We start from the raw sequence: 288,358 nt of genomic DNA on the forward strand, positions 1-288,358 counted from the left end.
AGCCATTATTTACTGAAGAAGATTGGAAGCTGTCATCCATTGAACACAGCTTGGTCAACCAAACTTCGGGACATAATTGTACCTTCCACAAGATGCCAAGATAATGGATAAGGATTTCAAAGGAGTTTTATTAAAAGACAGTATTTTCCAGGCTGTAAAAGGGCTTTAGATTGACAAACATCCTCCAAAAGTGAGCTAGGAAATCAGGGGGACAGTTTAATCCACATTGCCTTGATTTAGGCTCACTAGACTCACAAAATATCTGCTGAAGCACAGGGCTGCTGTTTATGATGAATCAAACTTTCTCCTGTAATGTGACACCCTTTTATAAATGAGCCTGTGATGCTGCAACTCGGGCTCAAGAAAAGAGGAGAAAGGAGAGGTTGGCAACTCTGGACTGCAAACCTGCAATGTCTCAAATTAAAACCTTGTAGGGCATCGTTTCCACCCCTCCAGGGTCCTCCAGCAATTGAGCAGCACTAGAACACGGGTGATGTGAGTATGAGCCACAAGGCCACAGTTAACATTCACTCTTGCAGCACTGTTCTACAGCAGCTCCTCCTCCTGAAGCTGTGCCCCCTGTCCCCACAGCTCCCCTTCCCTCCCCTCTGTGCAGCCATGGCAGAAGCATGGAGTGGGTGCCTTGGGCATGCAAGCAACCCTGCACAAAGTCCATTTTCCCTGTGTTTGCTGCACAAGATTGCAGGCACAGCAACAGTGTTATTTCAGGCTTCACCACCCTGACATCACATCTTCCTCACATCAGGAGGACATGTCTATCCCTCGTGTTCTCCTGTGCACAGGCACAGAGGGATGGACCGAAGGTGCAGGGAAGAGGGTGTTTCAGAAGAGCCCTGGGCAGGGCTGTGTGCACACATTGAGCGGTGCAGATCTGACCAACTCTGCTTATCAGCCAGCTCCTCCAGGAGATAACACACTTAGTCCCCTTGTTTAATAGGGCACAGGCTTTCAGTAAGACTGGTCAAACAGCTCTGAAGTGAAGGGGAGAAATGACCATCCATATACTGAACTAATTCTAGACTCTAATGAGAAAGTCTTCACAGAGAGGAAGCTGAAAAAATAGAATGAAGGCAGTGCTGAAGCAAGAGCCCACATGTTTGCAGGCAAGCATTATAGACACTTCATCAGCATTGAATCAGCATTTAAGGAAGGCAGTAAAAGTTTGGAAGGAGCATGCTCCTGGATAGGTCAAGTGCACTGGACAGTCCACACTCCATCACCAAAACCATTTTCAGAAGAGCTGTGCATCCCTGTCAAGCAGTTCCTACACTCCTCTTGTTTCTTCTTTCACTACCAAACCCAACCACAAGCAAGAAGATTCTTTCTAGTCTCCCCCTTCCTCTGCCTCCAATCTGTTTTCTGTCTGATCTCCATCCTGGAATGCTCCCTGCAGCTAGTTTTTCATCTGATAGAAAGTGAAACAAAAAACCCAAATTCAATCTTCCTGCAACAGTCTTTTTTTTCTGACATTAAATTCCTTCAAACATCTCAGTTGTTATCAATCTATCCCAGTGGCTTTATATATTTACCGTAATTTTATCCTCTGTCTTCACTGCTACTGCAATTATACCTCCTTTCCATCATCAGCTTTGCTTTTTTTGGTCATTGGTCTCCCATTTGGTTGATCTCATGGTCATGGATTGGTAGTGATGTGACCTCCAGTCTTCCTTAAGCATGTGATTGGCACAGGTACTCAGATAAAAGGAGAAGGAAAATATCCAAGTTTTTGCTTGACCCACACACTCCCAAAAAAGATGCCAGCAATGAATGTACAGACAACATGAACAGTGTGTTGTCAGGACTGACAGATCCTGAGGTGCACACAGCACTTTCTGCTCCACAGCAGCTGCAGAACTTCCATCAAAGCACATTTACAGTAAATTCTTCATTTCTAGGGCAGAGTCAAGACACCAACCTCCTACAGCCAAACAATACACAAGAATGTTTAAAAAGAAGACTTCATAAAATATTGCAGATATCCCATGAAAGAGGTGGCACATAATTAAAAATCTTTTCAAACAGCCTTGACCAGCTTAAATACTCCCTTGTGGAGTTACAAACGATTCTTACAAGGCAGAAACTGGATCATTTCAAAGCACACAAACATGCCCCATTTCATTATAAAACTTAAGATTTGCTAAAAAGTGGTTAAAAAAATTGTAGGGAAAAAAAAAGTAGAAAACCCATTATTTTCCCAAGTCTATAAAATTAATCCCATTCTCTTTGACATAATTTCTCTGAACTGCTGCTATCTACAAGCTCTTATATATTTGAACTGGTTATTATATGCCCAGTTCAGTGTGAAAGTTTGAAAGTGAACCTACATGTTGTTGACAGAGATTATGGAGAATAGTAGATGAGTTTCTATCATTTCCACCTTCAGACTCACCTCAGGAAGACAGGTATCACCACAGCTTTCCTGTCTAGCACACTTTACCACAGGACATGCTAATATCTGCATTTTCACCAAACAAAAACCAATCAACCAAAGAAACACAAAAAAAAAAAAAAAAAAAAAAAGGTAACAGGGAACCAGGGCAGGTCAGCAGCAGCCCCATCAGCACTGTCTCAAACAGCAGCCATCATCACCACAGAGCAGCCACAGCCTGATCCACTGATGGCACAGCCCAAGTCCTCAGCAGCTGTGCCTGCCCACACTGTGTGCCTTCCTCCCCCAGGAGTTTACCTTCAGAGATCTCACACCTTCACACCCCCAGAGCATTTTGCCTGTGGATCAGGAGTTACCATTCGGCACCACACTGCAGAGGTGACAGAACTGTGGAAACACACAGGCAAGTAGGATTCCAGCCAAGAAAAAAAGACAAACCACTGACACAGTTAAAAGCTTAATGGTCTCAACACAGCATCGATGCTTTGTGCAGGCAAGGGATGACTGCACTTAAAGGCACTTACAGAGCTGGCCAGGTACTTCAGGCTGGCACAAACAGCCAGGGAACAGCTAATGAACAGCTGCTAATGAGACATTTGCTCACTGTGGAAGACAGAAGGGGCAAGAAAGAAGCAGAGTGTTACTGTCACTGAATGTCCCTGGGCAACAAAAATTGTAAAGGAGGAGACAGTTCACCGTGTGACATGTCAGGATCTTGAAGAAGTAGGCACAGTCTCTTGGCAGCTGTGGTGCTTAAGCTGCAAGAGCCAGCAAGAGTGGGAAGATAGGATTTCAACATTTCTGAGGAAAATCTTAGTAACAGAGAAATAATAAGCAAATAGAAGAGATGAGGGAAGATTAGAAGATGAAACAAGAGAAAAATATAGAGCCTGAGACTGAGGAAGTTGAAGTGAGTATAAAAGAAATAGTACCTGTCAAGAAAGGTACTTGCTTGTAGTCCCCTACATGGCTATTTTCTCAATTTTTCCCTTGTCTTATCCTTATTTTATATTTCAATAGGAATTTATTTACAAATTTATTTCATGTTTTTGCCTCACATTAGGGACAAAATCATTGGTGGAAGGCTTGTTATTCTATTCTATTCTATTCTATTCTATTCTATTCTATTTCTATTTCTATTTCTATTCTAGTGTTTTCCACTTTTCCAGCATCTAGTTCACTAGTGTCTCACCACTCTAACATGATTTTTATCCAGGATCAGATAAATAGCAAGAATGACAGCAATATGTCTTTAATTTCCATGTTTTCTCTTATCTCCCAAATATGATGAAAAAAGTCATGCCAAAAGCACTGAATTTAATGTCAACATCCTGACACTTTCTTCTTCATGGAGTTCCATGTGTTTTGAGGTGCATAGGACAAAAAAAATTCCCAGCAGTTAGACTCCTGACTTTGAGGCAGTAGAAATTTGGTTGAGGAAAGGTCAGAGTGGAATAACAAAGTTGGCTTTATTATATTAGGAAAAAGCTTAATAGAAACAAGATATGTAGATTAATTAGAGCATAAATCTCTTCTAATGATTTTAGCCCAGATCATCATCTTTTAATTGCCTTTCATTTCAAATCATGAAGGTTTTTGGCGTATCTACTTTATTTCTATTGATTTCATTTTTAAATCAATAGAAGTGAGTCACAGAGAAGTCAGCCTTTACTGACTTCAGTATTTTGATAGAAGCCTAAGAAACAGAAACATACAGCAAGAGCTGGAGTCCAAACTGCTTGAACAGGGCTCCTTAACCATAATGCAAACTTCTTTGGATCTGCTTTTGCATAAAACTTTCCACCCTTATATGGCCTCAATCACAGACTCATAGAATAGCTGTGGGTTGAAAGGGACCTTTAAAGGCCACCTAGTCCAATTCCTCCTGCAATACGCAGAGACACCTTCCACTAGAGCAGGATATTCAGACCCCCATCCAACCTGGCCCTGAATGTTTCCAAGGATGGGGCATCCATCACCTCTCACAGCAACCTCACCTTCCAGTGTCTCACTACCCTCACTTAAAAAACCTCTTCCTTCAACCTAATATAAATCAATCCTTCTGTTTAAAATGTTACCTTGTCCTATCTCAACAAACCCTGTCAAGAAGTTTTTCCTCACATAGGCAACACTGCTACTTGCAGAAAGTCTGCATCACAGAAAGTCTGGATAAACAGAAGAGAACTATTAAAGCAAAATAGAAAGAACAGCTAAGGGAGAAAGGAAACAAACTGCAGTCACCGACATAATGAGAAGTTCTGTCCCCTGGCCCACATGAATTTTGTTTTCCCAGCACAGGGAGGCAAATGCCACTATTTTCATCTACTCCCTGAACTTGTCATGACATCTCCTGCTGAACCCATGACGGTTTGACTCTCCCTTTGAACTGAACTGATCAAGTTCTTGTCTTTGCGAAATGACAAAAAATCACTGCGTAACAGAGCTTGGAAAATCAACAAAACTGAGCCTGCAATGCTTTACTCCATCATTTACAGACTGGCCTATCTGCCAATGCTCACGGCCCAGTTGTGGAAAGGGGAAATTTCTTACTCTCTAGAAATGAGAAGGAGTAGGTGTTTTGCAGCTTCCACTCTGCCACCTCCAGCATTGCACCAACTTTCACTTTCAAGAGCGCAAATAAACGAGCTACACTTATGATGTGTATTTAAATTCCAATTATACAATTAAGCTACAACTATGCTCCTCGAGAAACAATATGCTCTTACAGCATAAACAAAGCATCAGCAAAATTACTGAGATTGTTTCTTAGAGACATAAACCATTTTCATTTCTTACTGCTTGCCACAAGGGTATTGCTTTACATCTAAAGGATGCCTCTATGTATGTGACTTCCAGCATCCCCATTCCTAAAATAGCTTTCAAAGCATTTTTAAAACTACTCTTGTGGAACCCTCTTTCCCTCTTCTTCCTCCTGCCCTCCCTATTCTCCCTGAATTAATCTGACAGAGCTTTCATAAATGAACATAGTCTCCCCTTCACAATGAGGAAGGGAACAGTGACATACCTCAGAAACCATGGATTTTAGTCAACAGAATTTGGAGAAGGAGAATAAAGAATAAAGGAGGAGAACTTATCTTAAAATATTTGAAAATAATTTTCAGCCCTCTCCCCCTCAAACCCAGACAACCAAATATCCAGTCATTGTCTTTATCTGGCATTTTTTAGGTTCACTCTCAAAATCCAGCTCCTCTCTAAACTCAAAGGCCAGTCCTAGCAACATTTCCTCTTGTCAGGATATGGCTTTGTAAAACAGATCCCTTGGTTTAAATAAAGCTCAATTCATTGATGTAAATGTAGAATGCAAAAAAGTGCCAAAGTCTTAAGGACTTTCCCCTTCTTATTCTGCAACCCAAGAAAGCCCGCTGCAGCTTCAAAGTAGCTGACATGCAGCCCAGAGATCAGGCAAGCATTTCCTAGCTCATTATAGGCTGGTTTTCTGGGAGTCTCCTTCTCTCTACATGTTATTCAGCAGACATGCAAATTAAGTATTGTCCAATTTGTTCCCGAGTTTCTTATAGAAATGCAGAAGCAGTGCTCTCCTTTGTGCTCTCCTAAACTGCCCTACTGGCCTGGCTCACAAATTTCTGCAGCCTCTAGATGTGTTTCTGTATTTAAACAGAGTGAAAATGCACATAAGCTGTACTTCTTTAGCAACAAAACTCAGACAAGCTTTACTAGTACCACATAAAATAAAACTTTTGCAAAGAGATCTCACTAAACCTGTGCAGTTTTGAGAGATTAATTATAAAGATATAGAACTAGAAAGAGGGCACTTCCCTCCGTTCTCTCTCCCTTCTGCCTTCTACACACTGGAACACTCACCAAGGGCATATTACAGCATTTCTCTGGATAAACAGGTTTAAAAAGCAGCTATGGATTTTGGGTGCACAGGTTGTTTTAAGCGCATCAGGAAATCTTAAAATATGTTGGATGACAAGGAAGTCACCTTTGAAACTGGACCACCTGAAACTGAGGTATCACAATTGCCTCCAACATAATTTCATTATATTTGGGCCTGATGACTGTATGGTTTATTGCCAGTCATGAGCATAAAGCATAGTAAAATCATCACTGCTCTGTAGCTGGAAAATTGTTTCCACAACTGCACTGAAAAGTGAAAGCCAGATTTCAATTCTGAGGAAAAAAATCCACAATCTCCCATTTCAAAGTAACCTGTAAGGTCTCAACATTTTCTAGATTTAGCAGGTTCCAAATTGGGCTTGGATACAAAACTGCCAAATGACAAAATTTTCTTTGATTAGTCATTCATTTGTAAGACTTGGTGAACCTTCTCACTATCAATTTCAAACCACCTAATTTTGTGAATCTTTTTTAAACTTAGACGTTAACTAAACATATTTTCATTAGAACATAAAGAACAAAAGAGACCCCCTTTCTTTCTGAGACTCATTCTTAATTTAAAGCAGCATTAAATGGAATTATTATGATGTATCACACACACACCTCTCCCCCCTCCCAATTTGTGTTTTAGCTGATGATGGTATTTACACTTCTTATTTAGTTCTGGAGAAAGTTTTTCATCAAATGAACCCTCTTCTGTCTTCCGTTTTGTTTTTTTTTTTTCTCTTTTCTCATAAGAATATTTTCTTCATATTTTTTCTGTTTCTTCCTTTGGAGATACCTTTGTCACAATGCTCCTTCCCATTTCCTTTGAGAAACCTTTTTATCCTGTTGTCGCTGACGTGCCAACAAAAGATTAACAACAAAGTCTTGTTCAAACAGTGTAACTGCTGAACAAGCACCAGCAAGTTGGCATCATGTCAGGAAGTATAGGGAGCAGAAGTTTTCAGACTTGTTTATTAACCAAGAAATAACAACAAAAGAGAATAGTTGGAGGATATGCAGCTCCCTCAAAGCCACTGCTGAGCGCTAGCACTTTTCTGTTTTTAAAGACACATGCCATAGCTTCCAAAAACTGAATATAAAAATTTCTTCACAACAAAACCTATTCTCTAAATAAATAAACAGATAAAAGTATGCTTCTCCTGAAGTCCCTTTTCTCCCACAAACATGCAACTACCAAATCAGGCAACTAGACTTACTCCATGCATCTCATACAGCTCTCCTGACAGACTTTCCTACTGTCTTGAAAGGGAGACCAGGCAGCCTCAAGAGGCATGATACAGCATGATATTGCTGTAATGGAGAAAGCTCAAATACAACGATGATACAGTATCAATAATACAAGGTCCCATAGGGTGGATCACTGAAAAATAAATTTCAGCTCAACCAATCAAGGAAAATCAATCCACATTGCTGAAGTAGTTTGTACATCAAGAGGAGTCTCTGTGTACGAGCTGTTACTCCACACTGCTGTGCTCATCCCTAGCAAGGAACCAGCCTTGGTCCTGTGCACCCCATCAGAGGAGATGAGTGTACTTCACAAGGCAGAGCACAGCAACCACTGAACAAGCATGGAAATGACACGGGGTTCAGGATAGCTGGAGTTTTACAGCATTATGCTCATGGCACCACACATGAACACAGCAAGTTACACCGCTACAAAAAGTGCAAAGCATACCCACATTTTTGCATGAAGCCACAGTCAATTTCAATTCTGTCTCAGGCCTTTACAAATTGTTATGGAATGTGGATAAAAAGGCAACCAAGAGTCAGTCTGATGGCAGGTTCACAGCCTGCAGCAATGCCCTGGTCAGCCAGTATCCTAAAAACAAAGCTCAGATATAATCAAGGCTCTGCCCCTCCTAGTAATCTTGGAGCCTGTTTGTTCAGCAACACCAACACATCAAAGGAAAGGATGCCAATGCATGAAGACAAGTCTGCGTAACTCTAAGCAAGGTTTGTTTATTGCTAATAGTCTTCCTGCTTAAGCTAAACCTCAAAACACATAGGACAAGCCTTGAAGGGCCTGGAAACCTCACTTCAAATCACAGGTAAAAAATGCCTCTATGAGAACTGACTGAGCAGATTGCCACAAAGAATTTCAGAGCTGTGCCACAGACCACAGCAAGGGTGGGGGTGGTGTGTGTGAGGAGCAGTGGTGTGAGGACAAACACTAAAGTAAGGGTGTTAACTATGGCACAGATCACTCTGGAATGATACATCCAGGAGCATAAGGCCCTCTTCATGTAACTATGTTCTGCCCAAGCACAGCAAGTAAGATTTCCTCCACTAAAGTGCACCCTTGTACACCACAAATCAAATTACCCCCTCCACCCACACTCTATAACACTGCCTTAAGTTTGCAGCAGATGTCCACCCATCTTTTCTCATCTGATTCCCTTGCCTCCTGTTTCCATTACACAACATCCCTGCTCCCTCAAGATATAACCAGTTATCACAGTCACCTCCTTGCTCAGCCAGGTTGGACATTCTCAACCTTTCCCTCACCATCAGCCATTCTGTCTCTGGAGGATCTCGTCCAGGTGAGCAATCTACACTTGTAGATTGTGAGAGACCTAATGGAATTCACCCATTTCTGTTAGAAACTGGGAAAACTATAATGTGTATCCCTCCCCCAGGCAGCAGCATACAAACCCACAAACCTTCTATCTCTGGTCATGCTCACAGATACTGGGTCACCTAAAAAGCCACAAAATTGTCACCAATACAGCCAAAATATGGGCAAGGCTACCTGACAAATGAGGAATAGAAGTCTTTTGGAGGCCACTGATGGAATCACTCAGAGGCAGTGCTTCTACCTTCTCTGTGTGAGAATTTTCAAGCAAAATGATATTTATTTCTTTGATTTCAAAGGTCAATCTTTTATCCTGGCCACTCATGGTAATGAATTACCTTTCTCTTCAAGTAAGTGCCCAATTTCACTGACACATCTTGTAAAATTCATCCTTTCTACCTGCTCCTCAATTAGTACTAAAACAAATGTATTTCTGACTTTTCAAGATACAAATCAAATTCATTGGACAAACTTCTTAACTCCTATATATTTAGACACAACTCATCTCAAATAGAACTGTTACTAGCAGATGATCTCTGTGTTGGTTTCTTTTCACATCTCAGGAGCAAAATAGGGGATCTGTTGAAATAAGAAGTGGATTTCATCTTCATCCCTGACAAGTATACCATGAAACACAAGAGTGCTCTTCAAGGTCAAGAAGGGAACAGGAAAAAAAGCTAGTGATAATAAAGAAAACAGGCTTTTTCACAGAATTCTCAATCCATTTTGGATGACCATGTTCAAAGGGGCCATTTGGATACAGTGCAGGGAATGGGTATGACCACTGAGTCAGACAAGGCCAGTAGAACACTTTATGAGGGACCTCTGAAGAAAAAAAATACAGATGTGGTTGAAAGCTGAGATAGGAAACTGTAAATTGTCCATCACTACAGAGAAGGACGATGTGCTGGTGATTGACATCATTGAAGAGATTTGGGGTGGGATAAGATAAAAACAGAGAGAGCAGATGAAGATGCACAGTGATGCATCCATTGTGAGACAAAGGTCAGCCTGAACATAGCACAAACTGGGCCATAGGAGAACAGGATAATTTGGATTTTAATGCATGAGCCTAGGTAATAAAGGTACTACTGACAACAGCCTTAATGAAAAGAGAATAAAAGCCTTTAATTTAAGGCCCAAGAATTTCACATGGACTACAATAAATTGGTAACAAAAAAATGTAAACAAGAGGAAACACTTGAGTCACATGTTCAAGCAAATTAATAACTTCAGAAAACTACCAGCCACTACACCTTCAGGTATTTCTGAAAGGCTAATGAAGTAAATTTACTTATGTTTGTAAATAATTTGAAATTCAATGACATTCCATTAGCAAATTAAAAAGAATTCTCCAAGGGCAATTTCTGCATTGTGGTCTAATGAGAACTAGGGAGCAGATATTACTTTCAGTGCCCTGTCACTACACAGGTGCACAGAGCCAAGCTCTCTATTTTGGAGTAAATGTATGCACCTCCCCAGCTACACAGGGACAGAAACTTGCCTTGTAAAACATGGATCACTGTAGTAGCTTGGCTACTGTGCAGAATCAGCTACCTAAAAAGGAGCAGGTATTTTGTAACATGATTACTACAGCCTAGGTCTGAACTCCCCAGGCTGGCATCATGCATCATCCTCTCTCCTCCAAGCTCCACCAGACCAGCACATGCACCTCAGTACACATACACACATCCTTCAAAAGCCAAGAGGATGAGCTTAAAAACAGAGGTGTTTCCACTGAAATCCTTATAAAGCTTTTGGTTTTTTCGCTAGCATGGAAACACTTTCTGAGCAGAATGCTATTTCACACTTCCCTCTGCTGCTAAAACCCTGGCATCCTATTCCTAAACAGTGTGACTTCTAAATAAGACACACTGTCCTCAGAGGAGGACACTGCCCTGGAGAGGAACACTGTAACCTGAAAGGTGGAAAAATCATAACAAGCACTCCTTCATGTGCACTACATCTCTCAGCAATTCACACTAGCTAAATCTTACACGGCAACAGGAGAGAGGGGCTTGGATTGTTATTACAAAATTATCTCCTTCCGCCTAGTTACCTGCTCCTCTGCCATCCTGCTGGCTACTGTGGCACTTACTGCAATAAATAATGCTGTTTTCCAAGCAGTACTGTTGTAGTTGGAGTGGCTGATTCCTTCACAGATGCAGACAGATGCAAGCAGCTTCACAGTGAGTAGATCACTATTCAACGGGTTTATGCTTTTACTTCCGGCAGGTCTACGAAGCAAGAATCTTGTCATAAGTCCCATCATTCTGAGTCTTTTAAGTTCCTTAAGTTCCTTTGAGTTCAAGATGTTTATGCAATTAAGTTTCACAAATTTAAGATTTATTTTGTGATTTAAGATTAAGATTTGGGAATCAGAATTTATTCTGAATAAGACTTTCCACTGCTAGACACTAAATCATCTTATGCCAGATGGGATGTTTGCAATAACACATAGTGTTTTAAAATCTAGACTTTTCAATTTCCTGATGGAAACTTACTGACACTGATAAATGGAAGCAGGTATCTTGTACAGAATCATGATTGGGTCTATCAAATAAAAATTCCTGGAACATTCATAGTGCACCAAGCTGCTAAAATTTGCTTGTAACGCAATAAAGTAACACCTAACTTTCACATAAGAAGAGTAAAAATGACAGAAATGTAATACTAAAGACAAGTATCTTAAACAGGTAAATCCTCTAATTGGCAATATGACTAGTGACATACACAGTGGACAAGGATTTAAGACACTGAAGAAAGTACCATTAAAATCTCAGCACTGAAGGTCTAATCCAACTGCAGGAAACAGCACTGGCGTTTAAGTAGCAACAGTTGTATTGTCATGCACAGTAGAGGGGTTCAATTTTCTAAACTTTTTCCAGAATACTGTGATACAGTAATAGAAAAAAAAAATTCAAAACATTTTAGCTAAAATATTTTTGACATTAAGAGTAAAATGCTTGAGAATGTAAATGCACAGGATATTAAAAAAATAATAAATCAGTGCCAGCTAATTGTAATTTTCTTCAGGAAAAAAACATCCTGCAAATTAATATACAGTCGGACTATGTGTTCACCACTTTGGATTCTAAATATTTAATGGTTAGCATCTTTCTGCCATACAACTATTTTACATGCACATTCCAAAATTACTGCCAATTTATTAACTTTTACTACTGAAATTTAGAAATGAAGTAATGTATGGGGATATGAAGCACGTGTCTCAATGCAATGATTCACCTTATTTTAGAGCAAGGCCTCATTTTTGTGGCTTACAAAACAACGTTTTTTAAGGCCCCTACACAGGACAGGCTATGTTGCTAAAGCATCAGATGAAAAGTGATAATATTCAACAACAGAGAGACAGAGTCTTGAAAAATCATGGACCAAACCAACATTCTCTTAACATTAATTTTATAAAATACCTTACATGAACAGATAAAGAACTTGAGCATACATAATAACCAAAATTTAAAAAGAATGTTGAATAAAATATAAATTAATTGAACACATCACTAAATTTGCCACGTTAGACAAGTTTATAAAAGGCATTTTCAGATAAAATAGTTTTTTGAAAGAAAATCCTTCAAAATGGAAACTGCTGAAGTCCTTTTTCAAGAAGTCACTCCTAAAAGCGTTTAATTCCAGGTCATCAGGTAGCACCTGAATTTGCTTTGAATACGGTGTTCATTTGCTTCAAAATTTGTCAATATTTAAGACACAAATTTAAATGCTTTCAGGTCAGAGTTGTCAGTGCAAAGTAAAGCTTCAAGCTGAAAATGAGAGAAATACAATAGAAGAAATGATCCTGGTACAAAACTTCCTAAATTCACATTATAAAAAAGCTGTGCCAGATGCACTCTTGAGATACTGGACATTAACAAATTTTACCAGTGGCCATTTTAGGGTTCCAGACAAGCCATTAACATGGCTAATTATATTAGCTTCCTTTAACATGATTTATTTTTTTCCTATAGCCTTCAGAAAAGATCTTTGCTGCCGATGTCCACTTGCTCTGCTCAACTTCTGATTCAGCCAATTTCTTCAAAATGCAGCAATTTAGCCAAAAGGAGAGAAAAGGTGAGGCCAACAGACAACACAAGGATGGTCTAAAGACTGCAAATGTTTCTGAGTTTAACAACTTTGTTCATCCAAGCACTCTCATTCAAGTCAGTCTTCCTTAAAGTTATGTAAGTGCATAACACACTGCCAAGCTCAAAACCCTTAAGTCTTTCAAAGATTCAAAATATGTTTAGAGAAGTATGTCTTTAGAGATCTATACTACAGCCAGATTAATTTATTTTAAGCCTATTAATTCCTGCAGAGTAAACATCAACACTCAAGCAAAGCAATTTTGCTGTTTGACTTTAAAACTGCTAACCAAAACAGGTTTGAAACAGTCTGCACGTTCCACTATTTAGAAGTGTTATTAGCACACTCATTTAAAGATTGATGGAACTCTTTTCAAGTTACCACTCAGAATATTTCTCATCAAGTTTGGTTTTTTAACACATAATAAAAAAAAGTGTCACTGGTGGTCACAACCAGAAAGAAGGAAAACTTTAAAAACCTTAATCTATCAAGCAGCAGTTCCAGCCTCTAATTGAAATATAAGGATGTAATTTATACTAAGCTGCTGCATAAAAAGAGAGAAAATGAGTTCTTCATTACAATTCAAAATTTCAAAACTCAATCTGCAGATTGTTTGTTCATCCTTGTAAAGTGCTCTTCTTTTCACTGTCATCATTGCTATGCTGGCAGCTTTGCTAGAACCTCATTTCAGTAATTCCAGAACAACCAGAGTGTATAATTTAATAGCATGAATCATTTTCAATTCATAGCTAGCTAAAATGCTAGCTAAAATGCTGTTTGCAACAGTCATGTAGCAAACAAACCAAATGAACAGGAAGGTTCAATACTGCACAAAATTTTCTCCCAAAAGAGAGGAAAGAGATTAATTTGAGCCAAAAGAACAGAATATAACTTACACCAAAACTTTTTCTAAACTGTACTTGAGGAATGAACAATTACAGGAAGATGCAAATGTCTTTTCCTGGAACATAAACTCAGAAGCACTTGCTTAAATCCAAATGGAGCAGCAGCTCTTCCCTATACCCTGCATTCTCCTGATCATCTTTTATCACTGCAGCAGATTAACAATATCTATACTATGCTTTGTGATGGTACAAAATAATTTAATTAGTTTTAAGAATAAGATTTTGATGAAACAACAGGACTTTGAGATAGCACAGTAATTTCCAATGGGTGTTTTCAGTTACTTCAAATCCTGCAGTTCAGCCACGTGCTGCCTTTAAAAACATCTTTACAACGAATGCATTGGCTGATGAGATCTGATCCTGTAAATGATACAAATTCCAGCACTTGCTCAGACTGAAAGAGAACACTAACATCTGAGACGGAATAATGAATATATACTTCACACCCAGCCTGGCACACTGAAAATTTTCATATACTTGTCACATCTCAAAATGAGAAAAAATATCCTAACTACCACATGGTTTTATTTTTTCAATAGAATAAGAAATAAAATTCCAAGTTTCCTAAAAAAAACCAAGAAAGCAGCATTCTTAAGAATTGTTCTGAAAATATTTGGACTCAACTTTCAAAGTACTCAGAAGAGAGTTGTCTTCTCTCTCTCTTTTTTAAATCAGGAAGATGAAGATTGGCTTGCATCAATTTAGGCTCAAAAATAAAATGTCAAAGTTTGGAGTATCACTAACCAAGTAAAGCAAAAATGTATTTCCAACTAAGGAGCTGGAAAGTGAGTGAATGAATTTAGGTGTTAAACACATCCTTGAGGATTATAAAGTGTACAGGGGAGGGAGGAGATTACTAAAGAACTTTGCAAAAAATATTGCTACAGTAGCATTAGGAATTAACAGTGCATCAAAGATTTAAAGTTTCCAAGTTAATATAAACTGATCCAAGCCACAATGAACCACAGGATAATCACTCAAACAAAACATTAACCGCATTCTAATTTACTGAATCTAGAACTGAAATTTACCTGAATACCTTTAATATAATTGAAAAAGATTCCTTTTAGTCTTGCCATGAAGAAGTGGTGCCATTAGTGTGTAATCAAAACACAGTATTATCATGTGCATTTGGCTTTTTGTGAACATCTGCAATCAAATACTCAAATTTGAAAGAGATTTTACATATGAAAACTCAGTATCACTGCTGCATGAAGTGTTTTATTTGTTGGTTGGGATTTCTTTGTGGAAACTGTATATAAAAGACCTTGAGACTACAAGTCATGGAATTCTTGTTTGACAGAAAGCTGCCCAACATTAATGTCAAAATACCTTTAAAAAGGCAGTTCACAGAATAATGTGTTTTACATTCAGATACTTCCTCTCTCAAAAGCAAAGGAATCTCAGAAAAAAAAAAATCAGTAGTGAAGGCCACATACTTTTTGCATTTGATGAGCTGAAATGCAAAAAACAATTAAAGCATCTTGTAAAAGAAAAAAAAAAAGACCAAAAGAAACACAGAACTTCTGGAAAATGATGATTTAGTTGATGGAGTGGTCAGCATGGAAACTGTTGGGAATGCTACAGCAGAACTGACCACAAGTACAAGGGAATATGAACAAGACATAGTACAGGCACAAACTAGAAAACTGTAACTTGTAAACAAGAAAAAGCATTTCACAGATTAAAAGTTCTAGGGAAGTAAACTTTTTTTAAATTACTTTGTAAGTTCAACCCTGATTTAAAAAAGTATGGCTAGCAAAAATACATAAGCCTCAGCATATTTATAAGTCTTGATCAGAGCAGCCAGGAGCCTTTGATAAACGGCTGGAAACAAACACCCTTCTGGTAAGGATGGAAGAAAAATACTCCACTCTGTTCTTCCTCTCATTCCCCAATCCACACTTGTATCTGTAGAATTCATACACTCCAAGAGAATCTTGATGCTGCTATAGATTGAGACGTGGGGAGACTGGTGGAGGAAAACAGACAAACTCTCTTAAGATACTACGGGCCACGTCAACATTATTCTGGGCAATTTCAAGTGCCCTCTTGACTTCTTCAAAGGAATAGCCCTCTCCCATAAGTTTTGCAATTTTTGCATCCACGTTTTCCATGGAACTGTCAGAGTTGTATGCTTTCCTGTGATGTATTTCTGGTGCAGTTCTCCGAGGAAGTGGTTTAGGGGGCCTGGCTGGTGCTTGTGAACCATCTGTTTCAAATAAAAGAGATAAAAATCATTATAAATGAGCCTAAGACTGTGTTATAGGTTGATTAAACCCCATGAAGCTGTTTTAAAAGTAAAATTCTGAAGGAATTTGAAGAAATATTTTACTTAATCAATACAGATAATTTTAAAATTTTGACAGAAGTTGAAGTCCTCAAGAACATCCTAAATGGGAATAATGTAGCAATGTACTATTTTAATAATATGATAGAAACATGCAATTTACAATCTGGATCATCTGAAGTTGGAAGAAAAATAGAGTATGCTGGAACAGCAAAGACAGTGAAAATAGCCAGTCAAACTCTTAAATGCTATCCACTCTCAACCCACAGCTTGAGAACTTCTGAGCAAAAAAACCAACAAATCTAAACCAACAAAACTAAGTAACAAAAAACTCACAAACAAACAAAAAGCCCAAGAAAAAAAACCCCTACAAAAACAAATAAGCAAAATCCAAACACAAATTTGATCACAATTTTATTGAGGACCATAAGCTCTGTAGAAGAGGAATCCAGACAAATACACTTGAAGGAGAAAAATCTTGCAGATTCTTTTAATTCAGTTGCTATTCATTTCATGCACAGCAGCTACACATAAGTGCATAAATAAGTGGCTTCTCAGAAAGACCTCTAGCCTAGTTATTCCCATGATGAGAACAGAACACATTCCTTCCTCTCCAGGCTCCCTTTGGAAACATCTCCTGATTCCTTATTTTCTGTGGAAAGGTTACCTTCACAGTCAGTGCTGGTGACTAAGAATCATGATGTGCTGGTGAAGAAAAGCTAATATTCAAACTTACTAATCTTCTCAGAGTCAAGAGTTTCGTGCTCAAGTAAACTTGGTACTTTACTGAAATGCCTTTATCCTCACTGATTCCACAATAAGAAGCTTAAATACAAGCAGGCACAGCGCAGAAAACACTTTCAAGAGCAAAGTATTAAAAAAATTAAAAAGTCTTTAATCCCTCAAAAAGGGTTTTAACAAGTCCTATCAACAGTGACTTTGATAGATAAATTAGAGGAATTTCTGGCTGTGATACTTTCTGTTTACTTACACTGAAAGCAGTGGCATTTTCCAGTGTTAAGTACTTCAGAGATAGTTCTTTAGGCATGGAAGAAATGTTATATTTCCAGTATTCTTGGTGTATCCTTATCATAACACTGGATAGAGAGAACTATAATTCAACCAAGTGCATGAAACACCTCAGATAAACGATAGCAGTTCACACAAGAGCATGTCTAACGCAGGTGCATTTTTCTTTCAAGTTAGTTTTTCCATCAATTTGGATGCATGTTACTATGAAATTTAATTCCACTTCTTAATTCAGAGAGTTAATAGTATCTTTAGCAAGATTGTGATACTCATATAAAAAATGGGTGAAAGAAATTTGATTAAAGATTTTCACTAAGGGGCTAAGACCTACAGGTACTAAGGGTTACTTCATATTTGTTTTGATTTTTTTTCTCTCTGAAGATAAAAAGAATGATGTAAATGATAAACATTCTGAAGTAGATCCAACATGCTATGAAGGTGTGGAAGATCCATGAAACATTTGTTTGAGAAATTAACTATAGCCCAGGAAATGCAGTTAATCACTAAAAACTGAATCAGAAGCAAGTCCAAATTTCTCAGTTCACTTATTTTAGGAAACTCAAAATTGTAAAATAATACTATTCTTTATCTTTACAATAATGGTACATCATTTAAAACCAATAATTTTTCTTTCACAAACATTCAAACTGTTTTAATATGTACCCTCCATTACGGACTTCCTTTCTATACAGCATGAAACAAAATTAATTTACAAACTTTACATTTTCCCCTGGGCTTGAAGTACAGAAGAAATTCCTTATGCATAAATCAGATCCTTCCCTGTGCTTGTGTTACATGGGAATATTTTTGCTTGACTCAGTCTAATACAGGCTTAAAACTGAAGTTTTTTCTTGTTTAAAACCTTCACTTCGCTGAAGCTTTCACACCACTTTGTTAAGCAATCACATCATTTAGAAAGGTCATTTTTAATTCTGTCAGCAAATCTGAAGCAGAAGCATTTTATTCTCACTACAGCGACATCTCCATAGCACAGATACTATGAGATCTTCAGCACTCTCTCTCAATTCCCATTATTATTTTTTTAAACGCTGACATCTCTTTCAATATCTTCACATCCATGTAAAATTTCAGCTAAAGCTGGGTATCATATTGGATCCTGAGCTTAAAGATACTAAGCCTAAGCTGCACGTCCATCTGGACACTGAGATAGAGGTATTAAAGCAGGACTTTCCTTCCTCACCTCCCATCCTCTGATGTTTCAGCCACCATAAATGTCTAACTAAAAATTCCAATAGATTTTCTAACTGTGCAATTCAATTAACAGTTTCTACCATGTGCAGCTTCCTCCACCGCTCACATTTCTGTAATTCAGCACAAGATTGAACCCTTAGGTAAGGGGTTAGTACAAAGGCAGACACAGGCTCATTTAATAAGTGTTTAAAAAGCATGGGAAAAGTGGTGAGAGCTCTGTGGCACAGTGGGAGAGGCTGTTTGTAATGATGCCAACTGTCTGCTCCTCTCTGCTGTGAAATGCCCTTCTTTTCCTCTCTCACTGCTTCTCCTGGATTCCTTGGTCTTTCACCAAGACAGACAGAGGAGCATCAGAGAAGCAGATGAGAAAGGCCTGCTGTGCAAGGCCCTCTGTGGAACAGTGGCAAGCAGCTACACCTCACCTAACTGGGGTACAGGAACAAAGCACACCCAGGGGACACGTGCTCTAAGGAGAGCAGGGAGAAGGTGAGGGAAGGACCCATGGCACACACTGCTCCATCAACCTGTTAGGCACTATCTTTGTATTTTGCAACACTGTGGATTACATTATTTCCTCTAGTGTTAATTGAAATACACCCTGGAATAATATTTTTGTAAAAGGAATCCAAATCTGCAAGCAAGCGTTTTCATAAGGCCAACTGAGTGAATGAATAGGCAGCAGGCAAATATAGTTAACCAACCATTTGAATCTATATCTTACAGAATAGCAAAGTTCAGCAAGATAGAGCACTATCTATCTATCAGATAGATAGTCTTCTATCTATTAGAAGCTTTATTTTCTTCTTTCTTTCCCTCTTATTACTGGCTGTGCTTAGGTGAAATATTCTAATTATTAGCAATATCACAGGATAATATAATGGGTTGGGTTTGAAAGGACCTTAAAGGTAATTTAATTCCAACCCCCCCCCTCCCTGCCACGGGCAGGGACACCTTCCACTAGACCAGATTGTTCAGAGCTCCATCTAATCTGACCTTGAACACTTCCAGGGATGAGGCACCCACAGCTTCTCTGGACAACCTGTGCCAGGGCCTCACCATCCTCACAGTAAAGGACTTCTTTCTGATATCTCATCTAGTCTCTTTCATTTCTCCCTTGTCCTGACACTACCTGCTATGGTAAAAAGTTCCTCTCCCGCTTTGTTTCAGACTCCCTTCATGCACTGGAAGGTCACAGTTAGGTCACGCCAAAGCCTTCCCTTCTCCAGGCTGAATGATCCAAATGATCTCAGGCTGTCCTCACAGGAGAGGTGCTCCATTCCTCTAATCCCCTTGGTGGTCTTCTCTGGACTGACACTATCAGGTCCATGTCTTTCTAATGCTGAATGCATTTCTCCAGGTGGGGTCTCATGACAGCAGAGCAGAGGTGCCAAATCCCCTCCTTTGCCCTGCTTTGGGTGCAGCCCAGGACAGAATGCCAGCTCATGTCCAGCCTCTCATCCACAGCACCCTCAAGTCCTATCTCTTTTTCTTGCTCTTTTTGTAATAACTTTAACCAGTTGTTTATAAGAAGCTTGAGAAGCCATGCCTTTGGGGGAATGGGTTGCATGGCTGAGTACCATTTCTGAAGTGCTCAATACTGGATACCTGAATTAGAATAAATTACTCAGTAGAGGCTAAGGATTAAGTTAAAAATCACAACAGCAATCTTAAAAACAGTGAAAGTGAAGCAGAGAAGTTAAAGCACTGCCCATGCTACTTTAGGAACCCCGTGGCTAAATTATAATTAGATTTTTAGAGTGAACTCCATTTCTTTTTCAGCTAGTTCAAAGAATCGCCTTACAAAAGCACTGAAATGAAGAATTTCTTAAGTGAGCTGATTAGTTCAGAATAAATGCAAAACTAAAGTTCTGAATACAGTTATACTTTCTACATTGTCTTTTTAAATCATAGATGAAGGTGAACCAGTTCATCCTGCAGCTCATCAGTTCTGTCCTTTGGAATTACTGCCACTGTAAAAACAACTTTCCAATTAAGAGAATGACATGATCTATCACATAGTTTTCATCTAATTGAAATTAAATGGAATATCTTGCTGCATATCATGCTGATTTAGAATGATATTTATAGCAAAAGCTGACACGTGAGTGTTTTAGAAGATGGCTGTGGGAAACACAGATCAAAAAGTATTAAGTAGCACTAGAAAGCTCCAAGTTCTTAACTACCAAGTATCTTGCAGTAATTTAGGAAAATTAAAATTGTTTGACCCCCAGAAGTACAAGAATTGCAGTTTTTAAAGTAGTTACATCATTGTCATAATTTGCATTATAAGAGAGCTCAAAACACCTTGAATAAATTGAGTGAGCATTTTAAGACAAATCGACCTCTCCTAATGCCACATATAAAACATGTGTTATAAACTCTTCTCTTCCAACAGTTGGAAACAAGAAGAGGAAAGTTACATTTGTAAAGATATCCTCCCAAAAGAGACAGTATTTACCAAAGGTGTCACACTAATTCAAAATTTTGCTATTCATTAAGAGATAAGTAAACCTGAAGAGAGCTACAGAAATTTCCCATCATTTATGTTACCAAAATTTACTCTTTTTTCCCCCCTATATCCCAGCAGCATGAAACTCTGTATTTCTGAGAAGACGAAAGTGATTATTACTAAAAAATAGGGGGTTTTTTTTCACTTTGGAATGCTGCAATTGAACAACAGTGATTATTGCAACTGAAAGATTAAAGTCCTTTTCTTTATTCATAAAAAGTCTTTACACACAAATTTATCTATCTGGAGAATGATTAATGGTACAAAACATCACTTGGGGTTTTTCTTGTATGGTTTCTTCATACACCAAAATAATGTGGTTGGACCAATCCTCCCCCTTTCCTATATACCATGTGCATCTAAAGAACAGAATATTTGTCTAAAAACTGGTGAAAGTACTTTGAAACACACATAATACTGTTGTTATTTTTATTTGCTTAATAGATTTCCTTTAAATTTTTGTTGCCTGAAAACCAAAACTTCTTTGGCAGAGGAATTGTTTTTACTGTACCTGTTCCACTGAAAAGGAAGACTGAATTTTAAGTGGCTTTGATTCTTGCTGTTTTATTAAGAAACATCTTAAAAGCTTCTTAGAAATTCAGATAAACATATTAGCAAAAAAAAACCCCAGAAAATAATAATATTTTAGAGAGCTAAGCTACTATTTTTTTCTTTAGGAGAAATGAAACAAAGATGGAAATCAGATGCTTGTGCTCCATTCTGTACTTCTGATCTCTTATGAGCTTGAAGCGTGTCAGGAAAATCTCAACACTTCTCAAAAAATAAGAACAAGAAGTAGCTACTTCTACCTCGACTGCAGAACTTCAGTCTCTGTTATCCTTTGATGATTTAATACTCTTGCAAAGCAGGATTACCACTGCCATTTGTTGCCCAGAACGACAATGAATTTGTCATTGCGTTCAAAATGCATTGAACTTTATAGATGCAAGTTATTTTCTTCATACAACTGTAATTTTCTACAAGAACAGTTTTCTGCCTTACCTGAAGATGGAGGAAGTTGATCGTAGTCTTGAGATGTCCTATTTGTTTTGGCATTTTCTCCTCTCCGAGCAGGTGGCAAAGGAACATGACCAGTTATTGGGTCAAAATGGGGATCTGTGATACCAGAATAAAAAAAGTGTTTTAGAATAGTCAGAATTACTATTTGAGGGAAGGTTGAAGCACAGAAGGTAAAATTAAAATAGCCCCCCATCATGGAGAGGAACCATGAAACCAGAGGTGTCCCCCGACAGCACATGCACATACACCTCCAAATTCAGCGTTCATAGTACACATGTAAGTATGATCTGAAGTGACCAACACAGGAGCATGGCTTAAGGTGGTGTGTCCTGCACTGACTCTGGTCTCTTCATATCCATGAGGTGCTTTTCAATCACCCAACCCTGATGCTGCTGGGATTGTGGCTGGGAAAGCAAGGAAGCAAAGCACTGGAAGAGGTTGCAGTGCCTGAAGCAACACAATTAGAAACATCCCAGAAATTAGAAACATTCCGTTTACTTAGAGCTTCATTACACCTCTATGCTTTGCAGTTCACAAAGATTGCAGGGCTGATTTCCTATGCACACAGTCCCAGCTATGGATAAATATTACAAGGACAAAATCTAAAAAATCAGAGAAATAAACAATCCTGGTATATTGTCCCCTCCTTTTCCTTTTTCTTTGGCTACCAAAGATGCCGCTGAGCAAGTGCAACATCACCCTGTATCTGGCTTCTGCTCTGGACTCAGTGCTTGCAGAGTGTTTGTTTTGTATGTGAGTGTAACTTTTTGCTGGTGTTGATGATGAGATTATTATTCTAATCTGACAGGCTCTGATGGATAGCTGAGAAATCACCCTCAAGACTTGTATGGAAACCAATCATCAAAAACTCATCATAAATCTTCTACAACAGATTATGTGACAAGATGCAAAGTGAGTAATATGGCTTTAGAAATACCATATGAATAAAAAAAGACCAATTCACACAACCATGCATGCCTAAGTAGATGCAATACACTGCTAAGATTAATGAGAGCTGCTGCTGTATGATTGTATTCCTTATGCAAATACGAAGAACAATACATGGCTGTAGATACATATTCCAGATATTTATTTTAAAGCTAGTAAATGTTTTTAACACTATCAGTGACATTATTTGATTGTCTGGAAGTTACACTTAAACATTTAAAATTCTGCATGTTTTTGGGAACTGGGCACAGGCAGATGTAGCTTGTGTGCACCTGTGTGTGAGGGCTCCTATTTTTCCTCTCCATTCCCATCAGAACTGAACAGTGCAGTGTGTGTGTTTCTGCATCAGATGATACAATTGAGGCATCCATTTAGACCAGACTGCTGAACATTACACTGTTTTTATTCTGAAGTGTAGAAGATAAACTACACTGTATTTATGAACAGCAACCTTCAAATTCTGTAATGTGCCAGAAGTCTTTTCACCTGGATGCATTCAGCAACTTAGATGAGAAAGTAACGCACTGAGTTGAATTTGCATTATAAAATACACAAAGCTTTGGCAAATTACTCAATGTCAGGCCTTGACTGATAGCAAAACATACATAATAAAAAACATTTCATAAAAGGTCACTGCTCCCTTTCACTCCACAGTGAGTTCTACTCACACAGGTCAGCCAAACACTGGAGAACCTGTCAGGCCATCATGCAGCTGCACATGACTGCTTGTCACCCACACTCTGGCCTTCCTGTGAAACTATCACCATAGCATTTAATTTCCTCCCTCTCCACAGAGCTTCTAAGAAAAACAGACAGGGGGAAGACAATATCTAACCCTGCCACAAGACAGATCACCCCTGAAAATATTCACAGAAAAGGTAAACTTGAGACAGTAACATCCTTTGAAAGCTTCCAGAGAGACAAACAAAACAAACAAAACACTTAATAGACATGTACTATAACCCACAAAAATCCTGCTGTAATCTGTATCATAATCAGCACATGTATTCAACTTCATTAACCTGAAAATCAAAGTCTTTTCAACTCAAAGACAAAAATCACAAATTGCAAACACACTTTTCATACCTTTTATAAGCAAAATACCAAACTGAATGTATCACAGTGATTAATAGGTGAAAACCTGACTTAGCAAATAGGTTAAGAACCTCAGGACCTAGCAACTCTGTTCACAATGTAGTTTTGTAGACAAAATTTTACAACAGTTCTAACAAAGCAGAATATTCTTCTTCCCTTATTTTACAACTTCTTTCAAAGCATCAACTTGAAAATAATCCCCACGAATTATGTTTTACTATTGAAAACAATGGAGTTGACAAAAGGATACAGACTAATGTTACAGATTACAACAGAAAACAACAACTTATAAAATTTCTAGCCTGGTATCAAAATATTGACTTCATTTTATTACTTTGTGAAAATTAAAATAACTTTCTATCTTCTGAGTAGCTTCAGCTCCACCATTTAGATTTTTCATCTTTTACTATTTTGTATAACGAGTTCTGAGGTTTAGTGACAACTTTATCACTGAACAGATAAACTTCTGAATAAAAAGAAATTAAATAAATAAAATATGCTGTTTCCTCTGTGTTCTTACCAGAATGAAGGAACAGTTCATGTCCTGAGGAGGGTCGGCTCCCTGAGCCAGCAGGTTTTGTGTGCTCAATCATGCTGTGCCGAGCAGGTGGTGGTGGTGGTGGTGGGAGTGAGGGGGGAGAGTTATCAAATGCATCTTCACCTGCAGTTTAGACATGAATTATTAGACAAGCAAAACTTCATTAAGAACTGTAAAATAAAGAATAAAGCTTAAACTTTATTTTTCTCTGGCTGCTGAGGCCTTTACTCCTACAGTTCATCTAAGCAGTTCAGTGACTCCAGTAATGAAACTGTAAACCTGACTGTTAATATCCACAGCCCTCTTCTAAAACATGCTCTGAATGACCTTTTGCAGTGCTCAGTTTATTTTCTGGGATGGAAGGAGAGATTGCTTTTAGTGACTCAATTGCCAAGTGTGTACTACAGTGAAAGCTTCACTGAGTATCACAGTAGAATAACAGCTGCATTTCAGTGGCTAAGCAAGTGTATTTATATACAAACACCAATGCTGACTGAACTGAATCTGCTACATTTATACTGTGTATTATCTCTATCTGCAGTTCAGAAGCTCTGACTCCAGATACAAACTGGATTTTCTAGAGCTTGGCAAAAGAATGCACCTCTTACACAAAAGTGGTGCAAGTAAGACTAGAGTTACCAAACACTGTGATTTTTATGTGTTCTTTTGCTTTCATTTCTCCTGCATCTCAGGAACACTTCAGGGAGCATAGTGCAGGAACAAGGCAAATGTTCAAAAGGTTTTATGGAACCAGAAATTTGGATGCTGACACATACACACAGACACAACCATGCAGCTGAGTTTGTCAATGAAGGTGTGGTTGGTCCCCAAGCACAGCACCAATATATATGCAGAGAACACTGATTTTTGTGTAGGAGAACAGAACAGAAATCAGGATTGATAAAAAGAGCTTTTGGTGATTGTAGACTGCAGTGAGTTTTGAACTGTCCCCTGATGGGGGAAAAAATCCCAGAAATTAACTTAGTAATTTAATTTAGAGGTTTGGTTTTTTTACTCAAATACCATATTTTTGGCATTCTTCTTTGTATTTGATAAAATAAATGGAATTATTTAAGCTACAGTAGGAAAAATGCTCCACTACTGCATTAAATTACAATGCTCAAACTTATTAGTAAGGGACAATTAAAATTTATTTTAAGGAAACTGGATTTTACTTTTCTGTATAGCTAGAATACAGATATAGTATATCTCTTTGCTTGTCCCAAGCAAGGCCTTACAAACAGAAGCCAAATGACACAAATATTGACTGACAGCTGTAATATTTAGCTCATAGCCTGTCTGCTACTCCTCACATACTCAACATTGGCTGTTTTTCAGTAAACATGGCATTTAGTTTATCTGGGCAGCGTTAACCATTACATGTAATCAGCAAAAAGTCTGCAACCTAAAGGGGGCACCAGAAGATCATAATCGGAGGGTGTCCTGTTGAGCAAAGAGCTGTGTTTGGGGCTGTCTCTGGCAGGAGGCCGTGCAGGAGGCAAAGGTACCGGAACAGTAGGTGCATCATAGACATCTCCTGAATGACACAACCACAAGAAGTGAATGTTTTCCTGCTGCACCCCTAGGGCAGCACAGAGCAAATCTTCTCGGCAAACAACGAAATAAACAGAAACGTACCCGACTCTGGATGTTTAGATTTCTTTATCTCGGAAGTAGCACCGTGCGTTCCATTTGCACATTGACCATTCTCACACACCCTGAAGACAGACATCAAGCAGGAAGCAATCAACCATTTAGCCAAGCATTAATTCCCTGAATGAGCAGTACCTGGCAGTTTGCTATATGGAAGCGAATCAGGGACAATAAGCTGCATCGATTTTAAAATTTACATTTTTAGATATTGAGAGCAGATACTGGTTAACCCTCATTAAAACTGCTTCGAAGGACTATGCTCCTTTCTTGGCTTAAAATAACACAGGCTGCAATACAAGTTAGAGGAAGAACTAACATTAAACACAGTCCTCACTTCAGAGCTCAACTCATTACTTTATTCACACAGTTAATTCACATGCTCAGTTTTAGTTCACCTTCCCAGATGCTGGATTTTCCCTAGTAGAATTATGAAAAAAGGGAAATGTGGATTTTGGTAATTATCCACACCAAAGCAAACGGAAAAACCATTAAACAAAACGTAAGAACGACAAAAAAAAATCCAAACAGAACACCACAATACACACTAATAAAAAAATTTCAACTCAACTTTGCCAAACATTAAAAAAAACCCTAGTGAAAACCCCAAAATTGAACTAGCCAAAGCAGTTTTGCAGGAACCTGTTCATTTCTGTATCAAAAAACTGAGCCTTGCTGATGCTTCCACCACAATTTACTGATTTTCTTTTTCTTAAATGGAAGCATATTCTGCCCTCAAAACTTAACAACAGTACTAAATAAATATGAACAGCATCCAATCAAACAGTAAAGAGTGCCTACAATCTTGTTGAAAATATTGGAGATTATTTTTGTAAGAAGATTTTGTTCAAATATGGCAGGGAAAAAATATTGAACAAGACTTTTCATAATATTAAATATTGTTTAAAAATATGAAAGAATCAGGAAATTGCTCCTGTTGCTGGAACTGTGGGCCCTGTATATTCAGAAAGAATCAGGGACTTGCCTTGGAAAAAGGCCACCATGCCAATTCCAGCTTAAAGATAAAAATGCCATTCCATCATGCACAATTATTATTAAAATTGGGTAATCTGCTAGAGCTAAAATTTCAGATTTGGAGTTTTTACCAACAGTATTAATAAACCTATCAGCTTTGGCCAAATGGAAAGGAGGAATGAATAAAGTCTGGAATCATTTAAAATATATAAACAGGAAAGAGGAAGTGAATTGCATTTGTGGTCCCAAGAGTTACAACTAGGAGTAATGAAATAAATTTAAGAATAATTGCAAGATTTAAAAACAAACAAACAAAAGCCCCTAATGGTAAGAGATCTTTTGCTATAAATTAATTCCCTCAGAGAAGTGGTAGAGGAAGTGTTGTTTCTTTCTTTGACATTAGATTGGTTCAATCTTTCAAATGCAGTGGATGCAACACTTCCTTTAACTCTTCACCATATACACTAAGTAATTAAGAATATTTTCTAATCTAGTTGTAATCAATTCTGCATTTTCAATAATGCAACTAGCCACAGGCACCAAGGTAACTTAACATGGCACCACTTCAGAAGTATTCGGTCCATGATGAGCATAGCTAAGTGATCCATTTACAAACAATGCTGAAGTACCCATTTACATTAACAGTAAACATCAGAAAAAAGAGAATCCAATGAGTACTAACAAGCAAGACTTCTATCCTTTCCCCTTTTGGAAAAAGCTTTATTAGGAAAAGACAGAAAATGTAATAATGTAACATTCTTCTAATAATAGCCTAATTAGTAATGCTGAAATTCCTTCCTTTTATTCCTGAACTGATGTTCTGCAGTAACAAACCAGACAATTAAATGATCTGCCAGAAAGTAAGACTGTGAATCATTTTTCGTATTATTCTTGAAATATTTTTAGCACTGTCATATCTACAGGTAAAAGAGAAAAGGCAATAAAAATTTGGGAGTAGGATGGAACAATTACATAATTCCAAACTACAAAACATTCTGACAAAATTTTTAAGCTCTTCAGCTTAAAAAGTACTATTCAAGAAGTGAGGGACTAACACTTTGAAAAGAGAAAGTGACACTGGGGGAAAAATATGAAATGTACAAAAAATTCATATTATTAAAAAAAAATTATAGCAGTTTTACTGAACAATAATGAGAAGTTAAATATCATTGAAGCAAACTATCCCTCCTATGTTACTTAATGAAGTGCATTAAAAGAACACAACATCAACCAGAAACTGAATTCTTTCTTGAAAACTTTATCTCAGCTTTCACTAAGCAGTGACATTAGCTAAAAGAAGACATTTTAAGTATGTGGAACACCAGACTATTTTTTTTTTTCTTTAATGCCTAGGAGAATGGTTTGAGTTAAATGTTTTATCAGAATGCATAAGAGGAGTTGGTGGTTTTAATTGAATAGCAAACTGAGGCATTTTATCTGTAGCAAGTCCTGAATTCATGTAAAAAACCCCACCATATGCACAGTGAAAACTGGAGAAAACTTGGAAATCATCTTTCTATCGATAGCCTCTATTAATAATTCTAAGGGTCTGGTAAAATACTGCACCAACCAACTGAAGGGACTCAACTATTTTTTTTCTGTAAAATAAAAATTGTAAGATTCTATTTCTCCAGCTGCTTATTTTCTCAAGAACGTTTCATTTTGAATCTATTTGCATCATTCCCATATGGAAGCGCAACATGATCCCATAAAAATGGCACAGGTAAAAAGGATTAGGACCTTGGATTTTTTTTCCTCTTGCTTCCCATTTTTTTGCTCAGCCAACACAGCTTTATTTATCATTGATTTTTTTTTTTTAAGTCTCATACAGTAGATAAAAATTTAAGTACTTAAGTTCATTAAGCTTTGGCAACTGCACAATATTCATGTCTATGCAGTGAAGCCTGGATCAGGATTTCTAAGACAGAATTTTTAATCTACATGCAAAGAATGATCATACTATGAGCTTTTTTCTACCTGTATAGAATTCTGACTTAAGAGGTCTAATTTGGGGTGAAAGACATGTTGCGCTTTATTGATGGTGGGTCCTCAACATCACATTCTGACAGAGAGGAAAATTTGCAATATATCACCGAATTTTTTTAAACAAACAAGGGTCTAAATTTTTTAGATCAATACTTGATTTTAATATCATATATGTGCCCTACAAGACCAGTAAAACATTTGCCCCTTTTTCCCATTAAGATTCCACATTTATTGTCTTAATTCCAGCCATTCATATCTTTTTAAGAGGCAAAGTTCAGCAGGAATGTCACAGCTTTCAGTTGCCACATCCCTTGCTCCAAGTCCCCTTGCCATAATCCATTAGCAATTCTGAACAATTCTGAAAGTTTGGAGGCATTGTTTCAGAACACATATAAAGCTATATTCCATCTGTATTTTAAAAAAAAAGGTTCTCTTCCTGAAAGGTACAAAGAAAATATACTCAAAAAGCTAAAAAGACACACTAGACATTGGACAAAAAGGCAATCAAAGTCTGTACCTACAGCTGCCAGTTCACATACTTTTCAGTACTACACTGCTTTTAAACTGAATTATATAAAATGTGAAAGGCTAAGAATTTCAAAGCTGACTGGGGAATTTTCAGTCACACAATTCTCCTTTAAAATTAAATTTGAAAGAATTTTAGGGGTTGAATCTCCCGGTCAGTTTTGAAAACCTCAGTGTAAAAGGAGAAAAAAAAAAAAAGAGAAGACCCCCAACTGCAGAAATGGTATCTAAAGGCAAAAAATACCCATTTCTGACACAAGAGAGAGACAATGATGGGAACTTCATAGGTTTATATCTGTGGAGATGACCAAGTTGAAGAGAAGTATAGGTAATCCAAGCTTAGAAGGCAGGCAAGCTTAACCATCATTACAGACACTGAATCCAGTTAATTTTGGAAAAAGCAGAGTTTTTGTAAAAAAATTCTTTTTGAGGCTACTGAATTACCTTACCGAGCAAGAGGTTTTATATTATGACCATGAGGTGGTTGTGAGCTCAGTATTACAGGATGTGAAGAAGGAATTTTGTATTCATCATCATCATCTGGGTGTTCCCTTGATTTATCAGATAGAGGATTTGCTGAAGGACCAGGGCACCTAAGGAGATGAGAAAAACATTGTTTTATCTTTAGCTGTTAGGTACTTGACCTCACATAATACCAAAAATACTCTTCTTTAGCCCAAACATCCTGAATACGTCTGCTACATATAAGGAGACAAAAGCACCAGGACAAACAAACTTTTAAGGTTACTGACTATTTGTCAGTACTGAAAATGCATAGAGCAAAGGGCAGCTGCCCTTCTAAGAGTTAAACAGCTACTTTAAGGAAGCACAGCATAGCAGAGATTTGCGAAGAACTAGAATACAATAGTTAGTACAATAATAGCTGCAAGACTCAGCCTGTTTGCACTTACCAAGAACACTAAACAGAAGTTAATTCAGGACAAAAGGTGTTTAGCAGGGCTCAGTGATGCAGAGGACATGCACCCTTTCACTGGCCTGTCAAGCTGTGAGTAAGGACACGCTTTGTCCTCTCACATGTCTGGAACGTGCACGTCAGCCCTGCCCTTCTGTCACCAAGAAGTGCCATGCCAAAGTCTGATCTCAAGAGAGACAAGAATCCCAAGCCACAGTTTGCCTTAATGGAACTATGACTTCACCTTCAAAACTTCGTTAGCAAGACGAGACAGAAGGCAAGAAGAAAAACACCTTTTGGTGCTACTTTTCCCTCAGTTACCTCAAGACAACTAAATACTCCTTAATTTATTTACAGATAACAAAAGGTGCTTAGAATTGGATGCTTCACTAAAAATGGATGCTCCCTCATGCAAAATACCACTGTGGTTTACAGTACTTTTGAGACAGAGTCTGCTACTGATGTAGCAAAATGGGAGCTACTCACCAGAATGAAACAAACATGATTTAATTTGAAAATTTTCAAGTTCTGGGGAACAATCACTCTGAATCTTTGACATAAGAGTTTTAGATATCTTTTCAAGAATAAAACAACGGTTTGATCAAAACTGCTAAAAAAGTCTGACATAATTACAGAAGCCCAATTAAAAAAACTATTTTCACGTGCCCAGTCAAAAACATAGGGGCTGAGTGGAAAATAAAAATCAGATGTTCAGTTAGCAAGAGTCCAATATTCATTATTGAAGTACAGTTTATAATAACTACTTCAGTAAAACAAAAATAAATCACCACTGTTTCCAGAGAGAAAAAAAACAACAAAACCTTCCAGTGCTTTTCTATTAATGTAACTTTTTAAGAAGAAAAAAAAAAAAAGTCGTATTTGTAGCATTATATTCAGTAAAAGCTGATCAAACAATTTAAGTAGGGGAATTTTAGAATTGTGACGTTTCAAGTAAGAGTCATTTTGCCTCCTTCTTATTAGAATAAGACATTTCATACATGATCAATGTATCCTTCAGTCGAATGTTTGCAATTACAGACTGATTATAACAACTAGAAAGAACAGAATGCCTTGGAGCTATATGAAACAAACCAGCTCTCAACCCACCACATTGCACAGATTGGAGAGCACAGAAAAAATGAGCAACTTGCTCAGATTAATTGGAGTAGCACAGTTGTGAAAAGCAGAGTATTTTGAATCAAGTACAGTTCAACATTTATGCGTGCTGAACGCAGTCAATTCAACTGCGTTGAAAAAAAATAAGACTGTTAAAATATTCTCTCTGACATTTCCAAATTAATCTTGATAGATATTATTTGAGTTACATTTTTTGAAAGCAATTGTTGTGGTTGGTGGAAATTGATGTTTTTAAAGATTTTTTTTTTCCTTTTTCCCCAGTTTTTCCACTTACACATTGTCACAGAATATTACAGATTACTGGTATATTTCCTAGTGGTGACAAAAAACTTAATTTTAAATAAATTAAAACCAGACATATTAGTGCTTAAGGAAAGAATATACAATTATCAAAATTTAACAGTCATTTCCACGTGATATTTTAGTAATTAGATAATTTGAACTTCTTACTCCTAACATTATGTATTGATAATTTTACATTTTAAAAATCAAAATCTAAAATTGTCTGGGTAATTTTTAAAAGGTGTAAGTACAAAGCCAAAACAGAAATGAAAGTTAATCTCTTCCTCAAAAATCAATGAACTCTGGCTTTCGTAAAGGAAGGTTTTTCCTTCTTCCTGGAATTCATCAGTTTTCTATTCAGAAGTCTGCAGTTAATGGAAGAATTTCTTTTGACCAAGCTGAAGTCTCACATTCTAGTTTTGGACTGGCCTGACATAGATTTTGTACCTGTACATACTGTTACAATATTGTGTGGACTTTCCAATGCTCTGTGTATACACTGTGCTTTGGTTCTAGGCTACATCTGCAAATATCTGAGTAACAAAAAAAGGGATTGTCATGAGGGAGGATGCTTTTCCATGCTATGAAACACAAAAATAAGAATATTCCCCTATTCAGATTTGCACTGTGTTATGAAATAAGTCGACTAGAAGGGCACTGATTACATAAGGTATCCAAGTGGTACTCCTGTAAGAAGACTATCTCCATCAGGTTACATCCCAACATTTAATTACTGGTATGTCTGGATAATATCCTAAAATTTTCTTCTGAACTGAAAGTATGCATGGAGAACTTCACCTCAGCAATTGCTTCAGGAAGTGCTCAGGAAGAAAAACCCCAGTATATTAATAAAATGCTGAAATATATTTGTCTTCTATATTAAAAGCTAACTGAATGCAAAAATGGAATGAGAAAGTTCTTATGACTAATATGAACTGACTGTCCAATTATATTATTTAACAGCAAGAATCACAAGCAGAACATTGGAAAGAAGCTGTAGGATAGCATTACTGTGATATGCTCCAATTCCCTTAGAGAAACACAAAAAAGGACAAAACATATTATAGGAGTTCCAAGCTTTCAACTTTAAATATATCTTGTTCTGTACAAAATCCTGTGTCCTTCAGAGTCTGAAAACACTTAATATGACAGCAACATCTTTATTAAAAAAATAAACAGTTATTTTACTGGAAGACTAACAGTAGCCTGCACTTGGAATGACAAATCTTCCCATATTGTGGAACTCAGGGAGGTTAATTATATTTAAAATGATATAAAATTGTTGCTTGTTTTTTAGCCACAACAAATAAGAGATGATAGTGTGAACCCTGGATAAAGCTCAAGTACTGAAAGCCCAGAAAGCCTGACTAGATTAGGGGCAGAACAATGACAGAACACATTTTTTAGCCCTAGCACTTCCCCTAGAATCTGTCATCTCCTGTGATAAACAGCTCTGACCACACTTCTCCTGTAGTAATAGAAGCCAAACCAGACAGTATCTGCTCTCACTGCCAAATGCCTGTGAGCAAGATCTGCCACAATTTATCCTCTCTCCCTATACAAACATGCTGTGTTCAATTAACATTAGGACTGCTCCCACTTAATCAATACCATTTATGTTTCCTTTGTGAAAGCACATGAAAATTCATGGAAAGCATATCAAGTTATATTAGTCAAATTCTTTCCTTCTCCCATTTTTTTCTTCTAGGACCAGAGAATCAGTGCTATTATCTAACAGTAGCTAGCACTTTTTTTTCATAAAGTTAACTTACTTTATAGTAGGGATGACGGAGCCAGCTGGAAGAGGGGGTGAAAGCCGTGGAGGGACATCATATTCCTCATTTATCAGATGACCATTTGAAAAAACCTGGAAAGCACACAAGTATTACAATGGGTATCTCCTTCTATCACCATGGATATTCATCAACTAGGTATTACACAACAGACCTTGAGAAGCCTGTGGCTAAAGGGCTAAAGGCTTTCTCAGGAGTTCACACCAGAGCTGTCTTTGAAGTGACTCTCAGATCGGCTTCAGCTCAGCCCATTTTGGAGCATTTTTAGTTTAAAACTTCACCAAAAAAACAAGTTTCACTTGACAGTTACTAGACAGACACTCATTTACAGCTGAACTGCTTGGGGGAAAATTAAGATTTCAAGATAGCAAAGTGAGAGAGATGAAGTGTAATGGCAAAGCAACGGGTACATCCTGCTAAACATATTAATTATTTACACTGTGATATAGCACCTGCCAGAATCCATCCTCTACCCACAGGACTGTCTTCCCAATCCTTGGCTTCTACCAATAGCAAGAAGTTTATATTACAATTAATATATGAATCAGGAAAGAAAATTCATTCCAAGGTTCCCTCATGAAGCCAAATACAGCTAGAAATGGTAATTCAGTGTTGCTTCCTCTAATCAAATGGTTTAGATCTACAATCTGAAGATGACAGTTCAAGCAGTACTTGGTTAAAGACATGTATGTGTAACTCCTCCAGACTACACTTCCACACTGACTGGGTGTTCTAATTTGAGAAGTATTCATTCCATCAGCTTCAGTACTGTGCTAGACCACAATAAGAATGCTACACGAAGGTGCCAACTGAAGATATAAACTCAGTATCTATCCTTTTTAAATCAGAAGAAAGCCTGCAGCATTTTAAAAAACAGCCTAGTTCTAAGTAAAATTTTGGTGCTTTGCCTCAATGCTGAGAAAAGCGTTATACAATAACAACTTAATTACATATAACATCATAGATGACTTAAGTACCTTTCATCACATATGTCAACACCCCTTATCGATAGTAATTGAATTTCAGTAACGTACTTTCAAAATTATCAAAATCCCCATGTGTGTGTATATATATATACATACACATATATGGGAAGATACTTGCTAAATATACACACACATAAAAAAAAAAATTAACTGGAGATACAAAGGTTAAATACCTTGTGGTCTTGAGAAAAGCAAATGGATGAAAAAAATTATTTCCAACTACCATGACTTAACCACAAGTCCATCCATCTAAGCAAGAGCTATGTAGTATTACAGAGCTTATGTAGTCTTCAAGCAAATAAAAAGAGCAGCTTTGAGTTAATAACCTCTATGAATAAATTACTGAGCTACTTTGATGAAACTGATTAGAGCAGAACTAGGAATTTTTTCTTAGGACATTAGCATTTGATCTCTTTTCAAAGCTAAGCCTGACCAGCTGTACATGGCTTTGGAAGTGTCTGAAGCTGCTAAATGCCAGAATTCACATTATCTACAACAGAGGTAACAGGACCACCTCCTATTCCATCAGAAAATGCATACACAGTTTTGGCACATGACAGTTCCAAAATGGACTTGAGATGCTTCATTATTACAGCATACAGGGATACATTGTTATCATGGATAACTTACTAGAAGACTATAGCAAATTTAGAATATTCTCTCTAAGATATTTTTCAAAGGTTTTATGTGTAAACTGTAACTCAGACCCTCATATACTATTGCTTTACAAATTACAGAATTTAACAAATTATTTCTTTATGAGCAGCTTATTATTAAGTATCAACAGAAAAGACTCAGAAACCACAAATCGATGCTGGCCAATATAAACAGTGTGTTAGCCCGCACATGACAACGCTGCAGCAGTGTGAATTTAGGATCCAACACGGAGTTAATCAGAAATACTGTCCTGGGTTGCAGTGTAGGATGTACACAAAGTATTTATTCCATCACCATCTTCATGAACTGTTGAAACCAGGTGGGGCAGTGTTCTTCCCAGGCCCCCTGCCTTTGGGCTCTCTTCTGCTAATGGCCCATTAACACCTTGCCCATGACTCACAGGTAACTCCCTCCAGGAGTTATCTCTGTTTAATGGGCCATCAAGGACCCACTTCACAACTGATGATCCCATTGTGAGATGCTCCAGCCAGGGGGAGGAACCAAGCATTCCCACCTGGATATAATCTGGGATTTGGGACAGTACAGGGAGCCCTTACCTACTGGATTCCCAGAGGACCAGAGCTACCAGACCTTTCTACAGGATCACTGCTTCAGGAAAACCACCTCATCTGGACTGCTTCCACCATCCTGCTCAGGTTGTATTCTGACTCTGTCAGTGGTCCTTTGTGTTATTGCATTTATTTTATTTTACTTTTTTTTTCCTTCTTCTTATTAAATCGTATTTCTGACCTGGAGCCTCTCACTCGTTTTGCTTTCAAACCATGACAAATACCTTGGCACCTTCAGCAGGCAGCTCATGTCGCCTGTGTTTCCTTACGAAGCCCGGCTCCGACGTGACGCGTCCATGCCTCCCGTTCACGTTGGACACGGCGGTCATGCCTGCCTTGGGGGACGCGTCCCCGCCACCTCGGCAGCCCACCAGCTGGCCTGTCCCGAACACGTCCCTGGGGCACCAGGCCTCCAGGGGCAGGGGCTGCTCCCTGGCAGGCAGGCTCTCGGCGAGGTGCGGGTGCCTGCCTGCCCTCCCGTCTGGCAGCATGGGCGGAGGGCGCTCCGGCGGCGGCGGAGGAGGGTCTCGCAGGGGAGGTGGCGGCGCCGGCAGAGGTTTGTCCTGTTTCCTCAGCATGCAGGGAGATGACTAAATAACAAAAGAGGTTACAAAAAAAAGAGAAGTTACACAGAGGCACGAATGCTGCTCATGACCAAGTATGGCTTTATCATTTCTGACCACGGGGTTTTCTTGGCACCAGGCGTTGCCGGCATTCTGCAGACAACCTGGCCCTTCTTCAGAAAGCATCCCCCCATTCCTGATGTTGCATGAGTAACCCAAGCAAGGAGTGGAAAGGAGAAAAGACAACTAACTCAGGCAGATTTATATGACCCATAATTTTTTCCAGTATCTTTTGCTTTGATCATTTGAATCATTTATTCATCTGCTGAAATGAATTCTGTGTAGTGTTCGGAAAAAAAAGGCTTCCTCATGTGGAAAAGAAACCCAAAATCCTACACAAAATAAAATCCCAGAGGAGTAACTTGCTGACAACGAACAAGCACAAAAAGCAATGACAAGAGAGCAAGGGGGAAGAAGAAACAATTATTTCATTTTTAATTATATACCTAGGGATGACTCCAAGCTTTACATGACATGCACTGTGTTAGAGTGCCAAATCTGTTTGAACTGCAGTTCAGTTTTTCAGGTAGCAACCTAATTACTTTGCAGTTTTACTTGCAATTAGCTTATCTGCAAGCAACATTTGTCAGAATACTTGTTTTCTAAGAATCGAATTATATCATAAATGGTTAAATGTGGTCTAAAATTATGTATGCTAGTACTAAAAAGCTGAAACCCAGGTTATCAGGAAAAAAACTTCATAGCTGCACAAATTTGACAAAACTAAACATTTTCACTATGACTGAATTACTAAGGGAAATTTACAAAGTAACAGTAGAGCCAGGTCTTTACAAATGTTTTATCTCCAGCTACCATAAGAAATACAGGAAAGATTATTTCCCTGGGAATGTATAATTTTCTTGGACTTTGGTAAGCCTGCATATTATTACCACTTAAATGGAAAGAAACGGAGGTCACCGAACTTTTAAAGTAAGAACAGAATTTGCTCTCACTTCACTGGCTGGCCCAGTACTATTCTTCAAGCAGTACCTCAACATGTGACTTGAACTGAAAATAAAGTTATTCTACCTACAGGCCTATGCATATTAGAAGGAAGTAAATTAAATAAAGAAGTGGCTCACTGGCTAGTCAAGTAAAATAGTTATTTTCACTGTCAACACAGGAAAATAATACCCTGATCCAGACTTTTTGTTATACCTTATAGTAATAAATTATAGATTTAACTTTAGCAAAATAGAAGTTTTCTGTGGTTTTTTTTTTTTTCCTGAAGGAGAGTTTTGGCAAGACTAAATAATCTTTTTTTCTCTTTAATATAACATTTTTCAATGTATGAGATTATTCTTTGTTGCCTCCATCTTGTTTCCCTTGCACCGCACAAATTTTTTTGTCCTAGGAAAAAAATTTGTGTAAAAAAAGCATTTTCAAAAAATTAAAACAGCATTATTGCTATTCCTGGTTTACTTTTTTTATTAAAGCCATGAACTCTGCAAAAAACCCTGTTGTAAAAACAATTTTTAATGGACGTGGCATATGTTTTGTGTATATCCTCAATGTGTTATAAATTCCTTTGCATAGTATAGGAAGGAAAGAAAGAAAATTAAAGAAACTATTCAAACTTCTATTTTTTCTTCTAAATTATAAACTACTAAAATCTTTAAAAGATATTTATTTTCAACCTTAAAGTAAAAACCTGACAAAGGAAACAAGGTACTTCAAACTGGATTATTATGAGCACATAGGTTTCAAGTCATGTCCTGAACTTGAATTTATCATATAAAAATGAAAAATTTTAATCTCATTCTCTCTAAACAGCAATTACAATAAAACAAGGAACTTGTTACAGAGAGAAACAAACAGTATTTGCTCTCTTTCATGCTTATCCACTCAAAAAATCATTGAATCTTTAGTATCTCTAGTTTTACAAAACATAGCATACAAGCATATTGGCTATATAGTCATTATTATTTCCCTTGAAATTTGAGTCTTATTATATGCCATTTAAGGTTTTGAAAGCAGTGTATCTGCACATATTTTTCTTGTAAGAACACTGTGGAAATTGAACATAAATCATCATGAAAGGAAAACATATAATTTTAATGAGATAATGACCTTTAAATCTATTTTCAGGAAACTTTAGCTTCTATTTATTTTCATTAATCAGAGTTTGTTACAGAACTGATCCATTACTGCAACATCTTTAAAATTCTGACCATAACCAAGTACAATATAATCATCAGACAAACTGAAGTCATATTTGACCAACACATTCAGCCAGAAACATTTAACTACATAAGGCATTATGGAAAGAGAAGAGACTTCATCAATATGGGTCTAATTTAAAGTTCTTTTAAGCTACAAGGAATTAAAGTTCTTTAGGGCAAAGCAAAATCCTGAAAAAGCAAAATCCATGGAAAGGTTTGAAACAGTCCACTATACAAAACAAACAAGAAGGTCACCTTGGGAAAAAAGTAAATGCAATTTCTCAGAATTCTTATTTCCAGAAATAATGGTTCAGTGACACTCACCTTTGGTGATCCTGTTGGGCTGGCACATGGTGACCGTGCTACTCCCTTCTGAATCAGATCCAGACGGGGAGGTACAGGTGGAAGGCTGAGATGTGGGATTTGCAGGGGGTCTGGAAGTGGTTTTCTTCTTTGTGCAAGAGGGGAAGATCCTGGGGAAGTCACTGGTGAATTCTGCCTCTCGTTGCACTTCAGGACAGAAAAAAATAAAAATAAAATTACCTTTTATTAAGTATGCAACTTCCATTCCACAACTAAGATGCTTGATACTTATCAGATACTTACTAAGAGTCAATTATAATAGTCATTTTTCATAATGGACATCTGGACAGTAGAGCTCATCTTACAGTTACTGAAAAAGAAGTCTACAAGTCATTCTACTGAAAATTAAGACCCATGTTAACTTTTGATGAAAATAAATACATATATATTCTAGCAATTTGTATAAAAACCTAATGCCAAATCACTGCCAAACATGAGAAAAAAAAAATCATGAATTCTACTGTAGCACTGCTACCCATGATAACCTTTTTATTAATAGAGAGTACTCAGTCTAAAGTTCTACAAATTACTTTTAAAAGCTGGACATCTATGACATTGCCTGTTACTGCCTACTGCCCATTTTCAAATCATACTTCCCTACAAAATAGAATGTATGTCTTCCAAAAATTTACCAACCAAAATAACCAGCAAGACATTAAAGAAAAAAAAAAAGTGATTACAAAAATAATTTTAGAATAATTTTATCATTTAAGCAAATACTGAACTAGTAACACAAACATTTCATATCCATTCAGTGACAAATTATGATTTCTTTTTTTCTTGACCTGTCCTTTGAAATCCATCAGAACTAAAGACTTCAAATCTCAGCACAGGGCTCCGCCCAATTTTGCAACTAGTCCCTACCTCTCATCAGGCTCAGTTTTAGCACACTGCTGCTCAGGTGTTTGAATAGATCAGTTATTTCTATGAACTCACTGAGTGAGTTTCACTGCACTGTATAAACCTGAATGTCTGTGCTGTTCTGTGCTTTCCCTGAGAGTAGACACAAGTAGCTGGAAGACATTCCCACCAAGGATCAGCCTTGGGCCACTTGTGCACTGAGACATCCCACTGTTCTCATATCACAGCTTGCCCAGAGAGGCAAAAATACACCATCTTTATGCTAAACCTCATTGATAAAAACTTCCCCCTCTCTCCAAAAGCTTTTTCTCATGAATGCTGAACATCCTGCAGTGATAACTGGGACGAGAGAAGAAACTCCTTTAACAAGGTAAACAAGTAAGCAACACTACCTTCCTTTACACACCACCATTATATTAAAGAAACTTCATAAATTCAAAAGCAGATTGAGAAAAAGGATCTAGAGCACTGACTCCTTATCAATGCTCTGTACTACAGCTTAGTTTAATATCCTGTTCTATACAACAGGGATTGCTACCATTTCCTTCAAAAATAGGAGCCAGCACAGTATCACTGTCAACAGTGCATGAAAATGCAGGAGAGAGGTGAGAAGATGTTGAAAACTAGAAGGGTAATGTACAACTCCATCATCAGGATGATTTTTTTGTCGCTATTTAGTGTCCTCCCCACTTTGTCTACATGTGCAAGCTCAATGTCACAACTGAACATTCAAATTCATGAGACAGAGCTGTTTAAGATTTGTTGTCTTCATGGCTACCAGAAGTTTCTCAGTTTCTCTCTTCAATGAGAAGAGAGAATTTATTTATTCTCAATATTTGTATTGAATAAAGTCCTTAAATTTTCTTTGTTTCCTTTAAATGGTGAACGATCCTGCCCTTGACTGGAAGACCATAAAGATAAGCACATGAATTACCAAAGCATTTAGCCTCTCAACATTAAAGGAAGTTGAATAACTAAGCAAGATATGTATCTTGCAAGCATGCCTGAGCAACCATAATTATAGAATTACTATAAACTGAATGTCAATTCATTTTCCTTATCAGAAGGCATCTATCAGTTAAACAGCATAATAAACATTGTATCATTTAATAGCATTAGTTTTCAAAGTTTAGTTACAACTTCATAAAGCATTCCTGAAAGCCAAGGACCATGCAATACAATATACTCAAAGGATTGACTTCAGCAGACACAAAATGAATTTATTTCCCAAATTATATGAAGTAGAACCAAATAAGCAGGTCACACCTCCAAAAAGATTCAATTATTTAAAATAAATGAAAGTGATGTAGTTAAGTCACAGCATTTTATGGTGTTGCACAACATAATGCATTTCAGTCAGCAGGGAATTGTTCCAGAAGAGCAATCATATACGTGATAGGAGTAGGAAACAAAGAGTAAGAAAGATAGGAAATACTGAAAACCAATTATTGGACAGGAAACATTTGTTGGGAATTTAGAAGGTTCTAACTGTCGCATCGTCAAACTAATTAACACAATTTCCTGAGAGAGCAACCTGAGAGTCTCAAATGGGAGACTACATGGAATTGTACAAATCCCAGCTAAGTGAACAGCACTGTTACCAGATATCATTTTAAGAACATCCATCTCTGTTTCCATCTGGCAAATGTCTCCTACACAGTTCTACTCTAAAGAATCATTAGGCAAAATGATGCCCTCTTCCCTCAGTGTGCTCACTGGTTCCATCCGTGTCAGACTTCTGCTGCAATAACAGTCTAGCTTTTGCAGAGACAAAAATCAAAGAATATTCACAATTAAAACCCGTTTGTTTAAAAGTTCAAGATTCTTAAACCCTGACATGCTTTTAAACCCAATGAAGCAAGCAATTTAATTTATGTGACAAACTTCTAGTTCCATATATGGTACTTGGCTATCTCTATCACATTCCATGGACAGTAAACCACAACTAACAAAATGAAATGGAAAATTTTCAAAGTAGTAAGTGTGTGAGAGGACTTGAATTTAGGCTTATATCCATGCCTTGTTATGTTATGTTTCAAAATAGCAAAGTAATTTTTCGTTCCCCTGGACTGCTATGCTATATTACAGCCACAATGCTAACAAAACATGCTGTGACCACAGGGATTTCAAAAAGAGAATTGATTACGGCCAACAAGGTAAAGAGCAACTTATTAGGCACAAAAAACCCCCAACACAACAACAACAACAAAAAGGTTAAATAGCTGCAAGCAAAAGCAGCTTTTCTCCCCCTACCAGGAAGCTTAACCTGTATCACCACTTGGTGGTGAAGTAAGAGCAAAAGCTTTGCTGGGACAAACTTATAATTTCTTGTTTAGATCCACCAATACTAAAAATAAAACCAAATATTCCATGGCAACAAACAGGTTTTCCTCGGCATTCAGTATCAGATTTCCATCATATTCCCATTATGAAAATTTTTCAGTCCACCCCCATCCAACCTGTCTAGCTGCACCATTGGATGTGTGTTGACAGCCAGGCCAACAAGATGGATGCAGCTCACATGGATACTGAGGCATTGACAGACATACTAACATCAATTCTTTTTGGCACACTCTCCTAAAATTCCTCTGTTTGTCACCTTCTGGAGACTTCTGCGTGCTTTCTATAGGCTGGGTAAAAATGTGCAATGAGAGAGAACAGTGACAAAAAGCTAAAACAAGCAAGTGATTAAGACACAAACGAACTCAAATGAACTGGCAGTGACAGAAGACAGACCTTCAGTGTACAAAGGGGCTCTGCTGCACCACACAGAGACCTGTGCAATAAAGATGTAATTAAGGAGAAGAACACAGACTCCTTTGTAACAACATGGACTTCATCTGCTTGGCCTGACTGCTGCCAAGGGAAAAGCAGCTGTGACTTACTTTGCAGTTGTACTGCAGAAGGGACCACACTTGTGTTATTCTATTAGATGTATTTGTCACTGGGATATGCTTGTACCAATTTGCCCCCAGCAGTCATGAATTCAAGAAAACGCCTGCTTCCAACACTGATTACAATTTCTAGTCAAGGTTTTTTTCTGATGGAAATATTAACAGCCAGGCTATAGAATCAAGAGTTTTCAAATACTTCTATGCCAGATGGGCACAGCACATATGAAAAGCATACTCAACATAAATCCTAATGATTGACCCACTGAAGAATACTATCCTGCCTGGTAATGTCCTTGGAGCAAACTCAAATTGCAGGAGACATCTAAGAGGGTCCAAGCAGACCTACACCACAAGTAGTTTTCTAAAGTTTATTTATATTCAGGTAACTCACATATTTGTTATTTCTTGATAGATAAGCTGTGACCTAGGCAGAGATGCATTATCTAGGCTTAAAAATTTGAGGATATAAATTTACATCACTTAACACTGATTACTGTAAACATGTTCTTAAGACAGATTTATTCCCTTTATCTTTGCTGACCCAAGAAAATGCATGTGAAGAAGAGAGAGGGAGTTAGGCCTGTGAGAGTCAGCAGCACACTGCCAAGGGAATCCATAATTAGGGGAGGCACACTGCCTCCCAGCATTTATACTCTTCAAATATTAGTAAGTAATCAGTTAAGTAAGTCACTCCTGTTGAGTGACATGATCTTAATACATTCTTATCAACCAGGTGTACCATTATGTAGGAAGTGATGTGTATATGTGAGTTCTGGTGCTGCCAAAGGGAATATCTGGATACGTATTTCAACTCTTATTTTACATGTTTCTGTATTTTATATCTTGAAATGAAAAACATTATTACTATGTAATACATGCCTTCTTCCATTACCAGAAAAAAACTCATTCCACTCAACAATATGGAAATGAGTGAAAATAGCCTCCTCCCATATTTTGAGAGCCAAGGTCTTTTGTCATGATTTACCAAATTTGACCTAACTCTCCTGATGGAAGAAGCCTAGTCATGGCAAACTGTCTTTCAGCCTTGACAATTTTCTATCATCATTTTAAAGTACAGTGTGAATCAATCAATTAATCAGGATTTTGTGCATTCAGATATCTAGGAAATTAATTTCAGAGAAGACAGTAACACCCTAGATGGGGTAACTTCATCTACTTTCAGACGAAAGTGTTAATTCACTTTAAGGTACTGAAAGCCTCATAGTCTCCTATACTAGTAGAGCCCTCCTCTATTTTTCATGGGTTATTATTTGGATCAAACAATTACCTTAAGCACTTATGAATTCCAAATTATTTGCTCTTATCAAGAACTCCTGCACTATCCATTTTCCTTGTTTTCCTTCACTCTTTTTAAAAGAAGTGTATCAAATTATGTCTTGTACCAAGGTAAAGTGACAGAGAACTCTTCATTCATTAGGACAATTAAATATTAAGCATTATAGAACAACTAACATACTCTACTAGAGACTCAAATATCCCCTTCAAAAAAAAAAAAACCAAAAAAAAAACCTATATTCAATATTTACTGTAATCTCCACTTTTTTTTTAATGTGCATTTCATAATGTTGTGCTTTGCTAGAACAAAAGCAAAGATGATGAACATTTTGGGCAAAAACTGCATTAGCTAATCTGATACCATGGGGCTGGAAATTTCTCAGTGAGGAAACAATTAACAGAGGCTTTTGGCACCACTCTTTCTCTTTCTTTCATTAAGAAATATCTGAAGACTATTTGGAAATAAAATAAGCTGACTGATGAAGCAGATAAACATCCTAACAGCAATGAATTTATCCAAAGCCTCTGTTAGAGTTGATCTGCTGCTACTGCTGACTCATATACAACACCTAGCAAGAATTATTAATTTTTCTTAATGCATATGTACTAATTCCTTTAAAGAATAACTAAGGAGCTTCATGATTGTTCTTTTCCTTAAAGCAATTTCAAGTCTGAGGTCTTTCAGAGACTTAATTCAGGCACCTCTTAAGAGTTTCTGAGCACAGTTCAGGAGTAAGAGTGATAAACTGCAGAACTGATATTTTTCTGATATCTGATTATTTCCACAACACATTGCGAAGCCCTACAGTCACTTTCAGAACTTCACGTCCCTGAAACTCTCTTCTTCTAATGAGTTTCACAGCCCAGCTCACTACTAGCCAGATATTTCTTAGAAAGATCAGCCAAGTGATTTGACACAAATACAACCCCATCTGATTTTCAAGGATTAACAGATTTATGTTGAGAAAGCTTACTACAGTTTATGCAATAAAGTAAGAATTGAAAAATTTGTTCACTGAGATTACAAAGTTACAACTGTACCAGCAGGTTGGCTGCAAGAGCTGAATTATTGAATTATTTGCCACCTACCTTCCATCATTTCAACAAATTACGTTACTACAACACAGTCGTTATGAAGCACCCTGCTCATTTGAACGGCATTAATGACAAACCAAAAAAAAAAAAAAATTCACAAAGAGCGAAGTTCTATGTAATGTCACAGAGAAAAATATAATTTCTTTTAGCAGGCTCCAAAGATACACTGATCAGCAGGAAAAATAAACAATGGTTAAAGAAATAGGCAAGTCTGAGGAAGACATTACTAACAAAAAATGTATATAAACAATGCCATATTACACACAGGTGGTATGGTCAAGACCATCACTGCAGGACCAATGGTAACAATTTTAAGAAAACAGCAGCTAAAAATCACCAAATGATGCAATAATTCAACAATTTCAAATAGACTTTAAGAGGCTGGCAGAGTGAAGATTTCTTTCATGGAACAACGAAATCAATGAAAAAAAATAGCAAGGCACCAAAGCACTCAAGCATTTGGTGGATACCTAAAAGAAGACTTCTTATAGTAAGCCTATTGTTCCTTCTTTTGATAAAGGCATAATGCATTTTTGCCTTATCATGGAAGTGATAGCGTTATAAAAGCCCATCAATTCAAGGCTATCTCACAGAGGTCATGCTGCAGACTGCAATTTAAGTCCAGGCAGGAAGGATAAACTGTTCCCAAGGGTAGAGCATGTTGTATTACGTACACAACACAAGAATGATTCATAAGCCTTAAGAGGTTAGGAATAATATCAGAAGCTTGTATATTAACTGACAGATACTCTCAGATATGGAGGTGAAGAACACTTTTTTTTAATAAATACAATGATAAGGAAATGGAAAAGTAAGATGTTACAAAATTAATTCCAAGGCAACAATTCAATCTAGATGACCTTAGTATAAGGTAAAATCTAGTAAATGCCCTGTTAAAATCAGTGTTGCATAGCCTCTGACGGTATCTATTCCAGGCTAAAATGCAGTGGTAAAAACTATCACCATAAAATAAACTTCTGTCAATGATACTGCTTATTTATCAGTAATAAAATCTCCTGCAACCAAGATCTCAGAATTTAACAAACAGCATTTTCAGGACAAGAAACATACCAAAACACAAAGTAACTATGGATAATCTCAAAAATACTTTTCCCACTAAGAATACCTAATACTAAAAATTACAGAAAAAAAAAAATCATAGACAACTCACATGAAACATAACAAAAAGCTACTTGTGTGCAGTATGAATTAGGCAATCAAGTCACTTTAATAAAGTAATATTACTGAAAACTGTTTAGAAACTCAAACTTACATCCTAAAACATTCTATGCACATGTGCAGAAGGCAAATAAATATAGGAAATTTTTGTTCTTTACAAATAAAAGCTCAGAGAATTGTCCACACTGCATAGTTTGGATAAGAGTTTCTGCTGATGCAAACTCATGCTTCACCCATTACAAACTAAGTTAACTCAGTTCACATCAGCTGAGAATCTGGAATACCTTTTTCTCCAATTCAACCTCAGTTTTAATGTATTTGTATTGATACATCTTGTTTCTTCAACCCAACAACTGTTCAGTGAGATGCTGTGAGCTAAAGCATGAAGCAACCTCTCGCTGTTTAAAGTCACAGGCAGCTTTGTTTACAAACATCTGGGTTTAGCTGTTGTGCAGCGTTTGAAAAGTTACCTTTCGGACTGAAGCCAAACGATTCATCATTAGAGACTCTTCTCTATCATCATCGTCATCCAAGTCCAACATGGGCATACTAAAGCTATCCATAATACTGCAGCACCTGGAGTTCTCATCCCTGGGATCAAAGGGATCCACAATGATTGGTTCTGTTCCTTTGATTTCACAGCGGCAGAAAGGGCAGCCTTGGCCATCTGATTCCTACAGCAAGACAAAAAAAGCAGGTAATTTTTTTAAAAAAGAAACAAAACCAGTAATAATTTTAAAAGTAGGAGTTATACCTTTTACACAGAAATATCCTCAATCAGTCTCTAAAAGCCTGTAAAGAAGAACTGGAGTAAACAGGAAATAGTTTAACAGAGATTTAACTATATTAAATCTTAAAATGACTGCACATTTAAAGCTGTCTCTATTTAATAGATTAAGCTTCACTTAAAAATCACTAATCAAAATGTAACTATTATCTTCACAAAGCACTGAAACAGTCTTAATATTACAGGTCAGAAAGGAATAAGTTTCCTTTCAGGCTTACAATTTTGCTATTTCTTCAGGGGAAAGAAGGTGAGGTGTGTACATGGAGATAATGCATTTTATTATATACCTTTTATATTAACCATAAAGTATTTCTTTTTCATTTGACATTAGGAAATGCAGGCAAGCTTTATGGCATGCAGCTCTTTTTTGGAAAAACATTCAGTCCATCACAGCTGCAGCACTGCCAGCATTCACAACACCTAAAGCTACAAACAGCTTTCTTCACATTTACATAAAAAATCAGGACTTAACCACATTTTCAAAAGATTATATAAGACAAGGAATTATTTTCACATCTCATCAGAAACAAGAATGTTTTGAATTTAAATTTTTAAGTCATTACTTGTTCAATGGTTTTCATCAGCCATATTCAATTCCTTTTATTTATTTCAGAAATGTGTTTTTTCTTATCAGAAATAAACAAAAAGCCTTTAGATTCAGACTACTAATGAACAAAAATCAGAGAAGTCTTTCATGCACTTACAGAAATATTTCCATCAAGAAGCACAATATAGATTTGAATTATAAAATATAAAAAAAAGCCAAAAATTCATCACCAAACAAATAAAACCACAAACAAACCCACACCCAGAAGAACCACGAAGCCTTGAGAATTCAAAATAATTCAAAGTGAACTCAGAAATCACATTGTGTTCTATTTGCAGTCAGGTAGACAGAGAGCTAAAGAGATATGAACACCAAAATTAATTCTAAACAGTCCACTTATACTGAAATACAACCAAGCAAGCACAGGTTTTTGATTACTCAGATGAAAAAACAACTTCAACTTTTTTCTAGCATTATTTTTATCTGATACTTCCTAAACTGGCAGGTGATTTTACAGCTTTTGGATGAGCTGTATCACAAGGCCAGGTAAGCAAAAATGGTGTCTTCTGACATCATTTGCAGGATTAGTACTGGATTTTCATTTTATATGGAAAGACACATCTACTCTACTTTCAGCACCCTAAGTACATCTAGCTAGTCAACTTTACTGCCTCAAAAAACATCTTCAAATTATATGGTCCTACTGAAGTAGCCATGGTTAAGTGAACAGAAGTCCTCCCTCACTCTATACAGCTCCTTACAGCTTCATTTTCTAAAAAAAAAAAAACCCACCTTATCAATGAGGCACAGAGCTTTTAATTTTCAAGGCTTTCTTGTACTGTGTTCTGCACTGGCAGTTTCCATCCTTTCTTTTAAAAAGCCTTAGTAACCAAACACGTCAGCAACTCATATTCAATAGTATGAATACATATCCAAGATGTCTATATTAATACACACACTTGTCCATGCCCTCAGACAGGTTATTGAGAACATTATCAACCTCACAATACAGCCTATATGCTCATATGCCTTTAGAAAACATATACTTTTCAGACAATAGATTTCTGTGGTATAAAATGACATTTTACTCCTGTAGCCTAATACAAAAAGGAAACAAGTAAACCAAGTCCTGTTTGAAAGACTGAGCACCACAAAAGTGAACAGCTCAATCATCCTTAGTATTCTATGCAGACCTGATGCTGCTTACTCAATTTTTTTCTGCTTAGTGAAAACATCTGTATTGGATCTCTTGAGGCATGCCTAACGAGCCATTATGCTGCCAATTAAACAACCCACCAGAAGCTCACAACAGCTGATGCTGTTGCAGTGTAATATTTCTTCATTGCCTCACTAATTATACAAAAGTTAAATTTGTAATGAAGTCTGAAATGTACCTGACCAATTACAGCTGGTAGCTATTGTCCTGATGAAGCCTGGTGCATTCAATATGTCAGTTTGCTGAGCCTAAAATGCTTTGTCATTGTCTTCCTTCAAGAATCCCTATCCCATAGCCAAGTACTGGAGACCTCAGCTTCTCAAGTCTCCAAAATCAGAGCATATCACTGGCCCAAGACTGCAACATGCAGACACGCAACAATCAGAAGTACAAAGATTTCAGTCCTTCTACTTAGCCTTGTAAGCTGAGCCAAAAAACAAATGAATAAGCAAACAGAACCAACAAAACTACAGACCTCTCAGAATTTTTTCAAAGTTTTTTAAGTCGATGATTTATGTGATCAGACCTCTATGTCTGTCATTCAGAATGAAACTTGAATGAATAGAGAAAGGGTACTCCTGAAATGAGAAACATTGTTCCAGCTCAGCAGCTGCTTAGTAGTGAAATCAATATCCTTTTGTGGGTATGCCTCAAATGGAATTTCCTCAGAATTTCTCATCTATGGCCAATTAGAAAGATTTCTGTAAGGAACATCACACTCAAATTTCACAAAGAACACAAAATTGGAAACAGAGAGTACTTCTTTTTCAAGAAACCTTTATTGCTAATGGAAGAAAAACTCAAATTATACTACTGATATTTCGTGTTAATTTGCCACTGAGGCTTTCTTAATTAGGTAGAAAATGTCCTAATTAGAAAAGGAAAATTATAGTACTGGAAGACATGCCACAAATGTAAGAGTGAAGACACATTGATGGTGGTGAATTCATTTAAAAACAGGTCCAAAATGGATTCCTTTTACTCTTCTCACTACATTTGTAAGCAAAGATTGATTATTAAATGTGGAACAAAGCCCTCTCTGAGAACTGGATGAGCCTTACTTCTCCCCTTAAAATCTAGATACAAAAGAAGGGGCAGGGATGACGCACAATTGCAAAGAGGAATCACCTCAGCTTTAGCTGCTACTTTTTAGGTCAACTGCCCTGAATTAAAGGTACCCATTCTCCCTTTTCCCACAGACTGGTGCACCCATGAACAAGGTGGACAAAACACATCAAGCTGTGCCACCAGGAAGTCTCTGGGTTTTTTTGGATGTTCCATAAATGACTTGGAGAGAAGGGAGTTTCCCCTCCATTCATATCTCATAGTTCAACAACCATCTAAAGCCATCTAGGTGTTTCAGTGCTTTGCATGTTACTAATGTGAAACACAGGCATCCTAAAAGCTTAATTTTCCACAGGTCAATTCATGACCTCTTCTACTGAGTGAATCCTTCTCTCACCAAAGACATCCCTTCTCCTTTTAAAATGCTGTCTTGTCAGGTATCCATTCCCAGCAGCTACGTGTCCTCTTGGTGTCTTTTAAATACATTATGAAGTGACCTAAGTGACTGAATTGGCACCAAATGCCCAGCTTGTACTGTCTGAGTAGGTACTGCACTCAGGAAATAGTTTCCACTCAGCAGCAGTCAGCAAATGGCCTTGGCAAGACTACAAGTCCAGACTGCAAAGACTCCTAGAGCTTTATTTTTCACTGATTTCTGGTTTGAAAAATGAGAAGGTCTATCATTTTAAATATATACATCCTTGTACCTGGAAAAGTAAACACACACCCACATTGCAAACAGGAATGTAACAGAAACCCATCCTCTCCCCCACCAACTAAACTATGACAGTACCTGCCACGCTGTAAGACAAGAAGTGCACATAAGGTGTCCACAAGGCTCTATCTTCACGTCCTTGTCATTCTCTGCACAGATTTTACACAGCTGAAAAGTGGAACCCATTTCACAGTACAATTCATACTGCTCCTGTAACAAAAGAAAGTCAAGTGATTATTTCTTCCCAAGGAATTGTTCACAAAGAATACAGTTCTCCAGACGCCCTGTTTTCCAATCTGCTTTACTTATTAATCAAGGAAACTCTTGCTACTGATCTGTCTAAAAACCACACTAAGGTTATTGAAACAGCTTACATTTTTGCTTCCTCAAACCTGTGATATACTACAATTCATGCCAAAAACTGTCAAAAATATCAGTGCCTATTAGATTTTTGTACAGACTTGTCATACGTAACTGCTATGCAAGGCACACATCCTGCTTTGCTTTGGCTGCAGCCAGAAGGAAGAAAATGAACATATGGTTCTAACTGAAAAATCAAGTGATGAATAAGAACAAAAACGGGATTTTCATTTCTAGGTATGAGTTTAGAACTAAGAGGATTATTGGATTGAAAATTGACAAGCAAGAGGGCTACAGCAAGGATGATGTATAGCAGTATGTTAAAGTACACAATCCTTGTAAAAAAAGTATGGCAAGAACACCCTGCAGGATAACTTGGCAACAGTCATGCACAGATTGTTCAGTACTTTACATCCTTACAAGACTGATAGGAAGGTAGAACACCACTACTAGAAAGAAATAAATAACAGACAAAACTCAAGTCTAGAACGGTTTTCTAGAATTAGTGATTGTTGGGGAACTGACAGTTACATGCATTTGCATTGAAATAAGCTTTTTTTGCCTTGAAAAACCAAATTTTGAAAGCGTAAAGTACAATCCAGATCACGGGAAAATAAGCAGCTACTGCCAAGTAAACTAAGGTGACATGAGGCTAAGAAAACAAAAGAGAAAGCTCATATCTGCAGCTGTAGTCAGTGTACTAAAGATGCATATGGTTGAGCTCTAGCAAAGAATCCATCTGCAGGGCTAATCAATCTAGTCCTGCAGCCACTTCCATACCATCTTTTCATAATTTAAGCAGGTATAGTGACAATTTTAAACCTCTTTAGATACATATTATTTAAGGCAGACTCACAAAATTCAGACTCTGTGGAATTACCATCAGAATTAGCTAATAATGTCCTCACAACTACATGTGTAGAAGAAATAACTTGATTCACTCAAAGAATGTAAAATAAAATACGATGGGCTTGTGAAGAACAAGGTAGTCATTGACCATGTGCTGCTTCTTTCTTTGAGAAAAAGCAAAGATATGGGCTGGAGCATTTCTCTGTACAACACAAATACCTGATGAACCTCCATTACTCTTTCATTATTATCTTAAGACTGGAGGGAAAAGATGGAAGTCAGAGATGTGGAAGTATTCAGGTTTTCTTCAAGCAACTGGTTTTAGGAATTCTCTTCCTTACAAAACAGATATACTGTAATGGTATTTCTGATAATACCATAGATAGTAAAGAATATTTATTTTCTAAAATACATCTGGAGGTGGAATGCACACAAAGCACCCAGAAGTACAGAAGATTCAGCAGGTCACTCAGTCTGATTTGAAGAAACAGAAAACCACCTGGAACAGCATGGCTTGTATCTAGTCTTCGCACATATCCTCAAGTGTTCCAGATGTTTTCATCAGGAAAAATCTTCAACACAGTATTCCTTAACCTTCTAGTGTTAATTTCAGCACAATTTTTAATCAAGCATTTCTCTTGGGGTGGCTACTTCCTAGTAATTGACTATCAAACATCTGCACAAATAATCACACCATCACTTAACAACACTATAAACACAACTACATATTCTAATTTTCTCTGCAATTCTCTGCAAAGTGACTCTGTTTAGGCATTTAATTACTTCTGCTGTTTTCAGTGATCTCTCTTTCAATTTGCACCATAGACAAAGAAGAAAACAGAGAACTGGATACCCTGGAACTGGTATTCTTGCAATGTATGAACTTTTCCTCCTGAATTTGCCAACAAACTGTACCATTCCCATTCAGGCTTCCAAAATATTATTTAGTCCTCATTTTCTTTCTGTATTCCTCTTTGTTATTAGCAAGAAAAAACAAGCTACATAAATCTATTACATAAATATCAGAAAAACCTTTAATAGCTGTTTGAAACACTTCTCACTTGGAATAGGCTCATAATAAACAAAACATTCCAAGACACGCCGTGTGCATGACCATCCGCTCTACACTTTAAAGGATTATTATCATGTTCTTTACCTAAGCCCTTCTATCAACAACATATTTTCACCCTTATGAAACTATTACCCACATGTAATAAAAGCTTATTATTACTGCTAGGTGAGATACTAAGGGAAGTGAAGACTACAAAGTAACTCAGACCTCTGCCAACATACCTGCGTAACTTTTATGTGATCATGTGGTGTGGGCTCACATAATCCTGTCAAATCAGGATTATAACTTCGTCCATCTGGGAACAGATAACTGCATGACAAGAAGACTGTTATAAATATGCACACTGCTTTAGCTTTATCAGCTAAATCATACTTATAAAATTTCAAGGCGGCAGAATAAGTTACAGTAGACATTAACTAAACTAAATCATCTTTCCTCAGCCATCTATTTTATCTTTTGAGTGCAACTGAAATGCGACATACTCATTTTGACACATGCTCAAGTGTATTTATAAAAGCAGAAGAATGATTTTGACATCACTTTCATAGCTACCACCAGAATGCATCTGAGTTTTGATTAGCAGATAACCTTCTAGGGGTAGCTCAAAAGATTATTATTTCAGATCTTTGTTTCACAGTGAGCTCATACTTCCTAGTGATCTCCCCACTGAGAAATCATGCTCAGGACTCTTTAGACTATTTCAAGTAAAGCTGCAGAAAAGAAGGTAACACATTTGTGTATATCTGCATTATGAGATATATAATATTATATATGTTACTATTATATATGTGCATATCTGTGTATGTTATGACAAGAATACACACTGAGAACTTCTGATGCAAACTGGACATTAGGCAAGAACCAATGGGAGCATTTCAATCATGTGGGAAATCAATAATAGGTTAAATGATATTACAGCAACCCTAAGTTGTTCTATATTCAGGTTTATGTTACCTGTAACTTGGAAGCAGTTTCTTAAAAGTCATATATTTTTAGTCACATAATGAAAAAGTTATAAGGTACAAAAACATCACTCTGCATAAAATATTCTCAGCTCCAGTTTGTTTGCTCAGTTTTTGTCAGAGAGAAAGACTACCAATATAAGTGTGTCTTTATTAAGGTATGAAATCATCATACCTGAAAAAAATATACTAGGCTGTGTAGTACTGAGAAAAATTACAAGACTGCAAAAGATTTATCTTTTTTCTTTTTTTTTTTTTCTTTTTTTGCGTATTGATCAATTGCCTTTCCTTTTTCTTTTATATTATATATATTTATATTGGGTATACCAAAACATGTATCCCAGGGAAAAGATTCTGACACAAAATATTTTTCTCTTACTTCAGCCAACCTAGCAAAAACGTACTACTTCTCCCTATAAACTCACATTCTCTAATAATTATAAATCTTTTCAGTAAACTATTAGAATGTGGAAAATGTTCTGGCTGCACAATATATAAAAAAGCAATTACATAGCTTTCAAATCATTGTCCACAGTTAGACACATGAGTAACTGGAAGTAGTAACTGTTCAATAAGTCTAAGTGCATTTGGGACTCTTGGGGGGCTGTGGGGGGAAGGAGGGATCAATGCAACAGCTGTCTCATTTTATTTTCTCAAGGAATTTATTTGCTGTGAGATATGACTTTGGTTAACTTTCAGTAACTCTGGTTAATGGAATTAACTAGAAACAAGTGGTTTTTAAATGAATTAAATGCATGCTTCTTAAACTCTAAAAGAATGCTAACCACGATATGCAGATTCTCTGTTTTAAACATCTTTAACTACCCATATAAGCATTAAGGGAATGAGAAAATCAGGATTTCATAGCCATAGTGGCTGTAAGAATTTGTACTTACAATCCTTCTCGGCTGCCATCGATCAAAGCCTGAAACAGAGGCTTATTGTGAGGTATGGTCTGCAGTATGTTCCCATCACCAGTCACATACCCAATGGCCCACTGGCCCAGGCGAGTGCAACTCAGTCTGAAAATGTAGCTTGATAAAAACAGAATGAATGAAAAGTCAGTGTAATCCAGAGTTCAGCAAAAGAAGTGAAGAGAGCAATTACGGCCTCTGGTTCAGACACTGAATTAGGTCCCTGAACATTTGGGTCAGATTCCCAGTTGTCATGCTCTTTGTGTAACCTTAAATAAACCTGCCTCTTCTACACTGTCAGTTTCTCACGGGCAGAAATAAAGTAAGAGTATCTGCCTACCCCCTGCTTTTCACCTGCTTGTGTTTTAGCTCTCCGAGTGCAAGCTGCACATTCACCGTGAGCAATCTCACTCAGACACGCCCACAAAGCTCTTCAAAAAGAGTGTATGATATTATCCAGTCTCCATAGCTGCAACAGACACCTTTTGTGCATGTGCAGGCCAATAACCTGAACAAGTGGAAGGAAAAATATAAAGATGCAACAGAAACAGGAAAGATGAATGATAAAACCTGCTCTACTAGAAAATGGTAGTTTTGTGTGAGCCTGTGGAGGTGAACAAAAGAAGTATCGGTTCTATTTCAGAAAAATCAAATATAAACTACACAATTGGACTTAGATTTAAATACTTCTCTGTGTTACAGGAGATAGCTGGGAGTACACATTATGTAGACAGAGAGCACAATCAGAAGAAAACGAAGATTACAAGCAACAGGACTGGGCATGTATAGAGCTTCTTACTAAAAACTCTACTCCCTTTCACGTTAGACACCATTTCACATGCAAAAACGTCACTGAGAAAAGCATCTCACAGTGAAAGACCACAAACTCAATTCTGCATTATAGAGCACTTTTCTTAATTACCTATCAATATTTTATTTTGTTCCAAACTACTATGAGTAATCTAAGCCTCTGAAGTTTGACAGAGCTCTTACAACCTTCAGCAGGGTCCACATTACACTCAAGTACTAACTATTCATCTGAACAGAATCTTGTAATTTGCAGGATGTTTTAGTCGGATTAAAGAAGAAATTTTACCTCATATCTCATCTTTTACACTCCAGCATTTCACCTAAGCAACTTAGGAAGTAGTTTTCTGATATGCAATAGAAAGCTATTTTAAAACTTTCTATTTACAAGGAACATAAAAGCTATCTGGGGTAATTTCCCTAACACACCATCAGGATCAATAATAGAGAAAATACTAAATACATCAAATGCTGTCAAAATCAGCCTAGTTATTTGACTTAGATAGCAGTGTCCATGAGTACCAAGCTAAAAATCAGCAGTTTTCTGTTGGAACCATAAGATTTTTGTCTATTTCCACTTGAGTACTAGCGTAACTAAAGTATAGTATACTACTTGCTAAAAATCAAAATAAACCAGGTACAGAATATGGTTATAACTGTTGGTAGACTTCCCTAATGAGTTTCAAAACAATGCACTTTTAACTATGTGTACAAGTGCTCCTGCAGAAGTTTCAACAAGGAGACCTTATTGAAAAAGCTTCATAACTGTAAGATAAAACTAGCAAAATAAATGGTAAGCAATAAAGGATTAAACCCATTCTTGATTTCTTTTTCTCCTGAGTGAAGAAAAAAACCTAGGAAGACAGTGACGTACTAGTAAAAGCTCAGTTTAAATGATTTATTATGCACAGCACCACATAAAAAGTATTTAAAAACTCTACACGTCATGATCTTTAATTTGATTGATTGCTTTTCTAGGTGAAGAGTTTATGATATAGAATGATGCAGGCAAAGAGAAAAGATAGATATGAAACATAAAAGGAACACAAAATCACAAATTAAATTTATAGCTTGAATGCTTTACTATTAAGAAAAAATTCAATGTAAATTTTGAAAATCAAATTATATTTTAAAATATGCTTTTCAAGAATGCATTGCTTGTTTTACCGGATTCATAAGAAGAAAGAAAAAGTAATTTAGTTTCAATTTATTTCTGTTTATTTTTACATATTTAGACTTCAGTGTGCTAATATGGGGGTTTTTTGCTTCACTTCTTCAGCGAGTTTTAAACAAAATGCAAAAATATGCAAACTAGAAGTATGAACCGAGCAGAACGATGTAGGTTCTGAGACAGCAAGTTTATTTGGAAAGCAATACACAGTGAAACCTCTCACCTCCCAGGTTTAGTGCTGTATTTTTGCAGCCTTGCTTTCACTTCATCATACGTCAGGAATGCCATATATCCAGGATGTGTCACAGCTAAGAAGTTCCAATTCCTTAAGATTGAGCCCCAAGGCTACAAAAAGAAGACAAACAAGTAAAGAGATGAAGCCAGGTAGTTCTGTATTTCTGATAAAACTCAAGTCTGAAACACCTGAAGTGTTTTGGCTTTAGCTGAAAAATACACACTTTTGCTTTAGGTCTGAATGGTACAAAGGACTGCCCTATATACTCAACTTTGCTACAAGTGTTCCTTCAAAAGAATTATTCCAAGAACATCAAGTATAACCTTCTGGATAAAGATTTTGAAGACTCAGAATTTAAGAGACCTTCTACTCACAGCTACGTAAAATATTAAACATCATATTTAGTTAGAACTTGGAAAGTACAACTCCATGATGGTTTAATAAAAACACGATTAAATCTGAGAGGTCCTGAAGCATTTTATTAGTTAATAATAAGTAACGCTCACAAAAGAATCATAATAAAGCTGCTAATTTGAGCTGTCATTCCCTTTTTTTAAATTCTCTAGTTTTGACTTCTTCAGTCACCCATAATGGTATTAAACCCAGAAAACAAAACAAATATTGACAGCACTTCACCTGAATATTTTCTAACCTGAATAGCAAATGCTTCAGAAAACTCAGTGAAACATGCCTGATATGCTATCACTTCAAAGAACACAGAACTGTCCATTACTGTAAATGAAGGATGATTTTTTAAAGTAGTGGATTAATACAGATATATATAAATGTCCATTGCCAACATTTGGGAAGTCAAGAAACTGCCTCTGAATGGTTTGCAGATTTTTAATCTGTTTCTCAGAAGATCAAGGCAGGTGAAGTTAAGCAATGTTCTTATGTGCACTGCAAATTCCCTTTAGAAGAACTTCTAAGGGCTAATCAGGCAGAGATGAAATGCCTGTGTGACATGCTTGAGCAGATTATCCTAACACTGAGATTCTAGATATCCTGACTAGACTGAGAGTACCACATTTCCCAGGGAAACCCCAGCCACTAACTAAACACAGATGAATACCTTTTCAAAATTAATACCTCATCAAGTTGGACACATGGAATAGAAGATAAGTTCCAGCAAAGAGGCCATAAGAAACCCGAAGTGTTTAAATTTGTCCAAAAGCATGGAGGAGAAAATAAACCAACCCCAGTCCTAGATTTAACACTGCATCCTGCCAGCTACTTCAACAAGTTCAACAAGGCCAAGTGCAAGCTCCTGCATGGAGTTGGGGCAATCCCAAGCACAAGTACAGTCTGAGTGGAGAATGGATTGAGAGCAGCCCTGATGAGCAGGAATTGGGTGTGCTGCAGGAGGAGAGCTTGGACGCAACCCAGCAAGGTGCACTGACTGCCCAGAAAGCCAAATATGTCCTGGGCTGCACCCAAAGCAGCATGGCCAGCAGGGCACAGGAGGGGATTCTCACTCTTCTCAGCTCTTGTGAGACCCCACCTGGAAAACTGCACCTAGCTTTTGGGCCTCCAGCACAGGAGGGATGTGGACAGGCTGGAGCAAGTCCAGAGGAGGAATGCTGAGAGAGTTGGGACTATTCAAGTCTGGAGAAGAGAAGGCTTTAAGGAAGCCTGGAGCAGCATCCCAGTACCTAAAGGGGTCTACAAGAGAACTGGAGAGAGACTTTACAAGGGCTTGGAGCGATAGGACAAGGGAGAATGGTTTCAAGCTGAAAACTATAGATTTAGACCTTTAGAATTTAGAAGAAATTCTTCAGTCTAAGTGTAATGAAGGCACTGGAACAGAGTGCCCAGGGAAGTTGATCCACAACATTTCAGCTGATGCCCCATCCCTGAAAGTCCCTGAAAGTCTGCTCTGAGCAGCCTGGTCTAGTAGAAATGTGTCCCTACCCATGGCAGGGGGATTGGAACAAGATGATCTTTAGGGCCTCTTCTAACCCAAATCATTCAAAGGAAAGAACCCATAGATTGCCTTGTGTACACAGAGTCTTACCAGAGCAGAAGTGCTAAATGGGACAAGATTTGTTCCCTTTCTCTTCAATGGAAGTATTTTCACACCAAACAGTAACAGACTGAAGTTCCTGCAGAGCATCCATATATTCTGCTTGCTAAGCTTCTCTCTGGTCAGGGAACACAGCACTTAAAGCTGTGCATACATACAGTGGGGAGGCAGGGGGAGCAACTTCACTTTCACAGGATCTCCACAAACCCTAGTCTTGCTTTCTTCTGTGAATAAACACCATTACAAATGCAGCTTTTCTGTAACATAACCCACAGTTGGCAAAACAGTATTTTGATTACTTAATTGGGATTTGCTCTCTGTGGGTGTATGCACACACAGCTACAGAAGCTGTTTAAAAACTAGAGAAGTAAAATGTAACCTCCTGGGAGAAGTTCTCAGACCAGGTTCAGTGCAAGTTCAGTTCAACAGTTACGCACTTTTTGCACCTAATCTGTTTGGCAAAACATATCTCTCTGCTTCTCTGCTGAATTAAAAGTTAACCCTTACCAGTCATCTCTCTTTATGTGTACCAATACTGCTGATCCCTTCTTCCAGCACAAGGCACAGTAATGAATCAAACCAGCAATGGCCTCACAAAGAAAATAAGTGACCAATATTTGTGCTTGTATTAAAAAGAGATTACTGACACCATTAACATTTACAATTGTGACACTGTTTTGACTCAGAATGGAGTCCTGATAATCAAAATCAAAATTCTGTATTACTAAAATCATTAATTCCCTCCTGCCAGATTTTACTATCAACTTCATGATGGCACCTTTTCCCACAAGAGGAAAACTAGGACATCTAAGCAACAACTGGCACAGGACAATGTGGAAAACAGACCAAACATCAGCCTGGGGTTTGATGTAAAACTGGTATTTTGAAGGTATCTCCATCAGGCTAAAGAATAATGATATACCCATATAGGTTGGAAAAAGACCTCCAAGATCCTTGAGTCCAACTTTTAACCCAGCACTGACAAGTTTCCCACTATATCATGTCCCTCAGCGCTTGACGGTTTTCAGTGAAGACACTTTTCCTAATATCCAGTCTAAACCTTCCTAGAGCAACTTTTGGCTCTGTACTAGTTAACTACTGTACATGGGTCAGAACATAAATTATCAAATAAATTATTAGATATCTCAATGGTTTCTATATCCAAAAAAAAAAAAAATCCCAAGTGATAAATTCAGAAACAGTACATCTAATATGAATGCAAATCAGTAGTCTTCTATATTGACTAAAATACCTTAAGTATGTTCTGTAGAAGAGACTCGAGGTTAAATTAGTCACATGACATACATGACAAGCTTATTTCAGATAAATATTAACAGTAATACAATTAATGCTATTCCCAAATATAGTTCCTTACTGTTAATAAGCAACAAAGCATTAATGGCAAAAATACATTCATAAAGAAAAAAATTAGGCCCATATTTAACCTAAAAGAAAGTTACATGCAACTGTCTTTATGTGTTTGTAGAAACACTTCAAGTATGTAGATACAAATTCACAACAAAAAATACAACTAAAACTCTGATTATTGGGAGGTCTACACCTCTAGCAACGTATTTAAAAATAGAGAAAAATACGTAAGCAGCAAACACAAAGCTATTGTACTAACACTAGATGAGTGCAGAAATGAAGCAGGTGTTGCTGGATGCTTTCAGTTTTTCAGATGTGCGTGTAGCTGCCTCAAACACCTCTGAAGGACAAAAAGAAATGCACAACTTATTTCTAAATCATAATGATTTAGTTCTTTCGGTTTTTAAAAAAACCTGCTTCCTTGCCTCAGGGCACTAAGCTTCTCAAATCCACACAAGTATCTAAAATTTTCAAATCTTACCTGAAATAATCTAGTGAAGATATCAAATTCAAAAATTGAAATGTAGTCATTGCAGGTCAAGTCAATAGTAGATTTAAGAGCCATTGCTTCCAAACCAGAGCTAATCTGATGAACTTCATGAAGGCACTGCCTGAACACTTTCCATGGCACTATAGTTCTGTTAAACAGGTAGAAAGAACAGATTGAATGAAATAACATATTTTAGATTTGATACCTCGTTTAGACATCAAAACTGAACTTTTAAAGGAATGAAGTGTAGCATTAATTTTGTTTCTCTACAGAGAGAAAAAAAACCCAGACATATTAAGTTTCCTGAAAGCAGCCTAAGCAAATACAAAAGTGGCTTACCTTCCTTTAAACACAGCTGAAGTGTCATTCATTTCACAATGATAAATAATCAAGTCTCCTTAGGAGTACAACAAAAAGAACTCTGCAGAAACCAAAATACCCTACACCAAGCAGGTGTTGCAAACAATCTCACATCCTTTCAGAGATAATGTAAAGGAGCAGCTCTATGCTTGTTAAAGCACTCCTTTCTTCACAGCCTCCCTTCCCAGATTGATAAGCATCAATTTAATATCTACACTTATGATTTTTGCTATAGCTGAAGTTCATAACAGTGGTCAAGTAACATGTCAGCAATCAACCAGATACCACCAAGAGTGGCCCAAGCCCCGTCATAAAGCCAAATTAAATGCTAAATTAACTTTCATAGCCAGGGAATTAGAACTATCCTTTCTAATACACAAAGCCATGTTCTGTCAGACTCGGTTTTTATTTGCATAGCTGAAGACAATGCAGGTTAGTTATTTTCCCAACCAAGTACCTCTATTTGGAAACTGGGATGAGGTTGATCACACCAATGTGCTCCATCTTATCACTCTCAACAACAGCAACTCTTCTTGTGCCATTAGGGTCAAATACAAATTTTGCCAAGCTATAACACCTCTTAAAAATGTTCAGCTGCGCATTGAGATCAGATTATATGGTATTTTAAAAACATTTTAATTAACCAAAGCATAATTATTCAGGACAAGATCTCACACATTCATAGTGATATTTTGTTAATAACTGCTAAATCAACAGACACAGGCCTCACAAATTCAGTAATATTTCCTGTAAATTTTATTAGTTCAAACTGCCTTAGTTTTCCTAACTATTTTCTCATGCACAAATGTTAATTATTTAGTACTGGGAGGGAGGGGTGGAGAACCAAGGGTATTAAGTTGGTTCTATGTAACAAATACTATGCACTTATTCTAAATAAAAACAAGCAATAATTTGAAGTACAACACTAAAGATACACTCCTGTATTTCTGTTGCATAAGATATTCACTACATTTCTAAGTGCAAAGAAATCCACTTGTTACATGCAGGCTTGACAAAATGGGAAGTTTAATAGATCTCAGCAGATACTTTCATCTGTATATGAAAAACAGGAAACCACAAAGAGCTCAAGAGAGATACCACATCAGATGCCATTTATGAAAGAATGCACATCAAATTTTCATTAGGGTAAAGAGAGAATAAAACATTGCATTAAATTCAGAAAAAAAAAAACCCAGAAAACTCGATGCTTTTGTGGTGTTCAAGTTGTCTTAGTTCAAGTGCCTACTGCTTATTTAGTTCCTGTAACCATGGCTTCAAAACGTTTTCTGATTTTCTTTATAAACCACCCTAAATAGTTAGAGCACTGTGCCCATGCTGAAATAGGGTTAGAAAAGTTTCAGGGTTGACTGTGGGTTTTGTGAGCTTTTTATTTGGTTGTTATTTGTTGGGTTTTTGGCGTTGTTTTTTTTTCTTTTTTTGAGGGGGGGATGGTGGCATTAATTTTATTGCTTTGAGTTTTTAAAAGGTCAAGACAATAACCCTAAAACAAAAAAAACCACAAAACTATAGAGCATTTATCAGATATGATCACAGCCATACTACACCTTAACAACTGGTTTTTCATGCCTTGCACAAGACAGTTTCTTAGATGGAATTAATTAGATGCAATTAATAAATAGGATCTTTGGCTATCTATTCACTAACACCTTGCACCCCCAAAACTCCACCAGCAACACAGAAAACAAAAGTCTTCAGGAAAGTATGTCTTTAGAGCTCTGTTGGCTAGCACTTTGGCTAAGACAGAAACCAGATGCTGGAAATTGAGTGATTAGCTAATGAAATAATATCTGAAGTTATTTTTTGGGATTTCTCCAAGAACAAGTGTTTGGAATAGTGGTGACCCAAATTTAAAATACACTAAATTCAGTAGGCTTTTTTTTTTTCTTGCAGCTTCGAGGAATAGGTCCTTTATCTTCTGCTTTCTTTAAATAAAGGTGTGAATTGGTTGTTGAAACCTATTAACTCCTATTTCTCAGCAGCTACTTTATAGTCATCATTCCTAAATAATTTGAAATAGAAACGGCCAAGGACATTTGTCCACCAGTACCTCTCTCTAATTCATCCACACATACGCTGAGCTCTTTTGCGACCTTGCAGACAGCACACACCCACTAAATGCAGGTGTTCCTGAGTCTCCACAAGGTAAAGATTTCTGCCTTGTCCTCACCTCCTGCTCCTCCACCACTGAAACCCCGGTGACCTTTGAGGCACCCTGAGAAACACATCCTCTGGCAGAGATCGGGGAGGGCTCACACAGCATTGAAAGAAGCTTTCAGAGATGGCTGGCAAGCTGAGTTTCTGTTTGAATTAACATTTCACTGTCTTGCTTTCATGTGTTTTAGGGGATACACGGCCTTAGAAGGCACCAATTCATGACTCAAGTCTAAAGAGTTATTTTAATTTGGACTTTGGTGGCAGAGGTGGTGGAAGGGAAAAGAGAACAGGACCAAGGTTGAGATTGGGACTGTCCTAGTTAATGGCATGTTTAGACTGTTCCTTAAATATATACATATGTTTACATATATAAAACACCAGTCCTTATAGAAAGAAAAAAATAAAATCCTGTTTGCAATTAAATCACTGCCTACCACATTCAGCTCCTGAACCATAGAAGGCACCTCCTGTAAATATTTTCAGGGATCTTTGTCTTTGTAATATTTGTTACACCATGTCCTAATGATACCTTGCACTACAGGCTGGCAGATATTCTGCACATGCCTCATGCTATTAGACTGAACCTGTGGGCACTTGTCTAAGAGATGAGTCAGTCAGCTCTGCCTCAGCTCATCAGAAAGATGTGATTTGATGCCTTGGGAACATTAGTTGTCTACAGACTCAGGCTGAGGAAGAGCAGGTCTCAGTATTTCAGGTATTTGATTGTAGTTACACAAGCTAACCCTTGTAGAAGAAGTGCCCATGACTGACTCCAGCTGAGACAATGTTCTGGGGAGTCTCTCACATGAGAGGATGGTATTAAACAGTCACTGTACTTCCCTCAAAGGTTTGATGCCTAAAGGTTACAGCACTACTGCCTATGGACACGTTACAAACAGGAGCTTGGTAACTATTTTTCTAATACATGGAGGGGGGAATTGACTAAATTACAGGTACACACTGTTACTGTGCTACATGTTAATTTATTGCAACTCTCTATCAGTTCAAAAATCTTCAGAGAGATAATATTAGAAGGAAACAAAAATATTTCAAAAATATGAAAGCCACAGTGTGCATGATGAACAGCAGTAAAAGAATAGAAGGACCTTTTACAGGGAAATTCTAATCTCTACCTGCCAATCTCTTAGGAAATTATTTATACATAACATGTCTTTGTACTGCCTTTCCTCATCATTAGAGTAGAAGCAAGCGCATGCCAGCTCAAGGAAAGAAAACAAAATAAAACAAATGATCCTTAAAAATATTTCCTTAAGAGGAAATTTTCTGTGCATCTCCCAAATCAACAAAACTATCTGGATCTTGGTATTTACCCTGGGACTGTTTTCCTAAAGAGTCCTGTCAAAAACCCTGAAATAAGCCATTTCTCCACAGGCCTCTCTAAATGACACTACTTCTCTCTCCCTTTCTCCTGCAATAATAAATCTAGTAAGTGTATTTGAAAAATAATGAATTCAAAAGTGTTCTAACTGAATCATAAGGTTTTAAAAGCACTGTTATATAGGATGGTATCTATTTACTATTGTTGGCACACATCAAAGAAAAGTATGACTCTATAAATCTCAAGTACAGTGTTTTAAACACCACCCACACAACTTCCATATGCTTAAAGGAAAGGATTAGTGTCTAGCATGTGATTTTCAAGCAATTTAGCAGAGGAATTTAGGTCCTCTCTTCCTTCCTGCCCTGCTCATGTGTACATGGTATTTTCTAAACTCTCCAAATGTTGCTACATTATTAAAAAAAAAAAAAGGCAAAAGACATCAAAATAAACCTAGAGATGAAGCATATATTTCCTGAGCACGTAGAGTACAACACTCGTGCACAACTGCAGAGATGCAGCTATCCTGGAATGTCAAGTGACTGCTTCCCTTTGAATCAGGGCAGACCACAAGAATGTCTAGGGAGGTAAACATGTACCTGGATAACTTACACTTACAGGGAATATTTTTGTCTGCAAGAAACTCTCTCAAACGTTGCCAAAAAACACACCATGAAAAGGCCATTACTGTTTTCAGAGCAATCTCAAAAATATTCAAGCAAATACTGACCCAGATAGAAACAACATTCTTTGTAAATCTGCAGTGAGCAATGTGGATTTTGACTTATCACCACTGAAAAGAACATTTTCTTAAGACTGCTGCTTCAGTTTTAAGTGAGAGGCCACATGTTTCCATTGCTTCTGAACTGCAAAGCAAATAATTGACACACAGAAGGCTTGAGAAAATCAATCCTAAGGGACAAAAGGAATTCTGCGATATCATGCCAGTACAATTGCTAAATAGTGACATTATTCCGAACAAATACAGATGAATCTAATGAGAACAGAGAAGGTAAAAGAGGGAAAATCAGCCTTATGAAATGGAGAAAATATACCACCAAAAAAAGCCACTTCCAAAGCTGTGTAACTGGACATTGCTAAAGAGACAGCAAATTCCTTAAGAGATACAGGAACTCTGTATTTCCCCAAGTGTCCCTGAAGGGATACACTTCTCTATACTTTCAACTCTGATCTCTAACCACAAACTTAAAGCATATTCGTGCTTTTGCATATCCTTTTATACTTAAAACTTGCCTCTCCTTCCTGTCCACGGAGAATGTGTTCCTGTCTCACAGTCTCATGTGCCAAGCATCAGAACTTTCTTCTATCTTTTGTATATGAAATTTTACCTTATTCTTAGTTACCCAGAACAGCTGTGAAGGCTCTCCTTCCCCATTTTCTAATCCTGTCTTGCAACTTTCTACTGACTTGCTCTTCTCTATAACATTACCTGTTGTCTTACTCAAATGTTTTCATCTTGCATTTGTAGGAAAGAGGTCTAGAGATTCCCCTCTCACTAGGGCCCAGAGAACAGTACCCGCTTCTCTAGCTCCAGCTTAAACAAGTTTATCAATAAGCCTGTGCTACTGATCAGCTGAGGAAGGAATCACACTCCAAAAGCCCCGTTCCTGTTCATCTCCTCCTCTTTAAAAGTTCCTGCTGTTAAAACAGTTGTCTGTCTTGACATTGATGAAGGCAATGGCATTTGGATCACTGCCTCTTCCACTTTCATCTGTCTTTGGCTTCCCTTTACACTTCAGTTCATACTTAGATTTGAAGCTCTTTGGGCCAGGACCAACTCTTCAGTTTGTATTTTTACACTGTTCAGGCAGTAATGGGGCTCTTGGGCACTATCAGCAGCAAGAACAGAAAATCAAGTAATAAATTAAGGGGATTAACAAGGTGTTAAAACTTAACTTATCTGAGGTCTCTTGAACTTGGAAACATTTAACTGTCAGATAAGTTGTTCATTGTGGTCTGCCTGTTTTACTGCTTCTTCTGTGAACCCAAACCACTGAGGCTGAGTCTGTTCTATCCTGAGCCAAAAAGCACTGACCACAGCAGAACCACAGCTACTCAAAGTTTAGAATATCAATTTGAAATGCACTCTTTAACTGCTACAGAGAAATCAATAGCCACATTTTTTTCATAAATTCCAATAAAAAATAAATACATTTCAGGCTTCATCTAGAAAAAAAGTACAGGAGCATTAAAATAGTTATGTCTTTGATCTGAACAGTAAAAGAATTTCTATTTCCTCAGCAAGTAAAAGGTGGAGGGAATTCAATCTACCTGAAAACAATAACAGAAACGCTTTAAAATTTTTAATGTTCCACAATAAAGAATAAAAAGCTTAAAAGTTAAATAAATGGCAGAAGTATGGAAAAAATGAAAATCTAAGAATATTGACATTTTGCTGCTGGCCCATTCTCCAACATGAAGACAGCCACAAATCAAAATTTGTGTAGCAAATTTCAATAGTTCCCAGGCCCTGCATGACTTCTGTCATTTTCAAATTCAGAAGCTGAAAAATCTGTTAGCTTATCTTGCCTACTCTCCCTTCTCAGTTCAGGATTGCTCCCTCTGGCATTTTGCACCTTTCTACTCAAAAAAAAAACCAAAACAACAAAAAAACAAACAAACAAACAAAAAAACCAACAACAAACACAAAACCAGTAAAATATGTAAGGTGCTATGAAAATGAGCGAGAAATCAAGGGAAATTCTCATCAAGCACTATACAGTAATAAAATGTTGGTAATGAAGATGCCATCAGATTGTGTTTCGTTTGCATATTTACAACCCACTGGGGGGGTTACTAAGGTACCTGTAAACAAATGTAGCTGCTGTTTACATGCCTGACAATTTCACAGTTCCACTGAACATTATTCTTTAGCTGTACATGTAACTAGCACTTGCTTCAGCACAACTATAATGGTGAACCAGGGGTAAAGACTCACTCCACTAAAACCATTTGCTCCAATCATTGTACTCAAGCAATCACTACAAATTCAGAAAAAACTCAACTTCACCACTTTCCTGCTTTTGACACAATCAAGTTTTCTTGGTATAGGTAAAGCTTGTATCAATTTATTTCTTAGTTCTTTTTCAGTCAGCTCTTTTATATTCTTCAAGAGGCTTTCTTTTTCCACATAGTCTGTGAAAATACCAGAGACAACCTACTCTGGGCATTCAGCCTTTGGAATGTTCTCACTCATTCCCGATTTTTGTTTCCAGAAAGCAAATCCAAACAGTCTATTCCCCATCTCCCTGATACCTTTGTTCTGTCAGCTTCCTTGACAAAATCCATATACCAAAATAATCCTGAGCTTTCTATTGAACGCTGCTGACCCCCTCACCTACCCCCTAATTTGGATACAAGTTTTACTTCATCCTTGCAGAGAAATCAATACCTCCACTTCTTCTTCATAAAGCTATTGGCACCCTTCTCCTTCCACCCAGACAATCACAATCTACTTCTCTCCCACCCTGATTTATCAATCCTCTCTATACACTCTTAAAGCCCACATAAGTGTCTCCAGATCCCTTGCAAACATCCTGTAACATCCAAAGTTTCCCATTCTCCTCTGAAACATGCAATACTGGAAAAACCTGACAATTGTAATGGCTCTGACTGTGTGCTCCTTTTACACTTTCTGCCTGTGTGAGGGTTGATGATTTCCATCATTGATCTATCTGCTGCTCTCATGTAACCTTCTCTCCCAGATAAGCTTCTCCAACCACTGGGTTTTTTAGGGGTTGTACCAAAAATGTGAAAGCTGAGAAGGTATTCGAAGGCCAAGAATATGTTGTTAAATCAGCACTTTGCTCTGAGGAAGTCGTTCAAACTGCTTGCTGAGTTCTACACAGTGTTTTCAAAAGACATCCAAAGCTAGAAAGAGCTTAGCCATTTATTTTGCTCTTAAGTTTGAAGCCACATGAATTTTCACCTGACTAGCTCTAAACACAGAAAGAAAGATTGCAGACTATGACAATTATTAGTAACAAGATAAATAAACTTATTTGCAGCTGCACAATTTTGCAGCAAGTGTTCAGACAGACACAAATGAAACCAATAAAATTAAAAGTTCCCAATTCACTGCAAAAGAGCAGTGGGAAAAAAATCATTCCTATTTTTTTTTTTTTTAAGTACAAACTGGACTCATGAAAACTATATGTTTTGGATTTCAGCCCTCAGCAAACCGTAACTTGTTGCTTTCTGTAAACGGAAGTGTAGGTCACATTTTCAAAAACTGAAAGCCAAACAGTCAACTAAAAATATAAATTACCATTGGTGACCTTCTTGCTACTTAAAATATTTCAAATTAAAAAATAAAAAACTGAGTATTTCAGAAAGTAATGAGTGCAAAGAGTTGATGATATAAAAAAGCAACCGATTCATTATGTTTAGAAACAGGAAGGTTTTCATGATAATACTACATTGAAAATATCACCAGTTAATCTAAATCTTCAAATTTCTGCCTTCCAATCAGATCAAACTGCAATAGAAACATTTTTTTGTACTACAGTTTACCATCAGAAGCCAAGATCCAGCACAACTTACTTTTTATTTATGCTGTAATCTTGAGCAGTGTTAGTCAGTGACCCAAAGTAAGGGCTGCTGTTCAGAAACAAATGAGGGGTCCAGGCTTGCCCTGTAAAACAGAGATGCAGCCAGGGAACACAGAATCAAGTTCCACCCTGTACTCCTTCACTGTACTGCCCAAGGAGAGTTGGGGGTTTTAGAAAGTCCTAGGGCCTGCCTTCAGGCAGCCAGGTTAGAGGAACATATTATGAGTTGTTTGCAAAAGCTTTATGCAGGCTTTGTTTTTAGGGAAGCGATACCAGCATATTTGCAAACTAATTTGTCACAACAGGCCCATTGTAAAGGATGTGGCTTACAGGCATATCTGCCATATATTTCTAAAAGGATTAGAAAATAATTAATGTTTAAGAAGCTTCAGGCATTTTGTTTAACAAAGAGATTAAACATAATGCCAAGAAACTTTTTTCTCATCTGTTTGTTTGCCATATATGCTGTTACATGTTTTATAGTTACTTAAGCACAATTAATTAAACCTGAGATAATGGCAAGGCTGCCAAGCACAGATCTACTGCTCCTTGCTTGGAAGACAGGCAATGAAACCAGCTTCACTTTATTGGAGAAGAGTTGGGAACAGCAGTAACAGTGCTTATTTACTTGGTCTGAAAGTAAAGCACCTGACCAGAAATAACTCAAAAAAATTTTTCAGGCTATACTACAAAACCAAAGATACATATGTTTAACTGGATGTCACCAAACTGCCTTGATTCCTACACTTTTTTGATACATTGATGTTTTAGGCAAAAAGCCAACAAAACCTAAACATCCAGTCATCCTCCCTAAAAAAAAACAACCAAACAAAAAAATCCAAACACAAAATAACCCTATCAAAGTACACAAGGGAGAGCAGAGGTCAGAGGGTTTGTATGGAAAGTTCATATATGAAGTTGCATTATATGCAGAAATTTGCATAAGCAGGAAAAAACAGCCTAGAAAAGTCATGGCAAGAGCTCTGGGGCCATGAAAGGTTTTAGAAACAGGAGCTGCAGGAGATGAGTCAGAAGAGATAAGAGTTAAGTGTGCACAAGTAAAGGACAAGGGTAGAGCTGAGTTGTTCAGATGAAGCGATGCAGTTGAAATATTCTCCTTATCAACCTTGTTCTGATAAAAACTTACTAATATGTTACCTCAAATACCTATGGATTGTGTCGATTCCCAATGGAAATTGGCAGGACCAGACCATTGGAAGGAAACTTGAAGGAAATCTCTTGACTCTCACACAGACAGTAGAAGTCAGCCAAGAGCCCCAAAGAGGAATAGCACAGCGAACAGGGGAGCTGAGGAAACTGGTTCAGATGAAATGACAGAAAGAAACAGCAGCTTGCAGAGGAGATCTGTGAATCCCAATGACAGAAACACAATTCCTGATCAAGACATCTGCTAAAGGTCATTCAAGGACAGAGCCCAACAGGAAAAGAGAAGTACCACAAGGAAATTTAAATTCTGAGAGTTCCTAAGCAAAGGGGAAAAAGAGAGGAAGAAAAAATAGCAACACTGAACAAACATGATCATTAGTCATTTCATCAAAGATCCTGTTTTTCTTTTCTTGACTGACATGTTTTTTAAAAGCCTTGTCTGATAGAGAACCCTACATGTCACTTAAGTTAATCCTTCAGAAAACTTTAGCTGAACTTTTGAAGTTATTTTGAAAATTATATTCACATTAAAATGGGTAACACGGAACACGGTTAAATTACTTTTCTCTAACAAAACAGAGGACTGATATAGCAACTTCATCACACTCTAACATTACTTACATGAGAAAGAAATTACCAGAAAACACTACCATGAACCCAGAAAGAGGAAAGCTGACAGTGAGTGTGTTTAGACTAACAAAAAAGAACATGGAAGTGAAACTTGTAAATTCACACTGAACAGAACTGATTTGCAAAAGTGCCAACCTACTACACTGGTATTCTAAATTAAAAAAATTACTTATTTTAAAGAGCTGTTTATGCTCACAAGATGCAACAGATTGTTGCAGAAATTGTTCTGCCTACATTATGCAAGATACCAGAGCTGATGACCATAATCACTGCTCTGTTATAAAGAAAAATACACCAACCTATTGCCTCTGGCATTCCTCTTATGTCACTGTTACACTTACAAACATTCCACATGAGAAAGCAAACTAGCTGCACATCTTCTATTAGCTTATATGTGTATTCAAAATGGACTTTTTCCCCAGAAACAAACCAAATATCCCACATATGCCTATTTTTACATTTTCACTATTGCATTTCCTATATGGATTAAATCACATGTCTACACTTTGCACACTTCATTCCACCAAATACTGTAGTAGGTAGTTAAAGATGAGATAAGGAAACATACTGTCCATGAAACTTATATCAAGTTCCTAATTCAGACTTTGGAGCTTTTATTAAAATATATATATATATATTTAATATTGAAAGGACATGATTTGCCATATACTTTGTGAAAACAATGTACTATCTTCACCCTATAATGGAAGAAATAAACTTCTTGCAGCAAGGCTGAACTTAAGTACCCTTGACAGAACTACCTTTGAGCACTGGAAAATTACAGCATAGGAAAAAAAACCCTGCTAACAATGAACTCAGCAATTTCAGCTAATTTAAAGACTTAGATGAGAAATTATCTTCAAAACACCCACCAACCCTTATTTGGATTTGTGCAAAGTTCATTTTTATGCTTATAATTAGAAAGAATTGAAGATTTTACAAAAGTTACTTACTTATCTCCAAAGAATTTTCTCCAGAAATCTGCAGCATCGGCTTTGGTGATGCGAAAGTTATCACCCTGGAATTGTCCATTTGGAAAAATAGCCTTGATTTCTGCTAACATGTGGCTGAAGATGAGAGACAGCTTTGTAAGGTTTCTCCTGCAAATGTAATAGGGAAAAAAAAATCACATCAAATCCTTTGAATTTAATAAATTTAATCAATCTTTCAGTATTTCACATAGCCTGTGTATTTCTGTGATCATCACTGTGTGACACAAGAAAAACACAGAGCTTTCAACTGAAATACAAATGAGTGGTTTGTGTTTCTATGGACTTCTGAGGACATATTTATTGTAAATCTCCATGAATACAAAACCACTTCTTGGCAACAGAACAAATGTGAATTCTCAACTGCATATTCAGATACACTTCTTGTGCATTACTTGTGTGTTTCTATTTCCTTTACTCATTGCAGAAGCAAGAATTTATACTAATTAGACAGCTTATATATTTTAAAAAACACCCCAACCAACAAAGAAAACTTAAAAACTACCTTATACTCAAAAATCTATAATTAAAGTTTTGCATGTGACAACAAACATATTTCAGTCCAGGTTTCTAGAAATACAAACATGGCAAAGAACTAGGTTTACTCCTTTCTCCTATGGTAGCTAAAAAGAATAAAAATAATAAAACTTTTTCTTACTATACCTTCTTCTTATTCTCTTTTCATATGCTCTCTAGTCAAAACTTGCTTTCACTAGCATATTATAAACCTAACTTATAAAAACCAAGCAAAAAAAAAAGCTTCTCTGATATCATCTCATTTCCATACATTTTCCAGGCTTGTATCAGTTAATCAAAAATTACTTAGCTTTTGGCACAGAAATCCCATCTAGTATAGAGCAAAGAACAAAGAATCCTTAAATGCAAATAATCCTTTTGTATGGAAAAATCTGTGGGAAATGCTGAGGGGAGGAGAAAAGAAGGAAGCAGCAAACTTTACAAGAGCTTATGCCTTGAGATTCCTTGATGCTCCTTGTGGTAAAAAAAAGGGCCATTTCCCAAGCTAATATACAAAATAAAGGAAACCAAGCAGTTTCTGATGAAGGATTTTTATTTTTCTGAATTCCACTGGAGTATTTTAATTTGTTAGAAGTGTCCTATGTATGTCAGGCCCATTCAGCTTTAACCATCTCAAGTACCACTTAAAAATGATTCAAACAATTTATTGAAAACCACACTAAAATGCTTATCAATCATGTAATTTATAGAGTGTTTAAAGACAGTATTTTATATAAACTCAGACTTATTAATAAGTTCTTTACCACATGGAAATAGTCTATTTAAGATAGACATTTATTTTAGCTGCGCATATTTCCTGCGGTCTTCCTAAAAGAATGCTCAATTTAGCACTTACGTGGCAATTATTTCAACTACATTTGTGAACTTTATAATAGAGATTTCTGTGTTGCAGACTTACTACAGGTTTTATTACCAAGAAAATGGTGATAAAGTTGTTGTGAAAACATAGGTAATTTAAAACAAACAAAGCAACCCCCGATGAATACACTCTCCCTTCCCTCAAGATTAAGAATGGCTATAGGGCTAAGTCATTCAGAGTCCTCTAATTCCTTCAGTAAAATCAGATGTCTATAATTATGATGCTCAAAAGTTCCCCTTCCTATTTCCTTTGTATTTTAATTACACACATGTGTTCTTTATTATTTTACTCCTCAGAACTCAAGCCTGATGCAGAGGAGGAGCAAGCAACAGCTTTTTTCATGTGGCTTCCTGGGTTTGCACTAGACCCAAAATTAAACAAGAAGCTTTCTGTACTTGGGACAGATGGGAACATGACTCGGTGCAAGTTTGAGCAAAGCTCTGCCCTGCCTGGCACAATCAGTGTCCTACATTAATGTGCTGTGCTCCAGGGGCTCTTTTCAGGTACAAATCCACCTAGTGAGCTTGCTGGATCTGTGAGGCTGCAGTGAATTAAGGGATGAAGTCACACTGAGGTGCCATCTGGGGCACTTCCTTGCCCAGAGGGCAGCGTGTCTGTCCCTGCAGAGGCACTGCCTGCTGGGCACAGCTGCACAGGACATGGCCAGAGCCAGCAGCTGCTGGGATGTGGGCAGGGAATGCACAGCAGAGACACGCACCCCAAAGGCTCTATCTAAATCACAAAGCCTCTTCCTTCCCTTTTACAACAGCACCAGTCACTAAGTGCATCAGGACACTTTTGTTCCAACATACAAAATTCCAAGGAACAGAGTAAAATTCTTTTTTGCTTGCATTTGTATAAATATGAACAAATATTTTGCCATCCGAGACAGCTTCTTTTAATCTGACAGCAAAGGTGAAACCAACGAGAAGCTTGTCTGTGCTTGAATATATATCACAGCATGTATAAACAGCTAGAGATGGCAAACTCCTGGTAATTTATATGCAGGATATCTGGGTTTTTCTTGTTAATTTTGATTCTTACTCTATGAGATTGTTATCTCAAGTCCTTCTTTGGTATCAAAAAGCCATGATAAATCATGTCTCAATACTTCACTGACGTATTTTTTTCTTTAGAACAGCAAAGCACATATTGCACCGTTTTTGCTCAGATACCCTTATGTGATACCGGATCTCAGTACCTTCTTCAGGCAGAGATGCACAGCTCACTGATTTCAGAAATGGTTTTCAACAATTACAGTGCAGAGATGATGGCACTGGGGTGGGCTAATGACTCTCCCTCTCTGGGCATTTCACTTGCCTGAAGATGTCTAGCCACATAGCACAGTACTTCTCCTGTCTTGGGGAGGGTTTTCCCCAGACACATCAAGAAGCACATACTCCACTTTATCAGACTTGGCAGTCTGTGTAGCTGCATTTTTCAACTTAGGATGATTCCCTTCTTTCCCCCATATGACGGATGGAGCAGTGTCAGAATTTTTTCCATCCTACTTTCCATTCATAAGTTTAAGACAAGGTATTTAAGTCCTATTTATTTGAAAAAACAATTAAAACCATCAAGGTCTGGCAATTTGGTGAATAATTCTAATGGAAGCCAAAGAACTGTTCAATCTAAGCACCTATTTTAGGTCTTATTGCTGCCATGAGACTGTAAAGAAACCAGTCTGCATCTCTTGCAGTAACAAGGGATTTCTTCTCCTGGTCACAGCAAAGACTGATGTAGTGGCAAAGGGGCAATTGCACCAGTGGAGCAGAAGAGCTGAACACATAGAAACCCTTTTTGACTCACTGGATTTCAGCAGGGAGATATTCCAAGGGATCACATTAGAGCTGCAGCTCAAAATAACACCATCTAAATTATACAGAAACTGTGGCTTTAATGCCTCAGCAGCCAGCCTTCAGGGCTTTATATTATAATATAATAACATAATAATATAATATATACTATCTCTGGCAATCTGGGGCCAGTTAGAAGTGGAACTTCTTTCCTTAGGTGTGGAACAGAGCACAGACATCTTTATCTCTGCAGAGAAGGGATTTCATGCTGATGAGAAAAACTTTACCTTTCTGAAATTAAAATCAAACAATGCTGCTTTATGCAAAAAGTGAACCAAGATGATCATTGTCTAGTATATAATAGCTACTGTGGTAAAATATAACAATATTTTAACACTAAATGACATTATATCAACTGCATTTTATGTAAAACAAAGTCTCATGTACGTATCTTGTCCATATTACTTGCAACATACTCAACACCTCCTAGCCGATGTTTTTCCTATGGTTCTAGCTTAGATTTTGCTACCTTCCTTTCACAAAGTCAAACTAATGCCATAGAGGTCAAATCCGTTGTAGAACTTGATTTCTGAAGTACCATTTTGCCAGTCACAGTCTATGATTTGTTGCCAAACATCTTTGTACGTGATGGATCTACTGAAGAACCAACATGGTCTGAATCAACTCCAGAATCTTGTACGTAAGATACAAAAACTAGAAACTGAATTTTTATTTTGTATAAATTTGTGAATATCTACTGAATCAGAAAGCATGTTTTGATTAATCAGAAAGATGCATTTTTAAAAATTTTCAATATTAATCTGTCTTTTCGAGAGACCAAAGCCTGAAGACAAGAATTTTGCATTTCTTCACTTCTCAGCAAATTACTATATTCTGAATTTTCTGATTTTCTCTTTAGCTGTCAGGAGTGGGGTGAGGCTAGAGAATACTGCGGAGATTTAATAACTGAAGGACTTTTCAAATAGCAGCTATATGTAATGTGAAAACAGGACTTGATAATGGAGATACCACAACATCCCAGCCAAACCAAACGAAAGCAGCAGCAGCAGCAGCTGAGTCTGAAGGAGTCCTACCCTCCTAGGTCTACTGAAAAACGAAGTGCAGCATGATCAGCATGCAATAAAACAGATAGGCTTTGGCTGCGTCAGCTTTGTAATCACTGTATAAAATTAATTTTACTTGCTGGAAGGCAGTATGGTCCAGCAAACAGGACTGGACAGGGAATTAGGCAGTGTCAGTTCCCTTCTGCCACTGGCCTGAATTATGAGGTGGAAGGAACACCTGAGTCCTGCATTTAGTGCCTGTGTACATGGACGAACAGAGCAAAATGCTTGGAGAGCTCCAGACTCAGAGAGCTCTGAACAAAAACGCATGGCAGATCCAGCCTGTGTGTAAATACACAAAGCAAAGCATCCATCTGTGCCCTGAGCCTTCATAAGTACTGGGTGTCACAGACAATAACCAAGACAAAGACATTTCAACAAAATGTACTTCTTACTCCTGCAGCAACTTAAAAAACCCTAAACCTACCTACAAACTACAAGTATATATAATTTCTACTTTCATGCCTATATTTTACTATGGCCATGAAGAAAATTATTTTCATTTTACAACGACAAATATTTCTGGGAGAAAAAAAAAAAAAAAAAACAGTCTGGAAGAGAAGTCTGAATGCATATTTCTGTTATTTATGTCATTCCAAAAATTAGGTTATTGCTGGATTTCCTTCTCCATTGCATCTAGTAAGTGTTTAAATCTTTCTGGATCCACGTTGATACACTTTGTTAAACAATCACCTGCTGTAATAAGCAATACACCAACTTCCCAAGCTCCTAATACATAACTCAATCACCCAGCACAGAAAAACAGTATTTAGAGTTGGCAGCTAAGAATATTTTCCAGATATATGTTTCACAAAAGTACAACAAGCTACTCCTAAATAACAGATAATTCCTCTATAATCATTACATAGAATAATCATACAAAGACAGCTCTCTTAGCTGGCAAAACTGCAAATCATAACTGCATAGGAACTAAGATGAAAGAAAGCTTGAAGTATGAATTTCATAAGGTGAACTGTTTATTTTGACTTCTAAAAATCCATCCCCCCCAAATATTAAAGCTTCAAAATCCAAAGCACATGTACAGAGCTCATTTCACTTAATTAGTTCCATTCAAAACAGATTTCTGATCCATATGCTTGATTGTGGTAAAACTCAAAGATTCTACAAAATACACGTTACTAATTCAAAGGAACAGAATAGAGTCTTGTGATTCAGGTACAAAAGAGGGAAATGAAGACCCATGTTCTGAGCTCTGTCACTCCAACCTCCCAGAGTTCAGAATTTACATTTTGTGACTCAGAGTTCCACTGTGTGAAAAAAGCTCTTCAAAAATTATTTCCCATTTTTATTTTGCCACCATGAGGACAATCATAGCTGCTCCTAAAACCCTTTGACAGATGATACTTCTGCCATTAGCTACTGATAAGTGACTCAAATAGGAATACCCTAAGTCTAGGACAAAATACCAACGAGAAAAATATCTGAAGAAATACGTGAATTTTACAGATCTCCAGAAGACATAGGAACAAGACTAAAAATTATGCATGCTGATAGTGGTTCACTCTTGAAAATCCAGTATAACTCTGACTCATTCATCCCCCTTCCTCTTACAGAACTTCCCTTCTCAGAGACAGGAAACATAGGAAAAAAAGAATTAGCAAAAAAAAAAACAAAACCCCACAACAAAAAAAAATCCTTCCCTTTCCCCCCACTCAAAACAACAATCCCACCAAAAAAAAAAAAAAAAAAAAAAAAAAAAAAAAAAAAAAAAAAGACAAAAAAATCCCTCCCCCAACACTTCTTTTTTAGAAATCTACAGGTGTAGAATGCAGTCAGATAATCTTAACAATGGAGCATTCCTTAGCACTTCAGAGGAAGCAAAGGAAACCAAAGGTTCCTGTCAATATGCTTGCAGAGAAAAAAAAATACCTACCATCATATTTGGCAATCAGATCTACTCTGCTTCTGTGCAATGATTATTTTTAAAAGCTATATAAGGACAGGGTATTGTTCAGGGACCAAAGTATATGAGCCTATTCTTGGGATGAAATGTCCCTGAGACTAAGAATAATCATCAGCTCCGTTTCCTACTTGTGCCGCTGATTCATGGAAGGAACACATACAACTAAACTTTGCTGTGTTTGAATATTCTTCATCTGTAAGCTGCCACACAAACAAAACCTAAAAACCTGCCTTAACACAGCAAGATTTAGCCAATAACTAAATCTATCATATATTAAGTATAAAAAAAAATATATAAAATTGTAAGAAAGTAACTGGAGACAAGTATAAGTTTTCTTTTAATCCTGCAAGAGCTGGGTTTATCATGGGTAGGAAAGCAGCATCCTTCCTTGAATGCCTTCTCATCAGCCTCTTTGTGACAGATACAAGGAATATGGCACAAGTCTGTGCTATTCACAATGGACACTCCAAAGGAGGAAATGGCAGACTTTGGGTAAGGATTGGGCAAGGATGTGTGGGAAAACAAAAAGCTGATTCCAATGTCACCTTGACTTTTCCTCCATCTCTTCCTTTCCTTAGAAATCATTTTAGTTGATACACCAACTTTCACCAGCGGCCTGGTTCCTTTTGTTCTCGTATTTTTAAAAATATATTAAAATGGGAGAAGGCAATGCTTGAAGAATTCACAATTTCATTTCATCTTGTGAAACTGCTTATCAGTTGCCCTCGCTTTTATAGCAGGTATTTACTGCCCAATTTATACAAAAAAACAAGAATTAACTTAATGTACAACAGCTTAGTAAAGAAAGTGGAATACAAACACAGAGGAAGGAAGAAGGCCAGGGGTTTTGCCAGTCTATGACACTACAAACTGATGAGTCTGTCTGCTCACTGCTCTTTCATTTTTGAACTGTCAAGCCGCTGTGCCACCAACATCTCTGAAGTAAAGTTCTATCCAAGGATTATGTTCGCTTTTTGCTAAAAAAAAATGCTTCATACAGCAGCAACCATGAACAGCTCTTGTCAGCTGGGCTTTCGGCTTCACAGTCCAAGTTTTGAAAATTTCATTACCTCCAGTTCTGTCCAAGGGGCATTTATCCACATATAAACGTCTCAAGGTACTCCTAAACAATTTTAATTTCTTTCCTCCCTAGTCCTGTGGTATATGAGGTAAAAAATATAACCATGAAATGAAAACCTAAGGAGTACTGGCAGGAGTAAGAAGCAACAAAGGAAACAGTCTGCAAAACGTGAGTTGTCAACGATAAAGAGGTGTTGACAAGCTAAAGATTTAATAATTTTGCCCATAATTATTACCTTTAATTACTTATGCAGAAGGATAGAAACTACACATTAAAAAAAACCCCAACCTCTAGAGAATGATACTCTGAAAGAAATTTGCACGAAACTGATCTGAATATTTACTAGTGCAAATACTTTGTGAAGGATAGTCAATCCTATAACATCTTAAGTAGCAACATAAACGAAGAGCTAACAGACCTATTGATTTTATTACAAAGGCTTTCAATGGACCTACTAGATCATCCTTACGAAATACATGATTTAACATCCTTAATCTAATACATATAGAGATATAAAAACAGCTCGACACTGGCTCTTTACTTTTATTTGTCACCTTTTAACAGTCCATTGCTTTTGCACTATGGTTCCATCAGTAACATCATGTTGTTCAAGCACTGCTTGTTTCCTCCAACCTCCTCCCATAGAAGTATTTGTCTACAATGGTCCAATATTATTTAACTGAACACTGACTTAAGTCTAAAGCCTAATATCTGTATGTATAAATAAAACTGAAGTTCTCATAGAATTCTTCAGGAACAGCAGTAAACTCAGTCTTTGAAAAGCTGAATTAATTCACTGAACACACAAATACAAAAAAACTTGTTAAAAACACTAATTAATTAATATGAAACATGGAAGACTGAATTAGTATCCTTTCACTATCTTCCAAAGCCTTCTTTAAGTGGAAGACATATTCAAAACAACACTCAGCCAAAATAAGCGGTCCTAAAGACACAGGTGTGGTTGTTATAATTTTTTAGTACCTGATTAGGCCAGTAAACACCCTGAATTTCACTGCAAAGTGAGGTCACTACTATTATTCATACTATCCATGTACTGGAAGTATAACTGATATTACTAAAAGGTGTTAACATTTCCCAATATAACGCTCCTCCTCATAATTCTTGTCAGGATCACTTGGTTTGAAGACTATTTGCAGACAAAGCACATCTGTGCTGAGCCAAGCAAAGCTGTGTGCAGAAAAGGGACCCCTCTACATGAACCAATTCGAGTGACTCCAGAAGGGGTAAGAGGCAAGAGGCTGAATTTGGCACAAATCCTGCCACAGCCAACACAACAGGCAAAGGCCAGGGATGGCTCAAGCAGATACTGATGTGGCTAAAGGCTTATCCCCCTGACAGCAATTGAGCATCAGCAAAGGAAAGTAGTTTACTTCTGTGTCACGCTTCATCTAGTTTGCTGTCGTGCAAAAAACTCAGGAAACTCAGTGGTTCTGAGGTGCTAATACCAATAAAACACGTGTGCCATGCAGCACCCCGAGTGATTCTTTTCCTGTGCAGGTCTGCCTCCCATCTGAGCAGCAAACAATTGATTATGCTTCACTTCAATGGTTTGCAGTGTGCTAATTTCCTACACAGAAACAGTCCAGAACATGTACTCAGGCTTCTTCCAGGGATTTTTATTCAGACTATTCACCTTAAAAAATGTTGTTATGATGTTTTCTAAGTAAAATAAACTAAAAAGAGATTCATGAGCATTCTTAGCAACAGGCAAAAAGTACTTATAATTCAAAACCTACTGAATTTTACAACAGTATAGTTTTTATCAAGGCAGATCTTTCTGATAGTTAGAGAGTGAATCCTAAACTTTTTAGGCCTACTGCTCATCACATTAATAACTCTGGAAAAAAATCTGCAACACAATTTAGCCATTTCTGAAAGCAGGACTGGTAAATAGTTTTTTTCTGACATTAAGGACTTTTGGCAAACTAATATCCATATGAGTATTTTTCCATTTATATACTTCTCACGTACCTAAACCCATTTTTGATATTTAACAGATATTTAACAGCCTCTTGGTTAGACAGACACAAGTTTGGCTAAATGATGAAACTGAGGGAAATCTTATCCAAGAGGGCCCAAAACAAAATTCAAAATTCTCAGCTCTGAATTCTGAGCTCATGGTAGTTGACAAAATACATGAAACACTTGCAGACAAAACTTAAGTTTTTAACACAGAATCTTATTCCTGGCAAATCTTTTGAGACCTTACCTTTTCAGTTATGATTTTGCTTTTGTTTGTATCAATTGTAAGAAGTACAGTAGTACTTCTTACTGATCTTATGGATCAGATCTTCTAATGCAGATCAGGGATCTAAAGAGAAACTTTAAAATAATATCCACTTTCTTGCATTGGGAGTGCATATAAGTATCAAAACTTCTGTATTTTTAGAAGTGCCGTAACCTGCAGAGGTGCTTAGAACCTGCTGCATCACACATGATTTCCACTGAGTGCGAGTCAACAAGCTGTTCCAACATTCCCAAGAGCCTGGCCAAAAAGGAATTTTCCTGGCTGAGTTGCTTCTGAGACTTCTCTGAGAGAAAATATTAAACTGCACATTTTGCCCCAGAATTCAACTTCAGAAAAAATACTTGGATTTCACTTTTTGAGCCTCTTGTGCATCGTCACCTCTACTTATTTGTTCTGTGGTAGTGATAAGAGCCTCTCATCAAAAGCAGAATTGTTTCACAAAAACTAACCCTCTTCATCCTCTGTAGCTTCCTGTCAAAAGTATCATCATTAAATGAGTAGAGAAACTCTCCAACTCTACACTTTAACAAATACATTTTCTCACAGACCTTCAAATATATGAGAATTTTGACCCTAAGCCCTGAAATCAGATTTCATGTAGGCAGATGCTCTCATTACAGCATTCTATGCACTGTCACTAAAGCATTCTAAGAGTATTTTAGACCACATGAAAACATATTATTTATTCAAAGTGGAAATCCAAATGAGAGCTACATAACCCATCAAAATATAATAATCAGCCTTCGAAACACGTCTCAAGGTATTGAATTCCTATCAAACATGTAATAAAAATTTCCATTTCCTCAGATGCACTCTAATCAAATCTACCTGAAATCACTCACTGGAAATGATTTAAACATTACTTAGAACTGAGATGCAGCTTGTTTGCAACATTCAGGTAACAGAAATCTGTGTCCCATAGCTAAGCAGTGTCACACAAATGCATATGGCATAAAAACATACAAAATAAGAGATAGGAAGTACTGGAACTGTATGTGGGTCTCAGAATAACCACTGGGGTTTTATTTACTGAGAGACTGTAAAGTGACTTTCATTGAGAGAGGAAAAGTACCATCTCTGGCCAGAACAGTAAACAACGTACCCTATTCCCTTTCACATACACCCTGAGGCACTCAGTGGCCTGTCCTCCTGCATATGAGGAGCACATCTAAACCATTTAACTCCAGATGCATTGCTGCCACATTACGTTAGGAACTTTATCTGTACAGAATAGCAGGGAGAGAAAAATCTAATCCTCGGCTCCAAAATGCCACTTGAAATGGTGCTGTGAGTACTTATGGCCCTTGAGGAACAGGTCAGTGTGTACCCAACAGGACAGTTAGGAATAATCTGGCATCAAGGGAATACAGCACAGACCTTGGTCAAAGTCTAACAGATTTTATAATAAGATGTGTGATTTCACACTAAGTAGAAAACAGCAGAACTGGCTGAAATATTTTCATCAGTAATTTGGACAGTAAAAGCAGGCACTAAAACACAGAAGGATACAGCTAGACAGACAGGTGTGTTTTTCACGTAAACCCAGGCAGAACTTTTGCCTTCAGGAAATACTGATGTCAAATCTCCAAACAGAAGCTGTCCATACAAATCAAAATAAAGCATTTTGCTTCTTCACTCTTTATCTCCCATGAAAAGCAAAGGAAGAGAAAAGAATGAAAACGATTGAGAAGTTATTTGCAAAAAAAATTACTTACATTACTTTCCTTTTTTTGGTCTGAAGTACAGTAACAAATGAAGCTTATTATTTTTTTTTTTACACGAAGCTATTCAAAGGCAGTAAGGCTGACAGATAACTGCAAATACTGCAGAGTGACTGCACAACAAAAACAGCAGATGAAGTTCAATATACGTGAAAGCACAATGTATTTGAACAAAAAACCTTGACCTGATGTAGAAAACAGTAGGTTCTGAGCTGTCCATTGTCACTCAGAAGCAAAATTTTCAATTATGATGGGTAATTCCATAAAATATATATGACCAGTGCTCATCAGCAATAAAAACCCAGATCAAATATTGTGAATTATTAGCAAAAGAAGAGAGGAAAAAACCCAGAAAACATAATTATGCCACCATGTAGAAACACAGTCACCTGTTATCGAAACAGAGATGTAAGAGATAAGCTGAAAGACAAGTGAGGCCATCAAAGGTAAGAAATGGCTACAAATTGAGGAGGAATTAAGTATGGTGGGACTCTTCACGTTGGATGAGTAACCACAGAGGAACTCTGATAGAGATCTACAAATTGCAAGCGACATAAGGAAGATGGATGAGGACTGACAGTAACTAGGAACATTTAGTGACGGTGACAGGAAGCAAGCTCAAAAAATCCCTGATCCACAGAAGTTGTTGCCTAAGGATACTGAAGAGGCAAGTTTAAATAGGTTTGAGGGGAAGCTGGGAAAACACCAGGAAGAGCTGCTTCACTGAAGGTTACAAAAGTAACAAAGCACAAGAGGTTCAGGAAATCCCTTAGCTAAAAATGGCCAAAGGCTGAGAGAGTACTAGGGAAACGTACTAAATTATACCTGTTTGCCCCATTTATTCTTCCTAGGGTATCTCCTTATGCTCACCACTGAAAGCAAGAATGACTATAATGATTCAGATCAGGTTCCATCTTAAAAACAAGACACAGCACTCAAGATGTAAAAGAACATGGTTCATAGGTTACCCCCAAAGCTCATACAATTTGATTGCACTGAACTTCTAATACCTGATCTCATAAATTAATAACTTATCTCATAAATACTCATAAATTAATTTTGGATGCCTTGGTAAATGGAAGCCTCCTACTGTTGGCAATCATTTTTTTTTCACCTCGATGACTTAGATTAAAAAGTTGAAGTTGCCGAAATCACAGCCTGTATCATGAGTGTGGCTACTTGTTTCACCAGAGGAGAGTGGCCTGGCAATGTCTGGCAGCAGGAAAGGGCAGGTGCTGGAGCAGCACTGCATGAAGCAAAGACTGAGAGAAGTACCAGGGTAGATCAGGAGCAGAGCCCTGTTCTGTGCTTTAAAATGATAGCTGCAACAAGAACCTACAAGGGTACTTGCCAACACCGGAGATGTGAGGAGTGTTAAGAGGGCTGGTGGTGAAATCGAATCACAGATGTCTTCCAAGATAATCAGCTTCAAGAGTGAAAGCCAAGTAAGATAGTATTCCTAAAATTAGATGAAGAGCCTCATAGAGGGCAAGTGTCCAAAGAGAAAAGGTTACTACACCACAGCTGCAGTGGAAACTTCCAAATTCTGAGCACCAATGTGAAAATCTGTTTTACTTACAGCTAAATTTTATCACATGCAGGCCATTAAAACAATACATGAATAGAATCACAACTGGACACAAAATACACTAAAATTCCTTCTGGTAAAAACAGTTTTTAAGGCATGAAGGTTCCAGGAGTCACACCCGAAGAGTTTACTCCCCCGAGACAACACTTGTGCAGCTTTGCCTAGCAAGACAGTTCACTTTGCTACTTGCAAAAGTAAACACTTGATGAGATTATGGATTCCTGGAACAATCCATCAGTCTCTGAAAACAAATTGCTTTGAAACAGGAATGCAAACCTAAGGACAATACTGTTCTTCTCTCAAACACTGAAGCATTCCAGCTCTTGCTACCAAAGCAAGTAAGAACAAGAGACAGAAATTGAAGCAAACAAAAATCTCTGGATACTAAGGTATCCAGCTGCAAATTTCTAATCACTCTTTTTTTTCATGAATCATCCTTAAAATTACTGCACTAAGTATCTTCACCACCTGAAAATACTTATATTAAGATTACATTAAATTATACTATTTATTTAGTTTTTGGACCCAACACTTCAATTTCTTTAATTATTTGAATGCTGTAGCTAAATTAAATATTTAAATATACTCTTAAGAGCCATTGGGCTAAAATATTCACAGTCAGAAACATATTCCCACTTCTCTTTTTTCAGATCAGCCACCTTGGTATAGGAAAGGAGCATTAACTACCAAAGTATACCATGTATTGAATCACCCTTTGATATTATGAATAATGAGACAACTGTTTAGATCTGAAGGGAAACAGAACTGGAAAAATAAAACTGCATTCCTTCCATCTCTGGGGAAGCTCAGAGCACCAGCTACCATGGCAGGTAACCAGCTGAGGTTTGGCACAGTTTGAAATACCCTTGACAAAGAGCTTCACTCGGCGTGGCACATTTGGTGTTGGAAACCCTTTCATCCATATTAGCATTTTTCATCCCACATAAGAGACGTCTGACATGGGGTGGATGACAAATAATATTGCTGTAATAACCATATATGAGTTACTATAAGAAATACTTGTGATCAATAGCTATTGTTGCCTCTTACAGTCAAACGAACCATAAAGCCTCTGTTCTAGTGACTGAAAAAGGATCATTACCAAAAAAATAAAAAAAACACACAAAAAAAAAACCAACACCAAAACAAACAACAACAAAAAAAAAAAAATCACCAAAAAATCAAAACTATTACAGCAAACTACAAGAGAGAATACTTGAGAAGCTTGTGCAGCCAACTTGAAAAATATCTCAGTCTCTATCAGCAAAAAGAGCTCTTGAAAGCTTTGGTGCCCCAAGTCCCCACACAGCCTGCCCTGTCCCTGGACAACTTCCCAGAAAAAGCAACGTCCTGTATACCAGTTTCCACCAGAAGTCCCACAGTACTCGTTCACTCCTCCTATTCCCTAATGGCTAAAAGTAAATTTTTCATCTGGCTCCCAGAGAAGAGAAAGGAAGGACTGTGAGAGACAGACAGGGAAAGGGAAACAGAGAAGGCAAAGGCCGAATAGCTATCCTGGAGCTTCTTGCTTCCCACCCACCAAGCCACATTCCACAGCCCCACAAGGGAGAGACCCCTCTTTAGTACAGAAGATAAAGCAGTATCTGACATGAAGCATTCTCATACAGAACGTGCACCCATGGAAAAGACTGACACAAACCATGAAATATCCCGTGTGTTGCATTCATGTGCTCATAGCAGTCTAAAGCCCACTGGTAAACATTTAGGAAGAGAAAAAAGCCTTACTTTATGTTAATATCCTGAACACAGAAATTCCCAAAGACTTCTCCTGAGAGCTTGAGGATTAAAAGGCTTGGCTAGCATGTCACAGTGACTCATTGCTTAAATCCAGAATATTAAAAGATAAGCTAGCCAGACGAAACTTTACTTTTGCCGTAAGTGATGGTAATTAAAAGGTCAAGAGATCTAGAGAAGGTATTGAGAGAAAAACCGCAGAAGGAGGAAATGAGCAGGACATTAAAAATATATATTTTAAAAGATGAGGATTAAAGGAGGATAAAATAAAACCCTTTGAAAGCTGAAAATGAGAAAAGGATGAAAAGGTAGAAATGAAATTGCAAAATTTATGTCTCTAATTCTTCCTTCAGAACTTTATAGTTCACATTTTCTTCCAGGTTTAGTCACCTTAATTGCACATATGATTCACAGCAGGCTCACTTGCTAGTAACAGAAGATTCATGATTAAGAAGGCACAGTAAGTTTTGATTTCAATAGCAAAGACCTCAGTATATCTGGAAAAATTATTTCAGTCAAAATGCACAAGTATGTGACGAATAACTCTCGATTTGATTTTTTCCAATTCTTGCTTTTTCTACAGTCTGGCTGGAAAGAGTCTAGTAATAACAGCAACAATGTACTAACACTGAGCAGTTCATCAACATCTCACACTAGCTGTACATAACTCTCTTAGGAGAGCACAAAAGCTATTTCTTTCCAAAAGCAAGCCCTTAGTATATGTTAGGAACAATATAAATTATTTTGGATTCAGACTCTGCTAGACAGCAGCTTCAATTTGTAACATTACTCAAAGAATCACAACTGTGGAAATAAGAAAATGTTTTTAAAGTACTTAATTCCGAAGAGTCTGCTTTAGCTTCCCTTAAATGTTTTTAATAGTAAGTATGTTTAAGGAAAATGCCACAGGGACAACTTAGCTTCTTTTGGAAGAAAGGGCAACGATAAATAAATCATTTCTTACCAAAACTCTCAGCGCACTTAACGGTAAATTTGAATGTTGATGAAGCAATAGGAATGTGTTCACGAGGGGGAATGGTTTTTCCTGCAGACCAAAGTTGAACCCTCAACTACAGAGTTTAATCAGTCAAAATGGAGAACATTAACACTGCAGAGGATCTCTGAAAGAGGCATGTCTCTCCAGGCAGGTGCTGGGAGGTCACAGACATTTTGCTGCAGGCTGGGGATTTGAGCCTGTCATGTGCTGTTTTAGCTTTCCACACTTGTGCCTGGGCAAATTAACCACCAACAAGTGTAAAACATCAACTCCAACCCTGTACAGCTGCAAGTACATAGGTGCTGCTTCCCTGTGGCTCAGGGCCAGCATGATCCTATACCACCATTTTACCCTCCTACAGCTCACAGTCAGCTCTTCCACAATGGGTAATTAAACACAACATTATTTTTATCATCAAGGCCAGGGGTGCAGGGAGGGAGCCAGAGTAGGAGATCCTGGAAGCATTCAATAAAAACATCCACCCCACTTGTGCATGGGAAACCTGAGCTTTTCAAGCTGTACTGAAGTAATTTCACAGTCAATCCACAGAACTCAGCGGATCCTGCTGTAAACAAGTCTTGGCTGAAAACAATATTCATCCCACTACAAATCTAGTGCTATACTTAGAATAGATGGCCTAAATTCTAGCTAGCTTTCTGAGTGCTTATATTTGAAAATGCCTGAAAGGAAAGCCCACTGAGAAGCTACAATAACATAAAAAATAAAATAAAATAAAATAAAATAAAATAAAATAAAATAAAATAAAATAAAATAAAATAAAATAAAATAAAATAAAATAAAATAAAATAAGGCACTAAATGCCTTTGATCTAAAATTATGTTTTCTCCCCAGGTAACAGGATTCTCATAGGAAAAGACTTCCCTTGACTTAAAATATAATAATATACATTTATACTTTGTTTCAAGAATCACTATATCAGACTACATTATTTTAAGTCTTTGACTTTTTACAACTTACAAACCTACAGAACTGCAAATATATCCACTTAGGATAAATCAAATTTTCCTCTGCTTGCTCAACAACTCTCTCTGTTAAAACAAACCCAGACTAATAATTTTTGTCTAAAAAATGAAAATCTGAAAAAGCTTTGGATCACATATTTATGAGGTAAACACTAGAAAGAAGTTTTTATAAAATTTAACAGCCAACAGAATTCTGTGACACCATAAAGTGGAGACCCTTTCAACCTGCAAATTCAGGAAAACCTTGAGATAATGGAAAGGCACAGAAGATAAATCACCATATGACTTACTGTTACAGGGCTACAAACACCAATATGTGTCACTGAAACATTAGTCCAAAGGCCATCACTTAGCATTTCTCAGACTGCAAAGATTTGCTCCCAGGTCCAGAACTTTAAGTGACACTATTTTAATAGTAGCCCCAAGACCTCTTAGGGTTAAGTGTAAAGGGACAAATACTTCATCTCCAGTATTGAGAATGTCTTGTATCCATGAATTAATGTAGTTGTAGTTACTGTATTATAAATTCCTAATCCAAACAGAGACCCCTAATTTTAATCAGCTGAACAATGAGGCAACCTTAAGGCAAGTCTTAATGCTGATTTTCTCTGACAAAGAACTTTGTTGCAGCTACCCTGCCTCTGCCACAGTTTTATGTGAAGCAAGTATCTCACAACAACTTCCCATCAGCTCATTAACATCCTCCACCATCTCTCTCAACAGCAAAACCATCTATGTAGATGCAAACAAAAACCAGAAATCCTCTTTCCATAGAGGACTACAGCCTGCAGCAGCCAGCACTATCAACTGAAATCCTCCCCCTGTTACATAACAAGGATTAAAAAGAGAGAGGTTACAACAAGTATTACTCTGCATTTTATTATGTCTTCTGACAACAAGTAATAAATCCTTCTCCTAATTATTAATCTTTAACTACTGACTTTTATAATGATTAGCTTCTATTATAATACACTGAAAGAGCAACAAGGTCTCTCCAAAGATAGTGACAGGAAGCTGAAAATCAAGACCAAAAATATTTCTTCAGTTTAAGAATTCCTCATTCGAAGTTTCACTATTCATACAGGCTTCTTGGGATTAGTTTTCTCCATGTATGAAAAAGTTTCAGCTTGTGGTGAGGAGAGAGGTATGGCTTCCTGAAACCCCTTCAGAATAAGTGTGTTTGGGATACTCTTGGGACACTTACTGTCCCTTGTGCACCATCATTCACCCTCTGGATACAGTGCAGCCTGGTAAAACATCTCTTCAACAGAGAGCAAAAGACATGGTATTAGTTATCCTTCATTACACAGGACAAGGTGATCCTTTTATTACAAAATTCATACAAACCATAATACCAAGAATATATGCAATATATGGTAGGATTTACCTGAAACCCATGTCATAAAAACAGTGTGCTGTTTCTGCATGGTAAATGTCACATTAGCACATTATATAACAAATATAACATTCTCTTCTATTCCTAACTTTATATTATCTGCCTAGTCTAACACATTCACCTCTGCCCTTTGGTATTTTCTTTAGATTACTTGCAATAATTTTAACATTTATTCAGCTGACTTGAAAGGTATTTTTCAGCTACAAGTAGGAGTAGGTAAGTATTAGCTATCTATATAACTAAAAACCTAGTTCTGTCCTGTATGCCTTTTGGTACCAGAGGGCATTGAGATACACATACGTGAAAATATATATATATATTTATATGTAATTGGCAATTAGCTTAAAAAGGTGGTGCTGGGTTAAAGGTTGACCTCAATGACCTTAGAGGTCTTTTGCCACCCAAACCATTCTGTGTTTCATTGAAACAACAACAGCAGGACACTTCGTCTCCAACACTGTAACTCAAACTGAAGCGGACATTCTTTTGTTAAGATATGCAGACTCCAGACACATTTTGAGTGTTGTCCCCAGCCCCACACTTCCTTTCATGCTCTCAGTTGCAATTAAGATTTCTTAGGTGCATGACATATCACAATCAGACACCAGTAATATATTTACATACCTTGCATCAGATTACACATTTTGTCCCCTCAGGAATGAAAAGCTTTCCCTTGCACCATAAATTATTCTCATGCTCTGTGCAACCAAAGCACCTCAAAGAAAAGGCAGGATCAGGCAGCAGATGCACTGCTGGCACTGCTTGCCTCAAGCAGGGTCCCAGCTTGGGAAGTGCTCCTCACACAGGGAGAACAATCCACCCTGGTTAAGCCCTCAACTCTACACAGTCTTTCCTGCTTCTGTCACGAAAGACCAATATTATGTAAATAACTTAACTAAGGGGTTCATGAACCTCTGCGCAGCAGCATGTTGCAAGACAGTAACAATTTATTTTAACTAGAGTGTTAAAATGAACAGTTTGAACAGTGTTTGCTATATTCCACAGCAAATACACAGCCAATGTTTGCTTCTCCGATTGTAAGACAAAGCGAAGGCTAAGGTAAGTTTTTAATAATAAAAGCCCTGACTACACTGCGTTGTGTGCATTTCCTTGTAATAGGAAATACAACAGGGCCAGGGCATGAGCACTCCTGGCTGCAGACAGGTGCCTTGCCATAATTGTCCCAGCCCTACCAGACTTCTGCCACACAATTCACGTATGATTCAGGTGACAGCTCCCATGGGAGACCATTCCCAGCAGGCCCAGTGGATCAGCTCTCCCTGAGTTTAGAGGAAGGCATGTCCTCCTAGACACATGTATCATATCACACACTATGACTGCACACAATGAGCATGAGCACGTTTTATTACTGAACACAAAAACGGCCATCAATGTTAGAATGGAAATCTAGGGAAAACTGGCCACCAGGGATCTAACTCAGGGACATTCTTAAGGCTCACAGACAACAGTGAAACACAGCAAACGTACAAGTGCCTGATCAATTAAAAATGAAGCCTAAAAATATCAGAGTTAACCTGCAAGAGAAAGTCAATACTAATTCAACTCAAACTTCTGTAATGCTCATTTCTGTTGAAGAAAATATGTTAGTTGTGAATACCAGCATATGTACCCAAGAAAAAAAGAGCAAAGGAAAAACAGACTGAGTTTTTAAATAGAAGTCAAGAAACAATAAAGCATGCTCCTCTTCTAATAAAAATGTACCAGAAGTTTTACAGTGTAAAAACCTGAATATTCACTCTCAAAAGCACAATGCTATTTCAGCATCTGTTGAAAACACTGCATTATCTCAGAATGTAACTATGACATAAATATATAGAACTATAAATACAATTACATCTGTAGCTTTTATCTAAAGTAAAGTATCTAAATATGTTATGCATGAGATTATCAAATCCAGGAGTAAAACATCAGATTTTGATAAAGGCTGAGATATTCTAGAGTTTATATGGCATTAAATTTTGTTCTAAAGAGAGACAGACCCTTAAAAGGGAGAAAAAAACATCATGAAGTCCACTGGAACTTCCAGCACTCCCCTTCTTTTTACAGGAAAGTAGTCAAATTTAAACCATGCGAGTTTGTATGAAAGAATTTCTCCTGCACATACAGATACGAAGTTGCGTATTTTGTTTAAAGTAGATTATAGTATTTTTAAAACAAAACAACCCAAATGCTAAAGAACTAAAGAACAATGCTGCATACCCTAAGATTACCTGTAAGATGAAAGTAACTTTATGAAGCACTCATACTTGTTTATTCTACTGATATGCAACACTTGCTGAGACCACTTGAAGATCTTCTTCCTATTTTAAAGTTTTCGTATCTACTTTGTTCAGCTGAACTGAGATTAGACTTTTGCTCAAATGAAATTATAGGGAAAAATCTATCTTATGGAAGGGGCAAAACCAGAGAACTTCCCAAAAATGAGATTTGTGTTGAAGCTCCTTTTCTTGTGAACAATCTGTTCCAAATTTTCCTGTTTCAAAGTCAGCAGCAGTTTCCATACTGATAATTAGTCACTCCAATGAACGCACAGCAATTTCCACCCAATTCAACAGGGTAAGAATTCAATCGGGTAGGAAACAACACATTCTCTGTGACAAGTAAGCACATTATTGCCAGACTCTTCTGCACGAAGAAACTTCACAAACCCACCAGAAAAAAAAAAAATGCATCAAAACTCCATATGACGATTCTTCCACACATGATTTATCAGGTGGTATTAAAGCTTCAAAACAATATTTACATCTGGCTGATTTTTTTTTCCCCCCTGCACATGCCACACAGGAAATCATTTAATGCCATTATACTTCAGGGTGCAGTATTGTAATCGAGCTCCTGAGCTGATGTAAAAGGGTTTTTGTCCCACTGTAACAGCCCAATCTCAGATCTTACTGGGAATAAAGGTCTGGATTTTAAATTGGTTAATTTGGGACTTCTTTTGTGTTGGGGAGCAGGGATTGGTTTTGTTGGGGAGCCTGGTGTTGGGGTTTGTATTTTCCAGCATAATACTCAGAACACCAAAATAATTTTTCATTTTTACACGTTTTTTCAGAAAAAAAAGAAATGTTTTTCCCTACAATTTAACTAGCAAGTTGCAAACTCCCTCAAAACAGAGGTATCTAATTGAAATTTTGACTCATGCTTAGTTAGAGCCACTCTAGTCAGTACTGGTTTGTGCAAGTTCTGTTTAAAAGCGTTTTACTTTTTCGTATGTGATTTTCCTGTAAAATTCTATATTTGGGGTGGTTTTTCCTCTCTATTTAAAATCATTGAGCTGCTCTTGCAACTTTTTTTTTCCTCTCTTTCAGGGGGAGAAAAATGAATACATTATTTAATGGCTAAGAGTATCAGATGTTTAGCACTTATCTGCTTAGCATCCAGCACATGTGAAACATTGCCAAGTCAAGGTGGGAAATCAAAATAGAAAGCAGGAACAACTTAGTTTATATAAGTTGAAGTAATGGAGAAAAAAGGCTTGCTGGGTTAATTGACCAGCCTAAAGCCATATGATATATAGACCTATGTAGATACTTTGGTGCCAAAAGTAGTATTATATTTTAAATGTTTTTGGAGAGCTAGCAAGCCTTTTTGATTATATTCCAATGGAAAAAAAATGGTTACTTTCCTGACTTCCCACTGACTCTTGCAATAACACTACAATATTTGACTATAATTCACTTTTTTAACAATTAAATACAGATTTGGATAGTGGAAAACTGTAATTTTACTTTTCTTTCCCCACTCTGGATCATTAACATTGAAACAAGTAATACCTAGTTGCCTTTTCAACTTTCACAAATGGAAACTGGTGTTCCTCTAATGCTACATTCTTGTGCATCTTAAGGTGGGTCAGTTATACTCTGAGTAAGGAAAGGGTTTGCACTTGCCTTTCACAAATGACCAGAGTAGCTATGCAGTAAACAGAAAAGCTTCAGAGTTCACCTTCACTAAGCAGCAAATAGGATGAGAATGATGAAGGGTTTAATTATTGTTCTCACTTTTCATAAAGAGCAGAAAGTGGAGATAAAGAACATTAATCAAACTGAAATTCTGATTATACAAACACACAACGAATGGAAAATTGCTTGGAAGCTTTATCTCATCACTGGAACAGAGGTACTGAAAATACATATTCCCCACCCAAATATATTTTCCCACTCTCTTCCCTTCCTGTGTGGAAAAAAAACCAAAAACAACAGAACAGCAAAACCAAAAGGTTCAACACTCTTTCAGCTCACTCCCTGCACTTACCTTGTGCACTAATTTACAAATCTTTTTCTAATTTCCTCACTCATGAACAGGAATGAAACTATCATCATCAGGAGCAGAATCATTTTGCAAAAGCAGCAGGTTATCCTACACCACATGGTACAGAAAGCAGCTCATTCATGTTTACTTTACTAAGCAGACATTTCACCTCTGGAGCTGATAAACAATTCTGAATGCGTTTTCAGTTTCCAACAGGAGATGAAACACTTACAGAAATATATATTTTGTAGGTCCGCGTTCATTAATAAAAACACAGTAGCACACTATTACTGAATATGATCTGTAAAAGCAAGCCTATGAAGGCCTTTCAAGTTCCATCCAACCCTAAAGAGATGCATCACATTTAACCTTTAAAAATAAGTCACTATTGTGAATTACATACAGCAAATTAAGCAAATGGAAACCACATTCTCTAGATTCTCATCAATTAGCATGATGCATGCTGTGTTCCATTGTTATCTAGAACATATTCATAGTCAACAAATAAAAATTTTTAGCATGAAAAGCCAGCTCTTTCTGTCAGTATTCCTCTATAGAATTAAGAAATGTAGCCCTGCTCAGGATCCTCATTTTACAAACAGAAAACAGACCAACAGGAAGTCAAAGGTGGTCCAAGAGGCCAAGGTGAAGTATACCAAAGATGGTCCAAGAGGCTAAAGTGAAACTACATGGAGGCTGAAAACCAGGGTTCCAGCCCCTTTCTCCACACATTAAAAATCACTGGCTGAGAAAGAAAAAGGCACCTGCCCTGCTGTTTGAGCCAGACCACACTGCTGGCATTTGCAAAAGCAGTTTAAGAACAGGGGAAGCTCTGATAGGCTGCAAAACCTTTTTTGCCACCTCCTAACCCGTTACTTCATCTAAACTATTTTTGCCATGGGAGAAGTAAATGCTCACCTATTTGCCAAAGACCCTGCAGTGAATGAAGCAACTACTCTTGGTCTGACACTAGCACAGTATATTATTCACATAACTTAGATCCTTCCTCACCTATTTGCTTAAACAGCTTAAAGTTCTTAATAACAGCTGAGCCTAGTCTTGATATCTGCACCTGTCATTTTAGATAAAATTTTAATTTCTGATTTCAGGTATTTCAAGCATGTTTCATATATTCTCATTTTCCCATTCTACTTATAAAGCACAATCTGTTTGGCATCTACAAAAATTTCTTTAAATTTAACATTATTAAGGTAAAGCCTGAAATGGGCAAAGAGCCCAAGCATGGTTTTGTGGCTTGGCTTGAGTTCAAACAGAAAGCAGTAAGAAAATCCAAAGGAGTGGAAACCCACCTTGTCAAGTCAGGACCATTATGAAAACAGCTCTCAAGCTGCTCTATGCACCCAGTTTCTCTACAGATACCCCAAAAATAAGGCCCAGACCACTCTGCCCTCCCCAGTGTGTACCACCCTAAAATTGAACGATAGGGATGACAGGCCATAAGATATTCAAATAGTTCTGTTCTGTCTCCTACAGTGGCTTTAGTGGAAAACTAAGCACTACAAACAAGTGTGGTGTGGCCCAGACTCTCCTAAGCAAGGCAAGTTACTCACTGCATCTGCAAATACACTGCCAGAATTTTTTTCTCATTTGATGATAACGACCACAGACCTTATGCAAAAAAAGTTAAATCAAAACACCATAGAGGTCCCCTTCAAAAGAATAATTATCCTTCCACTTGGTTGAAGTGCAAACTAGCAGAGTAAGAGCCAATTAATTAAAAAGCCACATAAATTACATGGTTATTTTTTTGCTATCCTGCTGTGCAGCTTGACAGTCACTGAATAAAGGGAAAGAGAAAAGTAGGCAAAGTATTTGTAAGAGACAAATTAAGGACTGTATTCTGCAACCAAGAAGGAGTTAATGATGGAATTACTTTATAGATGTCTCAGGAATGAAGCTTTGCTCACTGGCATGTGGATTACACAATCTGGCAGAGTAGGCTGGGCAAACAGATGAGGAGATAACACACACCAGAAAGGGCACTGAGAGAAGTTACATACTCATGAGACAACGAAACAGCTGATCAGTTTAATTAAAGTTTTTTGTTCAAATACTTTTGTAAGGAGACATTTTCTATCTGTGCCATGTTTGGACTTTTTTTCAAGTAACATTTTCCAATTATTTTATTATTTATTCCTTTCCAGCACCTCTGCCATCAAAAGGGTGGGATTTAAAATTTCTCTCAGTCTCTTCTTTCTCTCTGTGCCTCAGTTTTATTAACTAGTTATAATCTTTTCTCAAATTGTTTTGCCCTAAGTTTATTTTTTCGTTCCAGTGCAATGACCAAGAAGTCAGACTACACTGTCAGAAATGTCAACAACTTCAATCACACAACAGCCAAGTCTCTCTTAACACATGAATGAGCACCACTTAGTTTTGCTTTCAAAACACTGATTATTTAGCTCTATTGTGAAACAGTAGACAGCACGTAAGCAGAAAGAGCGCACTATTCATTGAGTGAGCAAATAAAATCATGTACAAAACATACTTTTTTTTTTAAAGAGCCCTTCAGAGCCCTGAGGATGACCATTCATTTGAAGAAAAAAAAAGTGGAGGGAATATGTAGCCATAGTCCAAGTTTTAGAACACCTATGACAAGTCTTCCACAGAACTTGCACTATATTAGATGTGATTAAGACTGTACATTACAGTATTTCCTCTGATCTGAATACATATTATAGTTAATGAAGTATCAAAGATGACATTGAATTAGTCCACAGTTGATTCACACCCAGAGCATACAGCTCTTAACCAGAACATCTGAGCCTCAGTGATTTTTGTCTAAAAAATTTTCAAGCATGTTTTCTCTTTGTTTCCTATTCATTAAGTACATATTTACAAACACTACTACAAAGTAATATTACTTTTCCCAATGAAAATTTAGCCATATTAAGGCCTTAAATTCTAGCTATGTCTATCTCTACAAATACAGTTTTCTTCCAAGGAAAGATTAAATGATTTTTAAAAATATCTTAAAATTTCTACTTTTTTTTTTCCTATGCAAAATGTTTCAGGTTGAAGATCTTCGCTTTCATCTTAGCCAAATTAAATGGAAAATTTAGAAAGACTGTGCAGAGCATATAATGCCACAGCATACTCATCTCATTAAATCTGTTAAACAATTAATTCCAAGTTAGGTTACTCAGTTTTAAAACTCAAGCAAAGCTACCAAAGGACGACTGCAACTACTTAAAACCAGATTAAAACTACTGTAGCAAAAGCCTGCCAAATAATATCAAACACTGGAACTTTACTCTTTTTGCTGAGACATAATAGCTCACGGTTCAGGTATTTTTATGACTACAGGAGGAAAAGAAAGGCAGAAGAGTCAACACAGTCATGGCTGGTTTAAACATTAATTGATTTCTACTATCACTGCTTTTCAGAAATGGTGTCTTGGCAAAACTTGTTGCCTGCATCTGTTTTTGGCACATTTTGGTGTTGGCACACAAACTGTTTCATAAAACAATCACACCTCAAACACTAAAATTATACCATAAACAGAGAATTAGTTTTTACCTAGAGCACTGAATTTTTATTAGCATTCGAAAGCTTCCTATAGTACAAGAGTATATTCCTATCTGTGTGAGAGCTTAGAGTCTTGGGTTGGTGTTTTTTGTTTTGGTTTTTGTGTTTGTTTATTTGGGGTTCTTTTGTTTTGTTTTCTTTAACTAAGTAGCCAAAATTTGGCTGAAATGAATGAATTCTTGTTTCAGTTAATAAGGAAGCTTTTCAGCACAAGGGGATTCCTAAAAACACTTTGTAAAATTTGTGTTTGAAATATTTTTTTGTTCTAAATGATAAATAGAAGCATGAGAAGCATGACTGTATGAAGACAAGACTGAATTCAGAATCAGATTTTCTACTATACTATCACATCCCCTGAAGCAATATTCTGAGGGTCAGAAGACTCACCATTTGTTTGACACTGTTTTTTAAGAACTAATAGCTGCCAGCTTTTAAGCACTGAAGATAAGAAAAGAAATGTAATAGTACCATCACCCTTAAAATGTCTTATCATGCATTAACTGTATATACTTTGTTTCAGTAAGTTTCTTCACATCATAGTACTTTTACAAATAAGTTGAGACAGTAAAAACCTCAGGCTACTGGCAACAGCTCCAAGAATAATAATCTATGAACAGAGAAACAATGAGAATTTCTTACTTCAGTGCTTAGCAGTAAGTATGTGAAAACTACCACCATCCAAAGTACAAAATAATCATGTATTTGTTTGCATTGAAGCCTACTACAGGTTGGCTAAAATTTGATTAATATGCAAACATTTATCAGAGTAATAAGGTAATATCAAGCAAAGCAAAAACTTCAAGGATTCCACCCTTTTCTGACAGTAGTTTCTAACAGGAATCCTTTTATTTCTTTTGCTACTATATGTCTCCAATGCCACTTGCATTTAGACTTCTGCACTACATAGAACACAGGGTGCTCCTTGGATCTGAACTGAACCTCTCAAATGATTACAAGTACAGCAAGTTGGCCACAGAAATGTCACAGCAACAGCTTTTGCCGTGATGCGGAAAGTCTGACAAATCCAAAACCATTTTGGTAACTTAGGTTATTTCACAATATGTTAAGATCATTATGACATTTCTTGGGTACTTCACATGGTTATTTTAATAGATATACATTTTTTCCCCCACATATAACTTGCCACTCCCCTCCCCCCCTTTTTCTTCTTGATGATACATCTCAGAAGTTCACAGTGCTGCTCTATGCCTTTTGTTCCTGGGAGTCCCTCAGAAACATCACCCACCAGCTCCTTCATTCATTAATTTATTTGCTGCACGCAAAGAAAATGGAATGTTTTCTTTCTGAATACTTACTTTCCCTAAAATTATCAAGTGCATTATTTGTGGCACCAGTAGCACGCATTTTCTTTAAGGAACAAATATAAGGTCTGGAATTCTATTTTGCCTGCTTCTAATACAGTATTTGACATTTTGATACCTTGAGATGGGGCTTAGTTTTCATTTAAATTACATCTCTAGACACAAAAAGATGTCAGCTTCATCTCACTTTTGGCTGCAATTCATTTCTGAGACATGATTAAATATCAAGGGATTTTAACTGTGATTAAAAGAAAACCTATCAGTAATTCAAAATTTCATCCTTCTAATAAACTAGTTCAGAATATTTGCAAGACAAAAAACAGAGACAGTAAAGGCTGTCTAACAAATAGATCTAATCTTTTTGTTTATGATGATGATGATTAATATAATGCAGCCTATTTCAGAATTAATCTGGTAGAAAGATGGAAGGTAGGTTATTTGATTTTTTATTCATGACAATCTGGAGTTTTTTAAGCTATTCTGTTTAGTAGTTAATTACATTATTTTTGTATTAATTCAAATGAGAGATCTTTTCTGCCTCAATCTAATAATTCTCAAGAATTATTAATCTTTTACTTGCTCCCCTAAAAGCTTAAAATCATTTGCGTTGTGACCAGTAAGCGCATACAGAAGATGTACACTGATGATACTTTTGCCTAGAAAATTAAAAACCCAGAGCATACAAAAATAGATCCTCCTACACACACATACTTTAAATGCATTTCTTTAGAGGGTAGTAAGAAAGATTTTAGTGAATGGTGACGATGTATGTGAGCAGATGCACTTCTCTGAAATACTGAAAGCTTTCGCTCTCTGCATGTACCACATTTGTCAGTAATATCGGAAAAGTTTTACTTGCCCATATTTAGGCATAGTTTTTTAGATTAATTTTGCAGATTGATCTTCCCCTTTTGTGTTAAAAAGATTAAATATTTCATGATAAAGCTCCCAGTAATACCATGCTCCCCGTTGTCCATGACTGTATAAACACGGGGAGTAGTATCTTAAGTACCATAAAGTTCAACTGTTCAAGCAGCTTGAGGCTTCCCTTCCAGAAGCACAAAATCACTGTTGGAGAAAAATCAGTTGGAAAACTGAATTTCAAGGCACAGCTTGAAAGGGGAGAGAAATGAAAGAGGACACTCCTCAACAGCCAGCAAACAGCAGCAAAGTTCTCTGTGAGCTGCAATACGGGAAGGGGACTCCAGCAGAGACAGCTTTTGTAAAACCATCTCCTCCACAGTCAATCAGCAAAGGTAAAGATCCAGCCCTGCACTCAGGCATCACAACAATCGCATTTCAGAACATATTGTACAATTCCAGACGACTGTAGTAAAAAAATGCACCTCCCAGCAGTTGGAGCATCTTCTGTTTCTCCTACTTCCTTACCTGGTACTCCTGAGGGATCTCCAAATTAAAGGCACACACTAATACTCACATTCTTCTGCCATTTGGCTAAGCAATTAATGAGACAAAGCTGTTCTCTGGACTATACCTCAGAGGTCTACAAACAATTTCACTATTTCAAATGCAAGGTGAACATTAAACATGCTCCCAGAAGCACCTGCCCAGGTCTGTTTAGGTTACAAGTGCTCTACTTAAGTTAAACAAGACTTTTATAGAAGCTTTGTGTAAGTCAAGGTCATTTTTAACATGTCTACATCAGAAAACAAAAAAGTCACCCTAAATGACATCAGGGTTCAAGAAAAGACACAACTTTTCAGCCACTTCTGAAGTTACCAATCTAAAATCAAGAATAAGGAAAGCTGTTTCAATTGTGCAACAGTGTAGCACAGCAGATCAGACCAGATTCCTGCCCTTCCAGGACACAAAAAGGATGCACTCTGAAACTCACCCGGCATCCATGAAGCTCCTTGTGACTATTAAACTCCTAACCGAACTGACATTAACATGAAAACCTTGAGAGATGCCTCAATCAGACTAACAAAATTAATGGCTGCTTCACTTCACCATTATTCTTTCAATTTTCTCACTAAGAGCTATCCTCCAGCAAATATCCTGAATAAAAATTATGAATGCAAAGCACTCGGACACTGCTGTGATCAGTTTTACCATTGCCATAGTAGAAATTTAGTTTAATATTCAGTCATGAATAAGGAAAGTAGGCAGAAAGAAGTTTCAGATTACACAATATATAACTAAAATAAAGAATACTAAATTATTCTGAATTTATTAGGAAATATTGGGGTTATGTAAATAGTGTGCATTAATACATATACTCCTGACTATGATATAAATGAAAAACATATCCAAATGCATGTATACAAAAGGGGCCCTAAGGTATTTTATCATGCAGATCCTCAGAATAAAAGTCTCATCTCCTGAAAGAAGTGGGACATATTTCCAATCTTTTGTACCAAATTCATAAGGACAACTAAAGTATTTATGCTTGCTTTTCTTAAAGTTTAAATACTTGCTATCATAACTTCAGCGGTTCTAACACTTTTCAAAATTCTCATTATTCTAGCACAGTCTGTAAAAGTAAAGAGCAATAATAGGCTTTACTGGACTGTTTTTGTGGAATCAGAACATAAATAGAATAGAGAAGTATTTCAAATACATTACTGGTTATAGTATAATCATTAAAAAGATAAAATATTGCACTAAAAAAGAAAATAATTACTGTCATTGCCTTGAATGTCACTTCAGTGTGTTGAGCTCAAGTCTACATCTTTACTTAAAACTCAGCCATGAGGTTGTATAAATACTGATTCTGAAATTGGGTCTTTCCTATAGAGAGACTAAACTAACATAATTTTTCTCTCTTTTCAACATTAGTGTCTTTAGCAATTTGAAATATTAGTATAATACTGAAGAAAGCCTAACGAGGCAGACCACTATACTTAAGAGATCCAACTCGGCTCTTCTGTTTAGTGCATGTGCTTCAAGTCATGGATGTAACTCTGATTCCTCACATAACAGTACACCTTTAGTTTATCATACAGAATCATAGAAAATGCTGAGATGGGAGGGACCCATCAGGGTCATCAAGGCCAACTCCTGGTCCTGCACAGGACACTCCAAGAGTCACACCCTGGGCCTGAGAGCGTTGTCCAAATGCTTCCTGAACTCTGCCAGGCTGGTGCTGTGGACTTCCCCAGGGAGCCCATTCCCCAGCCACCCCCTGAGTGAAAAATCCCTTCCTGATTGTTTAAAAACAATTCTCATTTTAATTGAGTGATGTTTTTGTTTGACTAGTCAGAAAAATTTACAGAAACTGCAAGTAGCTGTAGTTCTCTATCACAAATACAAATGTTTCTTAGAAGATTTATATGACAATAATTCGGTCTAGAAAGCTAAATCAAAATCAAATGCTTTAAAAAAAAAATCACCCATCATGAAATAACTCAGTAGGGACAGAACAGCAAAAGAGTGCTCCCAAAGAACCCCAGCACAAAAAAAAAAAAAAAAAAAAATACCTTATCTGCTGGCCAAAAGTTTCCCTGAACAAAGTGGAAATACTTTGGTAAGTATCTCAGACTATTTTGCAATTCAACTTCTGTTTCTATATTACCACAAGTTTTACTTCATTAGCCTGTTTCTGCAAAAAGAATTTCTTCTGCTGGGCAGTTCCCATCACTAGCACAATCATTAGAAGTAGATTGCACTGAACGTCAATTTGTGTGCTTATCATTGCTTCTGTCTTATGAAGACATTATTAATTCTGTTAATTTAGCACGGAGAAGCCCCAAACAAAACTGAGGTCTTTGTTTGTCAGGCTCTGTATCAACCAGACCAGGAAGGCCTACAGGCTTTCAAATAAAGACACAAGTCTGCAGACAACACAAAAGCCAGCAGACGCGGGCAATACACCAGAGGGTTGTGCTTCTACCCAGAGGACCTGGAAAATGGGCTGTCAGGAACCTCAGGCAATTCAACAGGAGAAATGCCAAGCCCTGCACCTGAGGAGACACCACCCCATGCAGCATCAGTACATGTGGGGGCCCTGCAGCTGGAAGGCAGCTTTCAGTAAAGGATGTGAATTCCTGCTGGACACCGAGCTGAACACCAGCCAGGAACACGCCCTTGCAGCCAAGAGGGCTCCTGCCATGCTGTCTTCCATCAGGAGGAGAGCTACCATCCAGTGACCCTTCCTCTCTACTCAGCATGTGTGAGCCCACACCTGGAGCACCACATCCAGTTCTGGGCTCTCCACTGCAAGGGAGAGACACAGAGCTACTGCACAAAGTTCAGCAAGGGGCCATGAAGATTGAGGGACTGGAGTAATGAGACAGTCAAGATCATTTAGACTGGAGAAGACAAGGCTCAGGTGAAATCCCATCAATGTGTAAAAATACCTAAACAAAGGGTGCAAGGAGAGATATGAGCTCAAACTGATACAGATTGAAACACAGGAGGCTCTCTCTCAACATCAGGAAATACATTTTTTCCTGTGAGGGTAACCAAGCACTGTCACAGGTTGCCCAGGGAGGTGGCAGGGTGTCCACCCCTGGAAACAGACAAAAGCCACCTGGACATGGTCGTGGGCAGCTGGCTCTAAGTGCCCCTTCTTGAGCAGGGTGTTGGAACAGATGACCTCCAGAGGTCCCTTACAACCTCAACCATTCTGCAACTCTGTGATCCTTTTTTTTTCATTTTACAGACTCAATTCAACATAAATATTTATGTAAGGAAATCACATGACTCATTAATTCCAGGAATGAATGCATGATCAGTAGTATCACACTGTGACAGTAATCTAAGAAGAAAGCTGATGCAATACCAAGAAGTTTATGTCTCATTTAATTTAATAAGGTGCAAATATCTATTGGTGTTTTAGTTGATCCTGAACCCAGGTCAGTATGTGAAAGACACAGAAGTTTCAAAATATACATATTCATTTATATTAAAAATTTGGTAACGGGGTAACAGTATAGAAGAATACCAGAGCAAAGTAAGACCATGTAGGAAACTTTAAACAATATTTATATATGGAAAATTAATTATACCAAATAGCCTCAGTTCACTTTGATTGCTATTTACTATTATAAACAAACTCATGCCTGAGTACTCTCAAATTAAGTGCTCAATCTTCATCAGTACATGTCATATGATGGGTTGTCTCAATTTTCAGAAAATGTTACTTGCTCTAAACATCAGGTTTAGCAAAGTACATCCTTAACTTCGAAACAAAATAAAAGCATCCCTTTTGGAAGAAAATAACAGTGTTCACAAAGACTCAGCTGGTTATTTGCATGCCTGATGCTCAAAACAATATGCTAGTCAAGCAAGGACACAAATATCCTGACTGAGCTGTACTCGGGATACAGTCACAGAGTTCCAGTAACATTTCCTTATAGACACAGAGAAAAACTTATCAGCTTAACAGACATAAGAGAGCTGGTCTAGAAGTGAAAAGGAGAGCATAAGGTTAAACTTTCACAGCTTACAAAGTTTCATCCTACGTTTGTCATGGGTAAAAAAAAACGCAAGTCCTACAAAGTTTCACAAATTTAAGCTTAAATATCTCTTTTAAAACAGAAGCCTACAAAATTCCTCCCTATGTAAGACTTCTGTAATGCAATAGCACCCTGAATTCCTTCCCACACACTGCAGTCCATTGACTTTTGTCTTGCAGGTCGGCACGGGGAGAGGAAGTTTGGATCTGTGGACAGGCTCCTGCTCAGCACATAGTCAGTAACAGCTCAATAAGGGGCTGCCCCTGTCAAGGCAAGATTTAATCACTGGTATTAGAAACGTAGTTCAGACTGCTGTGCTAGCAGAATTCATCCAAACATCTCACAGGGAGGAAGCAGACCATGACAAATATTTCTTTTTACTGGCACTATACATAGAGACGAACAGCTGTTACAGTGAGGTATAAACCTGCCTGCTATTTTCAGCAAAGGCAGGAGGACAGTCATTCTTTGAGGTCTCTGGCAGTAGACAACGTTGAACTGACGTGCTCTGTGCCGCTGCTTGGCACCACTTTGGCGTCTACAGAGCAGACTTCCCACTTTCATGAAAGCTGGCCTTCACTCTGCACTGAAGGGCACAACTGTTACAGGTTCTATACACTGACTGTGTGCCTTTCCCAGCACAGAACATCAATGGCAAACAGTTGGCTGAAGTGCAATAAACAGAGAAAACAAAAAATGTGAACCCAAGGTAAGCAGCTATGGAGAAGATGTTGTGGACAGTGTTAGGATGACAAACAAAACCCCCTGAGGGAGGTACAGCTTTCTGGGTGTGCTGGACCAGGGGCTGCACCCCGGCTTCCACAGTGGGGATGGCATTGACACACACAGATCAATCCTCACTGGTTTAATTCACCTGATGTTTTAAGGCATGGATTCCCTCACAGTCTGCTCACAAGACTTCCCTGCTCACTGCAGCCCACGTGGAAAGGCCTTTCAGAAGCCTGCTTTACCAACAATCATGGTGGTTAGTTGTATGGCTGTGACAGCAAGCAAATTCAGAAAAGGACCCACTGAATTTTTAAAGAAGTGTTCCAGGAGGCACAGTGTCAATAAAATTCTCTACTCACTGAACCACAAGAAATTTCAAAAGAGAAATAGCTGCATTAAAGGAGTCATGAAAAGTCTCAATATATTGAAGTTTCATATACTGAAGTTTCCAAGTTTAAAAAGCGTAAAACTAGAACTGCACACTATTGCTAGAAGAGTTATGATTCATCATAGGGCATTTAAAATTATTTCACCCTACAGAACAGCTTACTTTGAATACCACAGACATAACATTTACAGTAAAAACCAGAAAATATAACACTATGACAAGAAGGAACATAGACATAAATATTTTTAAAGATTAGAATATAAAATTAAATTCAACAGCAGCATCAGATTGAGAATACTGATTATTCAAAATAATAGAGCTTTTCATTGGCAAAAGTTATACAATGTGACTGAAAACATATTTTATGGAAATAAAATAAACAGAACATTTACATTTGAGATTTTAACAATCTTCAAAAGCTAATGTTCTTCAAGCTTTTTTTAACAGAAGGAAATCTAATGTTTTATTCTTATATAGTTCTAGAAAAACTTCACACATGGTGTCTACAAGTAACTTTTAAGGTGATCTGGAAGCATTATATTAATTTTTACAATATCCAAACCCAAAATACCTAAAGAGGAGCCCGATTTAAAATTATACATTCTTCTTTATAAAAAAACTTCTACACACATATTACTTGTCCAAAGACAAGTTCATGCCTTTGCTTTCAAATTCTAAATGTGGTAGATCTGACAGACAACTAAACACACAGAAACCCCTGCCATGGGCAAGCACAATAATCACGTGCATGCATGTAAAGAACTTAGCTATACACACATCTGGCAATTGCCTAAGCCCAAACAGCACTATCTCCAAATGTTGGCCAGAAATTAAAAACACCTTGTATTGAATACGAAGAAATGATTCAGCAGAGGACCAAAACCCCAAGGAGTTACAATATTTGCCATATTAAAAAGAAACACAAAATAATATGCAGAGTGGAAGAGAAGTATCTCAGAAATTTAAATTCTATGTGCTTGTCAAATTTTAAAGCCAGCTTTCTGTCTTTTACTGACAAATACACATTTTGCTAACAAACTTGTGCACGTAAATTGTGTCACTGGGGCTACCATCTCATTATTTGTAATCTAGTGGATTGAAACCTGTTTTTATGTCAGCAGGCATAACTGAGCAGCTCAGGTAGTCAGTCTTTAGTCACCTTTCTTGGATGACTTGTTTGCATTTATATACTTCCCTTCAGAAACTAAACCCTTGGGAGCCAAAACAAGGGACTAATCAAAAATATCTTTAGAGTTATTTCCAATTAGTAGAAGTACACGTGTATTGGAGACCTGAGTTCATTAACAGCTCTTCAAGGAAATAAGCATGTCTTACACATCAGAATACATTCTGAGCTTTAAAATATCAGTCTCTTGCTGTGCCATATTTATAGTCTAGCAAATTAATATTCTGCTCTTCTAAGTATAACTAAACCCTGCAGCTTAAAAATCTGCATGGCTGACGAGTTTTGAGGTACAACCTTAGAAGGGCCACATTCACCTTCAACATGGACAGGCCACTTACAATGAACGACTTGCAGGCATTAGTCTCTCATCTTCAGGCATACCCTTTCATGAAATGCCATAGGATTTCTCCAGACTTTCTGTAAACCCACCTTTTCTTACATACATCTAAATGTTACTAACAATTCTCTCTCTCTGAAACACACCTAGACTGCAGGTTGCTTCCATGGTTCTTCCTTATTCAAACTAGGGGCGAGAAAGCCATGTGGCTATGTCTCAAAAATCTTGCTCTGTGCTCTTTTATTTTGAAAGACAGTTTTAGATTAAACAGTCCCAACACCCTATGCTTATTGCATGGCTGAAAAATAAAAAAAAGAAAATTTTATTATTGTTTTTAACCTATTTACATCGTTTTGGTAAGGCTTTGGTCCTCCATCTACAATCTGCTTCCCTGCAGTTCAACTGTACACACTCTTCTACATAAAACACATATATAAATTAGCAAACAAAATCAATTAATCTTGCATCATGCAAGCTGTCTTCTTCCCTCCAAAACGGAATTTTGTTAACTCAACAAATTTTAAAGCTTAAAGACTGAACAGAACTCAGGGTGCCTTAACCACTTCCTCATCACCAGGGAACAGCTTTTTCAGAGGACCTTCTCTCACACTACGTTCCTCCTCTGTGCCAACATCACTCCACTCTCATCTGTCACCTCACCCAAATTAAAGAGTGCAGGGAGGTCTCCTCTCCAGTCAATTTTAAAATCAAATTCCTCTCTGTGGCTCTGTGAGCTTTACCTTTTCTGTGAGTCTGTTTTCAGTGCTACTGTCATCCAGCTGGTGTCTATTAAACACATGCAGCAGATCACAGCTCAGCAAAGCCAGCATCCGATATATCCATACCCCCAAGCTCCCCACAGAAGGAAGAAAAAAAAGGTGGCAGGGGGAGAAAGGGACAGGAAATCTCTGTTATCAATAGACGACATCCTGTTAACTTCACTCACATGAGTCTATGTGATACATACTCAGTAAGTGTTAAACTGAAACCAGAGTCTATTATAAAAAAAAAAAAAAAAAAAAAAAAAAAAAAAAAAATCTATCTGATGCCAGCTGCCACAACATTAAAACAGATATTTTAGGACAGTTACTTATACATGGCTATGACTGCTCTTTGCAAGAACCAAAATAAAAGACAGACATGGACCTTCCCTTGAACTTGTGAAGAAAATTAATTCTCTCCCCCCTCCGCCCTCTGTCCCTGGGCAATTGGCTGCAGGTGGCCCTGCTTGAGCAGAGGAGTTGAGCCATATGATCTCCAGAGGTCCTTTCCAACTTCAGTTATGCAAATCCTAAGATCAGCACATCCACTTGGAAATGCAAGTCTGACAAGAAGTAAAATTGAGGAGTTGACTGTTGAATACTAACAACATCACCTTTTCAGAAAAAGGCTGAATGTCCATTATAGAAAGCTAGCTAAATAAACACCACCACAAAAAGGAGTAAGAGATAAGATTCCTAGGAGACACAATTTCCAAGCTGTGGGAATTGAAGTTTCTGTGCGTCCCCAGCAGTGTCCTGGAGCACTATCTGCTCAAGAGTTGCAGTTCAGCTGGGAGCATCTCTGCACTGAAAATGGAAAGAGTCAACATAAGACATGGCAGCATTCCCTACACTCGGGCAGGCACAGCAGCAATAACCAGCTCCAAGAGAACCATTTCTGTTCCAAAGGCAAGATCCTTTTGAGAACAGCATCTCTTCATTCAGTACAGCTGAAGACAAAATTCAGTGTGACCTTTGGAAACAAAAACTGTTCGATTTAGCTTTAAAGACTACTTCCTCTTCACAGACTTCTGAATACTTAGATACAAGAAAGGTGATACGAATGCAGGTTTAATCATGAGTGAGTCATTGATGCCTATTGCTCAACTTGACACCTTTTTCACAGACTGTTAAAAACCACTGCACTGCATCTTACCTGTACTACATGTAACTAACTCCAAAATGTTTTATTTCCTGTTACTATAGCAGAAACTAAGTCCACTCTCCTGTTTCCAAGCAGTTAAAAAGAAACGGTTATAACTGATTAGGTTCACTTCTGCTTTGCTCAATAAACAAAACCAGAAAAATCTAACGTTTCATGGAAATTTAGTTATGTAATGTGGTTCTACTATTATTCATTATATCCACTGTGCATATGCTTGATGTCAGGCAACGTCTAAAGAGTTTTTAATCCAGCTTGGTAGCTATCCATATGAAAAGCAAATTTGTCCTAGTAACTCTGCCTCCAATGTGCTGGTTTCTCCAGAAAAGATCATCCTTAAGGAAAGGCCTTACAGCAAATCCCTAGATCGGAAAGGGGTTTAACAAAGGCAAATATCTTCTGATGTATCATCCCCTTTTTAATAAAAATATGGAAACACAAAAATCTTTAGCATGATATAATACAGAAATCAAAGCAAGAACCTGACGAGCTGGACACACTCTTCCTGGCACTCCTCTGAACAAGCTACATAATCCTAGGAAAATTACTTACACACCTCTCTGCATCTCAATTTCCACAATTTCTAGCTGAAGAAAAATCTAAAAGCACTTTCGTATTAAGAACTAAATACCATATAAAAGTCAGGAATATGACCAAAATCCCACTTGTACTTATTTCACACATAACACTAACAGGTCGGTCTTTGTGTAAATTATATAAACCACTGGCATGTGAGGGTGGGAATCAAATGCTTCCAAGTCTTTATTTACACATTGAACATCACTAGATATGATTCTGAATCAACTTTCAGAAATACAGTGCAACAATTATTTTAAAATATTTAAAAAAAAAAAAAAAACATGTCCTAAAGTGCATTCATCTTTTGTCAAGTTTTAGATAGACATGAAAACATATATTAACTTTGATATAAACTAACCCATCATATAAGCTTATACAAATAATGATGCAAAAATTAAACAGGAGGAGTTTCTTTGACAAAAAACCCTTAATATTATAAAACTATCTTGCTAAGTCAGATATTAAAATTTAGAGCAGTTGCATCTCTAACAGTGAGATAAGTAATATAATAAAAACCATAAAATGCAACTTCTGTTATTATATATTTTGAGTCAGCTGGGGTTATTTCCCCATGCACTCCAATTTAAAACAGTTCCATATGAGAAAAGCAAAAGCTCAACTTCTTTCATCCTTAACTTGATCCCTCCGTCAGTATTACAAATAGAGTATAATTTCACTAACTCAGACACATTGGGATAATACCACCTTTCACAAAGAAAGCTGTGTGTTGACAAATTGTGATGCATTGTATTCTTCAGACATGTTACTGAGGCAGCCTTTGCCCTGAAAATGAGCACATTTTATCCTGCAAACCAGAAGGTGCACTGACGTCCAAATTTACTAACAACAAGCAGTTTTTGGAAGGAATGGTGGCAGGAGTAGCAGAATCAGCAGTTTTGGGTCTCACGATTCAGAAGATTTCTGGACAGCAGCCATTGTCCAGCATTTCCTTTAAAACTTATGGTATGGGACAGAAAAAATTAAACCAAAGCATTTTAATTAGATCGCTTTAAGTTAAAATGAGCACACAACAGATTAGAACTTACCGGTGGGTAAACTCAATTTGAATAGACATTCAGCTGTCTAATAAATCTTACTTCTTTCTTCACTGCAAAGAACACTCAAACCCTCCAACTAGCTTTGACTTAAAAGAGGTACATAAACTTAGTTCATTCTTCAATTTAGCCACAAATTCCAGATTAAGTAGGTACCATAAACCAAATGGAATCAAATTAAATTGCACACTTGAAGCACTCCTTGGAGAGAGCTACTGACTAAATGTTGATTTTCAGGAACAAAACACTGAGGTCATATATAGCTAGGGGAAATTAAGATGTGCATTTTGTGTGTTTTTCTCATGAACTCAATAAATTTGACTAACTATTCTAAGTGACTATGCCTCCATCCATAAAAAGAGACTCAAAGAAAAGGAAATCTGAGGGGTCATTTGCTTTTACAAAACTAAGTAACTGATCGTGGGCTACTAAATGTTATAACAGAAAACAGAGTAATGCTATTTGTGTCATGCTTACTGATTTGCCAAAAAAGTCACAGGGCACAAAGACACCAGGTTCAAGCATGGGTCAGTCAAGGACTCCATGTATCTTGCTCCTCCCTTCATTATTCCTCTGCAAGCTTTTCTCTTCTGACCCTCTCTGGCCATACCTAACACCTTTTAAGACTGTTACAAGAGCAACAGTGTAATATACCCCTACTCTCACTGCATCAAATTCAATCCACTTAATGAGAAGTAGAAGTAAATTGGTCTTCTTTAACCCTCATCTCTGTTGCATTGCTTTGCCCCACACTTTGGAAACCAAATTTCAAATTAATTTGCAGATAAAATCTTATTAATATTTCGTTGGGAACAGAACAGTGAGAAAAGGTTTCCACTATTTAATTTGGAAAGCACAAATCCAGGCTGTATCAAATACTTATCCTCTAATGGCTCATGTGCAGATTTCTTCAAATAAATTATACTAGACAGGACACATGGAATTGTGAAGCAGAGCAAAACTCTCAGTGTAATCAAGTATCTAAGTTAAAAAGCTAAAGTATGGTTGTTTAAAAATAAATTTCTCTGAACATAAAAATCTAACTACCCTTTGTAATACCACTTTGAAGAGTTAAAGTACTGTACAAATAAAACTGCCACTCAAATATTAACAACATCAAAAAGAATAAAGTAAGCTTTTTGTGAAGGTCTGGTGAACATTTGCTGGACTGGCAAAATAGAAATGTTCTCTAATTATTCAAAGATGAAAGAGTATCTATTTAAGTGCATGTGATTGTTTGAATAGTCCTTGATGGGACAGCATTATTACTGCTTAGTTCTCTCCATTATAAGCTAAAGAGTATATAAAATCTCAGCTGTCAGTGCAAAACTGTGTTATAACACTGCAGTCATGGACAGCTGGATTTGCTGACTATATTCTTTTTTCTCCCCAGGGGGCCATACATTCATCCTAGATTCACAGGGGAATCAAGCCTTGTGGAAGAAGGAACCCTGGGGACATTTTAGTAACACTGCAGTGGGGAGGGAAGGCTAATTATGAAAATGAGGCAGAACCATTACAGTGGGAGCTCCAGGGTATGTAGGACTTACACAGAAATGAAAGTAGTTGCAAAATAAGAAATATGACTAATCCAAGGCTATTCAAACACCTTTTTTTTGTTATCATGATTGGTATGCATTTTATCATCCATCTAGTTACTCTTGAAAGGAGCATGCTATTATAAATGAAAATTAATTTTGTAATATTAAACCCAGAGAGTGCATGGTCTTTATGAAAAACTCCAAAAGGATACATAAAACTAGTATGCCATCAAGTATACTTTATTAAGCAGAACCAAATCTAAATTACTCTCAAACTTCCAGAATATGTCAAACACTCAGACTTGCACCCAACGCTTTCAAGTATTATTAGATGGTATCTTAAAAAGTAAAGGCCTAAAGAAATTTTGATTTTGTCTGAGGTTTGTGCAAGTTCCCTCTGTCTCTGATGTGGACCATTCAGAGGAAACATGTAAATATGGGCTTAGGCATCAGCCATAGGAATTTAACCCAACATCAGTGCAGTCTGATGCTAAAAAGACAGAAGCACTTACAAGCATGAACAAATTAAGTAAACAATCACATTTTGCAGATGGAGAAAATAGGACACAGACCTTCTAATCACAAATTATGGCTATCATCCTCCAAAGACATTTACTGCAGGACACAGTAGTGGCCGACCATCTATGCATATTTATTGCACTCTAAATTAGATCTTTACACAAGATTTAATGCCTTAGTGACCTGCAGACTTCATTATAGGCACGCAATTCTCTTGGACTAATATTAAAAGGAACTCAGACTACAGTGATTCATCTAATCAGAAGGGCAGCTGGACTGCATACCCAACACATTAACACATTAATGTGGTATGAGCCCTGCTAGCTACCTACTCACATCCAAGACTAGGTCATCACCTGGATCATTCCTTCCCCTGCAAACTCCACTCACTCCCAAAAAGGGACAAAAGGTTACACCACTGTTTGCTTCAGGGTTTAACCTCTACAGCTCACAGAGGATAAGCTCTTGCAACATCTGGGCTCATTGTCCTTTGCAGTCAAAGTTTCAGGTTCCAGAAGAAACTTTGATGTTCGGGGAGGGGTTATAGCTAGCTGGTGGGAGTGCACTGACAGGGTTTCAGAACAGAAACAGAAAATCTCAGGTTTCTGACAATTCAATATTCTTTTATCAATATTAACTTGTGTTTCCTAAGGGAGGCACAAAAACTAAGGCCAGCAATTTGCATACTTGCTGACACTATGCATACTACCTGATGTATTGCACATCTAGTTCCTCTCAAGAGGTTCAAGTAAACCATGAACAGGATACATTTCATGCAAAACAATAATTAGAATAATCTACAACTGCAGAAACCACTGGATGTCCCAATGTGATCAGTAGAGCTGCACAAGAGAAGAGTTTTTACAGCAATGTCCCACCCACTCACCCTTCCTATCAGGGATGCACAGAGGAGCTTTTTCCAGGGGTGTCGGTTCTCAATTCGGATTTCAAAATGTGGAAGAACATTGATTTGCTTATCTTCAAACTGCAGGCTTGTCTTGTTGGCCTGCTGTTACTCAAATGAAACCATTTGCCATTTATATAGAAGCTTGTAGATGGCATTCAGCTAAAGAGGGCTCAAAACACATTCATTTAAAATAAAATTTCTGTCCAGCAAATATAATCATGCATAAGTAAATCCCAAGCTATAACACAACAACATTTTGTTTACGGCATGGAGCTTTTGAAACTACAGTAGCAAGTTATTGTTCCTGCACACAAACTGAAATGTTTGAAGTCTGCCTGTTTCAACACCCTATCTGAACTCTGCTCCTACACAGTCACCCACACGCTATAGAGTCAGCATGTCCTGTCCCATGGTTTGCTCTGCGGCATGTACGAAACAAGATGGTTTCTTAATTAGGCAAAGGCTTCTAGCAAGAAAACACTGTAACTTGGGGGAACACAGTTTAAATAAAAACAAATATGCCACTACTTATCCCATTTTTCATTATATAAAAAGAGACCGATTTGACAAATAAGGGAGACACCAATTCATTCTAGACTATTACAATGATGGAAACCTCAATCAGATGAAAGAAATCTGGTGAAACTGAAGTACCCTATACTCAGACATGATTACTAGAAAAACATAATTGCTCTTCAGCCTAGACAACAGTCACAAGCCCAAGCCCAAGGCCATCATCTTTTACCACAAATCTCTTACAATTCTTCAAAAATAGTGGTATGTACTATAGCTTCAGTACACTTAGTGATAAGGTACTGCTTTAGAGTTAAGAGTCTATCAGGACACCATGCCTCTAGATGTATTCCATTCAATTTGCATACATTAATTTAACTCAGCTAATATTCACCTGACAAAAAGCCACACTTGAAAACTACAATGGCTGAGACTGTGTGTAAAGTTCCATCACAGACAACTTTCACATACAGGCTAAAACAAGGCTCTTAAAATAGGGAACTATTCTGGAAATGCTGACACATCTTTAACACTGTGAGTGGGCGCCAATATAATACACACATTGTGTACACATATGTTGCTGTCTTCCTGGGAAGCTTAGCTGAAAGCCCACATGGTTGATGTGGGACAGCAGGAATGCCTCTCTGAAAGCACTCACACTGCTTATTCATAGTATCTCAAACGAAACCCAAGGCATATGGTAAAATTATGCCATTTCACAAAACAGCACTTATGGCAGCAAACAATCCTTTCGAATCTAAACTACTCTTGACACTTCAACACAGAAAAAACCACCTTGATGACAGAATTTACACACAACATCAAGCATTCAAATAAAAATAAAATAAAGAAATCTTAAGAGATAGAATTGCAGAGGTCATCAACAGTTTAATAAAGTGAGTTACATCTACAAACAGATCTACTTCAGTTTTTCTTTTTCCACTAAAGTACACACCCACTATAGAGGGTCAGACTCCCAAAAGAATAATGAAACAATAGATGGACCATCTGCTGTTACACAAAGCAAACTGAAAATAATCCAGGAATAGAATATATGGGAGCTGTACTAAAATCAGCACTACCTTTCCATTCGCTTTCACTCCAGATTCTTAGCTAAGCTTTTAAAAATGAAACAAACAAGAAAGGTTACCACACAGGAAAGCTGTAAGAGACACAAGTATACATAAAGGTAAAAAGAACATGAAGTATCCTTTGAGACTTTTTTTTCCCTTTTCTTGGCAATTCTAACCCATACACCACTTTTCCAGTGACAAATACTCTTCCTTCTGTTAATACAACAAATGGCTGGCATTTGTGGAACTGGCATTCCACCAGTGTACAGAAGGGTATGACAGGTATCTTAAATTACATATCCATGAATATCCACAACTTAAATGTCTTCACAGATTTCAGTTGATTTTACTCTAAGGTTTACTTGTTCCCTCCCAGCTTATTTAGGCACATTGAGGACAAGGCAAACAGAACTCCTTAACAGGCTTAAAACAAGTGTGAACAAATAACTGCCCAAAGAAAAGACTGCCTTGGAAACACTTTCTGCATAGTACAAAATTACTTGAAAACAAAGTGCAAATGAACAAAGGAACAGTACATTTACATGCCTCTTTTTCCCAACAGGTGCCTCAAACTCATGTAACAGATAAGAGTCTTCTGTTCAATTATGTTCAAAGGATTTAGCCACTAGACACTTTTACAATGTTAAAACAGATACTAAGAATGGGTCTTTTTTGTTGCTTTGTTTACACTGAGTGAACATAAGCTAGTATATTTCATGAGTATTTCCCTCGCTATTACCCTTTCCAGCTGGGTGCACTGGGCTTATAGGTTTGGAGAAGGCATGTCAGAAGTCCTTTCAGTAATCCACTCCAGTAACAAACTGCATTCTCAAAAATCATTAAATAAAGAACTGATTTTTAAAACAAATATCCAAAAAACAGTCTCCAGAGTCCATTTAAAGATATATTGGGGGATTCTAAAAAATTATGTTTATCTTTTACATTATCCGTGACAGTTTAGCATTAATAACACTAAATTCATACAGTGCAAACAAACGAAAACACAGAAATAAATCTTTTGCTCTTTCAGAAAAGCATTTTGTATTCATATTCCTCTTGAGCCTCTAAAGAACTGGTATGTGGTGTTCAAACACGTCTCTTCCTGGCATTGGGATTAATTAGAGATTATTTCAAAGTGACTGCCAAGATCTATGAGCCTCACAGAACAGCTTCCCTCCCCCATTCTTTTCTTCCTCCCAACGGAAGAGAAGAAATGAGAGAAAATCGGCAAGTCTTTCTCAGTGGCACTTAAGACAAGTCCATAAGGTAAGATTCCTTTCAGACAATCATCACAAGGCTGTCAGTCATACATGGGTGTAGCTAATGAAGCCACATAAGCACAGACTGGAGGACTGCTGGGCACTGCCTGGGTCAGCCCTGCCCCATCCTGCTGAACACCCCCCAGACCAGCACTGCCTTCTTACATGACTCTGCTCTGTAAGTAATCACAGTCCCGTTCCTCATAGGGCATTAATTATAGGGATTAACAGTAAAAGGAAACACATGAACAGGATGCTACATACTTTGGGGATTTCGGGGTTTTTTTTGCTTTTAATCTTTGTGTATTCGCTGCAGCTATGAATTAAGGAATAAAAAAGGATGTGCAGAGATCTGAACAAAATAGTACAATACAGTCTTCCAGTCTGCCATATTAAAGAAGCCCATTAAAAAAAAATACTGGAGAAGAGGATTTCAGCCTGCTGACATATGGCTTTCTAAGGAAGACAAAAAAATTGGCTATATATGCCACATTTTCTGTATTTTCCCAATTTCAGCACAGAATATGTATCATTAAGCTGTAAAACCACTGGAGCATTAGCCACTGGGAATGAGCTGTCAGTAAGATGCACTAATGAAGTGGATTAAAAATTCTTATGAAGTCAGAACAGACAGGCCTTTATCAGCACACCTATCACCCACCATTACTCTGCTGCTATAACCAAAAAGCACGTAACTGTAAATACTACTCTTAAATCTAGAAAAACCTGGAACTACTGCACCGTAAATTAAATGGCATAATACTTATATCTACGTGACCTACTATGACTCAGGCAACCAGCAAAAAATAACCTAACTAGAAATAAAGCATAGCTGTTCAAACTCAGAACAAAAAATACAGACACAGCCTATTCACTATGACCACTCAGCGTTACTCAGATGGTCTAGCAACTGAATATGTGCTTTTCCTACTATAGTGTTTCAGAGCTGAAAGTTAGAACAATATTTCATTACAAAAATATTAGGTTTTTTCTAGTATTTTAAAACCAAATACTTAGAAATGAAGAGATAAAACCAAGCTAAGTTAACGTAACATAGACATCTCCTTTATTGCTGGCACATTAGGCAAGCAGATGTTCTTAACAGAGACTGTCATCATTTTTAATGACAAACAACAGTTGGAATACAGGTTCTCCACTTCAGGATTTTCACAACAGGCTGTGTATCTGAACAAACAAATATTTTCAGGCTCTATTTGTTGCATTATATCTTCCTTTAACATGCATGGCATTCATAGAGTATTAAATGCAACTTATACAGCTCTACCCTAAGTGTACTGATGGAAGGCTTACAAACATATTTGCTGAAACTTTCAACTCTGACTTTAAAGAAATTATTTTTCTTCTGTCAAAACTAAGTGTTCTCCAAAAATAAGAATGGTGCTCAGGGATTTTGATATTAAAGCTTAAAGTAATCTGGTAACACAATAATTTAATTTCTTACAAGTTACACAATGACTAATTCTCTGTAGCCCCATAAATGGTTGAAATTGCTAACATGAAAAACATCTGAAGGTGTTTCTCTTTGTCTTTTCACATTCTCCCACTGGAGAGCAGTTAGAATTAAAGGCCTGCTCTAGGATATACACCTGTCAGGTCTCACCAATTAATGACTGCTTTAAAAAAAAAAACCTAAACACTGTTCTAACAAATGTTCTTGGGTACAAGATGTTTTATTACTGACCCTGCGTTTCATACTTCCCATGACAGACATTCATGACTCAGAATCAACTCTGAAATGAGTTCACAAAATATTCTGTTGGCTAAGGACCATTTTCCATTGGAACAATCTGAAAACAGATGCTAATGCATTTGGTCTGTCTTACATTAATGCCCTTTAACTTGTAACAGGAGGCAAATTTTTTTCACATGCAGTCATTTCTTAAACAATACTGTATTGCCCAAAAAGTCCTATTTTAAGAGGGATAACTAACAAATGAACTTATCACCTCCTAAAATGTAACAGGATTTCTGATATAGAGCCAATGAAGGTGTTTGGGTTTTTTTCAGGACAAATAATGAGCTTAGTAAAAACCTTCAGAAAATTATTGAGGCCCAGCACACACATAAGAAAAAATTAAGATGATTAAAATGTTTCTTTATTCTTACCATAATCAAGATTAGAATTTGTCACAGAATGATCCTCTACACAAGCTAGGGAATGACCACAGATTTTCTACTAAGTATGTAGGCTTCACTTCTTTGAATGTGTGTCCTGGTTCCAGCCAGGGCAGGGGTAATTTTTTGCAGTAGCTGGGACTGGGGACATGTTCAGGACCTCAATGTTATTCCATTCCACCTCAGGTGATTTCCTTCTGGCCACAGTGGTGGGAATGCTGGCCCTGAGCCAGAGGGAACAAGGCTGTGGTCAGGTCAAGCACTCTCCCTTTTGTAAATTTTTCTTATTAACATTGTTACTGCTCCTGCTCATTTTCTTCTCTCAATGCTGCTTCCAGTAAATTGTTCTATGTGTGCCTTTTGTGCCTCCAATTCTCCTCTCCAACCTGCTGCAGAGGGAGGCAGAGAGAAAGAGGAGGGGACCAAGTGGCAGTGTGTGGTCTGGGGTTTGTGGAAACATTAAACTGGGGAATATCTTTCCTAAAACAAGAACATAAGTTAGTCACAGATACTAGAAAAAGAGATGAACACCAGGTCCCAGACGTAATTAATCAGCATTTGCAAGAGACCCTTATTTTATTCACTCATAAACAAGACCATGGATCCTTCACTTTCTGCCATCAGTACCCCATGTCTAACCCAGCCCTGCAATATGTCAAGTATTTTCTCAAGAGTCTTGATATTCTCCGCTATTGGTCATATCAACATAAACAGACACAGTGCAACACTTAGGATTGGAGCTCAAGAGACAGAGATAGCAGCTAATCAGGATCTGATAAGACTTTCATACCTTATTACTCAGTATTCCTCCCCACCATGAGACATTTGCATTGCGCAAGGTACATGCAAAACTGGGGCTAATAATTAAAATGACATATGGTTGTGGATTTTTTTTCCTAAAGGCACATCTGTTCAGTATAACAGACAAAACAAAGTAAGACTCAAACTATAATTAGTGATAACATTGAGTGAGAACTGTGGAATAAACAAGGTAATCTTGACATTTTTAGTACAGATGATAGGAATAATTTCATTTTTTATTGTTGCTTCAAACTTCAAAGTCACATAGTTTTACTGTTTTTCTTAGGAGAAAGCAAGGATGTGTTTTGTGAACTCTCCCTCAAGTGGTAACAAGGAGAAGAAAAAAATATAATTTAATTATTTTTCCTCAAAATTTTTCTCCCACTGTAGAGTTACACCTTGCCAAAAATCAGCTAGTAGCAGTGAAAGTCTAGCTGGCAGCTTACCAGGTGGGCTGTCCAGGCCACCAGTGGATCTATCCAATGTATCAGATACTGTACTAAAATTACATCTCCACTGACTGACCATTCAAGAATTATAAATCAAAGTCCTCCTACAGAGAGATCACAGCAACCCTACCCATACAGAAATTAAATTTAGCTCAATCCATATGCTACCATGTACTATAATCTTTCATTGTACACCCCAGAAATGTGTTTCTTAGGCATCTGCTACTTCTATGTTTCCCCTTTAGTTTATTGTCTTATATCATGTAGGAAGAAATTCAGTTCAATCTACCTCTACATCAGATATACTAGAACAAATAACCATTATTATGACCAAATATACTAAAATAAACAAACAATTACTTCTTCACTAGTTTCTAATCTGCCAAGATATTTTCAGGATATAAATACAATAAAGTCAATATACTATTCAATATGTATGTCACTTCACACACTATTAAAAATTCGGTAATGAAACAGATTATGGGGAAAAATCTTCCATTAGGAGATAGAATACCTCTTCAATTCCAACATGAAATCTGAGCAAATGGGAAAGTACTCAATGTTTTGTCATATGCTAGAGACAAATATAAAAACATTTCAATAATTAATACCTTGGCTGCACTCAAATCAGAAAAATTAAAAATGTTTCTAGTCGTCTACATTACTAACATGACACAGATGACAGTCACCTGGTTGCTTGCTCAGGAAGTTTTATCCCTCACATAAATTCACTGACTTATCATTTGTACTATGGGTTAAGATGTGCTTTTTTTCAGAGTATATTCTTGATCCTTTCCATGCATTACTCATCCCATTTATTTGGATTTTTTAAATAGTTTTATTCATTGGACAGTCTTTTGTGTAAATATCACATTTTCTTTCAAATCAAATCCTAAACTGGCTCTCAAGAGAATATGCTTTTAAATCATTTGGAATTGCTCAATATAAAAAATGAAACATGCCAACACCTTCATCTTGCAAGCAACAAAACTGTTTTGTGCAAACAACAGCAAACCTACATTTTTAACCACAAATCCTTGTTCCTTCAATATGAATTAAACATATTAAAGCCTTGCCTCATTCTAGAGCATGCACAGTATTAGTGAACAATCTGTAAAGACAAAGTTAGCTTGTAAATGTGCAGCCACTGATAAAAAGACTTGCTAAATAATTATAATAACTCTTATTTACAGTATCATTCAAGTAAATTAATTTTATTAATATTGAAGCAAAGAACAGAATAAGAAGTATAAAGTATTTTTGAAATTCCATGACATTATCAAAGCACTCCCTAGCATGCCAGATTTTAATGAATGGAATACAGTAGTTCCATCCATGAGCTTTTCCATCAATATCCCATTCTGTCACTTTTGTTTTGAAGTAAAACTTCAACTGTGTTAATCTAAACATATTCTGCCACTTTTTCAGATGAAGGTTATTTCTCACTCTTCACAGGTTAGTGAAACTGTCTTGACCATAGGTTTGACACACAGCAAGCACATCTTCTAGGCTGATTTTTTGATCAAGCGTTCCTTGGACAAAGGATTACCACTACAGCATGTTTGTTTTTATAAACTGGCTTTACTTTACTTTCAAAGAGCTTCTGTTGACTAAACAGCAAGCCTAGCACTTGAAAGTGATTATTCCCAACTTTTTTTCCTCTCTGTATAGAATAAAAGCAGACTTTTATTCTTTCATGTTTCTAATTTTTAATGGAAAGCCATGCCACAGAAGATTAGGAAAAGGAAACCATTTCTTTTTATAGCCTAAAAATAAAATTATATGTGCTTATAAGTTTAGGCATACATTTCATAAAAAATGGATCCTTTCTTCTATAATCTTTCTCTGTGTTCCCACATGACAAGCAGCTTCCATCACAGTTAATGTTGAAGGCATCCTAAAACAAATACCTTATCACTGAATACAGAATACTTCTGGAGATAGAGAAGCAGAGACCAAACTTTCTAAAAATCAAATGCACATAGAAAAGTGATTGACAAAAGATGCATTCAGCTCCATTACAGGAGCCTTCCTTTCTACATGCTAAATTCAGGAGTCAGCACTGTCTGCTCCTCAAAAAGTTCCCAAAGGTGCTAATTGGGGCTTTATCATACCCAATAACACAGCTTTATTTATAGTTGGTGACCATGGTCCACCCCCACAATCACAGCTGCTCCCTATACAGACCCTGCAGGCAATTATGGGCAAGAGATGTGAGAGAGACACAGAGCTGCTGTGCAGACCAGAAATGGGTACTGGTATCCTCACTGCAATAGAGAATTTCCAGACATTTCTGATCAGAAGTACTGTATGGTCAGAAAACCACCTACTTCCCCCAGTTCATTGTGCCATCCTATATTATGCTCAAAAGACAAAAAGACAAATTGAAATCGTATAGAAAACAATATCAGTTTAGACATTGCAATAGTCATTTTGTATAATCCTAGCAGTAGAACTATCATTAGCTTTATGATAAAGGAAACTAATATATGGTAAGCCTACAGGACTGATTCCCCTAACTGCACTTTTTGTGAGCTTCCACACCTGCCCAAAATGGGTATAAATGGTGTGGCACCTTAAAACTGGGCAATGGTATCATGCACACATTAATAAGGCACAAATAATTATACAAAAGACAACAAGGAAAATATCAGACTGTGTATATATCCCCTTACAACCAGCTGAACTCAACTCAGACATGACTGTCGTCAACACATTACTTGTAAAATAATGTTTGAAAGAGACCTTTCACTAACATACAAAATGCTGTTTGATTTTATAAGAGTAAAAAGTAAAAGACAAAGTGCACCTATCTCTCCTCTACACAACTAGATATGAATCAAGGATCTAAATCAATTAAAAGAATTTACAAGCCATTATTTTTTCATTAGGACCTTTTGTGGTTTTAAAATCCTTGTCTTTCTCTGCAATCTGAATAAATAGTTGCCTCTAAGGAACTCTGGTACTAATACTTCCTTTGTTCTCATTTGACAATACACACCCCCAAGCATTGAAGATGATAAAAAAAAAACAAGCTAGAATTTAAATACTGCCTTACAACAACTGCAGTCACACAGCCTGTTTGCATTTATGCTGAGAACAAGCTGTCATAATACTGCTCTACCATTTGTAACCTCCATGTGTTCTCACCTGCCCTCTGCAACAAGAGTCTCTTTGTCTGAAAAGTGTGTTTGTGTAACATTCCTTTTTTAATTTAAACTATAACCAAAAATAGCAAAGAGCTTGTGCTCCGCCAAATACGTACTGAAGCTCAACTACTCATGTGGGTCAGGTACACCAAAGGGTTTATTAAAGCTGTTTGGTTTACATCTGGTTTTACATCACATCTAAGGAACAGGAGGGGAGAATAGGGTGGAAATTCTCACCATAACATAAAAGCTTAAAAAAAAATAAAAATTCATTGCATTTCCTCCTCCCATGCAACCCTATCTAATCAGTCATACACCCACTTTTCTCTGGAAGAAGCCTCTTTGTTCCATTCCCAATTACCTTATCATATGTTAGACACTGAAAGAGAAAGTGCCCTTCTCTTTCTAGGGACACACAGGAGCAATGGGCCAACATTCCAGAAGACTTTCAAGCAGTGTAAGGCAACTTTTACTAAAAATCTAGTGAAAAATCATCTAAAAATAGAGGTAAATAAATACGAGGGGGAAAAAGAAATGCTAGATTATTTTCTCTCAGCTTCAGCAAGATTAGAGTAAAAGAGTCAATATATTATATCTCTAAAATGTGTTGAGACAGTTTAAGTTTAGGGGTTCACATATCATGTTAAGCAACAGATTGATGGTATGTATAGCTTAGCTCAGAATTTACTCAAGACCAAAACCTACACAACATGCTTGGAAAACAGAACAAATCACAGGATACCAAAAAGCCCATAACTTATTTGACAATTACCAAGTTATCTACGTGATGTCAACCAAAAGCCAAAACCGGCTCTATGAAAAGGGCCATTAGCATCCTTCTCTGAATCTGTACTCTTTGTTTGTAAAACAAAGAAACGTCAGCCAAAACAATCTTAACTTCTCCAAACAAAATCATCCTGAACTAAAACTTTACTCGTCCTGATCCTTCCCACAATCAACAAAACCTCCTCTGCCTGGGGACACAAACAAGTTGTGAGGTTAGCTAAGTTATAAATTTCCTAAATTCCCATAAATAAAACAGCAAGGTTGTGACATAAGCAGAGGTAACTCAAGGAAGCAGGGTAAGTTGCCTCATGCCTACCACAGGACAGAAGCACACAAAGGGCTACAGCATTACACATGGCACACCTGACACCATCCTGATACTATTTCAATCTCTTATCAAGTCTGTACTTTCAGGCTAAGGAGAAATAGGTGAGAAGTTTCTGTGTCAAAAAGAACATTATGTACTTTAATGTACTAGTTCAAGGACTTGATCCAAGAACCACAACTGATCACAGTTGTCAACAAGGACTTAAGGAAGAGAAATGAATACTCTATAAACCCAGTAACCAACATGAACAGTAGCAAAGGAGAACTTGATACGGCACATGAATTGCAGAAACAAGACCTCCTTAGAAGACTTAAGAGACTATAAGAATTCTGCACCAACATTTAAACAAGCTGTACAACACAAAAACATGTAATTTGAATCAAGATATCAAATGGCAAGATGCACAAGAGATTTTAATAAGACTTTCTAGACAGAAACAGAAGTGGTTTTGCAATCACCTTGAAGGACTTCTTTGACTGTGACATTTCCTTCATGCACACCTTTCTACACTGACCACAAAACCACCACCAAGAGGTCTTCTCCTCTTGACATCTTCATCAGTACCATCCACTACTCAAGAAATATCCATCTTCCACTTTTGGAATACCACTTTAAAACAACCAGCCAACCAACTTTGGCTAAACCAAGGAGCATTTTAAGAGATTATTAAAAATAAATATACACCCTCGTTTAATACTTTTCTGCCTCTCCTCATATAAAGGGCCTACAGCAGAAGGCAAACAGTATTAAAAGTCAGAGAATAAGTTCCATTTCAAGACATTCTTCTGAGGATATGATTTACAGGAAATCACAGGAAACCTCCCACTTGTCTCCATTAGTAAGAAGTGAAGACTATGTTCAGCACCTTGAATGAATCCAAAAGTAATCTCTCCACTGCCACTTTATTCCTCCTATAGTCTTATTACTATAACTTATGTGCTTGATTTCTACACCTGGATAACACATTTGTCTCAAAAGCTGCCATTCTACAAAGGTTTTATTTTTTCTGAATTTCTGATTCTGGAATACAGCAAAAGGGAAGGAAGTTTGGACTTCACAGAAATGATGCTTTCCAGCTTTGCTTTACTTCCCAATAAGCAAAAGGCACAAAGAAAAGCAACAAAAAGAAGAAAAGACAACCCCAAAACCCTCAAAGGCAGAGAAAGTCTTTTAAGAGTAGTTTTGAGTACCCAGTAATTCTAATAAGCTTGCAGTAATAATCTTTTAAAAAGTAAAATCTGTGACAAAAAGTAAAATTACTTAGTTCATAGAAAGACTTCTGTGCAGCCTATATCTAGTACAGTTTACAGAACTTACTGCCCATTATCTCTTACTTCATTAAGCAAGAAGACTGAAAAGGACATAATTTTGTAGATGGCACCATACTCAGAAAATAGGTGCAGTTAAGCACAAGAAACAAACTCGCAAACCCTGTTTTCCCTTCTTAGCAAGACTTACCCAATAGAGTACAGAATGACAGCTCAAACTACTCTTAAATGGCTATCATATGCATTTGATATGGAAACAAGATATTGTACCAGTCGGATTTTGTACAAATGGCTAACACAAAAGCTTACACTGCATTAGTGCTGCTTCTCTAACTTGTTTCATCCACAAGACCTTTGAAAACTAAAATTCATTCACAGGATCTCTGAAAACTAAAATTCATGAGAAATTATTCACAATAGAGTAATTTTTGTGTCATCACATAAATAAAATCACATGTATATTGGCACTGGTTCCTAAATGTACCATCACTATAAAAATGAAGATTAGTCAATAATGCTAATAGGTTAAAATGATACCAATCAAATTTATGAAGAATGAAGCATTCCTCTTTTACATGATACCCTTTTATCCAGAAACCAAAAGAGAGTAAGAATGAAAACCACAGAAACTGTCCAGGTGCCAACATTTCCCTTACCTTTTTTTTTAATTTACTATTTCCCAGTATTTCTATTACAATTGCCTACTTCAATTTGAAAGTCATTTTAGAAGCATCTTCAAAAATACAATCTTTAAATGATCACTGCTACAATTACATTATAATGCTCACAAATAAGGTTAATGCAAGGATATCTGGAACCAAAGAGGCTAAACACTAAAAACTTCTTTTGCTAAGTTACCAAGAATTAACATGATCAAGTATATTGAAGCACTGCTTAGCAGTGCTCAGATACTGAGTCATATGGCTCAGCAAACAAGTACACCTTCATTCAGTTTAAAAGTAGGACACACATAGAGATTAAACATCACCAGTAGATGAAAGAGGACGCACTGAAATCAAAAAGATACAGACTTTCACTTGGAATGACATGGGTCATGATCTAATGAAGTAAAGCTTACAATTTTTTCATTTAAGCACTCTGACACAGAATCAGAATGCAATTTGTAGAGTAAACACAACTAACAATTTGAACACAAGAAAACCATTTCTATTACGCTCCTTTTCTCAAGCTCTGAATTCCAACAGTTAAGGAAAATAAGATAGCTGTCACCTTCTGAAATAGTTATAGTGATTCAGTATGCTTCATTAGTATGATTTGGTTTAAAATCCTTCCTCTCCAACCATCTCATAAGAATGGCCCAAATAGACAGTAAAATATGCTAATTATACCTCCTTAAAAAATTCTGTGCTTCACAAAAGACATTCTTCTATCACCATTTTTACCCTAATGCAGGAAATGAAATGGGTAACTGGAAAAAAGCAACTCTAGCAACTAGATGGGGTTACTAACATATTGCCAGAATGACTGTACAGAGCTTATAGCAAGTATTTTGAAAAAGTGAGACTGAAATTTGCTTTAATTTTTGTTAACATTAAACAACTAGATTAGGGTCCATACAACACAGGTAAGTCAAAATAGAACCTGCTTATATAATCCAACTACTTCTGTCAAATTTCTGTTGTCATAACAAATTCATGCTTCCTTTGAAACACAGTGACTTCTGTCCATACACCAAATGGGATGCCTAACATAGGTAGCCATAGGCTCAGTGATGAACAACTCCCTCAGGAGTTCTGGTAAGAATGCACCTACAGTGAAATCAGTGCTTTACACACTTACAAATTCAAACACAAAAACACATGCACTCATCAAAATCTTTACTGATCACTAAAAACTCCTTAAACAGCGTATTTTGCTCCTCTTGGAGTCTTTTTGCCTAAGTATATTCGCACTTGGACAGTCTGATGTTCTTTAAGAAGAAAGTCCTTAGATGTCAAGCAAATTTCAGACACCCCACCAAGCCCAAAAGACTACCACAGTAGACTGAATAGCTATAATCACTGCCAAAGATCTGGAAGGAACATATGTAAAACTCAAACATAACAGCAGTGACATTTACAAGAATGTAGACATTTCACTGTTTCTACCAACCACTTTCACCAGTTGTAAAATTATACTGCCACCATGCCTGCATCAGAGCTCAAGTGCAGACAGACAGAAGAGCAGGAATTTAATCCTCCATTCATTTGACATCTCACTCCCTACTATCTCCTTCAAAAAGAGGAGACTTTAGAAAGAGCATCATCTCTTTTGTTTGAACAGATTTACGGTAATGCCACACAAGGCAAAGTCTAATGGCCACGACAATGTTGTATTCCCCACTTCCCAAAACAAGATTGCAGATCTTGCACAGAATTACCTGAAATATTATTTTTTAAAATACTAGGTAATCAAAGCAAGTATTAAAAACCTTTTCAGTTATCACCAAGAGTGCAGATAAAGCGGATGTTAATTCCTTTTATTGAAACTGAACCATTGCAAATCAAGAATCCATTAGGTTTCTAAAAAGGTTTCACAGCATGAAACTAACATTATTGTTACCTTACCATAAAATCACATCATGTCTGAAAAGTGTGACTATCGTTTTGCTTCATTCCATCACTTGTGAAAACTCTAAGTCAATATCCACCATGGCTCCCAAAGTTTAAGGATCTACGGTAGGAAGGGAGGTCAAGCTCAAATCCAAATTAATAGTCACTCTCTACCACAGGAAAAGCTACATACTGTAAGCCCTTTGAATAACTAATTCCAATGAAATGAATGTTTCATGAAGGAAATGCACTTGGATTTAAAGGTCACAAAGTGACAGATAAGAGCATAGAGTGAAACAAATCCAGCAAATTACTGATTGACCTGCAGGGTCAATGAATCCAAGCAATAAATATCTCTGCTCTTTGAATAATTAAAAATGTTAAAACACAATGGCTGCAGACAACAGTGTTAAGAATGCAGACGGACTAGATGATCTACTTCATATTTAAGTATTTCACTTACCTGTCCTGTGACTGCTCTTCATACATTCTTTCCTTTCCTTCCTTGAAGAGTCTTATGGCCCGTTTTGATTTTTTCATAAGACTGTCAATGTAGATTTTAAAATACTCATTCTCACTGAGTTGTGCAAGTTTCTGGTTGTCATCGTATTTGCTCAGGATAAGTCGCAAATGTTGGTAAGTATCAGGTAGAATGTCAAGTATGTAAGGTGGGCTGTTCTTCAGTTGAAGCTTTGGGTTTTGGCACAATCTTACCTACAAGCAAAAACAAGAGATTGTAAAAGATAAGAAATCCGTGAGACAAAAACTAATCTGATATTTTCAAATTTATCAGATATAACATACTTCTTTAACCTCCAATGCCAAAGAATTAAATCCTACTTCATTTATATTCTGTGAAAGTCCAACATAGTCTCTAACATCAAAAGAGGCAAAATCTGACTTAATCTTGTCACACCTATAAAAAGCAAACAAGCTTACCTACGTATTTTGTGGGTTTTCCCCCAAAGTATATCTTTTCCTGCCTAATGTATGCTAAGGAGCATATCAAAACACAGCATATAACAAATGCCAGGAGCAGTACTTTCATACAGATCTGTTTGCTGCACATTAACTTAGCTACAGGTGTTTATCTACTAAGAACTGACATAAATTACTTTGTCATCTGCTGGCTCTCTTTTCTTTATCCAACAATATAGCCTCTTAGACCCTAGGGAAATTTAGTTTAGAAAGCTCTGCACGTAAGAAAATGGTCTGAGCTGTGACAGTGGTTCAAAAGTTCCTACCTACAACAGACAGACTTTAGGTACTCAAAAAAAGACACTGTAAACCAGGAAACAAAAATATTATAAACTCATTGTTTTGCAGCTCCTGGCTGGAACAGAAATTCAGTGCTTTGCTTTTGGCTGGATGAGGAGGTGCCCACCAAAGCTTCTTTCTCATTCCCCTACTTATAACAAAAGACTCATAGGTCAAGACAAGGACAGGGAGAGATCATTCACCAAACACTGTCACAGGTACATATTATTAAGGTACTTAGCCTAGACTTGGGGACCTTAATTCATTTAATTACCAGTCAAATCTGAGTAGGGTAACAAGAAAATAAAACCAAACCTTAAAAACACATTCCACCCCTCACTCTGTCCTTCCTGGGCCTAATTTTATTTTCCACTCTACCTCCTCCCTAGCACAGGGGGATGGTGAATGGGGACTGTGGTCAGTTCATCACACCTTATCTCTGCCATTCCTCTCTCCTAAGTGGGAGAACTTCTCACACTCTTCCCTTGCTCCACACAGGGCTCCCTCCCACAGGAGACAGTCTCTTCGGAATTCTCCAGTGTGAGTCTTTCTCTCAGAGCACAGTTCTTCATGAACTCCTCTAGAACATATTTCCCGCACAGGGGTTAGGGTGCAGTCCTTCAGGAACAGACTGCTCCAGCCTAGCTCCTCTGCAGGGTCACAAGTCCTGCCAGGAAACCTGCTCCAGTGTGGGCTCTTCTCTCCATGAGACCACAGGTCCTGCCAGAAGCCTGTTCTAGCACAGGTTCCCTATGGTATCACAGCCCCCTCCAAGCATCACCCTCTTCTGGCGTGGGGTTCTCCATGGACTACAGTGAATGTCAGCTCCCCTGTGGACCTGCCTGGTCGTCACCATGGGCTGCAGGGGAATCACTGCTGCAGCACCTGGAACATCTTCCCCTCCTTCACTGAACCGTGTGGCTGCAAAGCTGTTTCTCACACATATTCTCACTGCTCTCTTCCCCAGCTGCAGCTTCCTTCTGCACAGTAACTTTTCTCCCCTCTTCTTTAAGACATTACCCCAGAGGCACCACTGCTGCCAGTGGGATTTGCCTTGGCCAGCAGCAGGTCCATCTTGGAGCTGGCTGCTCTACTGGACAGGGATGAAGCTTCTGGCAGTGCCTCAGCAAAACTACCCCTGTAGTCCCTTCACTGCTAAAACTTTGCCACTTAAACCAAATAGAAGAAAGCATCTCAACCGACTTGGAATTACTGTGATCGCAAATGGCACAAATGGAATACATGTTACTCAAAGAATAAGTTCAAACTAATAGAATACCTTTATTTAAATCTAGTTTCCACTGGAAATGTTACTGGAAGAGAAAGGTACTCTTTGTTTCCTACATGTCCTTAACGTAACAAGATTAGAATTGTCTCCTGACTATCTAAATTTTCTCATAGTTCATTCTGTAATGTTCTGTTCTAGAAAGAAAAGAGACTAAAACTAAAAGGTAGTTTTTGAATGCTGTTGCACTGAGCTATTCAGGCTGGGCTAAAACATTGCACGGAGACACATTCTAGATGTGTGTGCAGCTGCACATATGCAAATACTTATGAAAAAATTAAGACCATGTGGTATAAAAGTTTTATAGGCATCATTTGGAGATTGCCACATTATATATTAGTGACTTTGACGTTCTTTTGAGGTAACTAATGAGGTTATAAAAATATCTTAATACTGCTGAAAGTAGGTTCCTATTCCTACTACTATCAACTGGAAAAAAAATGCATCCTTGAGTTTTTATGGGTGAGAGGGGAACAAACCCGTATCCTGCTCATCTCCCTAAACTCAAAGCTCTATCACTATTGCTGACCTCTCATCTAATTTCTGTATCTACACCATTAAGAAATTCACTGCCTTAAGGCTGAGGCCACTTACAGACCTTCATGCACCCTAAACAGCAAAGAAAACAGGTAATAGTTTGTGTCTGAAACATACAGTCCAGGAACACAACCAGGCAATCAGACTGAGGCAACAGGGGGTCATAGTTAGGAAAGTGGAGATAGAGTGGACAAAAGTCAAGCACTCAGAAGTTTTTAAAAAGTCTAGCACTATCCAAAACAGCATTTAAAACATGACATTTACAATAGCTCTCCTCATTTCACTGATTGTTGTTTTAGTAATTTTGATTACTCTTTCAACTTTTAGACCAAGTAATACATCAGGAAACCTTCTGATGTTGTAGAACAGTCCTTATCCCAGAGAAATTTAAATCTCAGTAGGAAAAAAAAAATTAAAAAAAAACAAAAACAAAAACAAACAAAACAAACAAACAAACAAAAAAAAACAACACAGGAGCAGGCAAATACAAATACATGAGCTGTTCAACACGTTGAAGAGTGGTTCAGAGACTGAACACTAGCAGTTTGGTATTTCTAGACACAAACTGCTAAGTTCTACAGCAAGCTCTCAAATAATTTAATGGCTTATAAATAATTCCTTAAAGCTGAGAATGAGCTGGAAGAAAAAACAAAAAAAAAAACAAAAACAAAACAAAACAAAACAAAACAAAATAACCAACCCAAAACAAAACAAAAAAAGTAAAGCATATTTGACCATCTCTTGGCCGGTAATGAAGTCTGAAACTGCAACTGACATCTGCAAGAGCTTTGAAACTGAAAATAACTCGTTTGTATTTTATGTGATAAAGATAAGGTCATCAAGATAAAAAATAGAGACAACAGGTTAGGAGATGTCTAAAGCAGGATTCTCAAAGAATAAAGGTTGGATATGATACCATTCTTTCAAGATCAGAAAAACACTGAAGTTAGGCTGATAGATAGAATTCTCTAAGGAGATGTCAGAAACATGGCCAAAGAATCTTACATGTGTAGCTAGACCTGAAAATCATCCATGCAGAAACATACATGAATTTCTTAGTAGAAGAGTAAGAAGAACTGGAATCCCAAATACAGAAGTGAAAATCTTCATGAAAACCAGACTTTTTTTCCTCTGAACTCTGAGTTCACTGTGATTTCTGGTGTAGTGAAAACTTGAAACCAGACTGACACTCTTCACAAGACCAACTATGGGGGACACAAATCTGTCACTGATCAGGCCTTACAACCCTCTGAAGTAACAAGAACAAGGGGAAAAAAATCTGAAAGTTCAAAATGTTTATTCAGAAAAAGAAGTCAGCAATGAGAGCAGACCACAAGCAGAGAAGGCTGCAATCATTCTGAATTACTTATTTACCCTAACTTAAATCTCATGAACAAAGAAAAAATTATCTTTCTGAAGTCTATCTTTTTGACCAGATGTGCCAACAAGCAGAATATAAGAGATTTCATATATATTAGAAATATCATTAAAATATTAAAACAAGAAAAAGTAATTTATTTTTGCTGGTTGCTCTATTTTCAACAGTCAGTCCATTCAGCTATACAAAAAGAACATACAATTATAAGGAAGACCTGTTTTCTCTTTCAGAAGTTCTAGAAAGTTTTCTTCAGTCTCACATCATTACATATAAGACAGTTTACAAGGCTTCACTTTCTGCTGAATTTGGAGAGACAAATGCATCACATTATCAGAACCTTTCATTTTATAACAAGCTTTTAAGAAAGCCACACAAAAATTCTTCAACACCTTCATCAGTTTTATGTATTATACTTGAAAAAAAAATAAAAATTACTATGTTCAAATCAGTGATCCACTGAAGTAGTATAAGGTTTCCTTCACTTTACAGAGTACACAAGGCTTCAAAGGAAGTAAGTCTGTAAGGAGATGGTTGGTAAACCATATGGTTTCCAGTCAGGATATCCTGACACATACCACAGCAGTTCACAATTAAAAGTAAGCAATAAGAAATGACACCTGCTGACGCAAAAGATTTGCCAAGACCTTTCTTCAAAAGAAAACAGAACTCAAAACAAACAAACAAACACAAACCAAAAAAAAACCAGCACCCCTAAAATAAAGAGCTCTATATTGCACTTCACAAGGCAACTCTCACCAACACATTAGGAGCGGACATGAATCATATCACTGTGTGATTTTTGTATTGTTATGACTGGAAGTAAGCATGTATATATTTAGCAAGCACTCAGTGGTGAAAAATGAAAAGCAGTGAGCAAGTTAGTAAAAAATATCTCTCTTATTGAGGCAAACTGAGACAAAATTAAGCTCCTTTCACTAGCTCTCACACAGGGAAAAATCCAAGCACTTAATCCAGAATCACAGAAACAATAAGAGTGCAACTTTGTGAAAACTGAGGCATTACCTTAATCTACCAGAAAATGATTTTGAAACAGTTAACTCTAGTTCCTTTGCAGAAAAAACACTAACCTCATCTCCATCCTCTCCTACCCCTAACCAAAATAAATGACACTACTCATAACACTTTTGAAGATAGTTGACCTAAATTATAAAGCATTATTTGATAGCATCATGGGAGATGAGAGGAATCCAGGCCTATTCTATACAGACAATTAATTTCTTAATAAAAACTATCTTCTATTTACTTTTTAAAGCAAAGTTGAAAGCCCTTGACTCATTTGACAAAAGGATCCTTGTTCAAGCAAAGTACAGCAGCCTTAACACAATCTGTTTAAACACCTAAGGCTAGTCAAAGACAATACAAGGAAAGTAGCTCAGCTAAAACAGAGTAAGTGTCTAATGAGTAGGACATCCGCTAAATGCTGTTTTCAGCTGCAGTGAATGGGTCAGAACAACTGGAGGAGCATCAGTGCTTACACACTTCCAAAACTACCCTTCCAAACTGCCCAACTGAACCAGTGTCCTCTGCCATGCTGCACAGAATACTCAAAGAATTAGAGAATGCCTTGACACACCAGAAATAGCATAAAGGTAGCTCTGCAGTTAAGATACCATAACATTCTCCAGCAATCCACAATGCAACCAACAATGAATTCTGAAAAACTTAATCAGGAGAGGCTAATAAGGAAGATAGTCCAAGTTTGAACATTATGCGTCTTTGACAAAGATTTCTCCCTCCCTGAAGTTACCTTAACTGCAATGTATTTCGTTTTCCATAGGAAAAAAAAGTTCTTATCAGAATATAAATAGAGGTAGCCCAAACACCAATCTCTTTGCCTGAGAATACAGTAAATGCTTGTTCAACAGCTACCACACTGCAACTGAGCCGTGTGTTTCCACAGTGGAAGAATAAACAATAAGAATGCTGATGCCACAAGGACAGTTGACTTTGGAGGGTAATTTTACTTTCTTCCAATTAGAAAAAGAAAAGCTTGTGTTCCTCTGTTTAATTTTGTATTCTTTTTCCATAAGCAGCATACATAGGACATAAGATTTCCTACCAACTTTGACCACGGAATCAATTACATGAAGTTTTGCAAAGGCTAACCAACGCACACATAGTTTCAGCTACCATGCTCTATATACTCAGATGCTGACAGATGTTAATTTAAAGAAAACCACAATACTAAGCTGCAGAGGTAACACAGCTTTTATTCAGTAAGTTGATAGTATAAGCTTTGGAGAAGCACTCTAGTTTGCTCTTAAATAATTACTAAAGAGCAAATCAATGCCATCCACATTTATAGAGTCAGAGTCAAGCAACTGGTGGGGCCATGACAGGGCACCCAAGCAGATTAGGCAATATTGTTAATCCTCACAGTAGAAAATTTAATTATTTTCAAGCCTAATGCATAGGAGGAATGAAAAGTGATTAAAAGTTGATGAAATATACCTGTTTTAAAAAATCCCATTCAGAATATGTCATGATTTTTTTCAGTTTGAATCCCTCAAGAGTGAAGTGTGAAAAAATAGTACTGACAACTCTAAATAGCCCAAGCAGTAAACAGACCTAACTACACCAATGTTTACTTAGTAGTAATTCTCTCCCAAAGTTGGTCTCAACATACCATGACTCTGTAATAGTAATACATGGCTAGGGTCTAAGTTTTAAAGGCCATTAGGTTTACAATCTCAGGGGGAAAAAAATCATGTAATTTAGACACAGTTTAAAGGAAGACCTGAGTTATTTGTTAACAATATTCATTTTTCATTTATTTACAGGATACAAACTTTCTAAAATATAGATCGTGTTTTAAAAACAGTAATTTGCTTCCTATAAGTCCAGAGATATGAGGTCAACTTTCCTATACAATGCAAGCATTAAAAAGCAAGGCTAGCCTTCTAAATCATAAAAGAAATATTATCTTTTGCATTGTAGAGGAATTATAGTATTTTTGGTTCTTAATGATAAAGCTACTGCTTACCCATGAGAAAAGCAGTAGAAAAACCTGACATTCATGCTAAATGTTGCTTTCCTTTCAATAATGCAGTTACTACTGTAAATTCACATAAGACATACCAATAAACCACAAACAGGACAGATCCCAAGTGTATGAAGTATAAAAAGATATATAGACAGAAGGCAATTTACATTCACTGATTAGCTACATGTAGATTTTTCTTTTTATTCCCTGCAAGAATATTGCTTATGGTAAGTTTTACAAACAAGGCTCTAAGCAGGAGCACTATTCCAACATTCTATCCTGCTAAAGAACTCTTTTTCAAAATCCAAACTGATATTAAAAGTTTAAAGAGAAAGCACCCAAACAGAACTGCCATATTTTGCCTATTCCAACCTAAAGTATCAGCCCATGGAAAACTGGTATTATCATGAAATCTGAACAATTTGAAAGCAGGACACATAACCAATTCTACACAAAGAAGTTTGCATGGTGTCTAGGTAGCCAGAATTTTTGCATACACCACAAAACTACCCTCACAGTACAGTTCTTATAGGGTAGGAATGTTTGTAGTATTGGTTAATCCCCTATTGTTGCAAACAAATAATTCATACAAAAACCTCTGCCAGAGGACAAAATTACAGAAGGAAATAAAGGAAAGATAGAAGATGGCAATTTTAAAAAAGAAAAAAAAAAAAAAAAAAAAAAAACCAAACGCAGGCCAGAAATTATTGAGCTCTGCCATTAGTTTTTAAGGCTGCTCTTTTTCCCCCATGTTTGGTCAAGATAAAAGCTTTGTTTTGTTTCCATTATTCATTTTCCTAACATCATTAGAATGGGGGATAACTTCAGCTACCTTACTACAGCAATAAGATGGTTATCACAGCTACTATAGTTAAGGAAGAAAGAAGCATAATAACTGTTATTACAACAAGTAAAATAGGCCTCCAAGCCACAACCTTACTATGGGTAGCACCCCAGTGACTTGGCAGAGCTACTGCCCTCAATAGGTAGGTATTAATGTGATCACTGACCCACCACAGAAACCAGTCATAGGACACACTCCAGAAATGGGATTTAAAACAACAGTTGATCGAGCAGGTTTCTATTTCTGATTTTAATCCCTGGGTTTGATGTAGGCAGAGGAAAAAATGACCTTCCTGTGTCTACTGCCACACAAGGCTGAGATTTAAATTGTTTGCCAGCATATTAAATTTGCTCAAACACATCCTTCCACTACAAGTACCAAATGCTAAAAACTCAACCAACAAGCTAGAGCATTCCCACACTATGACATCATCCTGTCTGGTATACTTTAATACAATTTGGAAATAAAATTTGATTAACTGAGAGCAGCTTAAAGAGGATACATTAAAGATCCAAATTGAGGACACTTATCCAGTAAAATGAAAAAGGAAGCACAGCACAATGTCCAGCCTTTCCAGTGACTTCTACCAAACAGGCCTTCCTGGCTGTTCTGATGGGCTGTGATAAATACAGTTACCCTGTACTGGATGAGTGAAAGCTATCCAGAAGTCTAATCAGTGGAATAAAGACTTTCTGGTAACTGTGATTATACAAACAAATCAGGATATAACCTTACCATATGGATCTGTAAAAGACCTGACACAAGGAAATCAGACCTCTGCATTCCCCACGTGGTTTCAACAACAAACCAGATTTCTAGTTTCCAAGCTGAAAACTTCCTCCTACTGAAGAAGAGTACCTACTTTCAAGTACTTGTACTTGCAGTTCTTAGTAAAAGAGAACTCACTGTTAACAGTATCCTGACCACTGACAGGAAAACATCAACCAAGTCTTTGTGATAATACTATTTTTACTAAAGCTGGGGGTTCAGTTTATAATTGCTATCAGCAAACACAGCAGAAATACAGATATTACTCTTGGAGCATCAAAAAAGAGCCTTCCAGGACTTTTAAAAATAACACTTATAAAGACACCTTACATGAAATAGTCTCCACCCTGCCAGTATAACTAATTAGGAACATTAAGAAACGTTGAACATCTTATTTCACAAGAGCCACAGGGAGAGCAAAGAGCTGCACTAAATCACAGAGTTAAAAAGTGGTAATTGTATCGCCATGCAGACCCAAGGTCAACAGGTAGTAATCCTCCCTGCTCAGCAGTTTCAAGAGGAAGCTTTTAAGTATCACCCCCTGTGCAAAGCAGAGTGCCTGCATCTCCTGAACAGCAAGCCATGTTACAATCAAACTCTTCCTACCACTCTCCCAGATAATCTATCATGATGCAAGCTGTCATTTCAAAGACTACCAAACAAAATGTATCAGGTTGGTGAGGGGAAGCATAAGAGGTAAAAAGCTACAGTCTATCTCCTCACTTCCTGAAAAACGAGTTTCAGTAAAGTTTATTTCTAGTTTCAAAATTAATAGTAGATGTACTTGTAAGTCATTAAAATGCAGAGCACATACTTAAAAAGTTAGGCATGCCATACTAATCTGTTTACTAAACTGACAAGAGTGACATCCCCCAGTCCCCACGCACATTCCTAAAAGCACAAACACATCTATGCTGCCATCACCAACATATCTCACAGGACAATTAGCTCAACTGGAGTTTAATACTTCAGAGGTCTTGTTTGCAGACTAACAGTGTGACACAACACGAAACACACAAAATATGTGATTACAAGTCTAAGTTAAGCAGCTTTTGGTTAGGACAGCTCTTCAACTTTGAGTCATTTTTAAGGATCTGAAAATAACAATAGCCTAAGGCAAACACACACATTTGTTTTCCTTCCACAAACCAAGATTAAAAAAAAAACATAGCCAGAGGCCACTGGAAAAAAAAAAAAAAAAAAAAAAAAAAAAAAAAAAAAAAAAAGACAAATGATGCTTAAATAACCTAAAACATAAGTCCCCTAACTTCCTGAGGCAAATGCAGCGCAGCACTCAGAGCTGCAGGAAGAAGCTGTTCGTATTGAAACAGCCCCATTCTTTACTGTGTGTGTGTATACACGGACACATAGAGACACCCACCACTTTGTCCATAAGCTTCCAGGTCTTCTCCACAGTCCTGCGGTCGGCAGCTGCCTGCTTGGGGGGGCCCACAGCATCCTGGATGGCATCGATGAATCCCAGGATCCGTCCCTTGCGCGGGTTCCGGCCGTTGAGGGAATTGGCCATCTGGGAGCCGAGCTGGCCGCAAGGACACAGAAACACGGGCTCACAGGGCGCTCCCAAACACACATCTTGTCACAGAACCCGCCGCAGCCTGCGAGGCAACACCGCCTTCTCCCCGGGCAGGAAAGGGCAAGATCAGGGCATGTTGAGGAACGAGCTTAACTTTTTCACGGCCAACAGCGTGAAGCCGCCCGGCCCGGGTTTACACACCGGCAAGAGCGATGCCGGGTTTATTGTCAACCCCGGCGGCAGCATCGGGATGGGGGGGCACACCCGGGGACCTGCCCGGCCCCGCCGCCCGCGGGCACATGCCCCGCACCGCACAACAAAAGAGGCCCTGGCCGAGCGGGAGAAGGGAGCGGAGGAAGGCAGGACCCCGCAGGGCAGGGCAGGCACAGGGACCTGGCGCCCGGCGCACACACACACACACGGGCACGGACCGTGCGCCAAGGGCGAGAGCGGCCGCCGGGAGCGCCGGGAGCAGGGCAGGCGGCAGGGCAGGCGGCAGGGCAGGCGGCAGGGAGGCTCCTCGGCCCCGCGGCGGAGCGGAGAGCAGGCGAGGCGTCCCTCCGGACCAGGCTCCCTCTCTCCCTCCCTCAGTGCCGCGGGAGACGGGCGGAGCGCATCCCGCCCCGCAGGACTCTGCCCCGAGCGAGAGAGAGCCAGCGCTGCCCCGCGGGAAGCGTGGAGAGCCGCTGCCCCGCCGCCCGCGTCGCCCTCCCGTATCCCGGCACTGCCCGCCCGGCGGGTGGGTGGGAATGTGCGCGCGTGTGTGGAGAGTCCGACAGGCACATGCAAAAGAGACAGAGAGACAGAAAGAGAGAGAGAGAGATGCACACGCACAGGTCTGTCTGCGGCCCCGCTCGCAGCCCCCGGCAGGCTGTGGTCTCCCCGCGCTCCTAGGAAGTGAGGCTGGCTCCCCGGCGGCGGCCCCGCTCCTGCTGCCGCGCCCGCCCCCTCCCCGCGGCGCGCTGGCGGCCGCTCCTCTCCTCGGAACATGCCCACCCCCGGCACAACACTCCCTGCGCGCCTGCGCGCCAAGCCGCCAGCGCGGCCCTCGGCCCGGGGGGCGGGAACGCTGCCGCACCACAGCCAATCCGACGGCAGATTGGCTTGATTGACGCAGCATCCAGCAAATGTGCGTGGGTTTAAACACGGGGCGGGGCAGCAGGCGGGAGCGGGCTCGGGATGAGGAGGGGGCGGGAAGGAGCGCCTGCAGGGTGGGAGCTGTGGCGGTAGCGGGGCCGGCCGGGGTCGGGCTGAGCTGAGGGAGGTGGGGCTGCCGTCCCACCTGGTCCCGCTTGCTGAGGGGCAGCCTGAGGCCTTTGGGGCTGGCTGGGGGGTGTGTTCGTGGGGACGGTGGCATTGTCCCTGGCTGTGGGGTCTCCAGGGGCTGTGGTGGCCTGTCCCTCCCTCCCTGCCCTGGTGCGGCTGTGGGACCCTCCCGCCTGCTGGAGCGTTTAGAGTGTGTGTGTGTTAACAACTGATAGTTCTGTTCTGCCGCCTTTGCGAGTGCGCTGCCTTTGCGCTTCCCCTTCACGCTTTTGGGAGTTTGCTGGGGTTTTTTTGTGACCACGAAGAACAAGAGAACAAGAACTTTTTTTTTTCTCTGTGTGTCTGGTTTCTTTTCTTGTTTTGTTGCTTTTTTTTTTTTTTTTTTTTTTTTTTTTTGAGGGTGAGGGAATTTCCCTGTTAGACAAATGCTGAGATTTTCTTATTTCTATGCTGGGAATGGGCTAGAGAGCTCCTAAAGGTGGTGGAGGGAAAATGCAAACACTTTCTAGTTTAAAAAGCTCTCTTAGATGTGATTATTTTGATACAGTTTCCCCTGGGGATATGATAAATAAAACTCAACTCGTTGTTATGCTTGAACGCTGCAAAGAGTAGGGCTTACCTGCATAGGGTACAAGACACTTGACTTCAGATCCTTTTGAAAATTGTCCAGGGAGTAATTATACTTTGCAACGGTTAGTCTTCTAATGAACTGTCAAAAAAGGAAATAAAAATGCAATATTTAGTATCAAAGATTTATTTTCCACAGACAACTGTATTAGAGGAATATTTTCAAGTTTTGGGTTTTAAAATATCTGCAAATGTGGCTCTCCTGGTAGTTTTCTTTCCAAAGATTTTCCTTTATAAAAATTTGCTTTTTTTTTTTTTTTTGCCTTTTTTTTTTTTTATTCTACTTTTTCTTGGATTTGACTTTTGATAAAGTAGGAGTCAGGAAAAAACAGTAGAAAAACTCATAGAGTATTTCAGTGTTGCTTTTTTCATATTGTAATTTATAGTTGTTTTTAGTGCAGGTATCTTCCTGTTGACTTAAAATGTGTCATGTTAGTCTTTTGAACTCACAAAACAATAAAATCGTATCAATAATATCTTCCTGAAAGGGTGTTCCTCTATAGCTTTTAAATATAAATTGGCAGTTACTTGCCTTAAGTGGATTGGAAGCTTCTTGTTTTATTGTAGTCTCTGTAAATTACCCTCTCCCCTGTGTTGGTTTAAACCTTCCCTCTGGCAGATGTCCCTGTCCCTTTTTTCTCTGGAGCTCGGTAAGATTAAGTTGGTAGTCACTGCTCACTCTTTGCTATCTGTCATCTGGTTGTGAAAAAAAAAAAAAAAAAAAAAAAAAAAAAAAAGCAGAGGAGCTGACGCTTTTTGGGAACTCGTAAAGTCTTTGGTTCCTGTCCTCGATTGTTTTGTTTTCATTGTTGTTATGTCATTCCCTTCATATCCCACACTCTGCCAAGAGCTGTGATCTGTGAGCTCTTGGTAGCGTCTGGGGCTGAGTCATGGTGTCTTGCAGTTCATGCGAGTGCAAGGCCAGCAGGAGCCAGCAGCTCGGGTCCCTGCATCCCTCGGCATCTGTGCTGCCTCGTTAAAGGAGTAGCCAGCTCCGTGGGGAAAAGCGAGTGGTTTCAGGCAGTGTTCTCTCGTTGCCTGTGCTGTACAGTAAGTACAGATATTCTGGGAATTGCAGTCCTCAGAGGGTCATGTGAGTACATTGGAGGCAAGCCAGCTGGGAGAGCAGGTGGAAGAGATACCCATGGCTTCAGCAGCATCAAGGCTGCTAAAGATGGGTCAGGATTATGCAGGCTGTGCTGGGGGAGGACGAGGAGACACAGCGCTGCTGATGTGGCTTCAGGCACACAGAGTGACACAAGGCAGCTGAGAGGTGAGGCTGAGAGGAGCAGAGCAAGCAGCTGCTGTGTTTGAAGTTCAGGGCATGTCTTGTTAGCAGTTAGCACATAAAGGCTTGGCTTCCCTGCTGGATCTGTGGGGTCCATAAGGATTAGTGATGGTCACTGAAGGCACTGGCCACCTGGAATTTTTTACTATGGGCCAGCAGCACTGTGTTAATGTCCAGGTATTCCTACTGCCCAGCTTCAGGCTCTCTAACAGGCTAAACTAAGAAGCTAAACAGCCATGTGTAGATCCACTGAGAGACCACAGGGTGTTTCAATGCAGAAACCTAGGTCATGTACTTCAAATCTCTAGGAAAGAGCATCTTTCTGTTTGGGCTACATGCAAGGCACACATTCAAGTTTGGTGTCTAAGGTCCAAATATTTTTGTATGTACAGTTAAAATGGCTCCACAGATCTTTTACTTCAAGCTCTCCAACTGAGATTTATTCTACTTGTTATTGTACTAAAGAATGTGACAGTTGGGGTCTGTGATTTAATCACTATGAAAACACTACAGAAGAAAGCACGGTAAATCCGAGGCATCAGATTCTGAGATTTGTACATTACATGAGACTGATCCTCAGCCTAGTCAAGGTACTACTCAGTCATGGAATGATGATGACAACATTAGGATGCCATCCAGGATCTGGTAAAATTCTGTAGTGAAAATTGTGGAGTGAAGGTGGTTGGGAGTCAGGATATGATGAAGGAATCAAGACAGTGTAAAAGAGGGCTTGAATTGAACTCCCTTAAGTCCCTTTGTACAGCAGGGATTTTAGGACTAAGCATTTTACTGAAAAGCAAAATCATGTGAATTCTTGAAAAGCCCCACTGCTTGGTAGGGAGAAAACAGATACAAAAGATTAAGCTAACAGTTACATTTGTCCATTGTAGTGTTTTCCTATCTATTAACTTTTGGGTTTTGTTGGGGTTTTGTTTTTGTGGAGGTTTTTTTGGTTGGTTTTTTTTTGTTGGTTTTTTTTTTTTTTGTTTGTTTTTTTTTTTTTTTTTTTTTTTGTTTTTTTTTTTTTACTTTCTTGGTGACTCTCATTTTCCTGGGTTTATTAGACAGCCTTATGAATGAAACTTTATGTTGGTGCTCTTGAATGAATTCCATTCCATCAAAGAGCAATTGACAGGCATTGGAAACAAGAGAGATGTTTTGGTTTGGCTTTCTTTGTTCACCAGCTATTAAAATATTACTGATTTTCCGCAGTCGATCAATGAATGTGGTTTGGGAGCTTTTGTCATTTGTGTGTTTTTTGCTGTGGTACAAGTGGTTTTGTACCCAGATACACTGGAACATTAGAAAACTGAAGAGGACAGATGTAGGTTCTATTTATAGCAACATAAATAAGATAAGGTTAATATAGTATGTAATAATGCTGAGTTAAGGGATATGGTAGCAATGCTTGTAAAGCTTAAGTCATCAGTTTCAAAAATTGAATGTGAAGTGACTTCTTGCTAATTGCAAAATAATATCCTGGCTATCCCAGCATCCTTAAACTTTCAAATTTGTCTCTTGGTGTTTTGACTGGATATGTATGATGTGATGAAAAGGCTGTTCATGGGGGTGTAGCGTTCTGTGGTGCAGGGTCAGGCAGTGGTTTAATGGCTGAGCTCTGACAAGGTCATCCTCCTCTCAGCATGTGCAATGCTCCAGCCAAATGCAGCTGGTCCCTCTTTGCAGGGAAGCTGAAGCTTTAAGGGCCACTGGAAGCTACTGGTATTTTGGTGCCCTACCTTTATCTGTTCTGTAAAAACATCAAACAAACAAAACCAATGATCAAGAAACCGTCACACTATGACCCAAACAAACAAAAAAAACCAAAAAAGAAAAAAGATAATTATTGTAGCAACAGATAATTCTTAAGTTCCAGTACTATTTGCTTGGACACATTTTGGCTGGCCCATTCTAGATACATACAATATCTTACGCTACCCTTCTTCTCCCATATCCAATTACTGCACAATCACTTGTAATAGTTGTTAAGAACATTAGAGTGAAGTAAATGCAAAATGCTTCCACATTATCATTTTACAGTGCCCTCAAGAATGCTAGGATCTTTAGATCTAAAAAAAACACCAAAAAAAGGGTTTATAAGCTGCAAGCCACCATCACAGGTAATTTTTAAAATAGATTGCAAAGTACTTACCTGGGTTTTATTGTAGCAAACTGAGAGACAGAAAGCAAAACCAACCTGTGACACTCAATAGTCTCTTACTGACAATTTAAGTTGGTATAATAGTAATAATAGATGCTTTTCCCGCCTTAGTGGTTATTACTTAGAGAAAATTAGTCATGAGAGTGACAGTTTGTTGTCAGATTATTATCTAGGTAATTTGGCTACCATTATTTTTCCTCTATTTTATTATGTTTTTCATAGTTATCAAGTACTCAAGCTTTTTTAAAAAAACCCTTTTGTTACTGCTTTCTAGAAGTGAAAATATGTGCTTTTCACACATGAAATGTGAATGGTGTAATAGTTTAACCTACTTCGTTGTTGAACTACTGCAAGAAAGAAAGAAGCCTGCCTTTCCAAGTTTCTGTACACTGTAAAGATCCATAATTGCTCCAGCAGGCTGTTGCAGTACAACTGATGATAATACAGTGTTGCTTTATTAGTTCCCTCTGCTGAGTAATTAAATCTTCTTTTTATTCTTGATGTGGGAAGACAAGCTAAATTTAGCTCTGTCTGTACCTGTAAATAAAACAAGCCAGGCACTGTTCTTGGGCCCTGAGGCCAGGTAGGCTGGCACAGGGGTGGTCACCACCATCCTTCCTGAAATTACACCAGCCTCACACCCCCACATCCAAGTAGTGACCCCTGACCTGTGCTGGCTCTGAACCTCTCTGGGATTTGCTGGGGAAAACACCAGCTGACATGGGCCAAAACTACTCAGCAGTATCTTGATAATCTACTACCACACTTCATGGTGTGCTGAGGTCATTGTGGCTGCAGTGACTACACAGATATTGGTGGAGGTTGTATGCGTATAGATATACACACATGCATACACACAGTGTAATAGGAGGTGTTTCATCTTTGTTAATTTTGGTTGGGCTGCATATAATGAAATTGTACTCAACTGGCTTCTCGGGGAGTGAAGTCTTTAAAGGGCAAGAATTTAACTGACTGAGGGTCTCGTGCTCACGTTTTCAAATCTTTCCTTTACACTAGGACCAAATCTACTTCAGTATGATACTGTTTCCCTTGCAAAATACAGCACATCCATTTGCCTGACTATGAGTAATTAAAAAATGCGTTCTCTGTTTGCAGAATGAGTATGAAAACTAATTGTGGGGCCAGGCCTGTGTTTGTTTACACACCTCACTAATGAGTTAGTTTGCTGTAAACTAGACAGCCCACTTCAAAACACATCTCCGCCTTAATATATTGTATTAAAAAAGTGTGTCAGCTTAATTTTAAAACAACCTACCCCTCAGGGAGTGTTCTTCTGTTTCTTTTCTGTTATTAATTGCATCCATCTGTCAGAGCAGGTGCAAAGGCTTTAACTAAGTCCTGTCATTTTAGTACTATCTCTTGAATTTGCTCCATCTGTGCAATAGCATAAAAAAAATCAATGTCTATATCTTGTTTTGTTTTTCTTTTTTTTTTCTTTTTTTTTTTTTTATTATCCCCGTTACTTCTGAGTGCCATGATCTTCTTCCCAGTCTTGATGACAAAACAATCTTCAACTCCAAAGTCCTTTTTAATGTCTTGCCAAAGTACAACTGGGTTTTCTTGTTTGACTTGATAATTAGGAGGTTTTGTTCTTTTCCATTCAAATAGCTCTTTTTTTTTTCTTTCTTTTTTTTTTTTTTTTTTCAAAATTTTTAAGACTTTCAGCTTGTAGTTAGGGGTTTTAAAATACTCCCAGGGACTTTTCATTTCCATCTTTCTCTGGAGTAGGAATTGCACTTTGACAGGAAACAAGCCTGTGTCTATTCTGTGCTTCTGCAAGTCGAAGTTAGCTCAGTTAGTGGAGATTTGAACTATATTGCTAGCAGCTTTCATTGAAATAGTCAGATGAGACACCATCATAGAGGCTTTTTCTTCAGAAAACTCTGTTTTCAGTTGAGTCAGATAGCATCTTAAACAGGAATTATGCAGTGCTAGGAAATCATAGCTTAAGCATGATGATTTATTTGCTTAAATTTCTTCTCCTTCATTTTTGCTTCCAATATTGTTGTTCATCCTTCTAAAACAAGACAACTTTTTGAACTATAATCTGCTTGACTTCTTGACTGTGAATTTATGGTGTATCTTGTATTTCCTGTATGCTCCAAGTTCTGCTGATTTGTTGTTTGTGAGCAATGACAGGAACCTTTTGTCTTTGACTGGTGGAATAAACAAGCTGGGTTTGTTTTGTTTTTTTTTTCCTCTGCTTACTTACCTTCATTTAAAATAATTTTTCCACACTGAAAAGTAAGCCATGTGTTTTGTAAGGCAAGTCACTGTTTTAATAGAACTGAGTAATTTTTGACCTTTTGCATGGGCCATTTTGTAACACAAACTGCATTTGGTATTTGTGATTATTTGCTGCATACTTCAGAGCATTCAGTTATTCTCAGACTGAGCTGATGAGATTTTTGCATCTTCAGAATGTAATTGGTGACTATTTTTCTACTTCGTCACAACTCTTTCTTTTTTTTTCCTTTTTTTTTTTTTTTTTTTTTTTTTTTTTTTTTTTCCCAGAGGAAAATGAAAACCAGTGAATCAGACTTCTGGAGAAAGCATTAAGTGATTTTTGCCTTTTGAAAATATTCATTTTATTGCATCAAGAAGTCCTATTTTGAACAACACTGAACACTGCATTGAAATGTGCTTTTACTTTATTTAATTCTGTTGTGTGGGAGAGTATAACATTTGTATCCATTAAGTTTCAGATTAAGGAATGTTGTGTCCAAGAAATATAAAGAGGTCAAAATAAAACTAATAATGAAGTGAAGCATGAATTAACCTCTTTTGCTGAATTTCTTTCATTTTCCTAGCAAGTTTTCAATGTATCCAGTTCTACATGGATGCCCCCATTGTTTAGACAGCCAGCAGTTGTCCAGCAGAACATTGTGACCCTCGTATCAAGTTGCACAAAAGTAGTTTTAATTACTAGGAATGTGATTTTCTTTCTGTTTGGGTTTTGGTTTTTTTGCTCTGCAGATTTATTTCCCTGTGTTTTTATTTTGTTCAGTTACCATTCACTTGGTAGGTAAATGCAAAACCAGCTATACTGGCTCACTGGCCTGTTGTGCCAGTATTTTCCTGTCTCCTTTCTGTTATTCTTGGCTTCTTAAAAGGGTCTGGTGTTTTACAGCTTTTCTTGAAATAGTGTAGTACTATAGGGGATATCAAAAAATGTCTTCTTATGTAGTTCATTTCTTCTCAAACTCTTACTTCATCAGAACTGATGATGAACACTCCAGTAAAATTTTTCTACGTACCCACCATAATCCGTGCTGCTCATAGGTCTTATTGTGCTTTTCTGCAAATTAGCCAGGCTGTGTAATAGTGCTCACTTTTTAAGGAATGAAATATTTATGATTAAAGCCTTGTATCTCTCAACAGCTGTATAATTTTGGCGCTAGGTACAGTACCTAATTGGTACTTAGCCTGCCACATTAAGTGAAAATTTCTTTTCAGTTTTTCTATGTAGATAGAAAGGCAGAGTTGATAATATTACCTATATTGTCCTTAATTTTCAAGTTTGCCCTTTTTTGTGCCTTTCCCTTTATGAGAAGGGAGTCTAAATGCTGTTTTTCATAAGAAATATTGTTATTATTCTTATATGTCAGCAGTGTGGGCAGCGTGTAATGCTTTATTCAGTCCTGATAGAAAGAAATATCAGAAACTGAGTTTTTAATATTTGGTGGTTTTGTCCAAAACTTGCAAAGAAACTTAGGAAGAAGTAGGAAAGCCCTGTGCATTGGAAATCTTTTTGCATGTGTTTTCCTTTTACCTATAGACAGTGCATCCAGAATTTTGAAAGGAAAGTAGTGTCTGCTCATGAATCCTTGAAAAGGCAGGCTGATCTCATAAAAGTAGATATTTGATAATTTTGGAAAATTTACTGGAACATGAAGGTTTCTCTTTTTAGAGGCATATTGAGGTGCAGAGTTGCCTGCTGATTCTTAAACCTTTGAATACTTTCCTCTTCTTGTGCCTGGTTTTCTGAAGTTGGTTTTAAAAAAAATACTTCACTTTTTCCATAGGTACATGCCTTGGGCTGTTTATTTTTCATGTGTGGCATACCTAAATGTTGTCAGATTGAAGGAGAATAATATAGATTCATTAACTCCCCAGTTCTTCAATGCTATATGAAGTGGCTTTGGATTTCTTCTGTCAGAGCCTCAGCAAGACTATCCACACACTCTGTGGATGTGACATAATTGCCACTTTGCTGTCTGGCTGCACTGTCTAATACAGCTGAAGAGACTGTACAGCTTCCAGGGGAAAAAGTCCGTGTGCTGGGAGGGTTGGTTGAAGCTTAGCTCAGCATATCCAAAAGACTGACCTTTTCATTCATCTTAAAAGTCATCTTCTGAAGGAGATGAGTGTTTTAAGGCAGACAAGCTAATATATTCAGAGAGCTTCTTCCTTTTGGTGACAAACACAAGCAAAGTATAGTAATTTTATCCTTTTTTGGTACAGTCTCAGTTCAGCTTCTAGGGATGTGTGGGAATTCTTACTGCCTTTCTTCTTCATAACTCTCTGGTCAGCTAGAGCAGTGTAATGGCAGGAATAAGTCACTTTTTATACCCTGAATAAAGGTACATTCTGCCACTCTTAAGCTCAAAGAGTCCTCATTTGCAAGGCTTTTCAACCCAATTTCATAATCTTGCACAGCCTCATGACATTATGAAGTCTACAGTTCAGTGGAGTGTCTGTTCCTGTACTAGTGCAGTATCTCATGCCCGTGTGGAATATCTTCTTTAACTTACAGGCATTGAAATGGTATGTGGTTGTGACTTTCATAGAAACAGGCAGATCTGCACTTTTAAAAAGCAGAGCATGGTAGGTACTGTGGTATGTGTGACAGAGTGCATGCCAGTTCAAATATTTAAAAAATGTGGAACACTTTTTAAAAGGAAAAAAATCATAACATGTATCTGTCTCCTTTTTTTTTTTCCTTTGGTCAAAGCTGAAAATATTTTCTCTTGGAGTTACTTCCTTTTACTCATTGGCTTTCTGTATTTATTTTTTCCTTCCACTTGACTAAATTATGCCAGTTGGATTTTAACTCTATTTAACCTGATTACTGAGCTGCAAAGCCTGTGAAGAGTGTAGTTGGTGGAGCCAAAAAATAGAAATACAGCAGGTAACCTACTCAGAAATAAGACAATTTAGACAGTAAATGAAACCTTTTAAAAATCTTCAAAGAATGTAGTGATTATATAAGTGGTAAATGTGTTCAATTGCAGGTCCTCTTGTGTTACTGTGTAATGGCAGAACTAGCAGAAGGCTGTTATCTTTGTATGCAGTTGCATCTATGACCTCTGAAGGAGGAGGAAAGGAATCAAAAATGAGGTAAAATAATCAGAAAAAGCAATCAGAAAAAATATGCTGTAAGCAATAAGTTGAGATTGAAATCTGTTTAAAAACACAGGCTTGTGGCTGTAGTTTAATGCCTTGGTTTCACTGACATTGTGGAAACATCACCCTGGGATTTTATTTAAAGGGCTCTCACGTGTTCATGATTTTGGAAGAGTTGAGACTTCAGACTTGATGGTTAAATGAAATGCATTTGTTTATCACACTTTCCAGAGTTTCTGAACCCTTCCTGGTAGGTACCACAGCTAAAACTAATTGTTAATTACTAAGGTGTTAGTTTACAAAGATATTTATTTTTGTAAGAAAGAAACGTGTTTTTTCACTGCCTCTGCAAGCAGCACTTGATCTACTCCCAATTACTTGCATACCTTATCTGTCAGTCAGTTCAGTTGCTCTTACAAGATATTGTACGTTGATGCTCACTCAAGCTTTCTGCATTTTCAATTCGAGCAGTTGCTCTGCTTGGCATTGCAGAAGTTGCAGCTTCCTTTGAAAGAATGCTCATTTGCTGAAGTAGTGAAACTTGACTGAATACTGGAAACAGTGCCTGGGAAGGGAGTTTTGAGCTCAAAAACTTTGATATTATTTTTGAATAATTGACTGTAATTCCTTCTTCCGCTGAGTAGAGCACAAAAGTGTCATGAGACTTTTTTTTTTTTAACTGGGCCTGCCAGCCAAAATTTAAATTATTAAAATACTCTCTATAAGCTGCTTATGAATAAGAAGTTGGATAAGAATTAGTCATAATTTTGGCAATGATTTAGAATCTAATCAATGAGCTGCAGTTACAGCTCTTCTATGAAGTGGTGTAGCCACAAACACAGTTATATGAAACCTTGTTTGGATCTGGCTTGTGCAATTTTATTGTATTTTAGTGAGATTTTAATATAATCTTGGAAATAATAATGTCAGATTAGCCGAAAAAACAGTAGAAAAATGCAGTAGTGTTCTTTTAGCTGACATTACTACAGGCTTGTAGAAGGGCAAGTAACATTAGGTAGATTTGGTTTTCACTCAGCTGATTATATTTTTCAGAATAACAGGCTTGTAGAGTCAACAGGAAAACCATTGGCATTAATTATGACTAATGTTTCACTGTATCACATGAAGAATTTAAACATCATGTGGTCTGAGATATTTAATTTTACATGTTCTCACAGCTTTTTTTTTTTTTTTTTTAATAATGGTGGTCTTATTTTTAAAGTATATTGAGCCTTTTTCAGGAGAAGTTTAAAATTAGAGTAAAGTGACATCAGTGGGTCTGTCTTGGTTTAAACCAAAATGTAAAATGTAACTCTCTCCAGATTGTCTTCTAAATTGTCAAGTTTACTTGGTTTTGTGAATTTATATCTTCAGTTGTGCCTAATCACTTTCTCTGTTTAGTGTTGTATTCATTCTCTCATTTTTAATGTACTTACATAGGCTTAAGTTTAATCTTTGTCTAAATGTGTTGCTAAAATAAGGGTAATTTTTTCAAGGGTGGTTAGGAGCATAAATGTAAGAATTTATGTTTGCAAAATGTGCATGACTCTGTGGGAAATTATTTGGGGTCTCTCTGTCTGTGTGTATATATATGTGTGTGTGTGTGTGTGTGTGAGAACCAGAAAAGCAAACTTAGGCAGCTTCTCACATCTTATTCATACAGGCAGAACTTTGTCCTGTTGAAGTGGATATGTTTGGTTTCACAGGTTTTTTCCATAGATGAGTTTGCTTAAATGCAACTTGGTTGTAGTTCTCAATGGATTTTGCTCTTAAAGTAGACACTGGAGACTGCCTAAAAATACAACTGGTCAAATTTCTCTGAGTTTCTTCTTTTTTTGGCATGAAGTTTACCCATCCAGTCAAATGGGTTGGTTTCATCTTTTCCATGTACCTCTGATGTAACAGAAAGAAATAGTCTTTTTAAATAGTCGTGACAGTCATAGTTATTACAAAAGGGTGAGTGGGGGAGGAAAATAAAAGAAACTATGTGGGAACAAGTCTAGACCAACAGTGACTAGTAGGGTCATAAACCATGAAATGAAAGCCATATATCTATAAAAACTCATTGGTAGTGTATCCTTGCTCTCCATTACACTGGCATAGAACTTATGACTATATTCATTAAAATTAAATTTTGAAAAACCCTCTTACCTACTTCAAACCATTGATGTTGATCAATGTTTAAAATCAAAACCTGTACTCATCAAAAGGTGAGTAAACCTTTTTTCACAAATATACAAATCATGTAAGGACAGAAATCATCATTATGCAGATTTACTTTTTAAAAAAAGTTAGAAGGCTTGCTTCTATCCTGAGGGTGATATTCCTGTATTTGCCCAGTTTTCTCCATAATGACTTCAGATAGTCATAGAATCATGCCTAATTTTTACACTGATCAGAAAATACCTTGTTAAAAGTGCATCTTATTTTCTTATATGAGAAGAAACTTGTTTTTCTTTTAAACTGCACAGCTAACTAAGATCTTGAGTCTGTCAAATTCTCACTGGCATTCTTAGTTTGTCTTGTTCGTTATTTTAGTAAAACCTATTTTACATGACTATGAAAGGGACAAGAGGGAAATAATTACCCGTGAAGGGAAAGCTTTTTCAAAATAATGCATGGTAGACACAGCAATAAGAATTAAACTATTTGGAAGAGAACTTCACTAAAAATCTAAATCCACTTTGAAGTACTGAAAAAGGCATAGAAGTAAGGTCTGCCCTTTGTTTCTGTCACTGTTGTTTTTTTCTTCTGTGCCCTTTTCTTCTCTGCTGCCCAGGGGCCTTTGCTTACAGTGTGATGGTGACATTGTGCATATCACAGAAAAGCAAATACAGTGGTTCAGTTGTAACCTTAGCTCCTACTGCCCACACAGATTCATGAGCTCTCTTCCTTTAACCTTGCATGTTGGTAACCGGAAAGCTTGGAAGGACAAATAAGATAGAAAAGGAAGTTACACACCGTATTGGGCTTCTGTTGATCCCTCTTTTTCAAAGTTGACAAAAATATTTTACCCCACAAAAACCAGAGTTTAAGCTGTCCCTACCTGGTTCCAACTGATGTTTTCTGAAGAAATGTTCTGGGGTGGATTTTACTTCTACTTTGTTGTCTTCCTGTCTAGCCTCCCATGTCAGTTGCAGGCAGAAGTGTTGAACTAGATTATGAAACTGTACCTGTGATGATAGGAGATATTGTACTGATAGTTTTGATTAGGAAACAAGAGACTTGACTATGACTAAGAGCTTTTCTGTGGATGGGCTTGGCTCTATGTTTTCACAGGGGTTTGAATTTACTACCAGTATGTCTAATGAAAAGGAATAAGCAGGAGAACTGAGCTCACTTTTCTACACAGCATTTGTAGAATGGTCTGGAGTCCCTTCCTTGAGTGCAGCAGCTGATGGAATCCATGCTGGTAGCAGAGTGACAAGCAATAGTGTCAGCCATGGGGTGAGAGCTTTGCTGTGCAAAACATGCTGGCTCTGATTATTTCAGATCAGCTTGGTATAAGACAACTGGCTGTCCAGGACAACTCAGATGGAAAATCCAACCTGAAAAAGGTGTTGGCTGTAGGATCCTGAGAACGTTCTCAGTGCCCAACACTTACTGGTTTCTTTTTGTGCATAATAAAGTGTGAGTATTCAGTATTTCCCAGTGCCACTGTGAGGCCTTCAGCAGCAGAGGCACTGAAGGGCCTTTTTCACCTTGTGGATGACCTTTTTCATACAATTGAAGATGCAAAGCTGAGGTGTTGCATCACGCAGAAGCTTCCAGATCCACAGAATTCTGCTGGAATGGATGATGGAGCATGTCCACTGTGGATTGTGATAAAACAGTTCCTTGCTATTGTGTGAGACAGGGTGTACCACTTTTATCCTGGACTGAGCCTGTTTACTGGGCACTTTAGGTATTGGAAAGAAATGCTATAACCATGAATGCAAACTGTCACAGCCAAGTAAGTGTTGGAATCCAGAAAATAAAGTTAGAAACAAATTTTATTCCTGTCGAAGTCAAGACCTATTGAAATTCATATAGTCTAACCATTTTAACATGCAGTTATTAATAAAAATGGGTTGTATAGTCGTGTTATTTCTAAGATTATTTCAAACATGTCTGTCTCCATTTCCTGATTGTGACTTTGAAAGATTTTGTAAATAGCTTGCCTGGGTTGGGGTGCTTTGTCTTGTTTTCTTGCTACTTTCACTCATCAGTTCAATTGTAGCCCTGTGATTTTTTAAAAAAAACAGGAACAAAGACAGAGCTCTTACATCTGTTTATGTCTGCAGTTCTTCACTCTAGCTCCCACCAAGACCAACACAGCCCTGTCCATTGAGAACTGCTCCAGAGAACTGTTCCTCTAAAACTCTGCAATCTTCCACCAGCATGAGTTAAATATTTCTTGGAACAAAACTTCCCAGCTCATTTCAAAATTAATCTGTTTATTTCATGGGTGGTGGATCTTTGAAAAGACCACAGCTGCTAAGAAGAATGTAGGAAGTCTGAATACTTAGCATCATCTTCACTGGTTTGTTGCATACCTGTTTCTAAAATTCTAAAAAACATGAACTTCTTCTATTCGCTTAGCTGTGGCAAAGTACTCTTCCAAGAGAACTTCCTCACTTCCCACTGGCTGGCAAGAGGTCTCCCAGGTTACTGTCCTTAGCACTGCTGCTCTCTAACAAAGGTACCTGAGCAGCTGGCTTTTGTGAGGAGGGAAGCAGCCCCTGGTAAGTTATTTACATGCATGTGCTTTCATCTGGATGCTTCTGGAAGGCATTTGTGGGACACATTATCCCTGGCAGGAGCTGGCACCATATGCAGGCAGACGGTGGGGAATGAGAGGGCTGCTTGGGTTTGTAGTTCAGCAGCAGAGTGTCTGCTAGTTGGTCCAGAACATAGCCAAAGATGCTTCTGAGAGAGCTGCTTTTTCTTGCAGTTTGTGTACCAAACTGAACTGCTATCTCTGATTTCTAATATCTTTTTTTGTTTTTAATGACACCTATAATAAAGGATAAAGCACATTCCCATATTAGAGGGATTCTGCAGTTCCAAAGCTGTAAACTTTCTTAAAAGCTTTGGGACACTTGGCCTCATGAAATCTGAACTTCAGTAAAAGTTGAATGCAGGAACTACTCAGCATTCCCTTTTTCAGTTGTTTTTTGCTCTGTTTATTTGTTCCTTCAAATGTTGCATCTTTGATGCTGTTTAACTTTTAACCTCCATGGGGTATGCTGCTGTTTAAACTGCCCAGCTTGCTTAATAGGAGGGCAAAAGAAGAAAGAGGAGAATGAGCTTGAACAGCAGAGCAGGCATGAAGACAATAAATTTATCTGACTTCTGGAATTGCAGCTGTAATGTTGTGGAATTTGATACAGATGGAAAATAGGAGTTGAAAAGCACAAAATTTCCAGTGTGGGTGCCATTTTGAGTAGGCTGTGTGGGTGGAGAATGGTGTTAAATGCGAAGCAGGGAAGTAGAACGGGGAGTCTCTTTCCAGCTAGTAACAGACAGCTAGAAGTGGAGGGAGAGGGGGTTGGAGAAGTGGTTTAAATGTCCCAGTGCAGCTGTTTTGTAATAAATCTCTAATACTTGTGGGCAAAGCTCAGCTCATCAGTGTTTGCTACTTCCTTGTCCATAGAATTCTTTTCCACAGTAGTTTCGTTATTTTTATGGTAACTCTGTTTCATGTCCTACTGCATATAACCGTATGGCTCATGAGGTTCTGAAATATTTTTTTGGTCAGACTGCATGACATATAGCAGAGCAAAATTTGTTTTGGCTGTTTTAGTTAACTATCATTCTTCAGTGTGAAAGTAGCATTACTTTTAAGAGTGAAGTGCTGTTCCTTACAGGACATGCAATGCCAGTGCTACTGGACATCTCTGCTTCAGTCCAAGTTCTGATGCTTTGTTTTGGCATCAGGCCCAGGAGCAGATATTTTCATTTGGTGCAGATGTATTTCCTGTATGTTCATGTGACTCTCCTTTAAAAAAGAAAAAAAAAAAAATATGCACCAAACAATTCCTAATTTGAAAAGAAGGCTTTTCCTCCAGTAACTTTTAAGAGTCAATCCCCTGCCTTGAGAGATATTACAACACTTATATTGTCTGGTACACTAACATAGAGAGGAAAAGGGGAAGGACAAAGTTATTCTGCTTAATTATCACTAAGTATTTGAGAGTATTCTTGTCTACCTGTCAGTTAAAGGTGGATTTGTTGTTCAAGATGGACTCATGTCCCTTTGGTAGCAGAAGTCCTTTGTAATGAATGACCCAACATTTTTCTTCTCTCATGTTAGATGAAGATGTAAAAGGTTTTGAATATTTATATGTGTAATAGTTCTGATTCAATTTTGAACTAAGTGGAGGTCCTTGGAAACAAAAAAGAGTGTCCCTTAATGTTTCTGAAGGATCCGATGGTTGAAATTAAACGCAGAGAATTTCTATTGTAATGTGAACAATTTAACTCTGTCTTGTGTATAGGAAATGGAGTATAATGGTTGTAATCACTTGGCTTTTATTGTTCTAGGAGAGTCCTTTTGTTAGTTTCTAGCTTCTAAGAGGAAGGTTGTAGTTCTTGCAATCCTGTCCTTGAGGAAAGATTACAAGAATCCCACGCAAAAACATTTAAAAATCTGCTTTCAGCTACAGCCAGAAAATAAGGCTGTGCTATATGTAGTGCAATAGCAAGAGTGGAAATGACTCAGTTCAACAAGTTCCCAAGTGTATTGATGGTTGACTTCAGAGGGAATGACACTGCAATGCACGTAGTAATTATCTCCGTGAAAGAAGCACAAGGTCTGTGAATGAGATTTAGTATTTAAGAGCAACGTTGGGTGTGAGGTGATAATTGGGAAGTCATTTGGGATGAAAAAGCAGTGAAAATAGGATCAGTCTTTATACAACTGGAAAGTATAACCATGGGTTGTTGTTCACAAATACATCAAATACACAAATAGCATCAAGTATTCCTTTCACTGAATTTTAAATTGTAACTATCAGGCTTGAAGGAGGAAAGATGTGTTTTCCTTTATCCAATACATTTTTAAAGGTTTGGAATGCAGTTCTGGTGCTTGCAAGTTTTCCTGCTGCAGCTGGAAGAGACGTCATAATGCTGATGTCCAAAACTAGTTGTGTTCTGAAATCATAGCCCAAACAAAGGGAAGTGCATAGTTTTACACCTCTCTCAGCTGCTGTCACAAGAAACACTGCCTTGGACACACCCGTGAGTCAGAATTCCTGTAGCTTCCTTCCTGCAGCAGGGTAGTAATAATTTGCCTCTTACTTCACCTGTAACCTTTACGGCTGTTCTCAACCTCTGCATTGTCTCCCTTAATGTGAGCAGGCAGCAGAAGTGAAACTAAGCTGTCTCTTACTGTCCTCTTCCAACCCATCTATTCTGAAAAGAGGGCAACCAGTCAGAAAACTACTCTGTCCCTCTGTGCTTGAGCACAACATTTGGGTAGACAGTAAATCATAAAAGGACTCTCTTTTTCTCTGAACTGATAAGTAACCAGGTCATAAGCTACATAAACAGGAACTGGACTGAAGAAAATCAAAGGTCAAGATGTTTCTTAAATGCAGTGGGGATTCTTACACAAGCTGTTTTGCTAGAGGATAGTAATGTGGTTTATTTAAATTAGGTTTCTTTCCTCTGGTTTCACAGACAGTTGTGATCTTTGTGGAGCCTCTGTTGTTGCTTTACAGTTTTACTTTTCAGAACATAATTTGCTGTTGATTTTTAATGCCCTCTTAAAAGCACTGACTCTCAGCTTATTTTCAAATGAGCCAATGATTTTGATTCTTTTCTTTTTTGGTTGTCTATCTTAGATCCTCTGAAGAGCCTGAAACAAGTGCTGAATTACCTATTTTGCACAGCTATTTCAAGTTGTATAACTGACATAAGAGATAATTGCAGAAGAAGAATTCCATCTTTGCATTGATTATTGTAATTGTAGAATACCTAATTAGGCATGCAGACAATAATCTCTAATAAGTGAAAAGAAAAAGTCCACCCTGCAATATATTTAGATATCAGTAAGAAATGAAATGAGTTAACAACAGGAGAAACAAATGGTCTGTGGTTAATTCAATCACTTCCTTTGCTACAAAAAGGCAACCATCAAGTTTTAAAAGACTTATTCAGATGTGACGGGGACAACCCCTAAGCAACAGCAGCAGGAACATCCACTGTTAATCATTCTCCTTTGCCAGTTTTTATTCTACTCTTGTAATTTCTCTGCTCACAAAAAGGAAATATGAAAGACTCTTTTGTTTGAGCAGGGACAGTCAGACTAAATTTTCAAAAGTACAGCTCCTGAAACTTCTTACAGATTAAAATTTTCATTTAAAATATTCTGTAATAAAATGCAGCATATGTAACATAACTAGAAAACCCTGTGCAGAAGTTTTCTTTTGCTTTCCTATTATTAAGCACAACCTGCATCAGGAATACTGGAACAAGAAATAACTGTTAAAATGTTAAACCTTTTTACTTTATGAGAATAGTGGGATAAAATTAGAGAATTCTAGGCGAGCTTTTTTTTTTTTTTCTTAGAATTCAGCATGGTTTTGATTCCAAGCTATACACAGGCAGTTGAATTTGAGGTGAAACCAGACTAAAAGAGGAATGTCTTATGGATCTTATTTTGAGTCAGATGAAGAGAGTAGAAAGCTTATAAAAACAAAAAAATCATTAATTTTGTCATCTAACCCAAAATCTAGAAATGACAGTATAAGAGCTTGACCCTGGCAGATCTGAAACAGCTCTGATCCTCTTTCAGGTCTGAGTTTGGGTGTTGTTGACAATACAGATTAAGAGAGTGAATCTGTGGCGTATTTTTCATATTAAATGGTTTATTCATAATTTGATAAACAGAGTCATTATTTCCTCTTTACCCCACATGCCAGAACTTTTACACTGTGTGGATGTTTCATTGTACATTAAATTTTGTGTGCAAAAATGTCCTGTTTAAATTCATGAATTCAATACATAGAATTATGAAATTGCTATATAGAACTGCTCTTTATCTTTTTAGTTAGTTGGAGCATCTCTTGAAGCATTTAGGAAAAGAACCTGCAACTTTGATTTTCTTTGTAAACATTTAACTCCTACTAGTGTGTTGAAAATCTTAGCATTGCTCAGCAAACAGTCCTTAGGGGTGTTCTGCTTAGGTTGAGAGACACTCTCCCTGGATTAGGTACTCATTCAGGACTCCTCATCTCCAAAAACCTGCCTTCTTGAGCAGCTGATTGAGTCTTTGCTTGTTTGGCATCATCATCAGCATGCAAGAAATTTTGCAGCCAGTAATAGCCCATTCACCTGGAGACACTCAAGATACACTCTGGAGACACTCAAGAAACAGAGCAAAGCTACCAAGTTTTCAAGGCAGAAGGACCAAATGACTTGGCTATTAGGAATCCTGCAGCAAAAGTAGCTTCTGTAATACAACACAAAGTCTACTTGTGAAGTGCTCTATCAGTGGATACAAGTCACATCTGTATGACATTTAATGAAAGCTTTCATAAAAGCCTCTTAATCTGATTGCTAACAAAAGATCAGCACTTTTGCTAATGGTAAGAAGCTTTCAGTGTAGTATCTATGCACTGCAGTAAGAAAAATGCATTGGTCAGTAACCTCTGTTATGTATAATTTGCTGTATTTCCATCTTGGTCAGAGTTTTGATCTTTACTCTGTTTAAGTCCTCCACCAGATGTTTGTGTGATTTCCTCTTTCTGGATGTGAGACTCGCTTTTGTATTTATTTCATGCATGTGTGTGCATTTTTTTGTGAATTTATTTTGGATGCTGCTGGCTGTCTCCAGTTACATCAAAATGGGCATTTCTGAGATACTACTGGCATTTGCAAGAAATCTCTTCTTAAGCAGGCCCCAGTGATGACCATGGAGAAGGAGCAGTGTCCCTGCAGTCCGTGTGGATCCATGGAGGATGCAGAGATCCACCTGCAGCCCATGGAGGAGCCTCACAACAGACCAGGTGGAGGCCTGGAGGACATTGCGACCCCCATGGTGAGAGGGGCCTCTGCTCCCACACTGGAGCAGCCTGTCCTTGAAGGACTGTACCCCATGGAAGAGTGACCCATGCAGCAGAAGTCTGGGGAGGACTGTTGCCTGTGGGATGGGCTCTGGCTGCAGCAGTTCACAGAGAGCTGCTGCTCATGAGATGGAGCCACATTAGAGAAGTTCATGGAGAACTGTCTCCCATGGGAGGGATCCCATGAAACAGCAGAGGAACGACTCCTCTCTCTGAGCAGCAGGAGAAGCCTCGGGTGATGAACTGACCATAACACCCCTTCCATGGCTCCTGCTGGGGTAGGCAGTAGAGCTGGGAAGGAGGGAGGGGTGGAGGGAAGGCATTTTAAAGGGCTTGTTTTAGTTCTTATTATCCTGCTTTGATTTTGTTAGTAATAAAGTCACTTTATATCTCTAAGCTGACCCTGGTTTTTCTGTGATGGTATTTAATGAGTGATGTCTCCTGGTCCTTATCTCAACCCTTCATTAAATTTTCTCTCCTCTGCCCAGCTGCAGAGGGGATGAGCGGCTTTCATGGGTACCTGGTGTCTGACCCCTAGCAAGTATCAAATCATTATCATCTATACATTCTTCCAAAGAACTTTTTCTGTCAAGTGAGTAATGAGTTTGCAAGAAATGCTCTAAGTGCAGCATAACCCATGAACGTGGTTCAGTTAAAAGGAAGCATATTGTATTAAAACATACATTTTACTTGGGTATTCATAAATATATTAATTTAGCAGATTAAATTTCTTTAGTGGCCTATTTGTAATAGTTTGTCTTCTATGTTATTGCTGTTTGTATTATTAACAGGTTGTCTCTACACCTGAGCTCTGTTACACTGAGTTACATTGAGTCAGAGTCTGCATCAACCAGCAGCAGGAGTGGGATTGATAACCTCTTCTCTCTCTTCTCTTTTTTGGACATTTACCACTATAAATTGTAGGTTCGGTAAGCACCTCAATAGAAGTTTTTGACTGCCTTCTGGCAAGCCTACTTTCAAATAAGCCTCCCAGGATCTGCAATCTATGTTCCATAAACCATTAATGAATGGAAGATTTCTTTTCAGAAGCAGGAAATGGTTGCAGCTGCATAGGAACATATTTTTATTCTATGAGAGATTCAAAGCATGCTTTCAATGCCCAAGCATGTTTTCCTGTTTGTATTTTCATTTCTATAATTTATTTATGTGTTTTTGAAGTGAGCTTGTGCATGGTTTTCTCCATTAATTGAGCCACCAAGTACTTGGGTCAAACTGCTACCTGCTAGAAACTATTTCATCATGAATGCATAATTTTCAGGATACGTATTTACAAATTTGCAAGCAAATATTTAAAAAATATAAAAACTCTTAATTGGTTTTGAAAATCTAATCTCTGTAAATGTGAGTTATGATCTTGAATCATAGAAATTGCTAACAGTAATCTACTGAAAATAACTGTAGCTCATTTTTAAAAACATTTATTAACTAAATATGTGTGCTATTTTGGAAACTCCAAAAACCTTAAAATATCTGACAGCTGTGGAAATCTTATGGTTTCTTTAACCACATATGTTGGTCAGTATTTCTTGTAAAGATTATAGTCATTGTATACTCATGTTCTAAAAAAATTCATCAGTCTGGCAATGTGGCTTCATGAGGGTCTTGACTTATTTTGAAAGATGCCTGTGGTAAATTTTCAGGAGGGCTTCAGGTTCCCTGTACAATTAGGAGTTAGAAGCCCCTATTGCATCCTTCCTGTTAGGTTGTTTATAGAAAGTCATGGATGGGTGTTATAAGTTATAAAACAATTTTATGTGATATACTCCAACTCTGTGCATAAGCTTAGACTGGGCCACTTTGACACAGGAAATCACTGACGTGTTTGCAGGATTGACATCTAGAGGAAACAAGAAAATTGGGAACATGTGGTGAACATAGCTCTAGTGCTTTGCTAGATTTTTCTTGTAAAGATTAATATGTCAATGTGATTTACAGTGAATTGAGTGTTGCCAATCTCCCCTGGTCATCCAGTAAAACAAAGCACGTATGTGTCTGTATGACAAAGGTGAGTGAAGGAACTTTGCAGCCCCTACCACCAAACCCAAAACTGCAACATGGCAAGTAATTTCCAATGCTAAAGTCTTTGCTTCTTTCAAGGACTACATGCTGCCCCAGTGTTATCTTAAGCATAATAGGGCCTGGAAACCATAACTGATCCTTTTCCAATAAAAATGTCTCTTTGTCTCTTCTTTGGGAATGTTGTAAGGAAGTAAGCTGTGTATAAAAGGACTTCCATAATTAAGCAGGAAGAGAAGTACAAGTTTGTATACAAGGATGGAATTAGCTGCAAACCTTCCTTTCCTCTCTTCCCTCCCTTTGTTTTTTTAACTCTGTAGCTGGCATCAAAATGACAGCAGGAACTAACTCATATTTCTATGTACTCACAAAAAGAGAATGGGAATTTAAGGCATTGGTGCATGTCCTTTGTATGTTAACAAGACAAATATCAGGGCAATTTAGAATCTGTGTTCAGACTTTAGTGCTCTTCATGAAGCTGCTACACAAAGGGCTTCTTTTTGTTTTGCTCCAGTATAATTTTTAATGCTGCTGACAGACTTGGTTGCTGAAATTCAAGCTCTGGTTATTCACAGAGCAGATATAACAGACAGCTGCAGTTGCATTTTCTTGAGAGTGTTCCAGAAGCTATACTTCTCCCAGACCTTTGGGGACCACTTACTGAGGAATGTGGAGAACTTGGTGTCAGTATTGACACAATCCTTGGACCGTTTTCTAAGGTTATGCAAAATCTGGCTGCATTGTCATAGCAGCCACCACTCACTTGAAAATGGACACTGACCACTAATTTTACATGGAGCAGCTTTTTCTTTCAGATTGGAATTAGTGATCTGTGGGTAGGAATGCTTTTTATGCAAGTATTGATGTGCTTATCTAGAAGCTAATTTTACTAGAAAAAAATTGGTGGTGGCAGTCTAGGTAGGTAGTTTCATGCTTAATTTTGAAGTTAGGTGCTTATCTCTCCCAAGTAAGGATGGGAGTTGGGCTCATTAAGGTAGTTTTTTGAATTGTAACAAACAAGTCCAAAATAGATGAATCCTCTTAAACATGTACACTGTACACTCTAGTGCTTGTGAGTGAAGCTACAGGATAAACAAGTCACCAAGTACCTAAGTATACCTACATACCTGTCAGCACTTTATCTTCTTTGCAAGAAGTAAGTGTGCAGTCCCTTTCACTGTAAGCTGATGAGGACTAGGAGACATTTAAATATTGGTATAGATATTAGCATATTTTAGACACTTTAGACCTAATTATTCCACTTTTATTTTAGTGCAGGTTCTTAAAATTTGGTTTTAAATAGATAGTGAACAGGTATTTATGCTTATGGTACTATGCAAAGGTTTCATTTATTTAATAAAAAATGCAATTGAATACATTTTACCAATATTTATGGATTTAAGAGCTCTTGGGGAATAATAGGTGAAGAAAGGAGAAATTAAGGTTTTACAGTAATCCTGTTCCTTCTTGAGCCCTTTCATTATTATCTATATTAGTCTATCATAAGTATCCTTGTATGTATTCCAGCTCTTTATGACTCATTCTGAACATAAGAAATAAAACTTCCATTTATGTAGACAACTGAGTAATTTCTGAAACTCTTAAGGGTTTGGAATTGTCCAGCAGTGTGGTGAATTTCCATGTGGTGTATATTTCTATTCCCTTTTTTTGGTGAATGAGTATGCTTTGGTTCCTCTGTAACATTTACAGAAACAGGAAGCAACAATGCTATTAGTACTCTGAGCCTGGATTTTTGTTTTGTTCCAGGCAGAGTTCCTAACCTTGGGACTGAGTACTTCACTTGGCAGTTTGAAAAGCTTTACCTTTTTGAAAAAAGTAGTTACTTGCAGCACCCTATAAGGAAATGAGTCCTTTCTTGTTGAGCAATAAATTTTTGCTGATAGGGACTGTTATTCCTATCTCCTGGAACATTCAAGTTTATCAACTTTAAACATTTTTCACAGCACTTCAGTGTATCTAGAGATGTTAGGCTGCTCCTAATCTGAAAATTTATGGATCAAGCTGTAACAGAACAGGAAGCAAATCAAACAACTGGAGTATTTTGTGATTGCCTCTATAAGACAAAAGAGAGAAGCAGAGACAGATTTTCAAAGGTTCGTTTCTAAGTTGTGTTAGGTTTTAATTAGTGAAAGAACTTAGTGACTTACATTGCCACTTATTTATCAGTAGTTATTTACTCTACTAAACTTGCATAGATACATTTTATGTTATCCACTTCAGTTCTAATTTAGTGTTTAGAGTTTTTCAAGTTTGACTTTATTTTTAAAATGTATTTCAAACACTATTGATAAAAAAAAGTCTTGAAAATGAAAATTTTCTGTTCAAACCCATTCCATCTACGTAATAAGATTTAATTTACTGAAATGCCATTCCATCCTTTAGTACAGCAGTTTTTGAGCAACATCCTTGTAACTATATTTCATTCTGAGGAGGTTCTGAAATCCTTTTTCTCTCTCCACCCTTGTAATATTTCTTCTTTGCCCTAAACTCAAAGGATTTGAAAAAATAAATTAAAAAGATTTTAAAAAATCCCCCTGAATCATCCTTTGTAGTTCAGTGACTCCAGTTCTGGTTTTCCTCATTTAGAAATTACTAAGGACCATATCATACTGTCCACTGCAAAGGACAGTACTGCACTTTCAGAAACTGTGGCTAATTTGTGTGGTAAGAGGAAGGAAATAGCAACCTATGATGCATTCTGTCTTACTTAGTAGGAGTCATACCACATTTTCTCAGGGTAGGGAATCCCGTGTGACTTGGGGGGAAAAAAAAGTAGATTTTTGCCTATTTATACAAGGAGCAGCATTTTCTCTCCTAATTTTATTACATTTTTTTTTAATGCCTGATGTAGTTACCTGTGCTCTGAGAAGCCAGTTCATTCTTGAAACTGGTTATTAAAAAAGGCTGCTTCAACCAAAAGTCTGTGGTAGCTGAGTTGCCTTGGGCTGCCTTGGAATGTCTGTTCTGAAACAAAGAAATTTAACCCAACATAGAGGCTGAGGTGGGAACTTAGTGACTTTAAGAGTCAGGTGTGTACACAGCCCATATTTCCTAAACAAGGTACCTTACAGAGCAGAAATTCTGTGATGGACATTGTGTCCTAAGCCACACTCTGGGTCTCAAACTCTGTTCTCCAGCATGGATGGCTCACCAGGGTAGAAGCCTGCAGAAACATGCTAATTGACAGCTTCCATGCTTCATAGGGCTGCATGTCTAGTTTGTGGTGGCTTCAAAACAGTTTGCTTTGGCAGGAATACCCTATATAAAGTAGTTATGTAGCAATTCAGTGAATTTTGGAAGTTATCTTGCCCCTTGTATCTGCAGCTTCATGAGCTCTCTCACTCCCTTTCCCCATTAAAAGGAGATACTATAAAGTTTGTAGGGGTTTATTTACGCATTTTTTACATCCTTTCTGTTTTGATAGGAACAATGTTTTTTCCTCATGGAATGTAATTCAGCAGAGCATCCAACCATTTCTGTAGCTTTAAAGTTGGTTAAATGGACTCTGGGTTAAAAAGAACTCATTCCCAGCCTATGTCTATAAACAATTGCTTTAGGCAAAACCTGACTTTCCTTTCTTGAAGAAGCCCAGGGGAGGGAGGGATCCTTGTTTAACCAGATGTGATACACTGATGTGATCTTTGTTTAGCCAGATGTGATACTTATCCAAGGATGTTCATTCTTCTCCCTCCTCAGCTGAGCTCAGTGCTACCTGATCATAAGACTTTCAGTATTCAGTACTGGACCACAGGCTGTCATGTTTTGGGTGTGGTTGTGCTCCTCATAAAATTATATGGGAAGCCCATTTTGTTGTCACAAAGTGGGGTGAATAGTGCCAAACATTTTAATTGTTGGAGAAAATGGGTCCTCAATTGTCCCCTTGATAATACAAATAAAATGAAAGCCAGGCTAGTTTTATGAGCCATTTTGTCTTGCTGTTCTTTTGCAGTCTGCTTGCTACTAAATGTTACTTATTTGGTGAAATGTCCTAACAGAACACACTGCTTTTTAATTTAAACTTCTTTTTTGTAAATCCACCAGCAGTTTTTTATATGTTGGAATGCACACTGGATGAAGCAAATGGCTGCTTGAAGTGCTTGTTAAAGTCTCTATGATATCAGCAAATGACTTAAGTGTAACTTTGGGAAGTTTTTTGCATGACTTCCAGGAGCTGTAGGGCAACTGAGGTAATAAGTGATTATGACTCATAAAGAATAAAAGGAGCTGAAGTGGGAAATTACGGGAAAGAGCATAAGCTCTGGCTTTTCCCTGCTGTGATTTCAGGGCTATTTTTATTAGAGACAAGGGAACTTTTGCATGCCTAGAGAGAAGGCAAAATAAATGGGGACATAGATATCCTTAGAGAAAAAAGGTAGATGAATGAAGTAAGGAAGTGAGGTACTAATAATCTCCAAATTCTGGTGCAGGAAGAACTAGGGACTTGCTTTTATTTTTTTTCCCCTTCTCTTTTCTACTGCCCACCCCCCCCCTGCCCCCCATTCCCCTCAGTAATGAAGTACACTAAGGTTAGTGTGTATCCATACTGTTTTCAGGGCCTCAATAGTTGAAGTTACTGTTAGTTTGCAACCAAATTCTTCAAATTGGAGCTAGTGAAGTTCAAGCTGTCTTCAGTAGGACTGGACTGTGAAACCTCTTATTTTACTGTAACTGAGGTGAAAGGTGCAAAACGTTACGATCAGTGTCTTCCTGATCCCCGTGTTACTTATAGAGGAATGCCTGCATATGCAGAAGCTGTCCTTGAAATTAGCTTAAAAAAAGACATTACTGTTTTCAACAAAACAAGCATGGTAATAACAAAAGCAAGCTAGATGTAATTTCTCATTAATATAACATGGCCTCTCTTCCAGTGTCTGCCAGATTTTTAGAAAGCTGTTTTTGAGATGGACAGAACTCATAGCTGCTGAATTCAAGGTGTGTGTTTATGCTTGTGTATCTGTGAAGGCCTGATAGACAAGAAAGATTTGATCATTTGAAAGACCAAAAAATAAAAATATATTTTAAGGAACTTCATAGGATAAATTCTTGTGTTACAAAAGCTCTCTTCCTACTCCTCCCTGTGAATGCAGCAAAAACACCTGTACCTATAGCTGCCCTCTGTGTTGCTTGTGTTAGCATAACTCATCCACACCCACAAAGGCACACAAAGCTATTTTGCTTTGTGCTGGAATAGTGCCATCCAGGAGTCACAGCCAAAAGGAAAAATTCCTTTCAGCAACATTCATTGCCCTAAGCCAAAAACAAAGCCGTAGAGATGTGCTTCTCTCTTTCACGCTTGTGAAGCTGGAGACAGTGCCAACATAAACCGTGACTGATGCTCTGAAATGGTGCAAGTCCGTGTCACTATTTCAAATTCAGTGATGCAACCTGAGTTTACATTAACTAACTTTCTTGTGAGTTAAAGCTTTTTAAAGTAGTTTACGTCTTTTGGGCAATGGAGCTTGTGAAGGATCAGGAGCACAAATCCTACGAGGAGCAGCTGAGAGAGCTGGAGGTGTTTAGCCAGGAGAAAAGGAGGTTCACAAGAGACCTTAAGACTGCATCCAGCCACCTGAAAGGTTGTTGCCAGGTGAGGGTTGGTCTCTTCTCCCAGGCAACTAGTGACAGGGCAACTGGAAATATGTATAAGCTGCACCAAAGGAGGTTCAGTTTGGACATCAGGAAGAATTCCTTCCCTGAAAGGACTGTCAGGCATTGCCCAGGATAGTGGGCAATCCCTGCAAGTGCTCAAGAGACAACCAGACATGACACTTAGTGCCGTGGTTTTGTTGACAAGGTGGTGTTCAATCAAAGGCTGAGCTTGATGATCATGAAGATCCTCTCCAACCTTAATGATTCTATGATTACACATTATGTTATTATACTTACTATACTTACTTTAAATGATAATTTCATAACTATGGTATGCTACAGGCTCAAAGTAGCCTATACCTTTTTCCATTGCTTCCTTGGAAAACTTTGAAAGGGAAATGAGATTATACTGTACAAAGGAAAACTGCTTACCTCAAGTTATTAGGGTCTGTAATTTTCACTCAAATCAAAGGTAGGAGACACACTGAATTGAGGAAAGGGGCTTTAATTTATCTGCACGGTTTACCAGTGAAGGAACATGAGAGAGATGCATGCCCTTGTATGTGAAGAGAATTCAAAAGAGCAGCTACTTTGGGGAAAATGAAAATCAGTTGGGACAGAGAATTTTAAACTGTATCTGCACTTGGAGACTGACCACCTCAATTTCTAGATCTAGATGAACAATAAGCATTTCAGCTCAGTCTAAGAGTGAGGTGCACACAGGCCAAACTACACATGGCCTGACAAATCAAAAATGCAAACACATAATCAAATAAAAGCCATAACTTTAATCCAGGTTTTTGGCCTGGATAATGGTTCAGGATCTGGGAGTTTAAAAGTTTGTGTATGTGTAATTGATATGCAACCTAAATAAATACTGTAGCTCGAGGTCATAGAGTCAGATTTTAAAAGGTCCCTGGTACCATGTTAGCTGTGCTTTATCATCTAATTATGAAAGTAATGCACAAATACCACTAAGAATGTGGACTTAGATACTCAACATTGCCTTTAAACACCAGTGAAGAAAGATTTAGGGTAGCATAGAGTAGGGGAGTTTGATTTGGAATGCTGATGTAGGGCCAACAGTTGTGTATCAGGAAATGTAGCACTGGTGGTCAATAACAGAAAATAGTAACAGAAACATGTAAGCTGCTTTCAGAAAGGAATTAGAAAATATTTTAATTAATACATTTAGAAATGTAAAGTGGAATACTTGACAGTGAGAACTATTAAATGTACCAAACCAGAGCTAGTATGTCTGTGATTTATGCAAGATTCACTAAAAAGGCTTACTAAAACCAGAAAATTCTGTTCTGTTCTCTCCCTTGACAAAATCAAGGCTGCCTGCTTTTTGTTTGCAGAGCATTTTTAGGCTAACTTCACTGAAGACAAAAGCCAAGAAAGTTAAAAAATTATATTTATTCTCCAAGCAGTCACCATGCCACTAAGGAAAATGAAACTGCAGTTGCCTTTGTTCATTATTAGCAGAAGATTTACAAATTTGGTTCCGCTTTGGTTCAGCCATTTCCAACTTCCTTGACATTTTTCTCTGAAACAAAATAAAATTACATATATAGAGCTTTTGTACCACGGAAATGATCTCTCTTAATTTGATTTCTTGGATAATACTGATCCTGCATTTTCCCAACACCTAAATTTTGTTTAAAAATTTGTAAAAACATCCAAAGTGAATCCAGCCTCTACAAACAGTGTGTCCACTGAGGGTCCAGCCTCTCCTTTTCAAACCAGACACTGTGTCCCATATAAGAGCACATTTTTGTATAAGTTTCCAGCTTGTTACAAGCACCACAGCTTTTCAAACACTGAGAGCTGCCCAGAGGCCATAAAACAACAGAGGCCACCACTGTAGCTTAAATGATGACTTCCACCTGGGGCCACTGCAGAAAGCCAAGAGTCAGATGCAGTCTTATTCCTCTTTTGCTCTGTGTGACTGTTCTGGAAGGTACATTCTAGGTGAGGTACAAAGGCAAACTAATCTCTCTCTGCACTGTTTTAGATAATGTAATAGACTAACAAAGATGTTATCTGTGGGTTCTAGCAGGAAGGTAGAGAGGAAGACTTTCAGGGAGAGCAGAACAAGAGAAATTCTTGGAGTCTCTCCTCCTAGCTATACATTCTTATTGTTTCTTATATTGAAATAGTCCAGAAGCAGTATGAGTGCTTGTCAAACTCATGCAAATATTAATTATTCTCTTGAGAGAAAATCCAAACAAAAGTTCATTGGTGGAGAGCATGCAAGAACATTTTGTTTTAGAATTATTTTAGATCACACCATGGTTCCACCTCTTGCTGATGTTATTTTAATGAAGGCATATTCAAACTACTGTCTTTTATGTACTTCAGCAGCTAAATGAATTTTAGTATGTTTGGTGATATACTTCCCATGTCAGAACTGCAAAACACTTAAACAGGGCACTATATTTAGGTGAGAGTCAGTCTTTTTTTTTTTTCACAATTGGCCTAGAATGCACCACGTTTGCAGTAATCTGCCACCTGCTCCTGTTTTCCTCAGTTGAATCTACCCCAAGCTCAGCTTTAGAAATTTATATAAATAGATTGGTATCCTATTTCTACAGACTGGATATTTGATCTTTCAGACTTTTTCTTGTTTCTAACTTTAGTGAAATACTTTTCCTACTAACTTCATGTTGTTCCTTGCTGTTTTTTCATTCTTCTCTAAGTAGATCTCTAGTTCTGCAGTATATGAATGCCAAGAATATTCCCAGTCCCAGAGCATTGATATCAGAAAAGCAAATCCAAACGAGAAAAATGTCATGAAAAATAATTCTTATTAGTATTTTCTTTTTTTTATTTTGGTTATTACTAGACAAAGAAAAATCCACTACTATAATTTTGTTTTTAAGGGCTCTTATTTACCAGAGACAGAGTTTAGGCTCAAGGCAAATTTTCATTATGAGAATGACTAGCAGACTTCCAGTCTCCTACGACTTCTGGGTTCCTTTTTGTAGCTAGTTAATTATGTCAACTTTAACCACTAGACCCTTTTCAGGGTTATTTATTTTGATGGCAAAAGTTGGTTAGTCAAGCTTGATTACACTGAAGCCAAGTAGAAGAACCTATTCCCCAAAGCATTCTGGCCCCACCCTTGCTCAGTGAAATCCACTGGGGCTTTGACACATATGAAGCTTCTTAGGAAATATGAGAATGTGGGGATTGTTAACTCCAGTGGAATTTGAGGCTCAGGCTGGGTGTATTGGGGGTTTTCTTCCACGGTGGAATGGACTCAGGGTGGTTTATTCTTTCCCCATACTAAAGTGAGTGGGGAAAAATGTAGAGCAAATTCAAGTTTACAAAATGCTGAATTTTTGTCATGTTCTTTGCAATTTGTTTTCTGAACTCAGTGGTTAAGGGATTTTAATACATCATTAAACTATTCTCCCTGTTGAGTGAAAAATCTTTTGGTATATTTTTGTTTTGCTTGTCTTTCTCTTATTATATATCTAAAAGTTTAGACTTATGAAGTATTGATTTTTTTTTAAACAATGCCAAGTAGGATTATCACATTTTCTTTTTGATTTTTTCAGTTATAAAATATCATTCTTTGAAATGGTAAAGGAATTTAAGAACATGTACTAAAAAAAAAAAAAAAAAAAAAAAAAAAAGGAGTTAGTTGAAGTTAGACCTTGAAAAATATGTGAGATGTGTAATTTATAAGAATTTTATATTGAAACACCTTCATTCTTAAAGTATCTAGGGTTAAAATGTTGTTTTATGAGATTTCTCGTCTCTTGCTAATTTTGGGATATGATGATTGGAAGTGATAAATCTTGATTGTTTTTTCAAAAATTTGTTTTCAAAATTTGAACAAGAATTAGTTGGTTTTGGAAAGAAAAAATATCATGATCACTGTTGTTGATGCTTTGGACATTTTTAAAATTTTTAATAGAATGTGGAAGAGAGAGCATACTAGAATTTATAATTATTTTTAAAGTATCAGATAATGGTCTGTTTATCAGTGTGAACTTCTTGGACCACAGGAGTTATTTCATTAGTTGTCAAAATGGCTTGATTGTCTTTATATAAGCTGTTTCCAAAGGTTTGGGGTTATAGGGATACAACATATTTAAATATCTTAAATGCAAGCAAGAACCTCACCAACTGTGTTTCGAGCTGTGAATGGCAATGCTTCTGGAGCAATATGTGACTTTCACATACCTGCTTAGCTCTTATAGAAGATGCAGCTTTTATTTACATTGCCTTTGGTTTGTATAATGTAAGAAAAAAAAAATTGCCATTAAAAAAAATAGCTGTCGTTAAAAAACTAACGTAAGGATAGTAATAACAGTGGTCTAAAAATTAGTGATTTCTAAGGGGTTCCAGTGAAAAATCCTTTCTTTCATTTGTTTGAATGAGTAGGGACTTGAGGAAAAAGATTGTGGTTTTGTTATATCAGACTGTGACAATGAGCATTGGTTAGAGGGTGTATTATTTAATTAACATAATTTAAAGCATAATAATTTAAGTATTATATGTTTAGCTTGATCTATTTTGTCAGTGTGTATTCAAGACATTGAAGTGTTTCTTTTTAAAATCCCTTTACTTTGTACTCAGCCTCAAGGAGTGCTCATGCATAAAGAATTTGTGGTTAATTTCTAAAGTAGTTCTTAGGAATTAATGTGTATGCACAAATCCTTGCAAGTAGAAATTAATTTGTTGTTGTAGTTTGTTTAGTTTTCCTTTCTCTGGGATAAACCTCAGTAACAAGTTTCTGTGCCACTGTGTGTGTGTGTGGCCTTAGCGAAGGTTTACAGTTCTTGCCTTGCCCTAAGAGTCCTGTCAGACAGGAGAGGCAGGAGTCTTGGTAGAAAGGTGCCATTTTTCAGAAAAATACCTGGTAGTATCAGTACAAATAAATGCTTCATGAATGACTTGCTAAGCAACGTGTTCACAAACAAAACTCTACTCAGCAGCATTGCCCAAGGCTAATGCTGCTAGAGCAATACAAGTTCATGCGCTGGGATAACTAGGGAAGATTCTGGCACTGTGTGGATTTGCTTCCATTGTTGCCACCTAGACAAGGTGGTGAGCATCGAGTGCAGTTTCCATGTCTATAATAAGGCAATAATCATCCTCCCCACTGGTAATGCACGTCTCATGATAAGTAGCTGCTTGTAATGCTGAACATCAGCTGCAACCTATTTTGATTGTTGGTTTTCTGTGATTGATCACAGCAGAAGCAGATGTTAGGTCCTAAGCAGAGGGAATAATTTAGGATATGCATCCTTTAGAACACTTTTTGTAAGCCTGGGAGAACTGACAATAGTAAATTCAAGCAGAGTTGCAGACCAATAGCACATGCTGGGACATGCTATTCTGTACTTAGTGCAAATGCATGTATTAGTCCCAAGATATCACGTTTCAAACCATTGAATAGACATAATGAGGTGATGTACTGGTATAATTACAGCTGGTGACAGAAACAGCTTTTGGAATCTGTGCCTGGAAACTTACAAGTGCTGTGCCTGAGGCAGGTGAATAGAACTATCTTCTTAAGACTCTGATAGGTACATCAACTATCCCTTAAAAACACCTTCAGTAGCTTCTGCTTCCTACCATTGCTGTCCTGTCAAGAAATGCTGCCCTGGTTGAGTTGCGGTTCCACAGCATTTTGCTCCAATCTCTTTAAATTCAGGTTTAGCAGTCTTTGCTTTTGAGACTGGTAGTAGTCATAGTTTGTAGAGTTAAAATTTTGATCAAAAAACACGTTTTCAGTCTATTAAATACCAGTCAATGAGATGTCTCTCTAGTAAGCCTTTGTTGTTGTTGTTGTTTTTTAATTGGTTAAGAGAAGGAAATAAGTCCCAAACAAAAAAACCAAAAATGACACCTGAATACAGAATTTAGCAGCATAGCTTTCCCATTACATGACAATAATGGATATCAAAAATACAGTTGCATACTTGCTCCTGACATGATACTTTTCTATTCCCAGGCCCGTTAAACTGTTGACTGCATTTTGTCTATGGTGCTGAGCACACACTTTCAGTCTCAGTCATAAACTATATATTGACAAGAGGGCTCAGAATGTGCAGATCCGATGGTGAGATACCAGGTGAAACCATAATTTCTGGACTAATTAGATGTCATTTCCAATCATTCTCTTGTCATCTCCAACCATTCATTTGGTTTCTTATTCCCACATTAGTTTTAAACCTGGAAGGTGAACTTTCTTTAGAGCTAATGACTAATTTGTAGGGATTTTGTGAATGACTCTCTGGAGATCATTCTCCCATAGGAAATTCCCTCATCCTCTTTAAAACTGAACTGTTACCTAGTGCTAGATTGTATCTATTGTGTGTGGGTTTGGTATAAAACTCAATGGGACATTATTTTTTGGATGTTTACATATATATCTGTGTCTATTTGTGTTGCAAAAGGACTGGGGGTGGGAGGGTGGTTATTATTCATACCACTATTGTTTCTGCTGGCTTCTACAAAAGAGCAGCTGGTTCTACTAATGAATGTTTAAGGTGCCCATTTTTTCTCTCCAGTCTCATCTGTGCTGCAGGGAAATATATTCTGGTGGGAACATTTCACGACACAATTATTCATCAAATGACAATGTAGTTCCCAAGGTATAGTAGCAGTTTTATTTCCTTTACAGAGGTCTTCCACTGTTTCCTTCTGTAGTCAACCTCATGAAATAATTGGGATGAACAATGATAGGAATCAAAACACCTTGAACTTTGGACAGATTCTCATCTGAATAGGAATAGTGTAGTTTTCTGAATGCAGAGGGGATTTGCAAAGGTCCCTTGGGATTCCTCTTAGCTTGCCACTAGGGAAGTCAGTGGTAAAACTCCTAGACTTTAAGGAAAACCTGGCTATGCCAGATTTTAACATTAGCCATTCAAGTTTGAAATTACTCATATAAACAAATACATCTCCATCCATATTAGCCACTTTTTCTTGGTCAGTGTATGCTTCTAGAAACTGTTTCTAAAAGTAGTTGACTAGCTGATGCGTTAAAAACTGAAACTAATTTCCTTAAAGTCATCTTCTTGAAACTGTAGCTTCTAGTAATTTAGAGGCTTTTGATTTATAGCCTGTGAAAGGAAACGTTACTTACAATGGTACATTACAAATGTATTACAAATTCACACAAAATTTCACTTATTTTAATAAAAAAAACCACAAAAGCTCCATTGCAATTACTATAAAGGATAGATCACTGCTTTAAACTCTGCAGTAATTATAACTTCACAAGTTCACAAAATCTAGGTTAAGAAACAAGCAGTCCAATCTTTGTCCAGATTGGAAAAAATATGGGGTTTGACTGTTCTTTCTTTGTTACATTTGTGCTTTCAAGCTTTTCTCCCAAGGACCTCTAATTCCTTCTACATTATAGCTATACAAAAATATATTTTTTGGTGAATATTTGTGGAATATTGCATTACTTCTAATAAAGTTTAAAAAATCCAGCGTGCCCTGATACTTATTTCTTCTATTGCAAATTCATTCAGTACTTTTTGAACTTTTATCCTGCTTGCTCTTATGAGTCATGTTATGGTAGCACCTGTAGGAAATGAAGTGCTGTATTAGGACTAGGAGAACACCCTCTCTAAAGCTGCCTGTCAATTACAGTGTAGATTTACCTGCTGCAGGAATGTTGTCATTATTTTCTTCTCCTCTCTCTCCCAGCTGCCACTAAAAGCATTTATTTATTGATTGCTTATTTTTGGCATTAAAAACCACCCCAAAACAAACAACCCCCCCAAAAAAAACACATTTGTCATGAGGGATATTATAGGAATTGTCCAAGGTTAGTGAATCAGTCACAGATGTACCTGTAAGGAGGTACTGGCACTGGCACTGTGGCATGTATCCCACAACAAATCATGGGTAAAAGCAGTGACACCTTAGCCATCCATTTCTTGGATATATCTGGTGGTGATGTAAACTTTGAAACAGCTATTACTGGACTGATAAGCTCCCAGGAAATGCAGGTGGCACAAATAATGCTTTTTGTTTGAATGAATGCCCACGTGCTTTTCAGATATTTTTGGGTCATCTTTAATTGCCTCCAACCCTTTTCTATTTTGCCCATTTTCTACAGCCTTGGTAAAACCAGGAGAGGTAGAGGATCTAGTTTCAAGGTCTCTCCTGGAGTTTCTGTGTACCAAGAAGAGACACTAGGTGTTGAAGCAGCTTAGCATTATCCATGTCTTAACACTTGGAAACAACTTTCATCTTTCTAAAGAATAAATTTTCAAAACAGATACCCTTTTAAGATAACAACACTGATGGGATAGAGCAATACAAGTATTTTTCATGAACCCTTCTCCCCACCTGAAATGACATAAGAAGAGACCACGTAATAAATTTGTTACCTGTAATAAATCTGCAGGATCTGTAGACTTCTGTACTGCTTTTAAGAACATATGTGCAATCACAAACTGAAATTAGAGAGTTAGTATCACTGTTCTGTACAAAGACTTCTTTCCTTTATCTTTTTCAGAGCACTGTAAAAAACTCCATGTAGCTGTAGATCAGTGGTAATTTTACCTATCCCTTTATTTTGCAGTTCAAACATGCATGAAATAGTTAAATATCTATTTTATCCATCCATAAACTGAAGCTAAAAGAGGGAAAAAGCCCAAGCTAGCTCTACTAAAGCAAATGGGGAAGTTCTAAACTGCTTTTAAAGCAAATTGGATATCGTGAGCATCTTGCCTGAGGCCATGTAATAAATAGCTTATACAGGTAGAAGTGGAATAAAGGCATTATACTATTCTATAATAATGTTCTAACTGCTCAGAATCAAAAGCATAGCATTTAATGTATCGTTTGTTAATGTCATTTTAGCAACATTACAACCATGCATTTTTTCATGAAACAAAGCATATTTTAAGGTTTTTATTTTGGCTCTCTAATATTTAAAAGATTCCTAAAGATATATGGTCAAATTTCATCCTTTGTACAACTAGAAATTAGGTGTATCTATAGTTGGAGTAACGTATCATGCATTTTCACTGGTGTAGCAGAGAGAAAAATTTGGCCCACTTGATTTCAAACCTCCCCCCCTAACTTCTCTTAACTGGATAAAATCTAATGACCATCTCTTTATTAGTGCTTTTAATGATGAGCTCTGGATTTGGAATAAAGAGTAAATTATTCCTGATTTCCATTGTGCCATAAAGTAGATATTTAATTTAAAAAAAAAATAAACAAAAACCAACACAACCCCACAGTTTTTTTATTTGTATCTTTTCTCATCTGTCTGCAATTTTTAAAGGAAAAGTGGTAAAGGAGGATTTTGTGTATGTTTTTTGACAGCCAAAGTGGGTTGAGCTTTCTGTTCTGTCTTTAGAATCCAGTGAGGAGCCTGAGGCAACATGAGTAGAAGATGGAAAAAGAACCTTTTCAAAAAGATTCAGAAATCATTTTGATAAGTCTGTATTTCCTTGCTTGACTTGACAGTTTTATTTCTTTGTAGAGCCACTGGCTATTGCTGTCTTTGATTCTTCTAACTCAACATACTGCAGTAAAGCATTTAATACCTTATAGGATCTGAAATTGTTTTTACTAAAGCAAAACAGGGGGTGGGGGAGTGAGCAGCGAGGAGCAGCAAATGTGGTGGATTTAGTAACAGCTGCCAGTAGCTCATTACAGGGCTTTGATTTTGGCTCCTGTTGGATCCCTGTGGTAATTCAGCTTTAGGCAACACAAGTCTAGAGAGGCGGTGACATGAAAGCCTCAAGGAGGAACAGGGAAGCAAGCTGAAGCAGGTTGAGCAGGAAGAAGGTATACAGAAGCAAAAAAAAAAAAAAAAAAAAAAAAAAAAAAAGAAGTGTGATAATCCTTATCACATCCATATACTCAGTGTTTTGTTTTTGTTGTTGTTGTTTGTTTGTTTTTTCCAGAGACATATAATTATTTCAGACACATTTTCTGGCTTTTGACACCATGTGTCCTATTGGAGTTGCTCTTTTTCTGGTTGCACATTAGTGTGGGAAGTGTATCAGAGCTGCCAGACTATGTCCCTCTCTTTAAAAGTGAGTGGGAAGTACGTGGATAGTCCTGGTTTGTGCAGAGGAGACAGAATGGAAAAAAATCCCCACTTGTATCATTAGTTTCAGGATCTGTACCTTCTGGAATCCTTCTTGTAAAAAACTAGCAATCCTACCCACCTCCAAAAAGGGGAAAAAAAGGCCCAACCAAAAAAGCAGCCACATATTAAAAAAATAAGTGAACAAAACGTAGAGCGTGATATCCCCAAAAAAACACTCGGAAGTCTTAGGCCAGACAGAGATGGTTAGGGTAGCCATGATTTAATCATAAGCAAAAATAGTGCTGATCCTCTCACATGGTAACTATTTGTGTCTTCAGTTGTTGCTCTCCACATTAATAGAGGGTTGCCCTCCTAAGTAGAGGTAATGAAAGCAAATTTTTTGTTGTTTTCTGGACTCTCATTGGAATTTATGTATGGGAAAAATTGATGGAAGAGAAATATGCCCAGTAGACTTGGATATTTTAAATAATCAAGGGTGAAATTTTATTTTATTCTTTCATAAGCACTGTATTCCTCAGGACATCAGGAGAATTAGGAGGTTCACCAAGCTGGCCCCAGGCAGAACAGTGGCATTTCTGGCTGTGTGGATATTGTTCATGTGCAGCTTAAATTTGGACATCAGCAGTTTTGACAATGATAACTGGAATGGGAATGGTCCACAGTGCAGCACTGTGTTGGTGGAATGGTATCACTGACACAATTGACAAAGGGTTGCAATACCAGACCATTCTTATTTTCTCATTCTGTATGTTGAGGAGAGAAATACTGGATACGGCCAAAGTTTTCTGAGGAGTTGCTCCTGTTTCTGACCCTGTTGTCTCGTTTGCAGTGCTTTAAGTGCTTTGGCAGAGCTCTTAACAAGGCTTATGGCAGGATGGGAGAGGAAAGAAAATGAAATTCTTACAACAGCAGAACAGGCAGAGGGAGAAAGCCTGGGGGAAGAAGGAAGATAAATATGACATTTGGGGATTTTGGAGACAAACAGCCCTCCAAGGGAGGTGGTACTCCAACACATGCTTTGCTCAGTTACTTAAAACTGAGAGCTCTTTTGAAACTGCTAGCCCAAGTCACATGCCTGTGCATACAACACATGCCTGCCCTGCTGCACTTGCATCTACTTAGGAGATCACTGCCACTACGTCATGTAACCAAAACATAAAAAAATGCAATGAGTCACCATGGCCAAATAACTGTCAGTTTTGAAATCAGCCCATATCTTCTTGATAGGTCATTTTGTTTTAACTCAGACCTAATGCACCACACAAAGACATGGCAACACTTCTATTGGCTTAAAGGCAGTTGTCCATTAGATAGATGTAGCTATGGATTGAAGTCCAAGCCTACAGTACTGGGGCAGTAAATAGCTCTGGATTTCTCAATGTCCTCGTAAGTCTTTGGGATTTTTTTCCCTCTGTAATGTAGGAGTTTGGACTTGTAAGTATGCTAGAAATCAAGATGACAGAAACTTGTGGTTAATTCTTGTTATGTGGCCTCTCACCAATTCTCTTGGTAATATCCATAGACTCTTCTGCCAAGATCCTGACAATTACAAGCTGTTGAGACTATAAGAAATGGAATCCTTGTAGTTAGTCCCCAAGTAATCAGATACGTAAATGTATGTAATAGCCAAACTTTAGATATCAGGGCATTAAAATCCTTGCTATTATTTATTGCTGTCACTGTGTACATACATGACATAGGGTATGACAGACAAGATAGCACAAGATAATGAATTCTGAAAAGTGCTAGAATAAAACCAAGGGTTTTTCCCTGGTATCTTAGAGCAAACATAGCTTTTGAGAAGAAAGCACTTTTTTCTTTTAGACTAGATCTTTGCTCTTAGCAGTAAGAGAGAATATATAAACTATATAACAGCCCAGGGGCTTAATAATCAGTTTTGGTACAAGAGATTTGTAAGTGGTGGGGAATGGTTGAGGGGAACATTCTGCTGCCTTTGTTCCTTTCCTCATTCAGAGTTATAACTTTTGAAAATGAAAAAAAAAATTCACTTTGCTTTAATGCTTTTGATATTGGTACTCTTTGGCCAGAGTAATCTTCACTTACCTGCTTCATGCACCAGTGAAGTTCTTCATGGCAGTGTGTGTGTGTGTAATTCTAAAATACTTCTGAAGTCTTCAGTGTTCATTGCTGGGACACTTAAAAAATGCAACAAAGGGTAGAACCCTACTACGTTAATTAGAGAAGTTAACATTCAGATCAAAGGTAAAAATCAGGCAGCAGAAGTGTGAAAAGCTTTTCCTCTGAGACACCAAAGTGAACGAAACTTAATTTGAATCTCTTGATTGAAGTAATGATTTTCAGATTATGTTCAGCCTTCTGTGCTGTGCAAGGCTTGATATCACTTCTAACCATGTTTGGTTCTGAAGAGATCCTGAGTTAAGGGTCCTGCCCACAGGAAACTCTCTGAACAAGAGGGCTTCAGGGTACTCAGAGTTGATGATTGTCCTGCAGTCTTTCCTGGCAAAAAAGCACCAAAATAGAGACAGAAAGTGATTGCTTTGTGGCTTAGAGCAGAGGGAAGTAGAGAGAGAAGCGATAGGAAGAGATTAATACAGAAGTTTGGGGAGGTGATGATGTAATGTCTGTTGTAGGTGCTTGATTTTAATACTAATGTCCTTGGAAGGCTAGGGGGAACTAAGAAAGGGTGGGTGGAGAAAGGAGGACTTGCTGGGTTTTGTGAACAATGGATCAATCCTTATTCCTCATGACCTTCACACTTCCTTGTCCTGTCATATCTTTTGAGACAAAATTATTAAATGACAGTTACCCAACTGCTTCAGGAGTGAAATACTGTTAAAAGAGGGGAAGTGACACACTCACATCTATTCATCTGGCAGGAGAGTGTGACAGCCAGTCTTTCAGCTGCTTCAGAGCAATGGGTGTCTTGGGGTGCTCATGTAGGCTGACTAATATAAACTTTCCAAACACTTATGAGTTTGTCTGTGCCCATAACTCAAGGTAAAGATTCATTATGAAAGATCTGGTATATTCTTTATTCAGGTATTTTCCCCACCCACAGTGCTACAGGCTCTGCTGCTTAGGAAATGAAAGTGAGAGTGGCAGGTGAAATGGAAGAGACATTTTATATACCTGACACCTCTTTACGCATCTGAAAGTCACATACCTGTTCTGAGTACTGTTTTCTTTGAAAGGTAATTCCTCAGCTAGGCTATTTTAATAACTGCTTCCCACTAAGTATCCACCATGCCCACCTCCATGTTTTGTATGTGTACTTGGAGGTAACAAGTTACACTCTGTGCTCTGTCTGAAGTGTGAGTGGTAATACTTGGAAATGTCTGTTTTATATGGAGAGTGTTGTGTGAACCACAGATAAAAGGTGCTGAAGATGTAAAGCAGAGAACCTTTTCAATACTGAACAATACCCTGTTTGCTGTCAATGAAAATGTTTGCATTTTTTATCTCAACAAGCAGTCTAAAAGTGGGAAGAAGTAACAGAGGAGGTTTTCTTTGTACCACTGAAAAAAGCCTCATAATCTAGGCCTTGAACTTTAAAGCAGCATAGTATTTGCTGAGAGGTGAATGAAGAAAAGCACAAGCAGCTGAGAAGGTTTCTGGAGTGCATTCATGGTAACTTCCTGCTGCAGCTGCTGAGGGCCCTGACAAAGGGTTTCTCTTCTGGGCATGACACTTACAAGTGGGGAAGAACTTGCAAAAACTGTGAAGGTAAGGGCAGCCTTGGCTGCACTGAGCACAGAATGCTGGAATTCAAGCTCCTGAGAAAATGAAACAAGGCATATGGCAGGATTACAATCCCCAGACTTTAGAAGAGCAGATTTGGGACTCTTTAGGAGTCTCCTTTGAAGAATGCTGGGGGGTACAGTCCAAGAGAGATGCTTGGGTGGTTTGGTGTTGTTTTCCTCTTAAGGGTTGCATCCTCCAAGTCCAAAACTAGTTCAACCCACATGCAGGAAATTGGAGCAAAGATGGTAGGATTGGATGTGGATCTGATGCAATTAGATATAAATAAGAAGCATACACAGAATTCAAAAAGTGAAGTGATGTAGGAGGAGTATAACCAAATGTACAAGGACAGGGTTAGGAATGCCAGAACCAATATAGCATTCAATCTAGCAAGGGATTTAACAAGGGCTTCCTACAGGTCTATCAGCATCACAGAAAAAAAAACAAGAAAAACATGGACTCAGTGTTGAATGGGGAAGGGACTTGATGACAAATGGCATGGAAAAGACTGACATGCTCAATGCCTTCTTTGCTTTGATCTCTACTAGTAAGACTTGTCTTCACAAAGGCCTCTGAGACCAGTGGGAAGGTCTAGAAGAAAGAAGACTTAGCTTAGGGGATGAGAATCAGATTAGGGAATTTTAAACTACCCTTGTCAAGCACATACCCATGTGTCTGGATGGGATATACCCACGTATGCTGAGGAAATTGGCTGATGTCATTGTATGGCCACTTTTGATCTTTGGAGGGTTGTGCTGATAGGGGAAGGTTCCTGAGGACTGGAAATGAGTAAATTATGTGACTGTCTTCAAGAAGAGAATGAAGGAAGAACTGGGAAACTACAGGCCAGCCAGCTTTACTTTGATCCCTGGGAAGGTATGGAGCAAATAATTCTGGAAACCATTTCCAAACACAATGAGAATAAGTAGAGGATTGGATTAGTCTGCATGGATTTATGAAGGGAAGTTTACTCCAGAATTGTATTGCAGCCTTCTGCATGAAATGAGTATTGTGGTTGGTGATGGTGTGATGCAAGTAGATGATCAGTGGATGCTTATCTTCACTTTAGTAATGCTTTCAACACTGCATTACAAAACATCCTCATAGACAAACTGATGAAGGATGAACCAGATAAGTGAGTGAAGAAGGAGATAAATTGAAATCTGCTTGAATTGTAAGGCTCAAAGTCTTGTGGTCAAAGGCATATTGTTCCAACTGGAGATTAGTCACTAGTGGTGTACCCTAAAGGTCAATACTATTTAATATCTTCATTAATCATGTGGGTGATGGGACAGAGTGTACCCTCAGGAAGTCACAGATCATGCAAAACTGGGAGGAATTGTTGATAGACAAGATAATTGTGTTTCTTTTCAGAGAGATCTTGACAGGCTGAGCAAGGCAAACAGCACTGTGGGTTGCATTAGGAAGAGTGCCACAAGCGGGTTGAAGGAGGTGATCCTTTCCCTCTACCCAGCCCTTGTGAGACCACTGCTGATGTGCTGTGTCCATTTCTGTATTCCCCAGGAAAAGAGAGATGGACATAGAGTGAGTCTCCTGAAGATCCCCTGTGCTGATTAAGGGACTAGGGCATCAGTCATGTAAGGAAAAGATGCAAAAAGTTGGGATTATTTAACCATGTGTGTCTCTTATCATTGTACATGATCACCTCTAGGAGGGACCAAAGAAGAGGGAGGCAGATTCTTTACAGTGGTGTCCTGTGAAAGGCCAAGAGGGTGTGAACTGCAATACAGGCAATTCCATTTGAGCCCCATAGAAATAACCCAGCTTGTTTTCTCACAGAGTGGTTCTCCATTGGCTTAATTCCAAGCAGTTTTTGGAGTCTGCATCCTTGGAGATGTCCTGTGTCCAGTTATACTGCATCTTGAGCAAACTTAATAGTGTTTACTCTGCTTTGGTCAAGGAGGTTAGACTAGATCAACTTAAATGATTTTTTTTTTTTTTAGAAGTCTATGAATCTGAAATATGATCACTATAGGAACCAGAATCCCATTGGAGTCTCATGAAAATTGTACTAAATTATAGCATTTGAGGACAAAATTACAAACACAACAAAGCAATGTGTTTTCCTTACTTTTAATAATGAACAGTTGTCCTGATTTTTCTTTCAATTTCTGAATCCCAATGTGTGCCTGTGAATAGAATGAATAGTTTACAATGTTGGCAGCTCCACAAACACTTTGAGGCCAAGAGATAAAAAAATCCCACCCCATCAGAGCTATCCTACCTACATTAGGGATTTTTTTCTGATCTAGGTTGTAGCTACAAGAATAGAAATTCTTATTATGGACTCTTTCAAGATTGTAAGAGAAGTTTTAAAAAAAAAAGGTTAAAACAATGTATAGCACAGCAGGCTAACTTTAAAAATGTTAAACACTTGATTTTTATTATGTGCGTGTCATAGACTGAGAACAGTTTGAAATGCCCATGACACTCTAACATCAGGTGACATGCTACGTGGTCAAACTGGTGATGCTTGTTTTGGGTCTACTCCTTGGGACTCTTTCTTGTGTGTATAGCTTTCCTTACAGGAGATAGGAAATGGTTACTTGGGCAGCTAGCCCATACTGCTGGATTTTAAATGTTCAGCCACATGTAGACAGAGATATCTCTGCATCTATGGGGGCTGAGGCAGGGAAAGGAAGTGGTGTTGGAGCCAAACCTCTTCCGTATGACTCCATGAAAACATTGACTGCAAAGAGAAGTATCAAAATGTGACTCTTTTATTGTCTGGGTCCTTTTAATGTGGGACTCTTCTGTCTGGCCAGGCAGGGCTCACTGGGATTTTATTTTTAGCAGCTGGAAATCATAATGGCAATATCTGTGTTTTGGAATAGGCTTTAGGTAGGTGAGAGTATGCACTAATAAATTTAGGGCACTCGTGTTTGGAAGTCTTGCACTAAAGACTTTCAGCTTTGCATTTTCCACCTCTCACAAATATGATGTCTTGTTATATTCCCTTCCTGTACATTGTCCTAATTTGAAACCTCCTACAGGTGTAAGGTAAAAAGGGGAAACTGAATAGTGGGCACCTTGTGTAATGGGAAAAGTTCATGTCTCCACCACTGTCCCCAGTGCTTTGGCTCTAAGAAATTTCATCCCCACATCAAGTTTAAATATTAATGCAAAGTTAGTTTTGCTTGTTCTCCACTCATCTGGTTATTGATTTGTTTGATTCTTGCTATTTTTTTGTTCTGGTAAGCCTGATCAGCTGGAATGACAAGACACGTCTTCAAGTCTGAGAGGAGCACCTCTCCTCTCCACATCCGGGCTTAGGGAACTACTACATAAGAATGAACTTATATATTTAGTAACACTGTTTGAGTGACTAACACATGGTTACATATAGGAAATTCCCAGTTATCCAAAATTCCATTTATAAACAATCTCTGTAATTCCATTTTCTCTTGACTGCTGATCATTTGACCTCAATTTTGTCCAAATGCCCTGGATAAACCAAATGTGGTTTGGCAGCCAGGTTCCTGTTATATTTAAGTTTGATTCATAGCGTGGCCATAGTCTGGTAATGACACATATCCACATATCCATAATGTACTGAAAAACCTGTGGATAAAACATGAGTGCAGAAATGCTAGGACTGTTTTGCTTCAAATTATAGTGTTAAGAGAAAAGAAAGTATTTTTAAGATCACACAAAAAGTAATTTTCAGATTACTCAGTTACAAAAGGTTGTGAGGAAGGGAGATGTCTCCTTCCCCAGTGTTCAGTAAGTCTCTTTGGCACAGAAATGTCACTTTCAGGCATGAGAAGAAAACTAAAGAAGGAAAGATGTTCCTGTGTCATGCAAAGGTGTAGGTACCCAGATCAGAGCAGGTGTCAGGAGCAGGGAGGCTGGTGGAAGGAAAGCAATGGGAGTAAAATCCAGGCCTCAGAGATGGGAAAAAAAAAACCACCAAAAACCACTTTTCAGAGTCCCCAAGAGGATTTTACAGTACAAAACCCCCAATGAACTGATGGCTAGAAAGGGAGCACTCCTGAAAAAAAGGGATCCTTCCTACCCGCAGACAGGCATATTTGGTTACAGTATGTCTATACTGAGATTTTTTTACAAATATCTATTTCATGTTTTGAGTGTGTTGTTCTAATAAAGCCTAGTCTCCATGTTTCAAAACTCTTGTGATATATTTTGATTAGTTCAACTTGCAGGAGAGGTTCAGCAAGATTCACTAGAATTCTCAGTGATGATAGCAATTTTGAAGTAGGTTTACAAAAGTACCTTCCCAAGGAAAATTTTCAAATAGGATTGCCAGAATTCCTTTCCAAAGAAATTACAGTTTTTTAAGTTTGTGGAGAATTTTGTTTGATATAGAATTTATTTTTCTCTTATCTGACACGGAGCTACAAAATTCTATAAGTACTTGAAATTTGAATACTTTCATACTAAAACCCTTGTGGAACCTTGTCTGTACCCTAGATTAAATTTCTACAATCAAGTAAATGATTGAGAACTTACAGTAAGTACCATTTTTCCGTGGAACGTCACCATTGTGTCAGCTAATGAGATGATCCTGCCTTTCTGAAAGTTTTATTAGCTTACTGGATTTTTTATTCCTGACTGCTGAAGAAATTCCTGCTGATGACAAATTGTCTTTGTATGAAGTGTGAACCCTCTGACTAGTTGTGGTTAGCAAAATTCCCACACTATTTTTGCAATAACAGTGTCTGCCAGAAAATTCAGTCCAAAATTCTATTAACATTAGGTACGCTTTGCCTAATGAACTTACTGTCCTAATTCCCCCATACTCTTAAGTCAATTTTAATGGACTCTAATATAATTCCTTTTATATTGTCTAAAAACTTAGAGCTTTTTAATTTATTTTTTTTAAGTAAAATGCAGATTAAGAAAGCTCAGATTCAGACTGCATCTTCATGACTTCATAGCTATGACAGCTCACATCATTTAACGCTATAGGGCTTCAATTGTTTCTTTATTTAATTATACCAAATGTATCATTTGGATAACTGGAACAGATAGACCTGGGTTTTTTTTCTAGTCCTGCAGCTGAGAATGAACACTTTGGATGGGGTTTAATGTCAAGATTTCTGATGAATTCCAGAGCAAATACCTGAAATTGACTGTTGGACCTTTGGTCTGCCGAAGATGTGGTTGGAGAAGTCTCTCATTGTCTTGCTCAGTTAGTGTGTGACCTTCAATAAGTCCTTCCACTTCTCTTTTCTCCACTTTCCATCTGTAAAGGATGATAATGGTTACCGAATCTCTTAGGTTTATTGTGAAAATTAATGGCTTAATAATTTTAAAGCCCTCTAGCTCATCAAAAGATACTTCAGATTATTTTTCTCCCCTCTTATTAATTATATAAGAGAAGTCTGATCTAATGAGTAAGAAGTGAAAATTCATCTCCCATTATTAGTTCCAAGAAACATCCACCAATTCTGAATCATAAAAAGAAGCACAGATTGTTTGTCAAGCTTTCCAACACTGGCTATGAATGATTCTTACTGAAATTGTTGAATCATTCTGCACAATATTTTATGTTCTTTAAAAACCCACATGTTCAGTAAATCACCCTGAAACTCCTATCTTTCTTAAATTAACAAATGGGTTTTATCAGACCATTAATTTAGGCTTTTAAAAATTTTATACAGCCTCTTTAGACTTGTGTGAAGAATTCAATATGCTTGGTCATCCAACATTGACTTTAAAATTCAAAAGTATATTCCTGAGCTTTAACAGCACCTCATTGGTTTGAACCTGTTTTAGCTTAAAGGCCTTAATTTGCTTTAACTGATACATGTTTAGGGAGGAAAATTCCCAGTCTTAAGGATAAGTGGTGAAAGGCAACAGAATTGTACAGTGGCTTTAGGAAACAAAGGATGTGGATAAAGGAAGAGAGAGTGGATTTGGACACATTTCAGTTAGAAGAGACACAGATCAAAAGAAACAAATATAATATGATGCTCCTAACAGCCAAGCAATATATATGAGGCTCCCAATAGTCACAGGTGGCATGAATATCTTGCTGTCATTTGTGCCTTTGGAAATCTAAAGACTTACTTTTCCTCCTTTTGAAATCAACAGCAAATCACTTGATTACTTTGTTGTAGAAAAATCAAGCTTTAATCATTCCAGGTCCTATGGTATCTTGATGAAAAAGTCTGTCCTTCACAGTGGTGGGCTGATGCCTTTACAGACTAATGTTAATGTTCCTACGGTTGATTGCTTGTGTCTTTTTATACCTGCAGTGTTTTTTTGTTATGGAATTGCTGGTTTTGGAGAATAAATGGCCTTTTTTTCTGGACCAAAACACAAGAGAGAAGACCAGTGCAAGTTAAGACTTCCATCTTCTTTCAGGTATTTCTCAATCTCTTTCAAGTATACCTGCTTAGCAAATTGATATATTTTGCTCTTTAAATCCCTCTGGAATTTATGTGTTCCAGGACTAACCTGTGCTTTCCATTATCTACTTTTACATTTGTGGACCCACTAATATTGGATATACTCATAGTAGCCTGGTTTGTCACTGTACTGATAGAGAATAGCATGGCCACAAAAATGGTACAGTATGGTTGAATCTTGAAACAAAGCCTCTCATTGAATTTTGTTGTTCATATAAATCACTATTATCTTTTGTTGGTTGAAAAAAGAGTGATCTCTTCCTAGCTGAAAAATCTGTTACATACAATGAAATGTTGTACTAAGAGCTCTGGAGGAATTAACTCTCATTGCTGTCTTCTTTTCTGTGCATGGGATTATACAATGCTGAATTTCTGCACAACCATTTGCATCGAATGTTTCTTGCTTTGTTAGAATCCTGTTCTGATCAAGGGAATTAAATATTTGTGAAATCCCATGTATTTCACAAAGAGAAGATGGGGGTCTGGTCCTAAAAGATCACAGATATAATGGTGGGTCTTTAGAAGCTGCAGGTGACCTAATTGGCTCTTCCAGAGTGCGGATACAGAAAGCTGACAGTGGTTGCTGCCATTGTCATCTTTCACTTGTAAGGAAAACTCTGGGATCATACTCATATATACTAATGTCTCACCCTTATTCTCTGGGAAATCAGATGCAAGTTCTAAATTTTTTTTCTGTTTTATGGTGTCATTCTAGTGAACAATTTGATAAATACACATAATTATGTTTTGGGGTTTTTTTAATACAAAACTTGTTCAGGCCAGCACTTGAACCATCTGAAACCCCCCTTCTTATTTCCTCTGCAACTGGACATCACCAAATAATAGAATCAACCAGGCTGGAAGAGACCTGTGAGGTCATCAAGTCCAGCCCATGACCAGACCCCACCTTGTCAACTACACTGAGTGCCACGTCCAGCCTTTTCTTAAACACCTCCAGGGATGGTGACTCCACCACTGTGACTAGACGGACACAAAAAGATCACACTCACACTGTCAGATTGTGAGAGGAGAAAGAAGGAAGTTTATTTTGGGCTTAGGGTTTAAATAGGTTTTGGGGTTTGATCAGTGATTGGGCCATGAGGTTGACACCTCTCTGACCTCTCTGGTCAAAACAGAAGTCTATAACAGAGAGGAATAAGAAAACAATCCACTTTGTTTATGTTACAATGTGTGAGAAACTCCAGTACAAAAATGTAAACATCTGAAGGCTAAAAAATCAGAGCGACACACCACTTCCCTGGGTAGCCCAGACTGAAATGTCTTTTTGTAGACAATCCAGATTGAAATCCCAGTCTGAATTTTCGCATTATGTGTTCCTTCTGTTTTACTTTTTCTCCATATTTACTCAAGTAAATTTCTAACCTTTCAAAGCCTTCACATTTTTAACATTTGTTCCCCTTATTTTTACAGAGAACTATCATTTAGAGTCGTTCTTGGTAGAATAACTGGCATGTGTAATCAAATTTCAGACTAATAATAGTAAAATATCACTTTGTTTCATACTTTTCATCTGTCAATATTTGTGGACTTTTCCATAAATGTGATAACCATTCCTGTGCAGGCAAATTATTGCAGTCCTCTGGTGAACCATTGTGTTTCATTAACTTGGTGGGGAAGGGTGGTGAGGGGGAGACTTTAAGCAAGGCAGTAGCTATATAATGGCTCTAAGAGGAAAAGATTTTTTTTTTTTTTAATGAATGTTTCTCTTTAGCTTTCTACACTTACCACTCTAAATAGCACTCTGATTTGTGGTAGGTGCTGAGTAAAGTTTGGCCTGCAGACACACCATGGACCAGTCTTTAATGGCACTTGCAGGAAACACCATGGCAATAGACAGTCATGCTTTTCACTTCTGAGATCTGTTGACCTGTGGGCTTTAGGTGAAGGTCTCCTTGACCTTGCCAGACTACACTGCAATTGTTGAATTTGTGGGCAGCTTCTCAGGCAACCTGCAGGCAACATGCACTAGGGTGCTGTTTCCTGCCTCTTGAACAGCAGCAGTGAGAGCTGCTTTGTGTGGAGGTCTGCAATGCTGGAGATTCAGTAAGTTCAACTTGCTTCCCAAGAGGACTTTAGGAGGGTCATAGACCATCTCCAGTACTTTGTCCTATTCAAATGTCTGTACAGAAAATCATTATAGATCAATCTTTCTAAGGTCTCAGGATCCTGACCCCTCTTATCAGCAGAGTGCGAACAAAAGCTTCAAAGTGTGAAGATAGAAAGAAATTGGATTTGTGCCTGGGTAGGACTAGACTAGCTTACAAGAGGCAATGGAAATGCACCTGCCAGGAGCAAAAAGGTTATTTGTTCAGAGGTAAAATTCCTGTGATGTACTTAGCTGGGTTTTTTTTCTTTGAATTGCCTTTTGTATTCAAGGTACTGCAGACCGCTGTACAATAATGAAGTAGAACTGCAGCATCTATGTAAGCAAATGTAGCTCCAGTTACACATTTGGCAACAACTTGCATCCTGTCTAAAACAAGTTGAAAGTGTTATGAAACACAGGAGATGTTTGATTTGGACCAGAATGTATTGCTCTCCAAAACTGTCATGTAAACTTAAATATCTATTTAGAACCAGTGGCAAGCATCAGATTCTCCTAATCTTTCCTGAGCATTTGCCTTTATTAGATAAAAGTTCATTATATAATGCTAAATTTATTTTAATAGAATATTCCAGCTAAATCTGAACTCACAGCAGCCCACCACTGTACGTTTCTTGTGTATTCTTCAAAAAATATTAATAATTTAATATGTACTCTTAAGTAAGACAGCTTCACAAACTTATGCAAAATTGTCAAGAGAATAGTACTTACATTGGATTATAAGCAAATAAGTGTTGTAGGAAAAAGCAAAATTTTGTCAATTAACTATTCACATGCTAATGAGGATTTCCCTCAAATTTTTCTCCAGAGTTTTTTAAAAATAAAAATCTTCCAACTCACTGCTTGAGTGGGGTTAGCCAGGCCTAATTTTTTACACCAGCATGAACAGATACTAGATATTTTCTAGTCCTAATGGCTCTGTCCTAGCTGTGTCTCCACACTGTACCCTCATAATGACTCTACTGAAATGACTTAGTGATGTTGGTCAAGAGAAGAATCTGAGGGGAAGTATGGCTGGGTTTTATTCACTGGTTATGACCCCCCTCCTTTCTGGCTGGCAGAGCCAAATTCAGATTCGGGCCATGGTTTTTCTTATCTTTCAAAAGTAAAATATGATTTTGCTATAATGTGGTCAAAAACTTGCACTAGTCCTAACCTTAACTACTAGTGTGGAAAAGGCTTCTTCTCAAGCCATGGTAATAACAGCAAAAACTGAATGCATAACCTCAACTGTTACTCTTGAGCACTTCAGAGAAATGCATTAGTTAATTACTAACTATTATTACTGCCAGCTGGTACCTGGTTAAGTCTGCAGTTTATTTTACTACAGCCTGCTGTGGCATAATTCTTCTGTTCCATGGTACACAGATGTTTTCCTTAAATCTGAGAAACTCTGTATAGAGGTAAACACACCAGTTGTTTTTAAAGGGAAGTTCTTTTGTGAACCCTTATTTCTCATCTCTATTTCCCATCTATCTTGTTACCTACCCATTCTTCCACTGTCTGGGAACTTAGTGCTCCATTCTATGCCTGCCTTCCAGTACCTACACATTGCATAACAGAGGCAACAGGAGCTGCTTCATACTCATGCGGAGGTGGCCGCTGTAGAAACATCTTTATTTCACAATCCCCAACACATTCATACATTCATTCTTGCAGTACTAAATGCTGAAAATGCAAAACCTGGTTCTTAGCTATACCTCTATCCCATAGGAGCTCTGGTTTACCTGTTTCAGTAACCATAACAACATCCATGCCTTTCATCTGAAGGATATCAGTGTGATAAAAAGCTGGTATGAGAAATATCCAGTTAGTGGTCAAGTTATCCAGTTTAGTGGTCAAGTTGGGTTGGAAGAAAATAATTTCAAAGGATACCAAAGCATACTATTTACCTCAAGCTAAAATATTTTTTTGTTTCTTCTAGACTACATAAGATCAGTTTCTTCTTAATTAGAAATTTTAATTGTGTTTTTAAAGCACAGTGTTTTGATTTATAGGTTTTTTTCTGAATTTTGACTGTGGGAATTGCTATGGTAAACTTCAAATAGACATCTTCAAATGACACTTTTACTTATTTCCATAACATATGATGAAAACATTTGCTTGATTTTATTATCCTGTCTTATTGCAAGTATTTATACAATCATCATCCCAGCCGTATTTATGAACGAGTTAGAAATTACTTGGACTCAACAGCATCTGCATTCTACTAAATTGATGCAATGTAAATGAGGCCCTTTTAAATTTAAGAACTGCTTTTCACCTTTCTGCTGAGAATCTCATAGAAGTAAAGTTTGTCATACCACATCCTCTCTTAACCTTAGAGAAACTTATGCATTTTATATTTAATTCATATTAAATTAAATGTTGTGTAATGAAGCAGTTGCTAAATAAATTCTTTTAATGATATTACACATCCGTAATGACAATTTAAAAAATTGTAAATATATTTCATACAAAAGTTCAGAGAAAGGTGAGGTGTAATGGCAAAATCCACAAGAGTTTTTAGAATGCGGTAGCAGAAATTTTTACTTCTAATTTTATGTGAAGTATAAAAAGCAGAAACAAGAACTTTTCTCTAGTAACTCACTCCCTTCTCTGCCTCCCCTCACTTTGCAAACCTCAAAGCATTAAATTGCTTTCTAGTTTGAGATAAACAAAGTCCTTATGGATTACACAGTGGAAAGTAGAATGGGGAATACAGTGAAGCTTTAGATTTAAAAAAAGACCCAGCCAAGCAAATCTTATCTCCATGGCTTTAAAATTTACCCTGTGTGTGTGTGCATATGTGTGTGTTGAGGGATTCTGTGTTGATATTGGATTGCTAAATTGTTCATAATTGAGCATTTACAAACACTTGGTATATATGGAGCTTTTGATTTATGAAATGGGCCCAGTGGTCAAAAGATATATGATTCGTTTCAGTAATATATGTGTCTGGTGGCACCTGATCTATTAATCAAGAGAATGATTTTCCAGTCAGGCAAGTGCTTTGCGAGTAAGACTGATTTATAAGTGTAGAAAATAATGGATAGTTCATGTGCCTGATTTATAAGTAGCATTATTGTCATACAGATGGTTTGAAACTCAATACTTTATATGTTGGATGTAAATATCTATTTTATTAATAAAAATTGACTGATTTATGTGACTGATTTATAAATCTTTATTCTAGATTTTAGCAGAAGTCATGCTCTGATATATATTATTTCTCAAACAGGCTATTTTCCAAGGTCCAAATTTTGTAATCACAGTTTAGCTTATTGATATTTACTTTGCATTCTTCTCGCTTCATGTTCTTACCAAGATAAATTGCTTTCTTTGTCCTTTTTAGGGTACTGCCTTGATGAATGTTGTAAAGGGGTGATTTTCTATCACTTCACACCTTCTCTCCTAGTGATGCTTTCTGCACAGCCTTCACATTTACCAATAATTTCTGACCTCTGTTTATGTCTGGATGCCACTTCAAGAGCATCTAGTGCTTTTTCTTAGTAGCTGCATACAAATTACCACAGCAAACAAACTAATGAATGGGTAGAAACTGTAGCCAAGGGTTAATAATACTTCACAAATCTGTTAGTGGCTTGGGAATTTGGGCTATAAACCAAGTACTTTGAGATAGTAAGCTTTCAGTTGCATAATTAAATTGAATAAATTTGTTCCATCTGAGATCAAAAGGAGAAGGTGCCCGTAAGGCGGATCTTTCTGCAGTTTTTAATCAGCACTGGATTATATCTAAAATGTATTTGTAGTATTTAATCTCCTTTTTTTCCCCCCTCTTCATACTACTCCTTTGTTGAGGACCTTCACACAATTTTTACTGAAGTCTGTACCCCTAACATATCCTTTTCATCCTTGGAATTCTTGAATAAAGAGCAAAAATTCTGAGCTTTTTATTAAAAAAAAAAAAAAAAAAAAAAAAAAAAAAAAAAAAAAAAAAAAAAAGCTTTTAACTGAAATTCATACAGCAGATTTGAGTCCATTTTTGGGATAGCTTCAAAAATATTAGTAATTTGGAAGCCTACAAGCAGTACGTTGCACAAACAGTGCCTGATTGAGCTATTCATAGTGGGAATTCAGATCCTTATTGAAATGCTCACTATTGGTCATCTGGCTTTGTTTGCTGTTTAATGGTTTAATCTTCGCACAGTCTCAACAAACAGCTACTTAAATGAGTTGTGATTACAGTCATGACAAACATATGCAGGAACCACAACTCGAGCTTACTAATTTGTGGGGAAATACTGTCAGGAAAAGGGGGCTGAATAAGAGTTTGGATCAGCATTGGATCACTGGGCATGTGGCATTACAGCAGTACCTTGAGGGCCTGACTTCGCCTGTCCCGCACTTTGCAAGGCAACAGTCCAGGAGATAAAGGAACAGTTCAAAGATATGAATAACCCAGATTTCTTTCACATTAAAGTTAGGGACAGGTCTCATTATACTTCACATGGAGATGCAGCATGCCATGAGAGAAAATTGGAGCTATGACCCCTTCAGTCAATCGTTAAATTCTTGTCTGTTTGAACAGAGAGATAGTGAACAGCAGCACAAGGAAAGTGGGGCAAGATCAAGCAAGGTTGTCACGGAGTAAAGCCAAATGCAAAGGTCAGGAATTCACAACCTTGCAGGGGCTGTTGTACAATCATATCATGACTATTGGTCATATCCCTGACCTCTAGAGTTTCAGTGGATAAGATAAATGGATGTGGATGGAGAAGGATTCTGGAAATCCACAGCAATGCAGTGACTGGGCCAAGGCCAGAGAGAGTGAGAATGAAACACAGATATCTCAGTTCTGTGATAAGGGGATGTTCAAAGATTTGTGATTAAAACCTTGTTCTCCTTTTCTAGTCTTCAGTGATTGCATTTCAAACAACATGAGCCACAATAAACTGTAGAGGGTTTTGCATGGCAGAAACTTTAAGCAGATCTTATGTTAATTAGAATAAGCTAGAGTAGCTTCAGATCCTGTAAAGAGCACCATTTTTATTATCAAATTCATGTTGAAGAGATTCACTAGCAGCACATTAACTCACTGTAAAAGATCTGATAAAGTTTAGATGAGCTACACAATTGACTATATTTCTTGGAACATTAATTATAATTTAAACTTTAATATGTCTACAACTGTTACTTTGAGAATAAAAGGACAATTTAAAATGACAAAACATTAGGTTTTTATGGATTGTGCTTCATTTACACTACCATATTCTTAAGTTATTGTGGGATTAGGTACTGTACCTTCAATTTATAGGTGGCTGGAAAATTTCTGAGAGTTTTGTATACTGAAAATTTGCAGCTGGAGAAAATATTTAGCGATCATTTTCTCAAATTCTGTGTTTAAGAAACTACTCTGAGCTGTGAAAGATGGAAAGAAATATTTTGGTCTGACTGAAATCTGAAAATGTGGCTTCACAAATCACAGAAAAGTAGAGTTTGGTACCAAACTGGTCTCCAGCGTTAGCGCATATAAGGAATTCTGTTACCTTGAAAGTCCTCATAAGCTCATGGTTTGGGCTTTCTCTCTGAACTGCAATATTCATGATGCTTTGTTTTCTACCTTGGCCTTACCCTTATCTGTCCTTTCACATATATGCAGAAGCCCTATCTGCTGACTCAGGCAGAAGGAATGGGCAAATAAAATCAAATTATAATTTTCAGACCTAGTGCAGTGGATTTGATGAAGAGAATTTGTGCCCAGTTAGCTAAAAATCATATCTTTTCTCTTTGATTTAAAAGAACTATTTTAGTCAAATTTGAAACACTAGAATATTTTTATTTGTGTGTTTCCAGATATATTCTGTATTTTCATCCTTTCTCTTAAGAGTAACACCTTTTCTCTTTCAAGTTTCTGTTCTAATCCATCAAAAAACCCCTCAGAATTTCTTACAGGACAAGAGCAATGATTGACAACGAGTTTCACCTTCAGCTGTTTCACATATGTTTGAGTAGGCAAATGGCTTTGAATTCACACATTGAATTACAGCTGTACTGCCTATATAGTTACCCTTAAGGATCTTCACTGGTACCTGTAGTAGGTTTTTTGGGATTCTGAATATGAAAGGACAACATTTTGGATTCCCAGCCAGTGTAAACCATTGGTGACTGCAGCCTTCCAGAATTTACACCAGTTCTTTGTTAATTTCACTGATGTTGCCTTCTCATTCACCCTTTGCATACACGACCACTTTAATGGTATTATGTAATTGCCTAAGCAATTCTTCAGTTTCTTTGTTTTTTTAAACATTTCTAGAAATAAATATGCACACAATACATGTGACTGTCTTGTCTTCCTTCCCTTTCCTTAAAAGGGTTTGTTCACTTCCCGTTGTCACGTTGTGAATATAACCTATGAATTTATCATGAGCACCAGAATGTTCCTCACAGCTTTAACTCTTACATTCTGCTCCAGTACTATTAGTCATGAGCCTTTTTAAAGATGAAATTAATGAAAAACATCAATAGACGAATTACTCAGTTCTGAGTGTGTGTGTCTGTGTGCATCTAGGGCTTGGGAGGAGAGACCTCTTGGAAATATCTGGGTTGGCAAGCCATAAAACTTCCTACTAACACGAGGAATCTTACAAATGTGACTAACAAATGAGCATAATGTTGTTTGTACAGTCTATCACCAAGATATACACAGTCATTTTATGTGAGCTTGCTTCCTGGTCGTAGAAACATAGTCCCTATACTATTAACTCTTTTTCTGATGACTAGATCTTTGTGTTTAGGTCCTCTTTTTAAAGTAAAGTATTGCAGTAAAAGTCTTAGTTGCAATCTCTTGGAATATTAAGGTAGATATTGCAGCTCTGCGGTAACAAATATACTGGCTTTGGTAAACAGCATGGAAGCACTGGAAAGAAACAAAGCTGGCAGCAGTAACCAGAATATTGTTCTGTATGTGTCCTCTCATTTGAAGGCTTCATTTCCTTCCTGCACTTGAATCAGCAGGTATAGAGATCCATGAAAGTAAACCATGAATACTGGGACAGAAATGAGCAACAAAATTGCAGCTGAAGCTCCAAGCCTTGGCTCCTATCTGAGGCCAAACACAGAACTCTGCCTAGTTCCTCTATTTTACTTAAGTGATTTGCCCATTTTTCTTCTACACATTTGCTTGTATTTTGAACATCAAGCTGAGGGCATTAGCAGCAGGATAAATTGCATTGTTAAACTGTATTACATTTACTGGGATCCAAGCACCAAGCTGTGCAGTGGCTACCTAGAAACTGCACATTGTTGAACGAGCATAATGACCAATGGAGTTTAAATAACATGGCTATTGGACTACAGTGTATATAATTCCAAATTAATTTCTGCCAAAACTGAACCCCAAACAGTTGAGATACTGAACTCTTATAGTCCACTGTGTTGAGCTACAATGGAAGTCACATGTTTAAATATTCAGAGAGAAATAGTAGCAGCTTTCTTGGAAAATTCAGTGACTATAGCAGTTAAACTCTGCCATGAAACATAAAATATGTAACATATTAAAGCAATACTTGCCATTTGAAGGATTATGATATATAAAATTGTGAACTGTTACTGCAGCTGAAGCTGCTTTAGAGCTTTAATGCAGATTTTGGTGTAGGGTTCTGGAAGAGGTCACTTGAAGGCTTTAGCTTCAGGTGCTGACTGCCAACCCAACAGAATCCTTAGCACAGTGTCCTCACGCACAACTCTGGCAACTTAAACATGAGGAGTTCAACCTCAGATGTCAAAGCATGAAATTACACCTCTGAGATATATTCATGTATTTCTTCCTGTTGTTCTCCAAGGATGAATGCTCAATAAAATAATGTTATAAATTTCAAGCGCATGATTTCCTAGAACTCAGCTCTTAAATCCATCCTTAGTTTCATTTTAGTTACAACTCCCTGGCTTTCTTTATAACACAGTCTGAAGAACTGAGATTCTGAGTCTGTGAGATGACAAACTGGGGAAGAACTTGAGTAAGATGGTTTCTTTAAGTTATCCTAGGTTATATTTGTAGATGCACTTTTTTGTTTCTATTAAAAAGCTGAATTTTTGTTTGGGTAGTTTGTTATAAAATATAAAAAGGATGGCTGACTTGTTAGCTTAGCATTTGGAAAGCGTTTAGGTCTTTCAGTGGCCTCAGTCCCATGTCTGAGTGGGACTAAGAGCTGTGTTGCTATGGATTTACTGTAGATGCACATTTCCTGACTGGTGTAAACTACCAGGGCCAGGACCATTACTTAAAGAATTTCTAGTGACGTTTTTTATGTCATTAAATACCAGTGTTTTGGAGAAATCAGGTTTTCCCCCTCTACTTTGTAATATTAGAATTGGTAGAAGTCAAATATCTGCCTTTTACTATTTGACTAGACTACTGTTCGTAATAAAATTCAGTTTCAAGCATGACTCATGGTTTGTAGAAGAATGATGAACTTTAGTAACCACTGTAATAAGCCTCTTGCTTCTCGTGCCCACAGGTGTCCATATATAGGTTAGACTTCCTGTTCCTTGGCCAGGAACCTGAGCTTGGATCAATATTGTATGGCTGCTGTGGCCCTGAAAAGATCTATGTGTTTGCTCACTTTTATGATTTTGCTGAATATATTTAGAAAGACATGTTCTTCATTTAAGGAAATGAAGCAGCAGCTGTTGCTGCTGGAATGAAAATTTTGTTCAGCTGAGGCCAAAGCAACATCCTAAAAATAGTGGAATACCTTCAGAATACCTTCAACTGTTAATACAACAGTAACCTTTCAAAGCCGATAACACACTTTTGTGATTCCAAGTGAATTTTAGTGTTACACATTTTTGCTGTGCCAAAACACAAGAGCAGACACTCTGGATCACTGAAGCTGCCAGAAAATGGCGAGTGGTTGACTAGTGCCAAAATAAAACATCTGTAGGATAAAAACCCACCACTAAAATCTGTGCTTCTGGGGAGTAATTTGCTTAAACAGCTTGTATTTTTGTCAGCAAAACCCTCAAGAATGTTTATCCTTAATTGCAACAACATAAATGTTGATAATCAAGGCCTTCAGGAAAAAATTACAGAAATGACAGTGTTCTCTAACTAAATTATTAAACTTCGCATTACTTTCACATATGAATCCCAATGAGCTTCTGTACTTATGTGCCTAGGAATTACTTGGCACTGATTACAGGAAAAATAATTCTTTGTGAGAAGGTGACAAGTGTGATTTTGAAATCCAGACTTCTGAAAAATTAGTCACTTTATTTCCTGGCATTTGCTTAAGGGAAAAAATAGTGTTACTGAAGATATTTTACATTAGAATGAATTGAAAGCAAAGAGAGCAGGATACCACTACAGCACTAATGGGGGAGGAGGATGAGTCTGGGCCTGATCTGGGGACATCCTATCCATTCTTCATTACATGAGGCAGATTGAGCTCTGCTGGAGGGGTGTGCCATAGAGTCTCCTCGTAAATCCCTGGCAGCTGTAAGTAAAAGGAGAGAGAGAATTAAAATGTCTACTGATTAATGCTTAATATTTTACCAGCTCATCTTTCCAGGAACAAGATTTAGGACGTGCATGTGGTATGAGCTGCTTTTCCGGGAGCACGGGGGGGGGGGGGGGGGGGGGAAGGGGGGGGGGAGAGAGGGAGGGGTTAAATTAGTCCTTTGTGTATTATGTGGTGCTGAGGTATGGGAGAAGGGAAGAGAGATGACATCTGGTGCTGATCTCAAACACCCACGCAATGAGAAGAATAGATCATCACTCCATCCTTAATTCCTGTTTACTAGGAATCCCAGTTCTTTTCTGGAATTGTGTCACCATGCAGAATAAATCAGTATGCAAGCCAGGTTGCTTTACTTATGGTACTTTTTTTTTTTTTTTTAACACAAAAAGGCAAGAAGCAAGAAGCAAAAATCATAGTATTTTTAATATAATTTAAACATAGTTGGAAGAAAATAAAAGTTAAAACCACATGTCCTTGAGTGATACTTCATCTTTTTTTCACATGCTTAGCTCTCTTAATAGATCAAGATCTAGAAGATAACTTGTCTATGGTGGCCATTGTTTCTTTATTCCTGCTACATAACTTAGAATATTCTCTGTGGCAGATCTGTGGGGATTAGCTGTTAAGTGGTCTTTAAAGTCTTGGTCTCTAGGTGAATGTATTTGAAAATGGCAGGCTTTCCAGTATATTTCTAAGGAAAACAAGAACAACTGTATTTTAACCTCTGAACTTTCACAACCAAAAACTGTAACTTGAGGCATTTCACTTGCCTGATCTTGTTGACAACCTAGTGTTTTCAAGTGTAATTGAGCAGGTAGGAATGACTACTGATCTACCTTGCATTGCTTGCTTGAGGTTCAGTTCACTTCTACTAGTGCCAGTTTAGGGCTTTATGGGGAAGGTTGTTGGGTGTTCTGAGCCATCAGGAGCTGGAGATCCTTTTGCTCAAAAACTTAAACCAATGCCCTTTTACCCCATTTATTCTCACTGAGCATTTGTCTAGTTTTTTTTCTTTGCCTCAGCATGCTAACCTGCATTTTACCAGTTGAATTTCAATCTACTTTTCTTTTTTTTTCAGACTTCTCTTTTGCTTTCTTTTCCGGATCATTTTGAATTCTATTTGTATCCTCCAACACACCAGCAGTCACTCCCAGCTTAGTGTACCTGCAAAATTAATAATCTTACTGTCTTTTCATCAGCCAGTTTAATAAGGAAAGCATCAAATAGTCCTGTACTTAGGATAGGCCCCTGTGGAATCTTGTGTGGGTATGCCAAAGATGGTTTCAGAATTTCCCATAATGAACTGTACATATTGGCTGATAAACCTTTTAAAATTACTTTTTATATTGCTTTGGGAGCTCTAATGTGTGGTTTCCTCATAAATTTTGTGGCATAGTGTACTACCTTAACAATTAGTTCTTGAGTTTGCTTGCCTGAAGAAGTTTACTTGGGTTTTTATTTCTTCTGAGAACACACCGAGCTGTGACTGCAAGGCCCTTTTGGTCATAGGGCACTGTAAGTGAAGGGAAGGCTGGAAGAAGCATGCTGATAGATTCAAGAGTGAAAACGAAATGAGAAAATCCCCTAATATCTGCAATTATACATGCTGCATCCCAGAGGGGAAGAAGATTAGGCTGATTTATGCTCACCTGCTTCCACAGACTGGTTATAATAAAAATCTTCCTGACCCTTCTTGCATAGCTTGTATGTGGTCTGAACTTGAAATAGCTGATAAACACAGGGATCTTGCTCTTACAAAGCAGGGATTTAATGCTAATAGCTTTTCTTCAGTAAGTTCCAATAGTTTTTATGGATCGAAATAGATGCTATTTCTATTTTTTACTGCTGTGCTTAGAGAAACTCAAGGGAATGTGTTGTCAGGAGCCTCAGAGATATGAAAATTGTTACCTGGCAGAACTCGTGCAGGGGCCAAGTTATAGACCAGCAGAAGTCATGCAGATGCTGTAGAAGGAGGCAGTGCATATTCTTAAAGATAAGAGGACATCTGATGTAGTAAATTCACCAGTAAAGTGCCATATAGGGTCACTCCTAGGTGACCACACAGTAGTTAGGGCCTGAAAAGAGCACTGAAAATTTTAAATATTAAGCTGGGCTTGGTGCCATGTGACTGTCAATAGCTGGACCTGAGCTGTTTCCACTCTGGTGCTTTATTCACTTTTCTGTTTTCTGGGTTTTCAGAGTAGTCCACACTACTCTGGTTTGTCTATAACCAGTAGCATGCTCTTGCTCATACATGCTGACACTGTAGCATCAAGTCAGGCAAAGGCAGGGTTCAAAGTTTACCTTTATTGCTGCTAACATCTCACTTCTTAACTGAAATCTGATATTTTGGCACACTCAGAAGTTTGGTACCCTGGGTGTTGTCTTAAGTACAAACCCAAAGAGATGATGGAAAAGATAAGATTTTTGTTTTGCCTTTATTTTTGAGTATGGCATCGGGGTGCAGAATGAGCTCTGTGTGTGGATTCAGCCACGTTCAAGTTTCAGCCTCAAAACATACAAAAGGGTGCTAACTCTTTTAATTTTATCAAAAATCCTGCAACCCCTGTTAATGAAAACTGGTACCTGCTGTCTATCTGCAAGTGGTGTCCTTAACAAGTGAAGTTCTGTTAACCTCATCCAAGCTGGTAGGACTTTATAAGAAGTGTTGCACAGGTTTGGATGGATTGAGAGAAAGAATTGTGATGTGCTTTAAGCAAACAGCAAACCTTCTGAGCATATGAAGTCACACAGCCCACAGCAGCTGTGCTCACAGCCTGAAGTATTTGGCACTTCATGGATCATTGTCCTTAGTGGGCCCTAAGTCCTACTGAGCCAGTCTCAGTTGGCTTTGCAGGCCTCCTCTTGACAATGAAATTCCCTGTTGCCACTAGACTCTAAAGAGGATTTAGCTGCCAAAATCGTTACAGGATATCAAACAAGTAACAGCCTCTTATGATTGCATGCCTTTTTTTTTTTGTTTTTTTTTTTTTCTTTTTTAATTGACCTGTGTCTCTATCACATTTATATTTAATAAATGCCTTAATAAATAAGTATTTGATAAGAAGATCTTTCTAACAAGAAGCATCTCTGGCACCAACAGGGGAAAAGCAGCAGTTCAGGCATTCTGATACATTCCTGCATTTGAAAAATGTCCTCCTGTGTGCAGTTTAAGACTGGCATTACTGAAGACAGTTTTCATAGCCATAGACCACCATGGCTGTAAGGGAAATTTAGTACCTCTAATTAGAGAAAATACTGCCTTTCTCTGCAAGCCTGTCCTTAGTAATTGAAGAATAATGTGTTAAACCATTATGGTAATTAAATATATGAAGAGGAGGGTACACTTATTTCAGTTTGCCTTTTAAAAAATGGCTCATTAATAATTTAAAACCCTTTGCTTCAGGGTTTTTTAAACACCTAACTAAAAATTAGACTCCTAATTACATGTTAATAGTACAGTGGCAAAATGGGAGGGAAGAAGAGAATCATAATTACTCATTCTCCCTGGCCTTATTTCAGCAAGTCATTTTAAAACGTAGTTTAAAACCTTCAGTAGTCAGAGAAGAAAAGGACTCAGCATAAAGACGGCAGCCACAGGAAAAATGAAACTGCAGTGTGCAAGCGCTGTTCTATAGTGCTTGCTGTCAGAAATGTCTGAAGGGTTGAGGTTCCGTTTCAAGAGAGACTTTGAATTTGGAATGAAACCAAAATTGGAGAGAATTGTCTTTTCCAAAGCAAAATAGAAATAAGCATACTATTCTGTATGAGTACAGAGATTCATTGTCAACAGAGTCACAATAGTTCATTTTGAAAGGTGGCAGGAGAAGGCTGTCTGCTGTGGTGGCCTACTTCCATCATAGATATCCATATGTGCTTTTTGGAAAAGATTGTGTTCCTGAGATTTGGTCCTGGATAAATGTACTGAATTGTCTATGATGTAGTGATTGACAGTACTAGTGGAAAGGATTCGTGCTTTTTAAGTAGGTTTCCTAATGCAGTCTTCTTTTCTATGAAAGAGTAGCAGCTTTTGCTGTTATGTTTCTAATGAATGATGTATGTACTGAGTACTGGTGAAGCAGTTTACTGCTTTGACTCACTCCTGGTGGAAAAAATATAACATTTTAACAGCTTGTAAAGAGCTAGAGAAAGTTTTTAAATGGGCTTAATCTAACTGGCATCACCAACATTTATTCTATCATTAATGCTCGTATTTCTGTTCAATTTTCTTCATTGTGTCCAGATGGCCAGAAGAAAAAAATAAATTCTAAGATCAAAGATAGTAGAAAATAAGAGCACACCCTGTTTCAACTCCTCCTCTGAAATGTTGTTTTTCTATTTGTATAAGTACCAGATCGTGTTAGTGATGCCTTAGCATAGAGTGAAGAATAATAATACAGACCTGTGATTTGTCTGCACATTGCTGGTTGCTTGATGACTGTTAACTGACAGCTCACCTTATAGCTGCTGAAGAATATTGCAGGTTTTACAGGCTTTAGAATTTGAATGGATGAATCTGTGATTGAATCAGGGTTGCCACTCTGCCATTTGTCTCAGAAATCAGTGAGTCTCAGCTCCCCCACTTTAAGACAGATATTTTCTTCCTATTGTTCATGAGCCCTAGATGGATTGATTCTTTGGCTAGTTTCAGGAAGCCAAATCTTTAGCTTTTTCACTCTAGAAGCAAAATGACAATGTGTTCTATATTGTCCTATAGCAACAAAACATTTGTAGGCTTGTATTCTTTTTCATGTGAAAGAGAGAACCTATCATCAAATTCTCCATTTGCTTGATTCATTTTGTAAGGTTACCTATTTTGGTCTCCAAAGAGTTGAAAATTTTCTCTGGCTTGTGCAGTTTGTGATGACCTTGTTCCACCTTTATGGCATGTTCTGCTTTCAACAACATTCAAAGCAGAATACCATCATTTTCTGTAATTCACAGAGGTATTGGCAGATTAAAGCTTTCAGCCATACAGGCAATCCCTCATTTTACTGCCACAAAGATAAAGCTCCTCTTGCAATAGAGGACGTGGCAAGAAATAAATAGAAGAGGTGGAACAGAGAGCAAGACTTGCTTCTCTCCCCTTGAGGGTGGTATGGTGAAGCTGTTAAATGGTGCTGGAGGGAGAAAAAATCATTACTCCAGCAGTTACATTGCCTCATGCACAGACTGTTCTTGGTGGGAGAGCACCCACAAGTTTGGTGTTTTATATAAGCAAAGGCCATTGAAGTGTGACCATGTCTCAGTCCACAACAGCTGATGGACCTGGATCACAGCCTATTTCATAAACTCCAGGGCTGATCTTGCTCATAAATTAGGCAATTGCCTCTACCACTAGGAATGTTGGGACTGAGGCAGTAACTAAAATCAAGAACTTTTATCTTTGTCTTTGTGTGTTCGGTTTGGCAGGGATTTTTGTTTTGTTTTGGGTTTGTTGTTTTGGTTTGCTTTTGTTTCTCCCTAGTCTCCCAAAAAATACTTAAATAAGCTGTTATTTAAGCTTAGTTCAGCTCTGTGGACAGTGACTTCCATGGGTTTGGGCCTACGTAAGCCATGATATGGGCCTGAAATGGGGCCAAAAGTCTGTATCAGGACTGGCAGTAATGTATAGAGATCAACTTTGCCAGCTGTTTCCTCTGTGCTGCAGATCTGAGTGAGCAGGGATGTGCAATGTGCCACATGCTCCCCTTGAGGACAAGGCACGCTGACAATGCCATGTGCCTTCTGGGGGCCTCTTCATCTTCTCCACAGCACAGCAGTAGGGCAGTGTCTGAGGAGCCATTGCTAAGTAATTCAGAGAGCCACAGAGCAACTGGACTTGATCCCAAGACTTACTTAGTGAATACACAGCAAAACTGCTCAAAAGATTTTGAGACAGTGCGTGTGATTAATCACGATGTGCTCTTTTAAGGTTTTTCCTGTTTAAAGTAAATAAAATGAAAAAATGCTTTTCTGGGGGAAGCAAAGTAGTCTTATACCCATATTGAATTCGGTCAAATAATTGCAGATCTTGTTTTTTTAATATCTTGAATGGAGCAGTAATTTTCTCTTTGATCGTGACAAGGGAGAAGACCAGTGGGGAGAGTTAATCATTTCTGAAGGCAAGTTATTGCTTTCCTTCATGTTTCTTCCCTTCCTTGGTTACCCAGACCGAGCTGAGACCTTCTTACACACTGTAAGCACTTGCATAACAAGCAAGAATTTCCACAGAAAGACATGCTGTAATTTTAGGAAGTAGGTGGAAAAACTCTTTAGGAGAAAAGAAAATGCTCTCCTCATCAAGTTAGCTTTCTAACACAGAAAAAAATTATAACCTAATTTTATGCGCACATTTGTCTTTACTTCTTACTGGCCAATCTTTACAAACAAAGGCCTGAATCTGCCAAAAAGATGAAGCATACTGAATACTTACCTTTATTGATATGAAGGCAGCAGAAGTGAAGACAAAAATATGAAAATCTTGTTTCTCAGGTGTTGCTTCGCGTATCTGTCTCTCAGGTCAGCTCAGCGTCGGCTGGGCCACCCTGCTAGCTCTGATACGCCCAACAGTACCTTCGCGTGGGTTTTTGGCTCCGCAGCCCCTTTGCCTTAGCTGTCTCGGCCGTGGTTCGAAAGAGGGGACACTCTGGAGGCTCAGGGAGAAAGGTTTTATTCGGGTAACTCAGGGGCAGCCCCTGGTTCCAGGCCTGTGCCTCTGGGGAGTGACCCCCGGCCTGCTTTGCAGGGGTTTTTTGTTCCCCCAAAATCTCGGGGGTGGACACAAGTTACAAGACCAATGAAACAAAGCCAGGTGGGTAAGGCCAAAATGCAATACACAACATTAACAAATCAGGTGAATTTGGGATGTGGTCTTGGGAGACCCACCAATCACTGTCAGACACCTCTCCTGAAGGTTCTGGGGCCTGGGGGATGATGGACATGGGGAGGGGAATACAATAGGATGGGGGAAAATACAATAGGATGACCGAAACCCTGGTCAGAGGATTAGGTTGCCTTAGTAACTCTTATCAACTTCTGATAAGAACCCTCCAAGACAAGAACTTTACCTGGCTAGGGTTAAAGTCCAAATCACGTCAAACTTACAACTAAAACCTATGAGACAATTTCAGCACCCCCACACTCAGGTTTCAAAGGAGCTTTAACTGTAACTTTCACTAAAATGATAGAGGGACCTGAGGTTTTTTTTCCCCTGTGATTTCTGGAGTATTTTTTACCTCTACAGCTTTGAAAGCACTGTACAAAAATGAATATGAATAAATGGAGCAGTCTTAGAGATGGGGAAAACAGGAACACATAGATGAGTTATTGCATGCCCCATCTTAGCCAGTCAATACCAGAGCAGAGAACTGAAGCCAGGTGTCTTCATTTCACCTTGGAGTGTATCACACTGTCTCTGGTGAAACCCTTAAACTCATCTGTGGCTTTGCCAAGAGAATAAATAGCTGCTTCCCTACTGTTTAGCCTTCTGTACATGACCTAGGTAATGGGGAATTCTTGACACGAAGGATTTAAAGATAGACAAAATTATGGGTACAGACCTAGGTAATGGATGTAACTCTTAACTTTTAGGATGTGGAAATTTGGGAAGTTTTTATAGGAATTAGAACTATAGTATACTTGTATTTGTAATGGTATTTACAAGTCACTTCAAGGAATCTGTAGAAGTGATATGGAGAATTGTGAGTTAAAATTGAGGACAAACAGCTATAGAAAATCTCTAAATTTTCTCCTCCTTTTTATCCTTATATTACTATTGGAAGTAGAGATGTAGACAACCTATTTTCAAACAGTTGCAATTATTGATATGTCTCTGATTAACCTTTCCTATAACAAATATTTATGTATTCAGAATTTTATGATCGCATCAAAAAAGTTAAGTGATTAACAACAGTATATAATTGTTAAATTATAGTCCTGTAGCTTCTGTAGTGAAACTCAGTTTCTCCATCCTGTGTTGGTTGTGCAATGGGGTCTTGGGCCTGGTAAGTCTCCTAAGAGCTCACTCCAGAAAAGAGAAGCTATCCAAATGTCCTATGGCAGGCTGCAGACAAGCCATGCCTGAAAAACAGCATGAGTGTGCTACAGCTCCCAACAGCCTGCTCTAGGAGATACTGGGCTGGAATGGAAGCCCTTCCAGTCGTATGAATGTATGCAGGAACTTCTACTGACCAGTGCTCCCCCAGCTCAGCTAAGACTAACATGTATGTCAGTAATATGCTAAGGGGATATACATGAAGAAATAGACTTTATCTAATATATGAAACAGAAAGGGAGGGAGGGAATTAAAAAAAAATAAATGCTAAGCTCTGTTCTCTCCTCAACCAGAGGGTGAAATGTGATGCATTGACTTCAATTCTTACAGCAGCAAAACTTCAGACATCCACAGTTTTCTATTTATTTATCTCTTCTGCTTCTGAAATAACTTAGAACCAAATAAAAACCCACCCAAAATTAAGTCTGTCTTGGGCATAGAAGAGTAAGCCTTTGCACACATCATGAATGTGTTCTTGTGGAAGTTACCAGTGGCTCTGCTGAATGCTAACATAGGTATTGTTAAGCACCATTAGGCATGTGAAGCAGTAATATTGTCAGGTCTTTGGATTTCTGTGCTGGTTTGAATGAAGCCTCAGGTCTCAAAACTGTTGTCATAATCTGATAATCTGTTCCACTTTTGAGAAAGAGATTCTCCAGTTCACAGGTGAAGTAGAGACAAAGGCTTCTGCCATTCTCCAGTCTTCAAAAGCTAAAAGGAAAATAATGTGAAAGTCATGATTTAGAACTCCATTGGCCTAACTTGAGTGTTTGTATTTGGGCAATATTGAAACAGCCTTACAGCAAGATGACTGATTACATCTAAATACAGAGAATTCCTCCTACTTTCTTCAAGGCTTCTTGGTGAGGGTTGTGTGAAAGCGCATCCATGAATTTTGTGTGCTACGAGGGTGGGCTGTGCCTTGTCTGGAAGGGGACTGGTGTAACAAGATACTTGTACACAGCTGGAATTTGGAGGGTGTGTTCTGTTTGATTTCTTGCATTATGAACAGTCAAGCTGATTTTAATCTTGATTAACTGGAGTATCCTTGAAAGAAATCTCAGGGAGTGGAAAGAGCTGTTAGTGTTGCACAGTTTGCATATTGTTGTTGTAGGTTATTTTTTATTTTTCCTGAACAAAACACCTGCTCTCAGATCAGTCCAGGTAGAAAATAACTATTTCCAGAGACTGATTGCTCTGAGAACAAGCAGTGGTTTGCTTGAGGAGAAGGGAAAGAATAGATCTGCTGCCTCTTTAAGATCACAATTTACAGCTGACTTCACTGTCCTTTGCACAAGAAGAAAGTCCTCTGATAGTCCTCTGAATTTAGTGGAATCAAGGTTGCCTGCAAGAGATTTTTTCAGGCTGCAGGCTGTTAGAATGAAAATCACTGAGGTCTCCTGTTACATCTGAGCAGAGAGACCAGCCTCTCTTTTCCCTCAGGCAGAGGTAATAAAGTTGTGCAGGGAAGAAAGTATAATCTATCTTTCTGATATTTAGTGGTGATAATGGCCAGGGGTAATGCTTTACTGGACACTGTTAAGTTAATCTCTGCCTTGCACAGCCCAGTTCATAAAGGTGTTAGTACAGAGCTATAGGCAGAGGGCAGCTGGGTTCATCTTTGCATACATTAATATCACAGTGATCTTAATTGGCACAAGGGAGGCACCGATCTAACCAGTGCCAACAGACACTAATCCATCAGCATCAAGGCAGCTGTAGAGGTGTGTGACTGATTCAGCTGTGGTAGGGTGCACACACATCAGCATTACATTCTGCCAGTGCAGAACCACAGAAGAATAGTAGTTTTTGCTGTCCCAGACCCCCTTTTCTTTTCCCTTCCTCCCCTCTTCCTCTCTATTTTCCTTCTCTCTCAGATGTAGTCTGCTGCCACTTTTGTCCACTTGGACAGAAAGGTTTGAGCCAGAGAACTGGTTCTCTTAGAGATGGAAAATTCCTCTTGGTATGTGGCTGAGGGAGGGGTCAAGGCCAGCTGGCTCACTTTTAACCTTTCCTACCTGTCTCTTCAGGTGGAACAACACTTTGCACAGGCAGCTTCCTGAAGACTCCATCAGGACACGCCCTAGTGATCTAAATTAGCCTTGCTCTTTAAGTTCACTAAATTGCAGAAAGAGCAGGCAGAATAACCAGCTCCTTATGTCTTCTCAGCTTGCCCAAATTTCAGAGGGACTTTGGTGTGGCTAACTTTCCACTTCTCCAGACATTTCACTATTTTCTTCCATTGTTCTGCTGTGCTTTATTCTGCCTCACTGCAGAACTCACATGTTTCTGAGTTTTCAGGGAGGGAGCTTTTCAAATGGGATGCTTGTATCCTTTTGCTGAGTTGTAGAGGGGCCTGACAAAGCAATAAAATTGACATAGTTACAGCCTGAAGTCCAGTTGCTGGCCAAACTTTCAAGCTGTATCAACTTTCTGTGGACTGGATCTCCTGAGCCACCCTGGGGAAATACTTGTTAGCCCAGAACCTAAAGTAAGATTCTAATTCCAGTGCCAAGATATTGACATAGTGACACAGAGGAAAAAAATATTTTCTTTTTTGAGGAGAGAAGGAATGAGAAACAGGTAAATGTTAGGGCATGTAGCCAGGCAGAAAAGAAAGGGCAAATGGCTTGTGAGGAAGGGATTCTGAAACAAAATAGAAGTATTGATCAAACCCAGATTTACTTAAAAATGTTTACTGCAGAACTGCTTTCTGCTAAATCAAGTGTCAGGCATTGTTGCATTCAGGAGAAGGCTGAAGTCACTGTGGAGTGTTGGTGTCCCACTAGTCCATTCTTGAGAGGAAGACCAGGGCTGGGTGAGTTTAATGCCTGCTTGGTCTAAGAAATTTCCAAACATCTAAGGCGGCAAAACACCACTTTCTTCCCTTCAACAAGGATAACTGTTTTTTTATTTTGTTGGGGTTTTTTTGTTTGTTTGTTTCTTTGGTTTTTTTTGGTTTTGGTTTTGGTTTTGGTGGGGTTTTTTTTACTAACTGTAAGCTAAGTTTATCGACCTGAAAATTAAGAGAACTTGCTTAGTATTGTAAGTTCTTAAAATCTGCAAGTTGTGAAACCATTTTCTCCTTCTTATTGGTTTCATGGCTTTCTTCCCTCACCTCCTTCAAACGTTTGTGAAAACTGTTGATGGGGAAGGTAAGGAATGATTTGAGCATACTGGTGTAGAAAGTGAAATTTATCCATCTTGATTTTTCTTCTGCTTTGGCCAGCTGGTGGAAAATTGCTTTTTACTCCTAGCAAAGACTAAGAACTACACCATCTGGGAAAAAAAAATAGTATGAGTCGATGCTTGTTGGAGATACCATAGAGCTGTTAGCTATTTGGTTGTTGTAACTTTTATTTGTAGGTTTTACTTCAAAGCTTTACACATGTGGGCTTGAAGGATTCCTCCACTCAGAAGCATTTGAATTGAATTGATTCATAGACTTGATTGCTAATGGAAGTTTTTCGCATGTGTCCTGTGGATAGGAATTTTCCATGTCCTCTTACAGGAATCTTTTGTGGTCTTCCTGCACACATCTTATGCAAGGCCTATTTTTAGGTAGCCCTAATACCATGGCACTTAAAACACTGGGCAGAAGTGAAAGGGGTTCTTCAAATCTGAGGTGAAACAATTTGCCAATTTTCTCCATAGTTTTTACAGGGAATTTAAATCTTAGGTTGTAACCAGTTGCAATAATTGTCTCATCAGGAGGCATTGGCCAAACCTGGTGACTTCACCAAGTGTGTGCATGAGTCTTGCTGACTGCAAGTGTCTCTTCTAATGCCATCTCATTCCCAGGCACTGCTTCTCATAATTTTCTCTACTGTATTATAATGTTTCTTTGAGGGGTTAAATGCCTACTGCTTACCTGAAGAGGGGCTGAATTTCACCAGTGTGTTGACAATGTAGCCACAGGACACAGGAGAAAATGAGAATATTTGATCTGGTTTTGTCAGTGGGTTTAGTGTGGGATGTTGGCTTGCAAAGAAAGCTCTGTGGAAGGACTAGAGAGGTTGAAGAGCCAGGATACAGAGAACACCGGATAAAATTTAATTAGGTGCTGTGATGAAGGGTGCAAATATAAAATGCAAGCGAATCAGAAACTTCTCTGGGGACTAGCCTAAAGGAAAAGAAAGGGGACAACTACTATTTAAACTGAATGAATTTTCAGTTCAATAATATTGAATACTGACTGTATTGTAGGGTAGAGATACAAAGCAAGTTCTTCCAGGGAAAAGAGGTTATTTTTGCCACTTTTCACTATACCGAAGAGACCATATCAAATTTTATACATTCATTTTTGGTCTCCGTTTTCTGAAAAGAAATTTCAACTGACATGGAACTTGGGCTAAAAGGAGAGTTCAGCTGGAAGTGTATGTTCCAAGAGTATGACCAAGGAAAGGCTTCATCTCCACTGTTCTATAAAAAAATATTTACATTTCAAAAAAAAAATAAAAAGGGAAAGAGTATAAGTTACTAATTGACACCTATGGTGGCAATTTGAGTGTAGAGATAATGGGAAGAATTAATAGGGCTTTTTCAGAGTGCAAGTGAGCTACATTTTTAAGATAATAGTGTTTAGTTTTCCATATGTATGAAGATATGTTATACCTGTCATCAGGAAAATAAAAATACACTTTCTTGTGTGTATCAGCTAGACTCTTAAAAAATAAAGATATAGTTTTGCCTCTAATCCTTATAAATTTAGCTACCTCTCTAAAAGCTTAGAAACATAGAAAAACAGCACATTTGAAAAAGTTTCCATAATAATTTTTAAGAGACATTTGGTAAATAAACAAGAATTGGAGCTGACATCTATCCATATTCAGAGGAAGCTGAACCTTATTTATTTTCAGCTTTGTATAAACTACCACACCAGCCAAAAGTCATTAGAAGATGCAGTCATATTCTTCTGGGGCTCTGTCAGCTATTTTGGAGGGAAAAAAAAGAAAGTAAGCATATGAATTTATAATCCTTTGTTTTCTGGGTTTTCTGTGAAATCAAAATACAGCTGTATGTCTATATGTGCATACTAAAGATGAGTAGGTGTATGATGCAGATTTGTGGAATTTTTTTTATGCCCAGATGCTAGCATGAGAAGAGAAGTAGTGCTATGGGCAGACTTTGCATGCAAATCTCAGTTCCAGAACTCAGTCATCACATCTGTACTGCAGCTGTCCTCTACTTTTTAGGAAGTCCTCACTTGGTTTGAGAAACCAGATATGTAAATGAACTGAGCACTCACATTTGAGAGCATGATTGGAAGTGTTTTGTACTGTCACTTGTCATTTGTGAGGTCTCACACAGGTAATATGGCCACTCCCAAACTCCTGAGAGATTTTACAGTACCATCCTTGGTGTCCCCTCAGAGCTGCTGTGAGCAGTGGTGTCCCCTAGACTTATGTGCTGTGCACTAAGTGAGGCCCTGGAGGTGCATTTTTGAGTCTGTTTTAAAGTTTTTGAAATCAGCTGGTCTTGTTTTATGTCTTCTAAACACACAGTATCTGTAGATAATTAACTGGTTGTTGAAGGACAGTTGTTACAAAAAGGCTAGAAGGCACATACCTCCCTCAGGCTGGCTCTGACATGAGATCTGCTGAAGTCGCATCAGTCCATCACGTAATTTATTCTTAATTTACTGAATATGTTGCCTTGGGGTCACATTATAGCTAGAAAATCTGGGGTGATTTATGTCATGTCTATACAATTTCCACACACAGACTTGCTGCAGACACACTGCAAAGTCAGGATAATCAGTAAGGAAAAGGGAGAGCCCTCATAAGACAATATGTCTCTCAGGCTTCCTCTGCTGAGTGATGAATTACAGAAAGATAGAAGAACTGAGGATTCTCTTACAGTAATTTCTAGAGGTTAGCCCTTCAAAGCCGTCTCCTGAAATGTCAGGTAGTAAAACTTGCCTTTCAGGAGTGCTGGCAATTTTACTCAAGCCTAGAGGTCTTAGCCTGTGAGTGAAGGTGTTAACTTTAAATGGGGGCTACAGATGACAAAACCAAGAAGGCTGAGCACCCACAGTGGAGCTCTGCCTGATGGAAGCCAGAAAGCTCCACACTCCAGAGCAGGGCTCAAGATTCAATGACCCATGTCTCACTTATGGGATACCTTGTGATTCCAGAGCACCAATGTTGCTGGCACAGGCTGTCCTGGAACCACTGCCCCTCCTTTATTTCAGCTTTAAGCTTTAAAAAGAGTTAAAATCAAAACAAACAAACCCCCTCATTCTTACCAAAACAAAAGGAAACAGTCTTGTAAATCGCTTGTGTGTGTTTAAGTAGAAGGATGTATCTTGAGAATTATAATTTGGAGAAGGCAGTACAGATGTAGGGCAGCACAGCAGGTATGAAGAAGATCCTATTGGATCAGAAAAGCCTGTGATGAAATACACCTTTGTTAACCAAAGATCATACTGCAGTGAGAACAGTTGGGTGTGTTGGGAGAAACACAGAAACATCAGAAAGGCATTTGTGTGTAGAAATGAGGACAGATGTGAAACTGAGCATCTCTAATTGCAGGTTCACTAGTTGAATTTATCAGAAACATTCTTCTCCTTCCCTCTTTCACTGGTTCAACTATTTTTTTTTTCAACTTTTTGACCAAAGCAAAAAGGCCCTCAATGGTAGCAGTTAGCCAGCTACCCTCTCACATTTTTTATTCATTTTCCAGATTTCAATAGACCATAACCAGACCATAAACAATTATAATCTCTTCCTGGAACATCCTGAGGGGTTAACAAACAAATACTGTAAAGTGCTAGGAGATTCCTAATGAGTGCAAGGACTTCCTGATGGCTTTCCTGGGAAAGGATAACACAATGAGGAAAGTGGCTTGTGTATGACTCTAATTGCACTAAAGGCCTTCAGAAAATATCTTGAAGTAGCCTCTTTTGAGTTGTATTTTTGAAGGCTTCATCGCCTTCATCTGTAGCAAAACTCATTCAGTTGGGAGTTACGACAGGAAGAAGTGTTTAATGTTCACATCTGTATTTTCTCAGCATCACTCTGACAGTCTGTAAAAGAAAAACTGTCTTTACAAGGATCTAAAGGCATAATGCCCTGAAAATTTAGTTTTTTAGTTTCAAAAAATACACACACAGCATTCAAAGGCCAAAATGTTCATATTTCAAAGGTTTTTGCATGTAAGGAGGACAAGAAAATAGTCACAAAATAATTTTAGTATTGACAAAACCCAGCAGATGAGTACATTATTCCTATCATGTTCTTCTGTCAGATTTTCATGGTAATAGTTCTCAGTGTACATATAATAGCAGGATCATTGCATGACTGTGTTTCTGTGAACTAATGGCACCTGTGATGTATTGGCTTTAAACCTGCTTTAATTAAGTTTCTTCTCCTGAGTCAGATCTTCAGATGCTGAAAATAATTGTATCTTTTACAGAGCATCTAACCTTTGTTATAATTTTTTTAAGTTAAAAGAAGAAAAAAACAAATCAAAGTTAGTTGGACTGTCATCTGTGTATTCCTTGATCTAAATTACTGATTTGTGCCCTCTTCTACTTTCGCTTTGCCCCTTTGGACAACTGATGTTACAATTTCCAGCCATACTTGACTAGATAACAATCAAGTATGGCCCATCCTGGGTACAGAACCATGCAGGAAAAGGATTGGTGCTGCTTTAGATACCAATCTAAGCATCATCATGGAAGCAATGGAAGGTGATATCACTATAGCTAGATAAAAATGCAAAAAATAAATTAACAGTGCAAAAAATAACAGTGCAAAGTAAATTATTTCAGCAAGTTACCACTCTATAATTGTCTACGTGGCTAGAAATTTACAATATTGTTGTCACAGAAACTCAAAGTGAAAAGAACACAGCTGTGAAAAGTGTTGTAGGTGGGAGCTGTGTCAGGGAAATGGGCTCATCCCACCCATGTTGGTATAGATTATTGTCTTTTCTACCTAGCTGAAATAATTGCATTTGTTTGTGCCAAGTTAGTAATAGTTTGCACTCCGTGCTCCAGTTTGAAGGTGTTATGTGGTGACCAAAAGTACCAACATCTGTGTGTGACAGATGAAGGGCTCAGGCCTGGCCCACAGAAGGTGAGTTCTGAAGGGTGCTGGCAGAGAAAGGATGTTAAATGAATCAGTGAGCAACAGGCTGAGAAGTTTGGACCAGAGCCTAGGTTGCTTCATTCACCCCCCTTGGGGCTTCCTGTTTGGAGAGTTTTCTTCTTACCAAGGGCTCAGATCCCAAATGTCTCAGTTGAAGTGTGTGTTGTAGTAGGCAAATTTTCAAATGGGCCAAGCACCATGACCTCGACTGTTGTTTATCTGTGCTTCAGAGTGATCAAAAGCATGAGTAGGAGGGGAAGCAGATAATGTGCTGGGTGACCTTCAATGAGGGGCTTAACGTCATTGCATCTCTATTTCCAGTAATGGGAAATTAAGATTGCTACACACATCTCTAAAACTGCTGTTTAAGTTTCTGGATATGATCCATTATTTAAGTGTAGATGATAACTCTAAATGCTTCTGACGTTTTGAGACGGTCTGTCAGATTTACACTGCACATCTAGTTTGGGGAAAGGGAGTCAAAGCATGCTTAGTAAAATGATCACCCTGATCTGATGCTAAGTAAGAAATTTCATTTAAAATGGATAGAACTTTTAAATCCCTTACTCTTCAAACTGATTGAACACTTCTTTGTAACTCCACACTTAAAACAGCAAAATTGAGTTGTGCAGTTTTGTGTATAATGACCTACAATGAGTTTATTCATAGTACTGAGAGTGGAAAAGGTATATAAGATATATCTCAGCTTCTTCCTCTGCATGGTGTGAGATTCAAAATGATGGGACCAAGAATGTTTAAATCTTTCTCACCCTTCAACTGCCTTCCTCAAGTATGTTTCGGTTTTAAAGAGTTGATTTTATGCCTTCAATGAGATGAATCATGTCTTAAAGGTGGATAGTGCTATAGGAAGGGAAAATAGCTTGGTCAATGATCCAGTACAAGTACAGACTCCAAACTCCACCATCTCCTGGTTTGTTTTGCTTTTGAAATTCCATTTTCCACTTGAGAAGTAGATGGTGGATTGCAAGCCAGCAGGAAAACAGCCAGGATCATGGAAGTAAAATCTATAAAATGAACCTCAGAATCATGGAATCCCAGTTGTCTGGAAATCTTTGAAAATTGGTGGCTTTTAAGTGCCTATTTTACTGGAACAGGATATATTTCATTATGCTGCAGCACTTTTATGTTGGGATATTGCTTATTATGAAGATTAAATGTTTCCTGCTCCTTTTCCTCTTTGCAGCTTTCTTTTAATTCTACATGAAGTCTCATTTAGACTTGCAGGAGGTCTGTGTCTGGATCTGAACCCTGTTGAGCTGGGAGCTGCACTTTGTACAAAAGATGTGCTATCTCTGAAAGAGCTTGTGATCTAAATGATTAGGACGTAGGAGTATCTTCATTTTCTGCAGCCTTGTATAGTTGTTGGTGTTTACATAGTGAAGATGGAAAATGCCAACAGATTTCAATTAATTAGCAAATTCTGATATTTTAGTGAGATTTTCCCCAGCCTTGTGGAAATAAGAAAGATATGCAGGGCAGTGGGAGCAATGTTTCATATTTGAAGTGTAGGGTGAGATTTTAGTTTTGCAGCACAGGAAAACCAAGAAATGTGAGGATATGATCATACCATGTTATCCTGCTATTCAGTTACTTAGTGCAATTGCAGCCTTACTGCTGCAGGCTGTGATTTTTGACAGCTGTTAAACTGAATTTGTCTTCATCTATTTTGGATGGGGGGTCACCCAGGGAAACTCACAGAGAGGACAGTAATGAGCTGCTGGTAGGAAATATTCATCTCTTTCAGGACTGACGACTTGGTGACAAAATGTCGTTTAACACAAATCATGAGACGTGGCATGGTGGGTGAGCTGTGTGTGAGCTCTGACTGCAGAGGCGAGCATCTCTGTGGGTGAAGAGAGCAGACAGGGCTCTCTCAGCTCTGCTGCTTGTATTCCCAACAGCCTGCAGGGCGTTCTCGAGGAAGGCAAATCCCTTCTCATACCATGTGCTTTCCATTACACCCAGGACCATTATGGTAGAGACAGGGCTGTCTGCTACAACTTTCACTTCACTGTTGTCTTTCCTCCCACCCCTGTAAAGGAATTTTCTATCTGCTGCTCATGCCAGCAGGCCAGACACTCTCCAGTAAACATTCACCTCCAGCAGAACCAGGGGTGATGAAAGTAGTTCTGCACATGGGATTTCCCATTAGGTAAACCTCCATTAGCACTAGCCAAAAGCTTCACCCTAACAGAGTGGAATTTACTGCCCCCGGGGAAACCACTCTGTGCCTTTGAAGCATTGAGGCCCGAGGCTCAGTGGAAATGAAGAAGAGGCAAAAGATGATGGACAGAAGGAGTGCTGGTTTTTTTTTCTTTTCAAATAATTAGGGTAGAGAGGCAGGCCCTTTACTAACTGTTTTTATTGAAAGTCCTTGTGTGCAGCTGTGTTCTATTCTGATTTTCAGGGCAAATATAAAATGGAAAACATTTTTCAGGAGCTGACCCTGTGCAAATGGCCAGCATGTGATGGAGTGATCCCTTAGGTAGTATTAGTTTGCATGCTCTTGCTTTTCCACTGTGTACTCAGATTGTGCCAAGCCAAAGTCTTTGCTTGTACTTGGGTTTATCAGGTGTCCTATTTTTCTTCATACAGCTTTATCTCAGGCTGTTTTTTCAGAGGATACAGCAAAGTTGTCAAGGTTCATTTTCATCAGGGTTGAACTCATTTATATGAAAGTATAATCTGTGGAGCACTTATTCATTATACAAAATTCTCACACTGTCCTAATAAATTTGGCCCTAACAGTGAGCATAGTTAAAAAGAATCTGAACATAAGCTGAAAAAAATTAAACTTTGGCCATTCCTTCCTAATGGGCTGTGAACATATTTGTTATTGCAATAGGTTATGTTTGCTGCTCATGCTCTGGTAAAAGTGTCCATTAAATGTACGACCTGCAAGCTCATTTTTTAGGAATTAATAGTCAGCTTTGTCTTGTGCAGTCTATAGCAGCATTTTACTTAACAGCAGTTTTTTCCTTGGGCTATGGGGGATTGTCTACCAGCCTGTGCATTTCTTCCCTATTCATAGCCTGTTCATAGGGATAGAAATAGATGTCTAAAGCAATAGGAGTGAAAAGGCCAAGGCAGACTTTGGGTATGGCCTATGTCGTAGACATCTACTTGCCTATGCATGGATTTTTTAAAAGTGTATTTGAGAGACATTACCTTTGGAGAAGAAAAACAATGTAGTGTCTGTTGTCTGTATTCTGTACCAGCACTAAATCAGAGTGACAAAACTATGCACCCAATGTCTAATGTGGCCTCAAAGTTTGCCTGGTGGCTGGAGGTCAGCTGCTGGGTTATAGGGTTGGTCAGCTTAGATGACAGATAAAATCCATATGCCTACCAAAGGGGGCAAGAGAGGGGCAACAACTACTTAGTTTTCTAAGCAGTGAGTATCCAGAAATTTCATTTCCCACTCTCTCAGTGGCTCAGCACATGTTCTTAGTGTAGTCATAAGGTTAACACTTCAAAGAATGTCTATTTGTTTTGAAGGTCTCAACATCTGAAAAATCTCTTTTTTTGAAAGTGCTGTGAACTTTTAAAACTGCTATTGGAACAAAAGGTATCAAAGCAGCTTGTACTTTGCCCATGGAGAGATTTGCAGTTAGAATACTCCTGATCCCCATGACTTCCAAAATTAATAGCTACTTTTGAGAATGTTGCCTTTATCTTCAGTGGGTTTGGTTTCATACTGTACAATAGGCATAATCATGCCTTTTACTTTACACAGGTATTGTAGTGTATGATTAGTGTACAGGAATGCATCATGATCCTTGAATGATGAAATTTCCAGATAAAATTCCAGGGGTTTTTTGCATTATCAATAGCTTTGATAGTGCAAAACTTGTATATAAAACTTACAACTTGTTCTTCAGAGGTTGTGCCAGTGTCCATTCTCAAGAATAATCCTGCAACAGATTTTTCTCAAGGAAGGTGTATGTATTAGTGGTGCTTAGACCAGGATAGTACCCCTGGCTCATACTCATTGTTATGTAGGGACGCACTGGAAGCTGGGGATTCACAGGGTCACATTATGAAGAGTAGTTCCTTGTTCTGCCCTGACACCAAGTGCAGCTTTAAATCCCCTTAATTCTAGGTCAGTGCTGTGAGGTCTTGTTTCCTTTGTGCTTCATGGAAGGTATTTGGCTCTGGTAGATGAAGCTACTTGCTCTTGGATCATAATCTGCTCTTACTGTGATATCAGACATGTTGATATTTCAACTCCAGAGCTGAAAAGGAGAAAAGTAATTATCTTAGCATTGTTTTTCAGTCTGTTTCAATGGAATTTCTCCAATTTGACCTATCAATGATGAGTGTATCATATAGAAATGTATTAATAATAAAAACTTCATATATTTGTTTAGATTCTGTAAAAAAAAAAAAAAAAAATCTTGTTCCTTTGCTTGGAACTTTAGGCATAGTCTTGAGCACCTAGCTAGCTGTTGATTTTTCAAATTAGTGGCATAATCCAGAAGATTTAGGGGCCAGAGTCTGACTGGACATCTTTCTCTTCTTTAGCAGTGGAGCTACATCACTGCGTTTGATTACTCTCTTATACCAATATTCATAAGATCAAAATCAAGTTTTTTCTCCCTGAAGTTTATTCTCCCCAGGATAATGCTTGTGACTAGAATCTGATTTGTGCAAAAGGAGGATGTCTCTGTGAGCATAAACCCAAATACAACTGGAAATACTTCTGTGGGAGTGGAAGGAGTAGAAAAGCCAGTGTTACATATAGCAGATGCATGTGTCTGCTGAGGTGTTAGTTTTCTTACAAGTTGAAACTATTTTTTGCTGCTATTTTTTTTTTAAGCTGTTGTGGTAAAAAGTAGTGTCTTGAGTCACTCCACTGTTTATCACCATCCAAATCAAAGGGCACAAAATTAGGTTTGTGTTTTCACAGAGATCAATGCTGACACACAGCTGTCCTTTCTTCCTCCTCAGCACATCAAGACCGAATGTTTTGCAGATTATAAGCTTGGTCCTGGTGAGGAGTCTGAAATAAAACTTCTATTGTCTCAAGAGTTTTGGTGTTTGCTCTAAAGAAATTATCAACCTTTGTTGTTTATTTTTTCTTCTGCAGAAAAGAAGGGGGATAGGGAAGTCATCCATCCATCTGTTTGCAATATTAGTTTTAAAAGTCAAAAAGAAAAGAGGCCCCACAGTCCACCCAAAAACTGTGTTTACTGGCAGTCTAGAACCATGGACAATGTATGCTTCAGAATCAGTTTATCTCAACAATTGTACAAACTGGAAAAAAAAAAAAATCAGTGATGGTGTTTACCACTTTAAAGTAAAAATTATATTTTTAGACATCTGCATCAACACAAATATTTACTTCTAACAAAGCCAGAACACTATTATTTAAATCCCTCTTTGTAATCCACTCTTTCTTTCATCTCTTATTTTTCATCCTTCAGTGGACTGTGTTGGATATGAGGAACCACCAAAACACTGCTGTGCTGATATGAAAGGTTAAAGAGGGTTATCTCAGAGAGAGGGTGTGTGCTCAGATTTTTTTGCACATGAGGAAAATTTAAGTTAAAGCATGACAAATCTTTTGCAGGGCAACCTATGAGCTGTTGTATATATATAGGGCATAAGTTATGGCTTCAACCATGGTGTCTACAATGAAATATTGATGGTTTAGGATCAGTGGTAGAGCTGGCTTCAGAAAAGACTGGATGCTGTGCTATCTCTGGCCCTAGAACTATTACTAGCCTACAGTCTCACTGTTGTGATTTATGTAATGATGGAATAACAACAGAGACCTGTAAAGGTGTGTTTATGTGTGTGTGTCTGTGGCCCCCCCTTAAGTTTCCAGGGAGTTAATTCTATTTCCTCTGGTGTATAGACACGTTTGCACAACTGCAGACAGGCAGTATTAAGAGCTGAGGAGAGACCTGTGGCACTTGAATAGACACTTGTTGGAATGTATTTATATGCATGCACATACATAAAACAAACAAAAATTGACATGGTACTTGTAATTAAATTGGAGAGATATTCAGTGTTAAGATTCCCACAGCATCTGTTCATAGGCATGAAAAAGCTAATTTTCTCTGCAACTTCTCATCTCTTTTTTTTCTCTCGACTTGTTCTTTATTTTTAGCTTTGAAGCTTCTTAGTGCAGGAGAATCAAAGCCTAAAAAGCAGGATTGCCTGACTGGAAAAGCCATAGCATTGTTATGATTAATTTGGCTTGAGTAGAAAATCATCTGCCCACAGAGTAGTATTGCTGTCAGGAGTTGACTTCATGTCTGTGGATGAGGATGTGGTCTCTGAATAAAGCATGCAGGTTGCAGGGGCTCTTCATTCCTCTGTGTTATGATGACACTGTGGTCTCATGTGGAGGATATTGATGCCCCATCATCTCTAAAGACAGAAACTGTTTAGTTGGGGAAAGCAGTAGGAGGCCTGCACAAAGACAGAGAGAACTTTAAACTCTGGAGGGAAGGCAGGCTCCAGAGGGAATCCCCTGTATGGAGTCAGTAGGCTGTCTTTACAACATTTCATTCTTTGCATTTCTCTTATGAGTCTCACTGGATGGGTTGCTCTCTGCTAAAACTCCTGCAGCACGTTTCAATCTGTTCTTTCTTAACTTCCTCAAGCAGGCTGGTACATTTTCTTGTTTACTTAAATGTTTGTCGCTCCATCTCAGGGTAGTTTTTTCCTCTCTGTAGCTGTTAAGTTACACACAAGGTCAGATGATTGCTCAGAACTTCCTGGAAAGCCCCTTGTTTGTTTTAGACAAAAGTACTCAGGAAGTTCCTCAGCTCTTCCAGCAGAGCTGTGCTGGCAGTGGCCTGCCAATCCTCCAACTGCATTTACTGCATTTTTTGGAAGATGTGCTAAAATAATTTTCAGTGCAGTACTAAACTCAGGGTATGTCAGCATTTCCCCATATATTTCAAATGCTGAGACTGTTTTCAAGATCTCCTGCATACCTCAGTTAATAGAATATTGTCCCCTCACTCACTGTAATGGCAGAATGGCAGTCAGGCTTTTTGATGTTCACCACCAAGCCTGCCATCCTCAGATTAGAATGTTCCACTCCAGGCACAAATCTGACGCCTTTACAGCTCATCTTCCCCTTCTACAGACAGGCTTTCAGTCTTACTCAGTTGGTGAGGCCTCACCCTGCTTCAGACACTTCCTGCACGGCACAGACTCAAGGAGCTAAATGCAAGTATATTAAAGAAGATAAAAGGAGTGGAAAAATAAAACCAAACACAAACTCGAATGGCTTGGCACACAGATTCTCTTTAGGCTCACAGCCCCTGGTGGCTCATTTCAAAGCACTTGAATCTATACAATTAGATGGAATATTTCCTGTGATGTTGGGCAATGGAGCAATCACTTTAACGTATTTATATCTTGATACTATATTAGCTTCTCTTACAGCCCTCTCTGAGCAGAGACACAGTGATACAAGTAACTGAGCACCAAGAGGCTGTTGTCTGTGTTAGTGGGTAAAGATTTAATTCTCCAAAGAGCCATCACACTGTGGGAGAATCAAAGAAAGACAGCAGCTCCTTCCTGATTCCGACCTCTGAGCCCCCCACACCTACGCCATGAGATGTTCGTGGGAAGGAGGTCTACAAGCTGTTGAATTCAGCTGTTACCTTGGAAATTATTAGTCTGTAAATAAGGCCAGCCACTTCTAATATGAAAATGTTACTGATGTGGATAAATTAGTTTAGTGACTACTGGTGCACGAGAGCACTTGCAATACTGTTTTTAATCACAAGTTCTGCTGGCATCTTAACTTCAGCTACCATCAATTGTTCAACAGTTTAAAATTTGATTCTGAGAGCTCCACAGAAGGGGCCTATACTTACTTGGTCTCCTTGAGCTGGTCAAATATTGCTGCTGTAGACTAAATCATTTTACACTCAACTTTTTAGTTTGCAGCATGTGTCTGCATTCCCTCTCCAGGAAAAAAATGTGGGAGGACAGGAAGCTGTTGGTACTGGGACCTCAGCGACAGCTGGATTTGGAGGTCAGAATGACTTTGAGCTGTTATATTTCTGGCAGCTCTGAATCTCACTGCACCTTAGGCATCTGAAGGAGCAGGGTGAATCTCAAAATAGACTAATAATATCTATGAAAAAACTCAAAATAAAATAAAAGCACAAAATGCAGAAACACCATGGAGTACCTGTGCCTGTGCTACATGAACCACTGCTCTCCAGCCAGGTGAGTCTTGCTACCAAGCAACATTTTGTGCAACTTAATCAAAATGCTTTGGGGCTGAATTACTTTCCAAATTACCAAGACTTTCTATTTCAGCTTTTAGGCAAGTTCACAAGTATGTATTCTGTAGATATGCCACTGATTTGTTTGGGTCTTTTCCTTCACAGAAGGGAGGGTACTGCCAGAAGACAGGGCAAGGAAAAATAACTTTGTGTTAATTGGGCTCAATGGATTCAGTTCAGCTGGTACTGGAAGAGTGAGGTTTTTCCTCTCTACATGCCAAGAAGGCCTTTGCAGTAAGAACTAGGCAAAATGTAAGTGCAATTTATCATTCCTGTTGTTTTATTGTATCAGGAAGCTGGGAAATTTGGTTTTGTAAGTGGCTGTTGCTAATTCTAGATCTCCGTCTTTTCTCATTGAAAGCAGGTTTTGGAAATTTGTTCCAGAGTGTCATGAAATACTGAGTTATAGTGAAGCTGTGGTTTACTTCCTCCAACAAAGTATTAGTCAAGGCTGAGATGATGAGAACTGGTAGCACTTAGTGTGCTCTGCTCTTTAGTGCTGCCAGTTCATCAAAACTGGGTCATAACTGGTGCTCATGTAGAGCTTCCCTGGCTCACAACAAATGAAATCAAATTCAGACCCAACCTGGGAAGTGTCTTTAACAATGAAACTGCAACCCTTAGATTGTGGTTGCCATTTAAATAAAATAATTTTGTATGATTATTGCAGAAAAAAAAATATTTGGACATATCCTCTGTCTTTATGAAAGTTCGATGCCAAATAATAGTAATTTATAGCTATTTTGAAACTGGATCCAAGCCCCACAAATATGTTCACAAAGTTTATGAAGACTGTATCCTGTTAACACTTTACTTGCATGGGAGAAAAATTTCAACCTTTTAGTGCAAAATTTAAACACTCTTTTGGTAGGAAAATTCCAAGAATTTCTAATGTTAGACATTATAACATATTTTCATTCTTACATGTGGAAGAGCAGAACATCTTTCTCTAGTTCAGGTTTTTAGCCTTAACGTTTCTGAAATAGAGAGATTAACATTATTTTGGGTCTTTAATCAGAAACTGGCCAGACATTAGCATTCAAAACATGACAGCAATTCTGTAATAACAAGAAAATTATGGTTAAATCAGGCAAGTAAACTCGGCAGAAAGGAGTAGATTACATCCTTGAAGAAAATAGGCGGTAGTTGTGGATGCTTATATTTTGCTGCACTGACTCTAATTGTTGCATCCATGGTTTCTAGGAGCTCAGGAGTCAGCTCTGCACAGGCATTCACTGTCTTTGGCATTTAGTAGCACAGGAAGGAGTCTGCCAGCTGATTTCCCATGGACCAGCTCACAGTCAGATGCTGGAATTTTACAACTTCATGTCTACTAATATGGATTGGTTTCAAACCAGCAGACCAGAGAAAAAAGTGATTTGCTTTCCTCTACTAGTTCCCTTAATTCTTTCAACTCTTGCATTCTCTCTTTCCTAGACTTGATTATGTTTGTCATGCAACGCATTGGTGGCTGAATGAATATGCATGAAGTGTGCGCCACTTGTTTAGCAACTGAGCAATCGGTTATGAAAATTGCCTGCTGGAAACATTTTCTACCTAGGTGCCTACGGTTATGCTGTGTTTTGTTGTTTTTAACTTGCATCCACTCCCCAATTTAATTCTGAGTAAGTGATCCTACTAATAGGTATGCGCTCAATTTGTAAAAGCAATTTGTTTCTTGTACCTGCAAATCAATAAGGATGGATTGTTTGTTCAATAAATCTTGTAGTCATCCAGTCTGTAGTTTAACCTAACAAACACTACCAATACTATGCCTAACACTAGGCTGGGCCTCTTCCTTACCTGGATGTATATTTTCTGAGATTGTTAGCATATTGCCTTCCTTAGGCATATCTTCTTTCTTCACACAGTCTGTGAGCATTCCTGCAAATAACAGAAGCTCAGTGTTTCCATGCATAGTAACCACTCATCTTCAAGTTCCTGGAAAAATAGCAAGAAGGGAATGAAGGAGGCCAGAACAAATTACAACTGGGAATGCATGACTATATCTGTGGATATTATTTTCCTGCTATTCTGCCATTCCTTGTGTTCCACACAGTCTTATGCTTTTTAAGACAGGGAAACCTCAATGAGACAGAAGGATAATGGGAAATGCCTAACAGCTTTGGTGATAGAAAAATCTTTAATTCAGATTTCAAGTGATTTGTTTGGCTTATATTTGAACCATCATTTAATTTGTTTCTTTAGAGGACTAGGGTTATGAAAGAGGTATTGCTGAATGGTTTTTTGTAATGGATAGCCTAAAGCTTCCCAGAAAGTCTTGGAAGCACAGGAGTACTAATAGTGACAACCATGTGTTTTATAATCCTTGCTAGGCAGTACATCAATCTAGGGTGAAAGGAATTCATTACAAGTATCTCAAGGAATGGCCATCCAAGTCTCACTTTTCCAGCAGAGGCTTGGTAGTATTTACTTAATAGCAATTCACCTCAGGAGACTCCATTTTGTAGATTTGAACTTAGGGCTTTCTATAGCAATAGCCTTCAGGGTAAGCACAGAATAACATTTCTCTTACTGCTCTTTTCTGCTTCTGGTGGGGAAGCTGTGCCAGTAATGCAGAAGTGCAGTTAGGACTCCGTGGCTCAGATGGCTCAGCTAAGGGGTTACCATTTGTGATGCCTATGTCAGGTCTCTAAGTGCTAGACCAACTTATTTTACACTCACTGTGAAAGCCTCTGTCAGAAAAAGGTAATTTTAAATTACCACCAATCAGGGGTGAACAATTGATTAAAAAGGGTAAGGTTTTGTATGCCATAGCCTCATATTAAAAGGAGGAATTAGGCACTTCAAAGCAGGGGGAGTGCTAGCCTTGCTTCTAATAATGTATGCAAAAGTTGCAAAAAACCTCAACACTGAACTTTATTTGGAGAGGCAGGCAAGCACAGATGTGTGCCTAATTCTAACAATTAAGCTCACTTTGCTTCCAGATTTGTAGTCTTTGTGCTTTACTCTGTCAAGTAACATGGACTAGATTTTTCAAAACCATAGATGAGCTGTATGGATGAACTCTGCAGTCCTTTTCTCTGTGATGCAGAGTTTTAGACGTCTAGCAGTTGCTTAAACTTCCTAAAATAATGATGTATAAAATAATGATTTATAGCTTCCTGTAGTTATTCATCCTTGTTTTCATTTTTGTACTGTGAGTCTTCAGATTTGAAGGAGATGTGTCTGAGGGCAGTTCTTTATTCTTGGGTTATTCTGGCACAGATAATATGTTGTCAAACAGCTGATTTTATTGGTAGAGGGAAAGAGCAGCTCAAAATTTACTGTGTGGGTTTTTTAACAGAGACTTGCCAGCCTAATCTTGTGAAACTAAGACATTTGATTAATTCTGCCACTCAGTGGAACTGCCTTTTTTTTTTTTTTTTACTGTGTTTGACATTTAACAGTTCAGTTGAATTTGCCCAGAAGGATGGGGAAGCAGGGGAGATGAAGGGGAGGGCAGGGGCAACTGAAATCTACTTTCCTGATAAATTCAAACAAAATTTAACAGAAATAAGTCATTGTCAAGATGCAGCAGCCACTATTACTTGCACTGGTAAGAAGAGCAGGCAGCAGGTATCGTTCCTGTAAAGGAAGAGTGGTCTGTAGCCCTTGCTGAGGTCACTGAAGATAGACAAATCCAGAGCAGGCCTGAAATGTTTTAGTGCTGCTGCCCTGGAGAGTCAGTGGGCATGACAGGAGCAAGAGAGGCACCTGTGCTGAGCTGAGCTCAGTTGAGATCCTTGGGTGCACCCAAGGCACCTCTCAGCCAGAGGTGCTGATGCACAGTCTGCTGGATTGCTGCCTGCCAAACACTTCCTCAGCCATGGTTTCATTTGTTCACATGCCAGTGTCTCTGACCAACCCTGTTAGAGTTTCAAGAGGGCTTTTTTAGGTTGGTTTATTATCAGAGACGTTCTCCTGTTAGCCCTCTCTTGGTAAGTGGATAAGGAATTTTAAAGCCCTTTTCCATCTGGATGGCAGTTGTTTGAATCATCAATTGTTACCCACCCTTTGGAAGAACCTCTTTTATTGTTTACATGACCCAGACTTGAAGCTTACATTTGACATACCTACAATTACTACCAAGGAGTTTTATTGCAGAATATGAAAGAGAAACTTTGCATTTCTGCAGGAAAGCATTTCCTGTGTGTTTGATTCAACATCCAGTACCTGGAGTGGTTTGAGCAAAGAACAAAACTATCAATTTCTGAATTCTCTTTTCCATCAAAACGCATTGTATCTGCTTTTGAGTAAAGCCTTAAATTTTGTTTTTCTGTTCTCCAAAAAACCCTCAAAATTTTTAAAGTTAAGTCTTGGGATTTTTTTTAAATTTATATCAAAAAGCTGTAGCAAATCTAGATGACACTACTTCTTGTGGGTATTTTTTTGTTTGTTTTGTTCAGCCAAAGGTAGAGGATTAAGGTAGAAAATGAAGCAGCATTATTTGTTCAGTATTTTAAGAAATGTAAGCTAAACTTCAAGAGTAACAGCATTAATGGGGACTCTCCTAGTTATAGACTCTGGATTGCCCTCTGCACCTGTTCTGGTACAACAGGTGTCACTATTTCTTGAGAAAATATGGATGTAAAGTAATTTAATTATTTGTTCATAGATCCTAAGAACAAGAAGTACCATCTTCTTAGAGGAAGCATAACATGGCAGTAAGCCAACATGCCTTAGAATGAAGTCTTCTGGAGGGTTGGGCAGTGTCCCAAGAGGCCTCAATAATTTTTCATAAGGTATTATATCAACACTACCACCTACAGGAGTTCAGCAAAAGGGATACAATTCAAAATAGAACAGAAATCAAGGTTCTTTGAGTATGGTCTGACCTTCTTCAATAACCAGCATTTTGGGGAAAATCCTCAGCTATTTCAGGAACTATTAAGACACAAGTCTTGCCTCATGAATCCAAACATTCCTATGGAGAACCATACTTTGTGAAAGGCAGTTTTTGTTGCATTGTAACCCACTGCGCTAGAAATTTAAAGTCTCTTGTTCTTCAGGTCTTAAGTGTGAACATGTATGATTAAAATTTAAACCTCACAAACAACCATAGATCAGAGGCCAATCTGCACAAAACTTGGGTTAGTTTAATGTTCAAATTTCTATTTTTGGTTTATGTATAGATATACAGCAGTACCAGCATTTTAGCCTCTGTGGTAGTTGTATTGCTTGCACAGATGTTGTATATATTTCATTACTTTTTAGTGAGCTGCCATTAGGCCAGCATGGGCAGAATTGTCTGAAAATAGATGGACTCTATGGAAAAGAAAATATGTCATTACTTGTGGTATCTTGCAGTCTACTGGACATCGAGGGATCCTGTTTCCAGTCTCCACTATCATTGCTTACAGTATTTCAAATTATTTACCCAAAGAAAGGAAATTGTGAAGCTGTAGCTTTACAAAGTATTTATACTGAATAAATGTCAAATTGCATTTCCTCATTTTATCACTTTCTTGTCAGTCATTGCCAAGCTGAGAGAGATGATCCATAAATAGCAGACAAGTATAAATTTGCATCTATAAAAGAAAGGAGTGCTAAACATTCTTGTGCTGGGTAGTAAGGCACTTAAAATTGTGCTCAAGCTCAGTGAGTTTCAGTGAAGCTTAAGTACAGAAAAGCAATAGCCATAGTTGCTTAGTACCTTAGTACCTGTGGAATCCACTTTTCAATAAAATGCACCAAAATGCCAATTACATGATGACTATCTAATCTAACAACGAGAAATAAATTTATTGAGAATTGCCATGGCTTCTATTCCATGTGGTCTCATATCCTGATTGGCATTTTAATTTCCTCAGACAGGTAGAAAAAGCTAAATTTTCTGAGGTGATACCTATGAGATTTATTCCAAATGCTCTGTGTTTGCATATTTACATCCCCCAAACTTGCTAGAAGTTTCATTCTTGCTTTGATGAGCATATTTCAAGCTTAGTCCATTCAGGGTGGCCTCCCTGGAAGCAGCCAGAGCATATCTGCAACCCTGACTTTGAAGTGTTTGTCCTGAGTAAGAGAACATCCAGGACAAGGTTCGTGGTTGGCATTTGACTATGGAATGGAGAGGCCAGCCTCAGGAACTTTACCTGCAGCTCCTGCAAGTTACTTGGCTGTTGTGGTAGCTGGCTGCACTTCCCAGGTGGCTGAGGGGTTTTCAGTGCAGGCATTGCTCAGAAAGAGCATTCTGTTGATAGAAAGGAGGTTGGAGGCACCTGGGAAAACGGGTCAAGAAAGCAATTGATTTCAATAATTAATCCATAGATCTACTGCTCTCTTTTCTTTAGCTTTTCTAGGCTGTGATGCTTTCAGACATGTTTTCTAGTTAAGGAGATAAAAGAACTTTTTAAAAACGTGAACTATGAAAGGAAGCAACAAAAATCTGTGGGGGAGTCAGGCAGCAAGACTCGGGGACTGAGCTTAGATGCATAGGCAAAACTCATAATAAAACATTAAAATAGAGAAGTAAAACGGACTTGCCCAGAACTGTTGAACAATACTTCCTGTCAGCTCTGAGAAAAGCACTGACACCAAGCAATCGAATATAAAGTTACAAATGGTTATCATATCTATTAAGGAGTCTTGAATATCTGCAGTTCACTGTAGGACATTGTAGAAACAAGTTTTCAAGCAACACATAAAAATACTGCTGTGAGATAGAGGAGTTAAATCTCAGGAGTCTCTGCTACTAAGTCCAAGCAGTAGTGTTTGGGAAGCTTGTCTTAATTAAAATTTCAGACAGAAGCAGACAAAAAAACCCCAAAACCCCAAACAACCAAAACGCAAAGGCGTGAAAGAGAAAGAAAACCACTGAAAGAATTGTGTCTGTAAAGTCAGACATCCAAAAGGTCACAGTTCCTCGTTCTTCCCCAAGGTCCCTTGGGCATTTAAACCTAGTATTTTCACAATCTTCTCTATATTAAACCTTGTAAACCACTTAAGACACTTAAAATGAACAGTGCCAGTGTCGAGTTATCTGTCCTTAGTGTTAGATGTTAAGCTTCAGGTTGACACATATTACTTCACGTTAAGACCTGGATTGAAAAGTTCTGATATGAAAAAGATAAAAATTAATAGGTTTACTCAAAATAATTAAAAATGAGCAGTAGAATAGTAATAATTATAATCTTGGTGTTTCATAATTAAAGTTCACCATTGTCTGAAAATTATCTCTTCCTTTGCTTTTCCCATGATAGGGAAAGTTTTTAGGCAAGGGGATAACTAGCTCATTCTCTTTTTCACTTTTTCTCTTTTTCTCTTTTTCTCTTTTTCTCTTTTTCTCTTTTTCTCTTTTTCTCTCTTTCTCTTTTTTCTTCTTTTTCTTTATTTTCTTTTTCTTTTTTTATTTTTCTTTTCTAATTAGGATAGGTGGAAGGTTGGAATAATAGCTCTATGCATGCTTTGCCTTTTCATAAAAAAAAATACAGTTGTCAATGCTTCTCAGTCAATCTCTTTAAATTCTAAGAATGAGTTATACATGGTTCAAATACACGGTTTCCTTAAGATGTCTAAAAATGGCTTTAGAACTGAGTATCAAACATCAGCCTTCCTAAACACATTGTGTGCTATTTACTCTATTTGAAAATCTAAAAGGACTATATTTATTTTGTTGACATCTATGCTTGCACTGAAGTTTGTAGGTGGGGCCTTACAAAGTATGATTTTCCTTCTGTGCTGATGGAACACTGATCTGTTGTCCAGCCTTAATGCCTTAGCATGATTTTGCAGCTGAATCTCAGCTACCAGCCAGGGACTTCACGAGAACCAAGAACTGATCTGACAGACTGTCTGCCTGAGGGATGCCCAGTGCCCCTCTTACAAGACCCATTATACTGAAGTGTCCTAAATGTGACACTGTTGTCTTTTCTTGTAGCACTTTGTCTGTGTGTTAAGCAATGCCAGAACTCTGAGCTGGCTTCCTAATGATAGACAAAATGAGTAAGGGAGGGTCTGAGTGATAATAATGTGTGTTTTGTATGTATACTAAGGAAGTGTTCCTGGAAAAGGAGGGATCACAAAAAAAAATGCGAACACTTTCTCAGTAACGTGGGCTCCAAATTGTTCCTAGGGAGCGAGTCTGGTTCAAGAACTGACTATAAACTGTGAATTTAGAAAGCAATCAAATTCTCAAGCAGATTGTACACCTTCATCTCCAGGGTCCACTGTTTCTGTGTAAAGCTTCAAATAATACAAGTGAGCAGCAAAACAGCAGCTTTTCCTAAGTTTTCCCAGCAAGGACACCCTTCATACCAACAGCTGGCATTGACATTAGTTAAGTACTGTGACACATGACTTGGTAAGCATAGGGCAAGACTTTGTCATGCATCATCTGCACGACAGAAAAAACCTGTGCATGCCCTGATTCCCAACAACCAAGTGAAAGAAATCTGGGGCAGTCTAGCCCTACTTGGGCAAAAGCTGGGGGACCCTTGACTTGCTAAAACTAAAAGATCCATGTGATCAGATGATAACTGCTGGTGCATGGTACCTCATCTCATGCACATGGCAGAAATGGAATGAATCTCTAGCCTGAATTTTGTGTGGCAATGCAAAAGACTCAAGTGCCTGATTAATGACTTAAATTTAGTTTAAAAGATGGTTCATGACCATTCTGTTTGGTTTAACAAAATTACTGAGTTTTGATAGCTTCATTTTTAAATTGTGAACCCCATTAACTAGGGGTGTGAGTTTGGTGAGGATTTTTGTTTCCACCAGCTTTACATCTCTGTGAGACAAATTACCTCTACATGGCTAGGTTAAATTCCAGTTTACACAAGAGTGAGAATCAGATGGCTTTCTGAGAGTTAAATGGTGTATGTAGTGACTATTTGCTATTTTTAAGTCATGAGTCACATGTATATACTGACTGTGGTGCTGTATGTGGCAGTTAGGGAGATCCTTAGCCCTGTTTATCTGTTGATGCTAAGATAACACAGAAAGTATTAAAAGGTAGTTTGAAATTATACTAATTTGCCTGTTCCTCATTATTGCAGCTCATAATTGAGTTGATTTGCATACTGGATGTATTCCTGATTTGTATTTTAAGGTTATTTCATTTCCTGTTATGCTTGCAATGCAAATTACCCTTGTATAGGGAAGAATACTTTGCCCTCTGAAAAAAGATTAGAAGATATTATTTTGGAAGGGCAGGCTGCAGGTAATATTTTACAATAGCTATGTTTTTTCTGTTCTCATTTTTTATTGCCAGTGAAAGCAAAAGCTCTTCTTAACCCCCAGTGTGTAGCTCTTTGCTGCACCCACCACAGCAAGCTCTTCCAACAGCAGACAAATTCTTTTAATTGAGTCTTTCACAAGACCAGAACCAAGCAGGCAGCAGGGGACAAACACATTAAATCAGTCTTGCAAAAGTGGACTTCACCAGAGGAAAAAGGGTAGGATCAGACTAGGCAGAGCTACAAGTGTTTGGGGAAAAAAAAAATATTAATACCCCAAATTGGGAATGAAACTATGCAGGCAATCTTCGTTGTAATTATTACTCTGCTTTTAACTATAATGATGTTGGGATTTATGTAGCACTTTTCATATGTAAATTGCTCATCAGATTGCTAATTGTCTCATAACATAGACAGTTCCTTGCCCGAATGTGGCTGCAAAAGAGTGCAAGGATCTTTCAACGATGCCACATACAGGCAGCTATTACAATTTTCATTTTGTGTTCTAAAGAGATTATGCTTTTACACCATACAGCTCTATCTTTGTGCCTGCCTAATGATGTCAGAGCACTTTCAGTCAAATATGACAGAGCACTAGAGGTCCAAAAGATTCAAATTTCCCAAATATTTTACGGAAATAGAAGGCTAAATTCAGGAAAGAGACTCAATTACTATTTCCACTGAGGGAAAGCCTGCAATGTTCCCTGTTTTGCATTGGATGTTAGAGAATTTTTCTCTCTGTACATGCTACAGACAGGTAAACATCAGGAAACTCTTTGGTCAGTTTTCACCTCCTTACACAAGAGAATCCAATCACAAGACAAAGAGTGATACAAACCAGATTTCATTGCTTGAGGTATGGTGGAGTAAGAGTTAATTCTGGATTTTAGAAACACAGCGATTTTGAAGCAGCTCCTCTCTTGTGAAAAAGCAGAGAGAGGAAAGGAGACAAAATTCAGCCTCCACTTTTTTCAAACTTGCAATAAATTACTTTCTTTGTCATCCCAAATGTGTTCATGAAAGGAACTGAGGCTCTGGAAAAATTAGCTGCAAAGACATTTTCCTGTTGAAACATGGTATTTAACTCTAACACATGCCATTTTCAGTACAATTGGATGTAAAGAAATTGTAAAGCAAATGTCAGTAATTCTGTTCCTTGTTTGCTTTGACATTTTTCTTTTGTTTGCAATATATTTTGCATTGTATTTTACAGTAAAAAATACATATAGGAAAAACTTCTAGATTTAATCAAAGCAGAACTTTTTGAAGAGCCCAAAGGGACTCAATTTGGATTTCAAGAAAAAAATGGGGTTTTCTTTCAGATTCAGAAGAAAAATAAAGTTCAGAAAGCTCTAATTTCCTGTAGAGTACAATTTTAGTTTCTAATTGCAACCACTATGAACCATTATGACTCTAAGGAGCCTCCTTCCTGAGCACTCTATCAAGAAACATGTCTAATTCTTTCTAAATAATTTATATCTTATATTTAATGAATTTAATGATGGAGGTCTAGCAAACTCTCTGGACTAAAGACTAATGTCATTGTTTTTATCTCTATGTTTGTGTGTTTTCTCATGCCACTGGATATGAGTTGAAAAGGCTGTTTCCATAGCTAAAAAGTATATGCTAAGAGGGAAAGAAATGTGTATAAGGGTACAATTGCTAAATACTGCGAATGCAGCTATAGACCCAAGTATAGGATGACTAGTCAATTTTTTAAAATTTCTTTTTTTCTTCTTCTGAATTAAACATATGCTTTGATAGTAATGTCACTGTTACCAGGATTTTGTTTCTCAGTAAAATTCAAAGAGTGTTTCTGTACAAATACACTCTTTTCTTCCTTTAGATTTTCTTAACAGACTTGTAACAGTGAGGAAGTCCTGAATAGAGTGAGACCAAAAATGTTGACACGCAATTTTTAATTATTTTCCTTTTTTTTTAAATTGCATTTTGAAAATTTTGATGGCAGAAGCAACAGTTACTAAGTCCACACTAAAAGCTATTTTAAAATTGCAAAATCTTGAATAAGCTGAAGTTTCCTTTGATTTGTGTTTGTGTATAAGCACGCAGTAGTGATGGTGGCACTGCAAGCCTCTGTAACCTTCCAAAAATCAAACACTTCCAAATAAAGTAATTACTCGTTCTTGAAGCTTTAGAAACCAGGTGCAATGATACCAACTTGCTCAGTTTTTGTAGTGTCATGTGAAGACTGAAATAATAAAGATGTGCTGAACTTCTTTACTATGAAAGGATACTTTTTCACAGAAAATGGTTAAACTTTGTTCAATGTATTTAGCATTGAAGGAAGAAAATGGGCTGTTACAGGAAATAATTCTATATTTGCCTAAAGTTTATGTAAGAAAGTATGTTAAAACCGAGTGGAAGCTTATTATTTTGTAAGCCTGTGGTTGAGGATTTTCTCCATCCGGGAGAAAGTGTGAGAATGGAATGAGAAAAAATAATGACCTTTGGAACTATAAAGAGTCCTGGGGATTTCATTCTCCCAGGCATCACATTAATGCCAGAGGCTCTGATTTTTTTTCCTTTCTGTTTTACTAGGCTATTCCTGTCAGCATCTCTGGGTTGCCCAGTTTTGGGGCAGAAATCAAGCTAAAATGAAGCAAGAAGGTGCTGAGACTAGGCAGTAATTCTGCACACTTAACTGTCGTCATTTAGAAATGACCAAGTCAGTTGCACAAGTGCAGTCTGGCAAAGTGCAGCACCAGTCACTGGCATGTGGGAGCCAGTTTTTGCTGTGGGTGTGAAGGGAGCTGGTTCACTTTTTCCACCTGTGAGCTGTGGAGAGCTGCGTGGGGCACTGCCAGTCTGGTCTGACCTGAGTAACTGTACCTGGGAGCTGTGAGATCTGATTTGGTACAAACCCCACACTCGCCTGCACTGTCACTTCATTACTTTATTAGTCACCCAGGGCTGGATTGCTCATGGGTGCCTTGTGCAATGATAGATTGGAGGTGCTTCATGGTACACGTTGACCCTGAAAGGAGTTGAGTGCTGTAGCCTTAATTTAGCCAAACACATCAGTACATGTATGGATTTAAATCCTCAGCTCTCCTCACTGCTGGAAGGGAAGGTTAAGGACTTTTTACCCTATATAAAACTTCAGTACTTCCACCTGTAAATATAAAGGAAAAGTAAAATTTTGCTAATTAGACATCTGAGAGGAGCTGGACTTCTAGATGTCTGTCTGAACCAGAAATCTAGACTAATAAAATATTTTGCACTTGCATATGTACAATCTTGACCTTTAGTGTTACCATCTAGCTTTTCTCACCTCCCCTGGTATTTTTCATGAAAGAAGGAATATTATTAGTCTGGTGCAGCTTCCTACCCTACCCAGAAGCATGAAGGAAGTGTGAGTTGTACATGTGAAAACACAGTGCACTGATGGCAGGACAAGTGTCACTGGTGGTGTGAGAGAGGCGAGGTAAAATGGCTCATGGCATGGCTGCAGTGGTGGACAGCTTGTGAATTGCTGTTGGAGATTCATCACCTGACCCCCAGCACTGGGCAGCATGCTCTGTGCAAATGGCTGGTCATAAATAATTATTAACAATCCACTGTAGCTACAGAGTTCAGGTGTCAATATTAATGGAGTGAAACTACCAGCGGCTTTTGCTGTGGATTAAGTGTTGACCATGGCAGTTGATGTAAATCAGTTGTGAACAGCAGTGAGGTCAGATGCATGCAAATGAAAAAGATCTTTCTCAATATTGCCTATGGCTTTTTTTGCCACCTATCTCATTTCTTACTAATGTTTGTCTTTTGTCACCCTCCAGTTGGTAGGTAGAGTGGTACAGATGGGTCTGAGTAAGAGCTCATGTGCCAAAAATTGCTGCTCCTGCCTGCTTCTGAAAAAGGATCAGTATCATCAAGAGTGTGCTCTGCAGTGAGGCAAGAGTGCTGGGTGGCATATTGGTGAGACAGAAATCGCATATAAATTAGTTGAAGTAGGTTATTTTCTGGGAAGTTTGAATGTGTGAAAATGTAGATCTCTGTGGATATACAGTTCAAGAAGCATAGGGAATTCCTGTAATAAAGAGACAAATTGTCTCACCAGTTTTTACTAGGCAGTTTGTCAAAATCCACAGCAATCTGGGGTAAGATGAAAGATTGATGTTAGAATCAGGCATTTCCTTGCATGTAATCCCACTTACTTACAATGAATATTCATGGTGGCCGTGTTCATAATTCAATCTTCTTTTCTAGCCAGCCCTTATCAGAGATTTTTGGTTTTTTCTCCCCATAGGATTTCCTTGGGGCCACATTTCCTGAGAGTGTGCTCACTATCTTCCTGAGGACCAGAGAGAGTCATGGTTTGGATCAGACTGTGGTGCTGCTGCAGTATAAGTAATGGTGGGGATTGAGAAAGGGGTACAGGAGCTGCATGTTTCTTACTCTGTCCTGCAAACCATGTAATACTCTATGGCTTTCTGCTGCTTTGTTCTCTGCTCCTTTGATGATTTCCTGTTTCACTTTCTGCCCTCTTTTATGACTCATGTATAACTTTTTCTCAGGCAGTGGTAGACCTTATACATTGCGTTATGGCTACATGAACTCAGTGGCAGCAGTCTTAAATGGGAGATGAGACTCTTGGGGAGCTTTGTTACAACCTGTTTTGTGGGATGGCAGGCTCAACAAGGTCTGCTCACCCAGAGAAAGCAGATGCAACCAAAAAAAAAAAAAAAAAAAAAAAAAAAAAAAAAGGGAAAATAAAGATATTGAGAAACCTTCACCCTTACGTCCTTTACCCCTATGCTCACCTTTCCAAAGGCACAGTGGAGCTATCTGACCTGCTATTATTGCAAACAGATGCTTTTGTTTCTAAGACATATATTTCCATCACCTTCCTGATAGTGCTGGCACTGTCTCAGTGTTCTGATTGCAGGTGTGTTCAACTAATAAAAAATTCATTCCTTCTACACATGTTGCACTGTGCAGCAACTTGATGTTTATATATTGATATATTGTATATTGGCATTTTGCTTTTTCCTATGATGAAATTCTAGAAGGAAATGTAGGCAAAACACACCCCTTCCTACCCAAGTTCTTTACTGAAATTTGGGTGAAATCTTCATTCTCAGCAATTCTCTTTCCCAGAATCTCTTGTGTTCATCCTCTATGGAGAGTCTCAGAAGCTGTAAGGAAGGCCAACTGGCCTGTCACCCTTTGGACAAGTGGGCTCCACAGAAAACTCTCATTTTTCCTCAAGGGTTTTGCCCTTTTCTCTGTGTGTCTGTGTGTGTATATAGAAGGAAAGGGTGTTCTTCTGTGGCTGTCCCTGTACCAGAAGGAACTACTGCTCACTGTGGACAGCAGCCTTCAGTCAGGCTAAACTTGGAAACAAGATCACCTTGTTGTAAAAAACAGTGTTTTTTTAAAACCACTGTATTTTGAATAACTTGTCACACCAACCAGAGAGTGCACTGGGAGGAGAAAAACCTGGGGGGTGAATGCTGTTCTTGGAGTAGTTGTTTTGAGGGGTTGAATTAGGTCCTCAGCCATAAGGTAGGACTGCCATCTATGTTTGAGGCATACAGAAGCCAAATTTGGCAAGGTTTCTTTGTTAAATAGTGGCAGAAATGTCCATTCAAGTCTATAAGATTACCCTTTCCTCAGAAAAAAATCAAACACAGCAGCCATCTCCTTAATCATCTTTGCAATTGATCTTTAGAACATGGCTTTGAATGTCACCATCAGAGGCAGCACAGACAAAAGCATTTTCTCATTTTCTCACAAAGGAGATTTTTAGGCCCAATGATACAAAAAGTTAAAAGTCTAAAAGAAATGTTTAAAGATACTATTATTTCATTTGAATTGGCTCAGTTACGGCAAAAGGTTCTTCATTTAATGAGATTATAATTTCTATTTTAAGGATCAATTGAGCTTTGGAGACTTTGGCCCTTGAAGAAACCATCACCACAGGAAGCATTGTTCAAGGTTACGTACCTTACAAAAGCTTTGGGATCCCTATGGCTGCAAATCACCAACCCATCTTAAGTAACACTATCTGTTAAATTGATGATTCCCCGATTTTAGCAGAGTCAGACACATCAGGACAAATTGGCATGTCAGTCTGGAATGTCCCACATAGACCTCACAGAATCACAGAATCGATTAAGTCAGAAAAGACTTTGGAGATAATCAAGTCCAATTTATGATCTAATACCACTTTATCAACAAAAACCATGACACTGAGTGCCACATCCAGTCATAAACACCTCCAGGGACAGCGACTCCCCCACCTCCCTGGGCAGCCCACTCCAATGCCCAATTCACTCTGTCTGGAAAGAATGTTTTTCTAATATCCAGCCTAAACTTCCCCTGGTGCAGCTTAAGAGTTGAAGCCAAATCCCATGGTTTATGAAGCACAGTAGAGGAGGCTGGGTGGTACAGAGGAGGAGTTCCTCCTCTCCTCTTTCTGGGACAGCATAGAAATTGCATTGGTTCTTGACATACTTTAGAGAAATCCAAGAGGTATTGTTTATCTCACATCACCTGGAACAGTACCCTATGCTCTGTTCTCAAATACTCCATGTTCAAACTCTTCTCCATTTCCTACCACGGGCAGTGCAGCTGTTCTGAGGTAGGAACTTTGTTACTTTTATACTGCTTGAGGATCCTTTTGTGGCAGGAAAACCCCTCCCTTGTGATAGGACACAGCAGCAGTACAGAAGTGAAAGAGTGTGGGGTAAGGGTATGACCCTTCAGGTATGGTTATAAGCTGTAACCCTTTGAGCAGGTGCCTCAACATATATTGTGCATTGAAATCAATGATGTATTTAAATACAGGCTTCTGCCCCTCTTCCTGAAGTTTACAATCTTCTTCATTCGATTATTGTGACTTTATAGATTTCTCAATTAAAAGAATGATAATAAAACCAGATAATGGCTGTGCTTTGGGAGTTTGCTTGAAGGCTGGCATGGTCCTTTGGCTTTGCACAAAGTGTCTTTTCCCAAGGTCTTTTGAATTGGACTAGTTACTAGTGGCTGCAAAAGCTCAGGATTCAGGCAATTGGTTCCCCCTGCCTTAATCCTTCTTCTGAATGTTTCAATTAGTGTTTGTATGAAAAATTTTTTCATTGTGAATTGTTTCAAATTATTCTTAGAACTCCTCAGCCTTATAAATCGCTTTCGTTTAGAATCACAACTTTGTAAGGGCTTGCCCAGGGAGAACAAGAGCAAAGAGAACTTTCCCAGGTTGAGCTGAGTGTTAGCTGCCAAAGTATGTAAAGAAACTACAGAAACAATCAAAGCCTAGTTTAACTTTACAGTTAGATCCTAACCTTGCTAACAGCAGACTCAGGCATGAGTGCCACATGTTGTTATGTTAAAGAGTTTGCTCAGGAGCTGCGTTTCTATGCACTGACCCCTAAAAAATTCACTAGAGATCCCATCTGCTTCCTGCTGTGACAACATAACATTGTCTGAGGGAGAGAGAAGATGAGATTACATTTCCTTGCCAGCACTTGAAAGCTGTCAGAGGAGACATGTGGAGAGAAGTTGGGGTCACATCTTGTAGTTCCATTCTTCTACACAAGATCAAGAAAGGTCTTTATGTATGGAGAAACCACCTCCCTCCCCCCACAATAATAAATTATTAACTGAGATTTCCCATTGATGGTACCTATAAGAGTTCTGCATGACCTCCATGGATGTGTAATTAAATTATAAATTATGTGCTCTCTAGTCTTCTTTAAGAATTATGTGTTTTGGAAACAATTAAGGCTAGTCCAGAATATGTCAATACTACCCTGATAAGTTTGGAAGCAGTGTAGACCCAGTCACAATACCTTTCTGTTGCCACACCACCTGTTTAATGCAGCAGCATGGAACACTGCATGGGTTAATTGAACTCTTGTTTTAGACCCATGGCTCAGTCTGCCTTGGCTGCAGTGGTAAGATCCTGAGTTAATTACTGTAAAGTTAGCAACATCCTGTTACTGCAGCCACTGAAGTGAAGGCTCACCTTGAGAAAAGCTTGGCCAGAGGATATGTAATAAAGAATTTATTAAGCAAGTTTTTGTCCATCTGGTTACAAACCCTAGTAGCTGTGATGTGGAGAAATAAGGCTCATTACAAGCTGATTTCATTTAGGATACAAGTAGGAGCTCTGAGGTCTTACAGTTCTAAGACAACATGTTCCTGTGAAGGCAGAAACATGATCATCTGTTGTGCCCTGTTTTGCTCCTTTTTAAGCTCTCAAACTCATAAAGAAAAGGGACATTTAAAATCATATGAAGTATAATTTATAAGCATTTCAATGTTTTATTAATAGAAAGTATTTTAAAATATATATAAATATAAAAGTGTTCCTATGCATCAGATGTTTACTTGAGCTAATCTTACCTCCATAACTACATTTTTCCATTACTATAGCAATCATAGGAACAGGAGTCTTGGTCTGTTGTGCTTTGCATGCTGATGGACTGTTCTAATTGATTGCCAAACTCTTATTTCGTTTCTTTCCACGAAAAAGACAAATTGCAAAATCAACCCTTTAATAAACAAACCCCTCTTTCTTCTGTAGCCTTCTGTCACAGGAGTTGACAAGCTTCTTTCTCCATGGGCCTGTAGAGAGAGCACAGAAACAGAGGCTGACTGACATTGTGCGAGAATAATCACCTCAAAAGGTAAAATGTGAAGTTTATGTCTTATGAAGTTTATTACAAAATATCTTACCAAAATTTGCCAGTAGCACTGTGATTCACAAAAGACTTGCCAGGGAGGAAGAGGAGGTGCTATGAGCATTTCCTTTCCTGTTCTCAGTGGACCTTTAGGAGATGTAACGGCAGGTGTATAAACTGTTTGTTTTTGCTGTTTTTTTTCTCTTCATGCAAACACTGCCAACCCCAAATTTCCCAAATATGGTGCCTCAGAAGTAGAAGTATTTATACCAGGCTGAAAGTCACTTCATTGACCGTGAATATTTTCCACTTCTAGATCTTGCTGACCGTTAAATGGCCCAGATTGTGTTTTTAAGTGCAACTACCAACTACAGGATTGACAGCTTTTTCATAATCCAAGCATTTTAATTTCAGGTATTCTTTAAGCCACAGGAGCAGATGATTTCATTCCAGAAAAACCTTGGAGTTTTTCACGGAAGAGAAGAAAAATAAGAGAAACTCAAGAAAAATATAGCAAAACTGTAATTGTTCTAAACCAGAATATTTTCCAAGAGACATCAGTGTCTTTTTGAGGCATACTCAATCTTAGCAGAATGCTTTGGAATGTGCTTCATTGTAAGATTGCAGTTTTATTGAGGTCATTGTCCAAAAATTAAGATGAGCCAGAACATATCTTTCTTTTAGTTTCCTTTAGATGATTTTCCAGTATTCTTCACCCAGGTTGCTTCTTCAGGCAGGTTATTTTGACATAAGCACTCGCCTCTGAAGGATTTCAGTAGCAAAGTGGGAGCTTCCTGCAGAAGGAAAGTAAGTGAAATAAATGTTTTTTTTTCTTACTTGTCTGTGTCCTTTTTTCTATAACAAAGGGAGCAATTCAGAAGTACAAGTGTAAGACATCACTTAAACCAGAAACAACCAGTATCTGCACCTTATTAAAAAAACATGCTATTTTGAAACTTCCTAGCCAGACACTCACTTGTGTAATTTGTGCATCAAAATATTATGGTATGTTAGTTTCCAGAAGGGGAAAGTATACAACAGTCACCTGATATGACTCCACTGAAGATGAGGAGTGAAGAAGTGTTTCTGGTGATTGCCATGGGAAGGTGAGGGTGCACAATTACCCCACTGCTCCTCTAAAAGATTGCAATTATATATGGAGACATCCTGGAGCAGGATGCACTTTGCCAGGAGGATGATGGGAACACATGCAGAGAAAATTATTCACTCTCAAAGTGGCTGACTGATATAAGCTGGGAAGAGTAGTGGATCTTTTCTCCTCAGGGTCACTACAGACTATTGAAAGCCCAGCGTATCTGTATGCACAAATATGCAAGAATGCCCAGTTATTCTGTACCTATTGCTCTCCTCTGTCTTTCATCTAAAATTGCCAAGGCAGTTGTCAGTGCCACTCCAGGCTGTGAGCCACTTTGAAGACAATGAAGACAGCTTTGAACGTGACTCATCTCCCCGTGCAGTGCATTGAAGGTTTAATGCATTCCTGGTGGCTGCCTTGCTGGAGAGACACAGGGTATTCTCCTCCTAGTTTCTCAAGGACTGTGGCTTCATGCCAGGTCACTGTGCTGGAGTTTTGATAAGAAGAGAGAAAGCCAGATCAGCATTTGTCCAGATGGGATTGAGTCTCTTGCCAACTGGGGATCATAGAAAGCGTTATTCATGGATGCTGCCAAGATCAAACTTACTGTTTTCTGAAGAATCCAGGACTACTTCTAAGCTAGAGATTGATCTGGTATTGCTGTGTTTGTGCTGTAGAGCTCTAAAAACTCATGCTTTTTTTCATATTGTAGAGCTACTGCTATCTGATCTGTAATCCAAGTCAAGCAGTAACATAGCTAAGCTTAGTCACTGGGATGCAAAGATGCCAAATAGAACAGGCTGAGCAAGTCTAAAAGCTGTGTCTTTGTTTTGATTTTATTTTGAAAACTAAATTACTGATAAGTGAAGGAAATCTATAGATAAGAATGGGTTCTGAAGCTTTCTTTACTGAAAAAATACATAGAGTAACCAATTCAACCATGTCCTTGTCAATAGAGGGCTTTATATTCCCATGTGGGAGAGTCTTGCTGATTGTTCCAGTCATTTGTTAATTTTGTTGACAACAATTATGCTTGCTAGCTAGAGAGGCATTTAACTACAACATTTCCAACTGTCAGATCCCAACAACTGATACTTGCCAACACTTTTTCTTCTTGGAGAAATGATCCATGCAGAGGGTTTGAAAGAGTGGATTAATTCAGTCCAGAGAATAAAGTACTGTGTCAGAAAGGTTGAGGGCAAAGTGACTTTTCATATATGCTGCTGTAAAGAAAAAGGAATATTTTTCTCACAGTCTAGCCTAGGTAGAGCAGGAAAAGATCAGATTCAATTGTATTATGAGAAGTTAATTTAGCTGCTGAGAAAAAAAATTCTACAAACAAGTGAATCACCAGAACAGATTAGCTGGAAAGGTTATGGAGTCTCTGTCAGAAGTTTTTAAGAATAGGTCAGATAAAAATCAGAAAAAAGTGAAGTTAAGGTGAATTTGGGATTGATTAGTTGTCTTCAAGTCATTTTCAGCACTTTTTTCAATGGCTTGTTGATTGGTATAACAAGAATGGGATAAAAAGGACCTTTTTGTTACATTAAAGGACTATAACAGCAATTTTTCAACAACAAAATATACATACTATGAGGGATAATATCTTAATCTAATCAATGCTATTTAATAAATAGTTTAAAAACACAAATATGTTTGTGGGAGTAGGGAGAGGAGAGGAGCAGAGTGACATATTGGAAGAGGAGACAACGGAGCCTGTAATGTACTAAGCCCATGGTTCCAATTTAGAGAGAAGTGGTGTCTTGTCTGACTTTTCCCTTAAATTATAGGAGAGAAAAATACCACCAGCACCAGAAACCCAAACAATCTTCCAAGCTTCCAGTCCTATTCCTTGGCAGAAACAGAACACAAGGGAATGGCAGAGCTCTGCCCTGTCACAAACTGGCCAGAGGGAAACAGGAATTTTGTGTGCTCAGGAGATGCCACAAGGATTCCTTAATTTTTAACCACATTTTAATCCAAAGTAAGATTCAGCTGGTGCTTCTCAGGTCCCATCTGCCCTGGCAGACCCACAGACAGGCCTGGAGACCAAAATTATCACAGCTTCTACAGTTTAAAGAATGGGCTTTATGTAGCTGGAATTGCCATGTTGCTGCTACAGCCATGTCCATGCAAATACAAGGGAGTGTCCAGAATAAAGTCATTTAGCCTTGATCCACATTGCCCATGTATGTGGTATTTTGCAATAGCATTAGTGGGATCTACCCCCTCTAAAAAGTTCTCATTGATCTTTAATTTTTTAATACACTTTCCTGAAAAAAGCATGCTTTTAAATGTAGAATATTCAGCAGTGACTTTTTGCTCATTTGCCTGTAAAGCTTTCTCTGCAACTCTCATTGGCATTTATCCCAAAAAGATGTTAAAATTATATCATAGAGGAAACCAGTTTAAAGCTTACTGGAAAAGAGCTGATCTCTTTTCTTTAATTCTGGTGTATGCCTAAGTAAGCATAATCTCTTGGTTGCAAAATTAAAGTACATCCACAGAAAACTACCTTCACTAAAATATATACAAGGCATCATAACCAACCCAATGCCTTACCCAGTACTTAAGCCAATATTTTCCTGCTGATGTTCACTAAACCTTACTGGGAAAATGGGAAGAAAAAATGTATTTTGGTATTTCTGGTGCATATACTAAAATATACTACTGCATTTTTTTTATCTTGACATTTCTGTAAGGAACAACCAGGTCTCATGACTGCTGCAGCCAGGGCCCCATGCTGTAAGTGATCCTGACAGTAAACAGCTGGTGTGATCTTATCTTATGTGTCTAACAACAAAACCTGCCTCCCTTGATATTCATATCGATATTCCCTGGACTTCCATTGCCTCCCAAGAACAACTCATGCAACCCTGACATGCCTTGAACCTTTAGCAACATGTGGTAAAGCAAAAAATTACAGTCTTGATTAAATTCTTAGCTAATAAAATGTAAACTTGTTAGTTTATATTAACTTCTAAGAGAAGAGCTGTACAGCCATAAATATTGCCTCTAAATTGAACCATGTTGTCTTCAGATCAGGAGGCTGAAATGTGACCTGCTTTGCATGCAGGGGTTTTGGGACAGTGTCTGCTGAGGGAGGTCTGGCATCTGGACATGCTATTGTTTCCACTGCCTGAGAGCTTTCCTCTTATAGACTGAGAAACCTCAGCCTTGAACTTTGTTTGTACCACAGGAGTCATGTTCTCTGTGACTCACAGAGCCTTTGGCAAACAAAAATATTGAGCCTTTTTTGAAGGGTGAACAGGCTTCAGAGCAATGCTCAACTGAGAGGACACTAGAGAGAAACAGAGGAGAAAACTTTGGGAGAAAGTTGATCACATGGACCTCTCGTAAAAGACAGAGAATCTTAGCTATTGATCAACAGCAGGATGATGTGAAGGAAAATAGAGGGAAATCTTGGGAGCAGGGGTGAAAACTCATAAATAAACCCCTGTGGCTGACAGGGCAGAAGAGAGTTTCCAGGTCCTTGAACGCTGACCATCCACCTCAGACATTATGTCTCTGGATCTGACCTGCCCTCAGAGGCCACAGATGGATGCTGAAGCTCCTCAGACTGTCCTTCCACTTCTCCAAGTCTACTCATTAGATGTCAGATAGGTCCCAATAAATAATATTAGACAGATTTTAAGTGTAAGAGCCACCATTAATACAAAACTGCTTGTTGTCTACCCCTATTTCCTTCCCCTCAAAACCAGTAAAAATTCTAGAAAACTCACAGTGAAGACAACACAAAACATCTTTTCTGCAATTAAAATAATTTTTCCAGTATTTATGTGACCCAATTCATAAAATCTGTGTAAAGATGGTAATTTCCTCCAATCTGGCTATATATAAATAAATAAGGAGAAGAATGGGTGAAAAGTGAGTTTCTAGAACAGTGCAGATCAAAATAGTGCTGGGGAAACAGAGAGGAATGGAAAGCAATAAACCAGAAAGTATTACTGTATAAACTTAAGTACTCAAGTTCTTGATCAAAGCTTCTTGCTCTCTGATGTGGAAAGAGAAGGGAGGGCACAAGGAATCAGCCAAGTGGTGAAGGGCAATCTGTGGTTTCCCACAGGTGTGGGAGGTGGGTCTGTATAAATCACAGCCCTGGGGATTTGTGCCTTCTTACCTGTGGAATAACAGAGGATATTCTCCTTCTACTTTCCCAGGCCTAGGATGTCCCTGGGAGTTTCACAGAGCCTTGTAGCCATATTAACATATTAACACAACTGCTCTGAATCCTGGGGAAGCTCATCTCCAGTATTGAGGGGCAACCAGGCAGGAAAAGGCTGTCAGTGGAAAAAGTGTTAGAGTCCTTGATGCTCCTCTTCTCCCTGGAAGCCCCTGCAGAGCAGAGGCAGGAAGGGGTGCCTTCTCTTGCTGGGATATCTGCAATATCCTCACCTCCTTCCCAGGCCTGCAAGATCCATTTTGCCTTAAAGAAGTGTGGAGCATACAGAGAACAGTCTTGTGGGGGGAAACATGGTGAGGGGCCAAAGGACAAGGTAAGAGGCTGACAAAGCTCACATTAGGAAGACTGTGTTAAAGGTCTTGTGGATGTGTATACTGGAGGCATCACAGTTTCCTGAAAGAATTGGTGAGGTGTGTCAGCTTTCTTCTGCTATCTTTCCACTGATAGGAAATGTTTCCATTGGGTAGTGTCCCAGAATTACTGTGACAGTTTAGCAGCTCCTGTACAAAAGTCATATCCCTTTTCTCTTTTGCAAGAAAAATGCAATAAATGGCATTACAGTCCTATGAAAAAGTGCTGTAATATCAGAATAAATTGGAAAAAAGTAGATCTGGGATAAGGCTAAAAATAGACCAGAATTAGTGCTGACTATGAAATTCATGCAACCAACCGGTTGCTCATGCAACCAATTAACACAACATGATATTAGTAATAGTATTGTCAGATTAGTTTCAGTCTAGCTTATCTAGCAATTCCAGCCAGAGCTGTATAAACCTGGTTTTCCTTGTCATGCTATTAAATAATAAGCACCTATGCTTACTGTGTTTCATGCTGATTAGCTTTTTCCACAGGTAGGGAAAATAAAGTCCCGTATTAACCAGGGCTTAGTGGGGCTCTGTGGCAGAGCTCTGTAAGGCATAATAGAAACTAATTTACTGACAGAGTCCTATTCTTAGTCACAGCAGTTGGTTGGAGTGTTAGTTTATATTCACTGAGGATCTGGCTGTGAGACCTGGTTTGGCACTCTGATCCCATATTTACACTAGCATAAGCCAGCTGGAAATCACCAAGGATGTGGGGTGTGGTTCCTCACAGGGAACATTCTGACACCCATGTTGGTTTAGTTCTCTTGTTTGGAGAAGTGAACACGTTCACAAGCAGAATGGTACAGAAAATTAAGAGTCACCTTTTGGCAAGAAAGCTGCTATTACTGACATGATTTATATACCAATTCTTTTTTTTACTGTGATCTCTGAGTTGCAGTGACATTATTAGAGCTGAGAATTTCCTGAGGACAGCATGTACATGCTCCCAAATGCAAGATTCCTTTTCTTTTGTGTTCAATTCAAGCTGGTTTTTAAAAACCTATTTTTAGTCTTGGGAGAGAGAAAATAATCTTGGTGTAAGTATGTGCTTTTCATCATACTCCAGCTAAGATGGTATTTTATTCTCAGTAATTCAGTGACGTAATTTCACTGTCATTAACCAAACAAATAATTTGTCTTCAAATGAAGTTTTAAAAAGAGGCTAGAAATAGGGTTTTCTGGGACAGAATTCAGTCTTTTTTTTTCTGAGCTGTGGACTTTAAAGTATGAGCCATGCTTTTATTGTGTCCATGCTGCCTTGCTGGACTTGGAGGCATACCCCCATCACCCTCTAAGACTGGAAGCATCACTTAAAGAAGAGAAGGCAGCCTGTTTGCTTCACTGTTACAGGGTGATGATGGTGGAGAGCCTCATATCTGGACTAAGTTATGGTTCATTTAGAAGTCCAACTCAAAGGCTGATGGTACTGCAATAGATGGGATCTGTTGGTGTGTGTCAGAGCTTACAGACATTCCTTTATTGATCTTTAACAGGACCTCTTGCTCCTGATATTCCCTGAGCCTAAGGTGCTCTGCTGCATTGATCAATTCCATCCCCAGCTCCTCTCTCAAAGGGTGGTTTGGGTTCAGATGCACATGTTGTGGGATGGAATTTTGAGCACTTTGAATGCAGCTGCTGAGGTAATTGGCGGCTTGAAATTTAAATTGCATCTTCCCCTGTTCCATACTTTGCCCAAATGCCATTCAAAAACCTGCACAAGATTACTATATCTGGAAGGTCCTGATGCTCTGACACAGGCAAATTGGAGGAAATTCAGAGCAAAGCAACACAGATGATATGAGGGGCTGACATGACTGCTTACAAGGAAAGATGAAAATGTGTAATGCACCTAACCTGGCTAAGCAGCAGCTGGCTCAAGTGCCAGATGAAGACAAATGAAAGGAATCAGTGTGGGCATGTGAATTGAGACAAACCCAGAGGCAGGAAGCATTTTGGCTGAATAGCAGCCAGTGTTATGAAGAGAAAGATCTAGGTGATCATCAAGTCCCAACACTTTTTCATACCAGGAATTTCTAGCATCTCAGTCTCCTCTCCTGGGAGGAACTGGCTGGAAAAAGAAAACAGGCTAAATAAGAAGGGCAGACAGGTTGCAACCCAGCCTGTTCCAGGTTGTTTAATTTAAGTATTGGATATAGGCTGATTTTCAAAAAAAATGGTTTAAACTCCATGAAACATAGACAGGCTAGTGTGCCAGTGAATGCTCCACAGGGGTCAATTAGGAAACTGTAGAAGGGTATATTAGAACATTTATTAAGACTTGTTCCATTTTTAAAGGTAGCATTTATGCCAAACGCACTCAGCAAACAAAAAGAAGTCAAAAATAGAATCCAAAGGCATAATGATTTCCAGTTGTATTTACTTTCCATTTCATTTCAGCGATCAGACAGTAAAGTTGGCAGCTTTTATCCGTCTTAATCCATGGGTCAGTGAATGAACCAGTCTTGAATTCCAGGGCTAGGTTTGTGCCACATGGATTTCTCTCCAGCGAGCAGCTCCTCTGACAGAATTTGCAAGTTTTCAAAATTTTCTTTCTGATTTTTTAAATTATTTTGGGTATACGCAGCCAATTCATCTTTCTGAGGTAATCAAATTATCAGGGTATCTAAGTCATAGGAAAAGAGGTAAGAGTAATATTAATCCAAAGAATTGGTACCATGGGTACCCACTTTTTCTTTAGTCTTGTCCAACAGTTGTTTTCAGTCTATGCAGGTCATACAACACTGTGATACTGTGTGCAAAAGTATGTCCTATTACAATTACTATATCTTCTAGTGTCTTTTGCCTTTGCTCTAGTACCTAGGAATATTTCCAGTCTAGCAGTGTCCATACTTACTCTTTTCAGCCTCTCTGAATTTCAGTCTGCTGCAAAGTTACAGGTAATTTACAAACCCCATGAACAGCTGTATAGAAGTCTGACGCAAAATTGTTACTGTGCTTGTCAAGTTGTGATAATGTGATTATGTGCTCAAGAGATAAAGAACTAGACATGCTTTTGTCTTTTGTCGACTTATATCTGGTGCTACTTACCTCATTTTCCAGCTTAAAATCCAATGAGATTAGGAGAGGTGTACTTTCTTTTCCTCCCATTCCTAAAATCCTTTTGGGGAAACCCTGCTGTAGTAATGATCATGCTGACTAACAGATTAGCCTTTTTTGATGAGTTTCAGAAACCATATTTTTCTATATCTGCTATTTTGTGGATTCTGTTAACACAGTTGTTTTAAAGTTAAAACAAATAAATTTAGCAGCAGGAACATTACCTCTAAGACTCTGTCTGGCTAACATCAGTCACACAAGTCTGGAGAGAATCTGTCACCAGAAGAGTGAAGAGTTAAATTCTGTGGGTGTTTGTGTGTTTGTTCCTGTTGAAAACAGTAGCTATATGGAAGTAATAGAGCAGCCCTTGGCCTTAAGCCTTTCTCAACAGCCAAAAAGTGCTGCATTATCTGGATTTTCTCTTGCAGGCTTTCTCCCTCCATGAAGAAAACTCTATATACTGGATGTTCTTGAAATAAATAACACTGTAAACAGCCTCATAATTAACCCATCTTGCCTAAAATGAGACTCTTCCTAAAACATGCCTTCCTAAAACATGCTGAGATGGTGGTGTTTAAAACCAAGCTGCAGTAGACAGCTCTGATCTGAAGCACAGTAATAAGGAGAAAATTTGTAAGAGGAAACTTATGAGATGAAAAAAATGTGATAGATAAGAGAGGAGGCTAAAATCAGATTAAGACATTTCATTTCTTTGCCCTGTCTTCCTGTTTGTCTTTTTTCAGGGGGGTGGGGTGAGTTGGCACCTACCATGCAGGGCTCAATTTGAAGACTTAAATCCTTGAATAAATTTATAGGAATCATCAAGAAATTGATCCTTGCCTGGAAAATAGTGCCAAAGTGGCAGGTGAAAAGAGACTGGGGTATTTTTTTGGTTGGTTTGTTTTATTTTTTGGGGTTTTCAACATCTTGTGAACAATCTGAGTGGAGACCTCAGTATTAATATTCTGCACTTCATCCCATGCCACTTGCACATATGTTTCTTAAATAAGAGAGATGGAGTAAAATTGTTTAAATCTTTTCCTTACCTGCAGTGTATTTAGATGAAAGAGTCTGCAGTAATCACCATTAGGCATCTGGCTACCCTCACAGAGTGGGCAGTTGCCTAATTTTCCTTGTTCTCCAAAAATATTCTTGGCTTTTCCCTTTGCCTTTAGATATGTTATTTTTACACCACTGTGCCTCAAGCTCTGTTTATTGAATTTCATGCTAGGATGAGTGCGAGGGGGTTAATGTACTCATTCCTGTTTGTCTCTCTCTATGAGCTCTTCCCTGAGCTGCTTGGTACATCTCACACAGCTGGCAGTAGCTGGAATGCCCAATACTGCTGCTGCACATTCACTTCTGACAAGAGTAAGTGGAAACGGGTATTCCTGGAAAACACTGACCACTTTATTCTTGTATTTTAATCTTTGTTACCAGCAGCTAACAAAGAGGACCAATGTAAAGGTCATTTACAAACCAAATTTAAAGGGTCTGTATTAAAATAGGGAGAGGGGCAAGTTCTGCTCTCTGTTCAGTGTATATGTGTGCAGAAGAGTTAAGACAGCTTGGCTAAAAGGAGGACATGACATGGATTTAGTTTTAGCAAGGTAATTTTCTGTGTGGAACTCCTCCTAAGTATGATCTCTTCTGTCTGAATTTTGTTCTTATAACTTTAAAACTCTGGTGAGAATGTTGAAGGACTTCTGCCTTGATTTATTGTTCCCTTTAAGTTGTTTAGTTTTAAATGAGTTGGGAGATTAAGAGCATACTTAGAGGAGGTTAATCGTGGTGACTTCTGTGGCCTCTGTGATTCCACATTGCTGGCTCTTATTTCAGCTCTGCTGACTGGCTGTAGCTTGGACTCAGAATGTTAAGACTGTGCTTGGGAAGAGTTTAGGATAGAATAGGATGAGCTTGCTTGGTTCTGGATATGGATAATTTACCCACATCCCCAGGAACAAAAAGGTCAACCTGTCTTACCTGTCTGTCAGTTTTCAGGCTCCACCTCAGGGAGTTTCTGAGACTGCTTGTCCTCAGTCTGTGCCCTGGTATATGTTCATGTATGAGCAACAGAGTGAGCAAGTTTGACCTGGAGAATAACTTCAAACTTGGCTTGACTTGCAGTGTAAACATACATTCAGAGGGGTTTTGAGAAACAGTAATCCATACTTGGAATGGCTTCAGAAACTGCAGAAACTCGTACCAACTTTAAGTACACGTCTTAACAAGTACTGGTTAAGTACTTAAAAAGTCATTGACAGGAAGAGTGTGGTGTGTGAAGGATGTGTTCCAGTTGAGGTTAGACTGATTAAGAGTAATTTAAGATCAACAACTATGTATTGAAGTAGATAATCAATAAAATACTTAGGAATAGGAACACACTGAAATGCTTTAAGTTGCAAATAGAAACTTCTTTAGATATTTATAACATTGCAAAAAATCCAACCTGCAAACACTGTGTATGTCCATCTTTTAGGTTTAACTGTCTCTGTACATTTGGGCCCCAGATATTCCACAGATGAGAGCTTTATAAATGTCCTGCAAACTGACAGGTTGCTAGGAAAGTGTAGATTGGAGAGTTGGGGAAAACTTGAGATAGCCCAATAGTGAAATTGTATTTTTGAATTTCTATCATTGATGTGTTCCTCTTCACCAGCCAGTGATGTAGAAAGAGCATCTTTATGGTGTCCTGTCAGGTTATCAATAACAAAAGACACTGAGCTATGAGAGCTGTTATGAAAGTATTAAAATCTCCTGGGTGCAAAACAAAATACAGAAAAGAAAAAAGAAAAAAAACTCTTGGAAGCACTATTCTCCCTCCTCTCCCCTACGCACTCAACTGAGAAAGTTACTTTTTCAGCATTCTGACATTTCTCAAATGAAGAAACTACTGATTTCTCATCTATGTGTAATTTTTCTTTAATGCTGTTCTAGGACACTAAAGTTAGCACATATCATCTTGTGTGAAGAAACCCAGCCCTCTACAGAATTCAAGAAAACTGCCTGTATATTAATTTATTTAAGGTAAGTTAATTTCTTTAAAGTAAGCAAAATTATCACATTTGGGGATTTTGCTTTTAGTTTTGTTTTTGTTTTTTGCTTTTTTTTTTTTTTTTTTTTTTTCTTGTGTAAGAAGCCAACCTAAGAGCAGGAATAGAAATGTTTGTATTTTCATGTTGGAACATATCCATTCATGTTTGTACTGTATTTCAAAACTGAAAGAATAGTGAAGTCTCATTTAGACTTCATTTAGCTATGAATATGTTCATTAAGCTCTATAAAAGTAGAATTTTCCCAAAAGGCAGTGGCTGCAGCAGTGGGAGAGGCAATCTTAAGAGTCTTTTACAAATACCTTCCACTAAGTCAATGGCAAAAGAATGATAATCTTTCCACCTCAATTTTTGGTGAGCTCTTCTTGTGCACATAAGTAGTTTGACATTAACCAGTAGATAGCTCCCAGGCAGCAAAGATGGAGATGCCAACATCCAGCAACTGTGATGTGAGGAACCAATGTGCCATACTGATCTTAGTTTTAATATTGCATCTGTGGAGTGGTACATAGGTAACTCACTTTGCAGAAATGTGACCTGATCTGCCTTCTCTTATAATTTGTCTGTGTAAGTGGACCACTGCTGTTTAATTACTTGTTTAGTTTTCTGTGATGCAGTCATAATGTGACTGCAGTCAAGTCATCTAAGTGGTTTTGAGACGGCAAGGACATATCTACAGGAAGAGATTTAAGTGCTTGTGCAGTTTTACACTTGTGCAAGTTAACATGCCTCATTTCAACTTGGAGTTCCATTATAGTTCATGAGATGTTCACAAGTACAGATGACTCAATCCAACTGGCAACATTTTCTGATTTTGTTTTTTTTTATGTTCCGTTTCACTGTGTGCATGTGCTGCTGAAGGAGTATTGTGTAGGTGGAATTACTTAAAGGTTAGTAAGGGTGATGTCACCTAATGGGACTGTTTGTTTGGACTCAACAGGATAGCTAAGCAGTAAAGTATGTCTGATTTCTTTCTTCAAGCAAAACCAATGTGAAAAAGTTCTCAAAACATAGAGTAGTTCACACAACACGTGGAAAAGATTAACAGTAAGAGAACAGTTTTGAGATTAGAGAACCAATTTTATGTACAAAATTATACATACAAAACAAAGCCCAACCCATTATGTTTATCCATCCTTATTCAAATTGATCACTTTTGCTCCCAAGAATAATTGCATTAAGGTATTTTGGTTTTTTCTCCAAAATTACAGGAATTAAGATGCATTCAATTAATTGGTACCATAACTGTTGAAAATGATGGGGACTCTCTGAGAGAGACCTTCAAAAAAGATTTAATCTTTCCTTGTAAGTTTGTAACCTCATTGCTCTTTTTATGTGTCAGTATAAATTTTAAGAGAGACGTCCCTTAATCAAGTCCCAGACAAGTGTCTCTTTGGGGACACATACACAAATGGGGGGGTTAAGGGTTAAGATGGAAGAGAAGAAGAACAGAAAGATGTGAAAGAATAAAGTAGATAGGAGAGTTGAAAAAAGAGGAAGGAGAGAGGTAGGTGAGAAAGAAGACATGAGCATGAAGGAAGGAAAATAGTCTGAGAGGAAGGAACTGAGAAGCCTCAAGGGAAGTAATCTTTGACACTGAGAAAGTTATCATTTTCAGTATGATTGTTCTGAGACTAGTCTCTAAGGTTAAGAGAGTCCCAAGTGCACGAGTTGAGACGTTCTGCGGTTGGGTTTCTCATGAGGGGTGGGTCCCGCTGTGTGCAGAGCACTCCCCTCAGCTGGGTGAAATGTACGTCACAAGTGCACAGGTTGTACCAAACACGTGTCTTGAGCTGCTGGAAATCACTCACTTCCAAAGTCCCTTTATATTTATGAAAATGACCCACTGGAAACAATAATACACTCTGATGCAAAATGGAACAAATCCTCTCCATGAAAATAATCTTACTGCTAGGCTATGTAAATGAAGGGAAAAATCTGCCAAACTAGCTTAAGAAAATACAGGGAGTTTTTTTTTTTTTTCCAAATTCAAACAGAAGTTTTCTTTATTCTTGATGAGGCTGATTTTTTATTTTTTTCCCAGACAACATGCTGTTAAGGTGAGCTGCCACTATGCTGTCTACTGCTTCCATCCATGTCAAAGACTTATGTCTCTGAGGCACTCTGACAGCAGCCTGGGGCTTTTACCTGGATGTGAAATGATAGGACACAACTATATTTCAGGGGATCAGAGCAGAGAAATAAAATATTGAATGTATCTATGCAAAGTTACACAAAACCTGCAAACTTTTAGCACTCTAGTGAATAAACACTGTGACAGGACAAGGCAAGACCATTTCTGGCAAGATTCTATTTAGGATGAGCAACTTTTTACCAGAGGTTAATCATCAAATTGGTCAAAATATCTTTGCTACTTTCCACACCATGTTTGCACACCAAGCCTTTGTGATTCAGCACAGAAAATCTAAAAACTATTGACACAAGGCCACTGTTTGCAGAATCATTTCCTTGGGTATAATCAATGTTGCAGTCATGCTCTAAATTCACACATGGTGACCAAGATGGCAGAGAAACAGTGAAGCTGATGTGTATGAAGATTGATCTTTTTCCATGCTTCACTCCTCATTTTTGAATAGCCATGTTGATATATTGCTTTGTTTGATGCTGATGTCAGTCTCAGAGTGGGAGGGACAGTGCAGATCTGCTTGTCTTTGAAGAAAAGATATGAGATATTGTATTTCAGGGGACCAGAACCATTTTGCTGCTCTGAGGTGCACTAAAATCCTGCTCTTTTACCATATCCCTGAGACCTTCTCTCCCTGGCTTAGCTGCTCAGTATTCTAGCAACTTACTCTCACTCACAGTTTTTGCATGAACCTACCTCTGTGTGACTTTGGATAAATTTCTATTTTTCCCAACATGCCTATACAGTACCAAGGTAATATAAGATTGTTTGCTTTAGAAAAAACAGGTCTTTATCCCTTTTAATATTTTTTTTTTTAAGCCCTTCCCTATTTTAATGCTTCTTATAACTGGTATTATAGGAAGGGTATTTCCTTTACAAACACAGTTTTCCAGGTGTCTAAAATTGTAATCTAAAATTCTAGTGATTTATTGCAAAAATAAGTTTTTTGTCTTGAAGTTACAGAGTATTCATCATGACTTAAAGGAAAAGAGCTTCCCAACTTCTCCCTTAACTGTTTAAGATTTTAAACCTTCTTTTTTTTTTTTTTTTTTTTTTTTTTTTTTTTTTTTTTTTTTTTTTTTTCCTTTCCTTCTTTTTCTTCTTTTTTTGCTCCTGGGAATTCGTAGTTTATGTGGCACGGGTAAATGGAAGTTAGATATCCTAGTAACCAGTGGAGAAGATGTCCAGTCATTTTTTGTTTCTGACGGTACTGCTGAGAATTCTCCCTCTTACTTGTCATAAAAAGTCTTTTGTGCAGTTCCCCTCTTCCTTTAGGCTTTAATCCAGCAAAACACTTCCAACACCAAGTGGTCTCATTTGCTTTCAGTAACAATATTCACAGACTTAACATAAAGCATGTGTTGGAGTGCTTTCCTGGGTCAGGGACTGCTTTACTTGAGCTGCATATCAAGTCTGCTTGTATGCTATTCTAGAAGTTTCATAAACCCACAGTATCAGTTCTTCATTGTACTTAGTATTTTCATACAATATACATGTATCGAAGATGGCAGATTAATGAAAACATGAACAGACACACAGACGTGCACCTAGCTCTGCTCCTTAGAGCTGTGGTGTTCAGGGATTCTTTTTTTATAGAGCTGCGTTTGCGAAGAACAAATTGCATTTTTTTTTCTCCAATTTGCTGTGTTTCATTTCGAGATTTCAGAATGACAGCTTAGAGAAATAATCAATAAGGTAATAAAAATAGCCAGCCTTTGCCTATAATTGTTCAGGTTGGGCAAAGGGATTAATTGTGAATTTCCCATTGAAAGCCACAGTGGATACTAACATTACTCTAACCTAATCCCTGGTTTGCTGAGGCCTCACCATCTGCCTACTTTATTTATTTATTTTTAAAAAATATTTTCAAAGTTGTCGTATCTTTACAAAGCATTGAGAAAATAACTTTTGAATGAAGAGACAGGTTTGGGCAGCCCTCACTCGTGCCTGTAGGAAGCCAAGGGCTTTTGACTCCAGGCTGCTCTCTCTGAGCCTTTGGAGATTTGCCCATGCAGGACATGATGTGGGCTGGCTGTCAACAACCCCAGCAGCCCTGCCCCTGTTGGGTTTCTGCCCTGCAAGGACCTCAGAGGGTCACACCAGGCTCTGGGTATCCATCCCTGCACACCTGAGGGTGTAGCCCAGGGTTGTTTGCGCTCAGACACGCTCAAAGAATGTCTAGGCTGCAGCTTTGGGATGAAGGCAAGGTAAATAGCAGAGGTACTGGGAGCCACCCAGCAAGGAGAGATAGAGAGCTCCTGCCCTGCCAGCTGCTCTGTGCCCTGCCCTGTGCCCGTGTCACAGCCCAGTGCCACTTCCCCAAATGCCAGGAGCAAATCGCAGACTTATCTTGTGCTCAGGAGGGAAGAAATCAAGAATCCGTGTGACACAGATAGGGAATTAGTCCCAAGGTCAAGTGTTCCCTGAGTCATTTGAGTGGTAACTTATGCTGATCTCACCTTCTATTTTTGCCTTTTGGGCCTTTATTAATAATATTCTAATGAGAATTGACAGCTCCGGTGTGACATTCGGGATGTCTGAGATCTGAAAACAGTTACCTGAAATAATTAACTGACTAAGAGACTTCAGTTAAGATTTCAGTTAGACAGAAAAGCTCTCACCAATATCCTGAACACAAAGTGGATTTTCATCCCATATGTATTGTATGTATTGTACTGACTGCATTTTAAAGTGCCACATAGAAAAAAACAATTCCCTTAAAAACAACAACAACAACAACAACAACAACAACAACAAAATAAATCTTATTAATAGTCAAACATTTGTCTTAAAAGTTTTAATTTTCTATTTTATCAACAGCTAGTTTGGTTTTCAATTGGGAGCTTAGCTGGAACTCAAACCCAAAGATTCTGTTCCAGTTCTCAGTACTGTAGATATTTTGATTTTTACAGTGCATGTTTCAGTGTCCACAGTTCCTGAGTGGGGAAGATGTAATCCCTCTTTTACACATTTGAAGAAATGCTTTAACCTCACAATTTCCAAAATAGAAAAATCATTTTTAAACCAGGTTTTTATTTCCCCGAAATTGCCTATACAAGGTCAGACAGATTGAAAAACCAAAAATTTTTTTAAAAAATATCATTTAACTCAAAGTGTCATTTAGAGCTGGGACCCTACCCTGCATAATGACAGTGCAGCTGTGGTGTCTTGTTCTGCAGGAAACTGAAATAGAATCAGCCTCTACTTCCCGCAAAACCTCCTGTGCTCTCTAGGGCAGCATAATCAGAAGTCCTGTCTTAGCAGCCTTCACCAGCCACTAAACCAACTCTAGCTCTGTCTTAATATAGAAAGAATAGTTTTTTTACATACTGCTGGGCATGGTGCTGGTGACCCAGAAGAAGGTGATGTGTTACTGACTTCTTTTGAGACATACATAAAGTTTGACCATTTGTATCAAATGAGGTGATGGGGGGGACAATTTCAAAATATGTTACTGTGGTTAAAATTCTAGTTTTACTAAGTTTGTTCTTGTTGAACTTTTCAGCAATCGGAGATCCAGCTGTATTTTTCACTGCCTGTTGTGCTAAGGACAGCATCAAAGTGATCCAAGACAGGATCTTTGTAGTCTTCTCTCCTTGTTTTGTAGCGTGCTATCTTTGGCAAAGAGAATCATGTCTTATTCCTTCATGGATGATGAAATGTGTCTATAAAATGTGGTTTGCAAGGTTCTCCTTGTGTCTTTCTGAATTTGAGATTGTTGATTTCTTGCTAACTCAGACTAATAAATCCATTCCAAAATTTTGTCTCTACTGACATCTCACAAAAAGGGACAAACTTTTGTGAGGGTGCCACAATAAGATTGAGTTAAGCTGTACATTTAATGTGATTAATGCATAACACATTTAGCCAAAGTAGTGTGAGGAATGATGGCAGATGCTCATGCAAGATTCAGCTGGGGAGGCTGTGTGGGACCCTGGGATTTGGTGCAGAAGACAGTCTTGGCCTCTGTTGAGACAAAGAAAGTGGTGTGTTAATTAATGCATTTTAGTCAATGATTCTTAGACAACGTTTTTGTGTTTATCTCAGATGTGGTTTGAAGTTTTTACATTAGAATCGGTTCAGTAGCTGACTACAGTCTGTTAAACGTGTCTCAAAGATGTTAAACCTTATATCTACATTAAGACAAAAATAAAAACATAGCTCCTTTCAATCCCATCCTAACTAGCTGGATATTTGCCTCAGGCTTCTCATCATTGCCCACAAAATGGGAAATTACTGCCTCTAGCCCAGTGATTAGTGTGAGCACTCCCTAAACCAAACAGTAAGAGAACATTAGCTAAGTTTGGTGAACCACCCAGTTAGCATTTTAAGCTAACTTGCTGGTTTTTTTCTGAGGTGGATTAGGAGAAGTTCCTGTGAAGCAGGTCTCCCAGCAGAGCAGTGTATGTTTGTGACACACACTTTGTAACTCTGAGGTAGTGATTTCCAGCAGCAGGTAACAACAAATAGGAAATAGTGAGGAAGAGAAGATATGTTTTTTAGTGTTTCTACCTGAAGGATGACCAAATATCTGTGGTCCCCAGACCCCATCTTGATTTGTATGGGAAGGGAAATAAGAGGTGCTGAGGAGGAGACAGAGGTGGGATGTATAGAAAGGTATAGATTTATTAGTGAGGGTGTTTTTTCATGATCTCTGTCTTGCACCCACATAAATGTTCCATTTTCCATGTGCCTCTGTCTTGAAGCATTCATCCTGCTTCTTCATCTTCCTGACCCTTGTATCTGTAGCAGTTGAGGTAGCAGCTTTTCCTGGCTGATGCCTCCCATGATAGCCACCTACTTTAAATCAGGCCCAGAAAGTGTTTGAGAATTTTGCTCTGCTGTTCTTCCTCTCTCCTCTCAATGTTGGGAGTCTAATGAGCTAAAACCGGATGTTTGAAACAGAGATAAGAAGACAGAGGATGTTTATGCCTGGGGAAAGCAGGGGTATATATTTTTTAATATTTTAATTTTTTTTTCTTCTAGTTGCACAAATCCTGCCACTTTGAAGTAGGAAGTTTATTCAGTTTTAAAGAGAATAGCAGCTCTTCCATTGGGTATGCCTGCAAAGCATTGTAAATCATTTAGGTCACTCTTCACACTTCAACCCTTCTAATGTCATTTCATTCTGAGATCAAGGGGGTGTTCTGGGACAAAAATTATTCTCATTGGCAATTTAAAGAGGATCTGAGAAACACATGCATTCTCAGTTGCCACAGCATAACCCCAGATTATCTGAAAGTATGTGGGAAAGACTGAACAGAGATACAAACACAGGGGAAGAAAGTAAGCCTCCTACGCATGATTTTCGCTTTCCTTGACTCAGATAGATGAAAATCATGCCCATGTCATGTCTATATCATATCTGATCTAGTTAAAGCTTTGAAGAGTTGATACTCCGGTGTTAACCTTAACCTGACTGGCAGAATCTTTCCTGGAGTTGACATGAGCAAATATATAAAGAAGATTGATTAATCACTCTGGTGAGATTCATTAGTATCATCATGGGCAAAAATGAGATTGCATCTCCCACACTAACCAGGAATCCATTATGCTGCTCCTGTGGAGGGTTGTGCTTGAGGGAAGAATGGATAAGAATGAAGAAAGTGGATTTGAGGAGTAAAAAAATCTTGATACTAAGTGAGTTCAAGGGGGAATAATTAATGGGACAGATGACTGTGTTCTCTATTCTGGAAATAAAAGTATATTTGTTCTATGAATTCACCAAAAACATGACCCTGAGATTCTTCTGGTTTATGTAAGGTATCATGCAACAAATCAAGATCAATTCATGAGAACTTCTGGAAACAGTAGAAACTCCTAGAGGAAGTTGAGCCCTGACCTTTTCTCAAGCTGTCTGTATAGATCTGATCACTGCTGTATTTGCAGAGTACACAGAGCAAAACCACCCTTTCCTGCACATCACCAATAGCAGCTGCCTCAATGTACATACATGTGGGTCTACAGTGTTTATGTAGGACAGCGACTTTGCACACCAAACAGTGCAACCTGATAGGGAAGTCAGATTAGTGGTATGGCCTCTAGACAAGACTTGTCTAAAATTTCCTACCCAAAGCACTTCAAAAAGATACTGCTTTACTTGCTTTACAAAAACACAAAAAAAAACCCCAAAAAACCCAAAACAAAACAAAAATAAGTGTATGTTGTAACACACAAGCTGAGTGGCTGTGGGGCTGGAAAGAAAGTCCATGGCAGACTGAAAAGAGAAGATCTGGTTTCCTGATACCCTGGGTAGCTGCTGATCACTTGAGCTTGGCATACCAGCCTTCTCTTTCCTTGTGTCCCAGAGCACAGTGCTCTGTAGCCTCTAGAAGTTCCACATTGGTGAAAAGGTAAGCTGCTTTTTTTTTTTTTTTTTTTTTTTTTTTTTTTTTTTTTTTTTTTTTTTTTTTTTCCATGTGTTTTGAATTCCTGATGAAATTCATTCCCATTATTTTGGCTGTATATTTTTAGTTCCCTCACCTGTAGCATCTTCTGAATACCCCTTTTACTGGGGAACCCTTTTTATTAAAACCACAAATAAAACACATGGGCTGGGTCACTAGGCACTTGTAGGAAAAGTGGAGAGTAGTATGTTGGAGGGATGACATACTAATGGAGGCGGCAGCATGCAGATATATGGTTAGGTGAACTGCAGATCCTTGTTGGATGCAAAAGCAGTGAAAGATGAGGACTCTCTAGAAAAGTGAAAGCAGTCACACAGGAGTTATTTACCAAGCAGTGAGAAGTGGGATTTGTGAATTGTCATGCCTTTTTTGTCTTAATATTGGTTTTAGAGCCTAGTTGAGAGAGGGGGAGGAAGAAGATATAAAATGACATTTAACTGTTCATCCATCAAAATGTTTAAGTGAAGAAAAATATATGGAGGTCTGCTTGAATCATCAAAAAATTTGATGGACTGGGTTTTCCTCTATGACTAAGGAGTTATAACTCATGACTGCCAAGTGAGAAATAGCCTATTGTTCTTTGTTGAAAATGGGAAACAAAAAGGTAACCACATTGCTGAACTTTTTTATTTTCTTGGGATATTAATGCTCAACATAATGTATTATTACTTCAGCTGCCCAGGGCTCTCAGGACTTTTTTAGCTTATAGAATGAGTTGATATAATTATCAGAATTGAAAGAGGTCTTATTCTTGTTCTAAAGGATATAGAGAGTTCAGGGCAGAAGCACATATGCTGTGCACACAGCTATACAACCCTATCTGTCACTAGCTGAAAAGGCCCCCTTTTATTCCAAGTCTAGAGGGATCTCTGACTGTAATGTCTTTGGGACAGTCAGTTTAAGCACTGAAATCTTCACTCTGTGAGTGTGTCTCTAGTTTATGGATCTGATTTTCAACTATATTTCCTAAATTTTCTTCTACAGGTATTGCCAACACCAGTAGGTCACACACTGGGGAAGCAGAGGACTTCTTGCTCCACCAGAAAAATTTCCAAGCTTCTACCTCCTTGCTGTAAATTGGGTATTGATGCCTTGTCTCACACACAGTGAAGTCAGATATCCCCACAGAGAGTCTGGAGCAGTGTTTATTGACAAACACTCTAAGGAGAAAGCTGCATTGCTATTTCACATTCTCTCTGCTAAACTGGTTCTGGGTTTTCCAGTCATGCCCACATGTATGTCTGTGTTCTGGGCCTCACCAATAAGGAGCTGTCTTCCCCCACCTGTTGGTGAAGCAGAGGGAAGAGAGCTCATGAGTGATTTTTAGCTGAAATGCCACCTCCCATACATTTCAGACATATGGGTGAATAAGCTGTGACTAATATTAATTTTGTTGTGTGATATCAGAGGTAATGCAGTTGCACAGAGAGCATTGTGAGTGAAGATGTTGCATCAGGTTATCTCAATTTTGTCTCATAAAGCGTCAAGGGTAAGCCACATGTAGCACTGATTATTAACTGTGGTGTTACTTGCACACCAGGATTGTGAATGCTAATGAACCTCCCTATTGACCACAATAGAAGCGATGCTTGATATGAATCTGAATCATCTTTCTTCTTTATCTATGCTACAAGAAGTGTTTTGATCAGGAGAATTAAAACCTGGCTCTACTGCTGTTAAAGATCATGAGAGGTCCAGAAGCATATTTAGAAAAGTTTACTGAAGGATTATGTGAAGGCAGCATTCATGAGAGTAGCAAGGTAGGAAGAGATGAAAGAATTTAAAAGAGGATGCATCCTCTCACCTACTACAGAGAGAACTAATTCCTATCTTTTGACTGATAGGGCATGAGGCAAAAATGTTGTGATGTAATAAAATATTCCAGAAATGCAGGACAAGAGCTTTTCTGAGACGGTGGGCACAGACCTGACTTGGCTGAGTGCTGCTTGTGTTTGCCAAAAAACGGTGAGGTGGTTAGCAAATCTGGGATATAGAGAAGAGGCAACACCAGCAAAAAAAAAGGTATTTGCATTTGCCAAGCAATCAAAAACTTATGAGAAAAACAAAGCTAGGGAATACAGTCAGGAATACTTGAAAAGTGGGTATTTGGTGTTCATGAAGATGTGGGGTTTTTTAGTTTTCCAGCACTAGCACTTCTTTCTTCTGCTTTCACAAATTTTTACTTTTTTTTTTCTTTTATATCCAAACTTACTATTTCCAAAGGGAAAGCAGTAGGTGCCTAAAGTGGCTAAGGAAGCTGTTTACATTTTTCTACATTCCTGATGTTAGTTAATATTTAGAGGAGCCATTCCTGAGGCTCCAGAGGAGCCTATATTTGAACACAGAGCTTTCTGCCAAATACATCTGGCAGAAAGGTTACCAATATATTTGGTTTTGAAGACAAGCACCTGCTTGAGGCTGAAATGTTGACATTTAGTATCTTTGCATGTGGTGTGATTGCAGCTCTGCTGTATACACAGTGCACGCATGTTGTGCTGGTAAATATTTCTTCAATAGTGAGTGAAGTCCTGGAGTCCAAAATTGTTTAGCTGTAGAAAAGGGAGAATTACTGATAGCAGTGCACTTTTCTGTTCCAGCAGTGATAAACATTTGACTGTCATTATGTTCAGCTTGGACTATTCTGTAAATACTCTGAGCTCTCCATACAGTGAGTAGTCATCACTATAGTAATCTAGGTTCATCTTGCAAACTTTCATCCATAAAATTAAACCCACATGCCTTAATGGGACAAAATGTGTGAGGAAAGGGTACCAACAGGCATAGTTGAAGAATCAGGCCCTTGGAGAATGATGTAGTATTTAGAGTCTGAGATAATAAAGTATAGTGTGGCACAAATGTCTCACTAATAGATGGTAATGTGTTATGAAAATTAAACTGCCATTCCTGGAGTATTGGCTGTGTGATACAGAATTGTTGGGACATGCAGTGTCAAGAAACATATGCTCTTCAGATGAAGTCAAACTACATTTTGACAAACTTTTAGTATTTCAATTTTCATAGTTTTTCTTTAAAATCAAATGTAAGAAAATGAATATGAAGCAGCTGTCATATTCCTGATGAAAATAAAATCTCTACATTTGTATTCAAAGCTCAAAAGGCCTGTCCTGGTACTAAAATAAGATAGAAACACATCTGTCAAAAGCATCTCTTACTTGTGGTGCATTAAAAAGCACTTGGTCTAAATACACACCTATTACAAGGTTAGATTTTAGCCTAACTTGGAAGTTTTTAAAGTTTTCAAAGTTGAGGGTTGTACTGGGGCTTAGGTTCAGCCTTTACAAAAGATTCATAATTGTGTTAAAGTTTTCAGAGATAAGCTGTAAAGCCTCAGTAAAACATCCCATTAGCTTCATGAATCAAAATAGATTTGTTGCCCACTGGAACCAGCTGAATGATAGACTGATTCACAAATCTAACCCTAGACATTATTCTTTTCAAGGATTGGAATAAGAGTCTAAGTTGACTAGACCAACTGTTTAACTACAAGTAGTTAAAATACAATTAGCAGCCAAGGACTGTAGATCTTTGCAGCGAGGCCTCATCTGCAGAGTGCTTGCCCTCAGGAAGCCTGTCAGATCCCACAAGAACTGTTTGCAGACTGATAGGTTGCCATTGTTAGTCCTTGATCATTTAATCTGTCCTGCTGCACAGATGGGCCAGGGCCTTTATTGGAGGGCAGGGGGAGCAGGATGGGAATGGTGGTACTCATGTGCTGGACGTGGATCATTAAAGTCAGCATTAGCAGAGGATGCAGGACTCAGGTGTCTTCTTGGTGGGACACACAAGTAAATTATTTATATAAATAAATACTCATCCAAGACAATTAGCAGCCATAAAGTGAAGCATGGTGTGTGCTGGTCTGTCTCTCTCCCTTGCTTACAGAGCCAAACTCTTGTAAACAGGGGTGTGAGTAGGTCAGTTGTTTATTGGCCCTGCCAAACCAGAAATTGTGCTTTGGCTCAGTGGGAACAGATTGGTTTTGACTGCAATCATCCTTGCCACCTCTCTCTAGTGTATTCCCTTGGATAATGAAGCTTGGATGATGTAAATTAACTCAGCTCCTCTGACAGCATTGCTTGTGTCTCTTCAGCAGCTGTGCTGCTAGCATGGAGATGTATGGATTAATGGCATCTTCATGTCTCCTCCATGGTTGTCATAATATGCAGCAATGGGGGGCAAGAACATCCTGGATCATGGAACCTTTGATATTCTTGTTTCTGAATGAAGAGGGACTCATGCAAACCAGCTCTGATGTTTTTGTACTATTCACTGTGCTCCCACCTGTAAAGGTTTATAGGCACTAAAACCTGGAGGCAGCTCTTGTCCTTTAACAGGCAGGTGATGCAGAAATGGGGCTGCACATGTGTTAATACACCCTGAGCATGCTGGACAGTGGTGTATGAAGAGCTACATGGAGTCAGCCAGGACCAGCTCTGAGCCTGAGCTGGCTCCACACAGAGCAGTGTAGTGTCTGCACTGTGCTCCATGTGTTCCCAGGTGCCTTTTCACGTGCACATAACCAAACTGTTCCCACATCTGCACCAGCTCTGCATGCAGCTAGGCCCACATAAACACAATTTGGTGCCTGAAATAATCAGCCAGGCTGGACATTAACTGTCTCAGCAGGCTTTGCATCCTCCACACACACTATGTTCATATGCACAGAGGTCTGCTACATGCCTTTGGACATGTAGCAGTATGGACACTAAATCTATGTCCATACTAGAAAATAATATAAGTGCAATCATACCAGTTAACATTACATGACCATGGTCAGTTCAGTTTTCAAATGTGGAACAAGACTTTTAGATATATGTATTCAGTTTCATTTTTGCTGCTGTGCTTCCTGATGTCCTGGTCAAGACTTGGGCTGAAAGTAGTAGGCTCTCCTTTGAGGCAGAGGGGAGGGTATAAAGAACAGCTTCTTCCAAAAGCTCCTTTTAGAATTCAAATTTCAAGCAAAACTTTTCCAAAGCCCACTTCAGTCTTTTTCCTCTGTGAGAAGAGTGCTTTACCCCCTCCCTGTGCATCTTACATGAGCAAAAGGGTCTATTTTTTTCTGGCAGAAAGGTACTTGTTTTCTTAGAGTTTGTTTTGTTTCCCATCCACATTTAACTGCCCTGTGGAATGTTGTGAAAGGGGCTTTTTTTTTGAGTGTGTCTGTCGTCTCTGTCAAATGGCTGCTAGAGGTTTAGGCTGCCTGTATTATGTTAGCAGTGGTTTTATGTCACTAAATAACAAGCTATAAGCACAACCTTGCCATTGGGGTTTGTCACTCTTTGTGTGTCAGTGTGTGTATGTGTTTTTTTGCTAAGTCTCATCTCTCCCAGCCCATAGTCTGGTCATTTAAAGCGAAGTTCGCAAACAGCATAATAATGCTGGGAATCACAAAAGAGGGAGCTAATGGCTGCAGCTGCTATTGTAAACCTGATTTCCACAGGCTCAGCAGGGCTTGGCATATCAGAGGCAAGTTCAGTAAAAGGGACCCTGCTGCTTCAGCTGTGCCCGAGCCGTTGGATTTTTGTTGTCAACCTGGAATGGAAGCTGGGCTGGGGAAGCTCCTGACAGCCTCCTGCAATGCACTGAGTGGCCTTGGCCCCAGTGGGAGCCTGACGTGCTACAGCTGAATTAAATGGATGGTGTTGCTGTGCAGGAGGCCTGTATAAGCTCAAGGATCCAGGTGAGCACTGAGGAAGCTTCAGGGGTTTGCCCTCCAAGAGAGAACATCGCAGTTCCAAAGACAGTAGAGGAGAATGGAAGCATTCATTGAATGCTAAACTCTGTGCTTCTGTGAGAGCTGAAGCAATCCTCCTTTTGAGTGAGATTGCCTGTGGCGACTCAGAATTGATAGTGTCCTCCTCAGGCTTCTTTCAAACGTGATTTTCTTAATGAGAGAAGAACATCCTTGTACTCCATATGCTTTCTGAGTACCTGCTACTGTTGTGCTACCCAGTAATTCCCCTTTTTGTATGTAATCTCCCTTGATACCTTCTATTTGCTGTCAGGGCTAGATTCAGGCTTTCAGTAACTTCCAGAAAATACTGAATGTACCATGGAAAGACTAAAAGTTTTCCTTTGTGCTCTTCTGTCCCTCTTCTCCCTCGTTATTGCTCTGGACTCCATGTAATGTGAAAGAGGATAGTCTGTGCAGTCCCAGTGTATGTATCTCCTCCCTAAATTAACATTTAAGTAGTTTGGAAGCACCTATGACATTGAGACTGAAAAGAGAGGCTCAGTTCATCTCCAATAATGTCTTGGGCTGCTATGCAAACACACAATTCTATTCCTGTAGGTACTCTAGCTGTGCTGTGACATTTCATGTTGAAGAGGAAAATTTTCTTGAGACATTTTGACAGCCAAGAAACTAGCACTTCCATGGACTTATATGGGTTAGGATGTGCTGGTGGCTTTCCTTTCCTCTTTTCTGGTCTGCATAGCTTTCAAAATTTAACACAGTGCACTTTTGTATCAGACATACCAACGGGTGCTATCTAGTGCCCCTTGTCAGATTATTTAGGTCCAGAGTGTTATGGTTTAGAGCCATCTCTCCCCATTTCAGGCAAATTTGAAATCGTCTTAAGGATAATTAAGTCCTTATACACTGGCATCAGCAAAGAGAAAGTCTATCCAAATGCTTCCCGGAGTGTGGGAAATGAGAGGAAAATTTGGCAATTGCATAAGCTAACTAATCATTTAGCACAAACACACTGCCCTGCCAATATGCATTTCTGTATTTACAGATAACCCACAGCATATGGCATTTCTTGCCTGGCAGGTATTATGTGTGAGGCTCAGGTTATTGCAGTGGAGGAGAAGGAACCACAAACAGAAGGTGCAAACCTATAGGAAGTAGGTAAGGATGTTTACACATTTAAGAGATTTTTTTTTTCTATGAAAATACTGTAGTTGCTCTATAGCAATTACAGAGCATAACCTGCTGTGCTTCCTATGGCCTGTGTTGTGTACTATTTGAACACCTCATTTGTATGCATTTGTCTTGGCCACACATTTTGCCCTTCCTTGCACTGCTGGTGTAAGCTCTATCTGTCATAGTGCATTGATCCGTCCAAGCACAGTTGGTACCGTATCGAAAAGCATTAAAATGATAAAACTTTAAATACATTTAAACTCTGTCATTATTTGACTTTCTCAGGGTCTCCAAGGAAGCCTTCTGTAGGGGAGGAATGGAGCCTGATTCTACTGAGTTGCAGGGGAACATTTATGTGTGCCAAAAGCATGGGGTACATTTGCCAGCACTGAGCCCAGAAGCCTGAAAGGGGATTGATTTGGTTGGTGGCTGAGTCTTACCAGGGCAGTCTTACATCAGAAAAAAAACACTCTGTTGCCCAGTTCAAGCCAGAGACACTGTAATGCTACTGCTCCTCATGCAGAAAATGAGCATCAGTTGCCCAATGCTCCTGGCTATGCATCCTCCTCCCTGCAGGTAGCAAGCTGGAATAAAGGCATTGCTTCACTCCACTTCTTAAAGACTTACACTGTAAGGCATTGACTCATTTCCACAGAGAACTGAGTGCTTTCAGCTCTCCTTAAAGTCAAGTCAACCATGACTGAATCAGACTCTTAGTCCTCCTAGTAGAAGGGCAACTTGAAGTAAGGCAGTATGCGTTGCTGAGGAAGGAAGTGCAGAGATGTTGTATTTAATCCATAAAGTATTTTTGGCCTTTCACTGAAAACACAGCTGGGGGTTTATGAAGAGAAGAGCACTTTTTCTTTTTCTCCCTAAAATCCTTTTTTTTTTTTTTTTTTAATTTTGTGTGAAAATTTGAAAACATTTAAAGGAAACCCAACATCTTTTAAAATTTTTTATCTGTACTGAAAAACATTAAAAAATGTTCAGATTAAAAACTTCTACCAGCTTCCACTCACTAATTGCAATTACCAATGATTCTTAATTTAAAAAATCTCAAGCAATTAAAAAAGTTTTAAAATTTTCTTTCTGATTGTTTTTTTGTGTCTGGCAGTACTAATGTGATCAAATCAGTTCAGCTCAGCTTCAATTAAGATGAATGTATTGAGACTCCCAACAAGGTTGTCTGTCAGTAGCACAGGATTATATGATCCTGCCATTTGGCTCTGTGTTTGCCCTGATAATTTCATCACCCTCCCTGAAGTTGCTTTTCATTGTCCATAAATTCTTTAGTGCCTCTTTAAGCTGCTTGTATTGGAGCACTTTGTCTTCTGGAATGTCCTGGTTTGATCTGTCATTATGGTGGCATGTCACATTCAGTTACTGTATGTGTCTCACTAGGTGCAGTGCAGTGCTGGCTGCCAACATAACTAATTGTGAGTGAGTCTTGCTCATGGGGCAGTTTGCTGGAAAAGGCAGCTGGGAAATCTGGTTTCAGAGTATGTGCTCTTTGAGCTGTCTTGGCTTCATTATAGTGAAATTCTTCATTATAGAGAGGTGTAATAGTATTGTGGGCTGTGTCCATACTGGCAGACTCCTGCCCAAACTCTCCACTGTTGCTACCCTTGGTTGGGCTCTGATGGCGATTGCTGCAGATGAAGTAAATGAATTGACTGCAGGTTCCCAAGTCTTTCAGAACAACAACCACAGTTGTGACTGCCTCAACTTTCTGCTCTGTTCATGGTTGCTGTCTTCAAGCCAGTGTCCCACTGTCTGAAATGGCTCCTGCTGCCTTCTTATCTCCCCTGGTCCTTCCCCTGCCATACGCCTTGCTCCCTGTGCTCCCAGTGCCACGCCTTCTCATAATGCTACCACTGATTTTTCACCACTCTGCTGCTGGGCCTGACCAGCACTGCTGCGGGGACTAAGGGAGCAAACCCAGAAGAGCAGGTTCAGCTTGATTTGGTGCCTTGCTCTCAGCTCTAGTGTGCTTCATCTGTTGGTGATGTGAACACAGCTCCACTTGCAGCTTCTACAGCTTCTAGCACAGACATTTCATCCTGTGCCAAGCATGTCAGTGTGACAGCCAAATTTAGCATGCCAGTCACTGATACAACTTCCCCTGATACAGCTCAGCAGAGAGAGTGGGAAATTGTGGCAAAAAATACTCTGTTATGTTGAATGAGAGATTGATAGTGCCATTAATAAAGCTATTGCTAGCAAATAACACCTCTGTATACAGAGAGACTGGATTGCCCTTCACAACTATCTGCCCCTTCTTTGTCTCTTTTTGCACTGTCTTTGAGCATTTTTCTGTAGCATCTATTTGGAACACTTCTGCTTTATTGGTTTCCCAGACTTATGAAAGTCAAGTTTTCTCTCCAAACAGAAGGAATTACAGCTTGCTGTAACCCTGCTGTATAGCACAAAAGGTTTGGAGTTTTAAATTTTAGCTTTTGAGTTCCCCTTTGGTAGCCTGAACCACCACAAATGACATATAGGTATTTTGAATGATACAAACCATGCCTGAATGTAAACCTTTCTCATGTGGGCAGTCCTCTCTTTTCTGCCTGAGTGGCATCATAAGCAGTGTTGTCACCTGAATATCATCCTTTGCATCTGAAACAGCAGCACATGAAATGAAGGTTGTTGTTTGCAGACGATCTTCAAAGTCAGGTCACACTGCCAGCTCCATCACTTGTCAAACTGTGAGATGCTTCTCTCCCCTACTCCCTGCCCCCAGCCCCATACTCTGGGGTTATGTACAATAACACACTTTGGATTTCCTTCCTCCCCAGTTTCTCAACCTATAGAGTGCTTTTAAAATACATTTGTGAGATGATTTTCTCTGAAATCACAGATGATAAAAAAAGTGGTTTCTAATGGAAATGGAAAATTTTGCCTTATCATTCCCTTATCTTCTCAAGATCTGCAGCCTAAAGAGAAACATTTAATATGCAGTGCTGTGAGAAAACTGAAAGAGCTACAGTCAGTTAGCTCATCTATTTTAAGGATATTCTCTGCCTTTTTAACAGCTAGATGTGAGGCCATTAATAAACTCAAAGTCAGGAGAAGCTGAAGTTTAGAGAGAACCAAGACTTATCCTGAATTTTGGCTGGACACAACGCTGTGCTTCATATGGATGTGTACCTTCCTTTCACTTCACTGTCTTCTCAAATGCAAGAGTCCTTTTACTTGTTCAGGTTTAATTTTTAAAATACTCTTTGGCCCCAAGCATGTAGAAATGGATCTGAAAGGAAAGCATGAAAGTTTGAAAAGGGCTTCCTTGAATTTCCTCTACACCAGCTACTAGTTCCTTTTCCTATGAACTTATTACTGAGTACAGACCTGCCTGGGAACTGAAACTTCAATTTGTTTTAGTATATATATGAACCACCATGCTCTGCATTGTATATCTGATTATGATTTTATGCAGATATCACTGTCATTTTTGAGCCTTTTCTCTGTGAAAGAAACCCACCACTAAGTACCTGCAAGAGAGTAAAACCATTAGTTAAGAGTTTTGTGCAAGTACATTTTGACCCTGAAGCTATACAGTTTTAAAAATAGCTTTCCTTGGGTCTTACAACAATACAGGAGATACAACAATAGCTGTGAGGAACAGACTCTAATGGTTTAACTTCCTGCATGTGCCTACACACTAAGAGTTATATCACTACTGATAATTCTCAAGGTCGTGGGCATTTGCTGTTCTGAGCTTAGTCTGCTTTTGCTATCGAAGAGAGATGACAGCTGTGTGCATGTGTGCTGTGAGTGCAAAAGCACACTGTGCACCTGATTTTCAAGGGCAAAGCTGAAACTAGGTCCTCTCCGTGTTTTGCTTTTCACTTGGAAGAAAAAATACAGAGGAAAAGTGGGGTGGTGCGTGATCCAACAGTTGAGCTTTGTTATTGTATTATTTAATTTAATAAAACCATAATTCTAACTGCAAGTAACTTTGGAAATATTTAATTACCTCTTTCATCAAAGGCATTTGGATAATAAAAGAAGAACCAAAAGGATGTGAAATGCAATGGACAACTGTTACAAATAAACAGGCTTGGGGACCTTGGATGAACTCAACTTTTAACATCACTATGGTATTAGATCTGTACAGGCCTGTTATGACATTACTACCTTTTAAAATTTCAATAGGTTAGTTCTGTTTGTTTAGATTTTATGATTTATTTGAGGATGGCACAGTTTGACAGTTATTAGGTGGAAAAGCCCTGGGAGGGACAGATGTGGTAGAGAAGTATATGATAACAAGAAGGTTTTACTGTGACTATTTTCTCTCTCTTTTAAGTGGAATGACTGTGATTAAAGGTGGGTGAGTATCATTTTTAAAAAAGGGAAGGTTTTCAAGTATACACTCACATAAAATTGTTTTACAGAATGCTTGACCCCTTTTCTCTTACCATAACAGATTTATTTCCTAAAAAGCTTTAGTTCTGAGGAAGGAAAGTGTTATAGATACTCTTGCCAATATATATCCATCTGTGAATGCTGGTGTGAATATTTATATGTTTGAATCAGAACATGGGAGGGCTGCCTGTGGCCTGGGAATCATTCGGTCAGGAAGCAGATGGCTCTGTGGCAGCAATGAGCACACGATGTGAGTTACTGGGACCACTCAGGAATGCTGTCTGAGCAATGCTCCTGATAAACACTGAATGTGTTGTGCAGTCTGGGGGAGAAGTATGTCTACACAAATGAGCTTTTCAGTATCCCTGCATCTGTAAGTTGGACTGTTTTATTACATCAGTTATACCATTGATATGCAAAAGCAACCATCTGTTCTGAATATTTAGCCAGGTGCCAGTTAGGTCGGATACAGCAATACAGCAAGCTCCATGTGTGGAATTTTTGTTGAGAACTAAGTGGTACATGTTCTAGATTTACAAGAAAAAAAAAATTGTTTTGGTCTGTACATAATGACAACACTGCTAGATTATTCAGGCCATTTCAGTAGTATTCTTATCCTGTGTTCCAGTCTCAGGGACCAGAAGTTCAGTTTTCCCTGGTAAGTGCTGCCTCAAATTTGGAACCCATTTTGTTCTGCCATGTCCATTACCAGTTATGGCAGACCCAATTTTGCTATCACCAAAACTTCCCTTGCACTGAATATTTTGCATCAGTCACCTGCCTTATCTGTTATGTTTTAACCTCTCCAGCTTTAGATAGCCCCATACATGTTTCTGGATCCTTTTAGATGTAAAATAATAAATAGATTAATCATAATTAAAATATGCATGTATACGATTATACTTTTGCTAGAGACTAAGCATAGCATTTTTAAATCCAATATCAGGATAGAGAGTAGGCAAAGAAATGCTTCCCTGTGTTTAGATACAATTTCAAGAGCAAATCAGTTTTCTTGCACTGGGTCAGCATTGGAGTTCCTCAATCTTAAAATGCAAGTATGTCCTTCAAATAAGATACTATTTTCTTTGTAGGTGGTCATGAAATTCAATGCATCTTTCACAAATTGAAATTGCATAAACACAAAATCATTGTAAACGAAGAATTGGGCCCAAGGTGCTATTTTTAGTGAGTATTTTGAGTGCTGTGATGGTATTTTCTCATATTATAATAATGATGGTGATTGGAGCTTGCTTGCCCTAAGCTGGTTTCCATCATTTATTCATCTATAAATTGAGTTTGAATGCAGATTGAGTTCTGGGTGGAGAATCATTTCACAGTTTTTCCTCTTCTGATCTTTTATTCAATTGAGCTGGTGAGATGCCCTGCTTACATTTCCAAGGTTTCTCCTTCAACACTGACTTTGAATAAAGAACTGAAGAATTCTTTGTTGCTTTCTTTTTACCAAAAATGTTTTTTTTTTTAATTCTTTATAATACTTGTTAAATTTAAGACTAACAGAATTAATACTCCATTTTAAATATTGTATACAACGGAAGTAAAAGTTTTTCTCAATTTCCTCCAGGCAGGCTTGGAGCCCATATTCCTGGGACAAGGATAAGTGAAAAGTACATGCTTGCCACAGACTGAGAACTGAACCAGCCTCCTTCTCCAACCAACATCTTCACCATTTCCAGAAAAACAACTGGTCCAGTAGTTTTCCCAGTGTAAAAGATTGTGTTCCCTGGATCCATCCAGGATCTATGGCAGCAGCCCTTCCCCTATGTGTCCCCTTTTATGTGTCATGCATACAGAAGATTTAAATGTTCTCCAGATGACTCCGGCCATACCTCAGTCCCCAGGTCTTTCAGTGAATCTTGCTTCAGAATCCAACAGAACAGTGGACTGCGTTATAAAATGTTTGTGTCAAGAGTAGCTGTTTTGATACCCTCCTTCCTTTTTGCCCTCTGGAGGAGGGCAAAAATTGCCACCACAAAGAAGATAATTCATGCTGGGGATGAATGTCATGGAGTACGTAAGGCTTTTGTACATTTCAAATGTTTTGCAGATTGCAAAGTTCCCCATGATGAGCTGGGAAGGGCTCTGTCACTTCAATTTTGCTCTGTGATGATTTTTGCCAGGATTACTCTGTAAAACTCTAACAGATCTGAAATGGGTACTTGAGTTCTCACCAGGCAATATAGGAGCGACCTCAATATTTTCTTTTGAGGAAGCTGCAATGCCTTTGTTTTGCCCTGAGTTAGCTGCACTAGAAAAGAAATAATTTTGTGGTCAGACATTTCCTATCAAAAAGTCCTCAGTTTGTCATCTAGCATTGGTTTGCCTGTGAAGTTCAGTTTTATGGTGTCTGTTTTCAGCTTCTTGGTACTCTGATGACTTTGAAATATGTACCAACCAGAAATCGTATCCCATCTTGTGGAAATTTTGTACTTTTTTCACCTTCCACCTATGGCTGTGATATTGCACCATTGAGCAATCTACAGAACCTGAACTCCTTGACTTTGCATTTAATTATCCTGCCTGATGAAACAGGAGCCCATCATTTAATTATTTGTGCCCCACACAACCCTGGCTATAGACATCATTATTTTATGTGGCATCCTTCTTTCCCTGTAAATGTCTTGGATTTCTGGTCTGAAGAGCTTTAATCCCACAACAAGAATTACTTGATTTTAGCAGATTTTACATTGGTGCTTCAAATGATTTGGTTAATAAGTGACAACAAGTGTAAAGCACCGAAGACCAATTTTCATGATATAATGCTGCGCAATTTAATGTATGATAGAGCACTGACTGGCAAGCACACTGCTTTGTCCCAAAAGAGACATAGTCCAGAGGCCTGGATGCCAAATCTCACCACCTGCATTCTAGACATTGAATCTTACAGAGCCATGTAAAAAAAAAATTATATTGGTTAGGAATAAACCAATAGTCTTTGATTGTGTCCCAGTTAGAGTGAATGATATTTTGTTGAGGGTACAGTTCCAAACGTCCTCAATTGTTGTATGTAGCATACTCCTACCTGATCCCAGATTCCTGCATATCTTAATGCAATCAGGAAATGATGGATTAGTACTTGGATATGCTATTCCAATCTGATGAATTGTGTAGTAATATTGTTCCCAAATTGCCCATTTGTTTGGAAAACAACTTTAGTCATTGTATTACCAAGGAAGACATTGATTTTCTTCCTTTTCTTTTATTCAAGCTAAAATTTAAGGAGAGGAGTCCTGGGGAATTGGTTTTGCCTTAGTTGATGTATTGGGTCTGGCTGCGCAGGAGATAACTTTCTTCAAATCAGCCTCTATGGTTCTTAATTTAGAATTTGTAGCTAAAATATTGTTGATAACCCACTAGTGTTTTGGCTATGACTAACCAATGTTTGAACAATGTCACAGCTTGTGTTTTCCTGCTCCACTGAGGAATAGGCTGATGGTTGGGAAGGGACACAGCAGGACAGCAAACCTGAATTGACCAAAGGGATATCCTATACCATATAACAACATGTTCAGCAATAGAAGCTGGGGTAGAGCAAGAAGGAGGTGAGGGATTTCTCTTCCAAGCTGGCCATTTCTCAGGGACTGGCTGGGCCATCAGTCTGCTTGTGGGAGTTGGTGAGTTATTGCCTTTAAATTGCTGCTTATTTTCTTCTTTCCTTCAGCTATTTTACTGTCTTTAGCTTGACCTATGAGTTTACTGGCTTTTGTTCTTCCTATTTTGTCCCTCATCCCAATGAACAGGGTGGGGTAACTTAGAGGCTGTGTGATTGTTTGGCTCCTGGCCAGTGTCAATTCACCACTGTAAGAACTTTTTAATTCTCCTCTACATAAGAAACTGCCAGCAACATGTTCCAAGATGCTCATCCTGGCTCTCTGGTCAGGCCAGTTCCCTACCCTCCATTTCCCAGTGGAGGCCAGTCCAATGCTCATTGTATCCCTTCATCTTCCTGATGGCAAAATTCTGTTCTGCATCCAGTATTGAGGAGAGCTGAATCAGACCTCTGATTACTTGCTATACTAAAAATAGCACTCTCCTAGCTGAATCAGTTGTGGAGTGCATGAATAAAAATTTCTAAGGGACAGAATTTGACTTGTGATAATATAAACAATAAATTATTTTTGAGTGCTGTGGGGATATGCTGGTTCCTGGCTGCCAGGTTAGAGGGGCTATAGGCTAGAACTTGACAGAAGTACTCCAGCTATATACCATCTGTATTTCCTTTAATGACAAAAATAATCACCAGTTTCCTCCACTGCTGTCAAAAATCTGAGCCAACATAACGATCTGGGAGTGTGATCTGGAGTTCTGGTCTGGCTACATCAGCTGTGCCTTTCAGCCAATTCCAGAAGCAGATTCTGTAATATTGATGAGGTTTGATCCAGAAAAAGTACAGATGTTGCAGTGTGCTGGGAGTACTTTGGCAGTCAGAAAGATTCAGTCCAGTCCTTGGACTTGTCCTGTCTCATATGGCGTTTGTGCCATGGAGCAGAAGCAAAAGTAGGCAATCCAACAAAAGTAGGATTTTTCCCCATAGAAACATCCATAGAGTTGGACCAAGTTCCTAATAGCTCTCAGTATTTACTCTCCTAACATTTGCACTACCAAACAGAAAAGATATTTGATTGCAACAGTGGATCTTTGAACCAGAGACAATGGTTATAGCTGAGATTAGGGTTCTTTGGGGCCCACAGAAATTTATTAGCATTCTCTTTGCTCACTGTTTTCTCTCAAATGTACTGACACACTCCTCCTAGTCTTCACTGGCTCTGAGGTGACCTGGTCTGATGTGCTCTGACAACCATTACAGTAGTAAATTTAGAATCCTATGTTCCTATTTTGGGGTGAGATTAATGTAGGCAATTTATCTTTCAAGGAGGAGTTCAGTCAACTGAGAACATACCTTGGATGAACTTGGATAAGTCTTACTCTACTTTTGTGCTGGTTTTTATCAGAAGTGCTTGAGCACTGAGGTAAAGACGCCGATGAAGTTGTTTCAACATCTGGCCAAACCAGTTGGTTAAGTGCATTCCACAAGCTTTACATTAACACTGAAAACTTCACTGCTGAGCTTTCTTATGATACATGTGGATGAAGGTTGCCATAAATCCACCTGCTGCACTAGTATTGGTGGTATTAAACCATAGAGAAAACATCAATCTTTTCCCTTGCACTTTATTTGTTCAAGTCCATGTCAGTCTGAGCCATTAGTTTTATGCAGAATCTCGTGAAATGTAGGAGTTCATGAGATTGGCTACATATAAACGTAATTTTTGGATCATCCAGGGATATAAAGACTGTAGTAAAGAATGGATGAGACAAAGTGATACTGAATGATGATGTTAATGGGACTATTCCATCATGAAAACAGCATGGAAAATTCCGCTGAAACAAACATTTTCAAAGTCAGTGATAAACATCTCTTGCCAAATGCAAATGCCTCATTCAGACTTGACCTCCAGCAGTTCCAACAAGGTATGGTTCATAATTTCTGCTTGTGTTGCTCTGTGGAATTTGTGAGTGCTGATCTTGACCTTGGATTTGCTGTTAAGCTTAGGAATAGTCAAAATATTTAGTGCACAGAAATGGAAACCTCTTTTGGTAATGCCTTTCTTCAGATGTCTACATGATTTAAACAAATAACTGACAAATTTAAGTTTATCTGTGTTACAGGCAGAGAGATGATTCTTATAAACTTTTTGCAAAAAACCTGAGATTCAGCAGGAGATGATGTACCTTATTTCTATTCATCTGTAGCAGTGCAATGAAACATGGGGAAAATGCTTTTATGAAAAGCAATACTCTCTTCATTTGTAAAAATTAAATTTAAAAAATCATCCAATTGTGTCACTTGCATCAATCCATGACTATGAAGCTTTTTGCACAAACACTGATTCTGACAATACCATATCTCTAGCTCTACTATTTCTTGGTCTCTAGTGACTCCTTAGTATTCTCCAGAACCTGGCCACCAAATCTTTGTACAGAAAAGAATGGACAGCTTTCCATAACTTAATGTGTGATTTCTCATTACCACCTTCTATAAAAAGGCTCCCCTATCTCTTCTTTCCCTTGAGTCCAAAGTCTTGAGTGCCTTAGAGAATAATTTCAATATTCTGCAATCCTTACACATTATTCCTTCAATTTTTATCAGGTACTCTGAATTTTTATTTAATGTAGTCTATAATAACTTGGACTAAGGCTTTTTTTTATATATTGCATAGAACAATGTGCCAGCACAGCACTGAAAGAGAGTTGTGTAATTACTGTAGTGATCAGTGAAAGATGGCAAACTAGGTTCATACATGCAGTGCTCCCTCTTCAGTAACAGGAGAGTCAGAAAGGTGTAGATAACAGCCTGCATGCTGAAAGCAACATTCACACCCAATTCAAATATTACAGGGGGACTTAAGATGGTAACATGCAGAAGTACCTACTGGGCTTGAAATCTGTTAAACTGTTTTGTTGCATTTTCAACAAAATTCCTTAACTTGTGCTTTCACTGTACTCTAAAATTTTGTTCTGTACGTTCCATGACAATTTTAGATCCAGATCTGTGCTATCTCTTTTCAGATAAGCTTCATGGAAGAGTCAGGTTCAGGAATACTTGGTGCAGCTGCCAAAGGCAGGAAACAATGTTCCTTTGAAACCACCATGAGATTCAGTCTCTTCTGCTCCACACACGAGGTGTATTTCCTAATGCTCCCATCATAAATAAATAACAACATTAAAACAACAGCAGCACTACCCACAGCTATCCTCTCTAGAGCAGCTGGGGAAGAGCTAACCATTTACAAAACAGAATTAGCCTGTTATTTAGCAGAATATACTAATGGAAAGGTGGTGTGTGTGAATGGAGAAGAAGCAACACCTGTTTGCCAAAGGGGGTCTTGGACATTCACTGACTTTGGACTTGGTTGCTATTGTGCATTTTATGTTAGAGAATCCGGCAGACTCATCATGAAAAGTTTAGAAATTGGCATGCCTGCTGTGGCTATGCTGTTTTTTGGGGCAGGTCTGAGGTCTCAAGGCTTCCTTCACTGGCACAGTTGAGTGCAAGAAGGACTGGAGCACACCCAAGAGAGCAGATGCCTGAGTGTGCATGAGCTCCTCTGGAGGCTCCATTTCCACAGGCTGGGGACATTCAGGCAGGACATGGAGCATGCAGTGCCCACAAGCTGTTGGGAACTTTTCCACTGTGCTAGAGGTGTAAACATGCTTTTTTTTCAAGGACATCAGGAGATGTTCAGCAAAGGAAAGGTCTTGGAATATTGTGGAGCAGCCTTCCAGCACAGAGAGTACAGGCTGGTCTAATTCATTTACCTTGGTTCTGGAAATACTGGGTTAACTTCTTCAAGATGTCACATCTCCTCTATGTCGCTCTACTAAATCTGAGCAGCCAAACAACAAAAATGACCAGTAAGCTGAAGATTCCCTTGGGGCTACTGCAGTTGTGGGGAATAGACCAAAGTGAGGCAATTTCTAGGGTGGGGAAAATCATAAAGAGCTGCTTTGTATTCTCACAAATGGAGCTGAACCCAGAGCTTATTAACTGCAGCTGGAAAACTAGTTCAGAGTAGTAACATGTCCTTTAGTAAAAGCATATATCATCTATGTTAAAAACAGGTCTCATCATTCTTCTTTAATGTTCTCTGGGCCATTGTGATTAGTTCAAAGTACATTATTCTGTAGGCATTAATTTCCTGTGTCTACATAAAGACACATCTTTTTAATAGTTCTAAGTGCCCTTATTACACATCTCCATGGCATTGAAACATGCAGGCCTTCTGTTCAACTTGAGGTTGTTTCTTGGGCCTCCCAAACTGTCCACAGTTTCCTGGTGGGTTTCACCTTGTTACACCCTTTGGGGACAACAGAACAGTACACTAAAGGAAGAGGCTTAGCAAGATAAACACCCACAGGGTTAAACTTTTAAATATTACAAATCTATATTAAGCATCTGGTCTTGTCCCCAGGTTTGGTTTAAATTTGCAGGGGAGACCAACCTCTACATGTTGCCCTCTGGCAAGAAATCGACTCATTTTTGCTGAAAAATTCTCCTTTGTTAAACAGTCCTTGTCACTGTTTGGTTGAGTGGAGAGCACTTGTGCTTCAACTGACACTATCCCAGCCTGAGTATTCAAGCCCTCATCTTTAGTGTGTTTTTGCAGAGCATGTCCAAAGAAAGACAAGGACGTTCTGCTGGCTGAAGGCCCACTGCTTCCTTCAACAGACCAGGGGAGGGATTCATGATTGCTTGATCTCACATTTCTGGGCAACCCTGCCAGGGTCTAGGTCTTCCTACCCAATGGATTATTTAGTTCCCCAAAAATACAGGGTACAGAAAGCATCCACAGAGATGTGTGAAATTCACAGCAACTGTATAAACACTTTTCTCCAAAGTCCTGCAGTCTGCCAGAAAAATTCCTATGGTGGGTAGTTGCTGGAGGCCCATTTGATTCACTCATTGCTCTGCTGGCAGTGTAAAGTAGCTCTGCTTTAGTCATATGATGTTATGGGGAAAGAAGTGAGTCTGCCCCTGCAGGCTTCCACCCTAGAGCTCAGCCCTGTTGCCTTGTTCACCCTGCACATATCTCCATTCAATCATGAGGCTTCAGAGATGCACCTGCTGCTTCCCCTGCTGTGATACACTGCTGTTTGCTGGAGGGGACTGAGAGAAATTTCCTGAAATTGCTTCAGTTTCCTGGGAATGAACCTTTGGGATACTACTGCAACTCTGGTTGTATGCAACTGGGTTTTTCCTGCATTCTCTCCAGTAGGGTATTTGGGTAGGCAGGAGGATAAATTACACTCACTTGAATTTCGACCCCTGGGTTTTTGCTGCCACCAACTTGGCTTTTAACCACTGCCAAGCTTTAAGCAAAGGGATCTTTGGTTGGATAGGATCCATTCCTGAGACAGCAGTTCAGTTATGTTGGCTTTGCTGTGAACACAGGCCTGAGGAGGTAGATTCTTCCTGTTTCTCTTAAAGTGTTTGTTAGACAGATCCCATCTGTCTTCTTCAGGAGGAAAACAACAGAGTGTAAAAAAAGCACTCGTACTAGAAAGCAAAGAGAGAGAGTGGGTAATAAGTTGTAAATGCAAGGGTTTGTGTGGTGCACTTTGTGGTTTGCAGGAGGGGGTGAAGGTACCCTCAGAATATTGTCTGTGAAGATGCAGTTTCACAGCAGATTTTCTTAAGTTGTAAATTTTTGTTGTAGTAGATGGATTTTGCAGAAAATTTCCACATACTGGGTGGGATAATGGATTGCTTTAAACCACAACTTTCTTTTGAAACATAAGCCTAGTTTTAGTATTTGTTTCTGTAGCTATTAAGAGCTCAAGACATTGATTTGTCTGCTCAGGCTGATTACCAGAACTAAGAGATAGCCTAAATTCTCTATGGCTCTGTCTGAACAAAAGTAGCCTGACCTAATAACATTTCCTCTTTTGTCTACATATTAACTCTAGAATTATATTGGTTTTCGGTGCCTAGCCTCGGGATGTAAAAATTGCTATCTTTCCCATTTGTTTGCTAGAGCAAAATACAATTTGACAAATATCTTCCTTGCTTAGAAGTTCTAAGAACTGATGTTCAAATATACTTCCCAAGATAATTATTTGCCTTCCTTTCTGATGTCCTGCCTTTTTTCTACCTGTCCCTTCCGTGTCCTGATGTTTAAAAGGAGCTTACTCATTTTAATATTTTCCAAGCTGTGCAGGAGGAGAGGAACATGTAGCTGTGGCAAACCTCAGAGTTGCTGAAGTTGCATGGAAGGCGAACTGAAATGTAGAGCCCAGTCTCAGCACCAAAGGCCCCAGGGAAGTTGCAGAGCCATGTGGGGAGAGTTATGGTGCTTGCTTCTGATGTGCCTGTCCAGGGCAGGTTGAGGTCTCTAGGAAGCAGAGGAAAGTATCCATCTGTTTAATGTTCCCATGAGGAGGAGCAGTGCTATTTCTGTTTTACAGATGACAAATGGATCTCTTCAAAGGCTAACTCCAGTCACTGAACACCAAAAAGCTGGGCTGCTTTGTCTGAAGGAGCCTCTCTGTTTCCACAAGCTGTAGGAAAAACAAAGATTTGCTTAACTGTAGGCAACCTTTGGTTAATCTCCCCCACTTTCCCCCTCCCCCAAAGAGAACTTTTCTAGGTCATGCAGAAATGATTAAATAGTACCTTGGAGCAAGGAATGTCTCCCACTCCTAATAATTGCCAGGCTGGCATGCTGGCCACTCGACCATCTTTCCTGACTATTGTTCAGCTTCATGTAACCATTAAATAAAGTTTTCACGTGGATATTTATGTAGAGTGCCTATGGTACTTCATAGGCAGCAAAGTCTCTCTTGAATCACTCTGTTACCACTGACTCCAGACTTCTTTAGATAATGGTTGATAAAGTTCAAAACATTAATTTCCACCAATAAACAGGAACTGGAAGCCTAGGGAGTTAATAGGGCTTTTTCATCTCAGCCTAACTCTCTGATCTAATTTCAGATAGCAGGAAATATGCCAACTTTAGCCTCTAATTAGAGTTACTCTTTGGAGATTATTTGTAGCAGACCTCCAAGCTTCTTATAACAAAAATGCACTGACAGTTCTGCCAGCATAAAAATATTAGCTGTTTGTAGTGTAGAGGCTATTTGAATTATGCAATGAATTGTTACAAAGTGTTGTAAAAATATGTCAACTTCACAAAAAGTAATTTTTATCTGGAAACCATAATTCTGTAAGTGTGGCAACATTTCCAATTTTGTCTCTTTTCTTGCAGGTACTGAAAGTTTTTAAATAATAAAGAGCAAAGTGGGATTAGTGATTGCATTTTTATTTTCGTGTTTCCTTTGATGCTGTTTTGGAGAGTGCTCTTGGTACCACATTCTGCTGAACTCTGGTTATATTCACTCAGGATTAGGCCTCTACTGTACTCTAGAATGCATCTTGTTCTCAGAGAAAACAAGGTATTCTTTCATCATGACTGACTCCTGATACCCTCACAGTGAGCTGCAGCTTTCTCAGGAAGTTATGCTTCCCAGTGTAGCTATGTTTGCTGTCCAGCAGAAGCACAGAATCTCACCCAGAGAAATAAAGATTATGAATAAGTGTGTGGTGACAGAATTGTGATTATAAGATTCATTCTATTAATAGCTTTTCCTCTCGTAGCACTCATATTTTATCCTTTTACCTCACCTTTCATTCAAGGTTGAGCTCTTTTATGTGCAGTTTCTGTAGCATCTAGGTAATAGTGGTCATAAAGCAGTTTATAAAATTAACCAGTCCTTGTATTACCCCTTTGAGAAATTCCCTGAGCTTTCTGGCAGGTGTGAAGTGATGAGTCAGTGAGAACAACACCAAGAATAGAATCACATCCCCACTCCTACTGCTGTCCATTGCTCATCTGCAAAGATGGAAAAGTGTGCCATTACTGATTGTAGTCTTACTAAATCAATAGGATTTCCAAAGAGCTTTCTACAGGGCACTGCTGAGGAACACTTGGTACATCTGAGGAAGTGGGAGAAGCAGAAACCCACAGGAGAAAGGAACACTTGTGTCTCCTAGACCTTTGTGGTTTCAGTGTGAGATTTCTTCATGGCTATTTGAAAAAGGTGTGAGAACACCTTGGGTGCTGTATTCCTGGGTGCTTCTTCTTCCTTGCCTTCTCTAAACTAGATTCCCTGGCCACTCTACAACTTTAAGGGTTATTTTCACATCAGTAATGATAAAAATTAGAATGCATAGGTAATTCAGAACAATGAGGATGTGACCTAATGACTACAATTTGATTGATATATCAGAAAACATTTTAAAAGAAAAATATTTTGACTTCCAGGCTTTCGACTGTAAATATTTAAATATTTAAGTTGAGCGAAAAACTACTTTTCTAGCAAAGGCACTTATTGGAAAACGTTCTCCAGCCCAGGCCTGTGCCTCCTTTGTATTCCTTCTTTAAAGTAGTGGTTTGTTGTTTTGCTTTGGTTTCTTTTCCTGTGTGAACTTTACATTTAAAATTCAGGTCTTGTTTCACCTGAAAAATCTATGGATGGCTGGAGAAGCAAAGAATGACAGAGAAAGCATGCAAGTGAAACCAAATTAACATGAGAGCTGAAATTGGTTTTATTTTGATTCTCCATTGCTGCTCAACTGTATGGCCATTTAAACTTTCATGATATGCGAGCACTAATATCAAATGAGATAGGGACTCTGAGCTGGTAGTGTTTTCTTGCTCTACCTAGTAAACTTAGGGGCAGATTTGGAAGAAGTAGGTTGTGTCTTCGCAGCGGAACAGTTTAAAGTCATGGTCCCTTTCCTCAGTGAAATGAATTTACAAGAGCTAAGAATCCCAAAAGTTGAAATCCCTTGCTGAGATCATATGCCCTCTTCCTCTGAGCTGTTTCAGTGATCAGGCTGCCTGCCAATGCCTTTGTGTCAGTCAGGCAACTACTGGTGATCTTTAAATATTTAAGCATTGCTTCAAAGGTTGTCTCCTCTCTCCTGTCCCATATATTTCTACAGCCTGGTGATCCATCCTGGAGGATGTCTGAGGAGCTGTGAATCCCTGTGTGAATTGTGAATTGACCCAAGTCTGCAAATGACTATGCAAAACCGAGGGCAGTGGAGTATCTGGCCCTTTGTTGTTTTTTTTTTTTAATTAACCTCTCTAGGAAGAAATACCTTAGAGAAAGGGATTTCCATCCTGACCTTTAATGCAGTGATGCAGGAACTGACAATCTGAGAGGAACTGCAGAAGCACAGAGAAGATAAATACTGATGCTCCTGAATTATCAAACAGTGAAAAAAAAAAAAAAAAAAAAAAAGAAAACCAACAAGAAGAACGTAACTTTATTTTGTTTTAATTCTTATAAAGGATATGATGTCCACTTGTCCACTTCTTTAGATCACTTTAAGGCAGATATGCACCAAAACTCAAGAATGAAAAGCTTTCCTTTTCTTCATTTGCAGATGTTCATGTCAGCACAGACAGAAATATAGCTGTGGGCCAGTGTAAGGAAGGGACCTCAGCCTGCAGAGCTCAGAGGTGCAGTGACACCTGCCAGAGCTGTGTCCCAGCACAGTGATTGCCCTGCAGCACAGAGGGCATGGGAGAAGTGGGGAGAATGCATGGGGTGAATTATATCCTAGTGCAGAAGGTGTTTATGTACAACATAAGGCACCATGGTGCTCCCAAAGGAAATAGAGTTAGGAAATTTTAGCAAATTGTTTCTTGGTCTCTCAGAGAAGACATCAGGGCAAACAATTTCTTTGAAGAAAGTGTATGTGGGTGGTTTGGCCAGCAGCAGCCTTATGGTTTTGTCTGCTGTAGGGAATTACTTTTTCCCCCAAACTCCCTCATTCATCTTAATTTAGAGCATATTTAAGTTACACTAGGGGTAATGTATTAAGTGAGTGCCAGGACTGTGGAAGTGAACCTCTGCAACAATGTGTATTGGGTATTGCCCATAATATGAATCCCAGTTTAATTCTTTAGAAATCCAGTGTAAGGAGCCATAATTTTCACAGTGTGAAATGAAAAAGGGAGAAATGACAAGCAGTGAGCAGGACAGTGTAAAATAGTAGGTAGCAAGCACATGAGTGGCAGTTTTATCTTACTGCTTTTAGCTATCATCTTGGTTGTCCTTCCCTCTTTGCATATAAACTTGTGTGCCTGCATATTTTTTTACTGTTCCATTCCAGAGAACATATATCAGTACACATGATCTGTCTGACCTATTAAATGGCCTCCCTGAGCTGCTATAAGCATGGTCATAGTGATGGGTAGATGCTCTGGGATCACTAAAAGATGTTTCCTAATATTAGAATTAATGTATTTTAGTCAATAGTATATATAAGATTTGCTTCCAAGTATCTGGACAGCCTGATATTTCAAAATTCAACTTTTATGCTACAGGATATTTATCACATCTTAGTTTTCAGAAAGTGGTGAGCTCACTGAGCGGGAATTGAAAAGAGAGAGTTTATAAAAGGAGGATGGGAGGAGCTCAGCTTTGCAGTCTTTAATTTTCAGGGGCCAAGCTATGGGCATGAAATGCCCAATTGTAGGTCAAGCCCTGCTGCCTCCAAAAATGTCCCCTGGGAGCAGCAAAACCCCCAGATCAGACCCAAAAATACTGCTATTTTGAAAGCCAGCTGGAGATATGCAGTGTACAGAAATGTGGGGGTACTGAAGGTGTTCCATCTTTTCACTCTGTGCTCCTATGTAAAAAGAGTAATTGCACGAAATTGTGACTGTAAAACACAGGTGTGGATTTGAGCATTGACACCAAATTAGAGATGGGGAAAAACAGCTCTCAGGGTTACATGCCTGTTTGGCTTTTTATCTAAATGTCACTTTCAGTGCCTCAATTCTGTGTCCTTTTGTACAAAATCCCTGAAAATTCAACTCTTCCTTCTTGCCTTGCTAGAATACAGGAAAACAGATGTTTCCAAGTGCTTTTCCAAAGCTTGAGTGGATGAATGAATTGCTCTGCAGACCTGCCCAAGGTCTTGAATGGGGTGTGAGCTTAACTGTGCTCACCAAGCCAAGGTGCCGTGTCAGCAATCCAGTCTGTGTTAGCATAGTGATCTGAGTGAGGAAAGAAAGGCTTCTCCTTGGGCACTTAGCTATGCTCCTGCCCCAGCTCTCCCCAGCAGCCTGCCTCTCTCCTCCCACTGCACAGAACACTGGGGAGGATAGAGCCTAAGCTGGATCCCAGCGTTCCCTACTGGCCATTGCTCCCCACAGCCTGAAATTAGGGTGGAGAAGCCTTCTGGCAAGGCTGGCTCGCTGAGCTGAGCTCACAGCTCTGCCCTCCAGGCCTGCCTGATGTGGTGCTGAGAGTGGTCCTGGGCTACAGCTCCTGCTCTGGGTCCCTGAGCTCAGCTCAGGAGATGCAGCACCAGATGCAGCACCACAGCAGGTGTGAGGTTCTGCTGCTGAGCACTTGTACCACGGTGACAGGCTGTCACCAGGGCAGTGTCACATTCTCACAGACCTGGAGACCCAAGCAGCAGCAGCTAAGAGCAACAGCCTGTGGGGAGTGATAAGCTAAAGCCATCATTTATTACAATTTCCTCTGAAATCGGCTGTGCCACTGCCTGGTGCTCGAGCTGTACTTGTGTGTTATCTGCCTTCCCAGACAGGAGAATGTGGCAAATGCAAAATCCCAGCTCTGTTAAGATCTTTGTCAAGCTCACACATTTAAAATATCTAGAACAGACAATCTCAAGCTTCAAGGCTTTATGTTAGCTCTTAACAGTGGGCTTTGAAGCCTGTTGTTATATCCAGGGTTCAAACCAAGTGAGAGCAAATTGGATAAACTGAGATTATTCAGGAAAGTTCTTGGGTTGTTTAAATTATGAGCACCATCCTGTACTGTCCAAATGTACGCATTAGTGGCCCTTAGAGAACAAAAATCAAT

General features: G+C 38.3%; 1 protein-coding gene across 2 annotated transcripts; it reads right to left on the reverse strand.

Moving 5' to 3' along the window:
- Positions 1–11,855: 11,855 nt before the first annotated feature.
- On the reverse strand, positions 11,856–140,066 carry CBLB (Cbl proto-oncogene B). Of its 2 annotated transcripts, XM_083854364.1 has the most exons (19): positions 139,785–140,066; positions 138,798–138,956; positions 128,807–129,057; positions 72,237–72,383; positions 61,033–61,189; positions 57,149–57,270; positions 54,930–55,067; positions 53,293–53,380; positions 50,869–51,000; positions 46,931–47,134; positions 39,097–39,282; positions 36,212–36,577; positions 33,755–33,849; positions 30,100–30,243; positions 26,153–26,232; positions 25,920–26,051; positions 24,497–24,637; positions 21,916–22,029; positions 11,856–16,085 (listed from the first exon to the last, which is right to left on the reverse strand). In XM_083854364.1, exons 1-19 carry the CDS (start codon positions 139,938–139,940, stop codon positions 15,823–15,825), a joined length of 3,075 nt encoding a protein of 1,024 aa, XP_083710490.1. In that variant the 5' UTR covers positions 139,941–140,066; the 3' UTR covers positions 11,856–15,822. The 2 variants fall into 2 exon arrangements, with proteins under 2 accessions (XP_083710490.1, XP_083710491.1); XM_083854365.1 differs by lacking the exon at positions 25,920–26,051 and having other exon boundaries at positions 11,858–16,085; positions 139,785–139,862.
- Positions 140,067–288,358: the final 148,292 nt, after the last annotated feature.

This window comes from Zosterops lateralis (genome assembly GCF_965231275.1).
Source record: "Zosterops lateralis genome assembly, chromosome: 2".
Taxonomy (NCBI): Eukaryota; Metazoa; Chordata; class Aves; order Passeriformes; family Zosteropidae; genus Zosterops; species Zosterops lateralis.

Excerpts from the sequence above, each read along its gene's own strand:
- CBLB (XM_083854364.1), bottom strand. The coding sequence starts at position 139,940 with ATGTTCCGAGGAGAGGAGCGGCCGCCAGCGCGCCGCGGGGAGGGGGCG. Across the intron at positions 61,190-72,236 it reads AGAAAATTCTTTGGAGATAA|AACTATAGTGCCATGGAAAG; the intron begins GTAAGTAACTTT and ends CCTGTTTAACAG. Across the intron at positions 30,244-33,754 it reads TCCGTCATCCCTACTATAAA|GTGCCCTGGTCCTTCAGCAA; the intron begins GTAAGTTAACTT and ends TCATCTCCTTAG.